The following is a 248,606-nucleotide window of genomic DNA, read 5'->3' as shown; positions in this document are numbered from 1 at the left end:
CGACGCGGTTTCCGCGTCAATAAACTCGGCAAAAGACCCCGTGTGAACATAGCCTTAATGGGCCCTGAACCTGAAGTCAATCTTATCTCCGTAAACTGAGCTGTTGAATACAGTCGATTGTTCCTTGTTATCAGCCATTTCAGGCTAGGGAGAGGCTGCCTCCTGTGTGGGAGCTGTAATAGCAGTCCCAGCTAAACAACATGTTATTAACACATTGACAGAAGTAACAACTCAAGGATTATTGAACTCCGTTTGTTGTGTAGGAAAATACACACTCTTGTTCCCTGTTATCAGCCATTTCAGGTTGCATAGAAGTAATGTTCTTCATTGGGATTACAGACGGGAACATCCCTGCCCCATGATTATTTCTTTATCTCCGATATCTCCAGGTCTGAGAGCCTCTAGAAAATTTATATTAGTATCTGTTTCTGTAAGGAGATGACTAGGGGGTTTAGTGGCCCTTTAAAAGACCAAGAAAAGCCGAAGCCAAACCTGCTGAGGCTGTAAAGTTAATTATTTTTCATTAGAAAGGAGAAATGGTGACGTTTTCTGCTGGCCTGGACTTTCTCAGTTGTTGAACAGTCTGTAGGTGTAATATAATATTCATATCATTGTATGTAGTGGGGTATGTTCACACCTAGCGGATATTCTGTCTGAATTTGTGGACGAAAAATCAGCAGCGTATTACAGTAGCAGCAAAGTAGATCAAAACAAATCTCATCCTTATGCTGCGGATAATTTCGGTGGAGATTTTCACAGCAGACGGGTGAAAAATGCTGCAAAATCTGCAACAAAATCCGCAACAAAATCCTCAGCAAAATCTGCAAACATCCGCTGGTGTATTTTTTTGTGGATTTTTCTGTCGCTTGTGAACATAGCCGTACTCTCATTAGCTTCTGTTTAGTGACTGTATAGTCTTAGGGCACAAACAATGGAATTGCTGCAGAAAATTTCAGTATCAGACATTCCGCTGCAGAAAAAAACGCACCGTTTCCTGTGTTTTTTACTGCAGAAAATGGTGCAGATTTTGCAGCGTTTTTCTCAATGTTGGGAGATGGTGATATCTCCACTGGAAAAACGCAGCAATTCAGTCCACTTTCCGCAGCAGGAAAAATACGCACCTCAAGTTAAATCAGACTCAGAATTTTTCCGCAGCGTGTGGATGAGATTTGTTATATTTCACCCACTTTGCTGCTGCTGTATTCTGCTGCGTTTTTTCCATCAGCAATTCCGGATGGAAAAAACGCATCAATTCCGCAACATGTGGACGAGCCCCTACCATTCACCCAATTGCTTTGAATGAATTTGCTTGAATAGATCTTGTAGCACTAATTTTAGCTGATGACGTCACTGTTTTCCATTTATACAAATATTCCTTACAGGGCCCTCTAAATGTCACTTCTGTCCATTACCTAAGTGTGCCTTGAAGCTTGATATAAGTCACTTTATCTTTTGTATACTTTAATGTTGTATATGTTTTATCTATAGTACATTACCATTTATGAGCATTTCTCTTTTATTAATAGAGACTAGGAGGAATTTGATATATAGGCCTAGTTTGGGAAGAAGCAAAGAACAGAAACTCACCCCCGTTACTAGTCTTTTTTTTACTTTGCTTTAGTTTTTTTTCTGGTTATGACTCATTTGTTAATAAAATAGTGCAGAGGTGTGTAATGTGTTGGTTGGGGCCCTTAGAGAGGTCCCAAAAGTATGCAACACTGACTACTGGGCTCTGCAAACAGCGGAACACTAATTACTGGGTTCTGCAAACAATACAACACTGACTACTGGGGGTTCTGCATACAGCGCACCACTGACTACTGGCGGTACTGCATATAGCGCAACACTGACTACTGGGCTCTGCAAACAGCGGAACACTAATTACTGGGTTCTGCAAACAATACAACACTGACTACTAGGGGTTCAGCATACAGTGCAACACTCACAATTGGGGGTTCTGCAAAGAGCGCAGCACTGACTACTGGGGGTTCTGCAAAGAGCGCAGCACTGACTACTGGGGGTTCTGAAAACATCACAGCACTGACTACTGGGGGTTCTGCAAACAGCGCAGCACTGACTATTGGGGGTTCTGCAAACATCACAGCACTGACTACTGGGGGTTCTGCAAACAGCGCAGCACTGACTATTGGGGGTTCTGCAAACATCACAGCACTGACTACTGGGGGTTCTGCAAACGGCGCAGCAATGATTATTGGGGGTTCTTCAAACAGCGCAGCACTGACTACTGGGGGTTCTGCAAACTGTTGAGGGTTCTGCCAACAGCGCAACACCAACTTTTGGGGATGGGGTCTGCGAACAGCTTATCACTCATTAATGCAAAGTCTGCAAACAAACAGTGCAACACTGACTACAGCGTGGTCTGTGAATAGGGCAACACGAACGACTTGTGCGCACCAACAAAACAACACTGAATACGGAGGTCTGCGAGGAGAGCAACACAAATGACTGGGGTCTGCAGGCAGTTTATCACTGACTAAGGTATCTGGAAGCAGGGCAGAAAGGAGACAATACTGACACTTGTCGACAACAAACTGGGTAAGGCTTCGTTCACATCTGCGTTGGGGTCCCGTTCTGACGTTCCGTCTCAGTTTTCCTTCAGAACGGGGCCCTGAACAGACACAAACAGAAACGAGAGGTTTCTTTTTCCATCACCATTGATTTCAATGGTGACGGATCCGGTGCCCATGGTTTCCGCTTGTCTCTGTTGTGCACCGGATCCGTAGTTTTGCAGGAATCAATAGCGTAGTCGACTACGCTATTGCTTCCGGCAAAACTACGGGTCTGGTGCACAACAGAGACAAGCGGAAACCATGGGCACCGGATCCGTCACCATTGAAATCAATGGTGATGGAAAAAGAAACCTCTGGTTTCCGTTTGTGTCAGTTTGTGTATGTTCAGGGTCCCGTTCTGACGGAAAGCTCAGATGGAACGTCAGAACGGGACCCCAACGCAGATGTGAACGAAGCCTAACTGACTGGTGGGGGGAAAGTCTGCAAATAATTGGGCACACATATAAAGGGTATTAATGCTTATTTCTTGGCAATAGCCGCCTATTTCCGACTTTAATAATCCATGATTGAATTTGCAAATGATCGCCAGTTTTCATTTAATCTTCTATTACCTTCTTAAGGATCCTCCCTCGAGAATCAGTCCAAGGAAGACATGCACACATCTCACACACAGCTGCATTATGTTATGTCCATAGTCTATATGATGGTGATAGATTTTATATATATATCTGTCGGTCATCATGTTTACAGGTTGCCCATGCATTGCTATGGTTTTGCTTAGTTGGGCATTAGGGGGTCTATCCTACAGCCGGAGGACTGTGAGCGCTATGAATTTTACTTTGTGGCGCTGCCGTGTCATCCCAGGCAATGCACCTGTGCTATTAATATCTGTCTGGGCATCTGCGATCTGTACCCTATAAATAGCCATGTTTGTGTTTTTGCCACTACCAGATTAACCCCTTCTCATGTTCTCCAACATGAACCTTTTTTTTTTTTTTCCTTCCCGTCGTCAGGCGTACTGTTACTCTACCTCCTGTCATTGTAATGTGATAAGTGACACTGTATACTTAGCCTGATAGCTGACACTCTATATATTAGATAGTAAAGACAGCAGAAGTCAACAGAGAAGAGATCCCAGCAGCCTAGACATGGGGTCTGTTAGAAGAGAATCTAACATCGGGATGAGACACCGGATTAATGATATTCCAGCTTTTGACGTAACGAGCTGCGAATAATGAAGGGTAATTAAAACCGCCACGCAGATGTTGAGCTCGCAGATCTGTACCCCAAGCCACTTAGTATGGTAGAAAAGACCATGCACAGGAAATGCTTGTTACAAGCGGCTTCCTGCTCATTCTTTGCAAGGAGAGGACCTTTAACCTGTGTCCTTTTCGGCTGTTCTGGGCTACAATCCAGAAGGGCTTTAGGAAAGAGACCGGGAACATCCCTAACTAACAGGACAGAATTTTTCTCCTATCCAACAAACATCTACCCCCCCCCCCCCCAGGGCAGTGCCAGGGAGCGAGCGCCATGTCTTGCTTACTTTTTGGCATTTATGGGTTATAGATCGGATATTTATGGGTTATAGAAGGTCGCAGCTCAATCGTGTTTTATGGCGACACAAACAAGTCAAGACTATAAATGATGTGTTGTGTAAGATCGGGCTCCCCGCTTATCCATCTCCTGCCAGCCTGCAGAGCTGATTTCTGATATCTGGGGAGCTGAAACTAATCTCCCCCTCCCCTGCCAGCATGTGGGATTTGGGCTTTAAACCCCTCCTTTCCAGCTGTTCTGCTTACAATTTAGATCCAAGTGGCACCTGAGCGCATAGCACGATTTCCATATGAACTAGAGAGAATTGGATAATGAGAGAGGTGTGAAGATTCTTGTGTGCGGCGCCATTTCACCTGGATTTCTTCATAGACTTGTGTGTATTACGGAGGACTTTTCAGCTCTACATATCTATTTTTGTAAATTCATACAGTCCTCATGAAATAACAATTCTGGAGCATCTTTTCTTAGTTCTGCGTCATGCCCTCCCACTGTTATTCCTCCTGGAATTGTATGAATAAATTGACAAGTTGGCGTTAAGGCACTTTTACACGGGCCAATTATCAGGCAAATGAGCGTTCACAGAACGCTCGTTCCCGATCATTGCTCTGTGTAAACAGGACAACGATCAGCAAATGAATCAAATCATTGGCTGATTGTATAGTTTATGCAGCAATAAATATTATCGTTGTCGGCAGCACGTCTCCCTGTGTGAACAGACGCGCTGACGACAGGATAGAAATGTATGCGGACGAGTGATCGTAGTAACGAGCGCTCGTCCCCATACATATCTCCTTGTGAAAGGAGCAAACCAGGGCCGATAAACGAGCTGTCTCGTTGATCGGCGCTCGTTTACACAACCTACGTCGGGCCGTGTAAGGGGACCCTTACCATTCCTTTTGTCAATAGGGTGTGTCTAACACTGTGAGTACTAATTGGACTGGGTTGGAGGGGATACGGCCGCACAACTATATTGGATAATCCATTTATTGATCATAGAAAGTGCCGCACCAGTGAACCATTCGGGAAATCTGTCGTGGTTGAGAGCACAATGAAAATGTGGAACCCATTTTCTCCAATAGTTTGGCATCCTAGTGGTAGGACAAAACACAACCATCAAACATTTTATGCCGTGTCCTGTGGATCTGCAATAAATGTCTTATTGTAATACCCCTTTATGCGGTGCTGTAATATGTAGATATCATGGGTCCTTGGCTACTGCCCAATGTCTAAATGGTCAGTCTGCTCCTGTGACTAGGATATGTTTTGGGCTGTGTGTAAATCCCCACAGGGAATTAAAATACACGCCGCCTCTGTGCAGGTGCAGTCCCCAAGATCACTATTTGGGGACTGAATTTCTACAGAACTGCTTGGCGATCCTGTCAAACACTTTCACATATTGCAGATTTTGCAGCGGTACGTTAGATGTGGCCGCGGTGTCAGGCTAAAATGTGTTTGAGAAGTTCCTGTTCATCTCAGTGTGCAACGCTGATCTCTGCTCAGTTCTCTCTCGTACGTCTCCTCTTCCTCTCCCCATGCAGGTACCAGTGGGGGATATGACACTGATTTACCATATGAAAGATCCTCATTAATATATACATAAATGCTTTTAAAAAAAAAAAATGCCTTCCCTCAGACCACTTAGTACCTACATCAAAGACCCATGGTGCGCTGCTGACACTTGGATGCATGACCATGGACTTATTAACCCCTTAACACCTCTAGACCCATCTGTTTTCATTTGGCAATCTCTACTATTGTATGTATTTAGACATTATATTTGATTTATATGTTTTAGGGTTCAACTAAAGATTAGCTCTAGAACTGTATTTACTCTTAAAATATAAAAGAGAATTATCCAGAAAACTTGGCACACATAGAAGAGCGTAGACCTCTCGGGACCGGACCCTCCACGCCCTTTCATGACTCTTGGGACAATCCCCTACCCTCTTGCTTGCTAAGGCTTCATGCACACGACCGAGCCCGTAATTACGACCCGTAATTACTGGCACGGCTGGCCGCGGATGGCCGCCCATTTTTACGAGCCGTGCTCCCACTATACAGTATAGGAGCACGGTTTCTAAAATAAAAAAATAGGACATGCCCTATTTTTCTCGGCAGGCTTCTACGGCACGGATACCCTCCCGTAGACCTACAGGAAGGTGTCTGCCGGCCATAGAAATGAATGGGCCCGTAATTCTGGGCGATTTTACAGCCGTGTGCATGGGGCCTTACAATGCAGTTCAACAAGGAAGCTCAGGATGAACAATGGTGTAGGTCCTATCCAAATAAGGGACTGCTATATTGCATGGCATGCATTGTCACCTCAGTCCTGGAGTATATGCATGCACTTGGAAGTTTAGGATGAACAATGTTGTAGGTCCTTCCCACATAGGGAGTTCTGCAGTGCATGGAATTGTGTTGAGCAATGTCATGTTTACAGCTGAAATCTATGGGGACCTTCTGGTAGAATTTTGGGTGCTGCTGTAGATTTAATATTGCAGTCCTCCCGTGCTGGATAGTTTACAGATTATTGATTCGGTTCATCCTGATTTCATGGGCGGTAATGTAAAATTATGTAGAGCCTAAATATAGAGCATCTGTAATCTCCATGTTTAATTAAGAGTTGATGAATTTTACGTGCTTGGGGTTTTACATCAATCTCCTGTATAGCAAAAAAGAGCAGTGGCCAATTTGCATTTGCTGTATTTTAACATGGTGGTTTCTACGTCAACAGCCCCCTCTTCTGTACCTTACCCCCTCCACAACTGGAGCACTATGGATACGTTTTTTAAAAGGCACTTCAGGAAGAAGCCCACGCCTCCTCCTTCTGAAACATTCTGCCCATCAACTTTACGCAGATGTAGCGTGGTCATAACCACCGGCAAAGCCCGTCGTCGATCCAGTGCTGGTTTGGCGTCCACCACCCTCTCTATGCAGAGACGCTGTTCTGTGACTCCGACGCCAGCTCTCCCTCTCAGTTTGACCACTCCAGGACATGGGGGACGGAAGGACGGGCGCAGAAGGTCAAGTACGACCACCCCAGGCCTGAGTCCACGATTGGCTGTTCAGAAGAGATGCGGGGGGAAGTTACACTGTATTGATCGTCAGCTCTTTGGGCCTTCCATGTTACTGGCAAGCCTTATCCAGATGAAAAAAGGACCAGAGACCAAAGAGGAGAACTCTGAAGAAGAGGAATTGGAAGAGACATCTGAGGAAGGAACTGACCAGGAAAACAACTCTCAGTGTTCTTCTGCCATGTCAAGTAGCATGGGGACGTGTGACCCTCAGCCCTGCACTACTGACCAACGAAAACTGTACGCAGGGGGCTAGTAAAGGTGGGGTAGGGCGGGCTCAATGTGTCTGCGATACACCATTATTTTTAGAGGAAAGTCCTCCCTAAGGGTATGTTCCCACACACAACGCTGTAAAAAACTGCAACAACATAAATCTGTTGCGGAATTTCTGCTCCCCATTGAAGTCTATGGGCCAAACACGCAGCATCTCCGCGCAGAACCCGCAGCAAATTGACATGCTGCGGAATTGGAAAACGCACTGCAAAACACATTGTGCACGACTTTTGTGCGTTTTTTTTTCCCGCAGTGTGGGCATGAGAGTTTCTAATTCTCATCAGCTTTGCTGCTACTGTAAATGCTGCGAAATTTCCGCACAGAATCGCGTTGTGGAAATTCTGCAGCGTTTACGCTACGTGGGAACCCGGCCTTAGAGGGCGGAAGTCTAGTGACATGACATCATTAAAAATTATTGTTACAATACATCTCATCCCATATTGCAGTCTTGGTTCACCTTTTCTAAACCTTTACAAGAATATTAGGGCGTTTCTTGAAAAGAAAATCTGTCAGCAGACACCGGCTGTTTTACGACAGCCTGCAGTTCAGCGATTGTTTATAGGCAGCCGTAAACAGCAACTTGTAGTCTGTCTGCTGATGGGTTTGCAATGCCTAGAGGGCTTCCAATCATAATGAAAAGATACAGAAATGCTCTTGCACCCACTAAACTACCTCCTGACATGTTAGCTGAGACTCTCTTTTCCATATGCCACTTCACTAGGTGTGCCCTTTCAGCTAGGCAGCAGCACCGAGAGAGCATATCTCCATGGCACCGCGCACTCGACGATATTTACCAAAGCAGCTAGAACAGAATTTTTTTTTATAAAATCCCCTCATAAAGGCTTGGGATTTGTAGATCATGCAGCTTGCCCTACACTTGTAGAAACCATCATTTTGTTTTCCATGTGGTGCTGTGAATCTTATAAAAGCATCACTAGGGACCCAAGTTTTTGTGGGACACTATTCTATAAACTTTATTCCACATCACTACTGCAAAGTGTGAACGAGAAGTAGCTTTTCTAATCACAACCCCGCGACAGTGACTAAATCACCGCAGGTCTGGCTGCTGGACACCCTAAGTTATATTACCGAGGGAAGCTGCAGGTGGCCACACGTTGTAGTATTGTACGCCACCCATACAAATGAAGGAGCAACAGTATAAAATGCGGTCACACTGTGCCCTTCAGAAAGGGGTCACTCTTTGCAGCAGATCTCCTTTTGGGCTATAGAAGGGGTGCCCACAATATGTCCTATTAGGGATTTTCACATGGGACAATAAAGGACGACGCATGTATTCCGGTGCCCATACTTGCTAACAGTCCTGATTTTCACAGGACAGTCCTTCGAACCAAACTGCAAAAGGGGTGGTGTTAATGCTATTAAGGGGTGTTTTTTGGTGATTTTGGGGGCCTTCTCAGGCTGAGCAGACTGCTTAAAATTGACAACGATTTTGGATGCAAATGTTTGTAAGAATGGGTGCCCTGATTGTAGTACAGGGGGACATTTAGTGAGTGCAATTGTGCCCACTAGTTTAGCTTTCAAGGTGCATCATGGCAGAGCTTTTCTATATTTTTTATTTTCTGAAGGATGTGGTTCCCTTACATGTCTGGACAAATCCCGGGATACACGTAGCCTATAAACATTAAGGGTATGTTCACATGGCTTATTTTCAGCCGTTTTTCGGGCCGTAAACTCCACGAAAAAAATGGCTAAAAATACGGTGGCTGAAGGCCTCCAAACATCCGCCCATTGATTTTTAATGGGAAAAACACCGTTTCGTTCCCACGGGGCGTTTTTTTAGTTGGCCGTTTGTAAAAAACGCAGCGTAAAAAAAGTGCATGTGAGTTCTTGAGCTGTTTTTGGAGCCGTTTTTCATTGTCTCAATAGAAAACCAGCTCCAAAAATGGCCGTAAAAACTGCTTGATGCTTTAAAAACGTCTGAAAATCAGAGGCTGTTTTCCCTTGAAAACCGCTCCTTATTTTCCAGCTGCTTTTTGTTTGCTGTGTGAACATAGCCTAAAATGTACTAATGATGCCTCACGTTTTGGGTTGTTTTCCGTTCTACTTTTACTGCCAGTCCACTAAAATGGAAGTCGTATTGGCTCCTGTTTCTGTATGATTTGCTCCTAAAGTACAAATTGCCCTCAATGATCATAGTTTTATATAACCAAAACCAAAAGAAACAAGGGCAGGCACACAGGAAATGGCAAAGAAGTGCAAAACAATTGCCCTTGGAATACACTACATAAAAAGTAAAAAGAATGGAAACGTGAAGAAATGTCCATCCAAGACTTAATCAATGAATACCAATCTTTATTTAAACCACCTAAAAAAAATCCTGCATACAGAAAAACTATGTAGCGATCCATGATCAGATCACTTAAAAATGTAAACCCATTATAATCTCAAGTCAGACAAAAATATAATGGGGCCCCATGCACACGACCATAGTCCATGGATCCGTCATTACAGATGAAATTGCAGACCCATTCATTTCCATTGGCCACGTACACCTTTCTGTATATTTACGGATGTGTGTCCGTTCCACGATCCAGAAAATATAGAACGTCTTATTCTTGTCCGCATTTGCGGCACTGACTTGCCCGTAGAAGTCTATTGGCCGTTCCACAAGTGGGGATGGCTACGGATGTGTATCATGCCCCATGCCCACTTCAGTTTTTTCATTCAGGGTGCTAGCCGTTTTTCTGACGGCTAGCACACTGACCCATTCATTTCAATGGGGCCATGCACACTTCAGTTTTTTTTACCATCCCGTTGCTCCGTTCCGATCCAAAGTAGAGCATGTTCTACTTTGGTCCGAGATTCCGTGATCGTGAGGCCCATGCAAGTCAATGGGGCCGTCAAAAAAACTAAAGGCACACGGAAGGCAACGGCCGGGCGGGCAGAAAAACATTACAGAAATATTACACTAATCGGCAGCCACTTGTCTCTATCAATCACTGATAGAGAAAAGAAGCTGCTGATTAAAAATAAAAAGCAGTTCATACGTACCCGGTCGTTGTCTTGGTGACGAGTCCCTCTTCTTCCTCCAGTCCGACCTCCCTGTATGACGCGGCAGCCTGTGATTGGCTGCAGAGGCCGCTGCAGCCTGTGATTGGCTGCAGAGGCGGTCACGTGGGATGAAGCGTCATCCATGGAGGCCGGCCTTCTGACGTCGTCCTGACGTGCGTGACCGCCACTACAGCCTGTGATTGGCTGCAGCGGCGACATGGATGAAATGTCATCGCTGGAGGCCGGATAGGAGGAATGTAAGTATGAACTTATTTTTTTTTTATTACATTAAAATATTGTATTTTCCGAGCGCCGAGCATGGTACTGTCCAGGGTGCTGAAAGAGTTACCTCTGATCAGTGCAGCCCATTAACTCTTTCAGCACCCTGGACAGTACCATGCTCAGAAACGGAAACACGGAGTGCACACGGCCGCTAAAACGGGCACACGGATCCGTCAAAAACGGCCGTGAAAACTGTGTCGAAAGTGTGCACGAGGCCTAAATGTACAATTCTTGTGCGTAATTGAAAAGCGTAGTCTTCTGCGCTGGTCCATCCTGTCGCATACCGGCCCGACTGAGGCCAAAAGGACACATTTAGCGTGCACTTTGGGAGCTTTCCCGACGTATACGCTAAATACACATCACAATACGTGATGTGAATTTGGTTTTGCGATTTATAAGTGATCTTATCATAGATCACTACATAATTTCTCTGTATACAGGAATTTTAAACTTTTTTTTTTTAACGCGGTTCAAATAAAGATTGGTGTTGTTTGATTCACGGTTGGGCGTTCATATCTTCATGGTTTTCTTTTTTCCATAGTTATATAAGGCACTAGTTTTATAAGAGGTGATATAACCCCTTTAAAGGAAGTGCGGTGCGTGCGGTTACCCCTGGGTGCCTGCTCGGGGAGAGCCATTTATTTGTATAAACAGAGCATTAATATTGGTGTTTGACAGTATACCTTCTTTTAGCTCGGTTTGGCACAGTCCTATCTTTAGAAAGTGATATTTGAGTGTGTTTTTCCCGTGCCATGAAGAACTCAAGGGGGTTGGCGCTTCGTTTATTTTGGCTTTAGAAAGTGTTCTGTCCTGGCAGCGTTTGTGGGCACCTGTGTAATATCTGGTACAGGAGGTGGAATGTTATACCCTGACACCAGCTCTCTGTAGAAGATATTTATATTGCAAAAATCAGCCAGTAATAGAATTATTATTATACTTTAAAGGGGTTGTCCAGTTTTAGAAAATGAATGTTGTGTTTTTTGTATAATTACAAGTGATACAAATTTTCCTCACGGTTTCCAAGATCTCTGCTGGTTATTATTAGTGAATAAAATTCAGTTGATGGTCATGTGATGGACACGCAGGTGCACGGCTTGATACAGTATGTGTATCAGAGCTGTGTCTTCTAACGGTCCCTGTTTGTCTATCACATGACCCTGTAACGAGCTGTGCACCTGTGTCCATCACATGACCATGTAACGAGCCGTGCACCTGTGTCCATCACATGACCATGTAACGAGCCGTGCAGCTGTGTCCATCACATGACCATGTAACGAGCCGTGCACCTGTGTCCATCACATGACCATGTAACGAGCCGTGCACCTGTGTCCATCACATGACCATGTAACGAGCCGTGCACCTGTGTCCATCACATGACCATGTAACGAGCCGTGCACCTGTGTCCATTACCTGACCATGGACAGACTGTTACCCACTGGCAGTGAACTATGAATGTTCCTACTGAATAACAGCAAGCAGAGATCTTGAAAACCATGAGGAATTAATAAAGAAAGTACATTGGAAAATTGTATAACTGTATTATACAAAAATACAATTAGTTTGCAGAAATCAGACAACCATTTTATATGTTGGTGAGAATTGAAAACTGCCTTGTTGCCCATAGCAACCAATCACAGTGGAGCTTTCATTTTTCCACAGCGGCTTTAAAAATGAAAGCTGAGATCTGATTGGTTGCTATGGGCAACAAGGCAGTTTTTTCCTTTTTCGTTTTTCCATGGTCAATGCTACTATGTGTGACATCGTAAAGGGGATTTACACCTAAATTAAATTTAGAGATGTCCGAGGAATAGATTGTTAGGGATCCAAGTTTTTTTTTTTTTTTTTAAAAACAGCCTCGACATCCAATGGCGCTGCTTTTAAAGTTTTTGTTTTAACCAACTCGGTACTAATGATAAAGCACCATTGATTTCGCAAACTGTGGAATCTGATGACAACGGTGCATTGTTGTCCATGGAAACCTTGTGTGGATCCAAATGGTCAAAAACATCGCAGCCCCCACGTATACACACCTAAATGCCACTAAAACAAGATAGGAAGTAGATATTGTTGTATTTGGTCATTTGGGTCTACACAAAGTTTCCATAGGATAAGTGATAAATGTCTGATCGGTGGGTGTCCGCATGCTGGTACTCCCACCAATACCGAGAACGGTGGTCACGTAGCACCCTGTGTGAATGGAATGGGACTGCACATGGCTCCATTTACTTTCTTTAGGACTGCCGAGCGCTGAACTCGGTCATCTCCGCCAGCCCCATAGAACTAGGGCACTCCGGGACATCCGATCTCGGGCTAGGTGGGGGTCCCAGTCGTTGGACCCGCACCGATCAGACATATTTTGTGGAAAGGTGATAAGTTATAATAATGAGAAAACTCCTTTGAAGCTTTTGATAAGTTATTAACATGGTAGAGTGACATGTCAGAAGTTTTGATCGGTGGGGTCTGAGCACTGAGACCTCCACCGATCGCTAAAAGGAAGCGGCAGAAGAGCTCGTGTTAGCGATGTGCACCTTAATTTCTTATCGGCTTTCCTTGAAAAGCAGAGTGAGCGGTGTACAGATTCATAGACTTTCTATTGAGCCCGTACACCGCTTAGAGGAAAGCTGATCAGAAACTAAGCGGCACAGTGCTCTCCGTGCTCGGACACCCACCGATCAAAACTTCTGGCATGGCACTATGACGTGAAAAGTTTTTTTAAACGTTTAGTTACACTTTAAGTGATCATACCTTACATTAAAGAGGTTTTCCAACTTTAGACATTTATGGCATACTTGATAAGTATCGGGAGAACCAGGGGTCCCATATAGTTTAACCTAGAGGAACTCAAGTCCGAACGTGAGGCTTATAAAGTCTGTCATTTTAACCAACTCTTGATTAAATCACCCATATGTTTCAGATTCTTCATAGATCGGATCACTCAGGGTCTTCACACAAACACAATCTAATACTGTATGTATAAGGGGTTGTATCCGCCTTCATTATAATATATATATATCAGGGAAAAATTTGATCAGCCATGTTTTATATTTATGAATAATTTGTGGTTGTGGCTAACCGGTGTCTTGTCAATGAAGTGATGATGAGCCTGATGATGACTTTTAGCCACGTTGAATGTGGCGGTTAAAACAACGGTAGTCACACAGACGCATGTATTTCAATGGGGCCATTCACACGGCCGTTGTTTCAATGGACCGTGTGAAGGGTCTGTTGAAAAATAGAACATGCCCTATTTTCTTCCGTTTTCACGGATCCCTCCATAGACTCAAGTCTATGGGCATCTGTGAAAACGGGTCCCACACAGGGGCAACGCGGACTTAAAAAGCTGCTGTTTTTCACGTCCGAGTTTCCCCACGTTCGTCTGAATAAGCCCTTAGACTGTATAGACTATATAAGTTGGTTGTAAAGTATCTCAAACACAATCTCAGATGCATCTTTATGTCTTACAGAAAAGCTATTGCCAAATCTGGAGCGCAACATCTCACCACATCATCATCATCGTCCAATGTGGTGCACATTGACTCGGAAACACACATACGTAGTACCGTGGACTGGAGTGTAAGTATTCTTGTGAGGGACGGGCAGATTGTTTAAAGTGTCATTGTTAACATGTCATTGCCCCCCAATAACCTTATTTAAGGGCAGCCGTCGCCTTTAGACCTAGGCGTTCTACAGCATATCGGTTACAAGTCTGTTGTTTTTACTAGTTAATGAAGAATACTGGCTTATCTCTTGTGAATTGAAACGTCTGCATTGTGTAGATTGATCTACTTCATGTTTGTATCAGGATTCATTACTGTGTAGGCCTATTTTATATAAGGGCCGGTTCACATCAGCGTTCGCTTTCCGTTCCGGGGTTCCGTCTGAGGTTTCCGTCGGATGAACCGCTCAAAGGAAAGTCAAACGGAAACCTTAGCTTCCGTTTGCATCACCATTGATATCAATGGTGACGGAAAAATTGCTAATGGTTTGCGTTTGTCACCATTCCGGCAGGTTTCCGTTTTTGCAAACGGAATCCATAGCGCAGTCGACCAGCCCTTACTCTGAGAACCACTTTGTAGTAAAGCATCCCTCAGTAGGAACCCTTTAGATTTGGAATCAAACTCTGTTCTCTGTGACTTTGCGGATTTTATTTTTGATTTATCTATGCAGCCAGATTACACGTGAACATTATAATAAGGGTTTACAAAAAGCATCTTTCTCTGGCGGAGCTGGCCGGTCCATGGTTGCCCATTCATTTCAATGGCAGGCATATAGATTTCCTCTGCAGTTTTCTCCGGCAGAAAATCAAAAATATTTTTGGGTGTGAATGTTAAAGGGACATTTAACATTACATTAGAGGCAGGGTCTTGACATTCTCCTCCCTTAATCTTATTCTATTCCAAATCCTAATTCAAAAAGTATTTAAAAATGTATTGCTCTACAGATGTAGCAAAGTTTAACTGGACTCTGATAAATTGCTGCAGCGCGATGTCGCACAACAAAAGCCATTGAAAAAGTCAAGTGAAAGTTTCTTGCCACAGTGTATTTAACGCCTTGAGTAACGATAACTTTTGAATACTTTTTAGATTGGGATTGGGGATAGAATAAGATAAATGGCAGTCTGTGAGTTTGGTGTAACTTTATAGTTAGTTTTAATTAAAAATTTGTTTTACTTTTTGAAATACAGCTGCTTTGTGTTCTCCATACAGAGCAGCTGTGTGTAGAGCTAAATCTTGTTCCTGTCAGGTCCGCGGGACTAACTGGTTCAGCGTCAGCGGATCCTGCGTGTCTCTGACATGCAGGATCTTCCTGTAATCTATCACATCTAAGTTCAGAGACACGCAGGACCCGCTGACACTGAACCTGTCAGGTCCGCAGACCTGACAGATTCAGGTAATGGCAAAGGATACAGCTGCTCTGTGTACAGAATACAAAGCAGCTGTATGTAAATATACGTTTGTTTAGATATATAAAAAATGCCCTTCAAAGGTTTGCATAGCCTTTAATATCCTTTTAAATTTATTCTTTATTTTAGTTTTAAATATACATGGGGTCCCCCCATTTTCATAACCAGCCAGATACAATAAAACAGCTGCAGCCTAGCATTACCAGGGTGGGAAGTGCCACTGTTTTTGGCCCTTCCCAGCCTAATAATACCAGACTGCAGCCGCTCCAGTGCCCGACCATCACTACAGATGGTCGAGTACTGGATCGTACCCGGCTCTACCCGATAACCCTGGTGGTGGTGGGTACCGGGGTAATAATGGGGCATTAGTGCTAGCTCTTTTACTGGCTAACACTAGGCCCCGCCTTTGTTTGACGACGTCCATTACTGACAAGTGCCATTACTAAGGTGGTAATAAAGTATTGAAAACAACACAGAGACATAAGAAAATATTTTTTTATTGAAACAAAAACTCCCCCACACGACCCTCTTTCACCATTTTATTTAAAAGAAAAAAAAAAGTAGATCATAGAAGTAGTCCAACGAATCTACGACGTAGTCCAAACGGTACAGTGGAAACTGCAAAACAAAAAAAATAAAACTTAGTAGTATGCCGCTGCTTCATTCCTTGCTTCTACTGTGAATCGCCATGTAGTTACACGGCGGTTCACAGAAGGAGCAAGGAACGACGGATCAGCAGAGTTTGCCTCTGATCCTTCAAAACAGCCGCCAATCAGCTGTTTTGAAGGAACAGCGGCGAGCACCACTACCCCCCCACATTAAACCCCCCAAACATGCAACTGCGCCACACACATGGATCCCCACATGGTTGTGTGAGTGTTGGGGGGGGGGGGCACTGATCCTTCAAAGCAGCTGATAAGTGGCGTGAAGGATAAGCGGCGCTCGTGTGCTTCTGATCCTTCATAGCTGCGAATCAGCTGTTTTAAAGGAACAGTGGTGAGCACTGCTGCTCCGTCAAGCTCCCCCCCTCACACTAAACCCCCCCCAAACATGCAACCACGCCACACACATGGACCCCCACACATAAAACCACACGCAAACCTTGCCTGCATGTTTAGGGGGGTTGTGTGTGGGGGGCGCTCGATGGAGCAGCGGTGCTCGCTGCTGATCCTTCAAAACAGCTGATAAGTGGCTGTGAAAGATAAGCGGCGCTTGTGTGCCTCTGATCCTACATAGCTGCAAATCAGATGTTTTGAAGGAACAGTGGCGGGCACTGCTGCTCCGTCGGGAATCCCCCCCCCCCACACACACACACACACACACACACCCCCCCCCCCCCCAAACATTCATCCGTGCCACAGGCACACACAGACACCCACACAAACCAACAAACGCAGACCTTACCTGCAGTCGGTCTTCTCCAAAATGGTGCCGACTTTCCCCTACAAACCAGCTTCCATGCTGGGTCGCTCTGCACTACGCATGCTCGGTACAGAGCGAGACGGCAGAAACACAGGATGTAACGAACGGGTCCCGTTCGTTATGTCCTATGCCCTGTAGCTGCCATATTCCATCTGTATATTCGTTAAGAGACACATACACAGATGAAATAAAACATGGCAGCCGCCAGTAGAGTAAAAATGTGTTAATAAAAAAAACATTTTATGTGAAAAAAATAAAGTACATATAAAATTGTATTAAATAAAAACACATAAATTAATAAAAAATAAATAAATCATGATACCTTTCCTTTAACATTTACGGCCAAAACTATTTTTGATATTGGTCCTTTTCCTTTTCGTTATTGTTTGATCTTTTATGATCTTTATCTTTTGTGTCCCTCTGGAACCGTTTACACAGATCACCCTTTGTCCATAGAGATAATTAGTTTTTCTATTGTGTGGCTTTTTCTGGATTCTAATCTCTTGGCTGCTTTTATATAATCTTGAATGTTGTATTTTCTCCTCCACTTCTGTGCACTTTATCTCATTCCTTCCTCTCTAGTGCTGAATGGCTTCTCATAACCCAAGTGTTTGGCTTGTGGTAGGTCCCTCTTTGGCAGGATTTACCTTCTTCATTGCATCGGCAACCTTTTACACTGGTCGATAAGCGCCCGGTGCAGCGAGTGCCGATCAACGAGGCATCGTTGATCAGAGCTCGTTTGCTCCTGTCACACGGAGCTATGGATGGGGACGAGCGGACGTTACTCCGATCACTCGTCCCCATACATTATCATCATGTCGGCAGCGCGTCTGTTTACACAGGGAGATGCGCTGCCGACAACGATGATATTTTACTTTTTTAAAACGATACGATCAGCAGATGATCGAGCTTTTGCTCGTTCATCTGCTGATCGCTGCCCTATTTCCGCTGCAATTATCGGCAACGAGCGTTCTATGAATGATTGTCTACCCGGTAATTGTCCAGTGTAAAACCCCTCATAGTTTGTATAGCCCAGGCTGCCAGGCAGTAACATTTCTCTGCAGACTTCTTCAGGTTGTGGTTTCCTGTGGCGCCTGCTTTTATTCCTTTTTCCTGTTTTGTATTTTCCCAAAAGTTTTTTTTTATAACTATACAGTGTCCCATGTCGTCCGTTCTGACAAAGGCAAAGTCCAAGTAAAGGAATTTTTCGTTTAAATTATTTTATTCCAAGCCTTTAATGTCCGGTAACTGTTCCCATGTTGCTGTCCTAATGGTTTCCGTTCTGGTTTACTTCCTCTAAGATTGGTTTCTGAAGTTTAGGGGAAGAGCCTTGAAGCTTTCTTGTAGCTCTGCCTCCTGACAAGAAGGTGGTAAAGGAACACAGACATTATCTGCATTGATATGATGAACTATGAAAGTGCATGTTCAACATTCAACTCCATTTTAGATTAGATCTAGAATTCAACTGCATAAAAAGTTGAGTAAAGTTGATCATACACTTTAGGTCCCATGCCCACTTCAGTTTTTTCCGTCAGGGTGCTATCCGTTATTGTTGTGGTCACGGACAGCACCCTGAACCCATTCATTTCAATGGGGCAATGCACACTTCCGTTGCGTTAACGGAACCGTGCGGCCGTTCCGTCAAAAGTAGGGCAGGCCCTACTCCTGCCCGTTTTAGACGGAACAGTCTCGGCCTTCTCATTGAATTTGGTCCGTGAAACAACGGGCTGCACACGGAAGCCATCCGTGTGCAGCCCATGTGCAACGGGACCGTCAATAACGGCCGTTCAACGGCCGACGGAAGTGTGCATGAGGCCTTTAGGCTTCGTTCACTTCTGCTTTGGGACTCCATTCATGGGTCCCGTCGGAGCTTCCCGTCAGGGGAACACATGAACGGAATCCTAACTGAAACAAACGGAAACCATGGTTTTCGTATGCATCATCATTTATTTCAATGGTGACGGATCCGGTGCAAATGGTTTCCGTTTGTCACCGTTGTTTAAAACCATTTGCACCGGATCCGTCACCATTGAAATCAATAATGATGCAAACGGAAAACTATGATTTCCGTTTGTTTCAGTTAGGATTCCGTTCATGGGTATCCTTGACGGAAAGCTCAGGCGGAACCAAAGAACGGAACGCCAACGCAGGTGTGAACAAAGCCTTAGATTAGGGGTCCGGCCGACAGCTATTTCTCCCGACCTTTCCATACACATGCACGCTCGGCCCTACTCAGCGTGCATGTGTTCCCGATAAGGAGGAGGGAATTTAGCCACTGCCAGACACCTCTTGAAGCGTCCTATCTACTTACAAACAAAAGGGCACCAGACATAACCAATGAACACTGCCTAGTAGTAATCTCTACTCTCATTGTCTCGATTTCTCGTTGCAGGAGTCGGCTCTGTACGGCGATCACCTCTGGTTTGAGACCAGTGTGTCTGGAGATTTCTGTTATGTGGGCGAGCAATACTGCACAGCTAAGATACAGGTATGTTGAGTGCAGGGGGTCGAAAACGTGTTTCTTTATATAAAGTATGACTATTGCCCGCCATCTATTGTTATCATACAGGCATGGGGTTGTAGAAACAGAATTGAATTGACAATGCTTGTAGGTGAATGATCTGTACTATATGCTGGTGACCATTGGGCTTGTATAGCATAATAATAATCTTTCTAAAGCGCCAGCACATTCAGCAGCACTTTATAGAGGATACATGTACAGAGAAAATCCAACATTACATAGTGACAAAACTATTTATCATATATTAGTCAATACTGGGCTGTGGAATAGTAATCTGTGCTATATATTGCAGTATACTGGACAGACGAAGTTGGAAGTTTGTTTTTTTCCAAATAGTTTTTCTAATACTTAATTTTAAACAGAAGTACAGATGTAGTCTTAAAGTATATAACTAAACTTTAAAAAAACGTTTGACATGTCATAGTGACAAGTCCGAAGTTTTGATTGGTGGGAGTCCAAGCACTGAGACCCCCACCGACCGCTAAAACGAAGCGGCAGATGCACTAGGATGCTGCGTCACTTCGTTTCTGATCGGCTTTCCTCGGAAGAGGGATCCCAAGTTCCTCTTTAAATGGTAACTTTGAGCGGCACCAGTCGCCGTGAATATGCAATGTTGGTGGGAGGGTCCTTTTGGAAGGTGAAATATGGCAGGCTTGGTTACCACCCCTACACCCTCCTTATTCTCGCCGGTTGATTTCCTCCGCCCCTCCCCAGGAGGGAGGTAAAGTAGAGGTGGCAGTGGCCCACGCAGTTGGCTGGTGCATGTAGGGTAGGGACTGGACACCATTTAAAAGTAGGCACAGCGCCTCATCACATTGACCACACCATGTTGCCGGGCCGCACCCCGAGCGTTCTTATCAACTGGGAACCCCTGATTAATCCCATGCCAGGAGGAATTGTGTCCGGATAGAAACACAGTAGGGTCAGGGTTCCTGCAGCCGGGCTGTCCTTTTTGGGGACGATAACTCGAATGATCAATAGGGTTGCTTCAGGAAAATACTTAAAAAATTGTATTAACCAGCATCACTGTTCTCTTAAACTTGAAAGCCAGTCAATGAAGCAATGACCAATACAGGACGTGTGTACAGTACGGTAAACAAATATTAGTTAGGCTATAAATGTATTTTTACATATACGAATAAAAGTTGTATTTTAATGCGCATGCTACTAATCTCTGTAAAGCTATGCCAGCCTAGAGATGGCAATATACATCACATATACCTCCCAGTCAGTGAATTTTTTGTTCTGGAACGTTGCCGCTTAATTTTGCTAAGCGGTGGTGGATCTGGGGACGTGATCGCGCATTGGTGGCCTATTTTATGGATGGGCTATCAATGTCTATTGTTTTATTAAATGGGTTCAACCTCAGGTTAATTCTTTATATACTAATGGATGTATTTAGTTCTGGACAAAGTGCCTATAAAAAAAGATTGCAATGTAACAAGTGGGCGGGAAATCCATTTAATGGGAGTCTGACCTCCTATATATTTGCTTAATTGTTCCTAGAATAGTCCAATGTATATACTAGACACTTGTAAATTATCCTCCTGTGCAGACAATGAGCGGCCAGGACCAGGAATCTTCTACATCCCTGTTATCTTACTGTGCTCCAATGTGGGCGCCCTAATAGTTCATTTTAGGGCGTTTGTCTGAGTAGGCCAATTACATGCAGGGATATTTTTCAATGTTAATGGAAAAGTATCCCCTATATTTTTTTCAAAATGAAAACCAGATAGTGGAACATATTCATTTTTTTCTGGTCTGTTTTCGTATTTTTCAATTTGTATATTTTTTATTCTAGTTTAAGTACATGATTATGGGGGCAGCCATCTTGCCTGAGCTACTGTTAACAGCATTTAGAGATATGCTTTACAGCAGCCACATGGACCATAGAAACCTGTGAACAGGAGGGGACCCATTGACTTCTATGGGAGAGTGTTCTAGGCATGCTCTGTGACCTGTGCAGAGGTCATTGTGCAGTGATGGGGAGGAGGGGAGCTGTGTCCAACACCTATTGTCAATGGTGGATCCTGTATTATCTATATAGAGGTGTTACCTGTCAGTGTAATCCTGCCTGTGATGATAATCAGATGACTGCTGAGAAGTGATCTCTACAGAACAGGAAGGGTCAGTCTATTATGAATGGTGGATCTTGTGTTATCTATATAGAGGTGTTACCGGTCAGTGTAATCCTGCCTGTGATGATAATGAGATGACTGCTGAGAAGTGATCTCTACAGAACAGGAAGGGTCAGTCTATTATGAATGGTGGATCTTGTGTTATCTATATAGAGGTGTCACCTGTCAGTGTAATCCTGCCTGTGATGATAATGAGATGATTGCTGTGAAGTGATCATTGGGTGGCCAGTGAAAACGGCGAGATTTTTAAGATAATTTTTTAATATAGAAGATTACAAGGAAAATCTAAAAAAATGTCACCCAAAATGTTTAAAAAATATGTTTAACATAAAAGCTTGATTTTAACAAGAAGTCATTCTTTGATAACACGTTGCACCAAAATACAAGTGTGCAATGATGGTGTCAGTATTAGCAAATATGGTAAATACATAATCTATCACATCACTGCTATTACAAAGGTTAACAGCAAAGGATGAGTAAACCTACAAGAACGGTGCATGGCTACAGTTTTCCCGGGTAAAAATAAAGATTCTTTTAGTAATATACATGTGTGATGTGTCCATTGCCCTTCATCTACAATACCAAAAAGAGCAATCTTCAGGGTGTAGGGCAACGGAGCTGGCAACAGTGGCGTGGGAATATCATATACCCGTGTCCAAAAATGCGAGATAAATGGACATTCCCAGATAAGATGCCAGAAATCCAATTGGTAACATCTGTGACATGCAGATGTGGGAATTCTGCCCATTCGGTGCCGTCGTACAGGAGAGAGATAGGCCTGATCTATGCGATACAATTGGAATAATTTATTGTTGATTTCCGGAGAAACTTAAACGTGAGCTCAATACATCACCCCTATCCTCAAGGATAAGGTCCGGCATCTGTGACCGCCATCTATCATACAATGGGAGTGGAGTGGAAGTTATTCTCGCTGAGAGCAAATAAGTATATAAGACCGATATGAGACCTCTGTGGCCCTGGGATTTTAAAATGCCTGTACGGGGGATACGTAGATATAATAGTATCATTAGGTGGGAATTGTGCATGTAGGGCATAACTAAGTTGGAGATACGTATACCACTGTAACCGGGGAATTTGGGGAGCCCCTTGTAATTCAGGGAGTGTAAGAAAAGAAGTATTTTTTTTATGGCTCATATAGCTCACATTGTAAAAAAGAAATCCCTGCATTCCCCAAAATGGGGAATCTACCAAAATTTAAAATTACAGAAACATTGTGAACCCAGCCTTGGGCTACATTCACATTTGGCAATAGTGGTGCGGCACTGAGTAGCATGACTGCCATCCAGCAAAAAAAAACAACCACACTGATTTTTTTTCCTAAAACTGTTTTTGATTGCAGTCAGCTTTGATCGCAGCCTTCAACGGAATAGCAGCGGAGATCCGAGGTTTCTCTGATCTCCGCCGGTGGGGCTGTGGCTGTGTAATACAGCCATTGCCCCGCTCCCTACAATAAGTGTACGTGCGCGGTCAGCATGAGCGCGGTCAGCACTGAAGACAGAACATGGGGGGTGTTTTGCAGTACGCCCACCATGTTCTCTGTCTTCGGTGCCGCTGCTCATTAGTGCAGCGCAGGCCGCATCACCTCATGCTGACCGTGCGCGCGTACTTATTGTCAGGAGCGGGGCAATGGCTGTATTACACACCCGCAACCCCGCTCTGACTACATTCATGTGTTACAATATTAAGCCTTGCGGGCGCACAGCTTAGTTTTGAAATACATGAATTAACGGTATTGAACCGTTTGAGGGTGCACGGCATCCAAATAGTATCGATATTTCGAGGCATCGTGCAACCCCAGCCTGACTTCTTACTCTCCTGTTCGTACTATTGCACGGTGGTCTTACGTCCCAGGAGTCGCTTCCCATTGGTTACCTTTCTATAACGAGAGAGCGACAGTCTAGTTTCATCCCTCCAGCTGTGGAGTCTTTTAGCCGACGCTCTACGTGAAGCCTTTTAAAGTGTTTCCAGTGCTCCATTACCTGTGTCAAGGAGAACTGCACTCACTATATAATGCTTTAATAAAAAGACAGATGCAAGAGAGCTGATTTCTTATTTTGTCATATCTTTCCAATGAACTTGGTGGATTTTTATCTGCAGTCCTATGGAAAAACTGATTAGCTGTTTTTGCAGTGGATTTCCTGTCTGGTTAAAGCTCTGTTCACACTAGTGTCATGGCTGCTGGACCTGTTATTTCACAAGACACTGGAGAATTCTGACGGACCCCGTCGACTTTAATTGTATTTTTGATGGCTAGAATAGCGCAGTCTGCAGGAATATTTTTGCCGTAAAAAATACCGAAATCCCACACTGTTTACTAGAACTTTTTGCGGAATGTGCTCATAGTTGTGATGGTTTCCATTTCCATCCGCCGAGAGAAAACCAGTGAATACTATATAAACCTTACATTTATTTGCCACTTCTCTGCACATGGCTCCATAGAGATTTTTGTTTGTATTAGCCACAAAGGGGGCAAATGAGAGCTATAAGCAAAGCAGATATTTCCTTTGGAGAGGGATCACCTGTGCTTTGGCACCTGTCTTAGAAAGACGAAAACTTGTTAAGGCTCGGTTCACACCGCATTCACACCCCCAATATATACTGTACAGTCGCCATAGACTAATACGACGCCTGATGAAGAGACCAAAGTAGTCTCGAAAGCTTATCAAAACTTTTTTCTCTTTCGACTATTGTGCAGACATGCCAAAAGAGTGTTGGGTTTACTGTAGGGTGTGAATTCAGCCTAATGAAAATAAAACCTCATGTATGAAAACAAGTGGCGGCATTGCCCCTACCAACGAGACCGATCACTGATTGCATTTTCTAACTTTACCCGATAGAATTACATCTGGTATCTGGATGTTTGATATGGGCAGCACCTCCACTACTCGACTACCCTTGTTTTTATATGGAAGACCCATCGAGTCTGGCGTATTCCTGTATGAGTTGCCCCCATATTGCTGCTTGCTTTGTTTTATAGATCTCATGTGCTCTAAGGTATAGATATTCTCCGTGGAGTCCCTATCTATGTTTTCGCTATTTTCATTTATGTTCTTTTTTTTTTTATGTCTCATTAACAGCAAAAATCGGCGTCCCGGAGGAAGTGCGCAGCATGTAAGATAGTGGTTCACACACCGTGCATTGAGCAGCTAGAGAAGGTGAACAGCTTGCTTATTCCTCATCTAATCCCAGCAGAGACTTGTTTCTTTAGCTCAACTTGTGCTTTCCTTGCAGATAAATTTCCGCTGTAAACCATCATTCCGTGAGTCTGGCTCTCGCAATATACGGGAGGTAGGGAAAATACTTATTTTTCACTTTGTTACAAAATCACTGTAAGGGGTCATCCGCTTTGTGCACAATCCCTTTTAAAGCGGGTGTTCTGCCCATGGGACACCTAGCTATCAGCTGTAAGTGTTTAATTGCCCTGCAGCGCCACCACTGTGCAAATTAAGCATTGCACCGTTCCCATTGAAGTCGAAGGACAGTCCTTGTAATACATGGGAGTGTCGGGTCCTCCAGATCGAGATATGGTCTTTTTACCTACATGAAGGTCCATCAATTAATTCATTGTTTGAAAATGAACTTTCTAAACCAGACAGTCCTTTACAAGGGGCAATCCCACCTTACACATATCTATACAGGAATGTGGCACTCTATAGAAATGTAGCCTTAATTAAGGGCGCTTTAAAAGAAGACAAAGGGCCTTTATTTGGTTTTTATTGTCCCATATAACTTCTCATTGCATCTTCTGCACCACATAAGTGGTGCACTTTCAATACAAGTAACTGTCAGATGTTCATGAAGGGTTAAAGCGGATCTGTCCTGAAAATATTCTGTCCTGTTTAAAGGGCAGCGTAATATCATGACCTGTCCAAATTATTTTTTTTATTGTGAACCCTATTTGAAAGATACACCCGGTAAAAGGTAGGGCTGGCCATCCTCTTACCCGGGGCTTTGTTGTAGAAATATCCCGGCCGCAATTATGTCACATGACCGTACTGTGACCTGCCGACCTATGGTTTCCCTTTGTTTCAGTTTGGATTCCGTTCATGGGTTCCCCTGGCGGAAAGGTCCAACAGAACCCATGAACGGAATCCCAACGCAGATGTGAACGAAGCTGTTGGATTATAGCTCCGGAGAAATAATTCAGCGGACTCCTAGTTTCCAGTTCATTGGATTTAGGAGCCCGGTGCTTCTCCCGCTTCCCTCACCAATCTCGGACGGCCACCGATGTGTACAGGTATATACATTCGCGTCCGTCAATAAATGGTTAGGGGGGCAGGGCTCATGAATACAGCGGACTCCTATATTACATCAGTGCAAAGATGACTGACTCCGTTTCTTTATATAGCCAAGGATGCCCTCACACTGCACACCCACTTGACCACCTTGGCAAAGGCGACATCCTTGTACAGACCCCAGAACTGCAGTTCATGGGTGGAAATGGGGGAGGGGTGGCTGTACAGTTGGCACCTCGGCCGCCTACTGACAAATGTCGATGTCTATCCAAGTTCATGGTAGATTGATTCTCATTGACCTTGACATGATATTTTCTGCTTATAATATATTTCCATTTTTTTAAATAAATTTTTTATAAAAATAGCCATTTATTTTTATGATCATTAAGGAAGCCTTTCAATTTCTTTCTTGTCACATAGCCAGTGATTGTTCGGCATCATTGGGTACACAGAAGACGCCAGGCGGGGAAATGTCGGCAGTGTGGGAAGGTGAGGGGCAGCAGGAATATGAGATTCTGACACAAGGATTGGATGGGATTGCAATGCAAGGTCATAATCATTGTGGACAGACAAGTTATACAAATATACTTTGTGTTTAAATGTTTAGGATCCCCGCTTGCTGTCAGTTAATTGTTTTATTTTTGCAATGTCTCAATATAGGTCAGAGCTATTAGCCTGGACTTAAGGACAGAAGACTGATTTGTGTTGATGCTGTTTAGCTCAGAGTATTACTTATACTGGTACCTTGTAACAAACCCTGCGCGTTCTCTAGAACCTGATCAGGACAGGTTTTCAGCCTCTGAACATAAACAATAGATGTTTCTATTCACTGGCAGCAAGCAGAAATCTTGAAGTTGCTGACAAATTGATACAAAAAATAAAGTAGCTAACTATTAATATTTCATTATAACATGAAAAAACGTTATTTCTTTTATAACGCTGTGTAGATTTATAGAAATAACCCCTTCCCTTCTGGTTAGGCAAATCAACTTAATTTTAAAGTGTAGCTAAACGTTTGAGAAACTTCTGACGTGTTATAGTGATATGTCAGAAGTTTGGATTGGTGGGGTCTGAGCACGGAGACCCCTGCCAATCTCAAGAACGAAGCAGCAGAAGAGCTCGTGTGAGCGCTCAGCTGCTTCGTGTCTGTTCGGCTTTTTCCGGAAAGCCGATGTATCGGAGTACGGGCTCATAGACTTGCTATTGAGTCTGTACACAGATACATTTATTTTCGGAAACAGCCGAACAGGCACGAAGCGGCTGAGCGCGCACACGAGCACTTCAGCTGCTTCGTTCTAGCGATTGGTGGGGGTCTCAATGTTCGGACCCCCACCAATCTAAACGTCTGACATGTCAGAAGTTTGTCAAATGTTTAGCTACACTTTTTAAGAAGTAATATTTGTGCATTTCCAAAAATTAACAATAGTTGGTGACAGCGCCATGGAACCCATTGTCAGGTTTCAGTGCTTTCCCAACTCCTGGACCTTGTTTTATTATTTCCATAATATCCATACACACATTCAGCAGGTCAGCGCATTACTGTCCTACAAGTACTGTGTCAAAATGTATTGTCTGAGAAGCACCAAAGGGCTCCAGTGTTGTGGGTTATAGGAAGGTATACGTGGATACCATTATAAAGTAAATTTAGAGGGACCCTCTGGGTCTAGTTATGCCTAGTTCAGGGCCCGAGGGGGTGGAGCGTGACACAGATTCAAAGAACACCAAAGAGAGAATGTCTGTGTCATGCTCCGCCCCCTCAGGACCTGCACTAGACACAACCCAGTGTATCAGTTTGCCAGGAGTGTTCCTTTAAGACTATAATTTTTTTCGACTTGGATAGTTTGTTGCGTGGGCTCTAGCTGGAGTAGCTTAACCTAAGGCTATTAAGTAATGTTGTTTCTTCACACTCCTGTTCAATGACATTTTGATGAAAGTGAGAAGAGCGGATAATATGCCTGTGATGTATTGTTGGTTTCCTGATTTGCAGGGAAAGCGCTGAACAAGGAGCAGGTGTGATGTTTTCTCTCACCACTTCCTCCTACACATGGCATAACATTAGTGTCTGATCTGCTGGGTGATGTTATAAATCACTTTATCCCTAATGCTGTGTCGCCTTTATTACTAAAGATCTGTAAAATTTGTACTGCTAAAGGCCAATTAGAATAAAATAAAAAAAGAAACCACTTACCTTTGCAATCTTCATTGTCATCGTCTTAATTGTAAGGCTGGGTTCACACGACCTATTTTCAGACGTAATGGAGGCGTTTTACGCCTCGAATTACGTCTGAAAAAACTGACTCCAATGAAGAACAGCTCCAAATTCCGTCCGTAAAAGACGCCCCGCAAAACGCGAGTACGAGCAATTCCGTCTGAAATTCAGGAGCTGTTTTCTCCTGAAAACAGCTCCGTCATTTCAGACGTAATTGCAGTTATCGTGTGCACATACCCTTAGAATTACCTGGATGCAATGAAGGGATAATATAACCCAGTCTTGGAAATGAACTTCAGTTAGGGCAGAGACATCACAAGTTCTTAATCCGAGGCCTCGTGCTCGCATTCTTATTACTGATCTGGAATACGGCGCCAGTAGCCTCCTATAGGCTCATACTGTTCCTCCGCGCCTCCGATTATATAGTCGCATGCAGTGTTATGGGGGTCTTCTTTCCAGAAGCGTTGCTTCTAGGGAAAAATAGGGTGCGTCATGGAGTGACTACATGTCCATAATATGGATCTATAGGGACACTGTGTGACGAACACAGGATTCATGTATGTGGCTTTGCCTTGTACCGGGGCACTTGGAATAATACTTACTAGGGTCATGGCATTGTAATAACTTTGCCAAGCTTTTTGCCCAATAGCAATGCATGTTTGGCTCAACATTGTCTGAGTTGTCCGGTTTCAGCCAAATAATGTTATTTTTTATATTATTAAAAGTTACACAATTTTCCAATGTATTTTTTGTATTAATTCCTCCTGGTTTTCAATATCTCTGCTTGCTGTTGTTCAGTAGGAACATTCATGGTTTAGTGGATACAATTCTGTCCATGGTCATGTGGTGGACACACAGGTGCTGGGATCGTTACAGGGTCATGTGATGGACACACAGGTGAACGGAACGTTACAGTATGTGTATCAGAGCTGTGTCTTCTAACGATCTCAGCACCTGTGTCTATCACATGACCATGTAACGAGTTGTGCACCTGTGTGTCAATCACATGACCATGGACAGAATTGTATCCACTGGAAGTAAACAATGAAGGCCCCTACTGAATGACAACAAGTAGAGATCTTGAAAACCACCAGGAATTAATACAGAACGTATATTGGAAAATTGTCTAACTTTCCATTATACGAAATAATAACATTAATTTGCTGGAACCGGACCAACCCCTTTAAGGAAGTTATCATCCGGTGCACCAAAAAGTATGGATAAAAAGACGCTATCAACAGACCTTATTGAGCTGTGTGTTGATCTAATCTTTCTAGCCTCTTAAAAGGAAGTCCAGGGACAAGGATCAGATCTTTTCCTATTTGACCACCCATGTATGTGGGTAAAGAATAATATACCTGCTCGTCAAAAAACTGTACCAAAACTGCACTGTATGAATAAGGCCTTAAAGACGCACAAGAGGAGTGGATGAACTCCAGCTCCACTCCAATGTTCACTGTTTGCTCATTAAAATCACATAAATCTACGTGACATACAACGGATGCAATAACTAGAACACCTTGGTCTTATAGACAGTATCTCTTTGTGGTTTTTTTTTTTATTGCATTCTAACTCACAGAATTTCATTTGATCTTTTTAGGGGTTCCAGCAAAAGTTTGCCTTTCACAGCAAAGAGATTGTTGCTATCAGCTGCTCATGGTGCAAACTGGCAGTGAGTTTTGTGGTTGTGTTTGCTTCTTGTGTCACTGGACTATCCCATCTAACTGATGTATACACCTGCACTTACAATGCAATTGAATTTATTAAATGGCCATTGTAGGGGAAAGAAAAAAAAAAGTTTTGTGTTCACTGTATAAACAGTATGCAGTAAGCTCCCCCTAGTGGTGGCTAACGATATCTAGAACTTTATCATATAACTCTGTGCTGGAAATCTGGAGCTCTATATCAAGAAAACAGAGCTTCGACTGCTATAAAGATATTTGAAGTAACTAATCTGTGCTAAATTTGAGACCTATTTTAAATAAAAAACAAAATACCATTCAATATTGGACATTCACTGGTTTTTGTTTTTATCTGAATAGGTCCAAAACTGTCTGCTGAGTAAGTTCTTAATATATCTTTACGGTAGTCGGAGCTCTGTTTTCTTTATACAGAGCTCCAAATCCCCTTCATAGACATGGGTTTAAAACATAAACTGACTACCTGCATTCACCACTAGGGGGAGCTTAGGAGTTTACTGCATACTGTTTTTACATTGTAGTCAATAATAACACAGTATGTAGTAAGCTCCGTAGCTCCCTGTAGTGGGAACTTCAGGTAGCCAGAATATTCTGTTTTAAATCTGTGTATGTAGGGGATTTGGAGCCCTGTATTAGAAAGACGGAGCTCTGCACGCTATAAAGATATAAAATAAGAAATTATTTAGCACATAATATTGGACATAAAGAAGGCATGATGATAAAAGGTTGAGATTCACATTACGGTCTTGGTTCGTAGAGCTTTTACTGCTGAAATAAATAAAGTTGCTCAAAGTTCTGAGAGTTGAAATCGCCCTCTTCTGAGTGAACATGGTTCTACAGGGACCTTAATCCTCATAGAAAAGGGCAGGATAGTATCCAACACTTATGCCCGTTGCCCACGACTGAGTGCCACATGAGCCGTTTTTCACGGCATCCGAGTGGCACCCATTCAGTTTAGCGGGTGAATCCAGCTTTTCGATCCGTGGAAAGAGAGGACATGTCCTATCTTTGCATGGATTACGGACGGGACCCGGCCGGCACACACGGTCGTGTGCATGAGGCGTTAGAGGCTCCAAATACAAACCAATGTCATGCCAATTATCTGTATTGGTGGCAATCTCCCTGTCTTATTGCTGCTCTTCCAAACTTAGAATTGTTCTCTTCTCCTTCCTCTTTCTGCCCATTATGCTGACTTTTTACACTTTCTCGCCGTGCAGTACCACAACAAAGTCTCATGCTTCATGCTTCACCACATAGAGGAGCCCTGTTCTTTAGGGGCTCACGCTGCTGTCATTGTGCCCCCCACATGGATAATCCGAGTGCGCCGACCACAGGTGAGTGACATCTTACTCCTTCCCCCTTGTACTTGTCTTTTTCCTATTCTTATGTTGTTCTTCATTTCCCTGCAGAGTTCAATCAAATCCAGCAAAAAGAAGAAGAGACCCTCATTCAAGAGGAAGCCCAGCAAGAAGGGAGCTGAGGTGGGCTTGACACTAAAATATAGGCCTGCAGCCAACACAGGGATGAGTCCTGCACTTGAATAACTGTAATAACTCTGTCTCTTAGGAGCCAAGGATACGACCGTTCGTCATCAGACCAGCCCCGTGCCCTCTCATGAAACCTGTGCTGGTGTTTGTTAACCCCAAAAGTGGAGGAAATCAAGTGAGAAGCCTTAAATCATTTTACGCAATTGCAAAACTTTCTTACCCTATCTTGCTTTGTCTCTTATTCCGTTACTTGTCTGTGTCTTAAAGAAACACTCCGGCCAAAACGAAACTTCCTTATGTGCTCCATTATGGTATTCCATGTGTCAGTCTCTCACCTGTTATTTACCTCTATATATCAGACTGGGATGTTTGCTTAGCAGCAGTGTGGATCAGGCTCGGTGATAACTTTCTCTACTTAAAGGGGTTGTCCGAGATAAAATAACTGTGTTAAAGAGGCTCTGTCACCAGATTTTGCAGCCCCTATCTGCTATTGCAGCAGATCGGCGCTGCAATGTAGATAAGAGTAACGTTTTTATTTTTAAAAAACGAGCATTTTTGGCCAAGTTATGACCATTTTTGTATTTATGCAAATGAGGCTTGCAAAAGTACAACTGGGCGTGTTGAAAAGTAAAAGTTCTAGTGGGCGTCTAATATGTGCGTACAGCGGGGCGTTTTTACTACTTTTACTAGCTGGGCTTTCTGACGAGAAGTATCATCCACTTCTCTTCAGAACGCCCAGCTTCTGCCAGTCACGCTGTGACGTCACTTCCCCAGGTCCTGCATCGTGTCAGACGAGCGAGGACACATCGGCACCAGAGGCTACAGATGATTTTGCAGCAGCATCGGCGTTTGCAGGTAAGTCGATGTAGCTACTTACCTGCAAACGCTGATGCTGCTGCAGAATCAACTGTAGCCTCTGGTGCCGATGTGGCCGACACGATGCAGGACCTGTGAGTGACGTCACAGATCTGCACTGCCAGAAGCTGGGCGTTCTGAAGAGAAGTGGATGATACTTCTCATCAGAACGCCCAGCTAGTAAAAGTAGTAAAAACGCCCAGTTGTACTTTTACTTTTCAACACGCCCAGTTGTACTTTTGCAAGCCTCATTTGCATAAATACAAAAATGGCCATAACTTCTCGTTTTTTAAAAATAAAAACGTTACTGTAATCTACATTGCAGCGCCGATCTGCTGCAATAGCAGATAGGGGTTGCAAAATCTGGTGACAGAGCCTCTTTAATGCTTGTAATTTATTAATGTAAATACATTTGTAATATACTTACATTTTCCAAAGTGGCCCCGTTTCCAGATCCTGCCGTGGGGTACTTGACGGGTGACGTCACTCTCTGGCCGCTGTGTTGATCTTCAATTCTTTTCCAGGTATACGACACGTCACTTGTGACGTGCCATGTATGGGCTGTTCTGTTGTAACACGCATGCGCGGTCCCTGCTGTTTTCACGAGTGCGCATGCGTGTTACGGGCTGTACAGAAGAACAGCCCATACACGGTACGTCTCAAGTGACGTGTCGTATACTCGGAAAAGAATTGGAGATCAACACCGCAGCCAGAGAGTGACGTCACCCGTCAAGTACCCCACGGCAGGATCTGGAAACGGGGCCACTTTGGAAAATGTAAGTATATTACAAATGTATTTACATTAAAAAATTACAAGCATTAACACATAGTCATTTTATCTCGGAAAACCCCTTTAAGTCTATGGAGATCTATGTGTCACCCATCACAGGCTTCAGCAGCTCCTGTACTACACTAGTATTACACGGGGGGGGGGGGGGGGTACAGAAACTTATATCATCAGCAGCCACTGATACTTAGAAAGCATATAATGTAGAAGAATATAGTGCTGCCTCCCTATCTGTATATTATGGTTTTTCAGCTTATTTAGAAGAATATAGAGCGAATGATATTTACAGTGTCCCCCAGCATGCAGAAATGGTATGGTCTTTAGCTGGTCATATGATGCTGTGCTGAAGCATCATGGGATTGATAGCAAAGCAGAGAGGAAGAGAAAGCTGGGGAAATCTAAGAATAAACATGGAGGCTTTTTCTAAGCACAGACAAGGCAACAGTTCAAAAAGTAAGTGGAGTATACATAAAAGTGTAGAGTGTGGTATACAGTCAGGTGGGGGGGGGGGGGGTGCAGACATGGAAAGTTGTGTTTCCACCGGAGGTCTTCTTTAAGGTCTTCTTGTTTTTCATGTGAACTCATTTTTTTCTTCATCTTGCTTGTCTTGTTCTACAGTCTATTCCTTGATCCCATTAACTTTTTGTACTTCTTATCTGTTCATTTTGTTTTTTACTTTATTCCTAAAAGTGCATAAATATAAATTGAGACAACGGGGATTGAAGTTCTTTGTGCTGGAGGCAATATGGGGCCTACAGCTCACTAAGACGTCTAGGCTTAGAGTGAACGTCCTCCAGAGATGAGATAGATATTCAAAAGTATGCCAGTAGGACAGGGAAAAATACATAGTTGTGATAAGAGACGTCTTCTTAAAGGGGCTCTGTCACCAGATTATAAGTGCTCTATCTCCTACCTAATCTGATAGGCGCTGTAATGTAGATAACAACAGTGGTTTTCTCTTCATTATAGCCCAGCTTGTTTCACTGCTCAGCGTGATCTCGCGAGATCACGCTGTGACTGGACTTCCTCCCACAGGTCCTTCACTGGAGCCATGGAAGAGTCAACAGACATCGCCTCCAGTCGTGCCAGGACGTTTATCCGAATCTGCAGCGGCTGGAGGCGATGTCTGTTCGGTCTTCCATGGCTCCGATCCTCACGAGATCACGCTGTGAAATCTACGGGTTCGGCAGACGTACATCTAATGTATATGGTCAGCCTAAGTATTGCTCATAGAAGCATATTAGGAATATGTTATATAAAGACTGTAGCTTCAAACTGAACCTATGTCTTAAAACCATTTGTGGTGAGATTCTGCAGGTTTGTCCAGACATATAACAGTCTTGGTGAACATTGTGTGTTATTGGGTGCACACTGTCTGCAGTCTGATGTTGGTAAGTTCTTATGTCATATGAGTTTGGTGTCTATTCTCAACAGGGTGTGAAGATCCTTCAATCCTTCATGTGGTATCTGAATCCACGCCAAGTGTTTGACCTTAGTCAAGGTGGTCCAAAGGAAGCGTGAGTATTCAGATTTGACTATTGCCTTTTGTCAAATGCAAGTGACCAAACGTAAAGTGGAATTGTAGTCGAGTATTCTTATCGATACTACAATTCATTAGGGTCGGTCTATGACATTTTATATAGTTTTTATATCGTTTATGACCTTAAAATGCATATACTAGTCCTTCTCAATGAATTAGAATATCATGCAAAAAGTAAAACTCATACATTATATATATATATATATATATATTCATTACACACAGAGTGATCTATTTACAGCATTTTTTTTCTTTTTAATATTGATGATTATGGCTAACCGTTAATGAGAACCCAAAATGTAGTCTCTCAGAAAATTTAGAATATTATATAAACCCAATTTCAAAAAAGATTTTTTTATATCGAAATGTTGGGCTTCTGAAAAGTATGTACATTATATGCACTCAATACTTGGTCGGGGCTCCGACTCTGCATGAATTACTGCATCAATGCGGTGTGGCATGGAGGCGATCAGCCTGTGGCACTTCTGAGGTGTTATCAATGCGGCGTGGCATGGAGGTGATCAGCCTGTGGCACTTCTGAGGTGTTATGGAGGTCCAGGTTGCTTTGATAGCGTCCATCGGTACTTTGGGCAGTGAGAACAGGTGCCAAGTCCTGCTGGAAAATGAAATCCGCATCTCCATAAAGCTGGTCAGCAGAGGGAAGCATGAAGTGCTCGAAAATTTCCTGGTAGACGCTGCACTGACTCTGCACTTGATATAACACAGTGGACCAACACTGCTGCTCAGTGGTCCAAAGTCCTGTTTTCAGATGAAAGTAAATTTTGCATTTCATTTGGAAATCTCAGTCCCAGAGTCTGGAGGAAGAGTGGCGAGAAATCAATCCAAGTGTCTTGTGGTCCAGTGTGAAGTTTCCACAGTCAGTGATGGTTTGGGAGCCGTGTCATCTGCTGGTGTTGGTCCACTGTGTTATATCAAGTCCAGAGTCAGCGCAGCGTCTGCCAGGACATTTCCCAGCACTTCATGCTTCCCTCTGCTGACAAGCTTTATGGAGATGCTGGTTTCATTTTCCAGCAGGACTTGGCGCCTGCCCACACTGCCAAAAGTACCAATACCTGGTTTACTAACCACAGTATCACTGCGCTTGATTGGCCAGCAAAGTCACGTGATCTAAACCCCATAGAGAATCTATGGGGTATTGTCAAGAGGAAGACGAGAGACCAGACCCAACAATGCAGATGAGCTGAAGGCCACTATCAAAGCAACCTGGGCCTCCATAACACCTCCGCAGTGCCACAGGCTGATCGCCTCCATGCCACGCTGCATTGATAACACCTCAGCAGTGCCACAGGCTGATCACCCCCATGCCACGCTGCATTGATAACACCTCAGCAGTGCTTATATAATATTCAAATTTTCGGAGACACTAAATTTTGAGTTTTCATTAACTGTTACCATAATCAACATTAGAAGAAAAAAATGCTGGAAATAGATCCCTCTGTGTGTAATGAATCTATGGAATATATGAGTTTCACTTTTTGCATTGAATTCCTGAAATAAATGAACTTTTTGATGATATTCTAATTCATTGAGCAGGACTAGTATATATTACAACGGGGTAGAATAGTGTTAAAGAAGTTGTATGAGAAGAGTAAAACTTGTCTGCTTTCTATTTTTCTCTGCAAACGGCTCCCCTCCTGACTTTATCTGAATTGCAACTGACAGCTCAGCCCCATACAAGTGAATGTGGCAGAGCTGCAATACCAGTCACAGCCCACGGACAAGAGTGGCGCTGTTTCTGGGGGGAATTTTTTTTTTTTAGCTCAAATTATTTACATGTTTCAATAGATATATATACCAGTTGAGTTGCTTTTAGAACAATTTCGGAATATGCATGCAGCGACCTGGCAGAAACTGAGGATTTTCATTGATTCTTAAGAGCGGCATACTGCATTATGTGGCTTACAGCACCCTGCAGTTGGCTTATGGGCGTCAGACGGATGGGTGACCACAAGAACTGTCCATGATGCCTGTACATGCATGTCATACCATTTCTTAAAGAGAACATGTCACCATTTTCTCCCCGTGGAATGAACCTAGAGGTTTATACTAGTTTTCTTAGTGTATATAATGAAATGATGGCCGCACTTTAAGAATTGTATTAAATGCGGATGCTCAGATGTGATCTAGCGTTGTGAATCCTTAGGGAAGTGTCACTTATTGAAAACCTATTGCAAGGTGGTCATGTTATATTAGACGCTCTCCAGTTTTCCTGGCATTGAAACTGATACGGTGCTATTTATGTGGAACAATGCGCTCACAAAACACCTCATGGTTATATAACAAGCTGTTCGCCCCCGTGACAACATTTCTGCGGAGTGTGGTTTACACGTCCAACTATAGAAATAGTTATGGCAAAAGTAATGTATGAATCAGACCACCCGCTGCCTGCAACCTATAAACGCTCGAAGGGAAATTTATCAAAACTAGTGCAAAAGTTAAGTGGAGGAGTTGCGCATAGCAGCCAATCAGATTTCACCTTTCGTTTTGCAGAGGTCCTTTGGAAAATGAAATCAGATGCCTGATTGGTTGCCATGGGCACATACTCCATTATTCCTTTGCACCAGTTTTGATCATTTGGGCGTATGTGCAGCGGTTATTTCAGTGCAGGGGCTCACATTTCTGTTCCGGATTCATTTCTGCTCTTCTTTAAAGGAGTTGTCTCATGAAAGACTTTGGCGCCATCTGTAGGTTATGCCAACCATGTCTGATCGGCTGGGATCTGACTAAAGTCCAGTCGCTAGAAGGAAGAGGCAGTTGAGCTAGTAAAGCGCAATGCCACTTCATCTCTGGTCGAATTTGCTTGGCTTTCTCTAGGCGCCCAAGTGGACGGACATTCATTATAATGACCATCCATGGGGATGCCCAAAAAAAGCTGAGTGGAGCCGACATACCCAGCTAGAGCAGTATCTCTAAAGTACTAGTCAGGGATACAAGGAAGTATGTAAGGTAACATCTATGAAGAGGCATCAATGTTAATCTATTTGAGGAGGCCACTTATTGGGGGCACTTGTGCCTGCCCTAGTGTATCTCCAGGGAGCTGTCTGCAAGTTGCTCTTACATAAGGGGCCTGTGCTGGTGCCGTTTCCCTTAGTATATGTTAGCGATATTTAGCGCTATGAATATGAGACATCTACCGTACGCATTGTATAATGTTTGTGATGTGTCCTGTATGGTTTATAGGCATCTTATTGTATACAGTATACTCACATCAATCTCCCTTTTATCTCTTGGCAGGTTAGAGATGTATCGGAAAGTTCCATCGTTGCGTATCCTGGCGTGTGGAGGTGATGGCACTGTGAGTCTTGTGTATCTCAGCTCGTGTTTCCCTGACTATTGTGCATTGTTCAGGGACGTCGTGTACCGCCACCTATCTTGTTCTCTTTTCTCCAGATACATCTGCGGGATTTTTAGCTGATAAGTTTAGATGAGTTCTGTTGAGACAGAACAAATAAGGCCCTGTTCACACCTGCATTGGTGTGTTCTGCTCCGTCAGAGGAGCAGAACAAGGAAATGATTGAACCAACGCTTCCGTTGCACAATGGACACCGCCAGTTGCCGACGGAAACACATTTACTTTAATGGGTCCCGTCGGGGTGTCCGTGATTTCACCGGACACATTAGCGCAGCAAGCCTCTGACGCAGATGTGAACGTAGCCTAAGACTGCGGAGTGTAACACTTGTTGTTTTCCAGAACTCAGATCTACATCAACATTATCCTCATCATATCGGGTTTGTTATTTCCTGATGAATTCCCTATTTATACAGGGAAATAGATCTACCGCCTTCATTTTGTCCGGAAATTGAATCCCACTTTTACAAGGCCTGGCCTACAGCATTAGAATGTTGCCGCTTGTCCCAAATATCATTATGTGACTCTTTATTATAGTTTTTTGTTTCTAAACTACTTATTGTCTGCTCTTTTGAGTATTTAAAAAAAAAAAAATCTATATATTATTTGTTCTTTTTTTTACAGGTTGGCTGGATTCTCTCTGTATTGGATCAGCTGCACCTTTTTCCTCCTCCACCTGTTGCCATCCTCCCTCTCGGCACAGGAAATGACCTCGCTAGGACACTCAACTGGGGTGGGGTAAGTAGTAATTATAATAAGCTGGGTACACCAGTGCTGTCTTTAAAGAGATATTTCTTACGCATTTATGGCATGATCCCACACCCCCTGTCTGCCACAATGAGCCATTATTAGGGTTATCCGGTTTAGAAAGACCATTTTCAAATATTCTATTTGGGATTCTGAGTAGGACTTCTTTTCAGGACCGTAATCTCTAAACCAGAGTGGAGGGCAACTATACGGAGCATCTACTTCTCTGGAGGACCCAACATGTCCGTACATTACATGGACAGTCCATTCATTTAGCTGGGAACTGTGCAATTCTTCAATTCCCCTGTGGTGGAGCTGTAGGGAAACTGAACACTTGCTGCTATATTCCTCCACAGTTAAGAGCTGATCTTTGTGGGTGCCAGCAGCGGGATACCCTATCATCCGTTTATGGTCATAAAAAGTTGTCCATAGTGGACAGCAACTTTAAAGGGGTTTTCCAGACCCTCTCCTCAGGATAGGCCATCAATACTTGATAGGTCAGAGTCCGACTCCCAGGACCCCTACAATCAGCTGTTTTGAAGGGGCAGCAGCGCTCGTACGAGTTCTACTTCCCCCTTCATTCCTTTTCTGCTCGTACTTTGAATCGCCGACACACACTTGTAGCGGCGTTTCAGAGTACTACAGCCTTCTCTCATTGAAGTGAGGGGGAGAAGGCTGTAATACTGTGAACCGCCACTACAAAAGTGTCAGCGACTCACAGTACGAGCAGATAAAAAATGAAGGGGAAGCCGCTCTCATACGACAATGCTCATACAACAGCTGATCGACAGGGGTCTCGTGTGTCAGACCCCGACCAATCAGATATTGATGGTCTGTCCTTAGGATAGGCCATCAATTCTTAGGTACTGAATGACCCCTTTTTAAGTTTGTCTTTTATTCTATAGAATGAGCTGTGATCCCACACTTCTTCACATGGTCTATAAACTGATTTGTACCGTAATCCCTTTACAGTCTTGTGTATGCTAGAATAAGTCATCCCACAATTTTCTACGTGTTGCCTCATTCTTCTTCGTGCTAGAATACTTTGATTCGGAGTTCTCCTATGTGCTGGAATAGGCCTTGATCTTTCACTCGTGTGCCAGAATGAGGTGTGATTCCACATTCCCCTTTTTGCTATAATAGGCCATGACCGCGCACTCAGCTGCACGCCAAAATGAGGTGTGATCTGACAGAATGGGTAATCCTTACTCTCACGGTAGGCTGAGTATGTCATGTAGTATGGTGTTCCTTCACATTCTCATTTATCCTGTATGTGCAACTGTTCCTCTAGGGTTATACAGATGAGCCCCTCTCCAAAATCCTGAGCCACGTGGAGGAGGGATCCGTGGTCCAGTTAGACAGGTGGAACTTGGAAGTGGAACGAAACTTTGAAGCCTGTGAAGAGGAAAGAGGAGAAGGAGCAGCAGATAAAGTAAGTGACGACAGATACAGTAGTGGAATAAGACAAGGGGCAGGGTTATTAGAAATCTGCATATAAGACAGTGATTACATGAGTATGTATAAGACGAGAATATCTGCTTTTCCTACAGTTGCCTCTAGACGTGTTCAATAACTACTTCAGCCTTGGATTTGACGCTCGTGTCACCTTGGAATTCCATGAGTCCCGAGGTAATGTCGCATACGTGTGCGTGTCTGCAACCCAAGTGTCTATGCGGCAGCTGAATATTTTGTGTAGACGAGTAATTCCCAACATTTTTCCCATGGTGAGGGGGGACCTTGTATATATTGTGGTTTTTCTGGGAACCCTTGACCAATTTCCCTGGATCCCATCCTGGAAAACATTGCTGTGGACCATATTAATTCATTTTGCTCCAGAATATTGCTTTCCGGATTAAAGCGCACTTACACGTAGTGATTATTGCAAACAGAGCATTTCTGTGGGTAATCTATCATACAAATGTACATGGCAGAGATGAGTGCCCGAGGCTGTAAGGCAGCTCACGTAGTCACACCTAAAACGCTCAGTGCCAGTTACAAGAAGCCACTTCCACTGCGCCAGTTCTAATTGGCTGGCACAATAACATGAATCGATCCACCGTCCATGCACAGGAGGAACCGGACAGTGGGACTGAGCTACTGGGAATTCGTGTCCACCGCCACAGGACATAAAAGGTGAACGTTCCGAGAAAGGAATCAAGTGAACACCAGGGGGCGCCATGTAACACCAATGTCTGGACACACTCAAAACACTTTTATGTTTTGTGAGATTTAACAGAGAAATTTAATATTTCATCATGGTACAACCCATTAAAGCATTTCTAGGGAAAGTCTTTCTGCTCAAGGCAAATTTCAATTGACTTATGAGAAGCCATGAAACGTGACATTACTTAAAGGGCAACTAAACGTTCAACAAACTTCTGACATGTCAGAAATTTGGATTGGTGGGGGTCCGAGCACTGAGACCTTCACCATTCGCTAAAACAAAGCGGCAGAAGTGCCCATGTGAGCGCTCAGCCGCTTCGTTTCTGTCTGCTTTTTCCGGAAATCAATGTAGCGGTGTGTACGGGATCAATAGAAAGTCTGAGCCCGTACTCCGATGCATCGGCCTTCCGGAAAAAGCCGAACAGAAACAAAGTAGCTGAGCGCTCACACGAGCACTTCTGCCGCTTCGTTTTAGCGATTGGTGAAGGTCACAGTGCTCGGACTCCCACCAATCGAAACTTCTGACATGTCAATATGACATGAATCCCTTTCCATAGGCCCTGATCGCCGGGGTTAGAGAAATTGGATCAGTTGGTTGCTGGTTTGATACAATTTCTTTGAATCCTAGTCGTCTACATCTCCTTTGTATTATCTGCTGTATACTAGACTGTTTGTCTTTTAATATTACATATATTTATTTGTGTGGTTTGAGTAGTCCGTGTATTTTTCTTTCTTCAGAGGCTAACCCTGAGAAATTTAATAGCCGATTCCGCAATAAGATGTTCTATGCTGGGGTAAGTCTACCTGCTCTTATTGTTTATGGTCTTACTCTTGGTCTTGCAAGTACTTAACAGTCATTCCCTCTTTTCACCCAGACCGCGTTCTCAGACTTCTTCACTGGCAGCTCCCGAGATTTGGCCAAACACATCCGAGTTGTTGTAAGTCGCCTGATCATTACTTATATATTGGTTCAGCAAAAAATTAATGCAAGAAAAAAAACAAGGATGTATTGTTCCTTCAGCGCTATATAGCAATGCTAATTATATATAAAGACTATGTACACTTTAGAAAACTTTTTTTTTTTTTTTTTTTAATAGTGTGTTTGGTGCAACTTTGGAATTACATTTTACTAAAAAATATTTTTACTTTTTGAGATTCAGCTGCTTTGTATACACAGCAGCTGTATCTAGCGCTGAATCCTGTATCCGTCAGATCAGCAGGACTGACGGGTTCAGTTTCAGCGGGTCTTTCGTGTCTCTCACATGCAGGATCGTGCTGCTATCGATTTACATCAACGGTAAATCCATAACTTAGACGTGATAGATTACCAAACACTGAACCCGTCAGTCCCGCTGATCTGACGAATACAGGATTCAGCGCTAGATACAGCTGCTCTGTATTCAGGATACAAAGCAGCGGAATCTCAAAAAGTAAAAACAATTTTTAATAAAAAATAATTAGAAAGTTGCACAAAACACACTGATAGACATTTTTATTTAAAAAAAAAGAACGATTTCAAATGTGTACATAGGCTTTAAAGCAAAATTATTATTTTTTCCTTTTCTTAATGGCAAGTTATTTGCAAATACGTTGGCAAATTTTAATATGACTCATTTGTCAAAGCAAAAAAAATTATGTGTGTGTATATAATATATATATATATATACACATATATAATATTATTTTTTTTTATTCATTTACACCTAATATGTGCATTTATATATCTTCAGTGTGACGGCACCGACCTAACAGCTAAAATTCAGGAGTTGAAGTTACAGTGCTTGGTGTTTCTAAATATCCCTCGGTAAGTAGTGACTGTCCATATACCGGGTTTTATAAATGTTTTCGCAGTTTGTCTGCTGGAATCTGTGTTTCATGTCAGGACTCATGTACATGGCCGTATTATTATGGGACTGTGTTGTATGGCTCTATTTGGCACACCTAGACTTCTATGGGCCTATACTGTATCTCCGTGTGCCTCTGATTTTTTTTTACGTTCTATCTCTGCCATATTACAGAGGTATTCTCTCTTAGAGGCCTTGTTTTTAGGGGAGATTACAGTGCCTTGCAGAGGCACCATACAGTGGCGCACAGAGTGTTACTAACCCATAGTGACTCTGTGCCGCTGTATAGGATCCATTGCTTCACCGTGTGCTTGAGCCCTTATAAAGAGGTAGGGCCTTAGAATAACACGGCCAGACTCGGCCATCATACACTTTGATCAGCTTTTCAGAAATCCATAAGTATCACACTGCATTAAACATAAGCTGGTTCTCCATAAAGTTGTCTCATTATTTAATTAATTATCTCCATTGAACATTAGCACTCATTCTGTTGGTTAGGGTATGTGCACACACACTAATTACGTCCGTAATTGACGGACGTATTTCGGCCGCAAGTACCGGACCGAACACCGTGCAGGAAGCCGGGCTCCTAGCATCATAGTGATGTACGATGCTAGCAGTCCCTGCCTCACTGCAGGACAACTGTCCCGTACTGAAAACATGATTACAGTACGGGACAGTTGTCCGGCAGCGAGGCAGGGACTCCTAGCATCGTACATAAGTATGATGCTAGGAGCCCGGCTCCCTGCACTGTGTTCGGTCCGGGACTTGCGACCGAAATACGTCCGTCAATTACGGACGTAATTAGTGTGTGTGCACATACCCTTATTCTGTTTTTTTCTCTACACAGGTACTGTGCTGGCACTATGCCGTGGGGCAATCCTGGTGAGCACCATGACTTTGAACCTCAGAGGCATGATGACGGATGTATTGAAGTGATTGGCTTCACTATGGCATCATTGGTACTGTAATTGTCCTTGTGACAGTCAACTTGCTGTGTTTGTACCTAGTGTTTTTTTTCTTTACATTCTTTATATAGGTTCTGCATGCAGTATATACACCCAACTTGTAATTTTTGTGGTAGCATGCGTGGTGATACATGTAAGGGTTTGAGATTGTAGTGTACCACATATGTCCATTATATTGTTATAGTGGGACAATACATTCCAAAAGATTCATCGCCTGGTGTCATTACACATGCTCCCACAAGATGGCAGCGGTGTATATTATATTCAGACAATTGCATGCTTCTCCTTTAACTGGTAATGCCACAGTCTGAAAATAGTGCCCACTCTCATGGCTGCCTTGATTCCATATGCAAAGCCGCTTAAACCAGGACCCCTATGGTGTCAGACGCAGTGAAGAAGCTAAAGAGCCTTTTATACCGGCCGACAATCGGCCTGTGCAGCGAGCGCCAATCAACGAGGTATCGTTGATCGGCGCTCGTTTGCTCCTGTCACACGGAGCTGTGGATGGGGATGAGTGGTCTTTACTTCGATCGCTCATCCCCATACCTTATTATCATGTCGGCAGCACGTGATTACACAGGGAAATGTGCTGCGGACAACGATAATATTTTACTTTTTTAAAACTATACGATAAGCAGATGATTGAGCGTTTGCACTTTCATCTGCTGATCGCCGCCCTGTCTACACAGGGCAATTATGGGCAATATATGAACGCTCGATTGCACAATAATCGCTCAGTGTAAAACCCCCTTAAGTCCAGCCTGTGAGGCATCTGTGGCAGGCACTCTGTGGGGCATCTGTGGCAGAGCCTCTGAGGCTAAGGCACTATGAAGGAGGCATCTGGGAGTGAGAATGGGGCCATCTGTGGAAAGCATTCTGGGGGCTTCTGTGGCAGGCACCTTAGGGGCATCTGTCGTTGAAACTCGCGGGGATCAGTGGGAGGCACTCTGAAGAGCATCCCTGTGGCGAGCACTTAAGGGGGCAGCTGTGGGGGAGAGGATGGTTGTGCCTCTTTTTCAAATGTTGGAGGGTAGGAATACATTCAGGTAGGGGGCTCACCTATGATATTTTTTTTACTGGGCCATACATTGTGTATAAGCGTCCCTGTCCACTCCTATACATTAGCTGATATGTCTGTGTAAGCTACAATCTCTAGTAATGCCAAGTATTCCTTTGCTAATAAGCCACAGATTGGATGCGCTAGTGGCTTAGGCCCCATGCACACCACCGTAAAAATTGTCCGTAATTACGGACTCATTCAGTTCTATTGGCCGCAGACACCTTTCCGTATCGCTACGGATGGAAGAACTGTGCCGGGAATTATGGAGCGTGTCCGTTTTTTCATGTTTTACGTGCCGTGCTCCCATACTTTGTATGGGTGCACGGCCTGAAAATGCGGGCGGCTGTCAGCGGCCAGCCGTGCCTGCAGTTGCGGGCCGTGATTACGGGCACGGCCGTGCGCATGGGGCCTTAGGTTGTGATGCCAATACCCAGAATGAAGTCCTAAAAGATAAGCCCGTTGTACCTCGTAATACCATATATTTGTATAGTCTATATTGCTGAATATGCCAGAGCATTGATCTCATATATATATATATAACCAGAAGCAGGATTTACTAGTATCTTATGGAAGCCAACTAGCTAGTTTGATGGTGCCATGGATTTTGATGTATATAGCTGGACGTGCCATTTACACTGAGGCATGTACACCCGGCAGCTTACTATGTGGGTATCACACAATATATCCTGTTGCTGTGCAATCATTAGTTTTTTCTATTCCTCTCACTTCGGTGTGATCCTCTCCTTTTCCTGCAGGCTGCTCTACAGGTTGGAGGACATGGTGAGCGATTACATCAGTGCCGGGAGGTCCTGTTACGGACGTACAAGTCAATTCCCATGCAGGTTGACGGTGAACCATGCAAGTTGGGACCCTCTGTAGTGAAGATTAGTCTACGCAACCAAGCCAACCTTGTTCAGAAAACCAAGAGGCGGACGTCTATTCCTCTGCTTAATGAGTAAGGGTCGAGACACTGTCTTCACACATTAGAAGACATCCATTGATAATATGCCAAGACTCCATATAATCTTGCTGTTGTTTCCAAATCAATGAATTCCTGTCTTGGAAGTGAAGTCTTTGTTTTAAGAAACTATATGTTCGGAAATGGCATTATGAGCTGTTCTCTAATATGATGATGGGTAGCGGCAGGGAAATTAACTTCTCATTTGGTTCCTTGCAGGGGCGGTCATTGTTGGCCTGTATTGTGTATTGCACACACTGGCTGTTGCGATGTACTGACAAGTAATGCAATAACCCATTTGAGAAATGATACTCTCCGTATGCAGACTGCCATACACAGCATCTGAGTTCTATCGACAGCCCCCCCGCAAGGAAGTGGATGGGAATTTTATATCCCTGTCGCTTCTCTTCTATACGATCAGAATCACTCTAGCTTATAAGGACTCTTGTGGATATTGTATTAGGCAATTGCTCATAATGCAATTCCATAGTTATGTGTCTATAAACCAGAGCTTCACTTTAACTGCTTCATGGAAGGTAATAATTGAGACCGCATAATAGTCCTCCAACACTTGCATTTGTGTTTAGTCAGCAGCCGGTCCCGGACAGATTGCGTCTACGTGTCAGTCGTATTTCCATGCATGACTATGAGGCTTTGCACTATGACAAGGAGAAGCTGAGGGAAGCCTGTGAGTATTGCATACATGTAACGTCCCATTTTCTTTCTGTACACCTAAAGTTTAAAGGGCCTTTTACACGGGCCAATGATCAGGCAAAAGAGCGTTCATATGAACTCTCGTTCCCGATCATTGCCCTGTGTAAACAGGGCAACGATCAGCCGATGAACAAGCAAACGCTCGTTCATCAGCTCATCGTGTGGTTTATGCAGCACGAAATATTATTATTGTCAGCAGCAGATCTCCCAGTGTAAACAGGGAGACGTGCTGCCGACATGATGGAAATACATGGGGACGAGCGATCATAGTGACAATTTCTCATCCCCATACATATCCAATCATTGCTCTTTGTGAAAGGTGCAAACAAACGCTGATCAACGAGCTGTCTGATTGATCGGCGCTCGTTTTCACAGCCCATATTGGGCCGTGTAATAGGACCTTAAGGGTTCAGTCTAGAAGACTTTATGAAGGGGTTTATTACCCTTTCTCATTATTCATTTACAGCAGCCATTTACTGTGCAATATATATTTATGAACTAGTTTTATAGTCACATAAAACTAATATGGTTGGAGACTTGTGACCTCATCATCTCAGTATTCAGTTAATAGGAAGTACTTTTGCCTTATAACCCATGGAAAAATTGTGCCTCAGTGTATATTGGAAGAATTGTTTAAGTCCCTGAGCTTTTTTTTAGATCACAGAAAAGCAACAGGTCACAAACGTTTTATTTCCATATAATAATATCTGACAGCCAATGTCTGATGACTGGTCTTGTTATAACCTGAGAGTGGTGATGTCATTAGGATGTTGCAGGTTATATGATTAGAGCCGGTCTGTACTTGCTACATACAATCTCCCCCAAGCATCCCACTCAGTACACAGATCGCTCATAAAGCTGGCCATGCAACTTACAACTATTTGATAACTCGCCCCCTATATATATATTTATTTATTGAGATAAGGGGATAAGTGGCTGCTAGACACCTCTGGTACCACCTATTTCCTGTGGAAACAAAAGGTCCTCTTACACCAGCCGATTTTTGGCCGGTGCAACAACCGCCGATCAATGAGACAAATCGTTGATCGGCGCTCGCTTTCTCCTGTCACACGGAGCTATGGATGGGGACGAGCGGTCGTTACTCCGATCACTCGTCCCCATACATTATCATCATGTCGGCAGCGCGTCTGTTTACACAGGGGGATGTGCTGCCGACAACGATAATATTTTACTTTTTTAAAACGATACGACCAGCAGTTGATCGATCGTTTGCTCGTTCATCTGCTGATCCCTCCCCTGTTTACACAGGGCAATTATCTGCAATGAGCGTTATATGAACGCTTGTTTGCCCGATAATTGCCCAGTGTAAAAGGGCCTAAAGGCTTGGGCATGTTGAAATGCAATATTTCATACATTATTTTTTGTTTACGCTGACAGCAGACATCGGGAACTTTTGGCTTACCCTCGTTTTATGATCGTCAGTGGATCTCGCAATATCTTCCAGTGACTGCGTTTGCACATGTTGGTTACTCAACAAAACTTCGTTCAAGGGATTAAAGGTCCAAGAATTTTATTGTGTGTGTTTAAAAGCAAAGCGTTTCGAAGCCGGACGGACTTCTTCATCAGGCATAACATCTAGGGTATATAATCTGGTGTTAAGTCTGATGAAGAAGCCAGTCCAGCTTCGAAACGCTTTGCTTTTAAACACACAGAATAAAATTCTTGGACCTTAAATCGAGTTTTGTTCGGAGTTGTCAACAGTGGGGAGCGCCGAGGGAAAAATGTATGGCACTTTTCGTCTTTTGTTTATACCAGGAGGTTACATGTGGCTGCCTGGCAACCATGAAATCTCATACACTAAGCGGAGCTACACAAAGTACATTGGTGGGAGTCCAACTGCTGGGACCCCCACTGATCTCAAAAATGGAGTTCACTATCACTCTTATCATAGTCAATGAGAGAGGTGAAAATAGTCAATACCCGTACTCAGGATGAGCGAGGATCTTCGCAGTCGGCTCCCCCTAATCAGACATTTAAAAAATATCCTATCTATGTGACGTATGATGATGGGAAAACCCCCTTAACGCCTTGTAAGTTGGGGTCCTCTTACACAGCCCGACATGGGACATGTAAACGAGCGCCAAAAAATGAGACCGCTCATTGATCGGCACTCATTTGCTTCTTTAACACGGAGCTATGGATGGGGACGAGCGGTCGTTACTCCGATCGCTCGTCCCCATAAATTTCTATAATGTCGGCAGCGCGTCTCCATGTTTACACAGGAAGATGCGCTGCCGACAACGATAATATTTATTGCTGCATAAACGACACGATCAGCCGATCACCGAGCGTTTGCTCATTCATCGGCTGATCGTTGCCCTGTTTACACAGAGCAATGATCGGGAACGCGCATTTGCCCGATAATTGGCCCATGTAAAAGGGCCTTTATCTGGGCCATTGGTTGATAAGTGTGGACTAATATTCCTATAATATAAAGCACTTGGATTGTTTTATAATCCTCTCTCCTTTTCCTGCTCGTTTCTGGATTGCTTTGTATAATGATAATGTAAAGCAAAATATGCAACATAGAAAATGTGTGTTGTGCCCTTGTTTTCCTTGCTCTCCCTCTTCTTTATGCCCCTTTTGTCTTCTCCTCAAAACATTCCCCCATACCCTTCTTTCCTCCTCTGTCCCCTTTTATTCCACCCACCCCCTCCTTTTAGTCTCTATTTAATTCACTCCCTGTTTTATTCCCTTTCTGGTGATTGCAGCTCTCCCACTGGGAGTTATTGTGGTCCCTGGAGACAGTGATCTTGAGACGTGTCGTATACACATACAGCAGCTCCAGGAGGTAAGGACACGCTGTACACACATACTAATCAGCCGTGCATTTACTGTACACACACACACTTGTGCTCTGTAATCGGCATTTATGGGTATATATGGGCACTGCTATGTTGGCATTAACTCTCTTGGCTAGAAGTTGCTTACACGAACTCCGAAACCTCAAAACTTCTAAATATGTAACCGCTGCATCCGTACTTGGCAAAAGGTACTTGGACGGGCATATAATCCGCTCCAACAGGTCACGCAAGTGCCGCTTGTACCACACAATGAATCCTCCCCCACAGTAATGTGCCATGACACTGGAGTCTCAGCCCATGACCCAATTGAATTCTCATTCTCGCTGTGTAGGGGTCTCTGTCACTATGGTCTACATGAAAAGTATATATCGTATATTCAGGATTATAAAATGCTTATGAGGAAATTTTCCACCGCATATGAACGCAGCTTAAAATACCTCGAAATTGAACCATATGTCCTGCTGACGCACGCATGATGTTGACGCGCGCCTATTCTGCTTCACTTGCTGCCAGATGTCGGGTGTGCTACCTCTGCTAACGGCATTGTGTGTGTTAGGGCAGCTATACACTACCGTTCAAAAGTTTAGGGTCACTTCGAAATTTCCTTATATTTGAAAGAAAAGCCAGTTTTTTTCAATGAGGATAACATTAAATTAATCAGAAATACACTCTATACATTGTTAATGTGCTAAATGACTATTCTAGCTGCAAACGTCTGGTTTTTAATGCAATATCTACATAGGTGTATAGAGGCCCATTTCCAGCAACCATCACTCCAGTGTTCTAATGGTACATTGTGTTTGCTAACTGTGTTAGAAGGCTAATGGATGATTAGAAAACACTTGAAAACCCTTGTGCGATTATGTTAGCACCGCTGTAAACCGTTTTGCTGTTTAGAGGAGCTATAAAACTGCCCTTCCTTTGAGCTAGTTGAGAATCTGGAGCATTACATTTAGGGTATGTGCACACGTAGTGACCAAAAACGTCTGAAAATACAGAGCTGTTTTCAAGGGAAAACATCCCCTGCTTTTCAGACGTTTTTTGAGCAACTCGCGTTTTTCGCTGCATTTTTCGCTGCGTTTTTTACGTCCGTTTTTGGAGCTGTTTTCATTGGAGTCTATGAGAAAACAGCTCCAAAAACGTCCAAAGAAGTGTCCTGCACTTCTTTTTATGAGGCGTAATTTTACGCGTCGTAATTGCCGTACGACGCGTAAAATTACGCGTCGTGGGAACAATACAGTGTTATACCCATAGAAAGTAATGGGCAGATGTTTGACAACGTATTTGAGACGTATTTTCAGACGTAAAACGAGGCAAAAAACGCCTCGTATACGTCTGAAAATAGGTCGTGTGAACCCAGCCTAATGGGTTCGATTAAACTCTCAAAATGGCTAGAAAAAGAGAGCTTTCATGTGAAACTCGACAGTCTATTCTTGTTCTTAAAAATGAAGGCTATTCCATGCGAGAAATTGCCAAGACACTGAAGATTTCCTACAACGGTGTGTACTACTCCCTTCAGAGGACAGCACAAACAGGCTCTAACCAGAGTAGAAAGAGAAGTGGGAGGCCCCGCTGCACAACTGAGCAACAAGACAAGTACATTAGAGTCTCTAGTTTGAGAAATAGACGCCTCACAGGTCCTCAACTGGCAGCTTCATTAAATAGTACCCGCAAAACGCCAGTGTCAACGTCTACAGTGAAGAGGCGACTCCGGGATGCTGGCCTTCAGGGCAGAGTGGCAGAGAAAAAGCCATATCTGAGACTGGCTAATAAAAGGAAAAGATTAATATGGGCAAATGCACACAGACATTGGACAGAGGAAGATTGGAAAAAAGTGTTATGGACAGACGAACAGAAGTACATTTGTGAGACGCAGAACAACTGAAAAGATTCTGGAAGAGTGCCTGACGCCATCTGTCAAGCATGGTGGAGGTAATGTGATGGTCTGGGGTTGCTTTGGTGCTGGTAAAGTGGGAGATTTGTACAAGGTAAAAGGGATTTTGAATAAGGAAGGCTATCACTCCATTTTGCAACGCCATGCCATACCGTGTGGACAGCGCTTGATTGGAGCCAATTTCATCCTACAACAGGACAATGACCCAAAGCACACCTCCAAATGATGCAAGAACTATTTAGGGAAGAAGCAGGCAGCTGGTATTCTATCTGTAATGGAGTGGCCAGCGCAGTCACCAGATCTCAACCCCATAGAGCTGTTGTGGGAGCAGCTTGACCGTATGGTACGCAAGAAGTGTCCATCAAGCCAATCCAACTTGTGGGAGGGGCTTCTGGAAGCATGGGGGGAAATTTCTCCCGATTACCTCAGCAAATTAACACCTAGAATGCCAAAGGTCTGCAATGCTGTAATTGCTGCAAATGGAGCATTCCAAGACCAAAGCAAAGTTTGAAGGAGAAATTTTTTTTAATTTTTTTTTAAACTCAGTTTATTGAAGGAGACATATAAACACAGTAAACTGCAGGACCCCCGCACAGCGGATATGTCCATAATATAGGCATATACAAAACTGTTAATTATCGCTTTTAAATATTTAACAAGATTCATAACACTTTTATGAAATAAAACAAAACAAAATAGAGAAAAATAAAAAAGGAAAAAAGGAAAAGAAGAAAGATACATCTCTTTTATCGAATTCTTGCCAGCTACATTTCTGTCCCAATATAGTATGCGTATTCCCAAAATAATCAAATAAAGGAGCAAGGAAAGAGAGTAACACCCCCTGTAATAACGATCAATCAATTACCCACGACCCCACCTAGATCAGAATAGGTCGGTAATGCTCATGTGTGAACCCCTCTGATAGCTCCGTCCCGGAGTAGGACGTAAGATCCGAGTTGCACCAACTATCCCAGATCCAGTTGAATTTTTCAGGTCGGTTTCTATGAAGATACATTATACGTTCATAAGGTATAGCCGTGTTTACCAGTTGGATCCACATTGCTTTGGTAGGGGGTCGAGCATTCATCCATCTGAGTGCTATGAAGGAGAAAATTATTATTTCAAATAAAAATCATTATTTCTAACCTTGTCAATGTCTTGACTATATTTTCTAGTCATTTTGCAACTCATTTGATAAATATAAGTGTGAGTTTTCATGGAAAACACAAAATTGTCTGGGTGACCCCAAACTTTTGAACGGTAGTGTACATGCACAGCAGAGCAAACATAAATACAGACACTAGTACTACCTACACATCCTAGTTGCGCATGTAGGCTCTATATGCCTTTACACGCATCTGCCTGGTGCCCGAAGATTATACATTTTGCATTTTTGTATCGTTGCCAGTGGATATTTATTTCCTGTACACAGTCGTGCCCGTGATCCTGGTCCGTGATTACAGGCACGGACGGCCGCAGACTGTCGCATTTGCAGGCCGTACTCCCATTATAAAGTATAGGAGCACGGTCCGCAAATTAAAAAAAATAGGACATGTCCAATTTTTGGCGGGATTTTTCTACGGCCCAGACACCTTCACGCAAATATACAGGAATGTGTCCTTGCGCCATAGAGATGAATGGATCCATATTTTGATCTGCAAGTAAGGTTCATAATTGCGGATCAAAATTACGGTTGTGTGCAAGCGGCCTTTTTATAGTGCCAAAATATTCTGCAAACTGATTTTCAACATTCACTGTCCCCAATAGGGTTCGGAATCTAATCTCCCTATCTCAGACACACACATAAAGGCCAGTTTCATAGAAAGCCAATTCACTTATGAGCCTGTTTTTGGAGTGTGAAAGGAAACCTGAGAATCTGGGAAAAACCCACGCAAACACCGGCAGAGCATACAAACCCCATGCAGATGTTGCCCTTTCTCAGATTTGAACCCAAGTCAACAATTCTTACAATTGAGCCTCCATGGTACCCAGGGAGATGACCACTGATTGTGTCGATCACTGGCAGCCACGGTGTGCAATGCATTACTCTCTCGCGGCATCTCCTTGGGAGTTGATCGGGAGAGTACATACTGTCAGGGTATGCTCAGAGTTGTAATTTTGCAACAGCTGGAAAGCAACAGAGTGGAGACTACTAGGTTAGATTAGGCAAATTCTGGCTCCCGTGCTGTAGAGAAACTATAACTTTAATCATCCACTGACATGCTGGCAGTGGTAGTTTTACAAGGGCTTTCGACCTTTGGATTTACTGCTATTCTCTATGAACCTCTTTCCTGTGTACCATACTTGTTACTTGTTCTTGCAGGAAGCATATCCCATAAACTGCGTATCAATCCCTGCAGGGAGATGCCATGGCTCGCAAACTTTCAGTGTCCTGGTGCCCAGTTGCACATACGTCACTCAAGAACCCTGCAGGGACGCACTGACATCATGGAAATAATTTGTATTGCACATTATTCCAGACTGAGCTGTTTTATGTGGCAGAATCCCAAAACCGCCACTTTATTTCTCCCATCAATCCCCCTCTCCCTCCTGAGCGCTGAGGTCATCTCAAATGGATTTAGATTTATTTAACTTGGCGCATAATCCCGAGCGCTCGACAGGGAACCGGCTACAGTGACACCTTGTCCTTCACATTGCCGGAAATACAACTTGAGCAACACTTTGCCCTATAGAAATCATCACTTTTCTTTGCAAACACCTTTTTTTTTTTCCCCTCTTTTTCCTAAAAAACAGAATTATATTTAGACTAATGGTGGATTCAATTTTATTCTGCAGACGTAGAGAAGCTAATAGAAGGGGTTGCCAAAGAAAGTTTTAAGGGCTCAGCTGTTTCTTGGTAAAGATTCAGAAAATATGATGGGCGCTAAACCTGGATTGGAAAACCTTTAAGACTTTTGTGACTGAGCTGCAGTACCAGACACAACCCATGGACAACAGTGGCGCTATTTTTTAAATAAATGCAGCCTTTTTTTTTTTTCTAAACCTGGACAACCCCTCTAAAAACCATTCAGCACCAGATAGTCAATGGCATACTGCATAATAATGTGCAGAAACTGTTCTTCTAAACTTATCAGGTGGTACTAGTCTTAGGGATAGCACTTAGCTGGCCTCGGTTTTCCCATGGAGAAGGGTAAGGGCCTGTTCACATCAGCGTTCGTTTCCACTGAGGGGTTCCGTCTGAGGTTTCCGTCGGGTCAACTCCCTCAGCGGACAGTCAAACAGAAACCTAAGCTTCCGTTTCCCTCACCATTGAACTCAATGGTGACGGAAACCTAGCTAATGGTTTCTGTCTTGTCACCGTTGTGACAGGGTTCCGTCGTTTTGACGGAATCAATAGCGCAGTCGACTACGCTATTGATTCGGTCCAAAATAAAATAAAGTTTTCTATTGGACTAAAACTGTAAAATAATAACGTTTTCAATATACTCCCCGCCTTCCCACCACTCCGTGCCGCCGGTTTGTTCAGTCCCGCGCTGTCTGTGTTTGACCTGTCGTTTGATAATCCTTTCATCATGTCCAGCACTTTTTGTTTGTTTTAGTCTTTTACGTTTTTGTTTTTTTAACCCCTCTTTACACCCCACAAAATCTGATTCTTTGCAATACTTACATAGTATACGCATAGAACTCTGCTACATCTGTAGTTAATGTATGAATCTAAAAACAGAAAACCAACTATTGGGTTCAAGTATAGTAAAGTACATTTACCTTCACAAGATCGCACAAGGTTGTCATATCAAGAGACTGAGGGTTAAGGTGACATCACTTTTTATTCCCAGGATTTTCCTACGTACCCCACAATCTTGCAGCGTCTTGACCTGAAGGTGTGTGGAGCAACAAGGTGTCAGTTGTGCAGCATGTGTCATATTGTGCCTTGTGTGTATGTGTTATGTGTTTTTGGCACTTTCCTTGAGAACTTTGTATGCATGCTCTTAAATATGCCCCTAATGGATTATTATTTTTTAAATGTTAAAGTGTATATTCACCTTTTGGTAGATATAATCTACATAAAAAAAGTTGTGGAATTTTGCTGTACCTATCTTGATTTAAAGCCTATATTATATCCCAGAGCTGCATTCACAATTCTGCTGGTTGCATTTGGAAACAGTCAATTGTTTGTCGACAGACACACCCACAACAATCTGGCAGAGCTGTGATAATGCAGCGCCATGTGCTGCAATGCATTTTAGAGGGGCTAGGTTTTTCTTTTACTACATCAGATTACAGTACGATACCTGGCGTATAGATTACACTTCCTGAAATGCAAATAAGGTTTCGTCAATTTTGGTCTCCATTCAGACCAATGCAGGTGTCTGGTCGAAGTTTATCCACCCAGATATATAGAATTTGTAAGGATTTGTGCAGTTATACAGAAAAAAAGTATTTTCATATCAGAGCAAAATAAACTTATTCCACCTCAAGAGAGACAATCACAGTGGGAATTGAGATTGACGAAAATTGTTATGCCGATCAGATACATTTTCTGGTAGATGTGACAGTCTGATTGATCAGTTACACACAAATTTAGCTTAACAGAAGTCTGCCTGGGGTCCAAAAGCTTTGTGTGCATGCCCAGCTTAGGTATTATATGGTCAGACGTTCAGATATTCAGCAGGGGTTGACGTGATATGTGAGATCAGCTGCCTGCAGAATTATGAATGCAGCTGTGGATACAATAGGCTCTAATACATAGACAAGTAGAACAATATATTTACAAAACACAACATCGTATGTAGATTTTATTTAGATGTACACGGAAAATGGTGTTTTGGGGTGATGCATGTGGAGCCGTGACTGCAGTTACCTCCGTAGGCAGTGTCTCAAAATAGTTTAAACATAACCTTAAAGTGAGTGTCCACCCCTGGAGGCTTAAAATTTTGTGCTGGTTAAAGTTTTCAAAGCCGCTGGCTACCGCATACACTCAAATTGGGGAAACGGCATTGCTTGCTGTGCTACGCGGTTTGCGGGATTTCCATTCACTTCTATGGGAGTTACGGAAACTGTGTAACTCATTGAGCTTGGCTGTTTCCATAACCCCGACCACCTCTGCACCGATTTCCCATATGGATTTGGCGGCCATCTCACCCGGTGGGAACGAGGGAGCCCAGATCTTGAGATAGATGCGGGTCCCAGAGCTGGGACCCATATCTATCAGACATTTATGGTATATTCTGTAATTATGCCATACATGCCTGAGATGGTAATACCTCTTTAATATATCTATATAGAGGTCAGAGCGCCGCTTTTCTGATACAGCACTCCAAACCCATTGCATTAATAAAGATAAAATTGTGGCTGCCTGCAGCCGCCACTAGAGGGAGCTTAAGAACGTACTGCAGTATGTAGTCCGCTTTTAAGCTCCCTCTATTGGAGGCTTCAGGTAGCCGGCTACTATCTCTCTATGTAGAGGACTATTAAATATAATATGGGAGACTGTACTATAAAGAATTAAATGTTTCCCTTCTTATTGGTTTTCCTTATATGCCTGAGTATATAGTGAATATTGTTTTTAATTATTCAGGAGGATGGAACGAACAGACCTCAAACTGTGTCCTCACAGAAACTGTCTCCAAAATGGTGCTTCTTGGATTGTGAGTATTAACCTGTATCGATATGTCACCTATATGCCACACAAAACTGGAAGCACAGAACTGAGTGCAAAGAAGGGATGAATTGCTTAACATAATATTAATTAAATGGTTAAAGTGTATGTTGCCCTTTCAACATCATGTTAATGTATAAAGTAAATCTACTTAAAAGTTGTGTAACTTTGAAAAATACATTACGTTACTTATCTTGTCCTAATCCTGATTTACAGTCTGTATTATAGTCCGAAGCTGCATTCACAGTCCTGCAAGCTTCAGAGCTGAAATCTCCCAGCATTCCTTGCGTGCTCAATGTTTGCACATAGCTTGCTCTGAAGACTTGCATTCTGGGAAGTGTAGTCTACACACCAGGCAGTGTCTGCAGTAACTGATATAAGAGAAACGAACTGCTGCCCTGTGTTATGGGAGCTCAGATCAACTGTTTGGGGGGTGTCTGACGACAAGCTTTGGCGACTGTTTCCAATAGCAACAAGCAGAATTCTGAATGTGGCTCTGGAGTATGATACAGGCTGTAACTCATACAAGATAAGTCCTGTAATATTTACATAGTTACTCAACTTATTTAAAGTATATGTGTATATAAACTATAAGGTGGTGGTCAAAGGAGTACACACATAGAATACATGGAGAGTTCGGAAGAATCTGCACCTGCTTTACTTGTATTTTATGATCTTTAATATTTTTTCGTAAACCAGTGCCTATCTATCTTCTCCTGCAGCCACCACAGCCGATCGCTTCTATAGGATTGACCGAGCACAGGTAACTTTGTAAATTATGTATCTATCCGCTTTGTCTTTCTACGGCCCTGTTCACACTGAGTTTTTTTGCAGGCTGAAAAATCCGGGCATTTTGAGGCAGATTTTGACCTGCTTGCACTTCCTTGCCGTGTTTTTTTCGGCGACCATTGAGCGCCGCGGGCGAAAAACGCTTTCTCTGCCTCCGATTGATTTCAATGGGATTTCAGAGGTGGAACCCCGGCAAGAAAGAGCAGAGGCGGTATCGGACGTTTTTTGACGCTGATTCCGACGCGGTTTCTGCGTAATTGTAGGATTGATTTAAGAAAAAATTGACTGGATTTTATTTCAACTTTGTATATTATAAATAAATTCTATGAATGGATGTAGTTGTAAAGTGACTCCTCCTCCAGATAGATGGGCAATAGCAGCAGCTTGCTTTTCTGCCTCTGTTTTGCACCCATCCTATATACAAAACCGGCATATTTCTTATATGTTCTTGTCGGGCTTAGGCTCTGTTTACATCTGTGTCGGAGGCTTGGTTAGGGGCCTCCTTTGCAGATTCCTTAGTTGCTGAATAAATTACGGACACCATAGTGGAAACTTTATGGAACGCATTAAAACCAATGGGTTCCGTCTGGTGCCGTTGGTTTCCGTCATGCGACGGATCTAGCGACCAGTTTTTCGTTTTTTTCTGCTCCTATGCAGAACAATGGAAACCCAAATGCAGATGTGAACACAGCCTAATCTGAATGCCTATGTAAAACCAAAGTAAATATATAGGCCGAGAGATAGATGTGCTAGGTGCGCTGAGAACTTTCATTCTAAACATCCGTGTCTCTTTATAGGAACACTTGAACTTTGTGCTGGAAATTTGCCAGGACGAGCTCTACGTCCTGGACCCGGAACTGATCATTACTCAGTCTGTGGGCACTTCTCCAGCAATGCCTGACTCCAAGGACCACTCTGCAAACCCAAGTAGCCAACATTTCCAGTTCCCACTACTACCACCACCATCCTCTCCCCCGGATTCCCCTGCTGTATCTGATCTTCAGCAGGCATCTGCTTGCCGGGGCAGGACGTGTAGTAATAGCTCCGTCACCCAAATGGATGTGTCATCTGGGCATAGGTATGTCCTGGATCTCTAGGTTGGCATCATCAATGAAGAAGCCATTGTTCTATAATAGGAGTAGATGTGCACCAATTCATATTTACATTGTGATGCGTTTGTCTTACCCGTGTGACCCACCAGATGATTCCTTTGTGTATCGAGTACATTAGTCTTTTTGCTGATTCTTGTAATGCACCAAATCCTTTTTGCCTCATAATCCCATCTATTCATCCCTGGATCCGTCCTGTAAATGTTTTTCACACGTTATAATATCTTTACAGTATAGTCCATGGGATGCCTCAAAGGACTTCTTTAAAATGCTAGAGCAAGATTTTTACATAATGTAAGATTAACCCCTTCCCGCTGCGGCCAGTTTCGACCTTCCTGACAGAACCTTATTTTTCAATCTGACGTGTCACTTTATGTGGTAATAACTTTGGAATGCTTTTACTTATCCAAGCGATTCTGAGATTGTTTTCTCGTGACACATTGGACTTTATGTTAGTGTTAAAATTTGATCATTACGTTCAGTAGTTAATTGTGAAAAACACCAAAATGTAGCGAAAAATTGCAAAAATTTAGAATTTTTATAAATTTATATGCATCTGCTTGTAAAACCGTAATACCGCACAAAATAGCTGCTAGTTAACATTTCCCTCTACCTTAGATTGGCATCATTTTTTAAACATTATTTTTCTAGGACGTTACAAGGCTTAGAACTTTAGCATCAATTTCTTACATTTTCAACAAAATCTCAAAAGGCTATTTTTACAGGGCAGCATAAAGTCGTGCCAGAAACAGTGTTTCCAACGCTGTTTTATTTCCATGTCAGTGATTAGTAGTTTTTATAAAAATCACTTTTTCTCAATCAGTGCCAGGTGGGCCGGGCTATCCGTAGCTCATCAAGATTTAGGACTACATAGTGTACTTGATAGTCATGCACTGTGGCGGACCACGCCCAACCGAGACTGATTAGCAGCTTTCTTCCTATGCGCAGTATGGTGAGAAAGCTGTCAATCAGCGGCCAGTAGGCGGGGCTATTTGCAGCTCTATGAATATTGGCTTCATGAGAAAAAGTGATTTTTATAACTGATCGTTGACAAGTAAGTAATACAGCGTTGGAATCGGGGTCTGTGGCACTACATAAACCTGGTGATAGATTCCTCTAGGTAAAAATGTCCCACCATTTCATGTCTATAACGCCTGTGCAGGCCTCTGCGCCTCCATTGTAACAGACAACAAATAGACTCTGTGTAGTCTAATCCTGCAGTTATCCATCCATCCATCAGTCCATTTGTGCCCTACTTTTTGCTAACATGTATTCTAGGCAAGTAGTAGGGGACAGGTGGAAGAGAGTATCACTGCAAGTTCAGACTACACAAGGTTTTTTGTAGTCTGTTACCATGGTGAAACATAGGCATGCAAATGAGCAGTATACACAAAACTGTAGTAACATTTTTAATCACAAAGCTCCTTCATTGTAGATGCATTGGAGTAATAAAAAAAATGGTTGTGAAGGTTGACTTACACTTTTAGGGGTATATAATGTTTTAAGGAGTCGTCTTCTGTGATGTTTTCAAGTTCTATTCAGCCAATTCTAGGAAAGCTAAGTGACCGTACATTTCGCCTCCGTTACAGTTTCTATAGAGTGTCAAAAAGCTTTTTAAAACTCCTGAATGGCTTATCTGCCTTCTTCATGGAGTGTTAGGATTAAGACTATGTTCATACTTGTTGGTTCTGCCATAGGTAAATAAATCTGATGTGGACTTTTCAAAAACTCTGCAGGCTAAAACTTGGATTTCTGGCGCGGACGTGCCAACGGATCCGCATGCGGGTTGGCTCCATTACAATTTCCGATGCGAAATCTCTGCATATAATTGAGCATGTTGTGGATCGTACAGATTTTTTTACGATGCATGTGAATAGGGTTAGAAAGACCCAAATTCGCTTGCATTGGAAGGATAATATCCGTGGATTTTGTAAGGATTTAGGTGCAGAAGCCACACCTACATCCTCGCCAAATCCTGGACCTGTGAACATGACATGATCTTATAGTTCTGTGTTACTCCATAATTTGCCATTTCGCTGCCTGAAAAACTTTTGTGATAACCCCTAGAGTAGTTCTAATGGTGGAAGTTTCTGTTGTCACCTTTGGACACCAGCGGGGGAAGAAAAATATATAACTTAGTAAGCAGTGAATACAATTGTGGACACCTTGACTGCAGAGAACAACCCAAGGCTGCAGGTTTAAGGTGGGAATGATGGTGGAAACAACAAAGAACACAAACATATACATAACCTTCACATACCTCTCGGCCAGGCGGGACTGTGCAAAGAATGGGCTGGATGTTATCATTACGGTTAACAAGCGTCTCTTAAGATTGTATGTGCATCTCCCGCTGCTGCTCAGCCTTATGCAACTCCATAGACGTCTGCACCCAAATCATAAATCCTACAAACACAGTAAAAGTCAATAATAAACCAATAACGTCAGTCCAGGGGATTGGTTTCTCCAATATAGATTATTTGCCAAGCTAGAAGTGGGACAAAGCATAAGGTCAGTGCACAGTACATTCATTCATTGCTTCATTCTGAGCTTAGTATACATTATATCTCATATCTTAGTAATATCTCAGTATTTTCTTTTTCCCACGAAGGCTTGGTGATCCCAAATGTCAAACCTTCTTACTAAAACAATGATACATCCCGCTTATGGTTTGTGTTGCTGCATAAGTTGCGGATTTGTTATCTGGGGGGTCTAAAAAAAGCTGACTGACCACTTCTCTAGAAGCTTTAATGGCAGATATACTGGTAGTCACAAAGCTTTCCAGGAAACCTTTAGAAACGTTGTTCATTTGTTTCTTACAATATGTCTGTCTCTGTGAAAGCAGAGTGACCGCCAATAGGGACACCATTACAGCTCCCATAGAGGTTGGTATACAGATTTCCCGGTTTTGTGAATGGCAAATATGCCCAGTTAAAGACCTGTCACTAGGTCATATAAGTTCAACTGGTTATCTGACCTGAATAGCGCTGTCTCCCTGACTCCAGCGCTGTTTTCCTTTTTTTCCTGGACCCCTCCGTTCCAGAGATATGGCCCACTGTAGTGTTGGCTCCCTATATGCTAATTTGCTGTAGTTAGCCAACAGGGCATGAACTACCCTCAAGCTGCCTCGCACTGATTGGTCAGCATCAGAGGCAGGGTAGCTAGCTCCACCCCATTGCTAACTACAGCATATTAGCATATAGGGAGCCAACACAACAGTGGGCCATATCTCTGGAACAAGGTGGTCCAGAAAAAAAAAAAAGCAGTTCTGGAATCAGGAAGACAGCGCTCTGCAGGTAAGTTAACTAGTTCAACTTATATAACCTAGTGACCGGTTCTGTTTAAGCAGCAATACACCCCTCTTCCCTATTCTTTATGGTAAATGTTTGCTGATTTGTCATTCAGGGGTCTAGGAAAAGCTGAATGACCACCCTTGAAGAAGCTACAATGTTGGATCTACTGGTTGTCACCTAGCTTTCTCAGAAACATACAAAAATGTATCTAATTCAGTAGTTAGCCGTTTCTGGTAACGCTAGATGGCAACCAATGTTTCTATCGTTGTAGTTCCCACAAGGGTTGTCATCCTGTTCTGCCAGTCTCGAATGGTAGGATGCTGTATGACAAACCCCTATAGGATCTAAGGATGTTGGGATTGGGGGGGCCTCAGCTATATGCCAGAGTGGAGTAGAAAGTGGAGGCAAAGAGTATCTCCCGCTCTGGCGGACTTGGCAGAACCTTTTATTACCGAACCCACCATTCAGTGAATGGGCGCCATTTAAAACTACATTTTACCTGGAGCGGCTCCCACCACTTGCCCCTCGCAATTACAGCTGATCACAAAATGATACAGCAGCCGGACCTGCACCGATCAACTCGACACCTTAAGAATGATATCCATATTGGTTATCACCCATCTTTTTCAAAAATCAATATAATACTATAAGTTAAAGGGGTTGTCCAATTTAGATAACCCATTTTCATACAATTTATTAGGGAATTCTGAGCTAATACAGGTCCTCTGTTCAGGATCTTCATCTCTTGGCCAGAGTGGAGAGAGGTTACATAGAGCGTCTCTCGCTCTGGAGGACCTGTCCTGCATTACATTTAAATAGGCACTGTGTAATTCTTAGTTTATCCTTTTGGCGGCGCTGCAGGGAAATATAACACTTACTGATAGTTTTCCCCACAGATTACAACTGATCGCTGGGGGTCCTAGCAGGGGGACACTTTGTTGTTGTGCTTATTATCAAAGGACCCTTCTAAGTAGAAATGGTCCAAAGGGGCGATCCCCTTAACAAGGACTTATTTTTCCTGTAAATCTTTTTTTAATTTCTGGGGAAGTTATCTTGCAATCTTGGTAATTTGTGCCAACCACATTATCCCAGAATCCCTACAATTATATTATTCTGGTTGTGGCATGTAAATAACATCGCATGATTTACAAGTGGGAACGGTCCTATGTACGGACATGCAAAGTTAACATCTGTTTTTAATAAAAATGTATAAACTAAACAAAGCGTCCATCGGATCCATTACACTAGCGAGCCATAAAACTCTCAGGGTGACTGCAGAGCATCTCAGCAGGAGGCTTCACATACCAAAATTTGACTTTCTTAGTCATCAGGATGTGCTTTAATTTGCAGGAAACGCTGATTGCATGAAATTCTGCGAAATAAATAACTTGCCGAATATTCCTGACGTATGAGAGCGGTGATGACTGCCCGTTACACGCTGCTGATTGGCAACACAAATCAGTCAGCGCTGCGAATAAGCGGATTCACGGAGGGGTTGTCCATCTTCATCTGTCATCACTATGCTACTACTATACAAATTATTTCAGAATGATATAATAAATTTGTTCTGCACTATATGAGGATGACAAGCAGTATATCCGTCCGGCTTTCCCAAAAAACCTAACTGCAAATTCATCTAGTCATGCAGCAGTTTGGGAATGGGGTGTGTTTTACTGTATAAATAGGCAGTTTTACTATTCAGGTATTGCAGAAAGCTGGATGAAAATCCCTTTGAAGGTTTATTCAGTTTTCTTAGAAACAGATAAAACATAGAAATGGCTGAATAGTATTTGTAACCGCTTTAAAAAAAAAAAAAGGGAGCAAATCAAGACCTTTGTGGCGTCCTGCGGTTTTGATTGCGTCCATTAGCCAGGAACTGAGCCAACTCCTTTTTTTTTAATCAGTTCAAGTTTATTCAACAAACTCCACAACAGTACAGGTCATTATACAATCTGATACATTGCGAAAACATAACTTCAAGGACCCAAGCATGTATTTCCAACAAAACATTCCCCTTTCCCCAACTCCCCCCTGCAACCCCCAGCCGGCCATCACGTTACAGGCTTCCCTAGCCTATCTCCTTCCCAGTTCCGCTCCCCATCCCACTCCAACTCTCCATATGTACACTCCCGTCAGTAGCACCATTCCTGAATGTGGGACCCCGCCACCCCTGCTCCAGTGCCACATGTGCCAGTAGTATTCCCTGGAACCTCAGGACCATTTAGATTGAAACAAGCGCGCGGAGCGCCAGGAGTTCCGAGGAAGCACACCCAGAGTGATCAATCCACCTAGCCCATTGTTTTTCAAACTTATTCTTGGACAACTGAGCCAACTCTAATGTCGCAATCTGGGGACCATCAGAAAACCCGATCTCGAAAAACGTCTGGACAGTGAGATCTCTATCTGTAGGAGAGAGGGAGTAAAGTTGTAGAGGTTTTAACAAAATATTCAGGGTCTTCAGAAACCCCATTATCAAATACACTATTAAGCACTTCTAAGTCAATAAAGGGGGTCCCAATTCTGGACACTCTTCTGTTAACTGGAGTAGAGCAGAAACAAAAAACATCTCTCACTCTGGAGGACCCAACACATCAATCATTAAATGAACAGCCCGTTCATTTCAATAAGTTGTGTAATGCTTCATTTCCCCTGCGGCGGCGCTGTGGAGGAACAGAACACTTGTTGCCAGACTCCGCCTTCGATTACAGATGATCCCTGGAGGTCCCTGCAGCAGGAAACCATGTGATCAGCTTATCACCGGCGGACCTATCTTACAAAATCGGATTCTCCAAGTCAGGCAATCACCTTCTCTGTACTCTGAAACGATGGTATTTCTGCCATACGCAAAAATAGACTAAAATTAAAAAAAACTAGGTGTCTTCATTATGTATATGAAGCACTGCCCCCTGCAGGATAATAGTATAGCACCTTACAAAGAAGAAATTTGGAAAACCATATTTTAATTATATTTTTCTTTTGTTTTTAGAAACGGCAATAACCTCTCCGATAATAACCCAGGTGAGTATTTAACGAAACATCCGCTAAGGAAATTTCTTCCTGAATTATGGTATTGTGAAAAGTTTACATTTTTGTGTTATTGACACAATAAACTTCTTTTTTTTTTTTTTAGATGAAACTTTATTGGAATCTGCAAAAAACGACGACCTTGAAAAGGTATATATATGATTTTGAGAGGAGGTTGCATTAGCAAATTAACTTTTGCGCATATTACATATGAGGAGAGGGTTGGGTGGTTCTTGGGTAATGACTAGATGGAATGTAAAGGAATGAGCATCTGTGGGCAGCACGATGGCAGGGGATGGGCCTTGGAATACTGCAATGTGGGCATGACTTGCAGGGTTCTATTAGCGGATTTCATTGCCATTTCTTCATATTCTCTCTTTGATCTTAGTTCAGAGAAGCACATCACGCTGGCGGCAACCTGACTCAGAAGGACTTCAGTGGCTGCACGCTGTTACATCACGCAGTTAATGCCGGGAGTAAAGAGATTGTCAAATATATTATTGAGACTGGTGAGTGTTTGTGTAATTAAAAAAAAAGTTTTTCAAATGCAGATTTCTTTGAGAAGTATAAATCTGTGACTTTACCTGCGACCCCTCAAAGTGGCCTCTTTATAGGTTAAGACTCTGGTCACATCTGCAGTGCTGGATCCGTTATTCGATGGACACCACCGGTGCCATAGTACCTTATTGACGTGCAATGGGGTCTATCTGGTTCCGTCAACGTTTCTGTCATTTTGATGGGAAAAATAATGTTGGAGCCTCCAATGCATATGTGAAAAGAGCCTAAGAATTTTCATAGCGGATTCATTGGACAACTTATTCTCAGAATAAAGCTGTCCCAACGATCGGCTGATTGCTGCGGGTTCTTCTGTAGCCAACGGCAATCTGTTGTTATGGCCAAAGTAAGCTGGGGTACAAGTCAACCTAACATTTACAGTATATGTTCTAATAAGGCTTATGCAAAGGGGTTATCCCATCTGGACAAGCCCTTTAAGAATGAACTTTATACTTTCATTACCTTGAAGAGGATCTGTCACTAGTTTAGTAATGCACAATCTCCTAGCTAATCTAGTAGGTGCTGTCACACTGATAATGATAGTGAAAATTGTGTCTCAAAAAGTTTATTATTTTAAGTTATGAGCTTTTTCTAAATATGCAAATGAGGCTATACTAGACAAGTGGGAGGTAACAGCAGCGATTCTTCTAAGGTGGAGCCTCCTCACAGCCTCTGACGCTGTCCTATCAGCATGAAGCTGCTTCACACAGTGTGAGAGACTGAGGCTGGAGGGAAGGGGATCACTTCAAACAGCCATATCTCTGGCTGTGGACCACCTTGAACAGCCAGTTCTGGTGTTATATGAAAGAGGAGATTCTAATCTTTCATATGACACCAGGATCGCAGTTCTAGCTGTGACACAACCGGAGGCATCACGGGAATGGTAGCTGTATACTATATGATCACACTGTGTTGCTGGCTGTGAAGAAGAGAACTACCGCCCAGAGTGAAAAGAAAGAGTCACCTCCTATTTGAAAAGTATAGCCAAATTCTCATATTTAGAAAAATACTCATAACTTTGCAAATAGTAAGTGTTTTTGGGAAAAATCACCCTGTGGTTACCAGCATCACAGCGCCTCTTAGATTAGTTAGGAGATAGGGAATTCAAAAAACTAGTGACAGATCCTCTTTAAATAAGTTGTCTCATAACAGACAACCCCCGGAAGAGCTCCTGAAACCACTCGGCAAACATGTTCTTGGCAGGGAGGGCCGCTGCCAGCCCGATAGGGGAAATATAGAATGACCTGGCTCATAGAGCACAGGATGCCACCTTTATGACATCCATGTGCCCTCGTAGGGCATATAGATGGGGGTTGTCCTAATTGGACTTATCAGAAGAAATAATTTTATGCTTTTACAGATAATCAGCGGGGAATTTGCCTTGTAGCCTGCCCTCCACAGGCCGCCATATATATTGTAGCGGGTGAATAGGCGGGGTGACCACAACTTTCCTTTAATAGCTGAAAATCACACCGACTTTTAGCAGGAGAGATTCTGCTAATGTAAATGTCTTCAACCCCATGTGTCGTGGCTGTATGTGCACTATATAGATGAGGTTTTTTGGGGGGTAGACCTTGTATATATGAATAATGTCTGTATATGTTACCGAATCCAGTCTTCTCCTGCTGTAACATTTCTTTCCAGACAATCACTTTTTTTTCTTTCTTCCTCTTGTCAAGCTCCGTCTGAAATCCTGGATGTTGCAGAGCTGAAGAAGTAAGTTTTACAACTGAATGCCTGCCAAGATTCGTTATGTGGGCTGAGGTGCTGAGTCATGAGCGTTAAAGAGGCATTAATGTCAAAAATGACTCAGAAGAGGAATGTTACTTATAAAAGTGCAATAATTGTCTAAAAAACAAAAAGTGATCTCTACGGAGGTCTTCGTTGCTGACACTGCACTCATTTGTAGTTGTCCCTTAGATAATATGCGCTCACTGCATACAACGCGGACAGCTGCCACCAACGGAAGATATTCCATTTAGGCTAGGGCTCTGCGGCAACACAAATTTGCTGCAAAAGTACGGCTCTTAGGCTGAGTTCACATCACCGTCGCTTTCCGCTGAGGGGTTCTGTCAGAGGTTTCCATCGGGTTACCCCTCAGCGGAAAGGCAGACGGAAACCTCAGCTTCCGTTTCCCTCACCATTGATATCAATGGTGACGGAAACCTAGCTAATGGTTTCCGTCTGTCACCGTTGTGACGGGGTTCCGTCGCTTTGACGGAATCAATAGCGCAGTCGGCTACGCTATTGGTTCCGTCAAGAACAATGGAACCCTGTCACAAAGGTGACAGACGGAAACCATTAGCTAGGTTTCCGTCACCATTGATATCAATGGTGAGGGAAACGGAAGCTGAGGTTTCCGTTTGCCTTTCCGTTGAGGTGTTAACCCTCAATTGAAGGGCAACGGTGATGTGAACAGGCCCTTAGGTGACTTCAAAAAGTTGCAAGTGTAAACCACAAAAATTCAACATGGTCAGATTTTTAGCGATGATCGCCAGGTTCCTTGCAACTTTTTTTGTCTATAGGGAAATGTTAAAGTTACCCATGCGGTAGTGGTAATGCCAAATTTTAACTAGCTACTTGCGAGCGACTGTGTCGCTCTGTAGCCTTAAACCAGATAAGTTTACCAACTCCAAATAACAGTTCTACGTTGCTCCAAGGAAAAAAAAAAATCCAATATATTCACGTTTAAATTTGGTGCCGTTCATATGCCACCCTTCCCCATGTTCCCACCCTGCTGCTTCATCCATAGAGCTCCATTAGCCAAATAAAGGCCAAAAGAGTGTCCTTTTACCGTATGCCAGTATATGGCGGAAAAAAAAATAGAATAGCGTAGTATACTGTGTGGTATACCATTTTTTTTTTAACATTGGAGCTTATGGGTGATGGATGCCACTGTTAGGCAACCGTCACATCGTACATTTAAACGTATACATCGGGAGCTTTTCCCGGCATATACATTACAGGTCTGCTCAAAAAATGAGATCTGAATGGGGCCATGTTTTTGTAAAAAAAAAACAAAAAACATTTAGGTAGGGAAGACAAACAAGGAGATGGAGTTAGTTGGGTTTACAGGGCCCCATCCCGGAAATAGTTGATCACAGAGAACGATAGATTGCATTCAACCACACACAGCAAATGCAGATAAGATAGCCTTTAGGTTTATCGTCCCTATAAGGGCTCATTCAGATGAGCGTGTATCTCGTCCGTGTGACAGCCGTTAAAACAACGGCCATCACACGGACCCATGTATTTCATTGGGGCCGGTCACACGACCATTGTTTCAAGGGTCCATGAAAAAAATAGGACCGGTCTTATTTTCCTGCGTGTCACACATCCCACCATAGACTCTAGTCTATGGGGGATCCATGACATCGCTCCCTGCACGGGTGAACCTCCTACGTGAAAAACTGCAGTTTTTCACGTCTGAGGTTTGCTACGCTCGTCTGAATGTAGCCTTAGTGGGAGTGAACTACTATTTTAACCTTAAAGCTAATCTTTAAGGGAACCAAAAACAAATGGAGAAACTTTTTATCTCTTTCAATCACAATGGAGGCTAGTAGTTCAATTCTCATAGTGACTCTGAGAGACATGCTGTATTTTCGACCTGGTGACAAGTTCCCTTTAAGACTTTGCCATGTCCATAGCTTTTTATAATTCTCAATGGAAAAGTACATTTTCATCTGACTCGCTCTTTTTTTTTTTTTTTCCTTCTTGTCTTTCAGTGGGGAGACCGGTCTGCACCTCGCGGCATCTCTTCGTCAGCGCACCATCTGTCATTACATAGTAGAAGCAGGGGCATCACTCATGAAAACAGATTTGCAGGTAAATGTTCAGAATAAAAAATTCTCAGAGTTCGTGGTTAAAATAGACAGGTGCGGCTTTACTGTGGAATTTTTGGGGTGGATCTGAAAGTTAAAATACATCGGCATTGACAATTTTTCTTTAGTTCTTACATAGAATGGGTTAACATGTTTTCCCCCAATATTAGGATTCCACCATAGTTTTTCCTGGTTTTATAAGCTATATTATATATTTTTATTCACTTAGAGGCTCTGTCACCAGATTATCAAATCCCTATCTCCTATTGAATGTGATGGGACGGTGATGCTGCTGCAAATTCAACTGTACGCCTGGAGCTGATGTGTCTTCTCTCTTCCGACGCCAAGGTTGAAGGACCTGTGGGAGACGTCATCATTCCCAGCCAGCTTCTTTCACTGCAGACACAGAGTGACGTCACCCACAGGTCCTTCAACCTTGGCGTCGGAAGAGAGAAGACACATCAGCTCCAGGCGTACAGTTGAATTTGCAGCAGCATCACCGTGTCAGGTAAGCATAGTAAACTCCCTAGAGACGAGCATATTAACCTTTTGGACGCCTGGAGCCGATGTATCTTCTTAGTCCGACGACAAGCTTGAAGGACCTGTGGGTGACGTCACGCTGTGTGTCTTTAGTGAAAGAAGCTGGGTGGGAACGATGAGAAGTATATGATGCTGATTTGTCAGCGTCATACACTTCTATTCACAACTCCCAGTTGGTAAAAACACAATACACGCCCAGTTGGTAATAGAGAAAACACACCCAGTTGTCCATTGAAAAGCTCATTTGCATAAATATAAAATTGCTCATAACTTGGGCAACTGTTATCTACATTGCAGCGCCGATCACATTCAATAGGAGATAGGGATTTGATAATCTGGTGTCAGAGCCTCTTTAAGTCTCTACTGTACTATTAGTTTCAGGTGGAAAAATCAAGTTTAAGTTACGGCCCAATGTTTTATCCTGATGCGCCCATCAAGCTGTTGTATTGAAAACTGTTTAGCTCTTCTGATGGTCTTAAAGTGATTGTCCACTTTGGACAATCCCTTTTTCTTGAGATTCCCCTGATTATAAGATTATTGCATGGTGTCCTCCAGCTGGAACCCCCCAATGATGAGCTGTAATCTGGGGGGAACCCGGCAGCAAGTGTTTTATTTCCCCTGCAGGGCCACCACAGGGGAAAGAAGCATTACACAGTGCCCATTAAAATCAATGTAAGGCTATGTTCGCACTGATTTTAACATGTGCATTTGGCAAAAGCATCAGGAAAGCTTCTGGCGCTTACACTGAATGTATCCATAGAGCCACATTGGCCTCTCTAAGGCCAAAAGAATATCCTCATGTCATACATCTGGGCGAAATGCGTCGGCGTACCTATTTTTAACCATATTAAATAGCGTGGTCGGCTGAGCTATTCAATACAGAGGCATCCAACTGTTTAGCTCTTCTGATGGTCTTAAAGTGATTGTCCACTTTGGACAATCCCTTTTTCTTGAGATTCCCCTGATTATAAGATTATTGCATGGTGTCCTCCAGCTGGAACCCCCCAATGATGAGCTGTAATCTGGGGGGAACCCGGCAGCAAGTGTTTTATTTCCCCTGCAGGGCCACCACAGGGGAAAGAAGCATTACACAGTGCCCATTAAAATCAATGTAAGGCTATGTTCGCACTGATTTTAACATGTGCATTTGGCAAAAGCATCAGGAAAGTTTCTGGCGCTTACACTGAATGTATCCATAGAGCCACATTGGCCTCTCTAAGGCCAAAAGAATATCCTCATGTCATACATCTGGGCGAAATGCGTCGGCGTACCTATTTTTAACCATATTAAATAGCGTGGTCGGCTGAGCTATTCAATACAGAGGCATCCAACCGAAAAGCAGATACCGTGCAGTATATATTTTTTTCTTTTTATAATGGGAGTCAATATCTCTGATGAACCTAATGCATGGACGTATGGGTCTTCCACGGTGGGAGACCATTTTTTGTAGCCACTCTCCACTCTGGAGAATAGATAAGAATCCAATTTGCTCTGAATCAATAATAATCCTTATACAGCGCCAACATATTCCACCGCGCTTCACAATTGGCGAAGTAAAATAACAAATGATCAAAACAGAACAAACAATCAGGCAAAAGGAGAGTGGTCCATGCCCATAAGAGCTTACAATCTAAATTCCCTAATAGGGTATTTAAAAAAGAGCTTTTCCAAACCAGACAACCCCTTTAAGTGATCAGCGTTGCACAGGGGGCTTTTTGAAAACCAGAAAGGGAAGGGTAAGGCCCCGACTGGGCCAGGGTCTCCACCAACGCAGCATGGCTCTGTGAACCTGGGAGATGTCACTGGTCATAGGTGTTGGTGACACATATCAGCGGGTATAGCCGGTTTTATTTTTCGTTTTTTTTGTCTAGAGTGGTCTGATTTATTATTTATTTCTTTTTTGTCTGTTTTTGCACCCAGCCAGAATGATCCTGGGTATGTGTGGGTAGATCATGTTGAATTATATGAAGAATTCCAGATACCTTGTATTCACAGGTGTACTCTTGTGTCACATATCTACTCCGCATCACGTATGGGCTCATTATAAGTGCAGCTGTACCCCTCTGCCTTATTTGTACCCCCCCTTTTCTTCCTCGTCCCCCCCCCCTCCCCTAGAACTATGACAGCTGCAGATACAGAGGCGATTGGTATGAAAACTAAGGGGGGTAAAGCAGACTGGGCGGGGGCACAAAGAGCAGGAATTGTTAGCAGAGGGGTTGACAGAGGCTGAGGAATTCCAGACAGCTGCCGGCAGCCATGTCACCCCCCCCCCCTCTTAAATTGCCCCCCTTCCCTGCAGCTGCAGGTTTTAATGTGCATTCCTTACACAGGCTGGTACTGAGACAGCCTCCCTAATGATGGGTCAGTGAGACCTACATTCTCTGCAAATGTTAGTTTAATATCTTCTGGCATCGTTTTGTTAGTAATGGTGAACCCCGTGCCAATATATTTTAGAGTTTTAGTAAAGTTGAGCTTTATGGGACCTATTCGGCATTATGTGCACTTTAGTTTTGCCTCTCTTTTTTTTTTGTGCATCTCTCTTGCTATTGTATCCACAATACATTTGCTGTAGGACATTACAGCTCTGTATCTATATGTATAAGGAATCCATCTTTGAGAATTGATGCAGGTACCAGCACTAAGGCCTCATTCACACGAGCGTATCCGATTTACGCACGTGAATCTGGTCCGAGTGTGTTGCGTTATGCATCAGTGGGCTTTGCGAGTAGCATGCGTTATTCACGCACTCGCAAAGCACTTTTTTTTTTAATTATTATTTTCAATTGAATTGATGCGTTCATCACACACCGCACCCATTGACTTCAATGAGCGCGTAGGTGCGTGACAATGCACCAATATAGGATATGCAGTGAGTTTCATGCAACGCACTCACGCTGCATGACAAATCACGCATGTGTGAATGGCCCCATTGAGAACAATGGGTCCATGTGCTGTACGTTGTTTCAACGCACAGCACAAGGACGTGATTCACGCTAGTGTGAATGGGGCCTAAGGTTCTAGCACTGCATCTCGGTACTCATCCCTTATAACATAATCCACTCCGCCGCCCCAAGAATGTATAGCTGGCAAACTCTGTTACACATACATAGATGGATCCAAAAAGACCTGACACTGCAGATAGAAAACTATGTCTATGGCCAGCTTAAAGTGGATCTCCACCATTGAACACTACTTGGTTGTTTTTAATCTATATAAGTCCAAAGTTCTGTGCTGATTAATTTCTTAATATATTTTTATAGAGCTCAGAACGTTTTTCTGATAAGTGCTCCAAATCATCTGCATAGACCTAGAGTTAAAATATATTATTCTGACTGCCTGCAGCCACCACTAGAGGGAGCTTACTGCATACCGTGCTATTTTTGCATTCAATGTATAAGCTGTATGCAGCAAGCGCATAAGCTCCCTCTAGTGGTGACTGCAGGCGGTCAGAATGATATTTTCTAACTCTGTCTATGCAGGGGTTTTGGCGTTTCAACCACTAGAAATATAAATTAAGAAATTACTCAGTACAGAATTTTGGATATTTTGCAACCCATTTGACAAATGTTCCCATAATTAATTAGGATATTTCTCTATAAATACTGCAGCGACCTGCAGTACTTTTCACTCATTAGCCTTTATCTTTCCATATACACACACCCAACCTTATGCACCTTAAATCCTTCCCCCAAGTTTGCCTGTTAAATTCCTGGTAATGGGATGACTCATATACTCTAAGTAATATTAACTTTAGGATGAGTCAAACAAGACAAAGAGCAGTCTGCCAGAAATAATAGGGAGAGCACCTTAAGACTTCTTGGCACAGCAGCTATTGCCTGCAGTACGACACTAAACAGTGCTTGACCGTATTGTCACCTTTGCTATTCTGGAAATATGAAGTATTTCGTTATTCAGTGTCCTCGCTTCATGTCCTTGTTTTACTGTGTTAATGATCCCTCTGGTTCGGAGTTACTTTACAGAAAATCTTTGGGACTCGCGTAAACAGCAATTAATCATTATTACTGGAATCGGCATAAGTGACCTGATAATGCAGCAGGGCTGCCAGAAACTATATAATGTTTAAATACATGTTTGGCTATAGAATACACAGCGGTTTGCCGCCTAGTGCAGGGCCCGTGGGGGCGGTGTATGGCACTGGGATTCAAAGAACAGCAAAGAAAGAAACCCTGTGTCATGCACCGCCCCCTTAGGTTCAGTTATAGGCATATTACAGTGTATCAGTTTTGCCTAAAGTGTTCCTTTAATTGGGTCTCGTGACCCACAGTATATAGCTAGATTCCAGTGATGCCCGTAGTACAACATCCAAACTATTTGGCATTCCAAAACAGGAGTCCCAATAGTCTGGAAAATAGAAAAATAATCTGTGTTTAAAATCTTAGATTCTAGTATCCTCACCTTCACGGTTTCGCCAAGCTCTTGCCCGACAACAAAATAATACCACTCCATAGACCATAATTGTGACAAGTTTGTGAACCCATGCCATCTTTTCCTCATTCCACTGATAAATTAACTTATCTGGAGCTATTACTGTAGCGTATACAAGTCATACACTGTAATTACAATATATATATAACTGTAACATTGTTTGAAATTCATTGTCTGAATAGTCTTAATAAAACGAGTAAGATAAAAAAGATTCTAATATCCAGCAGCGGGTTACCCAATTCTGCCAGTCTGACATTAGATAGGCATTTTATTGCAGATTGGGCAGAGATCAGGCCCCTGACACGACTGCCACTTCAATGATTGCCTCACAATTTTGGGGCATTGGAGTTGAGTTCAGCAAGAGCAATGTTGGCATGGGGTTAGTATGTTCTCCCCGAGCTTGCAAGAGTTTCCTCTGGGTACTTTGGTTTCCATCACTCTCCAAAAACATACCGACTTACTAGTTAAAGGGGTATTCTCTCCATCAACATATCAACAGGATTTGCCATGAATTTATGATTTGATGAGGATACGACCACAGGGACCCCCTACCTATGGTCAAAACTAAGGAGCGGCATTGCCCCTTTTGGCTCCGGTCAACTGTGCTCGGTCTTTGTAGACACCAGATCAGTCTATTACATCCTATTGTGAGCCACACTGCGGACAGGGAGTGATAAAAATCTGTACAGTGCTGTGGAATATCATGGGAAATACAGAAATATAATGCACTTATCTATGTATTTCAGGGAGACACTCCAAAAAACCGCGCTGAGAAAGCGAAGGACCCCGATCTTGCTGCTTACCTGGAGAGCAGACAGCACTATCAAATGATCCAGAGAGAGGACCAGGAAACAGCTGTGTAACAAGAAGCCTCTTCCCCAGAAAGACACTTACTCTCTCCGTCGTACAGAATTTTTTTTCCTAAACTTCTCCCCTATTCCGAAGGGGGGGGGGGGAGAACTGCACCTTTCTCCCAGACTTAGATCTTACAAGAAGCCTTACTGTACGTTTCCTCGAAGCCACGTCTATTGTACTTGGCACCTGCTAGAACCACTAGCTACTTATCAACACATACTCCCAACATTTCAGTGTTTCTTCTACAGAAACCATCGAACCTTTACTACCTGTTAAAGAACGCTCTCCTGACCACGGGAGGAGGCGCGTAAGCTGTGGACAACCTAGAGACAATGGCTCGATGACTAACTTTAGTCATTTTTGATATGCTTCCATGCTAGAAATGTCCTCCTTTAGTGACCTACTCACTGTGCTTAGCCCCCAATTTAGCTGTATTTTTGTATTCACATTGTGTCAGGCTATCTAGTGCTGTCCTCTTGGTCATTTCTGAAGATGTAAGACTCTCCTCGTGCTTACTATATATTTTTTCTTGGATCCCGTAGGGCACATGACTGCCCTGATCTTGCACATATGGTCTCTGCAACTGGGGCTAGTTTACATGCGTTCACCTCTCATGTGATGACTCTCGTCATTTATTTTTTTGTGTAAAGATGTATCTGTTGTTTTTTTTGTTTTGGTTTTTTAATCCTCATTAGTTGTGTGCCGTGTAGATATAAGGACATGTTGAAGTGTATATACATATGTACATGTCGTTTCTAGAAAAGAGAGACCTGCCTTTTCGAAGCCTCTACACACAGATACTAATTCATCGATCTAGTATCTGTAGACATGGGAATTAGAGCAGGAGTAGGAATTATTTTCTTTTTTTGTACATAAAATGTGTGACTCGTTCATGTCCAGGGTATTATTCAAGTGTTAGACCATGTTTACACTGGATCATAAAGTCGTAATGGTATATAACCTACCAGTATAACTCTGTTGACCATCCGTTGGTTCATTTCATCCATTTTACTTATGGCAGCCATTTTGAAGCCGTTCAAGTTGAGGGCTCACTGTGCTAAAAAAAAATCCTGTCAAGCGGAGATCATTTTTGGCCACGACTACTTGGTGACTTTTGTAAAGCCTGGCACTAGAAACTGTACTACTGGCATGTCGCCGTCACATGATACGACTCAATGTGTATCTGCTCATGGTCATCACAAATCCAAAGTCTCTGTGTGGCCCCTGCCTACTAGCGACAGAATACATGTATGAAAATTGGCGGACAAAATGGCTGTCTTCAATACATGTGGGTTATGGATTCACTGTAAGGTTGGCGCAGTAGCCATGTTTTGTAATTCCTCTTGCTCGTGTTTCAATGAGGTTTCACCGTGACCTGTTCAGTGTGATTTTAGTTGTTTTATTTAACTTATTGCCTGTTTTTCTAATCAATGTTTTCATTTACCATTTTGTAATAAGATCAGAGCAAGGCCTCAGACCACGGAATAACAAATGTAACTCATGACCGTATCCTGGCCAATTTTATTGCTCGACAATCAAAGATAAATTTTTAAGGGTGTGGGTGAGTTGCCCTTTGCCCTAGATCTCCAGCGTCCCCTATAGATCTGTATACAAACCTAGCCGAGCGGAATTGCATGCTTTATTTTTTAAACTCAGCCTCTGTCCTCAGCACTTTACTGTTAGAAGTGATTGGTAAAACTTTGCACATCCCCAGGGATTAATAAGTGAAGTGAACTCAAAGCAATATGTCTACGACACACAGAATTAAGTGCATTGAAACCTGAATGTTTAATGTCTAATGAGCAGGAAAGCAGCGGCTAATCACATGAATGCCTCACATCGGGCAGTACACGACCAACCGCACTATTTGTACGTTTCGTGTCTAGTCAGACCCGAAACGCTTATTTCATCATGGTGGTTTGTGTGTGTTTTTGTGAGGACGCTACACCTCTCCTGTGGAGCGACCTGCAGTCAGCGTGATGTGAAAAAATGTGTGTATGTATATATGTATGAAAAACAGTGCAAAGCAGAAGTGTTGTCCATGGTAACCAATTAGATCCCAGCTTCCATTTTTCTAATGCAACTTAGAAAATGAAACCAATCCCCTGATTGGTTGCTATGGGTCACATGCGCATGCTGTTCTTTATAAACACAGGTGTACTAGGCCAAATGAGGCCTAGTACAGTCGCTAAGAGAGGACTTGCCCATAGCAACCAATCAGATTACCACTGCAGGTTTGATAGTGAAAAAGGAGATCTGATTGGTTGCTATGGGCAATTTTGGGCCCACTATGGTGGTTGATGCATAAGAACATTAAATAGACCGCAACATGGTTTTATGTCTGAGTAATTTCGAGAGAAATCTAATTTTCACTGATAAACGTATAAATATATAATATACAGTATTCTATTTTAAAGAGAAAATATGACATTCAGTTTTATTACATATCCTTTTACAGGGTTCTTGCTCCAGATTTCAGTATATTCATGTGTACCCGTTGCTTACACAAAACTGAAGGAGCTATTTTGTGGGGAATCGTAAATAAATTCTTTTGAAGGTATCTGAGGGGTAAAATGGCGGCAAGTACTATTGCAGAAGGACTATCCTTGTATAGCCATGTTCACACTAGTGCTATGGTCCTCAATCTATATGTACAGGAAATGATAGTGTCTTTTATCATGACAAGGGAAAATAGCAGAGAATTCCGTGCTAATCTCCAAGATGTCGACTTCTATAAATAATAACGCTAACCTAGTGGGTGTAATTGCCCACAATGACCACCCTACCCCCAGTTTTGACAAGTTGGCAAGAAGCGCACGTTTTACTTGAAGCACCAAGTTCTTCTGCTGATTGGCAATAGGGATCACTTCACCAGCTACATGCCACCATTATAAGAAAGGTGCCAGGAATGCTGTCAGGTGATCCCTCTCATCCAGTCAGCCGTCAGGGACTTTCTGCTTTGCGGTTTCAACCACACTTCCTGTCGGCCCTACTACTAGGACTTTTAGGAGGGGTATACAATTGCACCCGCTAGTTTGGTCTTATTTGGGTACCGGTATAGATTTCCTAGGGTCTGTTATCAAAACCGATTTTCTATGAAGTATAATAAATATATATTACATTATGTAAGGACTATTATCTTTACATTGTGATCCGCCTTCATTTTAAGCTGTTTCAACAAAAGGCCTGCACAGGGATATTCAGTAGAGGTTCTTCCCCGTCCAGCCACCTTGGAATACATTATTTAGCAGCTTTCTCAACTCGCTGATAGCTGATTGGCCTCTCATACACTGCTGACCAACCGTAAACGAGATTGGTCTAAGCCCTTACTGGATGACTACAAGCTCCACCTCATAGACTCATTCAAAGATGGACCGACCCCTTAGACTTATTTGCACCTAATTAAAGGGAAACCATATTCCTTCAGATTAATGCGAACAAAGGACATCAATAATTGCTTTTAAAATATTAACCTCATAAATCTGTGACCCACAAAATGGCTGCCTCCACCAAGTTTGGCAATGGGTCCACTTTGAGTCCAGATGTTAGGCAAACTTGAAGCACACAGTGACTCGCTGTTTTCTGTATTGTGGCGTTTTAACCTTTTACTGTCACAGTAATTGTTTTACTTTCTGTTTCTCAGGGTGCTGGATGAGGGGATTGAACTCGCTACCCTGCCCCCTCCTCTCCTGTCCTCACCACCATCATGTGTGTGCAATACTGGGTTTCTGTATCAGAACATGAGTGTGACCTCTGTTTATATAGCAGTCGTGTTAGTGATTGTCTCACTCCCATCACCATTACGCTCACATTGTGTTCGCCTCCGCTCTCGAGTCGGGGAGCCGTCTTAACACTTGTCACAACTAGGTATTGTTTTCTTGCCATTAAAATAAAATTATTTACATATGTAACTTTGTAGTGTGCTGCTTTTTTTACTTGGATTCGTGTTACGCCTAGGACTCCATGGTGGCTTTTGGCCAAGTGAAGGTCGCGTTAATATTGAAGGTTGACGCAACCGATTTTACCTAACCAAAAGTCTCCGTGAAGCTCTGGCCTAGTTTGACTTTTGACACACAACAGATAGGAAGGTACAAGTTGCACAGTTGGTGCATCTAATACCTGATCCCTGACTCCAATACTTGCACACCTTAGTTATTCACCGCTGTTGATGTGGGACACTATACAACTAACTTACTGGACTGTATTGGAGATGGTGCACGTTCTTGCAATACAAAGCACATGTTCATTTCATGGCTGCAACTCCAGAGCCTTGACGACGTTGGCCACGTAGTTATGGTTTTATTGACCGCATTTGCCTGTTATAATGCGCTATGCAATTTCCACCATAGTTCACTTCTTGTATAACACAGTCCTTACTTGACCGTTTTATAAGCCTGTATTTGGCTTAGATTGTAACTCACTGGGATTCTCTTTCTGAGCTATTTGGAGACTTTCCCAAATTTCTTTGGCCTCTATGATTTTATATAATAATCTGAATGATGAGCACAGTCGAGGCTGCTTTTCACAGTATTGATCACAATGTTGGCCATGGATCTCTTCATGTTTAGTATGAGCACCATTCCTACAAGTATCTATTTTCCTTAATCCAAATCCGATCTAAAGCTTTGTTCTACAAACATGTGACCACATCATCTATAAAAAGAAAAAAAATCTTCTTTATACGGCTAGATAAGATTGTGTGGCTACAACAATTCTACAGTGCAAAACTCCCAACTCACCATTAATGTGGCTTAAAGAGGCTCTGTCACCAGATTATAAGTGTCCTATCTCCTACATAATCTGATCGGCGCTGTAATGTAGATAACCCCAGTGGTTTTTATTTTGAAAAACGATAATTTTTGAGCAAGTTCTGAACCATTTTAGATTTATGCTAATGACTTTCTTAATAGACAACTGGGCGTGTTTTTACTTTTTACCAAGTGGGCGTTGTACATAGGAGACCAATCAGTGACCAATCAGCGTCATACACTTCTCAATGAGAAGTGTATCACGCTGATTGGTCACTGATTGGTCAGCCTCATACACTCCTCTGTACAACGCCCAGTTGGTAAAAAGTAAAAACACGCCCAGTTGTCTATTAAGAAAGTCATTAGCATAAATCTAAAATTGTTCATAACTTGCTAAAAAATTAACGCTTTTTCAAAATAAAAACCACCGCTGTTATCTACATTACAGAGCCAATCAGATTATGTAGGAGATAGGGCACTTATAATCTGGTGACAGAGCCTCTTTAACCCTCCTGCGACTATCACAGGGAGTGCACCATCGAAAAAAACGTAAAACAAAATTACTTGTAAGATTTTAAGCTCTTCCATTTGTCTAAAGAACCCCCTTGTGTACGCAACATATGCCTGTTCTTGCTCGTACATTGTACTGGACCTCGTAAGGCCAACATTACTACAAGAATGGTTTAAAAAGACAAGATGAAGAAGCATTTTATCCACTTAAGTTCACTGCCGCCGTGCACCACGGGATCACTAACTGTAGTGGCGTCCAATGAGAATTAGGAAAACAATTACATGATATAACCACCATCATCTTCCTTTTCCAAAGTAACCCACAATGCCAACTTTATACTTGCAAGCACCAATTCAAAAACAAATCTAAAGTGTTCCATAAATATTAGATGTAAGTCTACAGTGACATAGTTGATCTGGTTGAAAACAGGCCTAGGTCCTACCATGTTGATACAGAGGATTTCAAAAGTTTGTCACAGGGATCAGGCCTTCCGTGTCATCATGATGTTCCCCCAAACTGACTTGGCCATCAGGGTGGAATGGAATTGGACAGTGACTATCAGCTATCCTGCACCTTGATGTTCAGTGGTGAACCTCCTGTAGGGCACCATAGGATGTATTCAAAGGATGTAAATGTTCTTTGGAGTATTGGCTGCCTGACCATTCAACTATGAACTCTCCAAATGAACGAAGGCCACCCTTAGTCCACTAACTGTTCAATTTTCATGCTCGGCTATGACACCCTGCACACGTATGTGGCCCTTAAGCGCGCTGAGAAATAAGTACGATTCCTCTACAGACGTCTTTTTCAATACAAGAGTGACAGTGAATGGCTTTGGGTGAACAGTGGACCTTTAAACCCTCGGGGCTTCTACATATTCTCTATAACCGCATGAGTCATTTCTGTCAGACACGATCATACGCCCTATTGAGAAACCTTCAAAACCCTTCACTTTTGTTGTTTTACTAGTGAATGCTACAGCTGAAAAAATCTGGAGCTCTTTCAAAGTGCATTCCATTGTACTTCCCAGTCCTACTTAGGAGCCATCTTCTTTAGCTCAAAATACTTGTTGCCGAGAACTAGGGATAAAATTATCTGCCACCCTACAGTTGCTTTTTTAAGTCTATATTTTTCATTATTTTGGAATTCTTCAATGTATTTTTTTTTCTAATTTTTTTGAAGATCGGAATAGAACATAAATTCTATTGTTGCACTTCTACGCATAAGAATGTGTGTGAGGTCCAATTTGCAAGACCTCTTTTATGGGGTCACTGCTTGCCACCTTCTGTGTGAGCAGACTCTTAATTTGAGTGATTATTAAACCTAGCCCTGTGCATTCATCTTCTTGAACACAACTCGTGCATTCACCTGGAGACCAAAGTTTGATCCTGACCATTACGTGAATTGTATTTTTTTTTAAAAATAAGCATCTATGATACCAATAGTTAAAATATCGGCAGCTGTAAAAATTCAGAAGAGCCATCATACGTATAAATGAGCATGTGAAAGTGAGAAAAATATGTTTGTGACTCCATTTTGTATGTGACTCCATCTTGTATGAAGAATCCATTTTATGTTTTGAAGAATCATCTGTTTCTCTGTCAAATTACATTTATGCTGGGATTGTCTGGACACTCATAAGGTTAAACGTTCTTAGCTATGTTTATCTTTCTTTATCTGGGTCTGCAGCTGAACGTTGTTATGGGAAAATCTTATCTTACTCATTATTTTACGTGAGAAGCTCTGGTCTTACATGTAAGTTCCTATAAGAAGCCTTTCTTGCTTGTGATTGGCTCAGCTCGAACAACTCCCCATTGTACGTGATTGGCTGAGCTAGAGCCAACGTCCCATTTGTGATTGCCTGAGTTAGAGCCAACGTCCCATTTGTGATTGGCTGAGCTAGAGCCAATGTCCCATTTGTAAGTGATTGGTTGATCTCAAGCCTACCCCCCTTTTCTTGAGATACTATTGTAATTACATTCTATCAATAAATTAGAGCAGGATTTTGGGTATACAAAGCATTGTCTCTTTGTGCCTTATATCTCTTCGATATATTGATATAACTAATGGATTTGGATCTGAGCAAGTGTATTGAAGGGTGTCTGTTGACACACCCATCAAAACCTTCAGTCTGATATATTTTGGCCAGGATTACGTCAACAGAGCACTTAATTGTCCAACCGTATACAATGTTGCCATCCAAACTTCTATACTGAACATTTCCAAATCATCCAAAACCATAGATATTAATATGGGGTTGGTCCCTTACTGCTGCCTTCACTTTTCTATAAGAACTTTCTACAAAATTTTGGAACATGCCTGCCTTTAAACTACAAGGACATAAGTAATGCTTGGCACTGATTTTGGATGAAAAGTCCTGGCTCACAGACGGAATTCCAATTTTGGAATTTGGTTGGGGATGAGATGAGGACTCCGTGTAGGTCATTCAAGATCTTACACTCTAAATTTTGTCAACCGTTATTTAAATATAATATGGACCATGCTAAAACTGGAAAATGTCTTCCCGAAACGTCTTCGATCTACAATGGAAATAAGAGTTCCAGATCATGAAATACAGCCCCATACCGTAATTACTCTTCCAACTCACACTATACAATGGGTAGGAAGCATTCTCCTGGCTTCATGCAAATATAGATTCATCCATAAGACCCGGTGCTAGGTGACGAAGCATGATTTATAACTCAAGAGAATGCAATTCCAGTGCTTCACATTTCAATGGTGGTTTGGCCGCGGACTGTGTCCATGGTCATCTCACGGCTGTTACTCCTGGTGAACAATTCTTGTGTTGATGCTACTTCAACTGGTAGTCTGGAATCCGCTAGTCATGCTTTTGAGGACTTTTCTATGTCCAAGCGCTTTAGCATCCGATGATGCCGTTCTGGAAGCTCGTTTGACCTACTGCTTCTTACTTCAACTAATGTTGATACAAGGCATTTCCATCCTAAGCCAAGTGCATCCAATGGGATATGGCAACCTGACTTATTGGAAAGGGGGTGTCCTATGACTGTGCCATTTGAGCCCCTCAGTATGACTCATTCAGCATACTGAATGGAGACTATATACTTGAGGTTGCCTTCTTTGGATATCACCCCAATTTACCCTTTTTGCCTTTGTTTTTTCTTTTGAAGATTTAATTACAAAACAGATTAAACACAAGTACACAACCAGACGAGCATTCAGTATAAAAACAAGGTTTGCCTTTCAATGATGTCGGTGACTAGAAATGCAAATTTTCTGATGAGGAAAATACAATTGTAAGTTCTGCATATGTTTACAACTATCACTTTGCAATTTGCATATCGGCAAGGGCTGCAATTTTCTCACCAGGAATACGTTCAAATTAAGACAATCATGGCTATGAATAGAGAGCTGCTCATTAGACTGCATGCGTGGTCAGTCCTTCTTTAAAGGTTCATTGATTGTCATTTTTGGGAACTACATTTAGCAGTTCCCTTTTTAAGAGCACCTGTCCTCATGTGCAGCCATTTTGTGGTTCTGATGTTCATAGGACTGTAGACTTCTGATGTCACTAACAGCTAGTGACATCACTGAAATTGACAGAAGTAGAAAGCAGTCGGTGTGGTGTAAAAGGTAAACTTTTATGCTGTGTATAAGCTGCTTTAGGTTATGTTCAGATGACAGACGAGAATGACGCTCTGACTTCTGCAAATTTCTGTTTCATCTGTGGTGGATACGCACACAAATTGGCCCCTTTCAATGGGTCTTACTGTGGCTACCTGATGTGGTTTTTGCATCAAGAAGTAACATGTCTCTTTTTTTTTTTTTCCCCCCGCAATGCGGATTTTCAAATTGCTACAATGTGTGGCACAATTCATGCAGAATCCGCCTGCAAATTCCATTGCGTGCACATACCATGACATGGCCATATTCACATTCACTTACCACTTTGGGCCGGCGCAAATATGTTTGAATCCAGAGCCGGCCTTAGCGGTTGCAACCCATGTGATCGCACAGGGCGCATCAGTCACCTCGGCTGTAGGGGGTGCCACGGGCACCTAAGGCATGAATGGTGCTCTTATTTATGTAGCTCTATTTTGAACCATTTATGGAACTGATATTTGGGCACCATACTCTATGGTGCATATAATTAGGCACTGTATCATATGGTAGTTTGTACAATGCATGACACAAAACCATAGCGGGGGGGGGGGGGGGTGCAAACAGAATGTACCGCACCAGGACCCAATGTAAAGCTTGCTATGTTTAGATCTCCTTGCTTCTGTAGAAACTCATGGTCTCACTTACTATACAGACTAAGGACTGATGTGAAGCATCAGAAATTCCGGACCTCACAACCAAGTGCGGAAAATGCCAACAAGTCCCCAGTGGTATAGCACCGATTTTTACATATATATATATATATATATATATATATATATATATATAGAAAGACGTAGGTGTTTGAGAGAGCCTGGTGCTACCAGGGATCGTGTGTTCTGCAGGAAGCTATAATATTAGCACACCCTGGCCCCTGGTTAATGTAAGGACTGGTGTATATGACAATCTGTGTACATAAGATAAACCAACCCTTCTCACAGCGTAGAACTTAAAGAGCCTTACGTCACTTTACCACCTTTTGTTTTTTTTACAAGACCGTGGTGCGCCGGACACAACATATGAATTTTCTACTGTTGCAAAACCGTCAATTCAATAACCAATGACTCAATCTTTGTGTAGGCCGTGTCTATGTTTTATTGTTTTCTCTGAAATGTAATTCCCACGAATATTATGTAACAACGCTATAATACACTCATATTGCTGCTGTTTAAAGTGCATGCTCTTCAGACGAGAGGCTGAAATCAGAACTTCGAACTCATAACTGGACAGAAGCAAGACATTTTACAGCCTGCAGCAGGAGAAGGGTTAAGCCTGGGGCCTGGAGTAACATCCTGCAGTAACACATTACTCACAGCTCAACACTCAGTCGCCAGGGACTGAATCAGGCTGCTCCAGGTCAAGAGAGGGACCCCCCCCCCCAAACTTCATCCGCTGCTCCGCATCTCCTATTGGAGTAGGGACTGTAATAGGATACAAGCTCTCTCCCCCTCTCTCTTCTGTTTCTCAAAGCACAAAGGTTTAACTGCAGGGGAGAGAGAGCTGTTTGTAAACCACTCAAGATGCAGTTCATTAAAAGAGTTTGGGGAGGGGGGTAGAGAATGGGCAAGCCATCAAGTCTGAAATAAAGCTGGTCTTCGTGCCCCCTCCCCCAGCACACTCCTGTACCAGCTTCACCGAAATGCTCGGATGAGAAAAGTTTACTGGCCACGAAAGTCATTGATATATTCTCTGCGCTCTAATCAATCCATAGTCGGAAAGTGAGACGCAGAGATCCTCAACCAGAGCTGACCACCATCTTTAGGCTCCACAACTAGAGCTGAAATGGTCAAATTTGACAGGTCAATAACTTTTAGTCAGATTTCACAAATTTAGCGTGTGCCTCGAGTTTTGAAGCACCTGAGAGCTCATATACCAAAGGGGAAAACACCCCAGTGAAAAACAACGTTTCCTATTGTAATAATTCATTAGCGAGAGTGAATTTAAAGGGGTTGTCCACTACTGGACAACTGACGACTTATCCATCGGATAGGTCATCAGTACACGATCTGTGGGGGTCCGACACCTGGACCCCGCACCGTTAATCCGCTCCAGCTGCCTCTAAGCACCGGACGTACATGCTGGAAGCAGTTGTCTCAGGCCACTGAATAGCGGCGAGCTGCTGTACTGCAGCTCTGCTCCTATTCAAGTGAATAGGAGCCGAGCTGCAGTTCGGCAGCATGGCCGCTATGCTATGCACGGAGCCAACTGCTTCCGGCTCCGTACATAATATAATGGGCCATAACATACTATGCAACTATGTAACATCCGGTGCCCAGAGATAGGTGAAGCGGCTTAACGGTGCGGGGTCCGGGTGTCGGAACCGCACCAATGATATACTGATGACCAATCCAGTAGATAGGTCATCACTTGTTCAGTAGTGGACAACCCCTTTAAGGTCTTTTTACGCGGCCCTGCATGGGCCAGGAATACGAGCACCGATTGACGAGTCGTCTTGTCGATCGGCACTCGTTTGCTCCTTTCACAAGAAGCTAAAATCGGTAATGTATGGAGATGAGCGATCGTTACTACGATTGTTTGTCCCCATACATTTCCATCATGTCCACAGCACATCTCCGTTTACACAGGGAGATGTGCTGCCGACTACCGACCAGTTTATTGCCCGCATAGATGAGCCCATCAGCCAATAATCGAGCGTTTGCCTGATCAAAAGCGCCTTTCGGGCTGTCTAGCAATATGGTTTACCACATTGGTTTTCTTATGCTGACACCACATCAAAGTTTTCACCATATATATATATATATTTGTTGTTCTTTTTATAGCGTTGACATGTTTTTAGTCTAAAACAAAGTTACGCTACATCACTGGGGACCTGTTGCCATCTTGTACCATAACTGACTGATAGATGCAGTTCACAGTTTTTGGTCCCGTACCTATTTCCAGGATGGGTCACCCAACCCTTTGTCCCTTCTGGTGAGGTTGCCTCGCATGTGGAGAATAAATGGAGAGGTGGCCACGCATGCAGATCTCTTTATCGACTTTCATGGGAGTTATGGAAACAACCAAGCAAACTTGCTCGGCTGTTAACGTAACTCTCACAGAACAGAATAGTAACTTACACAATTGTCCTACACCTGTCTTGGAAAATCAAAAAACAATTTACAGGCTGGGGTCCCACTGCAGGATCATTGCTGCTTCAGCCCCATGACTGTGTAGGGGACCAAAAGGCCTGGAAGGACATTGTTGCAATGCATCATGGTCCATATGAAAATTGTATGTAGCAGCTTTTAATTTTAAAAGCATGAAGTTTAGAAGCCACATGATGTTCATGCTTATGATGTAATTCCACAATAATTCTGCGTAAACAGGGCAACGATCAGCCGATGAATGAGCAAACGCCCGCTCATGGACTGATTGTATTGTTTATTCAGCATTAAATATTATCTTTGTCGGCAGCACATCTCCCTGTGTAAACAAAGAGACGTGCTACCAACATGACTCGTCCCCATACATAGCTCCTTGTCATACATTGCTAAAAGGAACAAATGAGCGCCGATCAACGAGCTGTCTCGTTGATTGGCGCTCGTCTACACGGCCCCCTTAGCGGTCATATGTTGTATTCCCGGCATGATGCCAGAAATACAATTAGTCACCACTGAGCCCTCTGATTGGCTGCAAGCTTCGCTAACTAGAGTGACCAAAGAAACTATAGAAAGGAGGAGACTGGGACCATCTAATTACAGTCCCCATATTATTAAAAAAGGGTTATTCCTATCCCCATTAAATAATGCCATCAATTAGTTAGTGATAGCACATCTAAAACGTCTTTCTATCTTAGTCGTTTCTAGAACCGACCTATATATAACATAAAAGTTAACAGTAAAAACACCTTTAAGACTTAATAAACAAAAAGGTGAACCGAAGAATTACCAGACACAATATTTGTTTTCATGGTCGATTGACCACCGTAAATCAAGCCGGAAGGCTAGATTCAGGGCTGGCTCCAGGTGCATGTGGACCCTTATAGAGCATGTTCACCTTGATCTTTATGTGCCAAGTGGGCCCCACGCCAGATTGTTTTGGGCCAAGTGGGTACTGGCATTTTTAAATTTCTGTTTCTCCTCTGAGACACAGAAGAATGAGCTTTCCATTGATAAGGTATTATTTTTTTCCTCTCAGCAAGCCACTTCAGGGTAAATATCGTACTGCATGATGCCCATTGAAATCTATAGGACACCATGTCATACATGGTCAGATCAGGAACCCTTTTTACTTATTGCTCTGAACCATGGAGCGGGGTCCAAAGCAGGAGACTCCCATCTATGACATCGATATGACCTTATTGGGTATATGGACAGGAGTTGTTTTCAGGCTGCTGTAGAGGGTGCAGAGATAGACGCTGTACCCAGGCCCTGGTACCTAAGGGGGCCTAAAGGTCTCTTTTCCAAATAAGAAGACACTAGTATCATAAATGGCCAATGGTAGGTGGGGGGCTTGTTACAGATTTTGCAATGGGCCCAGGAGCTTCAACTTATACCTATGGACAACAACGTTAACCCAGCCATACATGAAGAAACACCTATGGTCCCACAAACCACCGCCATTTGGTCAATTGACATCTCCCTAGTTTCCAACTTCGTTTTTAGTGCAATATTCAAAGCAATATTTCCCACCCGCTGTCCAATTCTTGGCCTGATTTTTGCACCAGTCTAAAATATTCGAAAGACTCTTCATGATGATTTTTTCCAATTCCCAACAGTCAAAACAGATATTTGGTTTGCCAAAAAGCTGGAAAATCCTTTTTACAACAGATTACTTGAGTCAAAGCAATGGTATGCATTAAGTATGATGTGCCCCTGTGGCAGTATTTGGGGTTAGACTGGTTTCACGCATTCATAGTATGATCACATTTTTGTGACACCTGGACCAACGACTCTACTGAACCAAACTTCTCGGTGATCTAAGTTCAGTTTTCAGAACACCTTGGTGTTTGAGTATTGAGGTTGTAATGCAACATTACAGATGTCTAAAACTGGCCTCAGTCTGTAGCTTCTTCACCCTGCGGGCAAAAGGTTAAACCTCGATAACCCCAATGTCCTCCGTTATTGAGAAAGGTGCCTACAAGTGTGACACGTTCCAGCACATAGCAGCTAATGTCTTCAAGGTATAGAGCCAGATCCTCTGATTTGTAGAGTCCAGATTTGGCACAGCTGGCTAATGGGAAATGGCTAGTATAGCCCACCCCTCCCCTTCCACCACCCCCTCCTCCCCTTTTCTTTATACTTTGGGGGAGGGTTGGAGCTGGGCAGAGTTTGGGAAAACTCCCTACTGGTGTCAGCTGAGCAGATAATTGAAAGGTTTCTGTCCGACTAGCTGAAACTAGTTGGGAAACACAAAGGAAGAGATAAGAACGCAGTGCTCTCTGCTGCTTGTACTACTACTCCACACATACTCACAACTAGGACCAGGAGGCAAAGACTAGAGCCGGGGCACAGGTAAGAATTACAGGTACTTCTGTCCTACACAACAGAGGAACCTGGGAGGGGTGCAGAAAGTTTGGAGAAGTTTAGAAGCCCAGTAGATGTTCAGGGCTCTAGCTCTAGAAGAATATTTTTTCCTACATGTATACCATCAGTGAAAGGTTTGTAGGTGCTTCATTTTTATAGGGCCAATATACTCTGCCGTGGATCAAATATTGAATAAACCATCTACTAACGATCAAACAGAAGGACGTTGCCTCTTAGAACTTAAAATCTAAAGGGATCAATGCCTCCGGAGATGAATGTATTTGTATGCAACTAGCCTGAACAAGATGCTTCCTCCAGGACAACCTTCTTTCTTTAGAGCCACTTATTCAAGGTCACTAGGGTCTTGACCCCAAACCTTATCCATCAAATTGCTGGAGGAGGTTAGTGGAGTAGTTAAGAGTTGAGTTATAGGGAGTGTTGTTGTGAGGGTCAAGGGGTATTAAGGTAAGGAGGGCAAGATAAAGTATATAATAAACCGTTCAAGGATGCTGGGATGTGTAGGAACTTTCTAGAAGAGCTGGTACCATGGAGAAGAATAAAATTATGTAAAGTTCTTTGTTTGGTAGAACACGTTCTAGATGTCCCTCATACCCGTCTTCCCCCTTAAAGGCCCCTTGGCATCGTTTAAATGACAAAAGCAGCTGTATAAATCATAAATCAGTATGATCTTTCCTATGCAAAAGATTGCAAGCCAACTAGGGGACAATAACTTTCTTTATTCTGGTACCTACAAAAAAATGGTCCCTTAAATTCCACCCACTTTATCCAAAGAACACCCCGGGGAGTATGAAAATACGTTCACTCTACGTAGAGAAGAACAACGACCCAGGGTGTTACCTACTGAATCAACGTATTGCATAGAAATTTACGTTCAAAAATGTACTTACAAAAAGTTACATTTTTTATTGTTTTTTTTGTTTACATTTTGTTTACATTCTTTTCTGTCTGATACTAATTACCCTTTTACACAGCAATGGCCGATAGAAAATGCAGTGCTGGCGATTACTTATCTAGGAGGTCTTAGGGCAAGACTAAGAAGGTAGAACAAATACATAAAGAAAGTATATTAGTAAAGTAAATTGGAGGAAAAATTAGATTGTGGGCCATACTGGGGACAGGGTCTGATTACAATTTGTATGCAGCGCCACAGAATACGTTGGCACCACATGAATCATGGGTAATAGGGATTAAGTTGTGCCTGGAAGAGAACAATTTTGAGTGGAAATTTTTGTTTCTTTTTGTTCCCTACATTATAAAAACGTCATGCATAGGGTGACAAGTGCCCCAAATCAATTTGGCTTCGAAATATCATTACGCAAATCTTCACCTTCTCCAAGTTCCCCAGCCTCTTACGTATTCACCGCCCCCCCCCCCCCCCCACTTGTTAACCTCAATGGCTCTTCCCCACTCCATTAAACTCCATTAAACTCTCTCATGTGGCTTCTCAAATATTTATGCAGCTTTTAATATGCTGCATTTGACCGACATCCAAAAGCTCTCGACCTGTGGATTCCCTAACGAGCGAGAGCCCCTATCCGCGATCCAGTTAAAGTTAATTGGGCAATTAATGCGTAATCCTGAATTTGGAGACGTTAACATGACATAAAATGCTTGTCTTGATCCTGTGTGTGTTTTAAATCCACAGAAGTTGTGGCTCTCGGCCAATGCTAACATTAGATTATTGACTTTAAGGAGAAAAAAAGCGAGCCGGGGATTGAGACCATTTTAAGAGGTTAATTACAAAAACCTTAACTGCTTTGTTTCCTAGGGGTGCAGTTGTTCAAATTGTAATATAGATATGATAGATAGATAGATAGATAGATAGATAGATAGATAGATAGATAGATAGATAGATAGATAGATAGATAGATAGATAGATAGATAGATAGATAGATAGATAGATAGATAGATAGATCTGAAGAACCAGCCAAATATCTGACTTCATCATCATATCAGAATTTTGCTTTTCATTTGGGTGGTTTGTGACTTTTGACTCACCCTTGTATATTGACAGTTAATATTATTAATATGTAACATCATTACGCAACATTTATCCAATTTTACCTTGATATTTGATTGCTAATTGCTCCTTAAAATAAAATTAATGGTGTTGACTGCTTTGGATAGTCCCTCTTTGTTAGGATCCCCGAAATTAAGATGATCACGGAATGTCCCTTTGCTGGGACCCCCCCCCCCCTTAGTGATCTGCTGTAATATGTGGGGGAATCTGGCAGCAAGTTTTCATTTCAATTTCCCTGCAGTGCCACCAGAGGTGAAATAAAGTATTACACGTGGCCATTAAATCAGTGGGCTTTCCACATAATGCACGGACGTGGCGGATTGAAAACTGAAAGCATTAATTTGTTTTGTTGCTATGGAAAGTTCCTTTATTTTTTCCTTTGCTTTAGTATTTTGCCACCAATCAGATTACAACTGTCATTTTGAAAAATATTAGTTGCCATTAGAAACCCCACTATCTCCTTTTTATTTTTTGTATATGGCCACTATTATACGCTATTTTCTAAAAAAAAAAAATTGATAGATTTCTGATGAACTTTTGTACCTACAGTATATAATGTAATGATTATTCATAGACTAGATTCTAACAAGCAATTTATAAAAACTCATATATATATATATAGTAAATCTATGCTTTAAATGCTTAGTAGTCATCGCCCTAGTACAGTAAATCGACATAGACCAGTGGTCTCCAACCTGTGTCTCTCCAGTTGTTTTGAAACTACAACTCCCAGCATGCCCTGACAGCCTGCACAGTAGCTGGAAGTTGGATACCACTGTCATAGAGTTTCATCCCACTGTGTTGATAAACTGGCCTAGAATTTAAAGAGCACCCCCGCCTCTTTAAAAAAGTTCTTAAAGGGATTGTCTGCTTGAAAAATCCCTTTTGGCTAGAAGGGTCCCCTGCTGAGAACCCCATTGATCAGCTGTAATCTGTGGAGGACCCCTGCAGTAGGTGTTCAATTTTGCTGTAGCGCCACAGGGTAAATTAAGTTGAAATCTTTGGGTTGTCCGATAATATATGGACATGGTTGGTCCTTTAGTGGAAGAGACACTCTTTGTAGCTGCTTTCCACTCAGGTTAACAAATGAAGGTCCTGAACCCCCATCTATTATGTCGGAATTTCAATATGGTTCTTCTAAACCAGACAACCTCTTTAAGTCTTCTTCTTCTGTTAAATTCTCTTTACTGTTTTGGCTATATCTGTTTTTGAGAAAGTTGATTGACGACCAATATGGTTGGTCACGGGTCATCACCGGGCTTTATAGAATAGGTTTTTAACAGCTTGACAGAAGAGGACAACTCAAGAACTTTTATGTAGGTACTGGTGAGTTGTTATTTTTGGGTAGACATTCTTTCAGGTCTTTTGACTCCTTGAAGAGTCTCTTTGTAGAGTTTAGTGATGGACACAGCTGGGACCTCATGGAACAGAAGTTCATGGCAGGTGACTGTGTTTATCTAATTCTAAATTTACTTTTGTGACTAAAGCTGGACCTAGACATCAGGGGGACAACTGAAGAACAATTGTCCTGCCAACAGCTATTGCGGCCGGCTCCACCATTAATATGCACAAAAATGTCGTTTTTATACAACAGGAAGACATATCTGTGACTGCTTATCTCCCCGGGAAACCAAAGCATCAAACAGGTTAAAACTAACCTGACATTGTTGTGTACCCTGACAGCGGATGTTGTTCCTTAAGGCCCTATTACACGGGCCGATTTTGGCCGGTTCAGTGAGCGCCGATCAACGAGACATCTCGTTGATCGGCGCTCGTTTGCTCCTGTCACATGGAGCTATGGATGGGGTCGAGCGTCCGTTACTCCAATCGCTCCTCCTCATACATTATTGTCATGTCGGCAGCTCGTCTGTTTACACAGGGAGATGCGCTGCCGACAACGATAATCTTTAACTTTTTTAAAACGATACGATCAGCAGATGAACGAGCGTTTTCTCGTTCATCTGCTGATCGCTGCCCTGTTTACACAGGGCAATAATCGGCAACGAGCGTTATATGAATGATCGTTTGCCTGATAATTGCCCAGTGTAAAACCCCCTTGAGACTATGTTATTGGTGGATTCTGCCATGATCAGTGGGATCTGCAGAGAAAGTCTGACGCCTATGGTCAGCCTCTAGTAATGTAAAAGAGAAGTAACATACAATCTTGTTAGGCTGGTTTAGGTTTTTAGTCTATAGGGACACATTGAAGAAAAAAGGCCATATATGAGCTATCTAGTCAAATCACAAAAAGTTTCGGGGATAGGAGTAATCCATTTCATGATAGGCAATGGTTGGCTTGATGGTTCTCCAAATCCTATGTTATGCACAATAGGTTCACATATGTCAGTTCAAACATTGGGAGTTCCTGGAAAATAGTTTAAAAGAAGTGTTGACATCTATAGATACTTCATTGATATGTTGGAGAGGGAATTATGATACTGACTTAGGCACACATTGTGGTTTATGATTTTCCAAAATATCTTTGGTGGACTTGTGGAAATGTATCTATTTGTGTGGACAGATGTGTCTGATTGCACAGATCCCAGCCTAGGGTGTAACTATAGGGGGTGCAGTGGTTACAGTCACACCTGGTGGTCTAAGGACCCCAACAGTATTATACAAGCACATGGTAGGTGGTGGCCCTGTTATAGGTTTTGAATTGGGGTCCAGGAGCTTCAAGTTTTGCTGCTGAAGTCAACCATTCAGGGTCATGGAGTTTCTTAGGCCCAACAGAGGAAATGATTCTGAGGACCACCCTCCTGATATAACACAGGGCATATCATCAATAAGGTCTAATAGATTATTTGTGAATTAGTCGACTACACTATTGTTTCCGTTCATGGGTTCTTCTGATGGAAAGGTCTAACAGAACCCATGAACGGAAGGCCAATGCTGACGTAAACAAGGCTTAAGGGATAGCAGCACATCTTGTCTTAAAGGGGTTTTCCTCTACCGGACAACTGATGACCTATCCACTTAATAAGTCATCAGTATATGATCAATGTGTGTCCGATACCTGGACCCCGCACCGATCGGCTGCTCCGGCTGCCTGTGGGCACTGGATGTCATTGCACACTATGCGGTGTACGGAGCCGGAAGCAGTTAGCTCCGTACATTGCTTAGTGGCTGTTCTGTAGAACTGCAGCTCTGCTCCTATTCACTTAAATAGTACTGCAGCTCGGCTGCTATTCCGTGACCGGAGCCATCTGCTTCCGGCATGGACGTCCAGTGCACGGAGGCAGCTAGAGCAGCTGATCAACGCGGGGTCCGGGGGTCGGACTCGCACTGATCTTATACTGATGACCCATCCGGCGGATAAGTCATCAGTTGTCCGGTAGTGGATAACCCTTTTAACATTTTTGCTGTCTTCCTGATGGTTCTCCACCCTAAGGCCTTGTTCACACAGTGCAGATTTTGCATGTATTTTTTTTTGGCCAAAGCCAGGAACGAAACCTAGGCGTTAGAGGTCCGCTCTACTGGATCCAATTTAGATTTTGGGTTAAAAAAATGCACGTACAATCTGCAGAAAATCTGCACTGACTGAACCTGTGTGAAGGCCTTACAACAGTTTTGTGTATGACCATCTGTTAATCCAGAATATTTGATACATGCCAAGTCCGAATGACGCCAGACTAAAGGAATTTTACTGTATTATGTTATATATAAAACTATAAGGGTATGTTCACAAGGTCTATTTTCGTCCGTTTTTCGGGCTGTAAATGCCCGAAAAACAGCCGAAAAATCATAAGCAGAACGCCTCCAAACATCTGCCCATTGATTTCAATGGGAAAAACGGCGTTCCGTTGGGCTGTTTTTTTACGCGGCCATTTTGAAAAACGGCGAAAATCGTGAGTGGCTTAAAAAACGTCTGAAAATCAAGAGCTGTTTTCCCTTGAAAACAGCTCCGAATTTTCAGAGGTTTTTTGCTAAGCGTGTGAACATACTATACTGCACTTTATCAGAAGTCACCAGCATACAGTGTGTGATATTAGGATACTTATCCGCATGCATTACATACAGATGTAGTTGAGTCGAGTTTCTAATTTGGCACAATGTGCCCTGATATTATTGTGTATTATATGTGGGTTCCTGTCATGTTTAGGCCTTATTCACACGAGCGTGTCTGATTTATGTCTGCAAAAAACTGCCCAGTTTCTTGCAATGACATACGTTCCATGAAATAAAACGGATGTGTGAATAGCCCTATTAAATCGTATGGGTCAGTGAGCTGTCCGTTGTTAAAATGGACAGAATATGGGCGAGAAATACACAAAAAATGGCCAATTCAGCTCTACTTTATCCACATTTGCTTTGGATATATATTTAATGCTAAATTATAGTATAGTTATGATGTAGATGTGTTAAAATACACGGATGTAATGTGAGTTGAGTTTTACATAGTGTTGAATGTAAACATGTTTTATTAGATTACCTAAATCTAAATAACCGATTCAGCTCTGCTGCATCTGTGTGTTGGTTGGAGAGAGTCATCTGTTTTTTCACCCTCATGTCTTAGTTTGTTATTATATTTCCCTTTGTGCTATTTTATTGCTGTATAGCACCCGGATTAAGACATTGTGTGCACATGACTGGCTGTAGTGTGAATTGCAGATTTTCTGGTCTCTCTAAACACCAGTAAATGCCCCAGATGGGAATTTTCCCCCTGGGGAGAGCACCATGCTGGGTCCTGTGGCTGGAATGTGCCTGAGGCTATTAGTCCAACATTGTATGGGGCATAGAACAGTCTACACGCAACAGATGTCAGCGGAAACTGGACTACGATGCTGTAAAACAAGGGAGGGGTTGTGTTTGAACTTTTTATGGTTTGTTCGTTTAATTTGTGATATCTGATCATCGAGAGTATTATGTATGAGACGTCATGTAATGCCAAAGGGTCCCACGAGGAATTTATTCTGCAAACTCTGAACATTTTCAGAATATAATAATTTATTTAGATGAATATTTGTATGAGAAAGCATAGCCTGCAGTGTTAGTCTGTCTTTTCGTAACTCCCATAGACTTTAGTGGCGAGAAATGAACACAACGGTGACCACCTCTCCGCTGTTGCGGCTGGCGACCACTTTGCATCGCCATGGGACCCCCATTCTGCCATGACGTGTCCTTAGGATAGCATATCAATGTGTGATCAGTGGGGTTCCCACCTCGCCACCTTCACTGATCAGAAGAATGAAAGGGCAACGACGCTCGCTGTAGCCCCACGAGGCATTTATTACAGTACCTGACGCTGCTACATTTATATACCTGACTACGGTACCGCAGCTCAGCCCTTTTTAGAGCCCTCTTGGGGCTGAGCTGCAGTATCAGACACAAAGACAAGGACATGTGTGTGTTTATGTGTCAGTACCCGAGTGAAGGAGTAGTGCTCCGAGTGGCGCTGCTCCTTCATTCTGCTGATCGATGGGTCCTGGGTGTGGGGCCTGATCGCACTAAGGAAAAGTTATCAATGTAAAATACGTACAAAACCCTTTGGATAGGTACCTATTGATGTGCCATGCTCACTCGGCTGTTTCTGTGTCTCCTATAGTCATTAACGGGACTTAACTGCACATGTATGGCCACCTCGTCCCTGGAAACTGGTCCTTAGTAGGTACCAGCTGACAATACAGCACAGATCAGACAGTTATGGCATATCCAATCAATTTGCCGTGTCATGGAAAACCCCTTTAAGGTTCATGGTGTATTAGATCCACTTTTTAAGGAGGTCCATGTTCTTCATTAAAATATTGACGTCTTATTAGATAAGATGTAGGAATAGAAATAATATGAAGTTAGGAACAAGATGAACTCTTTCTGGAGCAATATAGAAGATTCATTAGTACAAATCTACTGATCACGTCCCAAAGAGAGACATTTAAGAAGACCGAGTAGAGACGGCAGATGGAATTAGGTCAAAAGTAGGACCTGTCCATGCAAAAGAAGGCACTTCAGAGGAATGCCTCCCGGCTATAGATCTGGAAGGGTTTTCTTTAGATGGTAAACAATGATGGAGCTTTATAGACTATGCATACATAATAGGATACTTTAACCTGCTGTAGTAGCTTTAAATACCTCTCAGTGACGTATTGCATTCAGTGTCTGATGGAGAACAATAAGCCTCTGTTGTAAGTAGAGAGTCTTTGGTCAGCCATGAAGTAGAAGGAAAGTGTTCCTTAGATGCTAAATCTTCTTTGTTCATTGTACACAAGTGAATGGCAGGAACAAGACTGTGATGGCTTCCTGGTCCATGACATTAATAGACATTACAAGTGGTAGCGGGATTGGGTTTTTCCTACTTGGTCACTTCTTAACTTTAGAACTAGAAGTGTCTTGGAAATGTTAGGGTTAAATTAATATTCACTTCAATTCAAGTGGGTCGTCGTAAATGTAAATAAGGTTTTATGAATATTCGCCAAGGGTTGTGTCAAGTATTTAATAAAATGATAGACTGCAACGGGTTCGACTCATAAAATGGTTGCATCATGAGGATTAGTCACATATCAACACAAAGGGGAAATCCACTCAAAGAAATCAAATATATAATTGAAAAAAAGATGGAAAATTACAGTGGGAATTCCAGCTCAAGGACCCCCACAGTTATCTCAATTACCCCATCTGGATGGATAAAGCCAAGGTTCTAGGTAATGAGCTCAATATCCTTCGAAGGTTTTGGTTAGTTGAGATCACTAGAGAGTACTGCACCTCCTCAACCATGATTGACAAGCAATAGCATTTCTGATCAAAGGTGTACATGCTATAGAGGTAGCCCATGCAGCTGGTATGGTGCTAAAGGAGAGGTGGCTCAAGCTTAGGTTCTCCTTATACCCCTTTCTCACGGGTGTTGTGGACCATGGGGGCTCCCGACATTAGCAAGATAGAAAGAAACCAACCTTAGGGTCTTACCACTCTTTACTCATTGAATGATTGGAAAGAAGTCAACAAGTGCTAGACCCTCTTGCAAGGGGTAGTGGTAGCATGATCGAGAACAAAGAAGGGGCACTAATTTAAAATTTGACATGGGGCTCCCTCTTCTCTGTGGACACATCTATATCTAACACAGCACTGTGTCTCATATATCAGAGGCCTGTGTATGTTCATATTATACGGCATGGTCAGTAAGACACTGTAACTACTGACGGCCATGTCCCCCGAGATACCTGAGAAACCATAATCTAATGATAAAGGTCGCCATCCATGTGAAGTGGTGATAGCATGTATCAGTTAATAGATACTCAGATTATTTTGTTGGCCATAGACCAGGGAAATTTGCATTCAATACCATCTAGCATTCCAATATTTTTCAGTATTGGAACATTTGTTGATAATGGGGTGTACATGCAGAAAAAGCTGAAATAATGGGAAGAATGTTCCATGCACATTGTAAGTTAATAAAGGGGGTCCCCTATTTAGGACTCTCATCTATTAGCCAGAACAGAGAGCAGCTACAAAGGGTCCTCACTCTGAAGTACCACCACATTCATATAGTTCATGGACAGCCCATTGATTTTAATGGGCACTGTGCAATGCTTCATTTCCCCTATGGTGGCACTGCAGGGAAATTAAACACTTGCTGCTACAGCTGATCGCTGGAGATCTCAGTAGTAGGAAACCCAGTGATTAGCTTTTCTTCCAGTGAACCTTCTATCAATAAGGGATTGTTCAAAGTGGACAACCCATTCAATGACTAAAACTGAGAAAAATTTGACATGAATTCTAATCTTTATGTTCACTTAACTTTAGCTTATTTTTGCCCTCACAGGATGGACTTGCGAGCTTTGTTTGTCATTGTGCTGGTGGCAATTCTTGCTGTGAGTTCTCAGGCTGGTAAAAACAAAAAAGGTACAACTGTTATTATTACTCTCTACCCTTAATCCGCTTTATGTTACTTCTACACAACAGTCTTCAAATGTTATGTTTTCCCTTTAACCTAAAGGAGGACTCCACCCAAAAGTTATGTAAAAAAAACGATTTTGGTCAATTAAGTCACCAAGTCAAAATCTTGGGGACCACTTCTTTGTGGACAACTTGAGTATGTTTCTCCATTGTCCCATAGATTTTGACGTGAGGACTGAATTCACTAATAAATAAAAAAATGATGTAAGTTTTTACAGCTTTGTTGCTCTTTTACACACAAAAATACTGAAAGCTTAGATCACCCTTAACCAAAAAGTAGGAATTCTCTTTTAAGATTTCTACATACTCCTTTAGCCTTAAACATTTTGTTTTTCCTTAACAGACAAAGCTAAGAAGGTAGCATCTGACTGCGCAGAATGGAAGTGGGGTAGTTGTATCCCTAATAGCAAGGACTGTGGAGTAGGCACCCGGGATGGAACATGCCAAGAGGAGACACGCAAACTTAAGTGCAAGGTGCCCTGCAACTGGAAGAAACCATTTGGAGGTGAGAAAGATGTTTAGTCAGATCCATAATTTATATAGAAAAGTTCAAGAATGTCTACAAGTTCAGATGCTTAGTCATCGTAGGAAATACTTTACTAAAAGTCCATCTGTACCTTAAAGGGGAACATAGGGATGCATATTAAAACACTTTCACATCTCTATACAGATGCGTAACTTTAACTTCCTGGCCCCCAATGAAAAACCTGTAATCGGGTCCCCAACTGTCATGTGCCATTTATGTGACAGAGGAACCCCCTCAGGCAACAGGGCCTGGGTGCAACAGCTACTGTACCTAGGCACCCCCTATAGATACGCCGGTGTCTCTTTATTTTTCTACGCAGGTACAAATGTACCATCTATAGACCTTATTCTGGGATGGTCATGTGGATGAATGTAGGTGAAGAACTCTTTTCATCACCTCAACCATGAAATCGGGTTTGGAGTGTCCTCCAAATGTACAACAAAAAGGATCATCACTTCAATATCCAGGTTCCTTGCAGAAGCATCACTCTCCTCTTTGTCCCAATGAAAATATTTCCGACCCTCATCCCCCATCTACGTAGTCACTGGGATCATTGTGTGGAATAGAATTGTGATCCACATCAATGGACTTATCCAAAATCCTACTGTTTGTCAATAAAGATATCAACATTGATGTGGATAGTGATTTTAATCTACTTCAAGGTCCCTTATGATGCACTGACTGGTGGGAGCTTAGGAACCGAAGTGTTCATATTGGGACCAGAAGAGAATAGTACTTCTGCAAGAAGCCTTCAAGAGATGGAGTCTCGTAAATGGAGTTCTCCTTAAAAGAATCATAAAGCATATAGTCTTATATGACTTGGCTCTATTTTGAGGGCCTGTTCAGATCAGTGTTCGCTCTCCGTTGATGGGTTCCGTCTGAGCTTTCCGTTAGAGGAACCCATCAACGGAAAGGCAAATGGTAACCATAGCTTCCGTTGCCAATGGTTTCAGTTTGTCTCCGTTCTGTACGTTTTCAGTTTGTTTTTTTTACGGAATCAATAGCGCAGTCGACTGTGCTATTCTGTAAAAAAAACGGAAACCTTACGGAACGGAGACAAACGGAAACCATTAGCAACAGAAGCATTACCATTGAAATCAATGGTAATGCAAACAGAAACTATGGTTCTCTTTTGCCTTTCCGTTGATGGGTTCCTCTGATGGAAAGCTCAGAGGGAACCCAACAATGGAAAGCGAACGCTGATGTGAACACACCCCGATTGTGAATTTAGAGCAGAGACATACATTTTCATTGGTGCTGGATACATTTTTAAAGGAAGTGATCTAGAGCCTCATTTGGAACTCTACTAAAAAAAATGTAAGCAATATCTCAGATTCATATGTAATATAGACACATATGTTCAGGGTATCTTATCATTATGTGTCTGATATTCCACAGCTGACTGCAAATACAAGTTTGAGAACTGGGGTGAATGTAATGTTGAAACTGGAGTAAAGAGCCGTTCTGGAACCCTGAAGAAGGCTCTATACGATGCAGAGTGTGAGCAAACTGTGCAGGCCACCAAACCATGCTCCATCAAGACCAAAACCAAAGGTGAGCCATTCACGTCTCCTCAAGAGACAGATTATCATTTATTCAAAGGAGTAACTGCTCCAGGCCTTTAATGGTCTAGGTGGCCCAAGTGAAGACAAGAGCAGCGGAGGTCCAAAGCATGTTCTACTACTGTGGTCCACGATCTCAGGCAGGTCCTGATGGCCAATCCAAATGAATTGGCTGCATTTCTAAAATTGCTGTTCAACCTCTCCCTATATCATTGAGCATCGAAGTGTGTAAATGTGTCTCTGTGGTCATAGAGGAGAAGGTACTGGTGGAGTTGGCAGGTGATTGTTGTGTTGTAGTGTATGGTGGGAAAATGGCTCCATAAAGTTAATGCCCTGTACCATGGACACAAATAATATGTATTTTTTTTTCTTAGGCAAAAAAGGTAAAGGAAAGGACTAGAGCCGTGAGCGCCAGGCACCCCAAGAATGGTCCCATGGGTTCAGCACCCTCAAGAATAAAGGAATCTGCAGAAGTCCCTTAAAACCTGTCTCCAACATGCACTCTATCCTGACGTTCCCCTCCCCAATCCTCCCAATATTTCTATTTTTTAATCACTAATGTCTTTAGGAAGAAAGGAAAAGTGTAAAAAGAAAAGATTCTATCTCTCCTCTCACAAACTTAAACTGTCCCTCGAACCATCTTACAGTCCTGTCTGATTTCTGCCTGCATTGTCCCTCAAGTATATAAACAACAATCCCCTTCTCTCTATACGTACTGTACGTGGTTTCATATTTCTGTGTTTTTTAGGAAAATTCTTTTTTGTTTTTTACTTTTTTGTTTTTAAATAAATGTACAGTTTGAATTTGTAGATCCGTTTTGATGTTTTATTCATGTTTTAAGGAATATTAGAAGGTGATCATAAGCAAACAAATATAGTTCTGGTTCAATAACGGCAAACTAGTGCAAAGAGAGAATTCCTGTGTCATGCACCGCCCCCTCGGGCCCTGCTCTTGACAAAACACAATGTTTCAGTTTTCACCAGAGTGTTCCTTTAAAACAGAAATCAGTGGAATGACAGATGGAAAAAGCTGATGTCATTGACATCCATCAATTCGATTCACCACATCAATAGTCCTATTGACTTTAATGTTAATGTAACACATGGCATGAAGGTTTTGATGATGGACGTCCCTAAAGGAGGCCATACACTTAAAGGGGTTTTCCCATAATCAGTATATAAATATCTAATCAGTAGGGGTCCGACATCTGGGACCCTTGCCGATTACGAGAACAGGCTTACCTTGCAGTTCCTGGGAGCTCCATGGGAATGGAGTGGTAGTGCGCATGCTCCTCCACAGCTTCATTTATTTCTATGGGGCTGCCGAAGATAGCACTCGGCAGCCCCACAGAAATTAATCGAGCAGTAGCAGAGTATGCGCACTACCACTCCATTCCTATGGGGCTCCCAGGTAAGTCCGTTTTAGTGATCGGTGGGGGTCCCAGTGGTCGGAACCCCACTGATCAGATATTTATCACTTATCCTTTGGATTGGTAATAAATAATAATTACGGAAAAGCCCCTTTAAGATAGCTGTTCCACCCATCTCAAAAATAATGGAGAGGGTTGATGGGACCTATGCCTGATTCTTCTTTTCCCAACATCTGCCATTGGGGGAAAGTCAGGAGAACCCCCATACACATTAGATAGTTGGCCGATCTCACTGACATTGGCGTGTTTAGAGGGATGGACAAAAAATTGCTGATCACCAACTTTTAGGATCAGTTTTAATTCCATATATGACATGCGTGGCATCCTATAGGCAAGCACTCCATTGTGGCTTCAGGGAATTTGTTCAAAATCTTTAAGTTGTAGCCATAGTATAATGATCTTCATGCAGTGCCTGGTGCCTTATTTAATATGGTGATGTATACTTGGTGCCGTGTATGATATTGTGATCCTTATCTGGTCAAATGGCCAGAAACAAAGTTCCCATCCACACTAGTACACCAGTGTATAGCAGGTGACAAGTCAGAGATTTGTCATATCTGGCGCCGACGTGTGCTGACATAAATTCCTGTTAGGTAATGGCACACAATTACAGGTCAATTGAGTTAAGTTTTTTTAAATATTTAAAGGAGAATTCCTACATTTTACATACTTTTAATCTTTAAATATATTTGAGCAGAGTTTTTACAAATACTGGATAGGCATTACGTGTTTTCTTTTCTGCATTTATGTCCAAAGCTAAACTAAAAATTCTGAAGGTTTCCTTCAAAGTGCAGTGCATTGTGGGAGCTCAGAGACCAGAAGTTAAACAGTACCTGTCATTAAAAATCCCACTCCCTCCTTAGATATCTGTAGATGTAGTGCAGACAGAAATGTTGTTTGTAACCCGCATATTTTTGGCCTTTTGGTGGTAATTTCTGTAGATTTTCTCTCTATTATTGTGCTGAGTGGGTTGGCTCTTCCAGGTGCTGTGTGCTCTGACAAATCAGCTTCATCCCAGTCTCGCCCCTCCCCCACAAGCTCCCAAATATCCACAGAATGAATCTCAAGCACAGGCTAAGGCGGAGAGACTGCAGCATCATCCTCCTCCTCCCCCTCTGCTTTTCCATGTATCTTCGGCTACTCAAGAGTATCAGCAGTAAGAGGACTGTATACATTTACCGAGAGCCTGGAGGCAGGGAAACGGGGAAATATGGGCTGCCGAAAGGTGAGAAAAATGCCAGTCCCCCTAAAAAGTTATAGTACAAAGTTTCATATATTCACCACATTCATGAGTGTAGAGATTATATAAACCAGCGATACATAGCAAGTAGCAACCAGGAGAAGTTTTATTTTTACTTTAAATGTGACTGGTGAAAAAAACATAATGTAATTGAGAATCAGTAAAAAAATAAAACAGTTAAGTCCCTTGCCTGCCTGCAAAAAAACGCAGTGTGAACAGGGCCATACATAGGAAAATGATCGGCGAACCCTTGTTCATGATCATTGCCCTGTGTAAACAGGGCAGTGATCAGCCAGTGAAAGAGAAAACGCTCGTTTGTCGGCTGATCGGATCTTTCATGCGGCCCAAAAAATGGTTGCGGTGTAAACAACAAGATGCAAATGTATGGGTACAAATAATTGTATTAACGTTTGTTCGTCCCCATACGTTCTGATCATAGTTCAGTTTATATAGAGCAAACGAGCGTCGATCAAAATTCTGTATTGTCGATCGGCGCTCGCTTATCACCCGTGGATCATAGTAAAATCCTAGAGACACAAGGTTGCTTGCAAATTTTTTACATTGAGGTCGGATCATGGTAATCCTGAAATTTTATCACGATTTACTTGTGACACCGTGCCGCTATGGAGCTTTATCCTAATTCACATGAGAGCATTCATGCCGGTATTAGTTCTGGATTTGAAGGGTCCTGAATACGAATCCATGAAGCCATTCACTATACTTTTATATCTGCACTTCAAATATGGTTGTGTTCTGTCCATATTGGTACCATATTAATATATAGCAATAATATAATTATAATAGTCAATGGAGCCTGAAAAAAAATATCTGCTTCAAATTTTGATCTTTAGTTATATGATGATAGGCAATAGGAGAAAGTACACATGTGTGAATGAGGTCTTGTCCTGCCTGGGAGCGACCAATTGTCGAAAGAACCTGCAGTTTGGTCCTTGGTTCACTCCATTGTCCAGGGAAGTAACAAGAGGGCTGGCAGGGCATTTTCCCCGAGTGGAGGGGTCCAACAAACCACTATACTTTTACCAGGGTAATTAGATACAGGGTAAGGGATGTGAACTGAATCTTTGTCCTAGGTTAGGGAAAGTCTAGCTACAAAATTTTTCAGAAAGTCACAGATTATTAGGGGACACCACCAGTCCTGGCCACATGTTCTGCCATGATCAGTTATGGTTTAATATTTTGAGCCCACTGCCTACTGTATGTCACCTATAATGTTGCCCTATAGGAGGGTAAACTCAGAAAATCCACCTCTAATTTGGGAACACCAGGCAAGAGAAAGATTTAGTGGCAGACGCCCACAGGGACAAGATGACCAGATCAAACAGTCCCTTTCATCTGTCAGACATTTGTCTTTGTGACTCATCTCTGGCTATGTTAGGAACAAAGATATTCCTAGAATACTGGTGATTTAACACATATTTGGCCGAGCTTCTGTTGGAGCTTCAGACAAAACATCAGAATTATGTTAAAGCCACAAATATTTCCTGGATAGGGAACAGACCATATAACCTCAGCGGGATGCCTCTTGTAGAGTAATATATTGTTGTGAGGAGACTTAAAGTGCATCATCCAGATGATAGAATATTTCTCTTCTCTTAGGCTCCATGCACACGACCGTGCCTGTAATTACGACCCGAAAAAGTATAAAGTATGGGAGCACCGTCCTTAGATATACGGGAAGGTGTCGGTTGGCCATAGAAACGAACGGGCTCGTAATTACAGACTGTAATTACGGTACGAAATTACGGGTTATTTCAGTCGTGTGCATAGCGCCTTAGTCTGCACAGAAATTCTCTTGTCATTGGAGCAGCAGTTTGTGCTCCAGAGCTGTTATTCCTGCTGTCAACAGGTACAGGAAGACACACCCATTGTCATCTATTTTGAAGACTATGGAAAGTCGACACTCAGTAACACAACACACAGACTCTTCTGCATACATTCCTACTCTACAAGAATTCCCAGGAGACTCCTGAAAAAAAAAAGTTGGACTGATGGCGTTTTGGGGTGTGGTCTATGTTGAAAGGGCGTGGCATACGTATGCTCTCCACACATTATCAACAAGTAGTCAAGTATGCTCTTCTCTCGCTTCAGGCTCATCTGTGACTTCCATAGTTTTACTCTGGTGCCTTCTTTGCCTTCAAGGGGATGACACTGAAATAGGAAAGCCCACATGACAGTCCACATGCACTCTACAAGTTTGAGAGTAACACCACTATTTGAGGGGTTGTCCACTATTATAGAAGAGGCTGGACGCAGCTGCAGGCTTAAGGGAAGCCGACATGACCGTCCTGGTAGGGAAAGGGTTAATGTTACGAGGTCAGGGAAAGTTGAAGGAGCTGAAGGAGGGACGGGGAGGAGTTAAGGGGGGCGGGGGGGCCGTTACTGCGCTTCCCGCTGTTTCTCGGCATTGAGCCGGAAGCAGCGGGAGGAGTAACACACAGTAAGCAAAGCTCCCCGTTGCCCGGTTTTTTAGCAATGGCAGAGGCCCTGATTTTAGAGCGGCTGCGCGCCGCTGCTGTGCACCACGGTCCCGGATGGCTGGAGGAGACCGTGGCTGCATTAACGCGGATCCCGGACGCCGTTTCGCCACGTCGGGCACGGCGTTCGGGGTCTGTTGTAAGGGACAGGCTCCCCTCCCCCGGCCCCCCTACGAGCATGGCTATGGCGGCGGGGGGGGAGTCGGCAACAACCGCTCCTGCGCTGGGCAGGCAGAGAGCGGTGGCAGGGGTGACGGCGATGCAGGCTGTGTCGACCCGTCCCTCTCGGCGGTCCCGACCTCCAGAGCGCCTTAGTCCGGAGGTAGTCCCGCGGACACGGCGTCGCAGAGGGAGCCCGATCCCGGACGCTGCAGGCCAGGCAGCTGGGAGGACCGCCCCTTCCCAGGCCCTGCGTCCTGGCAGGAATCCCAGGCCGCGACGGGGTCCGGCGGTAAGCAGGGAGTCGCAGGCTGGGCTCCCTGTCACCCCTCCCCCATCAGATGGAAGATGTCGAGAGCAAGGTACGGCCGCCCCGCATGGTGATGTTCCGGCCAGGGGGCAGGCTTCGTCAGGATCGTCTAGACGGACGACTAGATCTGCAGCGACGTCGAGGCAACAGGTCCGGTCGGAAGTCTGGGTCCCGGCGGTCGGGCGGCAGGTTGCCGGCCCATCGGTCAGCGCGTCCTCATCCCCTTTCCGAAGATGTCGTTGGGAGGGACAGTCGTCGGCGAGAGAAGAACTGGAGGAAGGTGAACTGGACGTCCATCGTCGAGGTCAGGATGGTCCGGCTGACGGGAACACAGCGCCTGTGCAGCCCGGTGAGTGTATAACTCCATTATTGTCTTATCCAGCGATTTTTATGTCGGGTGTCGGCGGGGGGGCTGCTAGCATAGCATCGGGGGCCGGTAGTGGCGCGGGCGGACGCGACGGAGCGGGTTTGGCAGATTTAGTGGGTTGCTTACGGGAGCTGGTGGGGCGCCTTGATAGGGCCGCGGCGCCGGTAGTAACGGAAGTGTCCCCTGCGGTAGTTTGGGAAGGCCCCAGGGACGTGGGATCGTTGCAGGCGCGTCCTGTGGTGGCGGTTAGAGAGGCGGTCGCGGTGTCGGTGCAGACTGAGGCACAGAAGGACGGCGATCGAGTGCGCATGGACGATCGTGCTCGGGGGGAGGTGTATGTTTGTTTTGAGGGTCCGTTGGGGGCGCATTTAAAGCAGGAGGTGCGTGATCGGATCTGGAAAGATGAATACGTTGAAATTTTTTCTCTCTTGCCGCTGGCTAAATTCAATTTGGATAAGAGCAAGCGGGATGAGAGTAAAAAGGACGAGGAGGAACGGCGGCGGTATAGGCTTATCCCGCAGACGTTCGTTAATTGGTCGCAGGCGTTCGCCATATTGGCTAGTGTGATAGGGGAAAAGGCGCCGGAAAATTGTTCGGCGTTATTTTGTTATTTTGATGCGATTGGGGAGGCTCATAGGGCGTATGGGGGTCAGGCGTGGCTGCGATATGATGAGCAATTCCGTCAGCGGAAGGCGGTTCGGCCGGCGATTCGGTGGGACCAGAAGGATATTGCTCTCTGGTTGCGGGTTACGGCTCCGGTTAGGCAGCCCTTTCCCGGGAGCGGTGGCCAGGGAGGCCAGTCTAGTCAGAGTGGACCAAGCGGCGGGGGAAAGGCGGGGTTTTGCTGGCAATTCAATGAAGGCCAGTGCAAGTTTGGGGCCACGTGCAAGTTCAAGCACGTGTGCTCCGAGTGTAATGGTGCATCACACGGGGCGGCAAAATGTCTGCGAAAAAAGAGGTCCGGGAACCAGCACGGGGCTGGTCAAGGGGGTGTCGCCGGTGAGGGTGGAAAGGATGGCCCTTTATCTAAATGAGTATCCGGATAGGGCGGCAGCTAGGTTGCTTTATGAAGGGTTTAGTGTTGGTTTTGTTATTCCTCCGCCTCCTTATGAGGTTCCGGTTACGCGGAGAAATTTAAAATCGGCTTACTTGCATGCGGAAGTCGTGTCGGAAAAGTTGTTAAAAGAAGTTTCGTTGGGGCGCATGTCGGGGCCATTTGTGGAGTCGCCGGTGAAAGATTTAGTTGTGTCCCCTTTGGGTATTGTCCCTAAACGCGAGCCCGGAAAGTTTCGTTTGATTCAACAGTTATCGTATCCCAAAGGTTCGTCGGTAAATGACGGGATTGATCACGAGTTGTGCTCCGTAGTTTATACCTCATTCGATAAGGTGGTGGGGTTAGTGCGGGCTGCGGGTCCTGGGGCGCTGCTAGCAAAAACTGACATCGAGGCGGCGTTCAGGTTGTTGCCGGTCCATACAGAAAGCCAACGGCTGTTGGGTTGTTTTTGGAATGGGGCCTTTTACGTGGATCAGTGCCTTCCGATGGGGTGTTCCCTTTCTTGTGCATACTTCGAGGCGTTTAGTAGCTTCGTGGAGTGGGTAAAGAGGGGAGTATCCGGGGTCGACTCGTTGATCCATTACTTAGATGATTTGTTATGCGTTGGCCCGGGGGGGTTCGCCGGTTTGCGGTAATTTGCTTCATGCTCTACAGAAGGTGGCGAGGGATTTTGGGATTCCTTTGGCGCCGGAAAAAACGGAGGGCCCGGTAGCGACGATTTGTTTTTGGGAATCGAAATAGACTCGGTGGCAATGGAGTGTCGTCTCCCGGCGGATAAGTTGGGTGCTTTGAGGCTGGAGGTTCAACGGGCTTGTAGAATGAAGAAAATGACGTTGAGGGAGCTTCAGTCGCTGCTGGGGAAGTTGAATTTCGCCTGCCGGATTATGCCGATGGGGAGGGTGTTTGGTAGGAGGTTGGCGGCGGCAACGGTGGGAGTGCGTGCGCCGCATCATTTTGTGCGGCTCAAGGAGGAGTACCGTGCTGATCTTCAGGTTTGGAATGACTTCTTGGGCCAGTTCAATGGTCGCTCGCTATGGATGGCCCCAGCGCAGGATACGAGTGTTTTGAATATTTTCACGGATGCGGCTGGGGCGGGTGGTTTTGGAGCTTACGGGGGAGGTCCGTGGTGCGCAGGTCAATGGCCGGCTAGCTGGGTGTCCAGTGGACTCACGCGGAATCTGGCCCTGCTCGAGCTGTTTCCCATCGTGGTGGCGGCTACCATTTGGGGGGACTGGCTCAGGGATAAGAAGGTCCGTTTTTTTTTACTGCGACAACATGGGGGTGGTGCTTGCCATTAATAACATCACGGCGTCCTTTCCTCCGGTAGTTCAATTGTTGCGACATTTAGTGTTGGTATGTTTGTCGTTGAACGCGTGGGTGGTGGCGGTGCATGTCCCGGGTGTACGGAATTGTATCGCTGATGCTCTTTCTCGCTCGCAGTGGGACCGGTTTCGGCAATTGGCACCGGGAGCGGAACGTCTCGGTTTGGCTTGTCCGCAGCATCTTTGGGATCTGGTCTCGGTCCCGTAGAACAATTGGTACAAAGGTCTTTGGCGCGCACGACGTGGAGTGCTTATGCTGCTTGTTGGAGGCAGTGGGAGGAGTGGGTAAGAGAGTTGGGTGACGTCAATACGGATAGAGACAGGTTGGTGGTACTTTTGTACTGGTTAGGGGACGCCTGGGAGGCGGGGTTTTCAGTGGCGAAGGTGAACCGGTTCATATCTGCGGTGGCGTTTGGGTTTAAGTTGCGGGGCTTTCAGGATGTATCGAAGGAATTTCTGGTATCGCAGGCTTTGAAGGGGTTGCGCCCCGGGGTCGGTTATGTGCCCAGTAGAGTGCATGCGGGGTTTTACGCCAAACAGGGGGTCTCCAGATTTGCCTTTGTTACGTCATGTGGACGGGTCGTTTTTGTCCAGGTTTCAGTTTGGAGCTGTATTTAAAAAATGTTTGACGGCGGTTGGTGTCGCGGCAGGCTCATATTCATCTCATTCCTTCAGGATTGGCGCAGCAACAGAAGCGGGGCGCTGGGGGTTGGATGATGAGGGGGTGAGGCGTATTGGTCGTTGGGAGTCCAACAGGTTTAAGTCCTATGTCCGCCCCCATATGTTATGAATTTTGCTGTTAACGCTTTACAAATGTTATATGGTGGTGCCTAATTGTTTTTCCGTTTCAGATTCGCCTCCGTGTTTGGTGTGGTTGATGGGTCATTCTTACGTGCACTGGGGGGCTTTGAGGGCGGACGTCCGCCCGAATGGTCGCCAGTTGCGCATTCCGCGACAGGATGCGGTTGTGCATTGGCTGGGTTTTAGAGGTATGTCGTAGAGCAGGGTGTTGGCGGAATTCCAGACATATGCTCGGCTTGATAGGGTTCCGGAGGTCTTAGTGTTGCACGTGGGTGGGAATGACTTAGGAGTCCGCCCCTTTCGTGAGTTGGTGCGGGATATCAAACATGATATGTTGTGTTTGTGGGTATCTTATCCCAAGTTGGTGATAGTGTGGTCGGACATAGTCCCAAGAAAGCATTGGCGGTTAGCTAGATCTGTGGAGAGAGTCAATAAGGCTCGCATTAAAGTTAATCGGGCGGTGTCCCGTTTTGTGGCAAAAAACGGGGGCATTTGCGTGAGGCATAGGGATTTGGAGTCAGGAGTGGGGAATTTCTGGAGGAGTGACGGGGTTCATCTGACCGAGGTTGGCATTGATCTTTGGAGCTTGGCGATAGCAGAAGGAATAGAAAGGGCGGTGGTGGTGTGGAGGAACTCACAGGCTTAAGGTGGTCAAGGCCTGTTTCGCTGTGGCGGGGGGAGTCCTTGAGGCCAGTCAGTACAAAATGGTGGGGGGGTCGCATCGGGGGTATGCGTCCCCCAAAAAAGGTACATGGTTGAAGACTTCATCGGGTGGTATCCCTTTGAAGTGGTCTTCTGGTAGAAGGTATATCACTTGAAGGCTTCATCGGGTGTTATCCCTTTGAAGTGGACTTCTAGTGGTCGGTATATCACTTGAGGGCTTCATCGGGTGTTATCCCCTTGAAGTGGACTTCTAGTGGTCGGTATATCACTTGAGGGCTTCATCGGGTGTTATCCCCTTGAAGTGGACTTCTAGTGGTTGGAGCCATCTGCAGAGGTGAACGGTGCTTCCGAGCTGGTTTACGGCTGGAGGTAATTGGTGGTTTGCAGATGGCTAATTCGGTGTGTTCTTTAAAAAGGACTATCTGAGGGGGCTTCAAGGACTTCCTCTGCTCGGGTTAATGTTATGACCCATGTTGGGTCATGGGAATTATTAGGAGGAATTCTCTGGTGGATTCCTAACTAGTTATCCGAATGTTTCGGATTTAAATTGTTTTTATAAAACTGTGAAATTAATAAACGGCTGCTGTGGCCATTTCACATCCAACCTCGGTGTCATGTGTCGTTACTAAATGGGGATGGGGGATAGTATGGTTTAAGGTTAACACACGACTCTACCTAGGCAGGTCAAGCATATGCACGTTATCAAGAGGAGTGAATTCTGAAAGAGGGCGTCAAGTTGGGACAAGCATTTTAAATGGGAAAATCAGCTTAGAATCATCTCCTGACATGTCGTCGTGACATTTATGCGCTTCTAGTCGGTTCACGGTCCATGAGTTTAGACATTTCTGCCAATTCTGAAGTTGAAGAGGCTGCAGAACTCTATAAAGCAACCCGACTGCTTCTTGCTGAGCTGCAGATCTGTTACTTTAAATCTTTCAGACAATTCTGGGTAACTAATAGAGGGTAATCCACCTCATGGGAATCCATTAGCTAAAGTCAAGAGCCACATCCAGCGTGATTCTCAGCTCTAGAAGTACACGGTGCTCATAGCTTTTGTTGATGGGTAAAAGTGCTCTCAACAAGGATGAAAAAAAAGCAAAATGGATTTGTCTGATTGTAAGCAGCACCACCTGCTGTTAAATGGTAGTATAGCACTGACTAGTGAAACGGTACAGACTCGCAAAGGAGTTTGGCAACAGCACCCCATACCCAAACTGGATGTTTGAAACGACTTTCTTTTACTCCCTTGCCATGCGGAGTTTCGGCTTGTTAAAGCCTTTTTTCACGCATGCAAAAAACTGTACTGAGACAGTGACGTTTTAGACAAGGCTTCTATAACCATTCAGGTGCTGTACACCACTTCTGCCTACCTTCTGAACTAGACATTTGAGTGGCACATCTTGAGGAGGGTGCTGTCAGTCAAGGGACTCACATAGCAGCATCATACAACGCCCACAGAACAGCACCATACAGTGATCACATATTGGTGCCATATGGTAATCAAATAACGTAGTGCACACATAACAGTACTACACAGTGCTCACATAACAGTGCCATACAGTGCCTACACATCAGCCACATACAGTGCTCACATAAAAGCACTATACAGGGGTCACATAACATTGCTATATAGTGTTCACATAACAGCACCATACAGTGCTCACATAACAGCACTATACAGGGGGTCACATAACATTGCTATAGAGTGTTCACATAACCGCACCAAACAGTGCTCACACAACAGCCCCAAATAGTACTCACATAACAGCACCATACAGTGCCCACATAACAGCACCATACAGTACCCACATAACATCACCATACAGTGCTCACATAACAGTGCCATACAGTGCCTACACAACAGCCCCATACAGTGCTCACATAACAGTGCCATACAGTGCCTACACAACAGCCCCATACAGTTCTCACATAGCAGTACTACACAGTGCTCACATAACAGTGCCATACAGTGCCTACACAACAGTCCCATACAATGCTCACATAGCAGTACTACACAGTGCTAACATAACAGTGCCATACAGTGCCTGCACAACAGCCCCATACAGTGCTCACATAACATTGCTATATAGTGTTCACATAACTGCACCATACAGTGCTCACATAACAGCACCATACAGTGCCCACATAACAGCACCATACAGTACCTACATAACAGCACCATACAGTGCCCACGTAGTAGCACCATACAGTGCCCACATAACAGCACCATACAGTGCTCACATAACATCACCATACAGTGCCCACATAGTAGCACCCTACAGTATCCACATAACAGCACCATACAGTGCTCACATAACATTGCCATACAGTGCCCACATAGTAGCACCATACAGTACCAACATAAAAGCACCATACAGTGCCCACATAACAGCGCCATACACTGCTCACATAATAGCCCTATACAGTACCCACATGATAATGCCATACACGGTCACATAACAGCACCATACGGTGTTCACACAATAGCCCATACAGTACACACATAACAGCACCCTGCGGTACTCACATAACAGCACCATCTATGCCCACATAACAGTCCCATATAGTGTCCACATAACTGCACCATTCTGTGCTTATATAAAGGTGCCATACAGTGCCTACATAATAGGGCCATAATGTGCCCACATAACAGCACCATACAGTGCCCACATAACAGCCCCGTACAGTGCCTACATAACAGTGCCATACAGTGCTCACATAACAGTGCCATACTGTGCCCACACAACAGCCCCAAATAGTACTCACATAACAGCACCATACAGTGCCCACATAACAGCCCTGTACAGTGCCTACATAACAGTGCCATACAGCGCCCACATAATAGCACCATACCGTGTTCACATAAAAGCGCCATACTATGAAGATGGTCCATGAAGTGAACATTTTCTCAAACCTTGTGCCAAGCACCAGTCAGCACAGACATATCCTCAAGCCTCTATGGATATTCCTCAGCTCTGGGTAATACTGGGCTGAGTTGGGAATCATCTCACAGCTCTTCATCTTCCACTAGCCGCATTTCACCAGTATGGCTGATCAAAGAAAACACATTCATCAACTATTGTTCATTGGAAGTTCACCTCTACTGGGCTCACACTCGTTTCTTTGCACCTCACTACTTTGGGAAGCTCAATGCTTTTTTTTCGACATGCTTTGCTCAGGTTTCATATGATTCTGGTGTTAAAAATGTGTTGCTCTTTATACTTTGAACATTTGTAGAACTGCTAATGTAATTCGCTTGTAATTCATCATTTCCCATGTAATTGTTAGACACTTAGGGGTTAAATAGAGGCGTAAGGGGTTATGTGGGAACCAAAAATGATTAGCAGTGCCGTCACTGCAGTATGTGATTACACGCGCTAATATACATCGCGCTGATTCTGAGATTTTCATAGATTTTTATAGCGCTGACGGGGGACCGGAGGTCTAGTTGCACAGTCTTCTTTGATGACGATACGACTCTTCGTCACGTGACTGATCCCGCTGTACTCTATGTAATCGCTGTACTACTGCGCCTGCTTGTCATAGAGTACAGAGGGACCAGTCACATGACGAAGAGTCGTATCGTCATCAAAGAAGACTGTGCAACTAGACCTCCGGTCCCCCGGAAGCGCTATAAAAATCTCAGAATCAGTGTGACGGGGGACCGGAGTGTATATTAGCGAGTGTACTCATAGGACAAGGCCCCCACCTACCACGTGCAATATGTGATGCCAGGGTCGGAGTGCAACATTCCTTTTTGCGGTTTTGTTGGCATTGAAGGGGGCAGGGCCCATACACTTCTTGCTCAGGGGTCCTGTGCTGTCAGTGTCCACCCCTGGGTTTCCTCCAGGTACTCTGGCTTCTTTGAGTGCTTCAGATAAGAGAATAGATTGTTAGCCTCATGGAGACTGGGACCAATATAAGTGATGCATTCTGTGTCCATAGCAGCAGAATATGTTTCTACTATATAAATACCAAGTATTAAACAAGGTCTCCACCAGGTGGCCATAAATGGTACTGCATCCTTTCTTTTTAAAGCACCATTTATACTGGAAGGATAGGAAGATGGGTATTGGGGCCTGCACTTTGGGTCATATTATATGTTTCAAAAAAAGGCTTTTCTACTACTTGATGCAAGAATACATATGGGAATAGTCATATGTTTTATACCCAACAGCACAACATTTTAGACAATTCTGTAAGAAAGAATACACAATTATCATGATCCAGTGCCACATTTAGCTTATCACATATCTTTATTTATTTATAGGGGTAACAAAAAATAATTTAAAGAGAACATTCTGACAGTTCTCCAAATACTCTCTGTCTTGTCAAGTGTCATATACCCCTTCCCCACTTTCCGTGTGTCCTGTTAGTGGGACATTTGAAGTCCCCAGTAATTTTGCATCTTGATGTCCCTGTTCTATTGTGGTGACAGCGGCTGTACATTTCAGGCCGCCCAAGCTCCACATCTACAGTTTGGCTTCTTGTTCATCCATTCCTCTCAACACTTGTCTTTTTTCTGCTCCAGTCTCATGCATGAAATGACACTGCCCCGTTTAGTAGTATACATAGCAATATAAACTCTGTCAGAAGATATACAAAGATCAGCCAGGGATACAGAAAAATAATATTTCCAACAACCTGATAGAAAATGAATGGAAAATACTGGACATAGCTTAAAGTGCACACAAATATATCATAACTCAAGAGTCATCTGAAAGACCTGGTATTGCACAACATGGAGGATACAAAAAGCGGACGCCGGCCATGTTCTGGGTAGAGCTAACTCGTATGGCCCAGTTAGTATGCAATCTCATGGAAATTGGAGTTGCCCAATGATACCACCACTATGTGCAAGTGACAGACGCATTGTTTAAAGGAACACTAAATCTAAAGTAGAAAGCATATAAAAGTATAGCTTATCAATAAACCTGCTAGTATCATACACAGTTATGTATGTAAATGTCTCTTGAGGTTCTCAGACCTGAAAATATGGGAGTTAAAGTAATGATCAAGGAGGCAGACATTTTTCAGGACTTCCTGTCAATCAACTAGTCAGCCTACAATGTAAGCAATAGATTAGCCGTAGCACAGAAATGGAGATAAGATAAGCTTTAGCTTAGTGTCCCTTTAAGAGATCCGTAAACAGGTTTATAAAACAGATTCCACATTGCTTGCCCTTGGCAGCTTGTAGTGACTATGACCTGCCACAAGGTAGCGCACTAACTGCTCACCCCATAGAATTTGGAACGTGACTGCACAAGTTAATTTAGAGTACAGAATGCCATTAGCCTTTCAGATGCCAGCTGTCCACACTTCCTAGAAGGCCACATGGCACAGGTTTAACTGTAATATGTTGGGATCATGCAGTAATAATAGAAATAGTAAAAAAATATCTAAAGTCCATCCTTGTGTCCAATATCTGCTAAAATTGAATGTCACTTGAATTGGCACTCATCATAAATCCAGTAATGTCAATGTCTTCTTGTCTTGATGGCTCTTCTAGGCACACTTGTCCACAGGCTAAAAGCCAGATGATCACCTAAATGTTTTATTTTAAAAAAAAAAACAACCTCAAAAACATTTCTGATTTTTTCACGATTAAGATTCGAACTGGACCCGGTTGGGCAGCATGAGTATGGAGTCATAATATCTAGATTAATGGTTCTTCATAGGCTTAGACATTGGTAAATATTGGGTTCTTGTGACCTAAAAATCTGGCCCAATATCAGAGATTCGTTCATTTGGTCCTCAACATGGATTATCTTTAATAAATTCACTATATGGGTTAGATGAATGATAGCCCTGTATATGTACATATATAAATTACCTATATAAAGAGACAACTGGATGTCCCAGAACAGGAGGGCAACAAAAAGAGGCGCAGAGCTCTTCAGGTCCTCCCTGCAACAAGCTCCCGACACAGATTTCGTATAACCAGATCAGACCAACCCAAATACTTATCTACAGGTGGCAGTGACTCATGGACAATAACATTAACGCTCTGGAACAGAGCAAGGATCATTAAAGGTTGAGGTTATTAGATGTCACACCAAGGGTTTGAGTAGTAGTGGCCTTCAAAAATAAGCACACAACAGGAGATAGATGCTTGGTAAGGCTACAGCTGTAAAACAGTTTATGTGAAACGATGAATAAATATCCTGCCTATATCTAGGAGAACATTAAGAGGCCACCTCGACAGAGGCTCTAAAGGATCTTTTCAAAACCCCAAAGTTTCAAGCAGATCCATCGTGAATCCTGGTGACTGGCTGACCTGGTGATTTAGTCTCCAGTCAGTAGTACAAAAGGATGATTGTGGTTCTTTAAGACGTAAATTCCACCAACTCATGGACGTCCACCATAGATAGACAAGTCAAGACTGTTGCCCCTCTCTTTACTCACACTTATCCTTCAAAACAGGACTAGTTTTTAATAATAGTGTTGACTTCATCAGACTTATCTACTTGAAATCCTTCTGGCCAAAATAAAGGCTTCCAAAAATGTCTGAAGATGTTTTTTGTTGTCTGGGACAAGTCTTTCAAAAATGTCACTTTTCTTTTTCCATCAAGCGAACCCCAGGCATAGTTCGTTTTTGAAGTCTATCTGGCCATGTTAATGTTCTTGTACTGACACATGAGGAGATGTTTGAAGGTCCTTTTGAAGGTAGCATTACATAACGCATAACAGGCTGGGTTTATCGTACTGTTCACATAGCAGAGCCAGTAGCCTATGTACCACACAGTTTCAGGGATGCAAGTCTCACAAAACGTGTTTATTAGGACCATCACGTTGTAAGGCGTCCAGGTGAGAATGAAAGCCAACAGTATAGCAAAGATGGTCCTGGTGACTTTCTTCTCCCTAGCCGCCATCTGTCTTTTTTTTCTCACTTGATTGCGAGCTATGCTGGCAAATTTCCTTGCCACATTGGCTGGGCGAGAGTTGGGCAGGGAGGAGTCTTGGTGCAGAGGTATTGCACATTCGGGAACTATCTCAATCGCTGTAACACACTCATTGCCCGTTTGCTTGGTCACAATTTTAATTTTGGACCATTTGGATACAGCATTGGCCCTTGGATGCAATTGTTGCAAGCTCTGAGTGGGAGCCAAGACAACACCAGAAGTTGGATCATTTGCTTGCTTTTCCTGAGGGTTGTTGGTCATGCTAGCTGAACTAGATTCATTTGAGGTCTCTTTTTCTTCCACCGATTGAAGGTTGGTCAATGATTTCTCTAGTTTGCCATTTCTCACCCCATTCTCCCCTTCCCCCTTTACTTCCACTGCCTCAGATTTTGGAAGGCTCTTTGTCTGTTTGATGAGAGGGCTCTTCATAGAGCTTATTGGTTTACTCTTTTTCTCTGGTTTGATGTCTGGACAATGCCTGCGAACTCTGCTTCTACTGGCCAAAGAAATGTGAATATAGAGGATGGTCATGATAATCACAGGAAGGTAGAAAGCAGCAATGGCTGTGCCAAAAGTAACTGCAGGGTTGGAGAGAAACTGAATGTAGCACTCCCTATTTTCCACTGTCCTCTCACCCACAATGAACTGCCAAAACAGGATGGCGGGTGCCCAGAGTGCAAAGGAAAGAAGCCAGGCGGCTGCAATCATCAACCCTGCCATCTTCGTTGTTCTTCGAGCTGGATAGGTCAATGGTTTGGTAACGCAGAAATATCGATCAAAGCTGATGATCAGAAGGTTCATCACTGAGGCATTACTGACCACATAGTCCAAAGCCAGCCACAGGTCGCACACAATGGGACCTAGTGGCCAGTAGCCCTTTATAATGTACACAGAGTAGAGATTCATGGAGAATACACCAATGATGAGGTCAGCACAGGCCAGGCTGAAGAGAAAATAATTATTGACTGTCTGTAAATGGCGGTTGACCTTGATAGAGAGCATCACCAAGATGTTACCCACAACCGTGACCAAGCTAAGCGAACCAGTCACCGTGGCAATAAAAATCATCTCCATTGTTTGATACTTGCCCGTAACCTGTTCAGTATTATTAGGAGGTTGGGTGGGAAGGCTTGTTGAATTGTCCCAGGTGTCGTTTTCCATTCTGACTGGCCAATGAGGGGTGGATAAGTTGAAGAAAAGCTCTAAAGGAAAAAAAAAAAAGAGAAAAGTTATAATAAATTGTCGTAAATATCGTCACCTAGAGAATTCTACTCAAAGACATGGAGCCTACTGTCAGCAAACTCAATTAGAACGTTGTTAGAAGGTCCGACATGTTCCATGGTCCTTGTTTAATGGCTTTCAAAGATGATAGGAATGAGCGTCTTGGGTCATTGTTATTAGTTAATTAGTGTGTCATTTTAATGAGCCCGACAGTAACTTTAGTCCCAAACCGCAGAAGCAGAGCTATTTTTGTACAAAGTTGCTGCATGTGAGGAATGCTGGGAAAGCTTCGATCTGAGCAAGCTGTAAATTTATGAAGGTTTCTAAACACACGGGTGGCTTAACATGTCTTTCCCAGTGTTCCTTATAGCACGATATTATTAATATAATATGAGACAGTGAGGAGAATTTATTATTCTTTCTACACTAGTTTTATGACGTAGGAAAGTCGCAAATGCACCAAAAGTCGAAATTTGCACAAAAACAGTGCGAGTTTTGAGGCATTTGCGCTGCTCACGGCAATTTACTAAAAAGTGTGCGGTGCTTATTGGAAGAGAGCATGGCCTACTACAGCTCGACAAATTTACGCCAGATACTGGCATAAATTATAGCGCAAATTTACTCCAGCTCAAAGCGGTAGTAGATTTGACTTTCTGGCGCACTGAGATTATAGGCAATGGTTGGGCAGTGGTTCAGTCCAATGCCGTCTTACATGTTGCTTGCACTCGTCAATCAGTCTGTGCCAACTATTAGATGGGAATGCGCCTTACTGCCTCCTCATGAAATCTACCACATAGCAACAGGAGTGTGAGATTCAGGTGTCAGTATGGCTAGGGCTCCATGGCATCGATATTTAAGAGGTATGACCATTGCGCAAACTAAATATTTCCCTATGCGGTGGGTTTCGTGGGTGGGATTTTACTGCGACCCTTGTACAACCAATGATAGCTATGGAGGCCAGCCTATGAAATGATGTTCTTGCTCTGCAGAAGGAAATTACATTTATAAGGACCATAAGGCCTCATTTATCAAAACTGTCTAAAAGAAAAACTGTCTGTGTTGCCCATAGCAACCAACCAGAGATCAGCTTTCATTTCTAAAACTGCTCTGGAAAAATGAAAGCTGAGCTCTGATAGGTTGCTATGGGCAACAAGGATAGTTTTGATAAATGAGGCCTATAGTGCCTGGCACTATTGTTTGTTTTTTTCAATAAACTTTTTATTAGACATTTTAGTATAATACGACATGTAGTGGAGCCTCAACATGAGGAATCCACCAAGAATCAAACAGAAGTATTAATTTATATAGTGTATTTCATCTGTATAGCACGATTACATCACTGTACATTTAGCATGATAAGTCACAGAGGGAGATGACTAGAGATGAGCGAATTTTCCTGAAATTAGTTTCGGGTCCGATTTGATTAAATTGGCCGTCCGATTTGTTTGAAAAAATTTGCAGCGAATCACAAGTACCCTGATTGCCCTGAAACTTTATGTCTGACTCTCTGAAGTCTTCTAGAACTGTATTTAACCCCTTTCAAGCTCTTTAACGATAAGCCAGCATTAGGCCTTATTCGCACGAACGTTGAATACGTCAGTGTGACGGCCGTTAAAACAACGGCCGTCACACGGACCTATGCGATTCAATGGGGCCATTCAGACATGCAGTGTTTTTCACTCAGCGTGTTTCCGTTGCGTGAAACTCACTGCATGTCCAATTCTTGTGCAATTTTTGTGGGTCACACACCCATTGAAGCCAATGGGTGCGTGAAAATCACAGACAGCACACGGACACGCATCCGTGTGCGGTATGTAATTAACGCCTTGAAAAGCAGAGGAAAAAAAAAAATGTGCAGCAACACCGACATCAACAACTGATGCCACACGGAACAAACACTGACAGCACACGGAACTGCAACGCATGAAAAACTTGTGTGCTTTTTTTGTGAACGCAAAACAAATGCTCGTGTGTATCTAGCCTTAGTAATGTCCTCCACCTATACCCCTCAAAAGCCTGCCCGAGCTCATGTGATCCTTTTTCTAAGATGTAAACCTGTATTTTGCAGAATCCTAAACTTTTGGGAAATTCGGACCAAATTCGATTCGTGTAGAATCGATTCGTTCATCTATAGCGATAACCATAGCAACCATTCACAGTCCCGCTCTTTTTCAGATCTAAATTATCCTGATTGGTTACTAAGGGCAACTGCTCCCCTTTTCCTCTGGACTAGTTTTCTTATGTGGCAGAGGGTTTTGTGCCTGAAGGTGTCGTAAAGACCCCCCTCAGGCGCCAGAGCACGGGTGCGACTACCTCTGCACCCCTATAGCTACGCCCCTGGCACCCGGTATTGCTGATCAAAATGGCAGCTACTTATGCGTAGGGGACAACAGAGTTTTATGGTTTCCAACACTGAAGATGTTGGACTGGTTGTAATAGGCAACAAGGCCACTTTTTCTGAGGTAATACTGTTCATACATGGCGCCCATTGGGTTTTAGGTAACTTTATGTTAGGGTACATTTATAAAAGCAGTAACCAGCTGGGGTGCTGCCAGCACAAAGTGTATTTTTCCCACATACGTAAATTGGTTAATGATTTCTTTTATATTGTGTGCCATATGCATCAACCATTTGGTGACAGATGTTTCGGTAGTTATGTAATTACACCGAGTGTATATATAAATTACAGTTTTCTAACTTACCAGCAGGTGGCAGCATGAAACCACTAATATATTATAAGTAAGCGGGTATTATAATGAACCTTTTCCTATGTATTTATCACAAATCTGTGCAAGTGACAACTTTCCTAAATGTATGCTAGACTTGGTAGACTAAACCATAACATTTCTATTTTCAGGGTTTCGAGAAATGCGCTCCACATGGCAGACTCCTGTTCCCACGATATCAGATTCCGCAGATAAATATATTTAATGCGACGTTCCACTAAATTTTAAAAATCATACGCCACAATCTGAACCTCAAGCTATGTTGTATGAATGAGAACCACCATGAAATTTCTTATCTATGGCCCAGGTAACTCCAGGTAATAGATGACGGGGCTAAAAAGTGACAACCCCTCTCACACAACAGGGAAGGACTAGGCACTAGTTATAGAAATAAATAAAAAGCTAAAGTTCCGGACGTATTCTCCTGTAGTTTATAATGGATATGGTATAGGTAGAATATGGGAAAGTTCACTGTATTGGACTCTATGAAATACTGTAAAAAAACAAAGGGCAGAAAAAGCTCACAGCTAGTTGCCAATGTATTTATACATTTCCAGGAGGAATAACAGAGGAGCGGCACAATGTCGAGTCCTAAGAATTTTTATTTCACAGAGAATACAAATATTGACTAAAACAAACTGGAGTGCTGAAAGGTCCTGTTTAAGTGCACAAACCTATACTTATACAGTTCTTATCTAGTCTGAAGCCGTTTCACCATATGGTTCTGTTTACGGCAGTCTGTTTACCTGAAACGGAGAGAGCAGAGAGTCTGTATCCTTATCCACATTTCTCTCCCAGATGCCATACAGTATATACTGATTTTGGGGACCACCTTTTTACACAAGTTATATAAATCATATCAAGCCCCACCGGTGATGTCCAGTTTTGGGCCTAAAATAAGTATCTATAGGTAATAATTTCCTTCTATCTATGTTTATAGGGCACAGCTATCGACAGCTGAAATATGTAATAGAAGTTTGAGGTTATATGAAATATATCTCCTATCTCATCACTGGCTCAGGTTGCTTTTCCATCTTTTCCCCATGCTTTACACTGCATCACTGCTTGTTTAGATGGCCTGCTGTGTATAAACACAAGATCTCTAGGAAGCCAATGCATGGGAGCTAATTTCTATTACAATATTTAGAATACAATGATTATAAGCAACCAATGAGAAATAGAAAATGATCAGGAATCTAAGTAGTATAAAGGGGGAACCTGGAGTTTTGCTTCAAGACATATTTATATGAAGGGGTAACACCCCTTTTATTTTTAGACAGTTTTTATTATATCAGAGAAAAAAAAATCCTGATATTTTCCAGACAATCCAGAATTTAGTAAACGTCGGGATGATCAAGAGCGTAAAGAATTAACACCCCACGCACGCCAGTAAGTGCCGCCCGCATGACCGCAGTGATACTTGATGTCTGCTCAGTGAACTTTAAGAAAGATTATATGGTTTGGAGACATCAAAAGATAATTGTGCCAACCAGAAGTTATATGGCATTCCGGCACTGATCTAGTGTTCATCCCACTCATGGGCAGTCAGTTCAGATGCGCATTATGTCAGTGACAGCTCATTTCTTCCACCAAACAAATCTTTCCACGTTCTGCCTCCATATATTAAAGAAGAACTCTCTTGACATGTCTGTTTTAGTAGTATTCCCCATGAAATAATAATTCTGGAGCATCTTTTCTTCCAACTCTGTGTTGTGCTGTTCCTCTGTTATTCCTCCTGGAAATGTATGAATAAATTGACAACCGGGTGTTACCATTCTCCTTGTCAATGGGGCGAATCCCTACACTGTCTGACACTGTCCAATCAATGCTGACAGTGTTAGGGCGGATTTACACGAGCATGTGCCTTTTGCACGCGCAAAAAACGCAGCGTTTTGCGCGCACGCAAAAGGCACTTAATAGCTCCGTGTGTCAGCTGCAAATCATGGCGTGGTGCTTTTCTGTTTTCAATCATAGTTTTGACTGCTGTTGCGCGAATCACGCGCGTCACACGGAAGTGCTTCCGTGTGCTGCACGTGATCTTCACGCACCCATTTGACTTCAATGGGTGCGTGATGCGCGAACAACGCACAAATATTGGACATACGCTGCATGAAAATCACGGTCTGTCTGAACGGCCCCATTGACTAACATAGGTCCGTGTGAAGCGCGTGAAAATCACGCGCGTTGCACCGACGTATTACACGTTCGTCTAAATAAGCCCTTAGGGTATGTTCACACGCAGTGTTTTCAGACGTAATTCGGGCGTTTTACGCCTCCAATTACGCCAGAAAAAACACCCCTAATACGCCTACAAACATCTGCCTATTGCTTGCAATGGGTTTTATGATGTTCTGTTCCCACGAGGTGTCATTTTACGCGTCGCTGTCAAAATACGGCGCGTAAAAAGTTGCCAGCGAAAAAGAAGTGCAGGACACTTCCTGGGACGTTTTTGGAGCAGTTTTTCATTGACTCCATTGAAAAGCAGCTCCAATAATGACCGTAAAATACGTGTGTGTGTGTGTGTGAACATACCCTTACTCCTCACACCATCCCTCTCACGACTCCTCGCGACGGTCGCACCGTGGCGCTAATCTATCTGTGCACTGCTGGTGTCACTGAAGGAACATTTTTTTTACCTGCTGATATTCTAAGGGTGTGTTCACACGGCAAACTAAAAACGTTTTTTAAGTGTTTTTTACGGACGTTTTTGGAGCTGTTTGTCTATTGACTCAATGAAAAATGCTCCAAAAATGGCTCAAGAAGTGACATGCACTTCTTTTACGGGGCTTTTGTTTTACGTGCCGTTTTTTCAAACAGGCGCGTAACAAACCACCCTGTCGGAACGAAACGCCATTTTTCCATTTTTCCCTTTGAAATCAATCTGCAGATGTTTGGAGGCGCTCAGCTTACGTATTTTCAGCCGTTTTTCCGGGCATTTACTGCCAGAAAAATGGTTGAAAATAAGCCGTGTGAACATACCTTATGTTCACATTGGCTTATTTTCAGGCGTTTTTCATTGAGTCAATAGAAAAACAGCTCCAAAAACAGCCTAAAAAAACGCTTGATGCTTAAAAAACGGCTGAAAATAAGAGGCTGTTTTCCCTTGAAAATAGCTCCGTATTTTACAGCAGTTTTTAGTTTTCTCGCAGCCGCCATCATTATGATACTCCGTTTGGATGTTTGTAAACAGAAAAGCACGTGGTGCTTTTCTGTTTACATTCAGAGTTTGACAGCTGTTGCGCGAATCACGCAGTTCGCACGGAAGTGCTTCCGTGCGGCATGCGTGGTTTTCACGCACCCATTGACTTCAATAGGTGCGTGATGCGTGAAAAACGGCGAAATATAGAACATGTCGTGAGTTTTACGCAGCGGACACATGGACACACGCTGCGGAAAACTCACGGACTGTCTGCACGGCCCCATAGACTAATATAGGTCCGTGCGAGGCGCGTGAAAAGCACACGCGTCGCACGTACGTATATCACGCACGTGTAAATGATGCGTAAGAGTGTATTTGGATTCGACTTTTTGGTAAAAAATTTATCAAAAATCACAATAAAAACGCAGTTCTCCATGCGATTTAAATTTGTAAAATAAATCTGTAACAATCGCACAGGCAAAGACCGCACCAATTCGCTGTAAAACCACATGAGTTTTTTGCTGCGACGTGTGATGCGTTTTTACTGCGCGGTCAAAAATGTCTCATCTAAATGCACCCTAAGGGCTTATTCAGACGAACGTGATATACGTCCGTGCAACCTATATTAGTCTATGGGGCTGTTCAGACAGTTGCGTGATTTTTACGCAGCGTGAGTCCGCTGCGTAAAAGTCACGACATGTCCGTTATTTCTGCGTATTTCTCGCATCACGTACCCATTGAAGTCAATGGGTGCGTGAAAACCACGCATGTCACACGGAAGCACTTCCGTGGGACCAGCGTGATTCGCGCAACAGCAGTGAAAAGGATGAATGAAAACAGAAAAGCACCACGTGCTTTTCTGTTTACAAACATCCAAATGGAGTGTCATAATGATGGCGGCTGCGCGAAAATCACATAGCCGCGCATCATATGATGATGACATACGCAGCTGTTAAGTGCCTTTTGCGCACACAAAACGCCACATTTTTTGCGTGTGCGCAAAACGCACACGCTCGTGTGAATCCGGCCTAAACCTTAGGACGTGTAACCCATCCTAATGTTTCAGCTCACTAATGGTTAACCTTGTTCCACCTCCAATCACCCAGCTTTCCCAGGCTAATTAACATGCCCTCTTGCCTGAGTGTTGTTTCTACACCGTATTTGTCTATTCCTGACTACTACCTCCAGCCGTCTGTTACCTGTGTCCCTCCTCTGCCTGTTCCTGTGTCCCTCCTCTGCCTGTTCCTGTGTCCAACTTCCAGCTCATCTCTGCTCTCCGGTCCAGGACAGCTCATGTGTTGTTGCTGCGTCCGGCTGCCAGTGCCAAACGGTTTGCAGCTACAAGGATCCACGTCTCCAGCCTCGTGGTACGGGACATGTACTTTTATGTGTTCACTTTATGGTCACTGTAAAGAACTGTTACGTGGCACTATATGGTGGTATTATTTAGTCACTATATGGCATTGTTATGTGTTCACTCTGTGGACTAGTATATGGCGCTGTATGGTATGTCATTGTTGCTAGGTAGCTCTATAATACCCCCAAGACTGTCTGCATACAACAACTAACCTCTAAACCATAACCTGTGCTAGGAATGCATATCCCTAAGGGTATGTTCACATGGGCTGTTTTCAGCCATTTTTCGGGCCGTAAACGCCCGAAAAACGGCCCAAAAATTGGAAGCAGAACGCCTCCGAACATCTGCCCATTGATTGCAATGAGAAAAACTGCATTCTGTTGCGACGGGCTGTTTTGAAAAACGGCCGCGTAAAAAACCACCCGCGAAAAAGAAGTGCAGGTCACTTCTTGGGACGTTTTTGGAGCCGTTTTTCATAGACTATTGAAAACAGCTCCAAAAACGGGCTTAAAAACTTCTTAAAATCAGGAGGTATTTTCCCTTGAAAACAGCTCCATAGTTTCAGATGTTTTTGAGTTAGCGTGTGAACATAGCCTTACAATTAACTTAACACGGGACACATGGCTTTTTTCTTTTAAACGTGGGTTGACTCGCGGTCGGCCACAGCTTTATTTATTATTTAAATATAACAACAAATATATGACAACTTAGGTAAAACCCGTATGCCAGCCAACAATAAGTAGGTAAGACCACCTTATAGAAAAAACGCCAGCTGTGACTGTAAATGTTACATAAAATTCTCAAACAATAAGAGAAAAGTAAACAACATGACATATTAAGTAACTTTTTTTAATGGCTCCGCCATTTGTTGTGTCATTTTTTTGTAATTTTTCTTTTGTTTTAGCAACAAATTCACACATTACAATTAAAAACACAGTTAGGGGTGGGAGGGCAGGACGAGTTATGGCCGCAAAAGAGGGCGGTGAGCGGGAGCTCAGGGGTTTTGTTTAATGGAGGGGTATGGACGACCAAAGACCACCCTTCCCTACTCGAGTGCACCAATTGCAGCACAGCCAATGCGACCATGCCATTGGCTATATCCAGAGCTGCGTACCTAATATTCCTAGCCCTCTCTCTCAACTATTTTAACCCCTGCCTAACGCAACAGTCTCAGGCCCGTCGGTAATACACTTGCGTGCCTATAATAAAAACAGCTAGGGTCAGTTCACAGAGGTTTTTTTTAATGCGGAAACTGCTAGGGAATCCGTGCCAAAAACGCCCCCAGTCCCTTATTGGTTTCAATGGGAGGAAAAGGCGTTTTTATTTATCCTGGGTGGCTTTTTGCATGTTCTTTCTTCGAACAGTTTCCGCCTCTGACCTCCCAGTGAAATCAATAGAAGGCAGAAAAAAACAGCGGCGATCAATTTGAGTGTTTTTTTTTTTGCATCTTCGCTTTTGCTTTGGATTCAACAGCGACTGGCAAGAAAAACGCTGCAAAAAATAAATCGGCCAAAACCGCTGGCAATTAAAACTGAAGGAATGTCGAGGCAGGTGTTTTTTTTAGTTCTTTCAAAAATAAAGCTGTGTGAACTAGGTCTTATATTTGTGGCAGGTTTTATTCTGTGATCTCTTGACCCGCATGACTACGTTACTATTTGATGCTATGGATTCAGGTGCCTTCGTTTGTGGTATAGCCTTGACACGTGAAGATGTTGTTGCTGTGTTATAAATAAACTCTTTAAAAGGGGGCTGCTCTGATTCCGGGAGCTCTTCATCGTTGAAGCGCCAATGATACGACGAGGATGAAAATACATGCAGATTTGCTGAAGTGTTTTGTCTCTGTAAGTGAAATAAAACTTTAATCTGCTGATTGCATAAAGCTTTTAAGCAGCCTCTCCGATGCCCCAAAACTAATTCCGAGTCAGTGACATTGAGGTTATTTTAGCTGGTGACTGGCTCAGGGGACATCCGACATCAACCATGGAGGTTCTACCAGCACCGGAGACAGAACAGCCTGTAATCGCGCATTAAAAACTCTGAAACAACCCTAGGAACATGTTCAAGTAAGATTCTCCTATTAAATAAAAAATATATATATTAACATGGGTCATTAATTATTCGTACGTCTCAAAGATTCCTGGGCAGCAAAGTTTCTTAGAGGTATAATGGACCTCAAATGTCAACGTCCATTTTTATTTCATTATTTTGGTAAAGAAGAAGGTTATTTCAAACATTAACTAAAATCTATCTGCATCTATAGGCTGTTTGCTTTTATGACCGTTTCTTGTAGGTTGAATGAGATTCCAGTAAAATAGTGCCCCCCAGTGGCCTATTTGTGAAGTGGTCTGCTCCCAGGAGCAGGATCTCCGGTAAGCGGGTTCCTCTAACACCAGCTGATATCTGAACAAGTTGTCGAAACTGAATGACCTCTTTAAATACAGGGATTCCCTCGTGATACTGGGATTTAGATCTATGATGCTTTATGTAAGGTGCTACATTTTAACATCTCAACTTCGATAAAATGGTGCCCTGCCACTTTTGTTAGGATCCACGGCCAAAACGTGGAGAGCCAGCAATACAGGTAAGAAAACATTCACGCAGCACGATCTTGCGGGGAGGAATGAAGAGGAGACCGAATGCATGCCGTAAAGGAAATATTATATACAACTTTCGTATTTTTTTTGCCCTTTGGATTGTCATTTTGGGACTTGGCCCATTTTTCACAGCATCTGAGTGGCACCCGATAGTCTTCATGGACCCATTCACTTTACTAGGTAAATCGGGTACGTGAAAACTCTAACGTTAGTGGTCCTTTAAGGGTCTTACTGCCTTATGACGTACATTTACGTCATGAAGTAAATGTTCGTCGTGGTGAATGCGTGGGAACAGGAGCTGTATACAGCCGGCACCTCGCTTTACTGACCAGGATAGGAGATAATTCCAATCCCTGCCATTTAAATCCCCTACCTATTCAACCATTAAAAGGCCCCTGGAGTCCCAATCAGGCTTAAAGGGGTTTTCCACTACCGGACAAGTATATGATTGTGGGTGTCCGACACCAGGACCCTGCACCGATTAGCTGCTCCGGCTGCCTCCAGGGACCGGACATCCATGCCGGCAGCATTAAATAACAGAAGTCTCATAGAGGGCAGAATATTTTTCCAGTAAATTGGAAAGCCATTTAGGACATACGATTGCATCCACTAATTTAGAGATACTAGGGTATCCGGAAATAACGAATGTAAAAGTGTCCGGTCTGGTGAAAGTTCTCCAGTATAGGAACGCTAAAGCTTAAAAAGAACTCCACTCTATCTCCGCATACTATCCTACCTTGATCCTATTGTATTAAAAATTGCATAGTAAAGGGTAAAAAGAAAAATCGGCCTTTCCCTCTTTCTCGACAGGAGAAACCTTTTCTTTACAGCATTGCTTGGTCTCTACTGCAGCCAGAGCAAAGTCCTCCCCAGTTAAGAAGGCGTTGGTGAGACATTTTCCGACAGCCGCCAGGGCATTGATCCCTAGTCATTGTTGGTCCAATTGGCCCACTACGTTGGCTGAACAAACCAGTGAGTCGATCCCCATTATGCAAATGCAGAAACTACTGTCTGTGGATAAAGAAACCCAACAGGGGCTTATCTCCGCTATTTCTGTAAGGGTATGTTCACACACAGTGTTGTTCATGCGTTTTTTGGGGCGTAAACGCCTGAGAAAACGGAAGCTGAATGCCTACAAACACCTGCCCGTTGATTTCAATAGGAAAAACGGCGTCACTTCTTAAACCGTTTTTGGAGCTGTTTTTCATTGTATCAATAGAAAAACGGCTCCAAAAAACGCATCAAAAAAGTTTGCTTTAAAAACGGCTGAGAATCATTGGCTGTTTTCCCTTAAAAACAACCCCGTGTTTTACAGCCGTTTTTACTTATACGTGTGAACATACCCTTAGGGTATGTGCACACGATGAGAGGCTTTTACGGCTGAAATGACAGACTGTTTTCAGGAGAAAACAGCTGCGTCGTTTCAGCCGTAATTCCTCCTCCTCGCATTTTGCGAGGCTTCTCTCACAGCCGTAAATTTTGAGCTGTGCTTCATTGAGTTCAATGAAGAACGGCTCAAATTACGTCTGAAAGAAGTGTCCTGCATATAATGTATATAAGTGTCCTGCATATAATGTATAGAAGTGTCCTGCATATAATGTATATAAGTGTCCTGCATATAATGTATATAAGTGTCCCGCATATAATGTATATAAGTGTCCCGCATATAATGTATATAAGTGTCCTGCATATAATGTATATAAGTGTCCCGCATATAATGTATATAAGTGTCCCGCATATAATGTATATAAGTGTCCCGCATATAATGTATATAAGTGTCCTGTATATAATGTATAGAAGTGTCCCGCATATAATGTATATAAGTGTCCCGCATATAATGTATATAAGTGTCCCGTATATAATGTATATAAGTGTCCTGCAGATAATGTATATAAGTGTCCTGCAGATAATGTATATAAGTGTCCTGCATATAATGTATATAAGTGTCCTGCATATAATGTATATAAGTGTCCCGCATATAATGTATATAAGTGTCCCGCATATAATGTATATAAGTGTCCCGCATATAATGTATATAAGTGTCCCGCATATAATGTATATAAGTGTCCTGTATATAATGTATAGAAGTGTCCCGCATATAATGTATATAAGTGTCCCGCATATAATGTATATAAGTGTCCCGTATATAATGTATATAAGTGTCCTGCAGATAATGTATATAAGTGTCCTGCAGATAATGTATATAAGTGTCCTGCATATAATGTATATAAGTGTCCTGCATATAATGTATATAAGTGTCCCGCATATAATGTATATAAGTGTCCCGCATATAATGTATATAAGTGTCCTGCATATAATGTATATAAGTGTCCTGCATGTAATGTATATAAGTGCCCTGCATATAATGTATATAAGTGTCCTGCATGTAATGTATATAAGTGTCCTGCATATAATGTATATAAGTGTCCTGCATGTAATGTATATAAGTGCCCTGCATATAATGTAAATAAGTGTCCTGCATGTAATGTATATAAGTGTCCTGCATATAATGTATATAAGTGTCCTGCATGTAATGTATATAAGTGCCCTGCATATAATGTATAGAAGTGCCCTGCATATAATGTATAGAAGTGCCCTGCATATAATGTATAGAAGTGTCCTGCATATAATGTATATAAGTGTCCTGCATATAATGTATATAAGTGTCCTGCATATAATGTATATAAGGGTCCTGCATATAATGTATAGAAGTGTCCCGCATATAATGTATATAAGTGCCCCGCATATAATGTATATAAGTGTCCCGCATATAATGTATATAAGTGTCCCGCATATAATGTATAGAAGTGTCCCGCATATAATGTATAGAAGTGTCCCGCATATAATGTATATAAGTGTCCTGTATATAATGTATATAAGGGTCCTGCATATAATGTATAGAAGTGTCCCGCATATAATGTATATAAGTGCCCCGCATATAATGTATATAAGTGTCCCGCATATAATGTATATAAGTGTCCCGCATATAATGTATAGAAGTGTCCCGCATATAATGTATAGAAGTGTCCCGCATATAATGTATAGAAGTGTCCTGTATATAATGTATAGAAGTGTCCCGCATATAATGTATAGAAGTGTCCTGCATATAATGTATATAAGTGTCCCGCATGTAATGTATATAAGTGTCCTGCACTTCTTTTGACGAGGCTGTATTTTTACGCGTCGTCGTTTGACAGCTGTCAAACGACGACGCGTAAATGACAGGTCGTCTGCACAATACAATTCAAATGAATGGGCAGATGTTTGCCGCTGTATTGTAGCCCTATTTTCAGACGTAAAACGAGGCATAATACGCCTCGTTTACGTCTGAAAATAGGTTGTGTGAACCCAGCCTAACAGTCAAAGAACCTAATGGAGCGAGCCGCTCGCATGCATGGCCACCTCTTCACTTAGTCCCCGCCTGGGATTGGCAGCCAGCGGCCGCCTTACCCAGCGAAACAGGGATCGGAACGACCAGCGCTCCCGATGTAGGTGTGGGTCCTAGAGCTGGAAACCGCATCTATCAAACATTTATGGCATATCCTGTGGATATGTCATAAATGTATGAGTTGGGAATTACCCCTTTTACGAATCTAAACAATTCTGGTCTTTGCTCACCTGAGAATATTGTGTAGCTCGGGACATTGTTCCATCGGGGCTTTGGATATACTTGATAAGATGCACATCATGTTTTTTAGGTTCCACTTTCCTATTCTTTTGGATTATCTTCTGGAAACTCTTTCCAGGGACTGTCCGACTCCCGGTCCATCCAAAGGCAGTTGAAAAGGCCTCCCCCTCCACCCTTTACACTTCTTGCTGTTTTGTCCCCCCCCCCCCCCTTTCCTTAGCATTTGACTTTATATCAGTGGGATTGTTTCACTCTTCAGTCTTTTATCTATCGATTATTGAAAACTTAAACTCGGATTGATCATAAAAATATCAATGGAGACCACAACATCTCCAAAAGTCAACATCTGTCTGTCAATATAACGCAAAATGTCGCCAGGTATGGGAAATACACGTTACCACCAGAACTATGAATAAAACATCATTTTAATGGAGTTTCCAGATGACTGGTATGATTTATTGATGTTTACAGGACCACTATAACGTTTGTGCTGATGCAAATTTAAACCTTGTTACGCCTCTTATTATACTTTTAAAGTATTTGCAAAATTAAAATTGATGGAAAATGAATAATTGCAAGGAAACTACTTTTGCAACATTTAAGCCCAGTTCACACAGTTTTTTGATGCGGAAACTGCGTCAGAATCAGCGCCAAAAATCATCCGAAACCGCCTCCCATTGATTTCAGTGGGAAGCGGAGGTGTTTTTCTGTTTTTCCACCGCGGCTTTTAGCCCCTTGCGGTAAAAAAAAAGTGCCATGCTCTTTCTTGCCGCGGTTACGCCTCTGACCTCCCATTGAAATCAATGCAAGGCAGAGAGTGTTATTTTGCTGTTTTTTGACCGCGGGCGAAAAACGCAGAGAATTGTGGCAAGAAATTGCAGGCATGTCAATCTGCCTCAAAAATCCTTCTGATTTTTCTGCCTGCAAAGAAACCTCCGTATGAACAGGGTCACTGACATTTTAAAATTCTTCTGACCTGTTATAGAGACGTATCAGGAATTGTAATTAGTGGGGGTCTGGGTGCTGAGACCCCCATGCAGGATTATGGGCTGAGCTGCTCTTAGCAAGTTTCCTTGACTCTCCTCAGAGCAGAGTATGGGCCATATACCGCTCTCCGAAAAGACCCAAGAAAAGTTGACTGGAGTCAAAGGGAATTTGCGCTTGGCAGAGTGCCACGGCCCTTTCGTTTTTACAATTCATGGATGTCTGAGCTCTCTGAAACCTTCCAATCACAACTTATGACATGTCATTGTACAAAATGACAGTGATCGTTTAAAGTCTGCATAAAACAGGAGTACAGCGGTTGCACATGGGCCCTTGGACTTGAAGGGTTGTAAAAACCCCTTTATCGTATAAGATTTCAGCACTACTATAAATAGTATGTCAATGTTGGAGGGTGGGGGGTTGGCACACATTTGGCCCTGGGGACCAAAAACTGAGTAAGTGAAAATACCTTGCTTTACTGATACTGAACTAATTATGGGTTACATGGGCCTCCTTTATTAAAGCTATCTGACAGAAAAACTGTGTTGCCCGTAGCAACCAATGAGTTAATCTTTAATTTTTCCAGATCGGATTTATGAAATGAAAGCTGAACTCTGGTTGCTATGGGCAACATGGCCCGGTTTACTGTAGGGCCTTATTTATCTACACTGTCAGAGGTGTTGCATCACATATCTGTCTGCTGTCTGTAGCTAAACTACTGTCTGTTTCCAAGGGCATCATGCATAATTTTATAGGGAGCTGTGGATAGGAATGGAAAGAAACTACATGAAATAACTAAAATGCAGTAAAGGAACAGTAAAGCAAAATGATTAACCTTATGTTAATCTAAACCTACTTGCCGACAGTCTAGTGAGCCAGACAAAGGCATTTCAATGAACGCTTCTTGGCAATTCTGGGGGTCTCCCTTGTTGAACAGGGCTGGGAATAAATATCACCAGATTTTGCATACAAATATTGGTACGTATGGTAAAATGTTGTTGAAAGCCTAATTATTCCTTAAAACGGAAACAATTATACAATGGAGGTAACTATCTGCGGAGTGATGTCAGGATCACACAATAACATGCTGAGCTCTCAACTGGGACTACCACGTAGCATAGGCTGCATTTCCATGTCCTATGTAGTTCTTTAAAGGGGTCATTCCATCAGGACAACCCCTGTCCATATGTTCTTTTAGGACATATGGATATCATCAAATGAGCCCCCCCCCCACTTGGGACCCCCCCCCCACTATGTGCTGAAATGGAGAACCGATCCGTAAGAGCGGCTCTCACTTTGGCGGACCTGGCGCTTCCTAGCATTACATGGACTGGCGTTTATTACGTCAGTCGTTTAATGCTACGTTTCGCTACAGGTGGAAGTGTGTGGATGGCCACGGCCTACCTCAGCGATAACCGCCGATCGCCGAGGGTGAGAGATCTTGAACTGATCGCTGTGCCGGCTTCAATTTGAAAAGGTCTTTTAATCGGCCAAAACCAAATGTAAATTCTAAAGACAGGAGTATAAAATAGACCTTTAATTATTTCTCCATTTTTTTTTAATTCCAGTTTTGGCTAAAAAAAAAAATTCATACAAAAACTGCACTGTCTGATTAATCTTACACCTACATTGCCGCTCTACCTTTTCTCTGCTTGTACAAGTGTCAGTCTTCACTGCATTTCTAGAATTCTATTCAAGAATCAAGGAGCTCCATTGACCATGCTGTAGGTCCCGCCAAGATAAAACATGTAAGAAAAAGTTTAATTGATGGAATAAAAAATAAGACCTTGAAAAAGCGATTATCATGCGTTGGCAATGCTGCGACAGCGGCTGCAACCTATGGCGGCCTCTTGCACTAGTTTTGCAACGGATACACAGAAAACATCCAGCTAACACCTTGCTAAAAGAAATTAGGCAATAGGGGACAGTTAATAAGGAAAATAATAAGTGTCTGCTAGTAGGACAGAACGACCCACCGCAACCTCTTCGTCCCTTCCCTTGCTCATTACCAGACCATTGAACAGGTATTCTCCTTCCTGGAAGTAAATACAAAAACGCACCTGTCAATTTTGAGAAGACAGCGTTCTCACAAAAAATAAAGGACCACAGCTTGAACAACACATCAAACCTGGCAGTTGCCATGGAAGCGTTGAAATCACAAAAAAAGAGATAACATAAACCTGCCTAATTAGTTTTATGCCATCCGTAACCAACGCCACGTAAGGAAGATGACTGCAGATAGTCCTAGGGGTGCCGGGAGGTGCAGCACTGATTAATGCCATCTCTAGTGGGTAACAGCGGGGGAAACGGATCGGTAAACAGGCGAAACCTACAACACCCTGTAATGATGGAGCAGTGAAGTGGCACGTGGAGAACGTTGTGTGGGTGTCCTTTAATAAGCCTGATGAATGAAGGTGGCAATGAATTAGTTAAAAAGTCCCATCCAGGCAGATATAGCATTTTGATGCACAATTAAACAGCAGAGGCGGACGGAGAGATACGATAAAACCCATAATTTCCACCAGGGTTGGCGCACACGGCGCACTATTTAAATAGTTATTGTATATTTATTAGAATTTTATTGGACTAATGTATTTCTATGCGGGCGACACTTTTGTGTTTTTTATTTTATTTGTTTTTCTCTCAGGATTTTGCTGTTTTGGCATAATGTTTATTTGGATAAGAATGAGGTGTTATTATTGTCATTATACTCCTATACAGCAGCGATGTTCACAGGACCTGCGAGGCACCGTGCCCAGTCAAGCTTAAAATCTATTTTTGGTGTCTGGGGAGAAAGGGATAAGAGTCACACTCCAGATTTGCATGCGTTGCAGATGTGGTAAGCAAATCCCGACACACTGGATCTTCTCGATGAGGAGGAAATATTTTTACCCTGTTGCCCATAACAACCAACGTCTGATTTCATTTTTACAGTCAAACATAGAAAATGAAAGCAAACTCCTATTGGTTACTATGGGCAACGAGCCGGGCTGATTTTAGAGGGTAGTAAATTGAGAAATTAACTAACCAGGGCCCCCGTTTCCTTCAGGGCCCCCAAGGACTGGACCTTCAAGAGCAACCGGAGAGTGCCATGGACCACCAGCGACTTTACCATTTAGGGTATGTTCACACGGCAGCCTCCGTTACGCCTGAAATTACGGAGCTGTTTTCAGGAGAAAACAGCTCCGTAATTTCAGATGTAATGGCATGTGCAGGCGTTTTTCGCTGCGTCCATTACGGACGTAATTGGAGCTGTTTTTCCATGGAGTCCATGGAAAACGGCTCCATTTACGTCTGAAGAAGTGACAGGCACTTCTTTGACGCGGGTGTCTTTTTTATGCCCCGCCTTTTGCAAGCGGGGCGTAAAAAAAATGACCGTCTGCACAGAACATTGTAAGAGCCATTCTAATGAATGGGCAGATGTTTGCCGACGCTATTGAGCCGCATTTTTGGACGTAATTCGGGGCTGAAACGCCCGAAATACGTCCGTAAATAGGGTGTGTGTGAACATACTCTGAGGGTATGTGCACACGATGAGTGGCTTTTACGTCTGAAAAGACAGACTGTTTTCAGGAGAAAACAGCTGCGTCGTTTCAGACGTAAAAGCTCCTCCTCGTATTATGCGAGGCGTCTTTGAAGCTAGTAATCTTGAGCTGCTCTTCATTGAATGCAATGAAGAACGGCTCAAATTACGTTTCAAAGAAGTGCATTGCACTTCTTTGCCGAGGCAGTCAATTTACGCGTCGTCGTTTGACAGCTGTCAAACGACGACGCGTAAATGACAGGTCGTCGGCACAGTACGTCGGCAAACACATTCAAATGAATGGGCAGATGTTTGCCGACGTATTGTAGCCGTATTTTCAGACGTAAAACGAGGCATAATACGCCTAGTTTACGTCTGAAAATAGGTTGTGTGAACCAAGCCTAACTCCTTCTCTGCCATGGACCACCAGAGACTTTACCATTAACCTCTTCTCTGCCATGGACCACCAGGGACTTAATTATTAACCCCCTTCACTATTTAGGCACTGTATGGAGGGATTATTTGGACATTGAATGACAGTATTTTGTGTGCATTATATGGAAGTATTATTTGACAGTGTATGGCAATATTTGGTAAAAACATTAGGGTAAAATATTTATCTGTAACATTCTCAAAATGGCGAGAAGGAGGCCCTACTTTACTTTCTCCCCAGGGCCCCATGTTTTATAAAACAGGGGTGAAAAAATAGAGCAGAAATACAGGATACCCAAAGTGTATGTATTGAGGTTATGCTAAAATTGAATTTTATTTTTTTTGCTGCTTTACCAGAGTTGTAGCTCGGCTTTCCTTTACCCAGGGCAACTATTCAGTTCACTGTGCTAGTCCTGTATGCACCAATGAAACTTTGCAGAGTTTTTATTTGTAGATCATAAACTAAATAACAGCATGCAATGTCAATCAGCTGCTTCAAAGGCCAGCAAGATATTGTCGTGTATTAAGAGGCATGAACTCGCGGGACAGGGATGTAATATTACCACTTTACAAAGCATTAGTGCGGCCTCATCTAGAATATGTAGTTCAGTTCTGGGCTCCAGTTCATAGAAAGGATGAAAAATACAAAGAAGAGCAACGAAGCTAATAAGGGGCATGGAGAATCTAAGTTATGAGGAAAGATTAAAATAATTAAATCTATTTAGTCTTGAAAAAAGACGACTAAGGGGGACATGATTAAATTATAGAAATATATGAATGGTCCATACAAAAAATATGGTGAAATCCTGTTCCATGTAAAACCCCCTCAAAAAAACAAGGGGGCGCTCCCTCCGTCTGGAGAAAAAAAGGTTCAACCTGCAGAGGCGACAAGTCTTCTTTACTGTGAGAACTGTGAATCTATGGAATAGTCACCGCAGGAGCCGTCACAGCAGGGACAGTAGATGGCTTTAAAAAAGGCAAAGATAATTTCCTAGAAGAAAAAAATATTCGCTCCTATACCAACGTGTAGACATTTTTCCCGTCCCTTGGTTGAACTTGATGGACATGTCTTTTTTTTTCAACCGTACTATGTAACAATAGACCAAATAGTCTAGAAAATCTAGTCTTTATTCATCTATACATATAAACAAACTAATACACCCCCCCCAAAAAAAAAAAAAAAAAAATATACATATATACAAAAAAAATGTTAAAAACACCCTGGGGTGAAACCTACCAAGACCCCAGTCACATACAGCTATCAGGTCAAAATGTAAGTTTTAATGACTACTCATAAATAGGTTCAAATGTATGTAAAAAAAAAAAAAGTAAGTCCGTTACCTGTGGCTGGTGTGATGGCAAAGGGAGAATTCAAGCCAGGAGACACCAATGACAAGATTCTCACAATATGCTTTACAGTATGATCCATTTCACTGCTAATGTTTTTTGTATGGGGTGAAAATGTGTGTCAGATGCACACAAGAGCCGCTCTGAGCACAGCCGTCAGTCAGCTGGACTGACTGATTCGGGTTAAAGCGCCGAGATGCAGCTTTTCCGCATAGTAAAACGAAGCAAAATTTAGAATAAAAATAAATGAGAAAAATTTTTGATGCAAAAATACATTAAAAAACATAAATAAAATTACAGCAAGGGTTTACATAGTGTGTTTTTTGTTTAGAATCAATTGGTATTTCATTTCACCAAACATGGTAATAATGGCAGAAAAAAAGCATTAAATCTATTAATAAAAACACAGCAAAAATACTTACGCTAACAGTTGATATGCTGATCATCTCTAGTATGTCCAGTGTATATGAAATGGGGAAAACGCTTGTTTCGTTTGCTCTCGTCCAGTCAGGTAATATAACATAATTGCATTTCCAACTATAAAAATGTCTTAATAGTGTTACAACCTAGGGCCTAAGGGAGTTGGCATAGCTCCTACCCTCAGAAGCCAATGAACAATTTGTATCATGATGGAAATGAGAAGATCCGGTGTATGAGATCCAAGAAAAATAGAAATAGAAGTTTCATTCATTCATAAAGTTCCTACAGTAACGGGACCTTCTGCAATCACTTTAGGATTGCTCTATTACCCAAAATGCTGACATTTCGGAGCCAGCACAGGAATTGACTCGGTGAACTAGTCCTTGACAAGTTTTCCGGTCATATCCAGCTGAAAAGCGGTCCAGTGTTTTCTACTCTACTAGATTATTCATTATGCCATGGTTCAAAATTGTGATCCTCTACAAAATGTTCACGAGGGCCAAGAGAACTGCAAGTTATCTGTGGTGAAGTAAGGGGCCACACATTGTCCTATTATCTAGGTCCAGTCTTGTTGCCCACACTTAGTGCCCAACTGCTCATGGAAACTTCACCAGCAGTGATGTCCGGGCAGCAGAAAATCTCCATTGCTTTTGAACAGGCAGCTAAAAGGCTGCACTTTTATGGTTGTGATTCATAGATATTAGAAAGGGGGGGGGGGGGGTACTAAAGGTTTACTGCTCAAGTCTTGTTTTTTTTTTCTATAGCCCATTTACATGGGTCAATGATAAGGCGAACAAGTGTTCTAAAGTATGTGAACTAGTCTTCAGCGCACTTTTTAAATGATACAATTCTTGCTAGGAGGATCTCATAAGCTCAATGCATATGGTTTAGTAATTGAATTTAATAACAGTATACACTATGCTTCTTTGCTCCCTCTAGTGGTGACTGCAAGCAGCCAGAATTTTATTATTGAAATACAGCATGGCTATGCAGGGGATTTGGAGCTCTGTTTTAGAAAAACTGAACTCTGTCCGACATAGGCAATTATTCAGCTAAAAAAAATGTAGGACCTAAAAATGAGTGTTAAGATGACATTCATTCAAGTGCCATAGCAGCTCTGGTTTTCTGTTCATTAACCAGGAAGATCGGGATGAACAGTGCTATAGGTCGCTTCGAAAGAGGGAACAAGTAAAAAGGAAACTTTTAAAGGGTAACTAAACTTTCAGGAAACTTCTGATCGGCTTTTCTCGCTGAGCCGATGTAATGGTGTGCCGGCTCAAATGAAAGTCTATGGGCCGGTACACCGCGACATCGGCTTTCCGAAAAAAAGTCGTTCAGAAACTAAGCGGCACAGGGCTCATTCGAGCACTTCTGCGTCTTCGTTTTAGCGATCAGTGGGGGTCTCAGTGCATGGACCCCCATGGGTCAAAACTTCTGAACTGTCACTATGACATGTCAGAAGTTTTCTGAAAGTTTTAGTTACCCTTTAATGGTTTTAGAAAAATAAAATGCGATTCTAGTCCGTGCTGTATCAGTGGCAGATATCTACGAGGTCTCATGGGAGAGCTCTGCAATTTCTTCATTCCCTGACCATAACTTATTGTGTTTTAAATAAGTGTCACATATATTATTTAGCATGTCAGCTGTGAGTCACTAATGATATAGTGCCGATAATACTGTGCATAATGAGAAGTACCTTTTGTTATAGGCTGTGTTCACATGTCACGGTCAATTTGCGTTTTTTTGCAGCAATTTTTTGTAAAATAGGAGCCGGGGTGAATTAAAAGAGGAAAAGCGGTAGGGGTTTGATGAAGATAGACAATATGGACATATGATTGAAAGCACAGGTAACCTGACTGCAAACCCTTATTCCTGTGTGTCATCAGAGGAAAGAGTGGAAGAAGATTCTTCCGTTGCCTGCTGTGTACGCTACAGACATTTTATGCCAAAATAATGACTCTGTTCTGCTAATTAACGCTGTTCGTCTTCTCCGGTGCAGTGTAGCACACATTGCATTGGGGAAAAAAAGCATCTTACTCATAAAGCCGTCTTATCTGTGGTGGCCCCTTAAAAAGACAAGTATGTCAATACCAGAGTCAAAGAAAGCAGGGAGCAGACAGCAATCCCACCAAAATCCTCATCCGTATACAGTCTGACACCGCCGTGACATATCCTTCTATTAGGCAAATACCAGATTAAACCCAGATGCTTGTCTCCTGGGGTAGTAGGGGGGGGGAAGCGGGGGAGTAAGAAGGTCTCAGAACAGGATAAATAGGCTCGTCTTTTCATATGAGGGAAAAAGACTTGATTTATGGAGATGGTAGTAATATGCTCACTCATTCTGACACAAGGAAATACTAAGGTTGGAATGGTGACAGTGATGGAAAGAAAGAGAGAGACCACTGACAATGTCCAAAAAAAGGGGGCAACCAAAGCGGAATCTGCTATTTTTGGATCAGTGTCTGAGTTTTGCAGACATTAATCAGCAGGGAGCAGATCAGGAAAAGTGATACGACCTCTCGTGTTATAACTTCTTACGTAAATAAATCCTTAAGATATTGGCCACTATAAAGGAAGTCTCTGGATGAAACAGAACATTTTTATATTTGCCCAGAGATGGACCGTTCTCCTACCCCTTAAAACATTACTTACCTGGAGACCGGTGACATGGAGGCCTAACCAGCTACTACTGCCACAGGCCGATCGCTGCATAAAAAAAGAGACTAGCTCGGAAGAGAACCAAGCAAGGAGACATCAGGGACGGCATTCGTGTCCCTTAGACATAGGTAGGGGGTGTAAAGTGGCGGCAGCCACATGGTTTGCAGCACTGGCAAGTCTAAGGTGGGCTGGGTGGCCCACCAGAAGTAAAAAGGGTTGTTTCGCGGGATAAGCCCAGCGAACGATAAGTTGGCCAAGTAAAGTGGGCGGGGGAGAGGGGAAGATAAGGGGCGACCAGGTACGGGGCTAATTAGTTCCCTAGGAAAGAGCAAAGATCCCCTCCCGCCCTGTTGAATGCTTTTATTGTTACAATACCTTGTAAGGCGGATCACGACACTACGCTATGGGAAGGGCGGATTGATTTGGTTGGCCACAGCGAGCAAGCCACGATCCGTACGGCAGAGCGACCTTGCTAGTGGGGGAACACGAGCCATACAACAGGTTCCCAGGTAAGATCACAGCCCGGGTAGCTACGGAGGTCAGCCGGAATGGCTGCCTAGGGGACCGACCGAAGGTACATGCATTAAATACACAGTGGCAAGACACTTTTTAACTTTTGTGTGATATCACGCTGCAGCACGTTATCCGAGTCCAGATAAACTTGGCTACATCCATAGGTGGACTTAGTCTGTCTTGCGGTAGGAAGGCCGGGGGCAGGTGTGCCCCGGCTCATAGTGTGGTGTAGTGATTGGTCGGGCTCCCCTTCATATGTATGTTTATTTGATTAATAAAGTTGGCTAAGAGAGATATCGTGCTCCTTATACTTCCTCTGCTGGATGGAAGAAATATCTTTTATACAGTGTATGGGGCAAGACAATCCATGAAGACTGGGAGATCCACAGATCCCCCACTAATAACATTTTCTGACATATCAGAAGCAGTTTTAAAGATGAGCCTTTCCTTTAAGAAAAATTCAACAAATGGCAAACTTTCTTCTTCAACTTCTTCAACGTGATGATGATGAAATTTGTCGTTCCCCCCACAGGTGGAAGGCTACAGGTTGGAGACCACTGCCCTAGCACATGCAACATTTCCACACTGCAAAATTTGCAAGAAAGAAACCAGTACAATAAAAAGGGGTGGAGTCCCCAAACTATAAGCTGATCAGTTCCCCCTCCCTCCCCCCCCCCACAACCGGCAATCAAATTAGTTTTCTAAACCAGACAATCCCTTTAAGTAAGGAAACTTAAGTTACAAGAGTTCCTGGCTGATTTATTCATAAGCTTACATCTCGTTGTGCTTTTTAGACTGCAGGAGAACTGTTACTCGTGTATCTTTTGTTACCGGGATTTTAGCAGCCCTAGCATGGATGATGTGGATCCAAAGAAAGTAATTACAGCAGTGTATAAACTCAAACAGATTTATTACACTGTCAAATATAAAGTTATTCTGCACACTTATAAAAATCAATATCAGGCCAATCACCAGTCCAAATCCTGTAAAAAAAGGATTGCTATGTACAGCATGCTGTTCTATTGCTTTATTATTTTGATATATGTATACAGCTCTAGTTCTTGCCACCTGAAATGAATAATCATTTGATAATGTGTTATGTATTAAGGACCTGTGGTCACGTGCGCTTGGCAGGTCCCCATAAACATGTTTTTTTATATATATATATATATATATATGTACCTGTGGTCACATGTGCGCTTGGCAGGTCCCCATAAATGTGTTATATATAAAGTACCTGTGGTCACATGTGCGCTTGGCAGGTTCCCATAAATGTGTTTATATATTAAGGACCTGTGGTCATGTGTGCTTGGCAGATCCGCAAGTGTGTCTGTGACCACAGGTTGCTTGCTCTATGCTACTGGATACTGTTAGGGCAATGATAGCTTACCCCTTCTATTGCAGGTTCCAGGAAAAACTGTCCAGCCACCACCTGAGTGGATTTCCCTGCTCCATATCAGTTGTGAGGATTCGTGTAGTGACGCTGGGGGCGGTGCTAAATTGTTAAAAGGTGCTATTCCCACCAAACGAGGTTCAGTGCGCAGTCTATGGCCTTTGGGGCAGCAGGATGTTGCTACTGGCGTGCACCAGGGGAAGGAGAGGAGCTTCCTTGCAGCAATGGGAGCAAAGTGCAGCACTGGGAGGGTAAGCTGGCATCAGTGCCAAATGAGCATATGCTCTGTCCTGGGAATATAAAGGAATATAATTTGTAACGTGCATGTGTAGACGCCATTGTTCCAGAATTGTGTGGAAATACGAGGATATGGATGTTATCCCAACAGAATCCTCCAGTTCTTTTATAATTACTGAATGCCTCTATTAGTACAGATGCCAGTTCTCAGCCATAAATGACATGAAACTGTTCAGACCCCATAAACGTAGAACTTCTTCTTCTATAACCTGACAATAAAGCACTTCTAATATAGATTTGCCTTCAGCAATGATGAGCTTAGAACTGGCCTATTTTATGAAGGTATTTCATAGCTAAACTGGGTCTTGTCAAGGTGAAGGAGTTTCATTTCACTAAAAAAGGTACCAAATGAAAGATGTGAATTGAAAAGCATCTGGGGATATGCCAGTATATTCCCAGGACCTGTCTGGTGGTTGATGGACAGGTTATTAGCATAGGAACTGTAAAATGAATTCAATATTTTATGCAAGAATTCTGACTACATGCTTACTTAAATGAAAGCATATTGCGGCTTGCTAGACAATGGGGGAACATTTGTAAAAACATACGCAGGCAATTTTCTGGAGTAGAAAATGCTCACTTATCGGAGACCAAGGCTGGGTGAAGGACCTCGGAGGTCCTCAAACCTGTTGGGGCATTCCATACCTTTTTTATTTTTGGAAGGGGCAACATGGAGAGTAATAATTCCCGTATAGAAGCCGAATAATACCACCATACAGTACCTATATAACATTGCCATATAGAGCCCATATATTAATGCTAAAAGCTCCTACATAGCACAAGAGCTAGTGCCATGATACATGTTTATGCCATGGTCCGGGCAAGATAATCCACCCCTGCCAGAGATGCGGTTCGAGTCCTAGGCTCCTCATTCTGTTGAAATAGCTGAATGTCCCAGAATGGGATAGAGACAGAAATCTGTGACTAACTTAGGCCTCATGCACACGAACTCCGCTGTGTGCATGGTCCGTGATTACGGCGCGGACGGCCCAAGAAGTGTCATCTGTGGGCCGTCCGCAATCACGGACTGTGCACACACGAGTGCATTGAGTTTAATGAGCCCAGACCGCAAATGCGGCGGACTGTACTTTGGAAACCAGGGTCTTGTGCATTGGCCCATAGGATATAATGTGCCCTATAATATCCGCAATTGCGGATGGAATGCGGACAGAAATGCACGGTCGTGTGCATGGGGCCTTATTGTTTCGGTGACAATTGCCAGATCTCAAAATATTCTTGTATAAATTCACCATATTACAAAATTTACAACAGGCCTTATATTATCTTGTCACATTCACACCATTGCAGCGGGATGCTGGGATATTGGACTCCACGCTGGACCGGATCTCAGGCAGAGTTTTTACAAGGAATGCTACCGTGACCCTGAGGCAAACGTAGGTTTCATAGTTGGGATTTGACCCTTTCTGTCACATGCCACATTATATATTTCATATATGCACAACGTACATATTCACATTAACGTTCTCATGATATGATTTCAGAAATAAAACTACGAAGAGCCCTGGGCTGTTTGAGCTATTATAGATAGATTTCTATCCGCAGAGATGTTATAGGTTATTAAATCAGGTGTACACCACTAAAAGTAGTCCGTATTTATTACTAGGGAAAGGAAAAATTAGGTAAGGAATAGCGACGTTATATTAAAATGGCACTCTTAAGTACACTTAAAATAAATATGTTGCCGTTAGTTTTTACGTTTATCCATTATTTTTCGATTTTTATTTATTTTTTGGTATTTTTTTATTTTATTATATATTATATCTCCCGCAGGAGGATAGATGGGTTGATGTTACCCACAGGATAAGGACTGAAAGTCCCCAATGTATATTTTCGCTAGTTAATGAAAACCCAAAATGTTGTATCTCGGAAAATTAGAATATTATATAAGCTCAATTTCAAAAATGATTTTTAATACCGAAATATTGGAATACTGAAAAGTATGTACCGTATCTGCCCTCAATACTTGGTCGGGGCTCCTTTTGCATGAATTACTGCATCAATGGCACGAAGGCGATCATCCTGTGGCACTGCTGAGGGGTTATGGAAGCCCAGGTTGCTTTGATAGTGGCCTACAGCTCGTCTGCATTGTTGGGTCTGGTGTCTCATCTTCCTCTTGATATAGATTCTCTATGGGGTTTAGGTCAGGCGAGTTTGCTGGCCAATCAAGCGCAGTGATACTGTGGTTATTACACCAGGTATTGGTACTTTTGGCAGTGTGGGCAGGCGCCAAGTCCTGCTGGAAAATGAAACCAGCATCTCCATAAAGTTTGTCAGCAGAGAGAAGTGCTGGAAAATGTCCTGCTAGACGGTTGCGTTGACTCTGGACTTGGTATAACACAGTGACCGGCACCAGCAGATTACATGGCTCCCCAAACCATCACTGACTGCGGAAACTTCTCACTGGACCACAAGACACTTGGATTGATTTCTCTCCGCTCTTCCTCCAGACTCTGGGACCGAGATTTCCAAATGAAATGCAAAATTTACTTTAATCTGAAAACAGGACTTTGGACACTGAGCAACAGACCAGTCCTATTAGAGGCTTAGGAAACCTTTGCAGGTGTTTTGTGTTGATTCGCTGATTAGTGTCACACCAGGAGGATACAATCTTCAACTTTTACCCAATATTCAAATTTTCTGAGAGACTAAATTTTGGGTTTTCATTAACTGTTCGCCATAATCCTCAACATTAAAAGAAGAAAATGCTGGAAATAGATCCCTCTGTGTCTAATGAATCTATATAATGTATGAGTTTCACTTTTTGAATTAAATCACTGAAATTAACTTTTTAATGATATTCTAATTCATTGAGAAGGACGTGTGTGTGTGTGTGTGTGTATGTATGTGTATATATATATATATATTATAGCACTCTCAAATACGGAAATAAATTGATATCCTTGCGGGTTTTAGTGCATCAAGATCAGTTACTTATAGACCTTTTGTGTCGTTTTTTTTCGTTTTATCTTATTATCCAACAAGAAAGGCATGCATCCTGCCTTATTAAACCTAACCGATCCAAAGATTGCTTCTATCAAACGGGTAATGTTTGTAGCGGTAAGTTTTGCATATTCGTGCATATTGTTCCTCTGCAGTGTATGATCTTATTATTGTAACCACCGCTGTGTGGATCGGGTTTAAGGTGCGTATCGTAAATACTGCTATATTGTAAAGGATCTGCCAGGCACAGCTTCGGGGTTAACTCCCATAATTAATCAGTCAGCACCTGAATCTACATCCCTGAGACTGACTCCAGCTTCCACCACTCAGGCTGGCAGGCTTAGGAGTGGGAGAGCCTATCGCAACCTGGCCAGACTAAGCTAGCTCCCGCCCTCGGTCTATTTAAGCCTGCCCTTCCTGTCCCTCGGTGCTTGTGATTCTTTTCGTGTGGTTTCCTGGCCCAGCTACAGCTCCTTCTATTTTGATTCTGCTCCATACAGACCCTGGCTTACTGACTACTCTTCTGCTCTTCGTTTGGTACCTCGCACACTCCTGGCTTGACTCGGCTCGTTCCCCACTCTGGTTGCTCACGGTGTTGCCGTGGGCAACTGCCCCTTTCCCTTGCTTGTATTCCCTTGTATGTTTGTCGTGCACTTACTGAGCGCAGGGACCGCCGCCCAGTTGTACCCCGTCGCCTAGGGCGGGTCGTTGCAAGTAGGCAGGGACAGAGTGGCGGGTAGACTAGGGCTCACTTGTCCGTTTCCCTACCCCCCGTCATTACATATATTATCCATTCTTACTAAAGTTTAAAAAAAATTCTGAGGAGTTTGCATTAGAAAGTATTGCAGACCACTCAAAGTAAATGAAAGTATATATAACCCCCCATCATCCCTGTATATACCAGACATCATCCCTGTTTACAACCCCCCTCATCCCTGTATATACCAGCCATTATCCCTGTATATAAACCCCATCATCCCTGTATCCATATATTGGGGAGGGGTGCTTGCTCACCCTCTCCTCACATGCAGGCTTCTTCTGCTCCTCTCTGGGGGGCAGCGTCAGAAGTGTTCTCTAGAAGACGTGCCTAGCGTGCGGCACGTCTGCTAGATTGAAGAGTATTGGGGCCGCGGCGGTCATGGCAGTGGTGGCGGGAGCGGCGGTCATGGCAGTAGCGGCGGGCCCCACCACGCCATTGCTTACTGTATTGTGCAGTTTGCGGTGGAGAGAGGAGGGGGGCTGTAATTTAACGGGTCCCCCCTCTCCATCGCAAACAGCCCAATACAACACAATACATTACAATACAGACTCTGCAGCTCACCTGGAGTCCTCCGCACCGGCTCTTCCAATGCACTGGCTGGAAGACGTTTCACGCGACAACACGGTCACATGGTACACGAAGTGTACCATGTGACCGTAACCAGGAAGTGCCGGCTTCACGGCACAGAAAATTAATTTAACAAGCATGCTGTATGGCAACGGGGGCCCGTGGGCCCCCCAGGCTTAGGGGCCAGATCACAACTGCGACCGCTGCGACCCCTATAGCTACGCCACTGCTCAATGACCTATCAGTAGATGGCTAAAAATGAAGAGACCCTTTTGAATATGAGTGAACCACATAGTAGAAAATGACATTGTCCACCAATATTAAATCTCTAGGTTTGCTGCAAGGTTTGTAAATCCAGCTGCTAATATTCCTCAAACACATTAAACACAAACGTCATTCAAGTGAAAATATTTAATCATAATCTGCGCATAGTCTCACATTTACCATCTGCATCCTTCTATGGCACCAGACGTCTTCTCCTTAATGTATATAGCGTTATTTTGCAGTACTTCGTGTTCGCTCTAATGAGGTTGCATCCATCTGCCTGCCCTGTATGTTCTACAGCTTAACATTAATATGCTTATTAATTTCCTGCAATATTCATTCCTTTGACTTACTTTGATATTCATTGACTTACTGCGAGCAATTCATGATTTCATCTCCAAAGGACTTCAGTTCATTTACTCTAAATTATATACTGTGTATATATAAAAGAAAAAGTAGGAAATCAGAAATGTAAAGAAGTTTTTCAAACCTGTGTCTCTCCAGCTGTTATGAAAAGACAACTCCCATCATGCCCTGACAACCTGTGGCTGGTATGCTCGGAGTTGTAGTTACACTACTGCTGCAGAGCCTTGGGTTAAAGACCACAGCTGCAGAGTATTTGTGGAATTCCCTATGCTCCTAAATTATTTGCTATAACTGTGCAGTTTTCTAATTGTAAGCTCAGATTACCTCATTTTTCTGGAGCAGGAAGTAGCTGTCTGACCGCTATCAATGGAAGCCATACTCGTTCTCAATGTCTGTCACCTGGTCACACATAGGGCCCCTACTCTCTGGTCTCCCTGACAATCACAGTTGAGTCATGTTTAAATATGAGAAACATCATCTGGGATTGGTTACCAAATATTTTTTGTCTCGGATATATTTGGCCAAGGATGTTTGTCTTTTTTCTTTTTTTGTTTTTGTTTTTTTGTTGAAAAACAAGTAATACTGAGAATTGTAGTGTCACGAAGCCCAAGGAATGGGCTGTAACTGGACCAGCAGGGGGCATTGTGAACTCTTGTTACCAAGTGATTTGACTTGAGAGTCTTAGGGATGGACTTGTGCTGTGGGGGAACTCTAGGTCGCTACTCCTGGAGTAGTCTCCCTTGGTGACAGCTGACGTAAATAGAAGCAGAGTTGTCTGGAGAGCTAGCTAAAGGTCAGGGCTGGCCGCAGTGGTTCATTACAGTTAACGTAGCTAAAGGTCAGGGCAGGCGGCAGGCACGGATGGTCACGGATGGTCAAAAACATCCAAGGATCGGTACGCAGGAATTCAAAACTAGACAGCAGGAATACATTGAATGCTAGAGCAATTTTGGTTCCTTGTATTTCTTTGCTAAGAAACAAGGACAGGGAGGATTTTAAATAGTCAGGAAAGCTGGGCAAGAACTTTTGGCGCAAGGACTCAAGGGTCAGCACGCGCGGTAGGAGCCAGCGGAGTGCGTCAGCAGCTGGAGCGGCCGCCAGACGCCAAGTAGCAAGGAGAGGACAGATGCTGCAGAAGACGCCAGGAGGTAAGTATAGAGTGACGGGGAGCTGAGGCCGAACATTTTTAAATCATTATTATTAGAACTTATTAATGTAGCTGCAGCCTGGCACATACTCTATGAAAAGAAAGGTAAGGCATGGGATTTCTACTAAACCTATACAGCAGTTTAATTATTGAAAACCTTTAAAGGCTATGTACACCTTTGTGAAAACGTTGTGTTTGGTGCAACTTTCTAATTGACTTTTTATTAAATTACTTTTACTTTTTGAGATACAGCTGCTTTGTATTCTTTATATAGAACAGCTGTATCTTGCGCTGAGACCTGAATCCGTCAGGTCAGCGGAACTAGCAGGTTCAGTGTCAGCAGGTCCTGCGTGTCTGACACGCAGAATCCAGCTATTATCCATCACATCTAAGTTATGAACTTAGACAGGGCCGGCCTTAGGCGTGTGCGGCAGCACAGGGCGCATCACTCCTCCTAAGAAAAGGGGCCGCCGTTGCTGACAAACATGCTGCCTGATGTTTCCGTAGATTAGTCCCTCTGCAGCCCCTATTCCCTCCTACAACATAATCTTCTCTATGGTGGCACCATATCCCGTCTCCTCAGCCTGCCTGTGGACTGCTGTGAATACAAACTACGTCCTCTCTCTCTTTCGTCTGAAGCAGTCGGGACAGAGAAGAGGGGGAGGGGAGAGTTCACAGCCCGAGCATCTGCAGAGAGGAAGCTCCTTTTCTAGTCCTCTCCTGTGTCTCCTGTATCCCCCTCCTCTCCTCCTGTGTGCCCTTGCTTCCCTCTCTTGAGCCCCCTTCCCCTCGTGTGCTGGGTCCCCCTATTATTCTAACAGACCAGCTACTTCTGAAGCTGGTTATATCTGCTGTCCTGGGATGGGGCATGTTGTAAAGGCCCCTGCTGTTTCAAGAGACTGCATGAGAGATCCTACATAGAAGGTGTGTGTGTGTGTGTGTGTGTGTGTGTGTGTGTGTGTGTGTGTGTGTGTGTGTGTGTGTGCAGGGGCGTAACTAGGAAAGACTGGGCCCCATAGCAAACTTTTGACTAGGGCCCCCGCTCTGCTGGGTATCACGCAACCCCCCCCCCCTTTGTAGATAGTGCCTCCCTATAGATTCCACCACACAGCGCCCCCCTATAGATAGCACCATACACAGCCCCCTGCAGATAACGCCATACAGCCCCCCTGTAGATAACGCCATACAGACCCCCTCTGTAGATAACGCCATACAGTCCCCCCTATAGAGAATGCCATACAGCCCCCCCTTTAGAAAATGCCATACAGAACCCCTCTAGATAACGCAATGTACCCCCCCGTCCAAAAAAAACGGCCTATAGTTTGTCCTACAAAAGACATGCATCCCCTATCCACAGGATAGGGGATACATGTGTGATCGCTGGCAGCGATAAGGAGAATGGGGGACCGAAAGTCCCCCGAAGTTCTCCATGACTAACCTCGGACTTCCGGCGTCTGCGCAGTTCAATAAAAATGAAAGGAGCGCTAGTCACGCATGCGCACAAGCACGACCGGCGCTCCATTCATTTCTACGGAGCTGCCGACACAGACCCCGGAAGTCCGAGGTTTGTCATGGAGAACTTAGGGGGGACTTTCGGTCCCCCGTTCTCCTCATCGCTGCCAGCGATCACACATGTATCCCCTATCCTGTGATTAGGGGATACATGTCTTATGTAGGAACAACCCCTTCAGTGGCGTCGTGCTGTAGCAGCCATAGCGGCTGCTAGCGGAGCCTGCTGCCATGGGAGGGGGCCGTGCCGGCGGGTGGCACGGGCCCCCTCATGCTGCAGGCCCTGTAGAAGTCGCTACGGCTGCTATAGCGGTAGTTACGCCACTGCGTATAGGTTTGTACGGCGTAAAACTACAGCTCCCAGCATGGCCTGAACAATGATAAGGATATGCTGGGAGATGCGGTTTCACAAAAAAAATCATACCACCATCATCTCGCTGCAGATCATACAGTGACTACAATACTGATTAGAGGCAGAATAAACATTTACATTAAGTGACTCACCGGTGACGTCTCAGATTCTAGTTCTTTTCTTCTCCCTCCGGTTCAGACATCTATGATGGATTTCTACCCGCCATGACCCATTTCTGCAGTTTTCCGTTCAGATGTCTTCAGCTTCTCACTTTTAAAACATTTCTGCACCTGTAAACAAAGTTAAAATTCTCAACACATCTAAATATAACTGTCACAAACACACAACGTGGCCCCTGTAGATAGTGACCTACATAGAAGCCCCTATAGATAGTGCCCACATATGGACTCCAGAGCTGCAAGGCAATAGTGCTAACCACTGAGCCACCGTGCTGCCCTACATATAGCTTCCCCTATAGTTCTTGCTCCACGTATAGCCCACCTCTGTACATAGTGTCTCACATATAGCCCACCCCTGTAGACTGTGCACTACATATAGCCACCCTGTTGCTAGTGCCCCACAGGTAACCCACCCCTGTATATAGTGGCCCACATATAGACCCCCCTGTATATAGTGGCCCACATATAGACCCCCCCTGTATATAGTGGCCCACATATAGAGCCCCCTGTATATAATGGCTCACATATAGAGCCCCCTGTATATAGTGGCCAACATATAGACCCCCCCTGTATATAGTGGCCCACATATAGAGCCCCCTGTATATAATGGCCCACATATAGAGCCCCCTGTATATAGTGGCCCACACCCCCACATATAGACCCCCCCTGTAGCTACTGCCCCACATATAGACCCCCCTGTAGCTACTGCCCCACATATAGAACCCTATATATAATAGCCCACATAAAGATGACCCCATAAAGATGACCCCCCCCCCCCCCCCACTATAGATAATGCCATTCACATTTTTATGAGGGGGAAAAAACAAAAACTTGACATACTCACATTCTCCGGTTCCCACGCTGTTCACTGGCGATGCAGACATGCTCTCTTCTGAGCATGTCTGCAGGAGCTGAACGAGCGTCCTCCAATGACGCTGATTGGCGGGGCAGAATGACTTGCCCCGCCAATCAGCACCTTCTAAGCATGGAAGCGGCGCGATGATGTCATCGCGCCGCTAGCCAATCAGTGTCATTGTAAGGCACTGGATGGTCAGGCACGGAACATGCCCGGCCATTCAGTGCTAATACATGTATTTGGCTGCCGCTAGCACTGGGGCCCCCTCCGGTGCTGGAGATTCTACACAGAAATGTGTGTGTGTGTGTGTAGCAGTATTGTGTGTAGTGTATGTTGCAATATTATAGGTGTATGCGGTATTATATGTGAGTATAATAGGTGCATAGTGAATATAATGGCATATGTGTACAGTATATAGCAGTATTTTTTTTTATACAAACCATTTCTAGTGGTATTATATGTGTGTAGAGTATAAAGTGATTATATTAATTATACTTACAGCATATGTTGGACTTTATATGTACAATATATGGCAGCATTTTATATATATATATATATATATATATATATATATATATACACACACAGTACATGGGGTATTATTTATATATACAGTATTAATGTGTACTGTATATGGTGGTATCATATATGTATACATTTTACAGACTTATTATCTATATATAAAGTAAACGCCAGCATTGATATACGTACAGGATATACCGGTGTTATTTATGTGAACCATATATGGTGGCATTATTTCTGTGGAAGGTATGTAATATGGGAGGGGGCGCCAAAACAATTCTGCTGCACAGGGCGCCTTCTAGCCTAAGGCCGGCCCTGAACTTAGATGTGATCGGTAACAACCCGAGCCTGTGTGTCAGATATTTCAGCGCTAGATTCAGCTGCTCTGTATACAGGATACAAAACAGCTGTATCTCAAAAAAGTCAAAATAAGTCAAACGCACAAAAAAGTTTTCAAAGGTGTACACACTTTCTCCTGAAGGCTCATTCATATGGCGATCACTACACTTATTACACACCCGTGCATCTGTTTGATGCCTCTGTAAAGCTACATTCAGACATGGCAGACTTTTTAGCAGATTTTCTGTGCGTTTGGAGGAATTGGGTGCGCTAGACCTTCTTAGTACCCTCATGTTAACCCTTCACAGGCATTTTGCAGGTGCCCCTGAGTGGAGTGTACCTGTCCAATGACTGGTGCACTTTAAATCTAGTTCTTTTTACTTTTATTTTTGTATAAAAAATATTTTGCACATTTTACCGTGTACCTTTTTAACAGTCCCTTTGTTCATACATTTTGTTCTATGGAGATTACTTGGGCCTTCATAAAAGCGTCTAAAATCCAACTCCTACTCACCTGCTATTCAGCTACTTGTCAATCAATATTAATTCTTCACTCCGTCTATTTTAATATTGAATTGAATCACTTTGACAGCAAATCTCACTATAGCTGCAGATTGTGCTTACACTTAAATTCTCATTTATGTCGTTTTTTTGTAATCTTAATTGATGTTCTTTCCCCCTAAAATAAAATTTACCAGTAAATAAGTCCTTGAGTCATCCGCTGCTTTCAAATTCGGTATATATGTATTGAGAAAGCTGGTTAAAAACCAATGAGGTCACCATTATAACTGCCCAAAGGGGTCGCTACCCAGGGACTTGTAGCCCCATATATTGTGCCCCTCACAATAAATGCATGGCAGCTGTTTCCTGTATTGCTCATCCTGAGCTTTGTGTTTCATAAATCTAATACTAGTAGCGTACCTAAAGGCATAAGGGCCCAATGCAAAGATAAACAGCACTAGAAGGGGGCTTCCATGTTTAAGACCACTGCTCCCCTAACTATTCAGGACAGGAGGTCCCGGTGCTTGTATGTCCCCTATCTGCGCTCATTTGAGAAGGGGACCTGTGCTCGGGGGGTGAAGCCATTCTGGGCTGGGCCCCCTTTCTCATCAAGTGCCACATTTGTGTTCCACACCCCTTACCGGAACTACAATATCGATAAAGGGGTTTGTCCATCAGCGACATTTATGGCATATCCACAGGATATTTTATGAATGTCAGATATGGGTCTCACCTCTGGGACCCGCACCTATCTCTAGACTGGGCCACCTAAACTCCACTGTACGTTGCTCAGGTCCCGCTGCCTCCTGGGCCACTTCCTGATTACATGGTCGGAAATTATAGAAGTGAATGGTAGTTACGGAAACAGCGTAGCTCAGCGAGCTATGCCGTTTTCCTGATTTACATGGTCGGAAATTACGAAGTGACCCAGGAGGCAGCGGGAAACGAGAAAGGTAGAACGTGGTTTAGGGACCACGTTCTAGAGAGGTGGAAGTCCCAAAGGTGGGACAAACCCCTAGGACCAGATGGGGAAAAGAAAATTACTATTAATATCACTGCATAAAATTGCAGTTATATACCTTTTCATGGTCTGTGTAAAGCTGGGCGACTACCCCTATGGGCACTGTAATGTCTGCCACCATTGGAAATTCAACATCTGAAAATACTGAAGAGAAGAATATCCGGATGAATCAGGGACTTCTATTTCTCATTTTGCCCTATTGGGGAATATGGACGTCATAGACGGGGATCCCTTGTTGTAACTCTCCCCCATTTTTAGCGAGACGCTAATAAAGTACTCTCACTTTGGTGTATTCGGGCCGACAATGTATAACGTGAGATCTCAAAAAGACTTTTAATACAGCCATGCGAATGCAGCCGCAGCACAAACAATCTAGTGAGAAAAAGGGCTATATGTGTTGCGTTGTCATAAGTTTATCCGAATCTACAAAAATCGTGATCATGGTGGAGATTTTTTCTGCGCTGTAATCTGATATATACTCCCCTCCACCAGTGAATTCAGTAATAATGGATATAATTCACTATAAAATTACCTAAAGGGGTTTTCCAGTTTTATGTAAATAAAGCTTAATCTTTTTGTATAATGAAAAGCTCTGAATCCTCTGTGAGCTAAATACAACAGCAGCACAAACTCTCTTCTGTCCTGAGGGTTTGCTACAATGTGTTGGTGTAGATAAAAAGTCCAGATTGTCTATCTCAGGCCGTGTTTACACTTTAGGGATTTAGGCTCTGATTCTGCTTCTAAATCCTGACGGAATCTGCTCACATTCCTCCGGCAATACATGTGCTATTTTAAACCCCATTCACACGAGGAAATTATCCGCAAGGAATAATAAAAGCACTGCAGATTTTGAAATCCCCAGCATGTTCATTATAGCTGCAGATTCCACAATGAAAAGCTGAAAATTAACTACATTGAATGACAATGGGGATAGCCCGTGTGCGGACCTGCTGGCTAATCGCGGATCCGGCATTGTAGATTTCTGCTGCGGATTGTCTGAAAAATCTATGCCAGATTTGCCCTAGGCAAATCTGCTACGTGTGAAAATTGCCTTACAGAGGCTAGTCCAGTCTGGATACAATTGTCAGAAAACCTTCAGCCGTTTTAAAGCATTAGGTCTGGGGGCGCATGCGCGCAGCTGAACATGGTGGACGCGTTCTAACCAGGCTCCGCACCTCGTGAAGGCATTCCAGCATATATATCGCTAACAGCAGACATCGAGACCCATAAAAGAAAGGAGAGGTACCTTAGAGGTTCGGGCATCCACCTATGGCCAGAGGGAGTGGAAGAAGGGGTAAGCAAACCCAGGCTCAGAGGTCCGTGGCAGATATGCTGATGGCGGCGCCGAACATGGCGGAGCAAGGCCTGCTGCAGCAGCAGCAGGGGACACAGATAGAATCCAGTTCGGCGGTGTTATCACAGGATTATCCTGTGCTCCTGCGGGAAAATAGCAGCACATCACTATTGCAGGCACAGGAGGATTTACAAGAAGAGGGCCCGATCCCAGACCTGGGACTGCCGCAATTAGCGCCCGTTCACGTCTCACAGCACTCGCCCATGCAGCCGGCCATTACTTCCGGGTTGACAGAGGACGCCATCTTTTCCTGCATATCAAGAGCCATGCAAGCTCAGATGGGGGAAATAAGCTCCAAGATAGCCGCGGTACATCAAGATTTACACAAAGTGGGGGCGCATATGCAGGCTATTGAGACCAAAATGACCTCAGTCACTGCAAGAGTTAACCAGAATACTAGATTTATGGAGGATCTGCAGGAGCAATTGGAGGAAGCGAACACCAGAATTGAGGACCTGGAAAATCGTTCTCGACGCTATAACTTCAGGATCAGAGGGGTCCCGGAATCTCAGACGGAGGTACCGGGGGTGGTTCGCCTGCTACTCACTACCTTGATACCTGATATATCGGAATCACATATGGAAATTGACCGGGCCCATAGAGCTTTGACGGCCATGAGGAGGGATGGACTTCCCAGAGATATTATAGTGAAACTCCACTATTATTCGATTAAGGAGAAGGTGATGGAAAGAGCTAGGAAGCTTCCGGTGATCACCATTTATAATACAGCGGTTCAGATATATGCTGATTTGGCTCCCCAAACCATTCAAAAAAGGCGGATGCTTCGCCCTGTTCTGCAGACCCTCAAACACCATGCGATTCCATACCGGTGGGCATTCCCATTTCGTCTCCTCTTCATGCGCAATAATAGGCAATATGGCTTCTCTACGCTACAGGAGGGAGAGGACCTGCTGAGGGACTTACATATTCTACCACCCCAGGATAAAGCCAGTTCCTCCCGACTCCCCATACGGGATCCCCCGTTGTCACCAATATGGCGTACCCAAGGAGGCCGTCCAGAGTTTCCTCGGGAACAGAGGGTGGAATCTCGTCGGCAACAATTGAATCCGACATGACGGAAAGGAGGTCGATTATAGAAGCAGATAGTTTATTTTTCTTTCTCTTTCTTTATTCTTCATATCGGCCGGAGATGTCTTCAAGCAGCATGGAGGCTGAATTTCAGCCGGATACCGCCATTTGCAGTTCTCAGCGGACTGGGAGCTGGGGATCCATACGTTGGGGGGGATGTGGGGATTTCTTTTGCTTCTCTGGACTCCCACTTATAGTAATGGAAATTGGTTTATAAGCTGACCCGAAAAAGGCGAGGAAGGGTTTGGATGGGTCAAGTTCGCAGTGAGTTGGTACTCTGGCTATAGATATGTTTGTTTTGTTTTTTTTTAAAAAAAAAAATATGAAAGTTTGCTTTACCTTATATTTAACATGTGAATGCCTATTATGCTCAGGGTTGATATAGGTTAAGGGGTTGAATGTCTGGATATATATTTTCGGAAATGCTGCGCCTTCACGACGGTCTGCTGTCCCCCTGTTAGCAGTCTTCCTTGACTGCCTAGTCGGTAGACTATGTTCGGTACTATTGGTACCTTGTGTATGTCTTATTTTTGTTCTGTCTTTTACCCCCTTCCCTTTCCTTTCTTTCCTATTTCTGACCTTTGTCTCTATGGCGGGATCCTAATACGCACATGGTTCTACCTCCTGCTCTATGATGGCGGCCATGGAATCTGCTAAAACCTTTAGCTTACTCACACATAATGTGCAGGGCCTTAATTCCCCGATCAAGCGTCGAAAAGCTTTCTTGTATTATAAATCCTCTCATGTTGATATACTATTTTTACAGGAAACGCATTTTTCTACCTCCTCTGCTCCATCGTACTTTCATAAACACTACTCACAAAAATTTTTGGCTAGTGCCTCTACTAAGCACAGGGGAGTGGGCATATGGTTGTCTCGGTCGGTCCCGTTTACACCTCACAACACGATCTCTGACCCGGATGGCAGGTACATCCTGGTCTCGGGTCTGTTACATGAATCTCCAATAACCTTTATTAACTACTATGCCCCGAACTCCAATCAACCGGCGTTCTTCCAGGGTATGTGGCGCAAGATCCATTCATCGATAGAGGGCCCGATAATCATGGGTGGGGATTCTAATATCGCCTTGGACGCGTCCATGGATAAATCCCACGCATTCAGGGTGCGACTTATACCTCCTACGTCAACCAGCATACAAGTAGCACGTTTCTTCCATTCAGTGGACGTCATAGATGTCTGGCGGGATTTTAACCCCACAGCAAGGGATTATACTTATTTCTCCTCAGCCCATAATATCCACACCCGTATTGATCATGTTATGATGTCAACTAGCTTACTCCCTAAGGTCACGGATGCTAGGATTTTAGCTACACCCTGGTCTGATCATGACCCGATTGTGGTTCGGTTGTCAGATTTATGTGGGAGACCGCCTATCTCCTCTTGGAGATTGAATGAGTCATTACTATCGGATCAGGAGATAGTTAAAGAAATCCAAAGGGAATTGGACACATATTTTCTACTTAATAAGGCACCAGACACCTCAATTATGTCCAATTGGGCGGCTCACAAAGCAGTGATTAGGGGGAAATTCATCCAGATAGCCTCGCGTAATAAGAAACGGTTGAAGGAGGTTCTGGCGTTAAAGGAGAGGAACTTTGCGGACCTGTCTAAGAAATTTAAAACAGACCCCTCAGCAGTTATTAAAGCAAAATTAGCAGAAGCTAGAACAGAATTAAATTTATGTCTGACAAGTTGGGCGGAAAAAAGTCTGCGTTGGTCACAACATAAGTTTTTTACACAAGGGGATAAACCGGGAACATTACTCTCTAGAAGCCTCACGCCCCGATTTAACACCTCAACACCACCGAAACTGCGATTGGCGGATGGATCTTTATCACAGAATCCCACAAAAGTTGTAAAGGCCTTTCAGGATTTTTATTCAGCGTTGTACTCAGCTCCACCTCAGTTTGATAAAAATAAGGCTAGGGTCTTGTTGGAAAAAACATTCCCTACTAAACTTTCCCAAGGGGATAGAGAAACACTGGATGCTGAATTTAGATTGGAGGAGGTATTGGATGTTATTAAAAATCTGAAGGCTCACAAAGCCCCGGGGCCAGATGGGTTTTCCTCAGGTTATTACAAACACTTTAGGGAGGTCCTGGCCCCGCACATGGTTGAATTGTTCAATGCTTATCGGGAGGGTAACAATTTGCCCCCTTTTTCGAATCTAGCCTATATACATCTTATCCCCAAGCCTCATAAGGATCATACGGATCAGGCTAACTATCGCCCGATATCCCTTCTTGATGTGGATCTTAAGATTATGACAAAAATTCTGGCGGTTAGATTGAATTCATTCCTAGCCACATATATACATAAGGATCAGGCGGGATTTATACCCCTCCGCCAAGCGGAAGACCAGACGAGACGGGCTGTGGACATTATCTCAGCTGTTCGTTCGGGGTGGGATGGCACTTCCGGACGTCAAAGTATGTTATTAAGCCTTGACCTCCAGAAAGCCTTTGACTCGCTATCCTGGGACTATTTGTTTTATGTCCTTGAGAGAATGGGCTTCGGTACGGGATTTTTGTCTATTCTTAAGATCTTATATTGTCTTCCTACAGCAAAAATAAATTCTAGGGGATTTATGTCGGGAGCTTTTCCAATATGCAGAGGAACGCGACAGGGGTGCCCGCTATCGCCTTCCCTGTTTGCGCTGGCTATTGAGCCATTGGCCAACCTCATACGAGATTCTCCCGACATTAGGGGGGTGAAGGTGGGAGGAGTAGAACACAAATGTGCCTTGTTCGCGGATGACATACTGCTTTTCATATCGACACCTCTCACATCATTGCCGAATCTCTTTCATATTCTTGATCAGTTTGGCAAGCTGTCTGGGCTTAAGGTCAATCACTCCAAGTCGGTGGCAATGAACCTTACATTGCCAATAGGGGTAGTGAAGCTCCTAAAAATTAACTTTGATTTTCATTGGGATGCACGTAGATTGACGTATTTGGGTATTAAATTGACACCTACCATAGAGTCCCTTTACGAGGACAATTTCCCTCCACTTTTTCAACAAATAGCTACGGATCTCACTAGATGGTCCCCTCTTAATCTTTCATGGTTTGGCCGCATTGCCTCCATCAAAATGACGATATTGCCCAGATTGCTATATTATTTTCGCACGCTCCCTATTGTGGTCCCTCAGAAGGCGCTTAGACAAATCCAAGGGCTCATCATGGGGTTTATTTGGGGTTCTAAAAGACCGAGAATACAGAGACAAACTTTATTCACCCCTAAAACGGCGGGGGGTCTGGGGGTTCCCAATATCCAACAATACTATCACGCAGCACGTCTGGCGCAATTTACAGATATGTATGCGAGACCATACTGTCCCCAGTGGACGCAAATTGAGACGGCCGCATGTACCAGTTTCCCGCTGGAAACGCTACTGTGGATGGAGTCCTCGGACAGGCCTCCGGTTCTCTCCCCTGTGCTTTCTCAGATGTTACAGCTGTGGGACTCGCTTAGAAAGAGATTCCATATTAAATCGCCCGATAATCCGCTCATGACCATCACGGGTAATTCTGCCTTTCCTCCGGGTCTGCGTAGAATGGAATTCCGGTGGTGGCTCAATAAGGGGTTTTACAGGATTAAGGACTTTTTTGTAGGGGGGGACATCAGAACTCTGGATTACTTTAAGGACTCACACTCGATGCCCCCATCGGAGCATTTTAGATATATCCAGATACACCACTTCTTGTTGAACTGGAAATCCAGGAGGGGGGACATCAGCACATTGACCACTTTTGAACGGCTGTGTTGGCTTTCTGGCTTACGACATAAAATTTCCACGATATATTCCGATCTGGTTACTCCGGAAGGTAAACTCCCTTACATGACACGATGGGAACATGATCTAGGTACGGGAGTGGAATTGGAGCAGTGGCGGGAGATGGCATGTACGACCTCAAAACTATCTATCAATACATCCTTGGTGGAAGCGGGTTATAAAGTATTAATGAGATGGTATATGGTCCCTACTCGTATAGCTCGCTTTAACCCATTGGTGGATAAGCACTGCTTTAGACAATGTGGTGCGGAGGGTACACTAATGCATATTCTATGGGAGTGTCCAGTGGTTGCCACATTTTGGAACCAGGTATACCAGCTTATTAACACAGTGATCCAAGTCAAACCCCCCAGGGATGTGATTACGGCTCTGCTATGCGGTCCTATTCCCGAGGTTCGGGCCCCCGCATGTAAATTTCTCCGATATGTGTTTCTGGCAGCTAAAATAACTATTGCTAGGGCCTGGCGAACACCCACGTTGTCTATGGATATGTTGATCGCTAAGATCTCATGGATAATGGTTAATGACCGCCTAACACATCAGCTGGCGGGTACATTAGACAAATTTGATGCCATTTGGGACCCATGGAGGAACCACACATTTTCGTGAATACATAGAGATGGTTAGGAGACCCTTCTACCCTACACCTTTCCTTCCCCCCCTCCTTATCCTTCTTTTGTTTATTGTGTGTGTTTTGTTTTTCTCTCTTATATTTTTTCCTTAGAGGCCATGTTAAGGTACTCTATAAAGCAATGTGATGTCAAGATTGGTTACCTATGTTAGTAATGAAGGCATTTATATACTATATATTTGGCAGAAGTGTTGACATCATGAATGATATATAATGTGAGATTTATTGGAGACCATGTTGGTCTAATACTTTGTTTAATTGTATTATTGATATGCAAAAGTTGAGACTCTGCGAGTCTGTGTTATTATTATATTACAAAAAACTGTTTAATAAAAAACTATTGAAAACAAAGCATTAGGTCTGTATGGGTTTTGAGTCTCTGGATGTAAAAAACAAAAAAATCTGTTCGTTGCCAGCCAGCAGATGTCTTGAAAATGGTAAGGACTTGAAACCAAAACTTTTTGTATGCAATGATTAAAGGGGTTTTCTACTCTTGAAGAATGTGTGGAGATGCTGTAACTGCGGTAAGAATAGTCCGTTACTAATGTGCTGTCTGTAGCTGAAATGCCTCTGTCGGCAAATCTAACATGAAGTTACTTGACCGTGCTTCTGGTGTTTATCTCCTGCTTGTGTGTCGCCTTGTACACTAAATACGTGGTTACCCCCCTGTAGTACAGGACGTCGTATCACATGCCTCTTATCACCACTGCGATTCTTCAGGTCATTGGCTTTATTTACACAAAACTACAGAGCCCATTATGGTTGAAGTGTTAAAAGCTTCTCACAGTAAGGCCTCATTTACACGAGCGTATTATACGCGCGTGCGACGCGCGTGCTTTTCACGCGTGTCGTACGCACCTATAATAGTCTATGGGGCTGTTTAGACGATGCGTGAATTTTGCGCTGCGTGAGTGCGTTGCGTAAAACTCACGACATGTTCTATATTCTTGCGTTTTTCACGCAACACGCACCCATTGACTTCAATGGGTGCGTGAAAACAACGCATGCCACACGGACGGTCCTGCGTTGCTTGCACGAAAATCACGCAAGAGCTGTCAAAAGGATGAATGTAAACAGAAAAGCACCACGTGCTTTTCTGGTTACAAACATCCAAACGGAGTGTCAAATTAGAGAAGAGCGCACCGAACTTCACCGGGTTCGGCCGAACTCGTTTTGACCGAACCCGGCAAAAAATGTTCGGGTACGCGACGTCAGGAGACAGTCACTGCCCACGGTGCTCAAAGACTTAAACTGTTTCAGCACCATGGACAGTGACTTTCGATCACAATATACATATACGTGTAAAAAAAAACAGAAGTTCGGACTTACCGATAAGTCCCGGCTCCTTCCTCCAGTCCGACCTCCCGGGATGACAATTAAGGCCAAGTGACAGCTGCAGCCAATCACAGGCCAAGCACAGGCTGCAGCCAATCACAGGCTGCAGCGGTCTCATGGCCTGCCGCGTCATCCTGGGAGGTGGGGCCGGATGACAAGAGAGGGACGCGTCACCAAGGCAACGGCCGGGAGACCGGACTGGAGGAAGCAGGCAGTTCATGGTAAGTTTGAACGTCTTTTTTTATTCACAGGTTGGTGTATATTGTGATCGGAACTCACTGTCGAAGGGTGCTGAAAGAGTTCCTGCCGATCAGTTAGCTCTTTCAGCACCTTGGACAGTGACGGGCGTTGACTAGCCTCATCTCTATGATGGCGGCTGCGCGAAAATCACGCAGCCGCGCATCATACACGGATGACACACGGAGCTGTCAATTGCCTTTTGCGCACGCAAAACGCAGCGTTTTTTTGCGCGCGCAAAACGCACACGCTCGTGTAAATGAGGCCTAAGGCTTTATTCAGATGAACGAGTGTAAACTCGGACGTGAAGACTTGTGTCTATTGTGGGATCTGTGAAAACGGACAAAAATAGGACATCTATTTTTTCACAGGCCCTTCATATGGTCCATTAAAACAGCCGTGTGAACAGCCCCATTAAAATACATTCGTCCGCGTGACCGCCGTTAAATAAATCGTCCGTCACACGGACGGGTTTTACGTTAATCTGAATAAAGCCTGATCTATGCACTGAGGCGACATACAGAGGTACACGGGTGACTATGGGTCCGTAAGGGTTCACACGCAGCAGACCTTTCTGCAACTGAAAATCCTTTTCGTACACCTGAATGGGGTTGTTTCTGCTGAATGTGCATGGAGTTTTGCAATCCCCATTCAGAGGAATGGGACAGCCGCAGGAATTTCTGCAACAAATCTGCCAGGTATGAGTTCACGCCAATACAGACTAGTAGGGTGTACAGGGTTTCACTGCATATATGGACACCGCTATGGAACCAAAAGCTTTTGAAAAGACCCTAAACTAAAAAACAAACAAACATAAAGCAAACTTTTATATTCTTGTAAATCTGCAAGTCCCTAAAACAGATTCTTTCAGAAATCTAAGAAAAAACAAGGGTAACCACCTTATGCCATCTATTTCAAATTGCAGCCATCTGTGGGGTGGGGTATGTTAAAAGGGTCAGTGCTTCATTTGTTTAGTCTCCGACTAAAGATGGAGGGGGAAAGTTACTGCTGCAGGAGGCAGATTTTTAGTGGGTGTCCGACAACTGGACCCTGCATCAATCAGCTGCTCTGGCAGTCACTGGGCATCAGATGTCAATGCTGGAAGCAGATGGCTCTGGTCACCATATAGCAGCCGTTCAAGTGAATAGGAGCAGAGTTGCAGTACTGCAGCACAGCCTCTATATGGTGTTCGGAGCCATATGCTTCCGACACCGGCCACTGAGTAACATCCGGTGTCGGGAAGCAGCGAGAACAGCTGATCATTGCCTGGTCCGGGTGTCGGACCCCCACCGATCATATACTGATGACCTGTCCTGTGGATAGGTCATCAGCATGAAAAACCGCCACTTGCCCGTACAACCCCTCTAAGTGCAATGCGATTTATATGTAAGAGGACCTTCGAGCCCTCATGAGAAGTCTATATGTTTTCTTGTGTATATTCCAGGTTTCTACATTACTGTTAGTTTTTTTTGTTTTTTTTACTGTACTCTTTCCTCTCTTCTATACATAATTGAAAAAAAAAATGCTAAACTTTTTTTTTTTAATGAGTAGTAGCTTTACGTCAGAAAGCGGATACATCACAAATAAGTGAAAAGAAGCCAAAACATAAGCCTAAAAATTGCTAACATATAAACCCTGCAAAACGATGGCCTGATGGGTAACGGAGTAGTTTAAGTATTTGACTAATGCAGTTTAGCAATTTTAAAACCTAATAGTACAAAGCTTACTCGGCTATCCGTTAACTAAAAGCAAATAGCGTGGGTGGCGTTATGTTTGCTCACAGGATCAAAGCAAGAATCAGCTCAAAGCGGGACGCGGAGGGGGCACTAGCCATGGAAAACCGTACCCACCTACGGACCAGTTACGCAAATAACCACGTAGAGCAGAGTTCACGTCCACAGGATAAAGACAAGAGGAGAAAAAAAAGGAAGGGGGATCAGGAGGAGAAGGGGAAGAGCCCACCACCACCAAGCCCATGCTATCGACCGGTAGGTCAAGCAAATGAGGTATTACTAACAGTCAGCCCATGAGGACCACGTAGACTGGACGATATCCACCTTATCCAGAAGTATGGCTATAGTTTCTTATGTACCAAGACATGCATCTCTAAACGTTAAAAAAAAAGTGAAGCGTTAGTATCCTCCATGAGATTGCACATTTTTTTTTTTACACCAAAATGATGGGGTATATTGGGATTTATTTATTTTTACTTTTATTTAGGAGGGCCTCCCAAGGTTTTTATGTACCAAATTATAACCAGTGAGGATCGCCATGAGGAAATATGGATGCACCCAAAGCCTCTGAGCTCTAGGGTAGAGCCACCATATATGAAACATGTCCCCAGTAACTAGCGATACGGACAGGGGTCAAATACCACCCGTGATCCTTCTTTAATAAAAATTACAGTTAAACAGAATAACCAAGTTTTGGTTTTTTTCAACCTAACCAATACCTGACGATACACAGCGACAATATGAGGTCACCATACGATTCACCGTAAAATGACTGTACACATAAATGCTATTTTTTTCCTCCCCTCATTCCCAGATTTTTTTTTCTAAATTTTCTTTTATTTCTTTTTTTTATGTACTATTACCTTTTACAAAAGAAAACAAAAATTGTTCGTTGTTATATTTTGAGACCCATAACTTTTTTTTTTTTCTCTTTTTCTGTCGCTGATTGTATAGTTTCTATGCTGCAGAAAATATTATCGTTCGCACATCTCCTGGTGAAAACAGGGAGATGTGTTGCCGACATGATAAAAATGTATGGGGACGAGAGATCAACATTGCGCCTTGTGAGAGGAGCAAACTAGTACTAAATAAGCTGTCTTGTTGATCGGCGCTCATTCACATAGCCCGTGTCGGGCCATGTAGGAGGACCTTAATTAAACAGCCTGGATCGACGTTCTCTTCGATCCCGGCCGTTAGAGCAGAGTGGCAGCTGTAATACACAGCTGACACCCACAGCATATGGGAAGGGGTTTAACCTGTGAACCCGCTCCCTACTTCGCCCTACGACTACCACCATATATGGATGTCAATATTGCTTTCTTGTAAATGGTCATATTTCAAGGCATTGTAGATAAATATTGATTTACAGGGTAGACGCCTACAGGTGGTGTAGGGAGCCTTTTCTTCTCTCAGGAGAGCTATTTTGCATAATTTTTCCCAGGAAGCATTGCCCTTAAGACCCCCTACCAGCTGGATCTCCGCAAGGAAATTCAGTACCTTCCCAGAGTTGGTTACATGGTCAGATATCTTCTGGATTTAGGTGCTATGTTAGAAGTAGATGCTGAACAATGTTATGCCAATTAGGGTATGCTTGGATAAATTCAATTTGTTCCTGTAGTTTGTTTTTATAACGTTGACATAATGTATAAAATGAGGGCTGCCTGATAACTAATCATTATGTATAATTATATTTTATACTACTGCAAATTACATAAACCATAGCTCCCAAATTTACGCACTTTCATAAGCATTCATCGTTCTGAGGTCAATTTACCGGTTATTTTCTTGTTGCGGTAGTCTGGGATCAATTCAGTCATTCATGTTGAACAACAGGTTCAAGCAGGCTGGCCTTAAAGGGGACCCATCTAAAGATCCCCTAAACTGTAAGCTCTGTATACCAAGCATAAAGAATAGAGATAAGCATATATATTCTACACAAATCAATTTTGTACCGAATTTCCCAAAAGTTGCAGATATTCTGATTCGTCCCACGCAAATCGCTCAACGTGGCGGCCACCATTTTTAAAGATCAGAAGACCGAGAAGGATGAAATGATTGGTGGGCTTCTCCATAATGCCTTGCTGGCAGCCCTCCCTCTAGCACAGCCAATTAGTATAGGTGTGAGTCACTGATGACTCAGTGGATGGCAGTAATGAGTAATAGCCGCCCAACCAGAAAATGTTGGTGCACTGTGGGGGGGAGGAAGAGAGCGGAAGAGAGAGAGAGGAAGAGAGAGAGAGAGGAAGAGAGAGGAAGAGAGAGAGAGAAAGAGAGGGAGAGAGAGGAAGAGAGAGAGGAAGAGAGCGGAAGAGAGAGAGAGAGGAAGAGAGAGAGGGGAAGAGAGAGAGAGAGGAAGAGTGTGAGAGCGTGTCGCTACCTGCTGAAACAGACATCACAGACAGCTTGCTAAAACGATTGCTTCTTCCTATACCGCTGTGTGTGTATGAACAGTGGCAGACAGATATTTTTGTACTTTTTTTTTTTTTTTATTTATTTTTTTTTTTTAAAGCATTAAAAAAAAATCTGACTGAAGTGTGTTTCTTAAATAGGCTATTTGTTACCCCCGGCTACCATCCATTTACCCATAGCCATATATATTGCTGTCGGTTCGACATTACTAATGAGGTTTTGGTGTCTAAGGGCTTCAAAGTGGTTGGATACAGTCATAGAAAACCTCAGTACACAACTTTTCAGGGCGCTCGAGGCACTTTCGATTTGCAACTAATTGATTCGGGTCGAATTTAATCTGACGGCCAGGTCGATCTAATCGGACCTGAAACTATTTTTTGGGAAATTCGTCATCTCCTAATAAAGAAACTTTTTTTGTTTTTTTTACAGAACCTCGTTCTCTCAGACAGAGCAACATACTCTACGCGTAATGGGCCTCATTTATCAAAATGGTCTAAAAGAAGAACTGACCTTGTTGCCCACAGGGCTCCTGTCAAGATTCCGCTACTTTTGACAGAAAGAATAGCGCAGCGTGCAGAACTATTCTTTCTGTAAATAATTACAGAAACTTTGATGGCACCCCAACAGAACTCATTATAAGCCAATAGTTTGTCTATCACAGATGGGATCGGTGCTACAAGAGATTCTGCACAGAGTGGTGGCTTATGAACAGAAGTCATGGCACCAGTGTGAACTGCGCCTAACATTGGCTTGACACAAGCGTTGCGACATGGTTTCCTTTATATCCGGGACACAACCGCATTGTGTGAACCTGTCCTGTCTACTAGAGAACGTAGAAGCACTTGAGAAGAACATGGGATGGTGACATGGGGGATATTTGTGGCAGAAATTTATGCAACATAAAATCCGTTCCATACATCTGAATGAAGTTGTTTTGTTTTTGCAGCATGTTCTTTGATTTTTTAAAAACCCTTCTTAGAGTATGTTCACACAAGGCTGATTTCTATGTATCTATTAGGAGGATATAGTGTGTCCTGAACCTCAATGAGCTGCTTAGATTATTTTTAAACATGGAGTAAAACTTGTCATCATGGCTGAACATGAGTGAGCTGAACCTGTACTGATCACTAGATTGAAAGGGCCGCGCCGCTCATGACCCTACAACTGGATAGGATGACTGCTGTCAAGAAAATGAATAGGACTGTAATTGACCTGCTTGTTTGAGGTCCATTCTTTACTATGTCGGCAAAGTCAACGTAGCTCAGGGATATGGAGGTCTCCAAGGTAAAAGCCAAAGGGGCACAGCGCTCAAAAATGTATGTGTAGGTCTCCGCTCCAATTATATCTTTTTGACGCAGAAGATAGATCTCAGATTTGTAGGATAACTTGCACTATAATGTAAGCCTTTAAGTCTCATGAACTACTTGCCACGTCTCCTGACATTTGCAAGTGATATGCAGCATCAGATAAGGCAAGTCGATATGACGCCCAAGGCCTCCTGTGCGGCATTTCCCACTTTGCAAATTTCATAAGAAGATGGGGATAGTAGTTCGTAGGTGTCACTTTAAATGAAGATAACGGAGATGCTTTTTATGAAAATGTGAATGAATGAATGATCGATACTGGATCAAACAACCCCATTTAAAATTCTCTATTAGAGTATTCAGACTCAATAGTAGGAGGATTCCTCATTCATAATTCCCTTCTAGCTGCTGCAAAGAATACCTACCGCACTGGAGGACGTGGCATTTCTGTGCATGGCATTTGGAATGGGTGCCATATAATGCTACACGGGAGATTGAGTAACCGCTGATCTTGGATCAAGTAGCAGACCCAATTTATTAACCAGAAGTTTTCCAAACCAGACAACGGCTTTAAAGGGATTTTCCCAGAATCCTAAATCGCCTATCCACAGGATAGGTGATCATTTTCTAATCAATGGGGGCCCCACCACTAAGACCCCCCCCTCACAGGCCCCAAACCCCCAGTTTCTCCACACTGCTTTGCAGTGAGGAGGACCTTGAATGGAGCGGCTGCCATTCAGGAGGACCTTGAATGGAGCAGCTGACACTCCATTCAAAGTCTATGGAAATTATGGAAACGGCTAAATACAGCTCTCGGCTGTCTGTCATTTTCATAGACCTGCTCGACAGCAACTCCATTCACGCTCCTCCTCCACGGTGGGGGTGCAGTGAGGAGGATATGGGGGTTTGGAACCCATGTTATCACAATCAGTCGGGGTCACAGCGATCAGAAAACTATTCTAACTTACTTCGTTATAGGCTGAAGTAACATTTAACCCGTTCTGCACGCATCCTTTTCAAAGGTAATTGTGAACCCGCAGAACTTCCATATAATATATTATTTTTTTTATTGAGCCGCCTGATGCTTTTTGATATCTATTGGAAATGGCCATGGCTTTCCTTGCAGTTGATGTCAACTTTGCCCGGTACAACCTGGTGAGGTTTAGTTATTATGCCATATTCCTAAGTCGGCGCATGCTACTCTGCGATTACAAACTGACGTACTGCTAAATATAAAATAATGCCCCACAATGGGTTTCTGCTTTTTAAAAATGACCCCTGTTGTATCCTGGAGGAAATCCGTTATGTTAGTTGCTTTGAGAAAGACACAAGGAGCCTGAAAGCCCGATAGACGTTTTACTGATTTCTTGTCTCAACCAAATGCAATGGACCTAACGGAATAGATGGAATCTACAACTTAATGATAAATGGTATTTTATTAGCAAACCCTTGGTGTACTCTGTATATGCCCCTTGCGCCTATTAGCCTTTCTTGTCAAAAACATTTTGGGTGCCCCTCCCAGACTGACCGCAGAGTAACGTAATCCGTCTTCACTTGCAGATTGCCACAAATAATGCAATTGTCATGCACGCTGTTCTATCAGGAGACCTATAATGCAATTCCCCTGCACTTCATATAAGGTCTGTCTACATGTAATGCAATTATTCTGTACTCTCTGCCAGCCCACATATAATGTAATTCTCTTACACCGTCTCAGGTTTGTTCACTTATAATGCAATTCCACAATTATTTAACATATGTTAACATATTGTACTACACGGTCTTAAGGTTCTTTTACATGGGCCAATGATCGGGGGAACGGAACGCTCGTTCCTGATCATCAGCTCGTGTTAAAGGACCCAGAGATCAGCAGAGTAAAGAGGGGGATGTGTTGCCGACAATTATGTATACTGTGCAGGGACGAATGATCTTGTTTGCCCCCATACAGTAAAATAATTGCTGCACGTAAATGGAGCTCAAAGAGCGCTGATCGACGTGTGATATCACAAATCGGTGCTAAGACCTGCCCATTTAAAACGGCTCGCTACAAGCCATAAATAACACAATTATCTTGCGCCATCTTATATTTGGCAGCTTAAATAAGAAGATAATTTATATTCGATTTGACCACATTTCATGGAGTAAAAGGTTAACCTTCGTTCTTTCAGGCCTGTCCACATATGTAAGTCCCGTTAATCTTTTGAGACCTGTCTATATACTACAATATCACCACACCATCTTCTCACACTTCCTTGTGTAATGCAACTCTGCTACATCTTCTCAGACCTGTCCATATGTAATGCAACTCTGCTACATCTTCTCTGATTTGTCCATATGTAATTAGGCCTTGTTCACATAGTGCAGTTTGGGGTTAGCTAATGAATTGCATGCCACAACTGTACTATCTCCTAAGACTTGTCCATATAAAATCTAATTCTTCATCGTCATAGTCCCAATCATGTATAATTCCATTGCCCAACATCTTCTCAGATGTTACTATACAAAATACACTCCTCCAACATCTTCTCAGACGTTACTATAAATAAAAAAAATTCTCCAGCATCTTCTAATACATTTCTATATAAATATAGGACAATTCTCCAGTATCTTCTCAGACCTTACTATATCCAACAACTTCTCAGCCCTAACTATATAATACAATTCTCCAACATCTTCTTCTCAGACCTTGCTATACATAATACAATTCTCCAACATCTTCTCAGACCTGACCTATATATAATACAATCCTTCAGTATGTTCTTGGACCTTACAATATGATAAAACTCTCCATCTCAGACCTTTATCATATAACACATTTCTTCAACATCTCAGCACCTTTTCAGATCCTACTTCTATATCTAACACAATTCTCCAACATCTTCTAAGACCTTAATATATCCAACAACTTCTCAACCCTATATAATAAAATTCTCCAGCATCTTCTTAGAACTTACTGTAAATAAAACAATTCTCCAACATCCTCACACATTACTATATATAATACTATTCTCCAGCATCTCAGACCTTTATCATATAACACATTTCTCCAACATCCTCAGACCTTACTATATATAATACTATTCTCCAGCATCTCAGACCTTTATCATATAATACATTTCTCCAACATCCTCAGACCTTACTATATATAATACTATTCTCCAGCATCTCAGACCTTTATCATATAACACATTTCTCCAACATCTCAGACCTTACTATATATAATACTATTCTCCAGCATCTCAGACCTTTATCATATAACACATTTCTCCAACATCTCAGACCTTACTATATAATTCATCAACACCTTTTCAGATCCTACTTCTATATCGAACACAATTCTTCAGCATCTTCTAATACATTTCTATATAAATATAAAACCATTCTCCAGCATCTTCAGACCTTACTATATATATTATACAAGTCTCCATCTTTAGACCTTACTATATATATATTAAACAATTCTCCATCTTCAGCCCTTACTATATATATATATTATACAATTCTTCAGACCTACGATGTAATTCTTAAGCATCTTCAGACCTGACTATATATGACACAATTCTCCAGCATCTTCCCAGACCTGACTATATATGATACAATTCTCCAGCATCTTCAGACCTTACTATACATAATATTATTAATCTGCATCTTCTAGTATACTATACACAACACAATTCTCCAGCATCTTCCCAGACCTTACTATACACAACACAATTCTCCAACATCTTCCCAGACCTTACTATATATGATACAATTCTCCAGCATCTTCCCAGACCTTCCTATATATGATACAATTCTCCAGCATCTTCAGACCTGACTATACATAATATTATTCTACATGTTTAACATTCCTTTACACCTTGTACTAGCTGTGATCACATATTAAGCAGCTGTTGTCGCTTCCTATCAAACTTCCCCTCCTATAATGTCATTTCCCTGTCGTTTTCACAATAGTCACTGTATAATTTAGTTCTCCTGAACCATTTCACTTTGCTCCTATGTAATAGAAATATAACTCTGCATTAGGGATGCCTCCTATATAACACTCACTCTGTCTTTTTAACTCTATTTGGTAGCATACAGGTGTGTGTGTGTGTGTGTGTGTGTGTGTGTGTGTGTGTGTGTGTGTGTGTGTGTGTGTGTGTGTGTGTGTATATATATATATATATATATATATATATATCTATCTTTGGTGTTGCACCATTTGTATGTCGTGATAACTGAGTTAGAGTTTTCTGTAAAACCACAGAGAACACGCTATGATGCATTGTACCAAGCGACAAACCCAGCTCTGCTAATCAAACTCAGCACTGTTACATCTGTAAATCACAATATTTGCCATGCACTTGTTACTTGGACATGCATGTCCTCACCATATCGCCTGTGTGAGCTCTTGTGTCCCTTCTGACATCAGTAAAATTGCGAAATCGGAATATCTACATCTTGCGAGATATGTGAGAAATCTCATGCAACTTTCTATCGCCTTCGCTTCCGTTTTGCTGCGACATTGCATGGCATATAAGTGTCATAGAAGCTATTGATACTTGACCCCCATTGAGGTAAATTCTGACAAGGTCCCTCTTATATAACAAAGGCTTCTCACTTTACTGTAGCCACATAGTGTTAGAAAATCCTAAATGCTTTACTAAAAATTGCAAATGCCCAGAACTCCCGAATATGAGCTAATGCAATGCAGCATATACCTAAAGTATCTTACCTGATGCAGCAGAGCTGACTTTGTCATTTAACTCTTTCCATCATTTGTACATATTGATAACGCAAAAGGGTAGTAAGTTAATGGCAGTCCTATGTCAAGCCATAGATCATCATGATATCACCCAGTTGGCAAACTCAGCTCTGCTACACCTTATACCTGCCCCACCCCTAACACATAGTAGCTGGGCTTTCCTTCATCCAGGATTCAGTTCATTACCTAGCCCTGTATCTAAATACCCTGACCAAAGCACAGTGGCAGATTGGCACCCTCCTGGCATCCAACACCTGGGGAAAATACTCCGCCTGCCAATGCAGGACCTTACCGTAACCACAATGGAATCCAAATAATTGCCCAGTAAACCATTATCCTATAAACAAGTGAAATATTTTCTGGTTTTATTCTATTTTTTTTCTGGGATTTTTAAGAGGAATATTGGAGACATTGACCAGTTATGCATATTTGCAGATGCCAGGCACAAGTCACTTACTTTGCCTCCCCCCCAACTATAAAGACGAAGCCTCTATTCCATTCCTTAGCGGTATCTTAGTAATTATAATAATAAGGTAAGTAATTAAAGTATGTGAGACCCCCAACTAGGAGCTGGCTGTCTGCATGGCACCCATGTGGGTACATGCCACCGACGGGTTAGCAGTGGCTACGACTTTCTAACGTGGCACAAATAGCATTTAATCTCCCTGAATGGGGGTACGATTAACCATTTAATGCCTGGAATCTTGCAGGGTAGCCAGATGTCCCCCTATGCAATGGCATATATATAATAGCTGGTAAAATTGGGACACATCACACTCACACGTCTAACCTATCAATGGTCATAGTCACCTTGTCCCCAAATATCCAGGTATGGGCTGCTCCCCTGTCATCTCATGGAACTATCGCAATATTTTTTTGGGCTACAACTGGAATAATTTAACATGCACAAAATGTTTACAGCTTGATGGGTCCCCCAGAACTAAGCCCTGGCCCCGGGGGGCCCCTATACCTGCACGTATAACACTAATGATACACTTACCTGTGTCCTCCCAGGGGACGGCCCCTCCTTCGGCGCTCATGGTGCCCCTTTAAGCTCAGTGGGAACGCAGTGTAGCCCCCTACTCACACTTCCTCAGTCCGGACATCCCACATTATGTTCGAGGAACTCCAGGTTCCCACCCGCTCCCCCCGAGCACCACAAACAGACTGTCCCCCACCTCCGGCCGGCCGGGGCTAAGGATCCGTGACGTCACAGCCAGCCCACCAATCACAGCGCGGTCCCCAGCTCAGCATCCACCTGGCTGCATCTGTCAGCGGGGTGTGACACCCTTTCACTGCCGGACTGTTCCGAGAACGAGCACTGGGGTGTAGTGAGGAGCCAGTGCCAGGCGGTATAACATATATATATGTGCAGGAGTGCCCGGGAGAGGGGGCTGAGCAGAGCCAGGGAAGAGGATGGTGTGAAGGAATGCAAGAAGCGCAGGAGGCTCCTGCAGCACCTCTTTACATAACACGTGAGAAGCAAAATGTAAAAAGTTATAATAAAAAAAGATCATATATTATACATTATTTGTTTATTTATATATATATATACACACAACTTTTATTTCTGTGGGGGAAAAAACTGTCTCCGTTCGCTGGGTTTCTAACGGAAAGCAACTGAACCAGAAGCATTACCATTGAAATCAATGGTAATCCTAATGGAACAGTTTCTTTCCGTTTAATCTGTCGTGATTTGTCAGCGATGCTTCTATTCACTGACAGCAGTCAGGGATCTCGAACACAACGAGGAATTGATGCACAAAGTTTCAGAACTTTTCACTATACAGTGACTAAACTTTATTTACTAATGTTTGTCTTTTTCTGATGGCTCAACTAGTGTTGCGGAGTCCCATAGCAGTTGCATGGTTTATAGCAGAGCTGAGCTACTCAGGTGAAGCAGGGCTGAGTTTGGAATTTAAGCAAGAACATTAATGTAGTCCTCTTGGTGATTTATTATCTTAAGCTACTTCAGGGATCTCTTAAGATTGAACACTATGTAAAGAGTTAAACATTTCCAGCAAGCTCTTCCCTCTAAGGAGTACAGACGCATGTGAGAAATTCAACATTCTCATGAAATAAAATTACAAAAATATTTCTTAATTTTTTGGTTTTGACAGATGTAATCCCAGAAGCTGAGACCACCGTCGTCACTATGGCTCCCCCCCCCCCCCCATTCTCAGCAGGAAAACTGTCACCAATGCCTCTGCTGAGCGCTTCTATGAATATCACTCACAAGTCCGACAGATACAATTATTTACACTGACGGGCTCCTTTTTAAATAGTAGAATCTTCACGACTGCAGGAAAGTGGCGAATACTTCAGCAGCAATAGACAAGATGAACGACTGTTCGATGATCACATGAGATGTATCATCGGAGTCTTATGTGCTAGAAGCAGACGATCTGCACCAAATATTAAATGGCAGAACTTCTGGCAGAAATTATATGGGTTGTCCCAATATTAAATGTTATCCCCTGACCACAGGATAGGTGATAACATGCTGATCGGTGGGGGTCCGACCATTGGGACCCCCACCGATCATGAGAACGGGGGTCCCGTTACTCCGAATGAATGGAGCAGCAGGTCGCGCTTGCGCCCTACGGCTCCATTCATTCTCTATGGCACTGCTGGAGTTAGCCGAGTGCTGCACTCTAAGTTCCATGGAGCGGCAGTGCGCATGCACAACCTGCCGCTCCATTCATTCGGCGGACAGGGACCCCATTCTCATGATTGTTGGGGGTCCCAGCGGTCGGACCCCCACGATCAGCAAGTTATCACCTATTCTGTGGTCAGGGGATAACATTTAATTTTGAGACAACCCCTTTATTAACCAATTGTTTAAAATTTTCCCTAAAATCCAAGAATTTCTGAACGAGTGTCTTTCCAGCATGTGTAAATAATCACACACCTTGGAAGACCCAAAGATTTCTCAGGGTCTCTCCGACCTTTGCTTAAGTCGGGCAAGCCCTTTCCATATGCCCTGTTAGTACAAATGGCTGTCATAGAGTAGAGTCCCCAACTATATTAACCAGAGTGGAGAGCCGCGGCATAGACCTTTATTCCCTATGGCGGAACTGATTCTCCCATGCATACAAGGATGACTCATTGAATTCAATGGTTGCTGTGTAATGCTTAATTTCACTGCAAGGTAAACAAGAACTCTAAGGCGGACTACCATCATCGCCCAGGGACCTGTTATGTGTTGTTCAAACCAAGCAATCCTCAATAAAACCAAAGAACCCCTTTAGACCCTTTTCACGCAGTGCAGATTTGATGCAGATATTGCATTTTTAGTTTTTTGTAAGCCAAAACCAGGAAAGGAACCTAAACAGAAGAAATATATAAAGGGAAGCCTTATAGGTCTGCTCTCTTGGATGCAATTGTGGTTTTAGCTTTAAAAAATGCAGGCATAATCTGAAGCATATCTGCACTGTCTGAACAAGGCCTTAAAGGGATTGTCCAACCATGGACATTATGATTCACATTGCTGGGGTTCTAGCACCTGGGACCCAACCAATGTAAAAAAAAGAGTTTCCCTGTCCAGCCCGCCTCTAAATTACAAACCTAGCTCAGCTCACACAGTTTGATGCTCCTATATGTCCCCTTACCTGCCACCATACAGTATAATGCCCCCATAGTGCCAAATAAAAAAATTACTCCCCTATCACCGTTCCCACGATGAGTGGAGGAGATCCCTCTGCTCCTCAGCTCTGTGCTAGGAGTAGCTCGGCGCAGACAGGCCTGATGACGTCACTGCATCGCGCTTATCTGTGCCGAGCCGTTCACCGCAGTGTTGCCAACCTCCACTTTCTGGAGAACTGAGCTAAAAATCACAGATAGACCAACATTTTTACAGACACATTACAAAATCATTGCCTGTGCAGTGTGCTAGGAGTGACGTACCAATCACAGCCCTGCTCGCTTGTAGCTTTCTTGCGCTAACTTAGGTGATGTTTTCTGAGTCGTTCACTTTCCCATTTTTTCTCCATCCGGCCAAGACCACTGTGACTACTTATTCCAGCCACGACTCGTCTCTGCAGAATTTGACACACAGACATGTTGGTTTCTCGCTTTTCCAGCACCCTCCACACCTATACCCCATCCCAGTCCAAACAAACTCGTGTTCCAGATGGTAATAATGATCCCTCAGTGCTCTACAACATAAAAGTGAACCCTCCGTAACCATGCCCCCTGTAGATAGCGCCCCACACAGCGCCCCCTTCTAGATAGCGCCACACAGCCCCCACTTGTAATTAGTGCCACATGCCCCCCCTTGAAAATAGCGGCACACAGCTCCCCCTTGTATAAGTCGTCACAAAGCCCCCCTTGTAAACAGCGCCACACAGCCCCCCCTTGTAGATGGTGCCACACACAGCCCCCTTGTAGATGGTGCCACACACAGCCCCCTTGTAGACGGTGCCACACACAGCCCCCTTGTAGATGATGCCACACACAGCTCCCTTGTAGATGGTGCCACACACAGCCCCCCTTGTAGATGGTGCCACACACAGCCCCCCTTCTAGATGGTGCCACACACAGCCCTCCTTCTAGATGGTGCCACACACAGCCCCCCTTCTAGATGGTGCCACACATAGCCCCCCTTGTAGATGGTGCCACACAAAGCCCCCCTTGATGGTGCCAGTGTAGATTGTTAGCCAGTGAATCAGAATATAATAATGGTGGGGTGGGAATTCATTACCTGCCTTTTTTTGGTTGGTTTCCCTAGGACTGTAGAAAAGTTTTAATATAAAAAGTACTTTCTGGGGCTGTCAAGTTGCCATGTATTTCCGCAGCGTAAAAGTACGAGGAAAGTTACAATCTATTCCTATGGGAAAAAAATTCTGCAGCTCAGACATATTTCTCTAGTTCTAGCATTGCAGAATATTCTTCCTATGGGCATACATTGTAAAGTGTTTTCCGCAGCGTATGTTTATTCTGCGGAAATATAAAGCAAATATGCCACGTTTGACTGCACCCTTAGAGGGCAAGGCACCCATATAATGTTCTTGCACAAAGGCACCTTTTTTTTTCTTTTTATATATATATCCACATCTGCAGTAAAGTCATAATGGGCCACATGTATAGAAACTATACAGACAAAAACGAACGATGTCGCCTATAACCCACACTAGTAAAAAGACAGACTGATTCTGATTGGTTGCTATGTGAAACAGCTAGCGTATGGATTTTGTGGCTTCCAGTACCCTAAAATTACTATGTTTAAGAAAGAAGTAGAAAATACTAATTTATTAATTACCCCCCCTACTGTGAATTTTAAGACTATAAGGGTATGTTATAGACTCTATTAAAAACAGCTCCAAAAACGGCCGTAAAAAACGCAGCGAAAAACGCGAGTGGCTTCAAAAACTTCTGAAAATAAGGATCTGTTTTCCCTTGAAAACGGCTCCGTATTTTCAGACGTTTTTGATTTTGTGTGTGCGCATACCCTTAGAAGTCGCTGAGGAGTACCCTATAAAAGCATGAGGCCGCAGGTAGCGTACAATTTAGACCGGACCGGTTATGGCGCTCCGAGGTGACTCCTAATATTCTTAATAATTTATAGTAGGGGGTCTGTTATTCCTGTGAAAGGAGGAGATTACTGTCCACCATTTATTGATTGGTATGAGTCATCCTCATGCATCTAATAAAGAAGCTCTGCAGCAGCTGTTTTTATGTTCTGCAGCAGCTGGGGCCCAGTGCTGTAAACAGGGATGGTTTTAGGGGGTGGCAAATTGGGCAATTGCATTAAGCCCCCATTTTCTAGAGGCAAGGGAAGGAACCTCAGGAGAAAACTAAAACCACTTAGCGGAGTATAATCTGGTATAGGTATAATCTGGATATTTTGGAATTGAATTGCAGCATTAAGTGGGAACTATATGGCCGTAATATGAGGGCAGTAATATGAGGGAGTATTATTGGGATTCTGCATAATATTCAAGCATTATATGGCGGTAATCTGTGGACTATGTATGACGCTATTATGTGGACTGTGTATGACGCTATTATGTGGACTGTGTATGACGCTATTATGTGGACTGTGTATGACGCTATTATGTGGACTGTGTATGACGCTATTATGTGGACTGTGTATGACGCTATTATGTGGACTGTGTATGACGCTATTATGTGGACTACATATGACGCTATTATGTGGACTGTGTATGACGCTATTATGTGGACTACATATGACGCTATTATGTGGACTACATATGACGCTATTATGTGGACTGTGTATGACGCTATTATGTGGACTGTGTATGATGCTTATGTGGACAGTGTATGACGCTATTATGTGGACTGTGTATGACGCTATTATGTGGACTGTGTATGACGCTATTATGTGGACTGTGTATGACGCTATTATGTGGACTGTGTATGACGCTATTGTGTGGAGTGTGTATGACGCTATTGTGTGGACTGTGTATGACGCTATTGTGTGGACTGTGTATGACGCTATTGTGTGGACTGTGTATGACGCTATTGTGTGGACTATGTATGACGCTATTGTGTGGACTGTGTATGACGCTATTGTGTGGACTGTGTATGACGCTATTGTGTGGACTGTGTATGACGCTATTGTGTGGACGGTGTATGGCGCTATTGTGTGGAAGGTGTATGGCGCTATTGTGTGGAAGGTGTATGGCGCTATTGTGTGGACGGTGAATGACGCTATTGTGTGGACGGTGTATGACGCTATTATGTGGACGGTGCATGGCGCTATTGTGTGGACTGTGTATGGCGCTATTGTGTGGACTGTGTATGGCGCTATTGTGTGGACGGTGTATGACGCTATTATGTGGACGGTGCATGGCGCTATTATGTGGACTGTGCATGGCGCTATTATGTGGACTGTGCATGGCGCTATTATGTGGACTGTGCATGGCGCTATTATGTGGACTGTGCATGGCGCTATTATGTGGACTGTGCATGGCGCTATTATGTGGACTGTGCATGGCGCTATTATGTGGACTGTGCATGGGTCTATTATGTGGACTGTGCATGGCGCTATTATGTGGACTGTGCAGGGCGCTATTATGTGGACTGTGCATGGCGCTATTATGTGGACTGTGCATGGCGCTATTATGTGGACTGTGCATGGCGCTATTATGTGGACTGTGCATGGCGCTATTATGTGGACTGTGCATGGCGCTATTATGTGGACTGTGCATGGCGCTATTATGTGGACTGTGCATGGCGCTATTATGTGGACTGTGCATGGCGCTATTATGTGGACTGTGCATGGCGCTATTATGTGGACTGTGCATGACGCTATTATGTGGACTGTGCATGACGCTATTATGTGGACTGTGCATGACGCTATTATGTGGACTGTGCATGACGCTATTATGTGGACTGTGCATGGCGCTATTATGTGGACTGTGCATGGCGCTATTATGTGGACTGTGCATGGCGCTATTATGTGGACTGTGCATGGCGCTATTATGTGGACTGTGCATGACGCTATTATGTGGACTGTGCATGACGCTATTATGTGGACTGTGTATGATGCTTATGTGGACTGTGCATGGCGCTATTATGTGGACTGTGCATGACGCTATTATGTGGACTGTGCATGACGCTATTATGTGGACTGTGCATGACACTATTATGTGGACTGTGCATAACGCTATTATGTGAACTGTGCATGACGCTATTATGTGTACTGTGCATGGCGCTATTATGTGGACGGCGTATGGCGCTATTATGTGGACGGCGTATGGCGCTATTATGTGGACTGCGTATGACGCTATTATGTGGACTGTGTATGACGCTATTATGTGGACTGTGTATGACGCTATTATGTGGACTGTGTATGACGCTATTATGTGGACTGTGTATGACGCTATTATGTGGACTGTGTATGACGCTTATGTGGACTGTGTATGACGCTATTATGTGGACTGTGTATGACGCTATTATGTGGACTGTGTATGACGCTATTATGTGGACTGTGTATGACGCTATTATGTGGACTATGTATGACGCTATTATGTGGACTGTGTATGACGCTATTATGTGGACTGTGTATGATGCTTATGTGGACAGTGTATGACGCTATTATGTGGACTGTGTATGACGCTATTATGTGGACTGTGTATGACGCTATTATGTGGACTGTGTATGACGCTATTGTGTGGAGTGTGTATGACGCTATTGTGTGGACTGTGTATGACGCTATTGTGTGGACTGTGTATGACGCTATTGTGTGGACTGTGTATGACGCTATTGTGTGGACTGTGTATGACGCTATTGTGTGGACTGTGTATGACGCTATTGTGTGGACTGTGTATGACGCTATTGTGTGGACTGTGTATGACGCTATTGTGTGGACGGTGTATGGCGCTATTGTGTGGAAGGTGTATGGCGCTATTGTGTGGACGGTGTATGGCGCTATTGTGTGGACGGTGAATGACGCTATTGTGTTGACGGTGTATGACGCTATTGTGTGGACGGTGCATGGCGCTATTGTGTGGACTGTGTATGGCGCTATTGTGTGGACGGTGAATGACGCTATTGTGTGGACGGTGTATGACGCTATTATGTGGACGGTGCATGGCGCTATTATGTGGGCTGTGCATGGCGCTATTATGTGGACTGTGCATGGCGCTATTATGTGGACTGTGCATGGCGCTATTATGTGGACTGTGCATGGCGCTATTATGTGGACTGTGCATGGCGCTATTATGTGGACTGTGCATGGGTCTATTATGTGGACTGTGCATGGCGCTATTATGTGGACTGTGCAGGGCGCTATTATGTGGACTGTGCAGGGCGCTATTATGTGGACTGTGCATGGCGCTATTATGTGGACTGTGCATGGCGCTATTATGTGGACTGTGCATGGCGCTATTATGTGGACTGTGCATGGCGCTATTATGTGGACTGTGCATGGCGCTATTATGTGGACTGTGCATGGCGCTATTATGTGGACTGTGCATGGCGCTATTATGTGGACTGTGCATGGCGCTATTATGTGGACTGTGCATGACGCTATTATGTGGACTGTGCATGACGCTATTATGTGGACTGTGCATGACGCTATTATGTGGACTGTGCATGACGCTATTATGTGGACTGTGCATGACGCTATTATGTGGACTGTGCATGACGCTATTATGTGGACTGTGCATGGCGCTATTATGTGGACTGTGCATGGCGCTATTATGTGGACTGTGCATGGCGCTATTATGTGGACTGTGCATGGCGCTATTATGTGGACTGTGCATGACGCTATTATGTGGACTGTGCATGACGCTATTATGTGGACTGTGCATGACGCTATTATGTGGACTGTGTATGATGCTTATGTGGACTGTGCATGCCGCTATTATGTGGACTGTGCATGACGCTATTATGTGGACTGTGCATGACACTATTATGTGGACTGTGCATAACGCTATTATGTGAACTGCATGACGCTATTATGTGGACTGTGCATGGCGCTATTATGTGGACGGCGTATGGCGCTATTATGTGGACTGCGTATGGCGCTATTACGTGGACTACGTATGGCGCTATTATGTGGACTGCGTATGGTGCTATTATGTGGACTGAAATTACAAGAAAACAAGTGATGGGCTCCTAATTTTCTTTTTGCCAGGTGCCTCATTTTCTATAAAACTAGCCCTGGCTGTATATTGAACACTGTAGCTGCTGAAGAACCTCTTCTTAAATAGAGAGCGAGCAATTAATTTCAATCACTTTTTGGCACAGGAGACGGAGCTTGCTGCAAAGACACTCTGCTTCTGCAGAATGGTGAGCAACGCCAATGCAGCACCGCTTATCTCTCTAATTGTTAGATTCTGGAGACCAAATGTGATATTTTATCCAAATAATATTTACAGAAAATGTCTATTTACATGCAATATACGTAAAAAAAAACAAAACCATTCTAAATATGCTGGATTTATAACCGGTTAGGGCCGGTTCACACCTGCGTTCACCATTCCGTTGCTCCTCAGTCAGAGGAGCAGAACAAGGGAATAACCAGAATCGCCATTGTTGGCCAATGTAACCCATTGACTTTAATGGGTTCCGTCGGGGTGTCCATTTTACCGGAAACAATAGCGCAGGTATTTCTGGCCGGATCTTTGATGAAGGCCTAAACGCAGATGTGAACACTCCCTAAAAGAACCAAACTACTTCTTACACCGGGTTCTTTGGCCACTTCAGTCTCACGGGCCTTATTGCTTTATCTTACATTTCAGTAAACTGCTGCCATTTTATCGTCTTTTCTTATAATAACTCACTTTTTAATTTTAAAAACAGGAGACCAAACCGCAGGAGCGAGCGACGATGACCATAAACAACCAGCAGTAATATGTTTTTATGAGCGTTGTAAGTTCCTCTCTCTTACTTTTATTTTTAATGTGGATTTATGGAACGTTCTTGTTTGTTTCAAGTCACAGGTAGTAAGTGCAGCGTCCTCATCATGGCGGCGCCGTCCTCCACGCTGCTCTGCGATGAATTAACACCATATTTTAGTCTTTAACAAATAGATGTTTCCTGCCTCTATTCGTCCACCCTGGGGAGAAGTAGCATCTCAAGTTCTAATATGGTTTCTGTCTGCCCTAATCACCTTGTAATGTACAGTCCCCTGGGCCAGACTGGTGCACGTTGTAGGACTTTAATATTGGATAATTTGTCTAATTATGACACGACGCTATCCCTCAATGTGACAACAGGTAGGGAGGGGGTGGGCGGCGCTTTTGTCCCAGATGTAACATGTAATTGCCTCCATGGATGTACTAGGTAAAGAATGAGATTTTTATCTAAGGGGATTTAGTTGTGGGTAATAGACCCTAATCGTTAATCTAGGGGGGAATAACAATTGTGATATTGAATTTATAATGAATAGATCACAGAATATTATTTGTTTCATAAAATTACTACATTTAATTAATGATAGTTGTGTCTTGTTTGCTTGGTAAACATGGCAATAATCGGCCGATGAACGAGCAAACGCTCATTCATCGGCTGATTGTATTGTTTAAGTAGCCTAAAATATTATCGATCTCCGCCGACATGATCGAAATGTATGGGGAGGAGCGATCGGAGTAACGAGCGATCGTCCCCATACATTGCTGATCATTGCTCCTTGTGAAAGGAGCAAACGAGCGCCGATTAACGAGCTGTCCCTAGTCGGGCCGGGTAATAGGACCCTTAGAGTGTGCACTATGTAAATATCGATCTCATATCTATTTCGTTATCTATCTCGTATATATCTATAGCTCCCGCTACCCTGTTCCCGCACTGTCCTCTCCTCCTGCATATAGGCTTGGTCTGTTCTGACCAGGCCTGCTCCAGTGGAACGATGCGATGACGTCATCTCGCCAACTGCATCACAAAAAATGCACCCAAAGGCGTGGAAGGGAACTAATAGTGCATCGCCAGCGCTGTCAATTGTATCTGTGTCCTAAGGACACGGATACAATTGAAGAAAATATTATGTAAGGACCTTCCGGCCTTGGTCTCAGGGGGGTTTTTGGGCAGCTGGAGCCCCCCCTGTGTGCACCACTGCTATTTAGTAATCTATCTAATAATCTATCTTTGGTATCTTATTGGACCAATCCAACCATGGATGGTGTCCAACTCCTCAGTAGTAAATCCAGTGGCCAAGCTTGCTTTCAATGGGTGCCAGTGTCGCCCTCCACTGTACTTATGTAGGACTTTCTTCTCTAGAGGAATGGTAATTGGGGATTGGCCCAAGGGTCAGGGAATAGAGGGGTTAAATAAGCACTACGCCCTTCTATCCTGGTGCTCAAAACCTGGCAGTATAATGGGGGTCCAGTTTGACCTTTGCTATGAGGCGTCCTCTTTCCTGTACACACCACTTACATGCCATATGTATTAACCGCTCCCTCTTCCCATCAAATTCACTTTCAGACAGGGCAATAATTGTCGGGTGTCTCTGAAGAAGGACGGGGGGTCTGGTTTGCATTCCATTTTTAGCAGGGATCACGATGTATCCGCATTACTTCATTCTGCCTCCCTTGGAGTATTGTTTCAGGCCAAATGTTCTCTGTGACATTTACCGACCTCCTGGAGAGTATTATAATATGTTTCTCAAATGTTACAGGATTTCGGTATTGTAGACAAGCAAATTAGATTTTTTTAGATGCATTGCAATGCAACGTTTACTTAAAGGGTTCCCATGATAGCGTCTTCTGACATTTAAATCAGACTTGTCAATGTCCCAGGTACGCACCTGAACAAGTAGCTCTCCGTGCTTATCAGATACACACCTGCTCATGTCTTACCATGTGCCATGGAAGTCATGCACTAGACATGCGCATGCAACAATCTCTTTGCTAAAAATAATTACAAGGACCTGATTGCTCTGGACATCCCAGTCGACTGCGCTATTGATTCCGTCAAAACTACGGAACCCTTGCACAACGGAGACAAATGGAAACCATTGGGCTGGGATCCCTCACCATTGAAATCAATGGTGATGGAAACGGAAACCTATGGTTTGAGTTTGTGTCAGTCAGGGCTCTATTTTGACGGAACCCTCAGACGGAATGTCAGATCGGAACCCTAGCGCAGATGTGAACGAAGCCTTAGTCCGTAACTTAGCTGTGATAGATTACAGGTGGATCCTGTGTGTCAGACATGCTGGACCTGCTGTCACGGAACCTGTCAGTGCCGCTGACCTGACGGATTCAGGTCTCCGCGCGCGATACAGCTGCTCCTGTATACAGGATACAAAGCAGCTGTATCTCAAAAAGTAAAAATAATTTTTAATAAAAAGTAATTAGAAAGTTGCACCAAAGACACTGATACACATTTATTTAAAAAATAATAAAAAATAATTTTATATATAGGTGTACATAGCCTTTAAGTCTTATGTAAAAGCATAACTAATACCCAAAATATCCAAATTAATTTCGCCCATTGACAAACTCAGCCTTGCTACATGTGGCAACTGTGTCTCTGCTACATCTGACGTTTCTGTGTAAGCATGGTTGATCTCATTATTATAACTTGATCAATATTTTAAATGACTGCAAATGTAGAACAACCGAACAAACTGAAGCAATATAATTATGTATTGAGAGAAGTTACTTTATGAAATAATAATTACATTATCAAGTCAAATAATTATAATAACACAGTATTATCGCTTTTAAAAAGAATTCAAAGGCTATTTCTTATCAAATTGTCTTGGATTAATAGCCTTGGGCTACAATTAAGGGGCTACATTTGCTCCCACGGGTGGCAAGTCCCCTTCATTATCTACACCAGCACAGCGACTCGTCCGTAAGTACAGGTGGCCGTACCTGGTACTGCAGCTCGTCCCATCAGCTTGAATGGGACTACCAAGCACAGTCAACCATACGGACGAGTCAATGTTCCTGTGTAAACAAAGGTAATGTAGCCCCTTTGTTCTGATCAGTGGGGGTCCCGGAGGCCCTAAGCCATCAATGTTCCGGAAAAACTCTATGGGCTGAATCCTCTCCCCTAACAACCCTACATCAACAAAGCCTAACTTCGGGACCCCAAAGCCAAATCCGTAGCAGGGCAACTATAGCACAAGATATATATATATAAAATCTATCAATGGTCTCCCTATATGGACCTGAGGCTGAGGGACCTTTTGGGCCCGCTCAGACTCCAGGGTCCACGTGTGACGGCAACCTCTGTACCCCTATAGTAATCTCCTGTACATCAAGCAAAGGATTAAAAAAAGAATCCAAAAAAGTGCGGATCTCTCCTCCTCTTCCATTATTCATCACATCTTCCCCCGGATTTACAATGAGCATTGTGTGTAATTATTCTCATTGTTCACGGTGTAAGTAGGACAATAACATGTAATGCTGTTCGACTTGCCCTTATTGTTATTATCGTGTATCAAAATAGCGTCAGCCTCCTAGGAAAACCTTCCCGAAGTGGGTCAGAATAACCGATCTCATTACATTTCTGGGATGAATGTTGATTTTTTTTTTATACAGCAGATTTCCCACCCAGGACCGAGAGTAAAATCAGTGCAGCAGAAGACGTCTTGCAGGGTATTCAGGTCAATGACTTGCATGCAAAGTGTTCTCTATATGGAGTTTGTTAGACTATATTGTCCAGCCCCTGTGATCGCTCAGCTCCTGTGTGGAGTCTCCTGAGCCGTTGCTGTGCAGGCAAACAGCTTAGCCTGTATTTTGGGAGAGAACTGGTCTTCTCTTGTCTAATTCCACATTCCAAGTCAAAGGTGTGGGGGGGGGGGGGTTATCTACTGTATGTGTATCACATCCCTTCTCCAGGGAAACTGATCTTAAGTTAAAGAATCTTGTTTTTTTTTTTTTGGACTAATGAGGTCAGTGCAATGTGCTATGGGATTTCAATATTTCCCAAATCCTGCCTTCTTTTTAATTTTTTTTAAATTTGCTGACTTCCCATTCCTCTAATGATGGACGTCAGCGCCCTATTTCTCATCCCTGCAGCAGTAAAGCTCTCGGCAGAGGGATGTGCAGGATCCCTTTTAATCTTCGCACCGCGGGGGTCTACATAGGACGCATTGGGTGGTATGTGAAGATGTTGAGGCTCCTGTGTACAAAAGACCCCCCTCCCTTTACCTTGGCCACCTGGTTCTTTTTAATTCTCTATGCTAGAAAAGTCAATTATCTATGTTTTGCTTTCCTTGCCAAGGGATATGGCGAGAAAAAGGAAAAAAACCTGCAAACTTTTTTGCATATCAATAATGCAATGTAGAAATGGGGTTAACGTATTTCCAGAGGGTGCCGGAAATATAAATCCTGTTATATGATAATCACTTATTCCCTACATGAGCGATTTTCAGCAAGCAGCGAGTTGACTGACAGATCTGCTACTTTCCTCGAGTCTACAGCTCGGTTTGGCAAAATAAATAAGTTCACAATACAAACTTTGACTTTTTATATATACAATGGGAGTAATGCTAATATGTCTTAGTTTAAGATCACCCTCCGCTTTGGTTGCTTGCTCCCAAACCCGACCACTTTCCTTCACTAACCCGAAAATCAGAGAAGCATAGAAAATAATATTGAAATAAGGGTAAGAAAAGCTCAATGATGGCTGGAGGATGTGACCACATGACCGCCCACATCTGAACCGGCGTGATGTAGGAGTACGGTGTTTGCGAGCAAGATCCATTATACTCCATAAGAATCAAAGAGGAAGAAGCTGAATATATGAAGGGGGGGGGGGTCAAGCATGGGGAAATAGTTGAACCTATGGACCTTTTGAGAAATCTACAAAAACATGCAGTCCTCTAGATTCCTCTCACATATGCTGCCGAAATTCAATCACTGAGGTATACAGAAAAGGGGGGTTAAATCGTGTACATGTTGGACAGCTACTTGGGATTACATCCATATGGAAGGTCTTACGTTTAGCATTAACTACTGTGAATAGGGCTACATGCACGTGGGTGGATTTTTTTTGGTCCATGTTCCCCAGAGTTGTCTAAGACCTTATTTACACAGTGCCGTTTTGGTGCAGTTTTTGAAGCCACAACCAGGAGTGCATTAAAAAAATTAATTGTAGTAGAAACTTTCCCCTGCCTTTTAAGATTTACTCCTGGTTGTGGCTTTAAAAACGGCACTGTGTGACTATGGTCTAGCACACTTGAAGTTAGGTGGAAAATATTAGAGAAACACCTTTAAGGGTATGTGCACACACACTAATTACGTCCGTAATTGACAGACGTATTTCGGCCGCAAGTACCGGACCGAACACAGTGCAGGGAGCCGGGCTCCTAGCATCATACTTATGTACGATGCTAGGAGTCGCTGCCTCGCTGCAGGACAACTGTCCCGTACTGAAAACATGATTACAGTACGGGACAGTTGTCCTGCAGCGAGGCAGGGACTCCTAGCATCGTACATAACTATGATGCTAGGAGCCCGGCTCCCTGCACTGTGTTCGGTCCGGTACTTGCGGTTAAAATACGTCCGTCAATTACGGACGTAATTAGTGTGTGTGCACATACCCTAAATGTGCACGTTTAAACCGGTATAATTCGTCTGTCAACGACAAAGCAGTAGGCGTTTGATTTTTCAGAGAGGAGTGTCCCATAACTGTTGTACATCCCACCAAATGCAGTAATTGGTTAGATGCCAGACAAGCGACCTATACACCGATCGCAATAACGACTATTTCAACGATAATAGATGCAATTAAATAACGCTAATCGTTCGATCGTTACAATTTCTTGTCTTATCTAATAGGCCCTTTACAGCCCAGAGCTGCATTTACAATTCTTCAGGTTGTCATTGGAAACCGTTGACAAGCTTGTTGACAGACACACCCCTAACACCTTAGCTGGGCTGCTATAATGCAGTGGGACAGTTTTTCCAACATCGGATTACTACACATTGCTTGGTGTAAAGATTGCGCTTCTCAGAATGTAAGTCAATAAAGCAAGTTTATATGTAGACATTAAGCCAGCAAGGAATGCTGGGAGATTTCATCTCCTGAAGCCTGCAGAACTGTGAATGAAGCTAGGGACTATAAAATAGGTTGTAACTCCGGATCAGTGTGAGATAATTAGTACATTTTTTCTGTAGCTTTAGCTTCTCCTAAAAGCCGAATTCAGACCAACATGGGGAAGCTCTGACGTGAAAAACGGCAGTTTTTCGCGTCCGAGTTGCCCCCGTGTGGGTTCCGTTTTCCCGGATCCCCATATACTTGAGTCTATCAAGGGATCCGTGAAAACATAAGGAAATAGGACGTTTTCTTTGTTCAACAGTCCCTTCACACGGTCTATTGAAACAACGGCCGTGTGAGTGGCCCCATTGAAATACATGTGTCCGTGTGACGGCCGTTGTTTTAACGGCTGTCCCACGGACGTATACTACGGTTGGCCTGAGGAAGACGCCGGTTCGGTGTCGAAACGCGTAGCCCTATTGACAATAAAGTCCTTTTATCTACTCTTACCCACTGAGATGGTCGTCTAAATACCTCTACCCAAGCAGCGCCGTTGGTCCAATTTTCCTCATTTTCAATCACAGTATACTACGGTTGTCTGAATTCGGCCTAACACAGTAGAACGATCCTTTAAAATGTGCACCCAGTACCAGGCACCAGTTTTCGTCGGTAATGTAAATATTGTGTTCAGTGACAGCTGGGTAAGGTCATTTACCTTCATTTATTTTAGGAAGTTGACAGCCCACGACAGCTTTAACAATAAACCTATAGGACAGACCAGACCTTCACCCATGTGCACTCAGAGCAATGATGCCTGTCAGTGCCACCCTCCTAAAACAATGGCAAGATGGCTTAATAGAAAGACCTGTTTTAACAAGTTGATGCTACTTTTTGCCATTATTGTCAAGATTTGGGATTTTTCTATCAATGTATGCATTGTATCCTGTATACAGAGCAGCTGTATCTAGTGCTGAAACCTGTATCCGTCAGGTCAACGGGACTGACGGGTTCAGTGACATCGGGTCCTGTGTGTCTGACACGCAGGATCCACCTATAATCGATCACATCTAAGTTACGAACTTAGATGTGATCGGTAACCGATGGGCCCCCTCAGACACCAGGGCCCAGATTGTAATGCATACTAAGCACCATCTATAAAGACACGTCTGCTTCTAAAACCGCATTTCCCAATGGCAGTGGGCATGTAATCTCGACACTTAGACTTGGTAATCGACAGGATGCAAAGTGAATTGTTCGTCATTATCGGGTTTTGAATGAAGAAATTTAAGGGGCCGTCCAGGATTAGGAAAACATGGCTGTTTTCTTGCAGAAAGAGTGCCACACCTGTCCATGGGTTATGTCTGGTATTGCAGTTCTGCTTTATCGCAGTAAATGGCTGCAATACCACACACAACCTGTGGGCAGGTGTGGCACGGTTTTTGTTTTGTTTTAAAAAAAAAAAGCAGCCATGTTTTTCTAACACAGAACAAACCCCTTTAATTAACCATTTCTAGGTGTAATGTGGACAGTGGATTTTTCAGCACAGTATCAATCTAGACAACTGAAAATATAGCCTATCTCTCGTATTTTGTCCAACTCATACAGGCCGATATAAACCCTGTCAATTTTTTCTGTGTTTGAGACCGGTTCATGTTGGGATAATCAAACCTTTTCAATCCGTTACTAAATACAACTTCTCCCCGATCCCCAGACGAGGGAGGTCAATTGAATAAATCCCCTTTACTACTTTTGTCTTGTATCTGATAGTCTCCCAGGAGCTTGTAAATCCTGGAATCTGCAAGCATCTCATGCCGACTGCGCATCAAATCACTGGTCTTATCTCTTAGTTTCGTTAAAAGCGCCGTGTGTTTAATATTGTGCTTATAAATCCGGGCAAAATAAACCGGTGGAGCGATAAAACGCCTCCAGGGGCATGGGACCGGTGGAGAACTAGGGGGAGCCAAGTGGATTTCATGAGACAAATATGAAGATTATAGCGAATCTTTAAAACACACGTCAATCTTTTAATAAACACCAGTGGGTGAAAATATAGAAAGTAACATTGAAGGGGTAGAAAAAAAAGTGTGTGTGTAAATATGTATATGTGTATGTATGTGTGTGTATATATATATATATATATGTGTGTGACTGTGGTATTCTTTCAGCAACTTATACTGCAGCCGTCCTGAATGTTATCTATATGGCTGCTGAATATTCATTAGGGGCTTGTCCATGTTTAGCAGCTGATTGGTTAATCATGTCACCTGACATTCTCTGCTGAATCTGATTGGTCAGACACCTTATTTTAGCTCTAGACTTTAGACTCATTCAGACAGAGGCCGACCCTTTAGACTCGTTTGCTTCGATGTGAAAGTTATTTAAAGATAACAAAAACAGATATTCAAGTAAAAAATCATGTAACTGAATGTCCAGAAGGGAATATATCATAAACTAATATTGATTACACCCCAAAAATTGGTGACCGATACACTTTAAAGGTAACGAGCCATTTCTCCAAATAGTCCCATCTTTCATGGGACTTTCACATGAACTAGGAAACAAAAGGGACAGGGTGTTTTTAAAATTTACCAAAGAGGAGTTTGTCGTTTTGGGGGAATTCCTATGTGGAAGGGGTTGGTCTTAAATGTCTTGTCATGAGATTTAATGAGCGTATCTATGTCCTTTTTGGGATTGTTCTTGTGGGGCATGGGAGTAGAGCTTAAAATGTCCTGTGACTCTGGATTTAAATGTTTGGAGGGGGTATGTAACTAGGTAATATTAAAGGGGTTATCCGGGATGTGAACAATTTTTAGTAGGGGCTAAATGAAAAAAGCAGTACTTGCCTATCCTTGCCCCCGGTGATCCAGCGCGGAAGCTCTTGCGGCACTCTCGGTGGTTATTTACATGCATGTGACCACTGCAGCCTATCAGAGAGCTCAGTGGTGACGAATCATATTTGTGGCATAACGCCAGAAATACAACACATGTCGCTGAGCGATCTGTTGGCTACAGCGGCTACATGCATATAAACAACGTCGGGAGAGCCGCCGGAGCATCGGCGCTGGATCGCCGGGGGCAAGGATAGTGCTTTTTTGGTTTATTTAATTTCCAGCCCTTACTTTAAATTTTTTACATCCCAGATAACGCTTTTTAAAGCGAATTTCCACTAAAAGAGTGTGCACTATAATAGTTTTTCTAAATCACTTGCATTAGCGATATAGCTTCTAGCAACAGCGCGGACTGTCTATAGTCTGTGCTGCCGGCTGCTCATAACTCTGCAGTTAGAGATGTAGCGTCCTGCTCGTCTCCGTGGTTTCCTTTTGCAAAACGGCTGCCAGCGCTATAAAATCCTATATTTAAAAAACAAAAACAAACCAGCAAATTATTTGATATTAATTTTTTTTTACTATAATTTATTGCATTTGTGGAATTAATTTAATTTACTGGCTTTCTAATTATAAAGTATTTGGCAAGTTACTGTCATTGTCTGCACTGGCACAAGCAATAATTATATTTTCTGTCACACTAATTATATAAATATTACATTTCCCTAGAGTAAAAGCATGCAGTCGAGTGCAGTATACCGTATATTATACTGTACCATATTTTTTTTCAAAATAAAGTGTTCTAAGGCTTCATTCACATCTCCGTTGGAGGCTCCATTTGGGACCTCCGTCGCAGATCCGGCAGGGATTATCGGAGACAATAGCGCAGCATCCTACGCTATTGTGTACGGTAAAATCATGGACACCCCGACGGAAAGCCAATGGAACCTATTAAAGTCAATGGGTTCTGTTGGCAATCGGCGGGGTCCGTTGTGCAATGGAACCATTGGTTCCGTTATTCCCTTGTTCTGCTCCTCTGACACAGGATATTAGAATGGCCCGACGCAGGTGTGAATCAAGCCTTAGCCGTACGTTAATCTTAGGGCTACAAATTTTCCTGAAAGATCTTTACTCGGAAAAATAACTGGTTTCTTCCTTTTTTTATGAAATATTTGGGAATTTCACTAATTCAGCATCATTTTTCTCACTTTAATTACGGATGATTGGCGTTTTACAGAACATATTCCCTACTGTATTTAGACTTTGTTGATGTTTTAATTAAAGAATAGAGGAAATTTGATAATTTAGGCATTGGGGCATTTTTTTTATACTTTTGACTGTTGCCGACTTCTTCTGTGCTTTTTATCAGTTTAATTTGTTCCAAGAAGTTATCAAAGACTTGACATGTGCAAAAAAGACAAAGGTCGCGGTGTATCGTCATCTCTAGGTTCCTTCCTGTTAGATCATGCTTGTAAAAACTAGCTGTTATTGCAGTACTATGCAGTATTTACTTCTTTGGATTTGTCCTTCCGAACTCGAGACTTCCTAGATGCCCCATAGGTTAAAGGGGTTGTCCATTTTGGACAATCCCATTTTGTTAAAATAGTCCCTGAACAATAAGCTGAGCACAAGGTATCCTGCTGCTGGGACCCCAAGCGATCAGCTGTTCTCTATGAGGGCACCATGATGCAAGCGTCTAATTCCCCTGCGGCGCCACCACAGGGGAAAAGAAGCATTGCACAGACAGTTACTATTGAATGCAATGGGCTTTCCGTGTAATCCATTAATATGCCGGGTTTTCCCGCCTGAGAGACGCTCTTTGTAGCCGCGTTCCACTCTGGCTTATGGCTGAGATTCCTCTAAGCCAGAATTTTTCCAATTGGGTATTTCAAAGTGGGTTTTTAAAACCAGACATCCCCTTTAAGCACAAATACAGCATAGTTTTCGGATACTAATCATGATTTATTTACATAGGAAGATGAATTGTATTATTCATTTTACTATTTTAGTTGACGTGTGATTTTTAAATCAGAAGTTACAGCAGCAGCCGCCAAAGTTTGGCATTGAACTTTAATTGACTTACAGAGATATTCGCATTTATCGGTTTTGTTGTGACGGCCATTTTGCAAAAATGACAACCGGAAGTGTAGCCATATTGGTTGTCACTTATGATTTAGTGTCTCAGAAAATGATGTTCAAGCTATAACAAAGTGGCAATTTACCAAATACCCACCTGTAGTATAAGAACAAGAGGAGCATGTGTTACTGTACATCAATCTTCTCTCCTTGTTACAATGGGTTTATTTATGAAAACTACTTCCCATGGCAACCCATTGGAATCTAGTCCTAGCTCATTTCCATACAACCATGTGGGCTTAACTTCGAGCCTTACTTCTTATCAGCAACCACTGCCTTTACCCACAGTAAACCTCTTATCAATGGAGTACACCACTGATGTCAAGAGAACATGGATGTTGAAGGAGATACCTACCTTGCTATGCTATTTTTGAATATACCAGGGCATGTAATTTCGACTTCGCAATTTATTAACCAAAGACGAGAGCCATGTCCATAGACTTGGAATGGACATCTATTATTTTTACTGGATGTACGCTGATTTTAATGTGTGCCCTTCAATGCTTTGTTCAAGGAAAACAATCGTTAACACTGTGATTTTTCACTAATCGTAGCTCATCTTGGCACTAGGCTATCCTTAATGTAAGTCAGACATCCAACACCCTGTAAGAAACCATAGTTCTATATCTTTGCTCAGCAGATATATCACTGGTCGTAGTCCGCCCTAAGTCATTGTCCAACTTTTGGCCCACTAGACCGGTTTGGACTGGCACATCCGAGGACCAGAGGATCCTCCTCCAGTGGGCCTAGGCTTTGACACAACAATAGGACCCTAATAAAACAGGGCACCAAGGTGCAGTAGAAGATGACCCCTGCTGTAGCTGACTTTGGAATCAATCACTTATCACTAGGGTCTATTTATTATAGGCTGATTCCTAAATAACCTATTAGACCTTATTGATATCGTATTGGGGTGTTGCGGATCTTCCCCAAAGGGAAGGTGAAAGAAGAATCGGGCGTGTTGGAGTTCACCGTGCCCGATCCTTTGTTCTCGCAGGAGATAAGCCTCCGCCAGATATGACTCTCCCCAGCTGAGCATGCATGTCTACAGGGATCGAAAGGAATAGCTGTTGGTTGAACGACGGCTATCTAAGGGTCCAATTACACGGCCCGATCAAAGAGACAGCTAGTTAATCGGCACTCGTTTGTTCCTTTCACAAGGAGCAATGATTGGTAATGTATTGGGACGAGCGATCGTTACTAGAATCGTTCGTACCCATACACTTCCATCATGTTGGCGGCATATCTCCCTGTTTATACAGAGAGATGTGCTGCCGACAACGATGATCTTTATTGCTGCATAAATGACACGATCAGCCGATGAACTAGCGTTTGCTCATTCAAGGGCGGATTCACACAGGGCAATAACCGGGAACGAGCCTTCATATGAACGCTTATTTGCCCGATAATTGAGGGCTTTAAGGTGTATGGCTACCTTTTTTAGTCTATGGATTTCCCACCATGACAATCTACATACAGTTCTTACATTCCTTTACATGTAGACTTCCCTTTCCTAAGCTGATACTGTGCTATAATTCAGCCCTTTATGTGTTCATTAATCATCATACAGGCCTCTCTTCTTTATCTGTTTTCTCATCTACCGATCATAAAATGCGCTCCCTTCATCTGTCTTCGTCTACTCCGCAAAACACTGTTCTTTCCATCGCACGCCACTCTCCCCTCCTTTACAATTCTTCCCTGATAGCAGACAGATTAGCATTTAACACAAGGATGAGCAGTAGGGGGCTCAGAAAAGCATCACCGTGTAAATATTCTTGTCTGTTTTTTTTGTTTTTTAGTTTTTTACTTGATGCTCGGGGCTCTTATATTCTCCCCAACATCCAAGAGACTTCAAAACTATGATGTGACATTAGGAGACTTGAGAGACCGCTGTCCATGACTTTAGCTGTTGTCAGGTCATAGGCAGATTCTAATGGCAAGGAAAAGGTTAAGGAACAGTGGCGAATTTAATGTTGTGTTAAACAACGCTGTTAATTATGTCATCGGGGAAGAGAAAATGAAAACCGACAACTTGGAAATGTACACAACTATTATCGCATGTAACATATACGTTAATCAGATCTCTTCATAATGTAATCTCTAGGGAAATGTTCACGAATACTAGGTAAGCTCCGTTCATTTCCATTCAAGGCTTACAACACCATCTATTGTGCTGTCCCCTCCAAGATACACATCTGAGATAAGATTTCTAGGAATTGCCCTATGTGTAGTAAATTGCCCCCAAAAATCTAGTTGAACATAATCTTATGCAAACATTCCTAGTGGACTGTTATGGACACCAGTGCAAGAACAGTATATTGGATCCTTGATTTCCAACTGGTAGTTTGATGACCGTGAGGTGCTGTCCATTTACCACCTCATTCATGGCTCCCCAGAAAACCTCTCACCAGTGGTACATGAGACATGGATAGGAATGAGTGTAGCCCCTTACGAATTGCAATGTCACAGTAGCTTATCTGACTTTTAAACCCCCTTGTGATGTCACTGCTATCTACTTGAGTGATACACAATTGCGATTTCACAGCAGCTGATGTTGGTTTTTCTGCCAGATTCCACTTGTGATGTCACAGCAGTAAAATTTATTGAAACCTCCTTGTGATGTCACCGTAGGTTTTCTGACTTAAACACAGCCTGGATGCTGCAGGAGATTAACTGCCCTAAACCTCCTTGTGATGTCACGGTAGCTTTTCTAACTGAAACCCACTTGTGATGTCACAGCAAGCTACCAAAGTGATGCACAGTTGTGATGTCACAGCCGCTTATCTTATTGAAACAGACTAGTGATGTCACAGTAGCTTACCTGCCTGAAACAACCTTGTGATGTCACAGTAGCTTACCTCACAGAAACCCGTTTGTGATGTCATATAGCAGTAATGAGCAGTGTAGCTGGGAATCCGGCACTGTGGTAAGATTTAACACTTACTAGATGCTGCAGCAGCGTCTGTGTGTCTCCCTGCCTCTTAAACTGCTCCCTCCTTCACCTAACCTCTCCAAAGACTTGTATGGGCAGCTGTAATCTGTCTCGTCTTGAGGAGATGGATTTAGCAATGAATTCAGAGTGAGTGAACACTAAGGAGTGGGAGGAGAAAACAAGCCTGATAATTGGAGAAAGGCATTTTTCTCTAATAAGATATATTAGAAAGTTTCTCATATTTGCTTGTACTATTGATTAGGCAAAGTTTGTTGAAATGTTAGCGACCATTTAAACCCTATGAAGGAAGGGCAGCCAATATTTGTGATCGTTCATTGTAACTACTCGGTATTTTTTCTAGTGCTTCTTGTTCATTTATGCCATCGTAGATGCTTTTCACATATGAAACTTTTATACTCGCATAAGGCTGGATAGACCCTGGAAGCAGTAGGGTCTGACATCGATGTAGACTACAGGTCAAATGTATAGGTATAGGGAATAATTCAAATAAAACCGTGTTTTTTTATATATTTACATGTGGTGTTGCTCTCTGATTCTTTGTGATGGATCCATTTTAAAAGCTCCATCAATGTCCGAGCTACAGGTCATCCGCTGAATAATGATGCTCGCCTGGGTTGTTCGCATGACAATTCTTAGCGAAAATGTAAGTTTACTGAGTGCTGTTAGGTGGGTCAGATAACAATCCCCAGGTTCATTAGACGGCCAGCAGGAAGTGGCAGTCTGGGCATCTTGCCCTACTTTCAATATGCTTCACCTGGACTGGCAGCTGTTTTAATATATACAAAACTGCGAGTAAATGGACTGCTTCTGCCAAAACGTCTTCAGCTCCACTGAGCAGAAGTACCCTGGCTGTGCCAGTCATTAAGTGCTGGGTGAAAGCCTTGGCACTGCCAGTCACAACAGCAGGTCCACTGCCAAAAGTTGGGGGCACCGAGCCCTCAAACGGCACATGCAACCAGTCTGCGACAAGACAAATATTCATTGGTGCCAGTCACAGAAATAAAAAAAAAAGCAGGCAAGCTCAAGTCTTTAGCCTTGTATCGCCAATGATAGTAGAGCTAGAAAGCGCCAACCTATAATTATACAGAACCGGGTAAGTCCATCTTAGGTATTGGCATCAGCAAATCGAAGGCCTATCTTCTGAACCACTGGTAAAGCACCCTCTATGCAGGTTATATCATCTCCCCAGGTATTTATTACCGGATTGCTGTGCCAGTCAAATCCTATGAAGTCCTCGCTTGTTTTATGCATATCGTTAAAAGCCTAATTAGGGAAGATTAAGCCAATCATATGCTTGATGCCCGCAAACATGATGACCAAGTAAGTGTTAAACGCATTTTATGTCTTCCTTGATCTTCGGGGGTCCCTCCCGCACCTCACACAAGATGCCAGAATGCCCCTAAGCCACAATTATTTAAAGTACCGAAGGCTGCTACTGATAAAAACGTATATAAAGGGGATTACAGGTCTGTAAATGAGAACAGAGCGGGTCCCTGAAGAACAGATGCATTTAGAAAAGAGATGCTGGCTGCAAGCGGCAGCTGTGTTTGGATTCCCGAATGCACAACAAAGCCTCCGCGTCTCTTCTTTCAATACCCGCTTACTTTATAATGTAGGCAGGTAAGCTGGAAATAAATGGCTGCCTTTTGGCTTTTTGTCTATTGCTGGAAGCATAAAGCAATATTTGTTTTCCATGTTATCGGTGCCACTTGTACAAGTCTTACATTGGGATTCTAATAGCACATGAAAGCTGCAAATACAGCTCTATCCCTCTGAAGACCCTCTGATCTTCCCCCGACTCACGAACTTTAGAGCAATGTACTGGGAGAACAGATGTATAGACATACACGCAAGCCACGAAAATCCATTTCTTCGAATTTAATTTGGTCATTACATAACATTAGCACGGCAGGAGCACAGGCGGTAATTTAATAAGCGGATTATTGTCTCTCGTTAACAATCTGATGCAGTCAGTTATGTCTGTCTCTTCCAGTCTGTTATCACACGGTCCAGCATTCACTGTGTGGGTGGAAATGCCAGGTCTGGTTGAGCTCAGGGGAACGTTGGTATTTGGGATGAACGGTAAGAATAGGATGATGGGTTGATAATAAGGTAGAGGAGCAATGAGACATCCATGGTGTAGGGGAACATGAATAATGTCAGTGAGGGAGATGTTATTGGGTCATTATTGCCTTGCTAGTTTATTATATCCGTGTGTGTGTGTGTGTGTGTGTGTGTATGTATGTGTGTGTGTGTGTGTGTGTGTATATATATATATATATATATATATATATATATATATATATATATATATATATATATATATGCTCTACTGTCCACTCCTTGTTGCTCAAAGATCTTCACTGAACAATCTAGTCAGTGGTATAAAACTTCAAAATAAAAATATATACAAAAAAAATACTAAGTATAAAAAGCCCTATAGCAAACCTTTTGGATGAGGATGCATAGACAGAATTGATATCTAGACATACATCAATGTACACCTGGGCGCATACAAATATAGATACCAACTTACGTACATATATACTGACATAGATAATACACAGGGGCCTATATAGAAGAGAGGAGGGCCCCATAGCAAATATCAAAATGGGCTCCCTATTCTTTTGCTAGGAATTACCTCCCTGGACAGAAGGGCGTAATGTTTATTTCCCCCTGCACAACCTTTCTATGACCATTGGGCCAGTTCCCCACCCCTTTGTTTGGAGAGGGGAGTCCCACACAGGTTCTGCCCACCAAGTAGCAAAGGGGATGGGACCAACCAGGGCTGGGCCCCCAGTTTCCAAGGGCGCCATAGTAGCCACATGGCCGGCCTCTATGGCACCCATGGATTCACACACATGCATGCATTATACAGATATTTGAGGGGTGGCAGAACCACTCATGGTACATCCCATAGTATATTATAGCTGCTTCGGCAGTACTTCCTCTTCGGAATCCAGGTGTTTCTTGGTTATTTTTCTACCAGTAAAATGCAGTATTTAAAGCCTCAACATTGGAAATTTGAAGAGTATACAGCACAGTGGAGTCACTACTTCAATAGATTGCAATGTCCCAGAATTCATATAGGGCTAAATTCCTTTTGTTGATCTTGATTTTTAATTCGTCCAATACTTTATTATAATTTACAATTGCCTAACGGTTCAGACCCTTCTGGATCCATATCTGAAAGTAGAAATGGCAATAGAAAAAAAGGGCTAAGGCAGGGAGCAGAAACTTCCCTTTGGGTGAAGGAAAGGCGAGGTATAACTATCGCCTGTGTACAGTAAAACCTCTTTGACATGACTACTCAAAGTTGCATTGAAAATTGGTCTTCGAGATAGGGGGATCGTCTGAGGATGGACCATATGCATAATATATGGTGGAATTTAAAATCTGTCACAGGAAATCTGGTCTGAATAGGGGGATGGTCTTAGGGGCATTGCTAGTGGGGGCGTAGGGCCGGGCACCAGGCGCGGCAAGAAGGAAGGAAAGGGGGTTGCTGGGCCGGGCGGCACGGGCATAGTTGCCAACAGTCCCGAATTTGCCAGGATGGTCCTGAATTTACAGAGACCATCCCAGCAAATTACTGTCCCGGACGTGTCCCGTCAACTGCCATATTCAATTGTATCTGCGTCCTCAGGACACCGATTATAATTGAATATTATGACAGAGCAGGAAACTATCCGCTCCCTGCTCTGCCATTCACTCCTCCTGGAGCGGAATCCCCGGCCAGAGCATTACCGAGGCTCTGGCCAGGTATTCCACTCCTAGAGGGAGCCCCTGATGTTCATGTCCATATATGGACAGTGACATGAGGGTCTCCTCCTGGAGCGGAATCCCCAACCAGAGCCTCGGCATCGTGGGAGCCCCAATGGAACGGTCTACAGGGGGGGCTGTGTGGCATTATATACAAGACAAGAAGAGGCTGTTCATTATGTCACCATATAGTCACATTAGCCTCCGTTATCCAATCTGTTTTAGTCAGGTATTGACTTCTTTAATTTATTTTCTTAATTTATTGTTATATTAACTACATTTATATACTGTAACTATATTGCTTATAAAATGTACAAATAATTCTATGCTCGAGTTACATAAAGAAAATTACACCTCATTGATTGGTAGAGAAAGAAAACATGGCGAGGGGGAAGGAGATGTTGAGGGGGGGGGGGGCGCGCCAAACTGAGTCTTTGCCCTGGGTGCAGGAGAACCTAGCTACGCCTCTGGGTGGTCTTCTCAAAGAGGTATTTTTGGAGAGGTTCACTGTAAACTGTATGTTGTACCCAAATGTAAACTGTCTTTTGTATCCAACTATATAACATTGTACATCCTTCTTCTTTCCTTCTTCTCTTCTTTTATTTTTCTTCTTTTTCTTCTTCTTCTTTTCTTCCTTTTCTTCTTCTTTTTTTCTTCTTTTTTTTCCTTTTTCTTTTTTTCCCCCTATGATAAATCATAAAACCGAATTTACAAAAATGTTCCAACATGCCAGATACCGTGTACAAGTGATAGAAAATTTTCCACTCGGTTGGAAATAATTATTTTTCCATAGCCGCACACATCATTAATGCGGGGTTATCTCCAGTCACATCTGACAAATTATAAGTATATCTAAGACTACAATAAGATCCAAATAATACTACAGATCAAAGTGAATGGAGATCATCTCATGACGTCATTTACCGAAACACACAATAATCTAATGACTGATTTCAAATGATTTAATATTCGGTATCATGGGGCTCCTATTATGAGTCCAATTACCTGCCGCTCCATTGACAGAGCAGCGTAAAGGCCACCATTAAATGTAGTAATTGTCCATTATCAGAATTTATGGGTGGAAGATTCTCAGGAATGGAAATTCTCTTTTGAGAGCTGAGTTTTCAATGTTAATCCATTTCTACACTTCATTAAATATAACTGTACCAAAAAAGCACAAAGATTTTCTTGTTTAATTAAAGGCGAAAAAAGGAGATTACATTTTATGCGAGGTGAGACGAATAGTTAAATATCACACTGTGATATTTATGCAGAACTTATGCAGTCTGAAATGAAGGTGCTTTATCGCTAAAGTCACAACCGTTCTAATAAAGTCCTTATATGTAGGTCCATATTAAAGGGACAGGTGAGATCCAGGTAAGAAAACTAAATGTCATATTGAAGGGTCGAATAAAGCCACCTCTGCCTTGCCATAAAAGTTGACAGAAGTTCGCGCCTTGGGCTTGTATACCATGGTTTTTACTAGCACGGTCTAACTTGTCCACCAGAAGACCAGAGAATTCTCTAGTAGCTTCTGATGCAACAAGGTCCAACCACAAGAACATTATGTGATATATCATCTTTAGGCATTACAGATATGGGATCCATTAAACTGATACGCTATAAACTCTCATGACCTTTTCTTGATGCATCCGTTAAACCGATGCCAGTGACAGATGCCATACAATGGCCCAATAAATTGTCAAATCATTCTGATTTGTTTTTTGTAAATTATCAAAATGTATCCATAGGCTCTAAATATTTTCTGATCTGAGTATTTTCCAGTTCTTTTGCTATTATTAGCATGGAAGCTGTATCAGATGGCAAACCACTTTATGTATGAGAATTTATGTTGCTAACTTAGGCCCAGGATTTAAATCTAAATTGTGGGACATTTTAAGCCCCTCCCCAGCTTCACTCAGGAACGCCCCCGAAGAGCCTTGAAGCGGGTCTTTTTTTGCAAGTTTGCATAAGCCCTGCCCCTTTTTTTGGGGGGTGCAAATTTGCAGAACAGGACTGTTTGCAAGTATTCAAGATTCTTGCTAATTACCTATCAGGTCAACCATTTTATAAAACGTTGTATATATCCATTAGGACCAAACGTTGAACTTGAAGCCCTAAGGCAAAACCTGTTACAGGGCCCCAACTATCAAGCATTATTTGAAGTAATGGTCTCTGGCCTACACAGCTGGAATGGTTAAACAGTGCGATGAAATACGTATTATAAACTTGAAAACCATGTTTACTCCACTTGTATGTAGGAGCCAGGCAATACGTAATATAGGTTGTAAACTATGGGGTTTAAGTACTCTGTACCAGGAGATTGAATATAACACTGGAACTGAAATTACTGCCACATTGGGAAATCTAAGTTATTATCTGATAGAATAATTCCCCTTGAGAAAATACAATTACACAACAAGAGAACGAAATCAAAAGAACATTTACCAAATCAATAACAGCAGCATCACAACTAACCATAAACGTACATGAACGATATCATTCCATCCTCTCACCCTTGAGTTCAATTCAATTAGGATTATTTTCTATAGGGGAAACAAGTACTTATTCCAGGTGTACACGCCACAAAATCCAACTATTGTACCTGCATGTTACATTAAATCCTCAGATATTGGCCAGCCATGTTCATAGTGAATGGGATGGTGGTCGCTATACTTAGCTTCATGCTTACACTCATGGACACTATGTACAGAGGGCCCTCCTCCTGGTATGGGCTTAATCAAAACCTTTCACCCTAATGCCCCATGTGCCCTAAACAAGTTCAACATCCAGCGTCGGAGGGGCCGACCAGAGGATTCTTCGGCCTCTAACCTTATCATGCATAGCACCAATAGGAAGGTACATCAGTTCTACACTGCCACTGTTTACAGTAATGTACATGCTAATGCCCCTTTTTGGGTCCACAAAACACATACATGTCACTTTTTTAATTGCATAGTATCATCAATAAGGTCTGATAGGTTATTTTGGAATCTTTCCATAAAAAAATTTACCCTAGTGGCAAGTAATTGGCTCCAAAGTCCGCACCAAATGGGGTAGTCTTCTGCTGGACATTTCGGCCCATTATTGTGCCAGAGCCTGGGCCCACTGGGGGATCCACTGGTACCCTGTTGGGCCAGCCCGAACCTGGACAGTGGTCATGATTTCCATTAGCAGAGCATTGCTTGGCAGTTGGGCATGGATGCCCAGATAGAAGCCTTTAGGGTTGAGGCATAAGTGCTATCTTCTCCCCATCAGTCTTAAATAAATCTAGATACTTATAGATCAGTTAAGGTTACCAGACAAAGTCCTTGGCTAAGTCCTTAAAGAATGTCAACATTTTGTCCCCTTTTTTCATGCAAAGCAACTCTAGGACATAATCGTTCTCAATTTATTCTTCGCTCTGAGAAATATGTTTGGATCACCTTTAAGCTTACCGTAATTATATTAATCATGCAGTTTCATCATGTCTGGTACTCTGAATTAATTGCAACCACCGCCGTCTACTCCTAATTGGCTTTCTAAGGGATGTCTTTTAATGATTAAATCTAAGAAATCACATGAGATATAACCAGATAACATTACTGAGCATCATCTTCAGAAATGTCATCTTCTTTTTGAGAATTGCTTTGTCATTGTGGAGTTTAGAGAATCCAAAAATATCCCCTTACCAAAATAATAATTTAAAAAAATCAGATTTAATAATCCAAGCTGGGATGGGGAATGACCTTACATGACTGCCACTTCCATCCATTGCATGGACAGCCCATTAATTTTAATTTCTTCTGTGGTGGCACTGCAGGGGAATTGAACAGTTGCTGCTGGAATCCCCCACTTCAATATGGGGCCACTATTATAATGGCTGGTTTTGCCAACTAGGACTGGTGTTTACTTTCCAACCCAATCCCTTTCCATAACCTTCGAGCCAACTCCCCATCCCCTTGTTTTCTAACCATCCAGTTCCTCTGGGGAGGAGAGTCCTGTTCTCTCCCCCGAGTAGCAATTAGGATGTGGCCAACCAGAGATGATCCTCCTCCTGCCAAGGACCTTTTATAGCAGCCACATGACCTGCTTCTAGAGTACGTACACTCTTGTAATCGATCCTACTATGAAGTCTTTGAATTTTTTGGGCAGATCCCAAAAATACAAAGGGATTCTTATCTAATAAAAAAAAAGCTGAGGGAATTCTTATCGAAGGGTCAAGAAAATGTCTGTTATTCTATTCAACGAAAACCAGACTCCATTTGATTAAAAAAAAACAACAACATATAATACAGTTTATATGTGTAAAGGTCAATGTGATTTATTATACTTTTTTCTTTTTTTTTTTATTGGCAATTTTTATGGCTTGTCTCTGTTTATTTAAAGCCAGCGATGAATATTTAAAAGACTATTTATGGTGCGGATTACTTACTGGCTGCACAATCTGCCCTTTTAATGCTGCATTTTAAAGGAACAGTGATATAATTCAGCCTTTGGTATGAATATGAACCACATTAGGATCATTATATTATTGGGTAGGTGTATATAGAAATATTTTAATATTATGTTCTAGCTTCCACAATTCCCACAGCTTCCCAGTCTCCTTACAGACACAGGTTGTTTTAGGACCGCTTGTAGTCCTAAATCTATTTACAGAGCTTAGTTCAATATACGGGCTCTCTGCCTGACTTCATGCAATTTGCATCCACAATTGAACATTGGTAATTTTACGGATACATGGCAACCGTGATTGTTGTTTTTTTTTTTTGTGCTGATAGATTAGGAAATTAATCTTTTATTGGGGTTGGACCGCCGTTCTTTTTGACAGTGAGCTCCAAATCTCCTGCTCCCCTTTACACAATCATAGTTCCCTTTCTCATCGGACCCTTTAGCAGTAGCCTGGTCCCCCTTTATAGAAGGTACTCCGCTAAGCCTGACTAGGAATAACCTATACATGGAGTTCTCGTTTTTGTAGGTGTCCTCCCAAGAAAAAAAACATATAGATATGTCAACTGGCTTTTTTCGAAGCTGTCCATTTGGTAGGCTTGTACTATTCATAGGTTTCATGTGTGGTGATATATATATATATATATATATATATATATATATATATATATAATTTCCGTAATCTACCCATGTACATGAAATATTGCAATATCCGTTCTATTCATAGTCATGTACTGTATTTTATTATTTATACAATGTATTTGCAAGATATATTATATACGCAATATACAGCATATCCTAATGTATTAATAGCAATATATTCTCATATTGTATTTCCTAAGATGGATATCTATAATAATTTTGTCCCCAATCAAACCGACCACTTAGTAATTCAATAGGAGACATAGTTCATCTGTTCTTTTCAAGTTCACTTGAGGTCCAGTCATTATTACTATAGGAAAATAAAACCTTTCCACACTCTACAACCAAAGAAATAACACTGATCAAATGGTTTTTTTTAAATGATAAAAAGATAAATTCGAAGCCCCATGGGAACGATCATTTTGCCAATCTGCAAGCAAAGACTATTGTTCAGCTTTGGTCCGTTCCCCAAAAATTAAAGAAGTGTAAATCGACTGCTAGAAGTGTGTTTTTTGTTTTTTTTTTGAAGGGGGTTGTCTTATTAGAACAACCCTGTCCATATGATCTATTAGGGTATATAGAGGTTATAAAGAGTGGCTACCACTATGGAGGACTCCGCATGACCATGTATTGAGTAATTGTCCATTGTTTTTGAATGGGTGCTATGTAATACCACATTTCTCCTGGGTCTTCATTTTGTAGAATGGGTTGTCCAAATGGAGCCAACTTCATAGCAATTAAAAATTGAGTCCATGCCATCATTCCCATAACTACCAAGAATTAAATCCCCATTCGCTGGATATTTTAATCCCTTCCTGATCCGGCCAGGAAAGCCCACAAAACCTCCCATAAACGCCCACTCCAGGGCACATTTGCATAAGCCTTGCCCCTTTTTTAGGTCTGTTTCATGAATGGGAGGTATGAATTCCAGGGAACATATCGAGAAAGAACCTTTTTTTCTATGTACTGTGTTAACTCAGTTTATCAGTTCTGCCTGGAGTAATCCTTTAAAATAAGTGATGTCTAGTGCAAGTTCTAAGGAGGCGGTGCGTGACTAATGTCTTTGGTGTAGTTTGAATCCTAATGTGTCATGCTCCACCCACTCAAGCCGCCTCAGGTCTTTTCTGAAATGTTACTTTTAAATTCAGGCACTTGCATCTAAAAGAGAAAATATAGATATTAATTCCATCCCCTCTTAATATCCTTCATATTCATTTATTCATTTTTTTATATTTTTTTTCTCAAAACCATAGGGCTTTAGAATTCTGGTTTTAGTATGAAACCCATGCAGGAAATATATTATAGGAAGTGAATCAGGTCTTGTCCTCTGGGAGGAATCTAAGCCTAACTGGAGCTTTGACAAGAAGGATGTAAAATTTCAAGGTCGTATATAAGTCATCTATCTTCTATTTCCCTAAAGAACCGTCACATCAAAGTTCTCAATAGCCAATTAACTTTCATGGCATAAGCTAATTTTGATTTATATAAATCAGATTGAAAGTTGAAGAATTTCTTCAGGAATGGATATTTCACTTCTGTTTTGATGAATCCATGTTGTAGATGTTTGCAAACATAGAGCCAAAGGTTGGATGATGTCTGTATATAGTGATACACCTGGTGCCAGATTATTAAATGGTCTATATTATAGGAAACGCATGGAACAGTAGATAAAGTTTCTCCATCGAGGTACTCTACCCTTGAAAGTAAATTTTAAGATTTAATTTTTTTTGGGCTTCTTGAAACGACATTTGGATAGCACGCATACACTCTAAGTAAATTTACAAGGGTTGTCCCTACTAAAAAAAAAAAATGAAATAACTAAAAAAAAACTTGTACATGGAGCCAATAATATTTATTCATGCTAATAGAGGGTAGTCGCGAGTGGGGGACTTCGCCTCTGTGACATCATTAGGTCTTTGTAGGGCATATAGACGGGTTTGCCTTCATTAGATGGTTCTCCTAGCCTGAATGACAGACCCACAATGAGTTAAAGTTTTACAGTAAAATATCACAGAAAAATATGAACTTTTTACCCTAAATTTCATTCTTCTTAAAGGGGTTGTCCAGGAATGATCGTGGGGGTCCAACACCTGGACTTCACACCGATCAGCGGCCTCCGGGCACCAGATGTCCATGCCGAAAGCAGATGGCTCCAGTTACAGAATAGCGGCCGAGCTGCAGTTCTGCAGTACGGCCGCTATGCAGTGTATGAAGCCATCTGCTTCCGGCTCCAAATACTGCATACCCTGCATAACATCCGGATGCCAGGGCAGCTGATCTGTGCAGGGTCTGGGTGTCAGACCCTCACCGATCAAATACTGATGACCTATCCTGTGGATAGGTAATCAGTTGTCTGTGCCTGGAAAATCTCTAAGTACAACCATACTATGCAAAATAAGACCTCCATACAGAGCACACACAATACTTCAGTTCAGTGCCCAAATAATACTGCCATACATTATCCCAGTAATACTACCATATATATCCAAAGAATAGTGCCACCTGTACCCAACTAAAACTAGCACTCAGGGTTTGTATTGTGGTATTATTTGGACACTATGTAGTCAATATGCTAATGGTAAAGTCCCTTGTGGTCTAGGTCAGGGGAGAGGTAAATGGAAAAGTCCCTAGTGGTCCAAAACAGTTGAGGTTTACATGTACTACCATGAGTTTGCTGTTCACAATGCCAGGGCCAGACTGGGACTGAGATTCAGGCCTGGCATTTTAAAGAACACAGGCCAACTTGCCACATAGTTCACTCAGAAATATCGGCCTGGGCGAAGGGGTGTTGTTTTGGAGACGTGGCTTCACACGGAGTATGATTTGCCACTTATATCTGGTATATCATTGTTGTCAAGAGTGTCCTCCCAGTTACTTTACATATGTTTACATACAGTTCTGGCAAATGACAGATGGGCCGGTGAACAGTTTGCCGCCTGCTGACCGCCCAAACGATCAGTGTCTCAGGCGGCAGGTTACGGCATTTCTAAGGGTGCGGCACAGCAGCTAAGAACTGCTGTCCGACTGTAATATCAGCCGTGGTCTGTGCTGCTATCTAACAAATCTCCCCCTCCAGCTCCCCTCCCTACTCTTCACACAACCTCCCTTCCTGCTGCTGTTACCAGTCGGTACGTGAGGGAGGGGGAGGGGAGACTGGTGGCGGGCTCTGTGTCGGGCTCTGAGCAGGAGAAGTGCTGGAGTGAAGAATCTCACCCCATCAACCCGCTGAACTCCCTTCACAAATATCCTACATAAAAAGTAAGTGCATGTGTGTTTACAATGTACATATGTGTATAATGTGCTTGTGTGTGTTTGTGATGTGTACATGTGCATATATAGTGTGTGTGTGTGTGTGTGTGTGTATGTGTATGTGTATATATATATATATATATATGTGTGTGTGTGTGTGTGTGTGTGTGTGTGTGTGTGTATTTCACTCGTAGTTTTAAATACTGCAGATTTTACCAATGTATTTCATTGTGGAAAATCCACATCATAAGGGCTTGTCCACACATATTGGAATTGCTGCAGAAAATTGTGCGTATTTTGCAGCGTTTTTCCTCAATGCTGGGGGATGGTGACATCTCCTCTGAAAACCCAGCAATTCAGTCACTTTCCTCAGCAGGGATTGACATGCTGCGGTACGAAATATACACACCACAGGTCAATTCTGGTTGGAAATTTTACGCAGCATGTGGATGAGATTTGTTAAATCTCCCCCACTTTGATACTACTGTATTCTGCTGCGTATTTTCCGTCAACAATTCCGGAAGAAAAATATGCAGCAATTCCACTACGTGTGGACGGGCCCGATACAGTAGCAGCAGAGTGGGTGAGATTTGAACAAATCTCATCCACACGCTGCGTAAACTATAAGCCGAAAAAACGCTCGTGACATTTACCTGCGGTGCGGTTTTTTATTCCGCAGCATATCAATTTTATTTGCGTAAATGCTGCTTATTTGTTTCGGGTTTTCCCAATTTAATGTAATGGGAGGTAAAACCCGCAACAAATAGCAGATGTTGCTTTTTTGCGGCGGAAAAGCAGCGATTCCGCCGCAAAAAAAACGCAACTCAGAATTTTTTTTTAATCTTATGCTTACCCAGAATTCTGTTTCTTCGTCCGGGCCAGCCTCCTGGGATGGAAACGTCATCCCATGTGACCCTGGGCTGCAGGATGTAGGAAGGAAGCATCGCCATGGTAAGTATCCATTTATTTTATTTTTTTATGCTCAGTTTTCCACAGCGGCCATTCCTGTTTTTTGAAGACGTTCACAATCATTTAAAAACTGCACCGACTTTTGGTAAAACTGCATGTGCTGCGTGTCGTACTGGACAATGGTTGTTACGATCTGATTGTTTGCATTAAAGGTTATGTACACCTTTCAAAGGGATTTTTTTATATATATGTAAAAATGTCAGTCAGTGTATTTTGTGCAACTTTATAATTCGTTTTTATTAAAAAACCTTTTTACTTTTTGAGATACAGCTGCTCTGTATCCTGTATACAGAGCAGCTGTATCTTACGCTGAATCCTGAACACGTCAGGTCTGTGGGACTGACGTGTTCAGTGTCAGCGGGTCATGTGTGTCTCTGACATGCAGGAGCAACTTCTCCCAACCATCCAGGAGCAACTTCTCCCAACCATCCAGGAGCAACTTCTCCCAACCATCCAGGAGCAACTTCTCCCAACCACCCAGGAGCAACTTCTCCCAACCACCCAGGAGCAACTTCTCCCAACCACCCAGGAGCAACTTCTCCCAACCATCCAGGAGCAATTTGGTGATGAACAATGCTATTTCCAGCATGATGGACCATGTCACAAGGCAAAAGTGAGTACTAAAGGGCTCGGTGAACAAAACGTTGACATTTTGGGTTCATGGCCAGAAAACTCCCCAGATCTCAATCCTATTGAGACCCTATGGTCACTCCTCAAAGTGGATGGACAAAAAAAAAACACAGAAATTGTAATAGACGTCAAGCACTGATTAGGTAAAAATTGGTCATCAGTCAGGATTTGGCCCAGAAGCTGACATCCAGCATGGCAGATCGAATTGCTGAAGTCTTGAAAAAGAAGGGTCAACACTGTAAATATTGAGTCTTTGCATAAACTTGATGTATTTGTCAAAAGTTTAAAAACTTATGAAATGTTTATAATTGTACTTCAGTAACCATAGAAACATCCGACTAAGAGATCTAAAAACCCAGAAGCAGAAAACTGAAAACCAAAATCTGTGTCGGTCTCAAAACTTTTCTCAGATGTGTCTATGGTGACCCGGCTCTAACAAGTGCGACAGAAAGTTGGTTTAGACGTAATCCGTTAAAGGGGTTTTCCACCTTCTGACAACTGATGACGTATCCACCGGATAGGTCACCAGTATATCATCGGTGTGGGTCCGGCACCCGGATCCCGCACCGTTAAACCGCTCTAGTGGCCTGCGGGCACCGGATGTTATGGCACATAATGCGATGTACAGAGCCGGAAGCAGTTGGCTCCGTACATAGCATAGCGGCCATACTGTAGAAGCTCGGCCGCTATTCCGTGGCCAGAGCCAACTGCTTCTAGCATATAAGTCCAGTGCACGGAGGCACCGGACCAGCTGATATGTGCGGGGTTGGGGGGGGTCGGACCCCCACAACTCATGTACTGATGACCTATCCGGTGGATAGGTCATCAGTTGTCAGAAGGTGGAAAACCCCTTTAATGAACTACTCGGCTTCTCTAGATGTTACTGACACCGTTCTCTTGTATAATATTTGTGCAATATCTTTAGTAAGAATAAGAAGTATAAACGGCTGTACAGTGTGGAGAAGAAGGGTTAATAAATGAAGGTGATGGGGGGGGACAAGACCATATGCACTTTACATGAGCTTTACTACTCGGAGTTGTGCCTAAAATGGTCATCTTTGCCTCCTGTTGTTTGGTTTCTTTCCATGTAAAAATAATAAAAATGTTCTTGCTTTATATTTGCTCTGTCAAGATCGTCTTTAAAAAGAAAAAGAAAAAAATCACGTCTTTGTAATTTGATTGTGTCATTTATTTTTCTACTTGATTTATATTGAGGTTCCTACACCCCTTAAAGAATGGCAGAAGGAGACCTCATGTCTCCACAGGAGCGCTTCTAAAACAAGAAATATACATTTTTAAAAAAGCCCGTCAGTCCTGTGAATATCTTTCTCAGCTGCCGGTGATAAAGCGTTTTACTAATAAGGTGCTAGTGGCATTTACTGTTGTGTCTGAACACATAAGCTGCAGGACGACGGCTCCACCACATCACATTTTTCACCTCATAAAAAAAAGCACGGTAATCTGACTTTCAACAGAAGTCACTTTTGACCACATCGTCTCATGAGAGCGCTGTGACTGGGGGGCTTGGGGCTAAAGTGCTGAATTCAGGAACACTACGGTGTTAGCCCATGTACCTGGGTTTGCTGCATGCAACATGTGTGGTAAATGGCGGTCTCCTTACTTATACGAGTGAGCGGCTTGTACTTAAAGGTGAGAATGTTTTCCCGACAATTTTGGTAAGCAGCTGGCGCTCAATAGGGCAATGCATTTCTCTTTTAAATGATCGCCTCACCTTGCGATCCTGCACTGGTGAAGAGCTCTTTAGGAGGAGATCCTGGGGATAGAACTCACATGTTCCTGACTCTCTAATTCATCAGCAGAGAATTTTACCAGTGCGCTACCTCTGCTGGGGAGAGTCAGCTGCAAATTCTTCCAAAGATGACATGTTCTTATTCCTGCTGGAAGTGACGATTGCATTTGGTCTTATGGAGACAATAAGAGGGATAAGAGACCAAACAGCACAATCCATGTGGTGTGATGGTTAAGTGGTGTCTAAACAGTGAGTGTCTTCTGTGTACAAATCCTGATGTTGTGGCCTTGTCTAAAAGGGAACTCTGCTGGGTGGAGTTTATAGTCGTGCAGAGGCAGCACCGTGCCATTGTTGCTGCATAAGAAAGTTACATATATACATATATATATATATATATATATATATAGATTATTGCAGATTTCAGCAATATACTTGTCACTCAAACAGGTATCATAATCCATCACGCAATAGGTGATAATTAGGGAAAGGGGGCAGCTGCCCAAGGTCACCAGGAGGACAAAATGGGGGTTAGAACCCACATTGTACAGAAGTGATTCCTGCAATTCCTCAACACAGATCATGTAAGCTGTGAGCCAGCTGCACAGGAATAGATTTTTCACCTCTTTAAAAAAAAAAAAGTGAGCAGACTTTCATGAAGAGAAACTTTAGATTACGTTGGGGGCATGACCACGCAGTGGCTTGGGGCTTAAGTGCTTAGACCAGGTTTGCTTTGGATTTCACCCATGTGCCTGGGTTCAAAGTTTTGGCAAGCGGCTGACACTCAACAGGGCAATGCATTTCTATTTTAAAAGGATGCCACGCCTTGTGAACCTGCACTGGTGAAAGGTCTTCAAGGAGGAGATCCCAGGGATAGAACCCACACTCTCCTCACTCATAATTTATTAGCAGAGCACTTTACCAGTGCAATACTTCTGGCATCAAGAGCTGGCTGCAAATTCTTCCAAAGATGACATGTTCTTATTCCTGCTGAAAGTGACGATTACATTTGGTCTTTTGGGAACAATAAGAAAACTCAGAGATCAACCTGAGCTTGTGGTTTGGTGCTTAAGCTGTGCCCTTAACAGTGAGTGTTTTCTGTGCTGACCCTGGTTCAAATCCTGATGTGTGGCCTTGTCTAAAAAGGGAACTCTGCTGGGTGGTGTGGGTGCAGTGAAGATTGTTGCTGCATAAGAAAGTTACTTATATAGCTGTCTCTTTTGAGACAGCTGTATTTATATAGTAGATTATTACAGATTTCAGCAATATACTCATTCAGGAATCAGAATCCATCCCTCCATGGGTGGCACTTTGGGAAAGGGGGAGCTGCCCAAAGTCACAAGGAGGACAAAGTGGATGTTAGAACCCACATTGTACAGAAGTGATTCCTGCGCTCAACTCGGATCACGCAAGCTGTGAGCTAGCTGCATGGCAGCCTTACAAAGACAAGTTTTTCACCTCTTTTAAAAAAGGGTAATCGGACCTTCAACTAGAAAAACTTTAGATCACATTGGGAAGGTGTGAGTGCTATATGATAGTGTGGTGGCTTGGGCCTTAAGTGCCTAGGCTTGGTTTGCTATGGAGTTAGCCCATGTCCCTAGGTTCAAAGCATCCTGCATGCTGCTTGTGTGGTAGATGGTGGTCTCCTCACTTGTATGAGTTTGTTGCTTGTGCTTGGAGATGTTTTTCCAAGAATTTTGGCAAGCGGCTGACGCTCACCAGGGCAATGCTTTTCTCCTTTAAAATTATGCCTCGCCTTGTAAACCTGCACTGGTGAAAGACTTTCAAAACTGAGACACAAGGAGGAGATCCTGGGGATAGAACCAACACATCCCTGATGCTTCTAGTTTATCAGCAGAGAACATTACCAGTGCGCTACCTCTGCTGCTGAGAGCCAGCCACAAACTCTTCCAAAGATGACATGTTCTTATTCCTGCTGGAAGTGATGATTACATTTGGTCTTATGGGGACAATAAGAAAGCTAAGATGCCAACATGAGCTGGTGGTGTGTGTTGATTAAGTGGTGTCTGAATGGTGAGTGTCTTCTGTGCAGTCTTTGGTTCAAGTCCTGATGTTTGGATTGTCCAAAATGGTGCGGTGTGGAGGCAATGCAGTGAGATTGTTGCTGCATAAGAAGGTTAATTATGTAAATAGAGTTACTTATGCAGCTGTCTCTTTTGAGACAGCTGTATTTATATAGTAGATTATTACAGATTTCAGCAATATACTCATTACTCAAACAGGAATCAGAATCCATCCCTCCATGGGTGGCACTTTGGAAAAGGGGGAGCTGCCCAAAGTCACCAGGAGGACAACATGGGGGTTAGAAGCCACATTGTACAGAAGTGACTCCTGCGCTCAACTTGGATCACACAAGCTGTGAGCTAGCTGTACAGCAGCTTTACCAGGATGCATTTTCCACCTCTTTTAAAAAAAGGGTACGTGGACCTTCAACTAGAAAAACTTTAGATCACATTGGGAAGGTGCAGGTGCAGTATGATAGTGTGGTGGTTTGGGCCTTAAGTGCCTATGCTTGGTTTGCTATGGAGTTAGCCCATGTCCCTAGGTTCAAAGCATCCTGCATGCTGCTTGTGTGGTAGATGGTGGTCTCCTTACTTATACAAGTTTGTTGCTTGTGCTTGGAGATGTTTTTCCAAGAATTTTGTCAAGCGGCTGACGCTCACCAGGGCAATGCTTTTCTCCTTTAAAAGGGTGCCTCGCCTTGTGAACCTGCACTGGTGAAAGACTTTCAAAACTGAGACACAAGGAGGAGATCCTGGGGATAGAACCAACACATCCCTGATGCTTCTAGTTTATCAGCAGAGAACATTACCAGTGCACTACCTCTGCTGCTGAGAGCCGGCCACAAATTCTTCCAAAGATGACATGTTCTTATTCCTGCTGGAAGTGATGATTACATTTGGTCTTATGGGGACAATAAGAAAGCTAAGATGCCAACATGAGCTGGTGGTGTGTGTTGATTAAGTGGTGTGTGTGTTGATTAAGTGGTGTCTGAATGGTGAGTGTCTTCTGTGCAGTCCTTGGTTCAAGTCCTGATGTTTGGATTGTCCAAAATGGTGCAGTGAGATTGTTGCTGCATAAGAAGGTTAATTATGTAAAGAGAGTTACTTATGCAGCTGTCTCTTTTGAGACAGCTGTATTTATATAGTAGATTATTACAGATTTCAGCAATATACTCATTACTCAAACAGGTATCAGAATCCATCCCTCCATAGGTTGCACTTTGGGAAAGGGGGAGCTGCCCAAAGTCACCAGGAGGACAATGTGGGGGTTAGAACCCACATTGTACAGAAGTGATTCCTGCACTCAACTTGGATCACACTAGCTGTACAGCAGCTTTACCAGCATGCATTTTTCACCTCTTTTAAAAAAGGGGTACGTGGACATTCAACAAGAAAAACTTTAGATCACATTGGGTCCAGCAGCAATGTGACCATGTGGTGGATTGGGGCTTAAGTGCCTAGGCCTGGTTTGCTATGGAGTTAGCCCATGTCCCTAGGTTTAAGGCATCCTGCATGCTGCTTGTGTGGTAGATGGTGGTCTCCTTACTTATACAAGTTTGTTGCTTGTGCTTGGTGATGTTTTTACAACAATTTTGGCAAGCGGCTGACTCTCAACAGGGCAATGCTTTTCTCCTTTAAAAGGGTGCCTCGTCTTGTGAACCAGCACTGGTGAAAGACTTTCAAAACTGAGACTCAAGGAGGAGATCCTGGGGATAGAACCAACATGTCCCTGACGCTTCTAGTTTAGCAGCAGAGAACATTACCAGTGCGCTACCTCTGCTGCTGAGAGCTGGCCACAAACTCTTCCAAAGATCACATGTTCTTATTCCTGCTGGAAGTGATGATTGCATTTGGTCTTATGGGGACAATAAGAAAGCTAGTGTGCCAGTATGAGCTGGTGGTGTGGTGATTAAGTGGTGTCTGAATGGTGAGTGTCTTCTGTGCAATCCTTGGTTCAAATCCTGATGTGTGGATTGTCCAAAATGGTACTTTGCTGGGTGGTGTGGAGGCAGCGCAGTGAGATTGTTGCTGCATAAGAAAGTTAATTATGTAAAGAAAGTTATTTTGCAGCTGTCTCTTATGAGACAGCTGTATTTATATAGTAGATTATTACAGATTTTAGCAATATACTCATCACTCAAACAGGTATCAGAATCCAACCCCCCATAGGTGGCACTATGGGAAAGGGGGAGCTGCCCAAAGTCACCAGGAGGACAATGTGAGGATTAGAACCCACATTGTACAGAAGTGATTCCTGCACTCAACTCAGATCACGCAAGCTGTGAGTTAGCTGCATGGCAGCCTTACGAAGACACGTTTTTCACCTCTTTTAAAAACGGGTAATCGGACCTTTAACAAGAAAAACCTTGGATGACACTGGGACATGACAGCACAGTGGCTTGGGGGTTAACCGCTTTTAAGGCTGGAGATGCTGCAGATGCTGGAGATTGAACTCACATGGTCCTCACATCTTGAATTTATTAGTAGAGATCTTCTACCTCTGCTTTCAACTGTTGGCAACAAATTCTTCCAAAGATGACATGTTCTTATTCCTGCTGGAAGTGACATTTACATTTGGTTTTATGGGGACAGTAAGAAAGCTCTGAGATCAACCTGAGCTGGTGCTCTGGTGCTTAAGCAGTGTCTTCTGTGTGGGCCCTGGTTCAAATCCTGAAGTGTGGCCTTGTCTGAGAGGAGACCTTGCTGGGTGGAGACGTGAGGAGGTTGCTGCATAAGAAAGTTACTTATGCGGCTGAACCAGTTCTCTTTTACAGAACATTATTGCAGATTTCAGCAATATACTTATCACTCAATCAAGTATCACGTTCCGTCACCCAGTAGGTGTTGCTCTATGGGGAAGGGGGAAAGCTGAATGTTGAGCACATAAGCTGTGAGCTCGCTGCTCCACCGGAACGCATTTTCACCTCATAAAAAAGTGCGGGAATCCGACATTCAACAGAAATCACTTTGGAACGAATCGACCGACGTGCGCTGTGTATTGTGACTGGGGGGCTGAGGGCCAGGGCCGGTTTTAGACAGAGTGTGTTGGCTGCTGGGGCTTGTGGGCCAGGGCTGCTTTTTTTGTCTAAGTCCGGCCCTGCATATGATGTCAGGGATAAATTGTTATATTCAGCCCTGGCATCCTGTCGTCAAGAGTATTCCCATCTTTGACATTTATGGCCTATCCACAGTCTTATGGATGCAGGTGGCACTTCTGGGACACGCACCTATCTCCTGAACGGTGGTCCCCTGGCCCTGTCTTGTCTGGTGAGGAGGTTGCTGACTGCTGCATCCCAGCCGGAGAATCAGTGAAGAGGTGGCCAGTAATTCCGGGAACAGCCAAACTCGCTGAGCTCTGCTGTGTCTGTAACTTCCATAGAAGTGAATGGGAGTTCCGGAAACAGTAATTATGAATAATTACATACTGGAATATTGAGGTACTATAAGTCCCAGCATAACCTAGTAATGAATAAATATGCAGTGGAGCAATGAGAAACTACAAGTCCCAGCATAAACAATAAATAAATACACAGTGGAGCAGCAGAACAGCAGGGCTTGCCTATCCTAGGGATGACGTATGGTCACACGGGCAGGCTGTGCAGGAGGGCAGACTTCATCAGTAGCTTGGCAGCGCTAGGGATGGATTTTGGGCTGCTGCATACGACCACCTCTTATCTCTGCTGGCACAGCGCACTCCTCCCTAGTGCAGACGATGCAGAACAGGGGAAGACATGGACGGACACTACTGCCCTGTGCAAGAATTTTACCCCCCCCCCCCCCCTTCAATGCCAACAAAACCGCAATAAGACATTTTTTTTAATTTTTTATATATAAAATATAGGTATATGATTAAGAATGCACATGTGCCACTCCCAACACCATACACATTCACCACCCACATGCCACTCATACACTGAACACATGCCACCCACCCCCTGGGCCTTTGCTGCACATGCGCCACACACACGCCAAACACATCCTGGACCCAAGTTGCACATGCGCCACCCACAACAAGGACATATGCCGCATATGCACCACTCACACGTGAAACGCTCAGGCGTCATTTACACATCACTCACACGCTGGACACAAGCCACACAGAGGACGCAGCATGCCACTTAGACAGCACACATGACGCATAAGCTCCATGCACACACCTCTCACGGCACATACCACACACTGACCACTGGCATTACACATCAATCAAGCCAATTAACCAGGTTTTTAATTTTTTTCCCAATTGGTAAACCCTGGTAGAATACCTACAAGCTGCAACAAAACCTTGCCCTCAAGTCAAGTTATCCTTGTCCACTTTGCGATTAATCCACAACCCTCCAGACTTTGCAATTTTCCCCAAAAAAAATCAAGACTTTAGTCCCTTACCAACTAAGCTTCTGCTCCTTAATCCAACTGTGGTAGAGAGGCACCAGCCACCCCTTGGGGCCCCGGTGCACCTGCTGCATTGGTGGCATGTCTGCCCCTCATGCAGGGAGAGGTCAGAAGAAGGGGAGACTGCATTGGCTGAGTGACTGACCCTGTAGCATGAAGAGACGGGTCAGAGTGGAGGAGAGAAGCTACAGAAGCCTGAAGCCTGTCACGGATGAAGAGTTCCCAATGTGGCCCTGGGCAGTACAATCCTTGGGGGCCCCCAAAAAAATAAATTATATATATATATATATATATATATATATATATACACACACACACATTTTAACTGCACCTCTTACTCTATGTATACATAGGATGCATTTTTGTAGAATATGATCAAAATGTCAATTTCAGCAAAACTATTTCTTCTGTGATGAAACAGTTAACTTGGCGTACCTTCTTTTTTTACATTGCTGCTGAGAAGCTATTCTTTGATATCCGCCTTTGATATCTGATTATTAGAGACAGTAAACTTCTGTGTAATTTCAACTAAATTACAAACGTGCCAATATGTTCATGGAAAAATACAGTAAAGCCTCATCACAGACATCACGTCATTGCTTGTTAAGGTTATAATACGGAACTATAAGTCAATAGGGCAAGTGTAGGCTATAGTATAAACAAAAAGGTAGGAATACTTGGGCCTAATGCACTATACACACTGTATATTTCTCCTCTAGTGTCATCCGTGATTAATAATATGTCTTTATAGGACTCCATTAAAATGACATAATATATCTTTATAGGAGTCGGATCAATGTTTCCTACCTAGAACTTAAAATTCCCTTCACTCCGTAGATTAATAATAAAATTCTGGCTGCCTTCAGCCACCACTAGGGGGAGCTCAGGGCTTATGGATTTAAATTGCTAATATTGAACTCAATGGAAGCTGTAAAAATGTATATGTAGTGAGCTCCCCCTAGTGGTGTCTGCAGACGCACACTATGTCTATGTGATAAGTATCGGGGAAAGCGATCCCCATAGCACTTGCGTGCTCTGACTCCGTGACACAGCTGTTAACTAGTGTCTTCTCTGCTTATTAAAACAAAACGGATGCAATAGGTGGGGAGAGTGTAATCAATTGAAACAGTTAGAGCTGCAGTGTAAAGCATAGGGGACAGTAAGAGTAGCAGGTTGAGCCACTGATGAGGTAGATTTCAGACGACCTCAGACTTTGTACAGTTACGGATCATAGCTGTGCCCAAATTAAGCAGAGCCAAAAAAGAACCCTACTATTGGACATACATATGAAATCTCTATCTATCTAACTTTTTTTTTCCCAGGCAGCTCGTCTCTGCAGATCATTCTCTGCACTGTTTGATGGTGTCTGAAATGTGCTACTAAAAAGCAGGTCTGTGATCACAGGTGGAGGATATAAGAGTCGTCTTTCATTGCCGGAAACCGATTGCACGATAAAAGTATATTGTAAGATGTGGGGGTCGCCATCCGTCTTGTTAGTGGAATTTTTAGAGTGCTCCCGGTAACTTTTTATCCACTCGTTTTGGATTCTATCTTTACATTAAGACTGATTTTTTTTGTAGTTGAAGAACAAAATGTGAAAGGTCATTTATTCTGACTACAACAGAGGAAATTTCTGACATATACATCACAAGCAAGAGCAGACGTAGAGCACGGAAAGAATTGTAACGAATAGGAATGCATTCATAAAAACTACAATAGCCAAAAAATAGATTTGGTTACAGGCACCTTCCCTGCATTTAGTACAAAAACAAGAGTGCTCCCGGGCCAGTTTTATAGACTAATAGAGCAGGGACCTGATACAAAATGCGTAAGTGGGTCCACCGCCACAGGATCAGGCTGGCCCACCAAAGTAGCAGAGATTGCCACATACAAGGGAGAAGCAGATGGATTAGCCGTCACGTCTCGCTAATCTCCTAAAAGTGATAGGAAAGTGGAAGGGGGCAAATAAGAGCCTAGGTCTACTGTCCCAGGATGGATGATCTTCTATTGGGCCCTCCCCCCCCCCCCCCCACTACGCAGGTCTTCTACTATAGGGCAATGGTTTCCAACCTGTGGCTTTCCAGCTGTTGCAAAGCTGCCTGCTGGGGGTTGTCGTTTCGCCACAGCTGTAAAGCCAGAGGTTGAGGACTGCTGCTATAGGGCAAGTTCTGTTTGTAACCATGATGATTATACCCCTTGTAACAAAGTAATTGCCCGTTTTATTGGAGATGTCTTGGTCTGGTCTTATGTTATCAAGATGTTCCCAGTTATCTGGTGTATATATCTGCAGAGCGTCTCGTTCAAATGTCAAGCTTTGGACAGACGTTTGGTTAAGATATCGAATTCCGTTTCCTGTATACCCCTATAGTCACGTGATCACTTTTGCTCTTTGCTAGTGATGTGATAAGACCAGAACTGAACTCCCGGGATGAATGAGATTTTATTTGCTTCATTCATTTATTTTTAACCTCCTCAATTTTGACAAATAATAGAATGTGGCTGCCATAGGGGGCCTTGTGGCGGTCATGGGGGGTGCTTGTGGGGGGCCTTGTGGTGGTCCTTGTGTTGGTCGTGGGGGGCCTTGTATGGTCGTGGGGGGCCTTGTGGCGGTCGTGGTGGGTCCTTGTGGGGGGTCTTGTGGCGGTCGTGGGGGGCCTTGTGGCAGTTATTAGTACATTGTGGCTGTCGCGGCTTGTTGTTTTGGGGTCATTGTGGATGGCATAAGGGGCATTATTGTGGCTGTCGTTAGGGCATTGTGGCTGTTGTGTGGGCATTGGGCCTGGCATAGGGGGCATTGACAACATCATGGCTGTCATGGGGGCATTGTAAGTGGCATAATAGACATTGTGGCTATTGTTAAGGCACTGTTGCTATCATAGGGGCATTGTGGCTGTCATTCCTAACTGAGAATCCTACACTTACATGAGAAGAATTACCCCCGTCCCCTTGTTAACCAGGGCACCAGGTGTTTTCAAGGTATAGCAACACCCATGCTGATAAGTAATATGTTTAAACAGTACACTTTCGGCTCTGCTACATTTTTATATATATTTTGCTATGATGGACTCTCTGACCTTCAAGCAATAATTATTTATTATATTTACGTGAATTATTTTTCTATGATAATTATCACACTTTAGCTATGACAACGAGGCCGTTTAGAGAAGGTATCATCATTAGGCACGGCAGGACTGTCCCCATGGGACGTGGAGAGAGATGTGGGCTTTTTCTGATGTAAAACAGGTAGAATGAAGAATGTATGTGATGCAAGTGTAAACAGCGATAGTTGCGTTGCATGATAACAATGGAGGAGAATTTCTTAACTATTCTATTTCAAATTGCGCCCAAAAATGTAGTCCTAGGCGCCAAAGTAAGAATGTGTTTTTAAATTTCTTTGCGCCTCCCTTAACAATATAGAAAGACATCAAGAGAAGAGACATAAAAGGTGGCATATACGTGCAGCATTGCTTGGTGCAATGTATTGGTGTACGCCAGCCCTGCGGTGGCATAAGAATGAGAACATGCCTAGCAAGATGCGGCAAATGTATTCTTTTGTGTGCCATATTGATACATTTGGAGCAATTTTTACCATACAGAAGTGACTAGTCACCAGCTGTGCCCACCTGCTTCATTCACTTAGACGGTGCTAATGTCTAAATATTGGTGTGAGCACAGTCCGACTGCAGCGTCCCTCATTGCCAAGGTTAAATAGGTGGGACATTAGGGTACATGGTAAGAGGTTGTCTATAGCTGAAGCATACATCTCACTAAAACCTTGACTATATGCATTTAAATCATTATTATAACTGTATAGGATCTGTATAAATAGGTATAGTAGCGGTATAATAGTACAGTGTCTATTTTTTACAGTTCGTAAACATATATACAAAGATATAATACCTGTATGAAGGTATAGAAACTGTATAGTAAATATAAAAGTATATATATATATATATATATATATATATATATATATATATATATATATGGATAGTGACTGTATAAAAGTAAAAAATATAAAGTTTTAATACCTGTATGAAGGGATAGAAACTGTATAAATAGGTATAGTAACTATATAAAAGTATAGCATGTGTGTGTGTACGTGTGTGTGTGTATATATATATATATATATATATATATATATATATATATATATATATATATATATATATATATATATATATAGAAAGAAGCATAGAACACAGTAACGGCACCAGGACTTCAGAGTAGATGAAAGCAGGGTGGATTTATTCACCTCAACACAGCAACGTTTCGGTTCAACAGGAACCTTTCTCAAGCCATGGCTATAGATACTGCCACAGAGTCCTCTGTAGATGCTGCCACAGAATCCTCTGTAGATGCTGCCACAGAGTCCTCTGTAGATGCTGCCACAGAGTCCTCTGTAGATGCTGCCACAGAGTCCTCTGTAGATGCTGCCACAGTGTCCTCTGTAGATGCTGCTACAGTGCCCTCTGTAGATAATGCAACACACCCCTAGATAAGGCCACAGTGCCCTCTGTAGATGCTGCCACAGTGCCCTCTGTAGATAAGGCCACAGTGCCCTCTGTAGATAATGCAACACACACCTAGATAATGCCAGTGTCCTGTACATACTGCCACAATGTCCTCTGTAGATGCTGCCGCAGTGCCCTCTGTAGATGCTGCCGCAGTGCCCTCTGTAGATGCTGCCACAGTGTCCTCTGTTGATGCTGCCACAGTGCCCTCTGTTGATGCTGCTACAGTGCCCTCTGTTGATGCTGCCACAGTGCCCTCCGCAGATGCTGCCACAGTGCCCTCCGCAGATGCTGCCACAGTGATGTCAGGGGCTTGCCGAGAGCTGGAGTCCCGGAGCAGAGCCGCTTCTGGCACTCTGCCTGGGATTCCAGCTCTGCTCCTGACATCACTGTTCATATATGGTCAGAGATGTCCCGGGCAGAGCGCTAGTAGGCTCTTCCTGAGACTCCAGCTGTGCTCCTGACATCACTGGGACTCCTGCTCTGGGGAAGCCCCTGACATCATTGTCGATGTATAGACAGCGATGTCAGAGGCTTCCCCAGAGTCCCGGAGCAGAGCCGATAATTGCGCTCTGCCCGGGACTCCGCTCTGGGGAAGACCCTGACACACTGTCCATATATGGGCAGCGATGTCAGGGAATTCCACAGAGTCCCGGAGCAGAGCCGATACTAGCGCTCTGCCCGGGACTCCGCTCTGTGGAAGACCCTGACACTGTCCATATATGGGCAGCTATGTCAGGGAATTCCGCAGCGTCCCGGAGCAGAGCCGATACTAGCGCTCTGCCCAGGACTCCGCTCTGGGGAAGACCCTGACACACTGTCCATAAATGGGCAGCGATGTCAGGGAATTCCACAGAGTCCCGGAGTAGAGCCTGTACTAGCGCTCTGCCCGGGACTCCGGCTCTGGGGAAGCCACAGACATCGCTGTTAATATGTGGACAGCGATGTCAGGGAATTCCACAGAGTCCCGGAGCAGAGCCGATACTAGCGCTCTGCCCGGGACTCTGCTCTGGGCAAGACCCTGACACACTGTCCATATATGGGCAGCGATGTCAGGAAATTCCGCAGAGTCCCGGAGCAGAGTCGATACTAGCGCTCTGCCCAGGACTCCGCTCTGGGGAAGACCCGACACACTGTCCATATATGGGCAGCTATGTCAGGGAATTCCGCAGCGTCCCGGAGCAGAGCCGATACTAGCGCTCTGCCCGGGACTCCGCTCTGGGGAAGACCCTGACACACTGTCCATATATGGGCAGCGATGTCAGGGAATTCCACAGAGTCCCGGAGCAGAGCCTGTACTAGCGCTCTGCCCGGGACTCCGGCTCTGGGGAAGCCCCAGACATCGCTGTACATATGTGGACAGCGATGTCAGGGAATTCCAGGGGCTCGGAGCAGAGCCTGTACTAGCGGGCCGCATATGACAGCCCCAGGGGCTGCGTGCTTGAGACCCCTGCTGTAGGGGGTGCACAGGTGACTGTTGCACCCGGCCCGCTGTCGCTAAGGGGGCCCAAACGCTTCTCTGCAATATTTAGAAAACACAAGTGACATAAATGACTCATGGTAGGTAGTGGTGGTGGTGGTGGTGGGAGGCTGTTAAAGGTTTTCCATCGAGGCCCAGGTATGTGCATGTGTTTTTTTTTGGTGTTTTTTTTTTTTTTACATCAATGGTCTTCTACCTGTTGTCTCCGCGTGCCAAGCTGCGGACTGTTAAATGTATAAAAAGCACATAAATAATGCATGTAAGCATTTAGTACTTACACTAAATAAGCTGATCATTGCAGTTCAGTGATGAGATCATTCGGGAAGGAAATGGTCCCCAACCTGTGGCTCTCCAGCGGCTGCGAAACTACAACACTCATCATCATGCCCTGACCGCCGCAGACTTGGAAAACACAGACTGAACATATCATTGAGACAGTTGCGTAGCTATAGGGGTCGCAGCGGTCTCAACTACGACCGGGCCTCGAAGCCAGGGGGCCTGCGCCCCCCCCCCCCCCGCATCAATAAAAAGTTACTATAGTAACTCGGGCCGCCGACAGTACCTTCCTGGTTCCGGAGCGCAGCGGAGGTCCTGACGTGACAGCGCTGTGTGCACCGCATGATGTCGCAATGCTATGCGCCACGCACAACAACGTGATCCCGGATAGAGTCAGGACAGACCTTCCGCCGCGGCTGAAGAGGAGGGTAAGATTAATACCCCTGTCTGCTGAAGCTGAAGCTGATTGGTGGGGTCTGACTCCCGGGAGTCGGCCAATCAGCTGTTTTGAAGGGGCCACAGCACTCGTACGACCGCTGCTTCCCCTTCATTCCGGTCACTTGCTCACACTGTGAATCCGTGTTGGCGATTCACAGTGTGAGCCAGTAAGAGAAATGAAGGGGGAGTAGCTGTCGTACGAGTGCTGCAACCCCTTCAAAACAGTTGATTGGCCGGCTCCCGGGAGACGGACCCCAACACATCAGCTATTGATGGCCTATCCTGAGGCTAGGCCTTCAATGTTTAGGGACTGGACAACCCCTTTAAGCCTACGATGTAGCAGTCTTAGAGGGCCCATGAGACAGGATCACAGATTGTGTGATGCGGTCTGCTGGGCCCTGTATCTAAGCCAAACACATGGTAGACTTAGATACATGGCCCATGTGTGATCCTGTCTGATAGGCCCTGTATATAAGCCTACCACACGGTAGGTTTAGGTACAGGGCCCCAGCACACAGTAATCTTATACTGTATAAGATTACTGTCTGCTGGACCCTGTATCTAAGCCTACCTTGTGGTAGGCTTAGATACAGGGTCCCACAAACAGTATCACACATGGGCCCTGTATCTAAGCCTAACACATGTGTTACTAATCATTTTGTGTGTATTTTCTTACAGGTTCGGTCATTGGACTACGTCGGATTCCAGGACTACTTTGATGATGGCTTTTTTTATTATCAATAAAATGGTTAATGAGGGTTGTGTGGTTTTTTTTTATTTCAATAAAGTATTTTTTCTATGTCTTTGATTTTTATTTAAACTATATTACTTAGTAATGGCCGCCGGCTGATTGACAGCGTCCATTGCTAAGGCGGGGCTTAGTGTTAGCCGGTGATGAGGCTAACACTAACCCCCTTTATTACCCCGGTACCCACCGCCACCAGGGGTGCTGGGAAGAGCCAGGTACGATCCAGTACTTGACCATCTGTAGTGAAGGTCTGGCAATGTGGCGGTCGCAGGCTGGTATTATCAGGCAGGGACAGGCCAGCAACAGTGGCCCTCCCACCCTGGTAATGCTAGGCTGCTGCTGCTTTATTGTATCTGGCTGGTTATGAAAAATGGGGGGGACCCCACGTCATTTAAAAAATATATATATATATATATATATATATTTGGAAAGAACGATGTGGGGTCCCCCCCAATTTTCATAACCAGCCACATACAACACAGCAGCAGCAGGCAGCATTACCAGGGTGGGAAGGGCCACTGTTTTTGACCTATCCGAGCCTAATACTACCGGCCTGCGGCCGCCCCGGTGCATGACCGTCACTACAGATGGTCCGGTACTGGTTCGTACTCGGCTCTTCCCAGTACCCCTGGTGGTGGTGGGTACTGGGGTAATAATGGGGGTTAGTGTTAGCCTCTGCACCTGCTAACATTAAGCCCCGCCTTAGTAATGGAGGTTGTCAATCAGCCAGCGGCCATTACTAAGGCTGTAATAATAAAGTCTAAAAAAAATACAAGCACATAGAAAAAATATTTTATTGAAATAAAAAAACAACCCTCATTAACCATTTTATTGAGAATAAAAAAACGCTGTCATTGAAATAGTCCTCCAATCCGAAGTCCAACAACCGAACTTAATTAGTTAACACATAAAGAAGCAAAACAATTATTATTCTTACCTTTCCTGGGTGGAGCGCTGGAGCTGCAATGTCAGCGAGCTGGGCCCTATATCTAATCCAATCATGTGTGATACTGTCTGCTGAGCTGTATATCTAATCCTACCATGTGTGATACTGACTGCTGAGCCAATGTATCTAATCCAAAAATGTGTTATACTGTCTGCTGAGCTACTGTATCTAATCCCGTCATGTATTACTGTATGCTGAGCTGTGTATCTAATCCCATCATGTGTGATACTGTCTGCTGGGCCCTATCTCTAATCCTATCATGTGTGATACTGTCTGCTCAGCCACTGTATCTAATCCTATCATGTGTGATACTGTCTGCTGGGCCACTGTATCTAATCCTATCATGTAGTGCTATAGATTTGCTGTCTTCTATACACACACACATTTTTTTGGGCGGACACATATGTATTGGGGCTATTTCCCCTGACATTTTAAGTCCTTAGTGATGCCCTGGCTGCTAGTGCTGCATTGTTGGATCACTTAGAAGACACAGCAATGCAACTGAAAGTCGCGGACCGTAGGCCATGAGAAGTTTGCGGGGGGGGGGGGGCTAATACGAACTTTTGCATCGGGCCCATGAGTCTTTAGCTACGCCCCTGCATTGATATCACACACTGAATGAGCTGGGCATGCGGATCATTATGTCATCACTGAAGTACAATTAGGCAGAAAGTGAGCCCCAAGCCGTAGCTCTCCAGCTGTTTCAAAACTACAACTCCCAGCATGCCCTGACTGCCTCAGCCTAAGATCACACATTGAACACATGATTGCGGACCCACACAGAATCAGTTCAGCATGCTGAGCAATGTAGTACAGTGATGACATCATTGCAAAGCTACAGCGTCCAGCCACACTTTGCCAGGGCATGCTGGGAGTTGTAGTTCCGTAACAGCTGGAGAGCCACAGGTATGGGACTACTGTTGTAGATCCTATGACAAATACCCAGTATGGGTTTTGTTTTTTTTATCCTGATACCTGTAAACTTCATGTAATGCAAGTGTTAATTTTTGCACGGCCCATTTTTAAGTAAATCTTGTACAATTTTTTGTATATCCAGAACCCAGAGACATGTTGGGGGTTGATGTAGTTCTGTTCGACCGTCTGTTCTGTAGCGTCTGAGCCAGATGTTCCTCTTTCAGAATTAGCCTGCCTGTCAGATGTTCTTTGCCTTTCAGTAATTACCCAAACAACCGGGCTGTCTGATAGAGAAGACGAGGCCGGCTCTATACGAGCAAAAAGCCTTAATCATTTAAAGGGGGAAAAAAAAAAAAAAGGTCCCCAGAGCCGGCCGCTCAGGGCAGTGTCCTGTCTCCAGACCAGCACCACGGACAGCGAGAGTGGATGTTATTGACTAGGAAAGTATAATTAACAAAAGGAAAGCAGCCACGCTCCTGTGCACACTTGTTTGTGTCTAATTTACTATGAAACCAGATGCGGCCTGTCCTATTATAAGGACACGGGATAGTAAATATTTGCTTTTATCTTCTCATTGTTCAGAGTTTCCATTAACGAATTAAAAAAATAATAAACTTTGGAGATAACTAGAACAGGATGCGCCAATCTGTCAATAACCCAGAATCAACCCACAAAGGGGCATTCCATCTTAAAGGAACAGTACTCAAAAATTGTTGCTTTTTTTCCTTTCTTTTTACAGACCAACTGATTGTAACTTTCTCTGTCCTTCTGTACAATTTTTTTTCTTGCTTATTTCCTTAATTTGCATACTTGAATTATCACATAACTGAATAGAAAGAGGGCACCATGCAAAAATAATATATGGGCCCCATGCTCACAAATTCCTTAGGTCTGTCTCTGACGTGCAATCTAATGGAGAGTAGGAAAATGCTGGATGCTTTTAAGGTGGTACTTGGCTCCTTTACCAGCTGAGCCCCTGTTGCACATATGCTATGTCCACCCCCTGAGTGATTCTGCTTTTGCCAGGGTATTCAAAAACAGGGATAGGGCAGCAAACCAAATTTTTGCTTGGGTAAAAAGAGAAGCCTACTCCATTGTACATTTTATCTCAAGACATTCACATCTCTGGTGTAATTAATAAATGCCAGAAAATGGGTACTGACGTAAATTACAGGTAAAGAGGGAATATCATTGTGGGGAAAAAAAGGGGGGGAAAAAGGGCCCGAGGGGCTCAGACCCAGATTACAACATCTCCACACGTAGAATCAGGGGGAGAAGAAGCCCAAGAGGCAATTAGGAAAATGACTGGAGGGAAACTGGACAGTCAAGAAGCAAGAAATACTCCATGAATTCTGATTTATTGGGTTATGCCTAGTGCAGGGCCAGAGGGGGCGAAGATTTAAAGAACACCAGAGATGGAAGTCTTGTACCGCCCTTTAGGCCTAACAGAGTGCATCAGTTCTACCAGGAGGGTTTCTTTAAATCCCTCACCCTTAGAAGCAAATGGAATGCCGGATGAGGTGGTCAGGAAATTTAAAACCATCTGTGCCCAATTTTCCTAAATTTATCAGGAAAGTTACGGTGATCGTACACACAGGGAGATGTGACCGACCCCGTGTACAAGCAGTAGTACATAGATTACATAGAGTACAGCGGGGCCGGTCACATGACGAAGAGTCGTATCGTCCTCAAAGAAGACTGTGCAACTAGACCTCCGGTCCCCCGGCAGCAATATAAAACTCAATGAAAATCTCAGAATCAGCGAGATGGGGACCGGAATATATATTAGCGAGTGTAGTCACATAGTGCAGGGACTACAGTCCTAATAATTTTTGGTCCGCAAATAACCCCTTTAATGCTTCAGAATAGCAGGACATTTTGGACAATTGTAGCTTCTAACTTTGTGGGAACAGTTTGGGGTTCGGCTCCAGCATGACTGCGCCCCAGTGCACAAGGTCCATATAGACATGGTTGGGTGAGTGAATTTGGTGTAGAAGAACTTGACTGGCTGCACAGAGTCCTGACCTCAACCCCATCCAACACCTTTGGGATGAACTAGAACGGAGATTACGAGCCAGAACCCCTCCCCCAATATAAGTGTCTGACCTCAAAAATTCCCACAAACACTCCATGTTAAGCTCTATGGATTTAGAATGGGATGTCATCAATCTTATTAGAGCTTCTGCTTGTTTAGTACATCGGCGGTTCAGATTTAAAAGTTTCTACATTTTCTTTGAACTCTCCATTTCCAACACATAGTGGTGGTTACCACTGCGTATTAATAAGACTTCTTAAAAGGGTTTGTCTCCATTGATCCATAGTTACGTATCCCTTCCAAATGTGCTAGAAATAATTAACGAATACGCAGTTCCAGCACTGACGATCCTTCATATGTCTCATCCCCAGTGAGGCCCTCGGTGGAGGACGGTGTCTTGGATTCTCTGGATTTGCCAATACGTTGCTGCAAATCCAGCCTGAATGAACTAAATAGGAGTTGTGTCATTTTTTTCCTCCTCATCTGCATTTCCTGCAACAGTCTAAAATATACCCTAGATATAACTCCACAATACACAGACACATACGCTGCAGCAGATGCTTCACATTGAGTGCCCCATCGTCAATCAGAGTCCTCATAGGTTTTAGGCAATATCTACCACATTTGCCGGCAGCAATAACCCTCTTGTACAAAATAAGAAAAACATGGTTGGAAACAGTGCCACTAATGTCTTTAGGTTATGTGTGGTATTGCAGCTCAGCCCCATTCACTAGAAACACTTCGTTCCTGCATTGTCTGTATGGACAGTACAGTCGGGAACGTGCTTTATGGCAGCTGCAGTGAATGTATTTGTCTATGGACATTTTTCTGACCATTAACTCCCAGGCTCCAGGAAGAGATGGAGTACAACTTCCCCCCTGAGACTTGGGAGTGGCAGGGGAGCTGCATACAGTCTTATCTGTGTCTATAGTGTTACTATCCTGCCGTATCTAGGCCTCCAGCTGTACAATATAGCGATCATTCAACATCTGTCACATTTATGCTGCCCTGTCTGAGGGAGGGCATAAAGAAGGGACAGACATGTTGATTCGAGTGTGCTGTCACTTATTAGGTAATGTTTCGTAGCTTAGGAGAATTTAGTAATTGCAGCGCACACCCAGCGCTGCAAGTAGAAGTCCAAGTATATTCATATATTCACGCTTCCATCCCCAGCCGCTGATTGACACGTTTCTCCCTATGCACAGTTATAGGGAGAAACGTGTCAATCCGCAGTTGGGGGGGGGGGGGGGGGGAGAGGGTATCGGCGGACGCGTATGACGTACTAAGTAATATTAAATTACGAACATTAATAAGTGACAGCACACTGAAATCAGTGTCTGTCTCTTAGACGGGGCAGCATAAATATATAAAAGATCTTCTTTAAAGTCCCCACCTTCTAACGATAGTGAGATAACTCTGCTGCCCCCTTCTGTCTACACAGCAAAGCTGACAAGTGAGCTGCAGGAAATGTTAACCTAGTGTGTGTGCTCTAGTGTCCAGTGCGAAAACTGCAATATTTCAGGATTGTTATATAGTCACGTAAAAAAAACACGTTTAAAAAAATGATGCCTATAATAAATCGAACATAAATTGCGTTATTGACTTAGACGTGTGTGTGCGTGTGTGTGTGTGTGTGTGCGTGTGTATATATATATATACTTTTTAGATAATATTGCTGGACTGGTTTTTACGGTCCTAGTTGAGGTCGTTTTTCCTTCTAAAAGGATGTTTTTCTCTTCTCTTATTCCAATGTCAGGCCATTGCTTCCCTGCTGCTTTTGTCTCTCTGATGCCAGCAAGACCATCTGGGAGCTCTAGATCGGCCCAACTAAATTGAAAACCTGTCCTCCAATGAGAGATACGTGCGCCTCCAAGAGCTCTGAAAATTACCAGCAAGCATCAAGTGATCGGACCTATCAATCCGCTCCTGCCTTACAAAGAAATTCATCGTATTGTAGAGAATCATTTTTTTTCCCTGCAAATTTACTGCCACTATAACACGGTCGGAGCACTGAAAGGACTTAAGGAAAGGGCTACAATGGGCCCATTTATACATTTGTGCTCAGAGTTTGTTAGAACATTATGTTACAGCCCTTTTTCCGGACTGCAATTCAGTTTTCTTCTGCTTGGAAGCGCAAATAGTAATGGACTCAATTGAATTGGATAAAGACGAAGATTTTCCTTATCTGTCGTCTTCCTCTTCTTATGCCTTAGGCTCCAGAATTGCTTCACTGTGCAAATCGTGAAATTGGTGGCGTTATGATTTGCATAACAATATAAGTTTTAGATACCTGTGCACAGAAGGCTTGATGCTTAAATTTTTACGAATGTGGGTAAAATTTGTATATATGTAATATATATATTCTAAATTCCTTATTTTCCTCTGCCCATACATCATTCTTTTTAAATATAGAATTTATAGTGGTCAGAGCTTTGTTTTTCTGATAAAGATCTCCAAATTCCCTTTACAGACATAGTAAAAATTATAAAATTCTAGTATTCTAGCATGCTGTTAATACATTGAGCTCAATAATAAAACAGTATGCAGTAAGCTCCCCCTAGTGGTGGTTACAGGAAGCCTGAATGTTGTCATTTAACGCTAAGGGGCGGTGGGGTGTTTATTAAGACAGCCAATTAATAAATGTGTCCGAGTTTACTCAAACTTTTCCAGCTATTAAGTGGCAAAAGCCTTTCTAATGTGTTGCGTCTTTCGGCTACGCTCCATAGAGTGAAATCTCTACGCTTTTTCCGTAACTTCCATTCAAAATGTATTATAGTGTTTAATGCAACTTTGTAATCATTTTTTTATAATAAAAAACATTAACTTTTTGGAGATACAGCTTCTATGTATTCCGAATACAGAGAAGCTGTATCGTGCGCTGAAACCCGAATCAGTCAGGTCAGCGGGACTGACCACTTCAGTGACTGCCGCTCCTGCGTGTATCTGACACGCAGAATCCACCGGTTATCGATCACATCTAGGTTATGCACTTAAGATGTGGTCGATAACAGGTGGATCCCGCGTGTCAGACACTTCGGACCCAATGTCTCCGAAGCAGTCAGTCACGCTGACCTGACTGATTCGGGTTTCAGCGCATAATACCGCATCTATGTATCCAGGATACGTAGAAGCTATATTTCCAAAAAAAAACAAAAAAACTAAATTACAAAGTTGCATTAAACCCTACAATACGTTGTTTTAGTAAAAAAAAAAAAAAAGGTTTCAAAATGTTTATATAGCAAGCCTTAGGGCTTATTCACATGAACGTTGCATACATCCGTGTGACGGCTGTTCAAACAACGGCCGTCACACGGACACATTTATTTCAATGGGGCCATTCACACGGCTACTGTTTTAATGGACCATGTGAAGGGTCCGTTGAAAAATAGACCATGTCCTGTTATCTTCCGTTTTCATGGATCCCTTGATAGACTCAGGTCTATGAGGGATCCGTGAAAGCGGGTCCGGCACGGGTGCATCTCGGACGTGAAAAACAAAAGGTTTTTCACGTCTGAGTTTGCACTCATTCGTGTGAATAATAGACAAAAGTTGTGAGAGTTCGAGAGAAAAAGAAGGATCCCAAGCAAATTTGTTTTTTTCTAGCCTGATTTAAGAGACCGGTTCCGTCTTGAAACGCGTAGCTTTGCTTCCATTATTTAAAAAAAACACAACAATAAATAGGACAACGAATTTACCTTGTAGTTGCCTGAACGTTCTTTGGACCAATACCAGTGATCATCCTGCGCTGCGATCGGCCGCGTATTTTAGACTGGGGAGGAACGGCGCCTTTCAGTGGATCCCTCTTTCTCTCGAACTCTCACAATTACAGTTTATGATCACAAACGTTACCTGGAGCAGGATCGCAGAACTGTAAGTGGAAACTAAACCTTGAAATTAAGGAGAAGAAAAACAACCACAGAAATTCTCACTTTTGTTTGTAAGACTTTTCTGAAAGCAGTAATTGTAACAGGGAAAAAGGGATGGGAGGAAACCTCCAGCTCACCAGCTTCACACTCCTGTGCTCGATATCGCCCGGATCAACCGCGACGGCTCACGGCAAGAAACAATGGCAAAAAAGAGAAAGGTCCAGCGATGTGTGGTATAAGTGGGGGAAACTCCGTTTCCACTTTATTGAAGAAAATACACCAACATACAAAGAGATCCGACAGAATGACGGATAACACCAGGAGAATAACGAGGTGGTTAAAATGGCAAGAAATGAAGCCTACGCGTTTCGAGCACTGGCTGTGCTCTTAATCATGGCTAAGACAAATGACCGACTGCAAGGTGAGGAAATAAATGTATCCTGGGAAAATGGGAGGGTGTGCCGAAAACGTAACAACACCCTCATTTATGGTAATTTCAACACCAGGAGACACGTTCAATGAAAAGGTACGTATAAATTGTAACCTGAGTGTATCTAATATATTGGAAATATTTATGAAGGAAATTCAACTAGAAAATGTGTTAGATACGTACTCTAACACAAGTCTCGGGAATATATAATACAGTATATCAATATATTAGATGCTTGCAGAACGTCATGAGTCTAAAACGAATGCATTTAAACAGAGAAATGAAAATAATTTCATGCAAAAAAACATAACATTGTAAGTGACAAGTGAAAATGAAAATACAGAAAAACAGGAATAATAATAAACACAGAAAACAAAAAGCAAATATACATACGAACATATGATAATTTGACCGGGATAGTAAAGTCGGCAATTAACTGCCGAAAATAATACAAAATTGATACACTAATAAAGAAAAATAGATAACCGGATGAAAATAATGATATATATATGCGCAGTACTGTGAATGGCACCAAACTAATAATACATAATGAAAACAATCCATGATCTATCAAATCTGAATACAATATAAGAGTGGGTGCCAGGGTGGAAAACAGAAATGCATATATAAAACCGGAAATATTTATATATAACTAACACCGGCCTAGTAAAAATAAGAAAGAAAAAGGAAAAATATCCATATATAGAGATATGTATAGATATATTAAATAGTAGATGAAATAGCTATAACCTACATATGAAAAATGTTAAAAAGTGTAAAATGTAAAAACAAACTATCTTGAAAATGAAATATAAACCCAAAATGCGGGTATATGATGGAACAATATAATATGACACTGGAAAAATTAAGAAATGGAAAGTACCCAAATAAAGAAAATGAAAAATCAAAAAATACCATCCCACAATTGGGGTTTGTTAGATATCAATAGTTAGATCTAAATCTGAAGTAGAGCACTATTGTAATGAGGTTAACAAATGTACATTCTCGACCGTCTCATGTTTCTAAATGTAATGAGATGAACAATGTACTGAGATCAATTAATAATGAAACATCAATTCCTTTCGAAGATTAAGACCCTGGGGAAATCTAGTATTTAAATGGTAAATCCAGAATGCTTCCCGTGTCTGTAACCTATGTTTAAGATCACCACCCCTGTGGGTTTTAATCATTTTTTCGATGGCATATATTTGGAGAAAATCGATGTTTCTATTATGACAGGTGATAAAATGTCTGCTTACATTGGAAATGTTGACAATAGCCGGATTCCTAATGTAACTTAGGTGTTCTAATATCCTAGTCTTCAGTCTCCTTGTAGTACAACCTACATATTTTAAATTACATTGGGAACATTCCACTATATAGACAACGAAGTCACTATTGCAATTGATATATGTTTTTATTGGGAAGCTGGTAGAGTTATGTGAATCTGAAAAAGTTTTAGTGACTTTGCTGAAAGTACAAGTTTTACACGGGTGGGACCCACATTTGTAAAACCCCGTATAATGTAGCCATGTTGGAGACTTGGTATTAGGTGGCAGATATGAAGGGGAAAGAATATTACCCAAAGTTGGGGCTCTACGGGAGACTATACGATAGCCATTTTTCAGTATGGATTCCAATTTAGGATCATCAAACAATATTGGAATATACCGGTGGACCATATCTCGTATTTCGGAAAATTGATTATTATATTGTAAAATTAACGTTGGTTGGGATGAATTATTAATTTTTGATGGATCTCGACTTCTATTGTGTATAGAAAGTAAATCTTTTCTGTCTTTAGAATTAACAATGGCCTGGGCCCGATCTAAGGTCCATTTTTTATAACCCCTATTCCTTAGTTTGTTACAAATATTGGTTTGTTCCAACAAGAAACCTTGGTTGGTAGTACAGTTTCTTTTTGCCCTAGTAAGTTCACCTACGGGTATTGACGAGATGGTATGTCTGGGATGACTGCTGGTGGCATGGAGAATTGTGTTACCTGAAATAGGTTTATGAAAAGTCTCAGTTTGAATATTTTTGCCCACCAGCCCTGTTAGTGTCAGATCCAAAAAATGGATACTGACCTGATGATGAATATAGGTGAATGACAGATTGAGCAAGTTGGAATTAATAAATTCAAGAAACTTAGGTATGGCAGATACATCACCCTCCCAGATGATCAGGAGGTCGTCGATGTATCTGCCATACCAATGAATGAATTGGGAGAATGGATTATGGACAGAGAATAGGGTGGTCTCCTCCCACCATGCCATAACCAAATTGGCAATGGAGGGGGAAAACTTCGCACCCATAGAGACTCCTCTGGTTTGGAGGAAATAGTGACCATCATAATTAAAATAATTGTGAGTCATCAGAAATGACAAAACCTCAAGCATGAAAGCTTGCAGTTTGTCATCATATGTGCTATATTTCACTGTATGATGTTTTAAAGCTAGACTAGCTATGTAATGGGGTATAGAGGTATAGAGGGCCACCACATCGCAACACAGCCAAGAATGGTTGAGATCCCACATTTTATTATCAAAAATGTGTAAGACATCCTTAGTGTCTCTCAGATGTCCAGGGGTTCGCTGTACAAGAGGCTGTAATAAAAAATCAAGCCACTCAGAGAGTTTCTCTGTGAGTGACCCGATACCCGAGACAATGGGACGCATGGGTGGAGGAATGATACCCTTGTGAGTCTTAGGTAATGCATACAGTATTGGAATAATTGGGTTCTGAACCAACAGGTAATTGTATTGTTTTTGTGTTATGATGCCGTCCTCCAAACCCTCATTGAGTAAATCAGCAAGAAGTTTTTGAAATTTAGAAGTAGGATTGTAATCCAATTTGACATATGTCTCAGTGTCATTCAATAGCTCTGTTAGCTGTTGTACGTACATATTGCGGTCCATTACAGTAACGCTACCGCCTTTGTCCGACATGCGTATCACAATGTCTCTATTGTCTTTCAGAGATTTAATTGCATCTTTTTGATTGATGGTAAGGTTATGTTGTGATTTCATTTTACGGCTGCGACTAGCAATATTATGTAACTCCCTTTCAATGATGGACTGAAATCTATCCATCGAATCAGTTCTAGACTGAACAGGGTAATAAGTGGAGTTGGATGTAGGGAATTGAGTCGCCATCGTATCTAAAGGCAAAGTGTTCTGTTCAGCTAAGTCTACCAGATTTAATAACGTGACTTGTTCATTGAACATAAATGAACGGTAGATGTTAGTGTCTGATAAGACTATATCTGACGAATCAGAAATATTTACTGGGGGTGCTTCAGCATCCCCAAGGAAGTGCCTTTTAATAGTCAGGTTACGAATAAACTTATTAATATCTAACAATGTTTGGAAAATATCAAACTCTTTATTAGGGGCAAAATTTAGACCAAGGGCAAGTACTTCTATATGAGTAGGAGAAAGAGGAATATGAGACAGATTAATAACATCAATGGTGTCCATTAAAGTCTCTGATTGCGTAGGCGGCGTGGTAGTATGGTATCCACAGTTCCTATGCTTCCTGCCCCCCCTCCGCCCCCGTAGGCTTCATTTCTTGCCATTTTAACCACCTCGTTATTCTCCTGGTGTTATCCGTCATTCTGTCGGATCTCTTTGTATGTTGGTGTATTTTCTTCAATAAAGTGGAAACGGAGTTTCCCCCACTTATACCACACATCGCTGGACCTTTCTCTTTTTTGCCACTTTTCTGAAAGCTCAGGACTAACTGGGATAGAAAATACGGGATCCTTCACATTCCGAATCGCTCTGTTTTGGCTGGAGTGTTAGAGGGGTTGGAGTTTTCCTTGGTCTCTATTGCAGACAGAGCAGCAGTGGAAGGTTTTGCCTGCAGCAAGCTGCCTCCCAGCCAGACAAGACAACATAAGTCCCTCCCTTTATCACCAAGCCTATTGTTTACAAGATCTAACCACTAAAGGGGGCATTGTCTGAGGATCTTGTGCCAAAAAGTAAGGTACCCTGGGTTCCATTGGTATGATGGATTAGTGCATGTTCTTAAAATGAACACATGACTTGTCGAATAAATGTTTAGAACTATATTGGTACGACATTTTCTATATTACCCGACCGCCCCCCCCCCCTTCCTTGTCCTTGTAGCGAAACTTACAGATCACTGAATTTCTGACCTCATTCCTATCTCCACTTCAGAGGACAAGAAAATACCCAAGGGGCAAATATTTCTTTGATATTTCACTGTCCCCATTAATGATTTAAAAACATCCTCTGAGTGCTCTGAGGCTTTTGTTTTCAGATGCCACGTTGTGCCAATGCTGTAGATGCACTCGCATATGTCCTGTAAACTCTGGGTCTCATAACATCCTGCCCGAATAGGTTAAAATACTTCTTATTATTCTGAAGTGGTGCGGTTTCTGGGGGGGGGGGGGGGGGGCGCCGACCTTTTTGATCGAATTTCAGACAAGCCCTTTCAGATCAAAGCAGAAGTAGCTGAGATCTTTAAACGTGGTCATTAAGTCATTTACTCAGACAAAATAAGTTTTGCACAATCTCCTGGTCTCACCCAAACTACTGAAGACCAAATTTCTTCAGGAAGAAATTATTTGCATGTATGCCCTGCCTTTTATTAAATAGACTGCCACCCCCAAAGCCCTTACCCACCATTTGAACCATGAAAAGTGTACATAAATTGTACTATAAGACATGGATAGTTATGTCTCTATGAATGGCACAAAAACGAAGATACCAGATCCCAGCACTCTAGACCTCACGAGCACCCCAGTCTTCACTGGCACCCAGACACTTAAGTAGACCCTGGATGGTGACCCCATCCACTCACTGCCAAGGCGGGGGGGGGGAGCCTGTAGCATGGGTAATAAGAGGAGGCCTCCATGTTGGAGACAACCCTTCTCTTCTGGGAGTCTAGGAGGTCTTTCCTTTATGTGGGAGCCTTCTGGACATCCCGGGAGAGAAGGCAACGCTGAGAATTTAATGATGGTCCAATGTTTTGTTTTTTTATTGATGGAATAGATTTCAGCAATATTTTTTATTTTTTCGTTCAATTGTAAGTTTGTGACTGGTTATTAATAAATGCAAGATTAGTAGGTATTCTGGATCCAAAGAATATACTAGTCCGTCTCAATGAACGAAATATCAAAAAGGAGTCAAAGTGTCTTGCAGTCCAGTGTGAAGTTTCCACAGTCAGTGATGGTTTGGGGGCCGTGTCATCTGCTGGTATAGGTCCACTGTGTTATATCAAGTCCAGAGCTTGTGTATATATATATATATATATATATATATATATATACACACACACACACACACACATATATATATATATACACACACAAACAATATAACAATTGAAGAGTAAAAAAAGTATTGGGACACGGGTCAGTTATATAAACCAAAATACTTAAATTAAAATTGTATAATACTTGTGATGCCACCTATTACCTTCTCTCCGCTCCCTGTACAACATTGATATCACCCACATTAACCCGATTCGGCTGCGTCTCTTCCTCCAGTCTTGGCATGAAGTAATTTTGCAGAAGCACAAGCCGCTGATATCAGCTGCTGGAAATAATAGCCGGGGATTAAAATATTGGCTTCTTGTGGATAACATATTTTATAGTCTGTCTCTTTGGATTTATCAGTATAATTTCTGACCCTGCCTGGCTTGCGATGATTATGATATTATTTGAACTGTATTAACTCCTCATTATTGCTGGGGAGTCTCGCAGAACATTGCAGGACAAGTGGATTAATCTTGTCAGATCCAGAGGGAGCACGTATCGGCATCGGAAAAGAAACTGGAGAGAACGAAGATAGTCATGGGCCAACTTAGGGAACACATTTTTTAATCGCATTAAAATCCCCCATATTTTGCGTTAAAATACTAACTCATGTACAGGGGTGTACATAGAGGACAGGTGAGCAGCATAGTAAAAGTCAAAATAGCCGCCCTCCTGTCGCTGGCTCATGCTACTATAGCCCTTAGAAAGGCCCAAAGAGGGGGTCCTCTCTCCAGGAGCCTCATCAATTCGTCAGGGTGGAAAGTGGCTACAAAGAGTATATCTTGTTATGGAGGACCCGGCCTGGTTTTGCATTACATTGCTTTTAATGACAATCGTGCAATGCTCAATTTCCCCTGTGGTGGCGCTGCAGGTAAACTGAACACTTGCTGCTATGATTCTTCCACAGATTACAGCTGATCACTGGAGGCGCTAGCAGTGGGACTCTCTATGAAAAGATTACTGTCGGGAGACCCTGCTAACAAAAAAGGATTGTCCAAAGCAGAGAACCCTTTAAATTAAAGAGGCTCTGTCACCAGATTATCAAATCCCTATCTCCTATTGCATGTGATCGGCGCTGCAATGTAGATAACAGTAACGTTTTTGTTTTTTTTGAAAAACGATCATTTTTGCCCAAGTTATGAGCAATTTTATATTTATGCAAATGAGCTTTTCAATGGACAACTGGGCGTGTTTTCTCGTATTTTCAACTGGGCGTGTATTGTGTTTTTACCAACTGGGCGTGTTTACTTGTTTTACCAACTGGGCGTTGTGAATAGAAGTGTATGACGCTGACGAATCAGCATCATACACTTCTCATCGTTCCCACCCAGCTTCTTTCACAGCAGACACAGCGTGACGTCACCCACAGGTCCCTCAACCTTGTCGTCGGACAAAGATACATCGGCTCCAGGCGTCCAAAAGGTTAATATGCTCGTCTCTAGGGAGTTTGCTATGCTTACCTGCACATGGTGATGATGCTGCAAATTCAACTGTACTCTGATACCTGGAGCCGATGTGTCTTCTCTCTTCCGACGCCAAGTTTGAAGGCCTTTGGGTGACGTCACGCTATGTCTGCAGTGAAAGAAGCTGGCTGGGAAAGAGGACGTCACGCACAGGTCCTTCAACCTTGGCGTCGGAAGAGAAAAGACACATCAGCACCAGGCGTCAGAGAGTAGTACAGGGTATGTGCAGGTAAGCATAGCAAACTCCCTAGAGACGAGCATATTAACCTTTTGGACGCCTGGAGCCGATGTATCTTCTTTGTCCGACGACAAGGTTGAAGGACCTGTGGGTGACGTCACGCTGTGTCTGCTGTGAAAGATGCTGGGTGGGAACGATGAGAAGTGTATGATGCTGTTTTGTCAGCGTCATACACTTCTATTCACAACGCCCAGTTGGTAAAAACACAATACACGCCCCGTTGGTAAAACGAGAAAACACGCCCAGTTGTCCATTGAAAAGCTCATTTGCATAAATATAAAATTGCTCATAACTTGGGCAAAAATGATCGTTTTTAAAAAAAACAAAAAACTTTGCTGTTATCTACATTGCAGCGCCGATCACATTCAATAGGAGATAGGGATTTGATAATCTGGTGACAGAGCCTCTTTAAGTCAGACTCAAAGGTTCAATTTACAGGTTTTTTTTAGATTGAGAACCCTGTAAACTCAAATAGTACTTAATGTAGTAAATTCAAAGCTGGATAAACCTTCACACATTTCAGGTTTACTCCAATTTTATGATTTTTGGAAGCTGTTCTATGAAAGCTTCATGTATTAACTATTGTGGGTTATTGTAGAAAGCTGAAAAGAAAACGTGTACAAACGTGTTATTTCAAAATGCACACGGCTTTCTGACAGATACATCTGAATGGGCATGAATCAAAAAGTTTAGACTTTGGACAATCCCTTTTTGTTAGAAGAAAAAAAACAGCAGATCACAGAGTGTCCCTCTGCAATGATCGCCGGTGATCAGCTATAATTTGTATGGAACAAATGCTTAATTCCCCTGGAATAGGCGGTCTGTGTAATGCAAGGACGTGTTGGGTCCTCCAGAGCTCTTAGTTTCTCAGAGCAAAGACTGCCTACAAAGACACATTACATTATTGCACAAAAACGGGATGGATCTGCAATACCAGACACCGCCTATAGACAGAGTGATGCTGTTTTTTCGTGTTTTTTAAAAAAAAAAAAAAACAACAATTTTCTAATCCTGGAAAACCTCTACCTGTCGTCTTGACTATTAGGGAAACTTACATTGGGGAACATCAACATTCCTTTAAAGGGGTATTCGCAACTCAGACATTTATGGCAAATCTCTAGGACATGCCATAAATGTCCGATAGATGCAGGTCCCAAGTTTGGACCTCTAACTATGTTGAGAGCGGGGTCCCCCGGCCACTGCATCCAGGCAGAGATTGAAGGGTGAGTGGGCTTGGCTGTTTCTGTAACAACTATAGAAATTAATGGAGAGATTCACTCGGACACCTCCCTATTCAATCTCTGCCTGAATGCGACAGGCCCTCACCAGATGGGTTGGGTCACCCCCATTTTTGAGATGGGTGCGGGTCCCAGAGCTAGGACCGTCTGCTATCAGACATTTATGGCATATCCTGTGGATATGCCATAAATGTCTGAGTTGGGGGTACCCCTTAAGTGGATCACACATTATGTTTTATGGATTGTTGTTTTGTTTTTTTTTAGTCCGGTTCATATCTCATGACCATTTTTTCCCATAAAAACAAACAGATTTGGGGGTGTTGAATTGGCAAATATTTTTATGTTGGAGGTACTATCAAAATCTGCTTTTTCCACTTGAGGTAAGGGGGACGGGGATTGGGGGGGGTTCAATAATTTTGCTCCTAATCTTTCTCCGTACCCTCCTCAGAATCCGTTCTTGATATCTTAGTTGAGTAGGAAGAGCATTTCAGGTGAGATGTAAATATCTGCGTCTGAACAAAGTTATTTGTTCAAATGAGATACAGTAACGCAGCTTCAGACAATCATCTTGTCATTTGTGCATTGCCTTTTAGAAGGAATTTATCATTATTTTGTTCCCAATATATTCTTATACTTTGAGATGCAATGGCCCTCATATGAAATATACATAATATAATTCATATGACGACAAATGCCTTACATAAAGAAGCCCCCCGACACCCATGATACACTCATAATACAGTCAAAACTATAAAAGCAGAGTTCGTGTCCCCATACGGTCTTTTGTTCTCTGCTCCATTCTCAAGAACACTTTTTTGCCGCTGTAGCCAAACATCCACCTCTCCGTTCTTCTCTTATGATGGGTTTTAGTAACCAATTTATTGCGGTTTTGCCATTAATGGTTTTACAAAAATCGCTGCAAAACCGCAATAAAACAACGTGTAAATAAGCACGTCATCGGAGAAAAAAACCCCCCCAAAAAAAAACCAATCATGGACGATCATGATTACTCGGGTCACCAAGGACTACTTACCTCCAGTAATAAGTCCTGAGCGTGATTGAACCTCTTTTGGCTGGTGACCTTGGGGCAGATTTGGGTTGTAATTCTCACAATTTCTCCTCTATGGCATCTCTCGTTTCTACCATCGCACATTAATCTGGGATTAGTATTAAAGGAACGCTCCTGGAAAAACTGATACGAGTGTTATGGCTCGGCGATCCAAAAATCGCCCCCAAAAAAAAAAGAGATTTCATGCCCTGCCCCTCAGGCCCTGTACTCGGTATAACATACCGTATAAATTATACCAGGACTGTTCCTTAAATATTATGGACTGATCATTTTAGTGTCTTCCTTAGTCTTACTATGCACACATTATTTACCCATGGTTGGCCCTTTAACTCCTAGAGAAGTTTACTTGGTCATGTCAACTGCAAATCATATTAACCCAAGTCGTATCCAACATTGACCTCCTCCTTCTAAGGTCACAATACTGTTCCATTTATAATGGTCTTTCCTCTCTGTCATAAGCCACAGTCATCCCCAAACCTGACATCACTCACCACTTATTAGAGTAATCACCTGGCCGAGACCTCTTGCCCTGAGGGTGGCAGCTCCTTAACTGCACACTACACGGGCAGGAGACAGACACTGGCTAAGGGCTGCCATCAAGAGAGAAGGTGTAACGCCTGTTCTCAAGGATCAAGTCTTTGTCAATGTGTCACGCCGGCTAAAATAGGTCATTCTTAATATAAGAGCTCAAATAAAAATAGGTCAGGCCTGAACCTATAATGATAGGTGTTGGGCGTCTAAGATCTGTAGAGCTAATAATATACTGGACATGTTATAAAGTAATTGAAAAAATAATGTTATAGATAATGACTGGTATAGTGTACTCAAAAAAGACCATTTACTATAGATTATATACACTGCTGTCCAGAACCATTGATATAAGTCTCCACATACATCACAGTGGGCATGATGGCATAGGAGTTTGTAATGGTTCCTTAGCACCAGGGTCATAGTTGATCCTAACCTGCCCTAGGGGATAAACTGTATGAGTTCCGTATAATATAACCATGGGAGTATATTTTTTTCGGATGACATTCCCATGTAGTGTCATACTGGGGTTCCTTGGGCCCACCGGAGGAGGTTATTCTAAGGACCACCCTCCATCTATACAGAACATGTGCACATCCACTTTAATTGCGTCGTAAACTTTGTTGTGATCATTTCACACCCAGGACATATCAATAAGGTTCAAATAATCCCATAATAAACCCTAGTGGAAAGGGATTGTGTCAAAATTAAGTGGTCTTCTGCTAGACTATTGGGGTCCATTATTGTGTCAGAGCCTGGGCCCACAGAAGGATCCCCTCCTGCATTAGTACATTGGTGGGCAAGTAAGACCCTGTTCTCATCCTCAAGTAACCCAAATACTGTATACACTGTTCAGCCATAACATTAAAACAACCTGTTTAATGGGTAGATCTCCTCGTGCCGTCAAAACAACTCTGACCCGTGGACTCCACAAGACCTCTGAAGGTTCCTGTGGTATCTGGTACCAAAACATTAGCAGCAGATCCTTTGTCTTGTAAGTTACAAGGTGAGGACTCCATGGATCATGGACTTGTTTGTCAAGCACATCCCACAGATGAGCGATCAGATTGTGATCTGGGGAATTTGGAAGCAAAGTCATCACCTTGAACTTTGTCATGTTCCTCAAACCATTCCTGAACAATATTTGCAGTGTGGTGGGGGCATTATCCTGCTGAAAGAGGCCACTGCCACTAGGGAATACCGTTACCATGAAAGGGGGAACTTGGTCTACAGGACCCAAGGTTTAACATGGTGTCGTGGCCAAAGTCGCCATGTAGCCCTAGCCTAAACCACGTGAAGTACAAGAAGGTGCCAGACTGTTTTAATTTTTATCTTCCAAGGGGGATTAAATAAGATGTAATATGAACCTGGTTCACATATGTAAAATTTTGTTTTTTCCAGAATTTAGACTCCAGGGCTCCGGTCATTAAAATGTTCAGGTAGCTAATCCAACATTTCTGCATTATATAGCAGGGATACTGGACCATTGGGTTCCAGATTAAATGGTTTGATTGTGGTATGGATTCAGGGAAAAGCTTTTTAATCAATAGTCAAAGGACTATTGACATTTCAGAACTAGTCATTAATTTGTCTCTTTTCCTATGTAGGTATCCGAGGTGAGACTCCTGGGCAAGGGACTGCTTTCCTTTCGAGTGGTGGGCCTATCCCCATTTTTGGAAGAAAGAAGACAGACAATGTGGGCCAAGATGGTGTTGCACTTTGACCTGAACAGAGATAGAATGGACTAGACGAGGGTAAACACTTGACTTGGTCTGCGGCAAAATAATGCATAATATTTCTACTGCATTAGATTGTAAATTACTCGTGTATTACACTATGGCCAAACATCCAGTTCCAGCCCGGTCCTAAACTGCATTACGTTTTACCTTTTCCTTAATTTTGTCATATAATCCCTTCTATGATCCATTGACAATTTACTGGTAGGTCTTTTGGCTTTCCATAAAATGGATTGAACGATCATAAAAAAAAATATATACTCCTTGCCATACATGGACTAATATCCGGTGAGTGAACCATCCAACGTCCACAAAATGTAACAAGTAGTATATAAAGGGTCAAAAAAATTGCCAAGATTAGCTTATTGCTCACTTAGTAGCACCTTTAATCTACAGTTTTGAAAATGTGCTGTAGATACGGTGCCAGAAAGTTAAACCAGAAATGCACCGAATGTATACTATATGGCTGTAGAGCACTAATGGAACGCTTTTGGCAAAGCTGATATGCTATGTTCTGCCTAGTGTAGGGCCTGAGGGGGCGGAGCATGACACAGGGATTTATAGAACACTAAAGTTCTGTGTCATGCTCCGCCCCCTCAGACCCTACACCTGGTATAACAGTATCCGTTTTGTCTGGAGTGTTCTTTTAAGAAATTATAGAGCATTCATTTTGATAGAAATACCCGAATGTCTTAGTCCCGTACTGGTTTTGGAGACAGGAAAAAGTAATCATAAACCAGCCAAAACCTGAGCTTCCT

At 43.1% G+C, this 248,606-nt stretch overlaps 3 protein-coding genes and 2 long non-coding RNA genes across 11 annotated transcripts in view; 3 read left to right on the top strand and 2 right to left on the bottom strand.

The window, feature by feature from the left end:
• DGKZ (diacylglycerol kinase zeta) overlaps positions 1–75,599 on the top strand; it is a 149,265-nt gene extending 73,666 nt beyond the window's left edge. For 2 of the 5 annotated variants that reach the window (XM_075837925.1, XM_075837924.1), the window contains exons 2-33: positions 6,820–7,399; positions 14,191–14,299; positions 19,444–19,539; positions 24,809–24,886; positions 24,963–25,019; positions 26,387–26,455; positions 29,776–29,847; positions 31,093–31,209; positions 31,285–31,356; positions 31,442–31,537; positions 34,439–34,521; positions 37,800–37,860; positions 38,539–38,652; positions 39,953–40,093; positions 40,212–40,290; positions 41,563–41,618; positions 41,700–41,762; positions 42,555–42,628; positions 43,519–43,630; positions 45,452–45,651; positions 46,242–46,342; positions 49,101–49,180; positions 54,885–54,929; positions 56,627–56,696; positions 57,430–57,470; positions 58,294–58,574; positions 64,882–64,913; positions 65,026–65,069; positions 65,308–65,428; positions 67,154–67,190; positions 69,200–69,299; positions 75,028–75,599. In XM_075837925.1, coding sequence (XP_075694040.1) covers positions 6,861–7,399; positions 14,191–14,299; positions 19,444–19,539; positions 24,809–24,886; positions 24,963–25,019; positions 26,387–26,455; positions 29,776–29,847; positions 31,093–31,209; positions 31,285–31,356; positions 31,442–31,537; positions 34,439–34,521; positions 37,800–37,860; positions 38,539–38,652; positions 39,953–40,093; positions 40,212–40,290; positions 41,563–41,618; positions 41,700–41,762; positions 42,555–42,628; positions 43,519–43,630; positions 45,452–45,651; positions 46,242–46,342; positions 49,101–49,180; positions 54,885–54,929; positions 56,627–56,696; positions 57,430–57,470; positions 58,294–58,574; positions 64,882–64,913; positions 65,026–65,069; positions 65,308–65,428; positions 67,154–67,190; positions 69,200–69,299; positions 75,028–75,144 — 3,357 coding nt within the window. In that variant the 5' untranslated portion in view covers positions 6,820–6,860 and the 3' untranslated portion in view covers positions 75,145–75,599. The remainder of the gene's footprint in view (positions 1–6,819; positions 7,400–14,190; positions 14,300–19,443; positions 19,540–24,808; positions 24,887–24,962; positions 25,020–26,386; positions 26,456–29,775; positions 29,848–31,092; positions 31,210–31,284; positions 31,357–31,441; positions 31,538–34,438; positions 34,522–37,799; positions 37,861–38,538; positions 38,653–39,952; positions 40,094–40,211; positions 40,291–41,562; positions 41,619–41,699; positions 41,763–42,554; positions 42,629–43,518; positions 43,631–45,451; positions 45,652–46,241; positions 46,343–49,100; positions 49,181–54,884; positions 54,930–56,626; positions 56,697–57,429; positions 57,471–58,293; positions 58,575–64,881; positions 64,914–65,025; positions 65,070–65,307; positions 65,429–67,153; positions 67,191–69,199; positions 69,300–75,027) is intronic. The other 3 variants (XM_075837927.1, XM_075837928.1, XM_075837926.1) reach the window with 2 other exon arrangements.
• Positions 64,015–67,220, bottom strand: LOC142660893 (uncharacterized). Its single transcript, XR_012850582.1, has 3 exons — positions 67,081–67,220; positions 65,504–65,644; positions 64,015–64,298 (listed from the first exon to the last, which is right to left on the bottom strand). It is a non-coding gene; the product is annotated as an uncharacterized LOC142660893 (long non-coding RNA).
• Positions 75,600–89,321: 13,722 nt separating the features above from the next.
• Positions 89,322–102,327, top strand: MDK (midkine). The gene is made up of 5 exons (XM_075837020.1): positions 89,322–89,487; positions 99,297–99,376; positions 99,774–99,935; positions 101,355–101,510; positions 101,893–102,327. The coding sequence occupies exons 2-5, from the start codon at positions 99,298–99,300 to the stop codon at positions 101,916–101,918; spliced, it is 423 nt and encodes a 140-aa protein (XP_075693135.1). The 5' UTR covers positions 89,322–89,487; position 99,297; the 3' UTR covers positions 101,919–102,327.
• A 13,264-nt stretch (positions 102,328–115,591) lies between these two features.
• Positions 115,592–175,812, bottom strand: CHRM4 (cholinergic receptor muscarinic 4). 3 transcript variants are annotated; one of them, XM_075837921.1, is made up of 2 exons: positions 175,493–175,812; positions 115,592–119,462 (listed from the first exon to the last, which is right to left on the bottom strand). In XM_075837921.1, exons 1-2 carry the CDS (start codon positions 175,530–175,532, stop codon positions 117,961–117,963), a joined length of 1,542 nt encoding a protein of 513 aa, XP_075694036.1. In that variant the 5' UTR covers positions 175,533–175,812; the 3' UTR covers positions 115,592–117,960. The 3 variants fall into 3 exon arrangements, with proteins under 3 accessions (XP_075694036.1, XP_075694037.1, XP_075694038.1); XM_075837922.1 differs by lacking the exon at positions 175,493–175,812 and adding an exon at positions 174,463–174,512; XM_075837923.1 differs by lacking the exon at positions 175,493–175,812 and adding an exon at positions 135,551–135,621.
• On the top strand, positions 175,728–248,021 carry LOC142660887 (uncharacterized). Its single transcript, XR_012850579.1, has 3 exons — positions 175,728–175,981; positions 184,765–184,833; positions 247,720–248,021. It is a non-coding gene; the product is annotated as an uncharacterized LOC142660887 (long non-coding RNA).
• Positions 248,022–248,606: the final 585 nt, after the last annotated feature.

This window comes from Rhinoderma darwinii, chromosome 9, assembly GCF_050947455.1.
Source record: "Rhinoderma darwinii isolate aRhiDar2 chromosome 9, aRhiDar2.hap1, whole genome shotgun sequence".
Classification (NCBI taxonomy): Eukaryota; Metazoa; Chordata; class Amphibia; order Anura; family Rhinodermatidae; genus Rhinoderma; species Rhinoderma darwinii.
The sequence above is the reverse complement of the archived record's forward strand: the minus strand, read 5'-3'. Positions and strand labels throughout refer to the sequence as shown.

Bases quoted from the DNA above. Each gene is read 5' to 3' on its own strand.
- MDK (XM_075837020.1), top strand. From the start codon at position 99,298: ATGGACTTGCGAGCTTTGTTTGTCATTGTGCTGGTGGCAATTCTTGCT. The intron at 99,377-99,773 runs GTACAACTGTTA...TTTCCTTAACAG, and splicing joins GGCTGGTAAAAACAAAAAAG to ACAAAGCTAAGAAGGTAGCA. The intron at 101,511-101,892 runs GTGAGCCATTCA...TTTTTTTCTTAG, and splicing joins CATCAAGACCAAAACCAAAG to GCAAAAAAGGTAAAGGAAAG.
- CHRM4 (XM_075837921.1), bottom strand. From the start codon at position 175,532: ATGAGCGCCGAAGGAGGGGCCGTCCCCTGGGAGGACACAG. The intron at 119,463-175,492 runs GTAAGTGTATCA...TTTTTCCTTTAG, and splicing joins CGTCCCCTGGGAGGACACAG to AGCTTTTCTTCAACTTATCC.